Raw genomic sequence first — 234,715 nt, forward strand, 5'->3', positions numbered from 1 at the left:
ATTATTAAAATGGCTGGAGTTGGGTCAGTGTCAATGACAGTGTGTTGGCAGCAGCCACTCAATGTTAGTGGTGGCTGTTTAACAGTCTGATGGCCTTGAGATAGAAGCTGTTTTTCAGTCTCTCGGTCCCAGATTTGATGCACCTGTACTGACCTCGCCTTCTGGATGATAGCGGGGTGAACAGGCAGTGGTTCGGTGGTTGATGTCCTTGATGATCTTTATGGCCTTCCTGTAACAACGGGTGGTGTAGGTGTCCTGGAGGGCAGGTAGTTTGCCCCGGTGATGCGTTGTGTAGTCCTCACTACCCTCTGGAGAGCCTTACGGTTGAGGGCGGAGCAGTTGCCGTACCAGGCGGTGATACAGCCCGCCAGGATGCTCTCGATTGTGCATCTGTAGAAGTTTGTGAGTGCTTTTGGTGACAAGCCGAATTTCTTCAGCCTCCTGAGGTTGAATAGGCGCTGCTGCACCTTCTTCACGACGCTGTCAGTGTGAGTGGACCAATTCAGTTTGTCTGTGATGTGTATGCCGAGGAACTTAAAACTAGCTACCCTCTCCACTACTGTTCCATCGATGTGGATAGGGGGTGTTCCCTCTGCTGTTTCCTGAAGTCCACAATCATCTCCTTAGTTTTGTTGACGTTGAGTGTGAGGTTATTTTCCTGACACCACACTCCGAGGGCCCTCACCTCCTCCCTGTAGGCCGTCTCGTCGTTGTTGGTAATCAAGCCTACCACTGTTGTGTCGTCCGCAAACTTGATGATTGAGTTGGAGGCGTGCGTGGCCACGCAGTCGTGGGTGAACAGGGAGTACAGGAGAGGGCTCAGAACGCACCCTTGTGGGGCCCCGTGTTGAGGATCAGCGGGGAGGAGATGTTGTTGCCTACCCTCACCACCTGGGGGCGGCCCGTCAGGAAGTCCAGTACCCAGTTGCACAGGGCGGGGTCGAGACCCAGGGTCTCGAGCTTGATGACGAGCTTGGAGGGTACTATGGTGTTGAATGCCGAGCTGTAGTCGATGAACAGCATTCTCACGTAGGTATTCCTCTTGTCCAGGTGGGTTAGGGCAGTGTGCAGTGTGGTTGAGATTGCATCGTCTGTGGACCTATTTGGGCGGTAAGCAAATTGGAGTGGGTCTAGGGTGTCAGGTAGGGTGGAGGTGATATGGTCCTTGACTAGTCTCTCAAAGCACTTCATGATGACGGAAGTGAGTGCTACGGGGCGGTAGTCGTTTAGCTCAGTTACCTTAGCTTTCTTGGGAACAGGAACAATGGTGGCCCTCTTGAAGCATGTGGGAACAGCAGACTGGTATAGGGATTGATTGAATATGTCCGTAAACACACCGGCCAGCTGGTCTGCGCATGCTCTGAGGGCGCGGCTGGGGATGCCGTACTCACCTCGGCTGCAGTGAAGGAGAGACCGCATGTTTCCGTTGCAGGCCGTGTCAGTGGCACTGTATTGTCCTCAAAGCGGGCAAAAAAGTTATTTAGTCTGCCTGGGAGCAAGACATCCTGGTCCGTAACTGGGCTGGATTTCATCTTGTAGTCCGTGATTGACTGTAGACCCTGCCACATGCCTCTTGTGTCTGAGCCATTGAATTGAGATTCCACTTTGTCTCTGTACTGACGCTTAGCTTGTTTAATAGCCTTGCGGAGGGAATAGCTGCACTGTTTGTATTCAGTCATGTTGCCAGACACCTTGCCCTGATTAAAAGCAGTGGTTCGCACTTTCAGTTTCACGCGAATGCTGCCATCAATCCACGGTTTCTGGTTAGGGAATGTTTTTATCGTTGCTATGGGAACGACATCTTCGACGCACGTTCTAATGAACTCGCATACCGAATCAGCGTATTCGTCAATATTCCCATCTGACGCAATACGAAACATGTTCCAGTCCACGTGATGGAAGCAGTCTTGGAGTGTAGAGTCAGCTTGGTCTGACCAGCGTTGGACAGACCTCAGCGTGGGAGCCTCTTGTTTTAATTTCTGCCTGTAGGCAGGGATCAGCAAAATGGAGTCGTGGTCAGCTTTTCCGAAAGGGGGGCGGGACAGGGCCTTATATGCGTCGCGGAAGTTAGAGTAACAATGATCCAAGGTTTTACCACCCCTGGTTGCGCAATCGATATGCTGATAAAATTTAGGGAGTCTTGTTTTCAGATTGGCTTTGTTAAAATCCCCAGCTACAATGAATGCAGCCTCCGGATAAATGTTTTCCAGTTTGCAAAGAGTTAAATAAAGTTCGTTCAGAGCCATCGATGTGTCTGCTTGGGGGGGAATATATACGGCTGTGATTATAATCGAAGAGAATTCTCTTGGAAGATAATGCGGTCTACATTTGATTGTGAGGAATTCTAAATCAGGTGAACAGAAGGATTTGAGTTCCTGTATGTTTCCTTCATCACACCATGTCCCGTTAGTCATGAGGCATACGCCCCCGCCACTCTTCTTACCAGAGAGATGTTTGTTTCTGTCGGCGCGATGCGTGGAGAAACCCGTTGGCTGCACCGCCCTGGATAGCGTCTTCCCAGTAAGCCATGTTTCCGTAAAGCAGAGAACGTTGCAGTCTCTGATGTCCCTCTGGAATGCCACCCTTGCTCGGATTTCATCAACCTTGTTGTCGAGAGACTGGACATTGGCAAGAAGAATACTGGGAAGTGGTGCGCGATGTGCCCTTTTTCGGAGTCTGACCAGAACACCGCCGCGTTTCCCTCTTTTTCGGAGTCGTTTCCTTGGGTCGCTGCATGCGATCCATTCCGTTGTCCTGTTTGTAAGGCAGAACACAGGATCCGCGTCGCGGAAAACATTTAAAACATTAGATTTAGAGTTAGGAGCTAGGGTTAGGTTTAAGGTTAGGTTTTTAGGTTAATGTTAGTATTAGATGATGATGTTGCTCTTGCTGCGGGCGATTCCCTGATCCACCTCTACGCAGACGACACCATTCTGTATACTTCTGGCCCTTCCTTGGACACTGTGCTATCTAACCACCAAACGAGCTTCAATGCCATACAACACTGCTTCCGTGGCCTCCAACTGCTCTTAAACGCTAGTACAACCAAATGCATGCTTTTCAACCGTTCGCTGCCTGCACCCGCACGCCCGACTAGCATCACCACCCTGGATGGTTCCGACCTAGAATATGTGGACATCTATAAGTACCTTGGTGTCTGGCTAGACTGCAAACTCTCCTTCCAGACTCATATCAAACATCTCCAATCCAAAATCAAATCTAGAGTCGGCTTTCTATTTTGCAACAAAGCCTCCTTCACTCACGCCGCAAAACTTACCCTAGTAAAACAGACTATCCTACCGATCCTCGACTTCGGCGATGTCATCTACAAAATAGCTTCCAATACTCTACTCAGCAAACTGGATGCAGTTTATCACAGTGCCATCCGTTTTGTTACTAAAGCACCTTATACCACCCACCACTGCGACCTGTATGCTCTAGTCGGCTGGCCCTCGCTACATGTTCGTTGCCAGACCCACTGGGTAAAGCTTCGCCTTATCTCAGTTCACTGGTCACGATGGCAACACCCACCCGTAGCACGCGCTCCAGCAGGTGTATCTCACTGATCATCCCTAGAGCCAAAACCTTTCCTTCCAGTTCTCTGCTGCCTGCGACTGGAACGAATTGCAAAAATCCCTGAAATTGGAGACTTTTATCTCCCTCACCAACTTTAAACATCTGCTATCTGAGCATATATCGGTATATAGCCCACCCAATTTACCAACCTCATCCCCATACTGTTTTTATTTTATTTACTTTTCTGCTCTTTTGCACACCAGTATCTCTACCTGCACATGTTCATCTGATCATTTATCATTCCAGTATTAATCTGCTAAATTGTAATTATTCACTCCTATGGCCTATTTATTGCCTACCTCCTCATGCCTTTTGCACACAATGTATATAGATTATTTTTTTCTACTATGTTATTGACTTGTTTATTGTTTACGCCATGTGTAACTCTGTGTTGTTGTCTGTTCACACTGCTATGCTTTATCTTGGCCAGGTCGCAGTTGCAAATGAGAACTTGTTCTCAACTAGCCTACCTGGTTAAATAAAGGTGAAATAAAAAATAAATAAAAAATTAGGGTAAGAGTACTGTGTGTGTGTGTGTGTGTGTGTGTGTGTGTGTGTGTGTGTGTGTGTGTGTGTGTGTGTGTGTGTGTGTGTGTGTGTGTGTGTGTGTGTGTGTGTGTGTGTGTGTGTGTGTGTGTGTGTGTGTGTGTGTGTGTGTGTGTGTGTGTGTGTGTGTGTGTGTGAACGAAAGGGGGAGAGTTAGTGAAGAATCGAGAGAGAGATGGGTAGGAAGGACTACAGTGTGTGTGTGAGAGAGAGACAGACAGACACGAGTTCAGTTTAGTGTTGAATTATTCATTCTAAACCATTTCTTAGTAGAAAATGGCATAGAGGCCTAGTTATTGGGTCTCTTGACCGAGCTTGATTTGAGCAGAAACCTCACCAGTTATCAAAGGATCTGGACCAGATTAGGGTTGCCAACTGTTTTCTCTGTGGTTTCCTGTTTTGCTGCAGGAATTCTTCGGACAAGTGCAAAAGGCACAGAACTGAACCAATCTGACAAGGTTAACCCTTTTATTGCCTATTTTTCAAGTGTCCCACTTTACATGCATATACAGTATTGACTCCTTTCAATCAGCACCTCATCTCGACAGTCTTAGAAAAAAGGGTTCAAAAAGGTTTCTTCGGCTGTATTGTATGTAGATGTTTGAAACTTTTTTTATATTTAAATCAACAAAATGTGGAATAAGTCAAGGGGTATGAATACTTTCTGGAGGCACTGTATATCTTTCCTTTTTATCCCACTCATCCTTTCCCAATTTCCCCCTCTCCTCCTCTCGCCCTCCTTTTCTTCAGCCTTCCATCTGAATTGCAAATGGCAGTAGTGCACTACCAGTTTAGCTTCTCAATATCATCAGGTCTGACCCTGTGGATCAGTGGTACTCATTGCGAGCCCTTAATTTTCGGCTCGCATGGTTTTCCGATTTTCCATTCATAATACATAACAATGGTACAATTTCAATTCAATGTGTTTAATGCAGGCCTGAATCACTTCATTGAATATATATATTGTTCCCTGGACAGCAGATAGATGGCAGTATAGTGCAGCTGTTGAACAGAAAGGCCAAAATAGAACGTTTGCCGAAATAGAAAGCATCCTGTAGCTCTAACTCCAAAAGTTTTGGGACACTGTAAAGTCCATGGAGAACACCTCCTCCCAGCTGCCCACTGCACTGAGGCTAGGTAACACGGTCACCACTAATAAATCCATGATAATCAAAAATTTCAATAAGCATGTCTCAACGGCTGGCCATGCCTTCCTCCTGGCTACTCCAACCCCGGCCAACAGCTCCGCCCCCCCGCAGCTACTCGCCCAAGCCTCCCCATTCTCCACCCAAATCCAGACAGCAGATGTTCTGAAAGAGCAACAACACCTGGATCCGTACAAATCAGCTGTGCTAGACAATCTGGACCCTCTCTTTCTAAAACTATCCGCCGCCATTGTTGCAACCCATTATTATCAGCCTGTTCAACCTCTCTTTCGTATCGTCCGAGATCCCCAAAGATTGGAAAGCTGCCGTGTTCTTAACCCTCTTCAAAGGGGGTGACACCCTAGACCCAAACTTTTACAGACCTATATCCATCCTGCCCTGCCTATCTAAAGTCTTCGAAAGCCAAGTTAATAAACAGATCACTGACCATTTCGAATCCAAACGTACCTTCTCAGCTGTGCAATCCGGTTTCTGGGTGCACCTCGGTTGAACCTCAGCCACGCCTAAGGTACTAAACGATATCATAACAGCCATCGATAAAACAGTATTGTGCAGGCATCTTCATCGACCTGGCCAAGGCTTTCGACTCTGTCAATCACCATATTCTTATCGGCAGACTCAATAGCCTTGGTTTTTCTAATGATTGCCTTGCCTGGTTCACCAACTACTTTGCAGACAGAGTTTAGTGTGTCAAATCGGAGGACATGTTGTCCGGACCTCTGGCAGTCTCTATGGGGGTACCACAGGGTTCAATTCCCGGGCCGACTCTTTTCTCTGTATATATCAATGATGTCGCTCTTCCTGTGGGCGATTCCCTGATCCACATCTATGCAGACGACACCATTCTGTATACTTTTGGCCCTTCCTTGGACACTGTGCTAACTAACCTCCAAACAAGCTTCAATGCCATACAACACTCCTTCCGTAGCCTCCAACTAATCTTAAACGCTAGTAAAAACCAAATGCATGCTTTCAACCGTTCGCTGCCCACATCCGCCCGCCCGACTAGCATCACCACCCTGGACGGTTCCGACCTAGAATATGTGGACAAATACAAATACCTAGGTGTCTGGCTAGACTGTAAACTCTCCTTCCAGACTCAAATTAAACATCTCCAATCCAAAATCAAATCTAGAGTCGGCTTTCTATTTCGCAACAAAGCCTCCTTCACTCACGCCGCCAAACTTACCCTAGTAAAACTGACTATCCTGCCGATCCTCGACTTCGGTGATGTCATCTACAAAATAGCTTCCAATACTCTACTCAGCAAACTGGATGCAGTCTATCACAGTGCCATCACCTTATACCACCCAACACTGCGACCTGTATGCTAGTTGGCTGGCCCTTGCTACATATTCGTCGCCAGAACCACTGGCTCCAGGTCATCTATAAGTCTATGCTAGGTAAAGCTCCGCCTTATCTCAGTTCACTGGTCACGATAACAACACCCACCTGTAGCACACGTTCCAGCAGGTATATCTCACTGATCACCCCCAAGCCAACACCTAATTTGGCCGCCTTTCCTTCCAGTTCTCTGCTGCCAGTGACTGGAACGAATTGCAAAAATCGCTGAAGTTGGAGACTTTTATTTCCCTCACCAACTTTAAACATCAACTATCTGAGCAGCTAACAGATCGCTGCAGCTGTACATGGTCCATCTGTAAATAGACCACCCAATCTACCTACCTCATCCCCATACTGTTTTATTTACTTTTCTGCTCTTTTGCACACTAGTATCTCTACTTGCACATCATCATCTGCTAAATTGTCATTATTCGCTCCTGTGACCTATTTATTGCCTACCTCCTCATGCCTTTTGCACACACTGTATATAGACATAATTTTTGTACTGTGTCATTGACTTGTTTATTGTGTTATTGGATTGTTTATTGTTTACTCCATGTGTAACTCTGTGTAGTTGTCTGTGTCACACTGCTTTGCTTTATCTTGCCCAGGTCGCAGTTGCAAATGAGAACTTGTTCTCAACTAGCCTACCTGGTTAAATAAATGTGAAATAAAATAAATAATAAAAAGTGCTCAGCTACAGCGACGAGCTAATTTTGCAGTTTGGTCGACATGGATTGATTTATAGTAAAACATAAACGTATATCTATTGACAATGAAAAGGAGGGGGAAGAGCTGGAGAACAACGTGACAGCTATGAACGAACAACCACCGGAGAACCAGGAAAATCAGGAAGATGGCGGTGGGGAAATGCAGCTAGCTAACGTAGCTAACGTGGCTAACATGGCTAAGAAAAGGATATAGTCAATTCAACAAGAACACAAAAAGTTTCAAGAGAAATGGACAGACAAGTATTTTTTCGTACTGCATGATGGGACTAGCTCACTCTGTCTTATTTGCCAGAAGGCAGTCAATTGTTTCAAACAAGAAAATATTGAGCGACATTTCCAGTCACGCCATGCACACTTTGACAAAACATATCCGCTACAAAGCAACCTCAGAAACAACAAAATAGTGCAACTGAAAGGACAGCTCAAAGGACAACAACAAATGATGGACAGGGATCTAGCACTGTTGCAGAGAAAACGACAGAGGCAACATATGAGATTGCTTGGATACTCGAGAGAAACAAGAAGGCCTTCACAGACGAGGAGTTTGTCAAATAATGTTTTTTGGCCTCAGCCAAAATATTGTATGATGATTTCACAAACAAGGACGCTATTTTAAAGCATATTAAGTGACTGCAACTCTCAGACTCGACCATAACAAGATGCATAGAAGACATCGGGGAGGACATCGGTAAGCAACTGATTACTAACATATTCATGGTGCCATGTTTTAGTATTGAGGTTGACGAAAGCACTGATGTAAGTGACATTGCCCAATTATGTGTTTGGGTCCATTTCTCTCAAAATGAGTCATTCAGAGAATAGATTTTATGTTTACTGTCCCTTCAGGGACAAACACAAGGAGGGGATATTATGTAAGCCCTTACGTTACATTTTTTGCTCATAATAATATTGACTGGTGAAATCTGGCATCTGTGTGCACTGACGGCGCCCCAAACATGCGAGGGAAGGAGAAGGGACTCATAGGTCTGATGAGAAAGAGAAAGAATATTCCTGAATTTGTTATGTTTCATTTCATCATTCATCAGGAAGCACTAGAGGCTAAACTCAAAGACTTACTTACAGAATGTGATGCAGCAATTTGTACGCGTGGTGAACATTATTATTGCGCGGGCACTGAATCACCAGCAATCCTAGGCATTGCTGGAGGAGTACCAGACAGAATACAGCTGCTTGATATTTCAGAGTGAGGTGAGATGGCTGTCTTGTGGCACAGTTTTGGAAAGAGGAGCCAGAGCTGGATGATCCACAGTGGATATTAAAACTAGCTTTTTTGACTGACATCAGCTGCCACCTGAACACGGTGGCTCTCCAACTCCAAGGGAAAGCTACAACCTGACAGACAGTTTGTTAATTTCCCAAAACTCAGAGCAGTCACCACATCCAACCCAGACATACCGCAGCATTTTAGCTATGATGCATTTGTGTGTGTTGGAAAAGTTGAAATTGATGTTTGAATCAAGATCCAAGGATATCATGGAGTACAAGGAGTTTTTCAACTTCATTGAGAACCCCTTTCATGTGCCAATGTCATCTCTGACCCCAGTCATCACAGCCCTCTCTCCTGACCTTGCTGGAATAGAGAGTGAGATAGTGGAGTTGCAGGTAAATGACACATTGCAAGGTGAACTAAGATCTGTCATGTTTTGTCATTAATTATCATGTCTTGTCCCTGTGCTTCCCCTTCTATTCGTTTCCCTCTGCTGGTCTTATTAGGTTCTTTCCCTCTTTCTATCCCTCTCTCTCCCCCTCCCTCTCTCACTCTCTCGCTCTCTCTTCTCTCTATCGTTCCTGCTCCCAGCTGTTCCTATTCCCCTAATCATCATTTAGTCTTCCCACACCTGTTCCCGATCCTTTTCCCTGATTAGAGTCCCTATTTCTCTCCTTGTTTTCCGTACCTGCCCTGTCGGATCCTCATCTATAATTCACCGTGCTGTGTCTATGTTTTGCCCTGTCGTGTCGTGTTTCCCTCAGATGCTGCGTGGTGAGCAGGTGTCTGAGTCTGCTAGGTTCAAGTGCCTTCCCGAGGCAACCTGCAGTTCTCGATCAAGTCTCCTGTCTGTTCTCGTCTTTACGAGTAGTATTATGCTTTTTGTTTTGTAAAGTTTCTTACTGGATTAAAAACTCTGTTTTCGCCAAGTCGCTTTTGGGTCCTCATTCACCTGCATAACAGAAGGATCCGACCAAGGAATGGACCCAGCGACTACAGAGGCTCGTAACACTGCCGTCGAGATCCAAGGAGCCATGCTCGGCAGACACGAGCAGGAATTGTCTGCTGCTCGCCATGCCGTGGAGAACCTGGCCGCTCAGGTTTCCGACCTCTCTGGACAGTTCCAGAGTCTTCGTCTCGTGCCACCTGTTACTTCCTGGCCTGCCGAGCCTCCAGAACCTAGGGTTAATAACCCACCTTGCTACTCCGGGCAGCCCACTGAGTGCCGCTCCTTTCTCACCCAGTGTGAGATTGTGTTCTCTCTCCAACCCAACACATACTCTAGAGAGAGAGCTCGGGTTGCTTACGTCATTTCACTCCTTACTGGCCGGGCCCGAGAGTGGGGCACAGCTATCTGGGAGGCAAGGGCTGATTGTTCTAACAATTACCAGAACTTTAAAGAGGAGATGATTCGGGTTTTTGACCGTTCAGTTTTTGGTGGGGAGGCTTCTAGGGCCCTGGCTTCCCTATGCCAAGGTGATCGATCCATAACAGATTACTCTATAGAGTTTCGTACTCTTGCTGCCTCTAGTGACTGGAACGAGCCGGCGCTGCTCGCTCGTTTTCTGGAGGGACTCCACACAGTGGTCAAAGATGAGATTCTCTCTCGGGAGGTTCCTTCCAGTGTGGACTCTTTGATTGCTCTCGCCATCCGCATAGAACGACGGGTAGATCTTCGTCACCAGGCTCGTGGAAGAGAGTTCGCATCAACGGTGTTTCCCTGCTCCGCATCGCAACCATCTCCCTCCTCTGGCTCTGAGACTGAGCCCATGCAGCTGGGAGGGATTCGCATCTCGACTAAGGAGAGGGAACGGAGGATCACCAACCGCCTGTGCCTCTATTGCGGATTTGATGGACATTTTGTTAATTCATGTCCAGTAAGAGGCCAGAGCCCATCAGTAAGCGGAGGGCTACTGGTGAGCGCTACTACTCAGGTCTCTTCATCTAGATCCTGTACTACTATGTCGGTCCATCTACGCTGGACCGGTTCGGGTGCTACATGCAGTGCCTTGATTGACTCTGGGGCTGAGGGTTGTTTCATGGACGAAGCATGGGTTCGGAAACATAACATTCCTTTCAGACAGTTAGACAAGCCTACGCCCATGTTTGCCTTAGATGGTAGTCATCTTCCCAGTATCAGATTTGAGACACTACCTTTAACTCTCACAGTATCTGGTAACCACAGTGAGACTATTTCTTTTTTGATTTTTCGTTCACCTTTCACACCTGTTGTTTTGGGTCATCCCTGGCTAGTATGTCATAATCCTTCTATTAATTGGTCTTGTAATTCTATCCTATCCTGGAACGTATCTTGTCATGTGAAGTGCTTAATGTCTGCCATCCCTCCCATTTCTTCTGTCCCCACTTCTCAGGAGGAACCTGGCGATTTGACAGGAGTGCCGGAGGATTATCATGATCTGCGCACGGTCTTCAGTCGGTCCCGAGCCAACTCCCTTCCTCCTCACCGGTCGTATGATTGTAGTATTGATCTCCTTCCGGGGACCACTCCTCCTCGGGGTAGACTATACTCTCTGTCGGCTCCCGAACGTAAGGCTCTCGAGGATTATTTATCTGTGTCTCTTGACGCCGGTACCATAGTGCCTTCTTCCTCTCCGGCCGGGGCGGGGTTCTTTTTGTTAAGAAGAAGGACGGTACTCTGCGCCCCTGCGTGGATTATCGAGGGCTGAATGACATAACGGTTAAGAATCGTTATCCGCTTCCCCTTATGTCATCAGCCTTCGAGATTCTGCAGGGAGCCAGGTGCTTTACTAAGTTGGACCTTCGTAACGCTTACCATCTCGTGCGCATCAGAGAGGGGGACGAGTGGAAAACGGCGTTTAACACTCCGTTAGGGCATTTTGAGTACCGGGTTCTGCCGTTTGGTCTCGCCAATGCGCCAGCTGTTTTTCAGGCATTAGTTAATGATGTTCTGAGAGACATGCTGAACATCTTTGTTTTTGTCTATCTTGACGATATCCTGATTTTTTCACCGTCACTCGAGATTCATGTTCAGCACGTTCGACGTGTTCTACAGCGCCTTTTAGAGAATTGTCTCTACGTAAAGGCTGAGAAGTGCTCTTTTCATGTCTCCTCCGTTACTTTTCTCGGTTCCGTTATTTCCGCTGAAGGCATTCAGATGGATTCCGCTAAGGTCCAAGCTGTCAGTGATTGGCCCGTTCCAAGGTCACGTGTCGAGTTGCAGCGCTTTTTAGGTTTCGCTAATTTCTATCGGCGTTTCATTCGTAATTTCGGTCAAGTTGCTGCCCCTCTCACAGCTCTTACTTCTGTCAAGACGTGTTTTAAGTGGTCCGGTTCCGCCCAGGGAGCTTTTGATTTTCTAAAAGAACGTTTTACGTCCGCTCCTATCCTCGTTACTCCTGACGTCACTAGACAATTCATTGTCGAGGTTGACGCTTCAGAGGTAGGCGTGGGAGCCATTCTATCCCAGCGCTTCCAGTCTGACGATAAGGTTCATCCTTGCGCTTATTTTTCTCATCGCCTGTCGCCATCTGAGCGCAACTATGATGTGGGTAACCGTGAACTGCTCGCCATCCGCTTAGCCCTAGGCGAATGGCGACAGTGGTTGGAGGGGGCGACCGTTCCTTTTGTCGTTTGGACAGACCATAAGAACCTTGAGTACATCCGTTCTGCCAAACGACTTAATGCCCGTCAAGCTCGTTGGGCGTTGTTTTTCGCTCGTTTCGAGTTTGTGATTTCTTACCGTCCGGGTAGCAAGAACACCAAGCCTGATGCCTTATCCCGTCTGTTTAGTTCTTCTGTGGCTTCTACTGATCCCGAGGGGATTCTTCCTTATGGGCGTGTTGTCGGGTTGACAGTCTGGGGAATTGAAAGACAGGTTAAGCAAGCACTCACGCACACTGCGTCGCCGCGCGCTTGTCCTAGTAACCTCCTTTTCGTTCCTGTTTCCACTCGTTTGGCTGTTCTTCAGTGGGCTCACTCTGCCAAGTTAGCTGGTCATCCCGGTGTTCGAGGCACTCTTGCGTCTATTCGCCAGCGCTTTTGGTGGCCGACTCAGGAGCGTGACACGCGCCGTTTCGTGGCTGCTTGTTCGGACTGCGCGCAGACTAAGTCGGGTAACTCTCCTCCTGCCGGTCGTCTCAGACCGCTCCCCATTCCTTCTCGACCATGGTCTCACATCGCCCTAGACTTCATTACCGGTCTGCCTTTGTCTGCGGGGAAGACTGTGATTCTTACGGTTGTCGATAGGTTCTCTAAGGCGGCACATTTCATTCCCCTCGCTAAACTTCCTTCCGCTAAGGAGACGGCACAAATCATTATCGAGAATGTGTTCAGAATTCATGGCCTCCCGTTAGACGCCGTTTCAGACAGAGGCCCGCAATTCACGTCACAGTTTTGGAGGGAGTTCTGTCGTTTGATTGGTGCGTCCGTCAGTCTCTCTTCCGGGTTTCATCCCCAGTCTAACGGTCAAGCAGAGAGGGCCAATCAGACGATTGGTCGCATACTACGCAGCCTTTCTTTCAGAAACCCTGCGTCTTGGGCAGAACAGCTCCCCTGGGCAGAATACGCTCACAACTCGCTTCCTTCGTCTTCTACTGGGTTATCTCCGTTTCAGAGTAGTCTGGGTTACCAGCCTCCTCTGTTCTCATCCCAGCTTGCCGAGTCCAGCGTTCCCTCCGCTCAAGCGTTTGTCCAACGTTGTGAGCGCACCTGGAGGAGGGTGAGGTCTGCACTTTGCCGCTACAGGGCACAGACTGTGAGAGCCGCCAATAAACGCAGGATTAAGAGTCCAAGGTATTGTTGCGGCCAGAGAGTGTGGCTTTCCACTCGCAACCTTCCTCTTACGACAGCTTCTCGTAAGTTGACTCCGCGGTTCATTGGTCCGTTCCGTGTCTCCCAGGTCGTCAATCCTGTCGCTGTGCGACTGCTTCTTCCGCGACATCTTCGTCGCGTCCATCCTGTCTTCCATGTCTCCTGTGTCAAGCCCTTTCTTCGCACCCCCGTTCGTCTTCCCTCCCCCCTCCCGTCCTTGTCGAGAGCGCACCTATTTACAAGGTACATAAGATCATGGACATGCGTTCTCGGGGACGGGGTCACCAATACTTAGTGGATTGGGAGGGTTACGGTCCTGAGGAGAGGAGTTGGGTTCTGTCTCGGGACGTGCTGGACCGTTCACTCATTGATGATTTCCTCCGTTGCCGCCAGGATTCCTCCTCGAGTGCGCCAGGAGGCGCTCGGTGAGTGGGGGGTACTGTCATGTTTTGTCATTAATTATCATGTCTTGTCCCTGTGCTTCCCCTTCTATTCGTTTCCCTCTGCTGGTCTTATTAGGTTCTTTCCCTCTTTCTATCCCTCTCTCTCCCCCTCCCTCTCTCACTCTCTCGCTCTCTCTTCTCTCTATCGTTCCTGCTCCCAGCTGTTCCTATTCCCCTAATCATCATTTAGTCTTCCCACACCTGTTCCCGATCCTTTTCCCTGATTAGAGTCCCTATTTCTCTCCTTGTTTTCCGTACCTGCCCTGTCGGATCCTCATCTATAATTCACCGTGCTGTGTCTATGTTTTGCCCTGTCGTGTCGTGTTTCCCTCAGATGCTGCGTGGTGAGCAGGTGTCTGAGTCTGCTAGGTTCAAGTGCCTTCCCGAGGCAACCTGCAGTTCTCGATCAAGTCTCCTGTCTGTTCTCGTCTTTACGAGTAGTATTATGCTTTTTGTTTTGTAAAGTTTCTTACTGGATTAAAAACTCTGTTTTCGCCAAGTCGCTTTTGGGTCCTCATTCACCTGCATAACAAGATCAGCTGTTACCCATTTCTGGAGCCTTGTGTCAGACACAGAGTATCCACTTTTGAAGCAGTGTGTGCAAAATATGATTTTTTTTGTCAGCACTTATTCATGTGAAGCAACATTTTCAAAAACAAACATTGTGAAACATAAACAGAGAAACAGACTGACCAATGCACACCTGGATCCAGCCTCCAGTATTTATGCTGCAGAAGTTTATGTGTTGGGGGGCTAGGGTCAGTATTTATTTTTTAGTATTTCTCCAATCTTATCCGGTGTCCTGTGGGAATTTAAGTATGCTCTCTCTAATTCTCTCTCTTTTTCTCTCTTTCTTCCTCTATTTCTTTCTTTCTTTCTTTCTTTCTTTCTCCCTCTCTCTCGGAGGACCTGAACCCTAGGACCATGCCTCAGGACTACCTGGCCTGATGACCCCTTGCTGTCCCCAGTCCACATGGTCGTGCTGCTGCTCCAGTTTCCACTGATCTGCCTGCGGCTATGGAACCCTGACCTGTTCACCAGACGTGCTACCTGTCCCAGACCTGCTGTTTTAAACTCTCTAGAGACAACAGGAGCGGTAGAGATATTCTGAATGATCGGCTATGAAAACCCAACTGACATTTACTCTTGAGGTGCTGACCTGTTGCACCCTCGACAACCACTGTGATTATTATTATTTGGCCCTGCTGGTCATCTATGAACATTTGAACATCTTGGCCATGTTCTGTTATAATCTCCACCTGGCACAGCCAGAAGAGGACTGGCCACCCCTCATAGCCTGGTTCCTCACTAGGTTTCTTCCTAGGTTCTGGCCTTTCTAGGGAGTTTTTCCTAGCCACCGTGCTTCTACACCTGCATCGCTTGCTGTTTGGGGTTTCAGGCTGGGTATCTGTACATCACTTTGTGACATCAGCTGATGTAAGAAAGGCTTCATAAATACATTTGATTGATTGGATTTCCTCACAAGGATAGCAACAACAGACTATACATTTTGAATGAATTCAGTCAAGGAGCAGAAGGGACATTTTCTCTCATCTAACTACTTAGGTAAACCTTAATATGGGTCTTATACATCTGATGTAGCCTATTTGATGTGTGCATGTATATTTTTTTGATGTGCCGTACATCAAATCAATTGCATGTGCTCTGAATTTGCTCTGAATTTGCTCTCAATTGATAATATTGGGAGAAAAAGTACAATATCCATTGCCAGTTCGTCAAGTAAACCAGCATTTTTGTTATCAGCTCCTGCTTTTCCCAGTCTCTCTTTTTCTCTCCTTCCTGGTTTTCACCCTTGCCTGTCCTGACTCTGAGCCCGCCTGCCTAACCACTCTGCCTGCCCCTGAGTCTGCCTGCTGACCTGCAACTTTGCCCCACCTCTGGATTGTTTACCTCTGCCTACCCTGACCCTGAGCCTGCCTGTCATCCAGTACCGTTGCCCCTCTCTGCTTTCCTGACCCATGCCTGCCTTGACCTGTCTTTTGCCTGCCCCTGTTGGAAGATTAAACCATTGTCAATTTGACGTGTCTGAATCTGGGTCTTACCTTGAGTCCTGATAGTACGAACTGGCCACGACTGACCCAGCAGACCCGGGCCAGCTGCATAAAGCCATCTCCACTTAGGGAGCCACCATCGGTAGGCACGAGGAATTGCTTCATGGCCATGTGGAGGGGGTCCAAACGTTGGCTGAACGTCATGACCAGGCATTAGACAATTTGCTGGAGCAATTCCATGGGTTGTCTGGGAGGCTGCCTACCACGGTGGTAACCCCATAGCTCCTCAGCGACTCAGCTGCTAGCAGCCTCATCTCATCGGTCACTCCACCTTCTCTGGAGCCCCGCTTACCACCTCCAGAATGCTTCAATTGAGGGCCGAGCACCTGTCCGGCATTCCTAGCTTAGTGTGCCCTCGTCTTTGAGCTTCAGACCTCCTCCTTCCCCTCGGATCGCTCCAAGTTAGCCTACCTCATCACGCTGATGTCCGGGAGGGCTCTCACATGGGCTACTGCCGTGTGGGAACAACAGCCGGCCATATGCGCTAGTCTGGAGGGGTTCTTGTCCAGGCTCTGGTCAATGATGTTCTCCGCTACATGTTGAACCGGTTCATCTTTGTCTACCTAAATGACATCCTCTTGTGCTCCACGTCCGACAGGTTTTCCAATGCCTCCTGGAGAACCAGCTGTTTGTAAAAGCAGAGAAGTGTGAGTTCAATTGTTCCACCATCCCTTTTCTGGGTTTCATCATCGCCGCAGTGAGTGTGCAATTGGATCCCGGGAAGGTGAGAGCAGTGGTGGATTGGCCCCAGTCTACTTCCAGGGTGCAGCTGCAACCCTTCCTGGGTTCGCCAAATTCTATTGCTGCTTTATCTGGGGTTACAGCTCCTTTGCTTCCCCCCTGTCCGCACTCACCTCGTCCAAGGTTCCGTTCACTTGGTCTCCAGCTGCTGATTGGGCGTTCTGGGACCTAAAACATCACTTCACCACAGCTCCCATCTTGGTTCATCCAGACCCTTCCCGTCAGTTCGTGGTGGAGGCCGATGCTTCTGATATCAGAGTGGGGGCGGTCCTGTCCCAGCGTTCTGCCCTGGACCTCAAGCTACATCCCTGCGTCTTCTTCCCTCACCGATTCAATGCCACGGAAAATAACTACAATGTGGGGAATTTGTGAGCTTCTCGCGGTGAAGATGGCGTTGGAGGAATGGAGGCACTGGCTGAAGGGTGCGGAGCATCCATTCATCGTGTGGACCTACCACAAGAACCTGGAGTATCTCCGCACCGCCAAGCGCCTCAACTCCCGGCAAGCCAGATGGGCCCTGCTGTTCACACGGTTCAACTTCTCCCTCTCGTACCGGCCGGGATCCAAGAATATCAAGCCGGATGCACTGTCCTGCCGCTATAGCCCACGGGTACCACCCCGGAGCCAGAGACCATCCTTCCCACCTCATGCCTGGTGACGGCACTCAACTAGGGTATAGGGAAACAGGTCCGGGAGGCGCAGCGATCCTAGCCGAACCCTGGGGGGGGCCTTGATAATCGGATGTTTGTGCCTGATGTTGTCCGCTCTGTCGTCCTGGAGTGGGCGCATTCCACCAGGCTTGCCTGCCACCTGGGCTCCCGTCGGTCCCTGGCCCGCAAGCAACAATGCTTTTGGTGGCCTACGATGGTTCTGGATGTCGACGCTTTTGTCTCCGCCTGCATGGTCTGTGCTCAGAATAAGACTCCCTGGCAAGCTCCGGCTGGTCATCTGCAACCACTCCCAGTCCCTCACCGACCCTGGTCCCACATATCCCTGGATTTCGTCACTGGTCTCCCCGCGCCCGAGGGAAACACTGCCATCCTGACTGTGGTCGATTGGTTTTCCAAGGCCGCTCACTTCATTCCTCTCCCCAAACTACCCTCGGCCAAGGAGACAGCCCAGCTCCGGATCCAGGTAGTGCCCATGGACATGGTCTCTGACCGGGGGCCTCAGTTCTCGTCCTGGTTCTGGAAGGCGTTCTGCACCCCCACTGAGTTGTCGGCCAGCTTGTCCTCTGGGTTCCACCCCCAGTCCAATGGCATGTCAAAGTGAGCCAACCAGGATCGTGAGTCTACTCTGCGCTGGTCTTCTCACCTTCTGGAGCCAGCAACTGGTGTGGGTTGAGTACGCCCGCAACACTCTTCCGTTTGAGTTTTCCCTGGGGTTTCAGCCTCTGCTCTTCCCTGAGCAGGAGGAAAAGGTCGGTGTACCTTCTGCCTAGATGTTTGTCCGCCTCTGTTGTCATACCTGGAGGACAGCCTGTTCGGCCCTCCTCAAGACCACCTCCAGGTATCGACGACATGCGGATCACCATCGGACCCCGGCTCCCCGGTATTGTCTTGGGCAGAAGGTATGGCTATCCACCCGGGTGGAATCCTGCAAACTCTCCCCCCTGGTTTATCAGCCCATTTCCCATCTCCAAGTTTATTAGCCACTCTGCTGTTCATCTTCTGTTGCCCTGTACCCTTCTTATACATCCCACCTTTCATGTGTGCAGAGTCAAACCGATGTCTCACAACCCTTTGTCTTCTGTTTCCAGGCCCACCGCTCATCCCTGACTCATTGACGGCCAACCGGCTTACACGGTGAGCCATCTGTTGAGGGACATCCTGGACCGAGGCCTCATCAAGGATTTTCTATGCCGGGGGGGGGCGGGGGGGGGGGTACTGTCACACCCTGATCTGTTTCAACTGTCCTTGTGATTTGTCTCCACCACCCTCCAGGTGTTTCCAGCCTTCCCCATTATCATCTGTGTATCTATACAAGTGTTCTGTTTGTCCGTTGCCAGTTCTTCTTGTTTGTCAAGTCAACCAGCATTTTTGTTCTCAGCTCCTGCTTTTCCCAGTCTCTCTTTTCTCGCCCTTCTGGTTTCACCCTTGCCTGTCCTAACTCCGAGCCCCCCTACCTGACCACTCTGCTTGCCCCTGAGCCTGAGCCTACCTGCCAACCTGTACCTTTGTCCCACCTCTGGATTGTTGACCTCTGCCTACCCGGACCCTGAGCCTGCCTGCCGTCCGATACCATTGCCCCCCTCTGGTTTACTTACCCCTGCCTGCCTTGACCTGTCTTTTGCCTGCCCCTGTTGGAAGATTAAACCATTGTCAATTCGATGTGTATGCTTTTGGGTCTTACCTTGAGTCCTGATATTGGGTTGTCTCACCCTGCTTTTGATTCAGACATTTCTGAATGAGGGGACTCTTTATGCAAATAAGTTGCAAATAGGAAGATGCATATTGTCCTAAACATGAAATACAGTTCAGTTGGCCTAAAAGCAAGTCAAATGGCCTAAATATTGTTAAGCTCTTTTAATATGGAAGTCATTTGTTTCATTACAGTATATAGGGATGCCTGTATTTCACATGAAAACTCGCCAGTTAAATGGAAAGGGGTGTAGGCACGTCACCGCTCTAACAAGAAAAACTGGTTGAACACAACACCTGGTACCTAATAAGGTTTGTTTATGAGTGCTTCTACGTAAGTACAGTATGGAGAAGACTGGTCTACAGACAATAACACTATCAAAATGACAAAGATACCAAACATCCTTAGATTATAGCCTACAAACCAAACTAAACTAGGAACAATTGCCAATCTAAACCATAGAGATTTTTTGCTATAAACACAAATCAGACACATACCAATCACCACATCAACAATGTCTGGATGATCTACTTTAGACTATGCAATGTGATACTACTACGGATAGAGAGAGAGGTGGAGAGACAGATAAGTGTGTGTGTGTGTGTCTTATACCCTGTGTGGTTATTTTACAGAGCTAACAGGACTAAACCTGATAGGTGCCATTAACAAGACAGCTAAAGTCAAAGCCCATTACAAATGACACAGCCAAGTGTGTGTGTGTTTATGTCAGTCTGCCTATTCGTGCGTGTGTAAAGTGTATATAGTCAAAGGACCAGTTGCCTTGGAGCAGGAGCCTCATAGCAGAGCGTGCCAAACACTCGCCCACAACAAATAGACTTACACTTTTAAACCAGACGGTTTCCCTTTCTCATGGATTAGTACCCGTGTACAAAACTGAGGTACCTTTGATACAGACTTCTACCCTCCACTGTTACTGAAAACCTCTCATTGAGTGGAATTAAGCCCCCTGAAAGCAAATCAAAGGCCTCGATTTTCCACTCTTACTAACAGTGGAGTGTTTTATACTGGGGCAAAGGAAGTGAACCCAGCTGAAACAATCCAACACTTATATATATATATAAGCCATTTAGCAGACGCTTTTATCCAAAGCGACTTACAGTCATGTGTGCATACATTCTACGTATGGGTGGTCCCGGGGATCGAACCCACTGCCCTGGCGTTACAAGCACCATGCTCTACCAACTGAGCTACAGGTACTAATCATGCACAAATAGCTAGAGTAACAATCTTTTGATATTGATAATCCGTTTGCTATTGATAATCCATCCCAAAACTTTTATTTTCTTCCTCTTTTACCTATCCATCTCCTCATTTCAATTCCATTCTGTCACTGTCACTTGTCCACTCAAGCTTAACATTCTTATCATCTATCGCCCACCTGAGCTTGACACCTTGATAAGCTAATTTCCTGAGGGTTCTTCACCGCTCGTCGTACTGGGCGACTTCAACCTCCTGAATACCTTTGATTAATTTCTTTCCAACTCTTTCTTCCCCTCCTTGCCTCTTTAGACCTCACCCTTTTCCAGTCCCCTCCCACTCACAAGGCAGGCAATACACTTGCCCTCATATTTACTAGAGGCTGTTTGTCTACTAATCTCACGGTAACCTCCCTCCAGGTCTCTGATCCCTACTTTGTTTCCTTTTTTTCCTCCCTCTCCTCCAAGCCTAGCTACTCAGCCCTACCCAGATGGTCATGCGCCGACACAATCTTCACACTCTCTCTCCCACTACTTTCTCCTCTTTATCCTATTATCTCTCCATTCTGCTAAATCCTTCTCCCTCCTGTCTCCTGATTCCGCCTCTTCGACCCTACTACCCTTTCCGCACCCTATGTCTCGCACTGTTTCCTTTCCTCCTGGCCGGCTGGGCCCTCCCTTCCTGCTCCGTGGCTGAGTGACTTATTGTGAGCTTACAGAGCAGGGCTGCGGGCAGCTGAGCAAAAATGGAGGAAAATTAAACTTACGGAGGACTGTCTCTGACCAACTCTCTCGCTATTTCTCTGAGAACAATCTTCATGACCCTAACCAAGATGGGCCACTCAACCGAGACTGCTCTTCTTTGTCTCATGGATGCTCTCCGCACTCCCAAAGCTGACTCTCTCTCCTCTGTTCTCATGCTCCTAGATCTATCCGCTGCCTTTGACCCGTGAACCATCAGATCTTCCACTCCACCCTGTCAGGGCTGGGTGTCTCAAGCTCTGCACACTCTTGCATTGCATCCTACCTGGCAGGCTGCTCCTACCAGGTGACGTGGAGAGAATCTGTGTCTGCATCACGTACTCTCACTACTGGTGTCCCCCAGTGCTCCGTTCTAGGGCCTCTTGTCTCCTCTCTATACACCAAGTCACTCGGCTCCATCATATCCTTACATGGTCTTTCAAATCATTGCTATGCGGATGACACTCAACTACCTTTCTCCTTCTGACACCCAGGTGGCAACATGCATCTCTGCATGCCTGCCAGATATCTCAGCTTGGATGCCGACCTACCACCTCAAGCTCAACCTCGACAAGACGGAGCTTCTTTTCCTCCTGGGGAAGGCCTGCACACTCCAAGACCTCTCCATCACAGTTGACAACTCCACAGTGTCCCCCTCCCAGAGTGCAAAGAACCTTGGAGTGACCCTGGACAAGACCCCGCCGTTCTCGGCAAACATCAATGCAGTGACTCGCTACTGCGTGTTCATACTCCACACTATCCGTAGAGTATGACCTTATCTCACACAGGAAGTGGTGCAGGTACTAATACAGGCACTTGTCAACTCCCATCTGGATGGGGTTATATCCTTCCTGTTTGGCCCTGTCCGGGGATGGAGCCACAGTGTCTCCTGACCCCCCCTGTCTCAGCCTCCAGTATTTATGCTGCAGTTTATGTGTCAGGCTAGGGTCAGTTTGTTATATCTGGAATACTTCTCCTGTCCTATCCGGTGTCCTGTGTGAATTTAAGTATGCTCTCTCTAATTCTCTTTCTCTCTTTCTTTCTCTCTCTCGGAGGACCTGAGCCCTAGGACCATGCCTCAGGACTACCTGACATGATGACTCCTTGCTGTCCCCAGTCCACCTGGCCATGCTGCTGCTCCAGTTTCAACTGTTCTGCCTGTGATTATTATTATTTGACCATGCTGGTCATTTATGAACATTTGAACATCTTGGCCATGTTCTGTTACAATCTCCACCTAGCACAGCCAGAAGAGGACTGGCCACCCCACATAGCCTGGTTCCTCTCTAGCTTTCTTCCTAGGTGTTGGCCTATCTAGGGAGTTTTTCCTAGCCACCGTGCTTCTACACCTGCATTGCTTGCAGTTTGGGGTTTTAGGCTAGCTTTCTGTACAGCACTTTGAGATATCAGCTGATGTACGAAGGGCTATATAAATACATTTGATTTGATTTTGATTTGACTACTGCAACTTGCTGTTGGCTGGGCTTCTCGCTTGTGCCATCAAACCCCTTCAACTTATCCAGAACTCTGCAGCCCGCCTTGTTGTTTATCCTTCCCAAATTCTCCCATATCACCCTGCTCCTCCGCACACTCCACTAGCTTCCATTTGAAGCTCATATCCACTACAAACCACGGTACTTGCCTACAGAGCAGCAGGAGGAACTGCCCCTCCCTACCTCCAGGCTCTGCTCAAACCCTACACCCCAACCCGAGTACTCAGTTCTGCCACCTCTGGTCTCTTGGCCCTCCCACCCCTACGGGAGGGCAGCTCCCTCTCAGCCTAGTCCAAGCTCTTCTCTGTCCTGACACCCCAATGGTGGAACCAGCTTCCCCCTGAAACTAGGGTAGCAGAGTCCCTGTCCATCATCTTCCGAAAACATCTGGAACCCTACCTTTTTAAAGAGTATTTTATCTAATCCCATAGCATCCCTCCTCAACCACCAAAAAAAAAGAAACAAATAATTTTGTGAACTAACACTTGCACTTGACCCTTTTCCCCTTCCTAGCTCTGACTTTGCCAATAGCTACTTTACCAGCGAAAATTGTACAGCCAATGTCAGAGCAGCGGTCCCAGTTTGACAACAGGCAAATATCACAACACTGGTTGGTAAGTAATACTGTAAAACACCATCATTACACAACGCAAAATGGAAACGTTTTTAAACATCCAATGTGTAGCACATTTAATTTACTGCATGGTGATGTCACCATGGAAGGCCAAAATTTCAGCAGCTCTCTTCAAACAGCTGTTACACTAAAAGGGCATTATCATCTTCACAGTATCATTCCAACCTCGTAGTGTGGAAATAAATATAGAAAACAAATAAAAATCATGTTTTTGACTGCACTGGGCCTTTAAGAGGACTCAATATAATAGAATCCATGCATTTGGTGTAGTCGTGTGTAACTGTCAAGATGCAGTGTTCTGACAGCATTGATCGTTGAGCCATTCAGTGTGGTACGATAGCTGTCTAGTAACTCTCATTGTTACAAGACCAAGATATGCTTTACGTCTTGTGAGTAATGCATGGCCTCTACACAGCCCAGCACAACTCCTGACAAGTAATTTGTTGACTGATGTACTTTACAGCCCTCCCGTGAGAAGGGTTCAATGAAACCCTATTCCCTACACAGTACACTACTTTTGATCAGAGGGATGGGGTGCCATTTGGGATGCACCCATAGTATACTCACACCAATGACAAGAGCACTGGCACTATGATTTATCTCTGCTAAGTTCATCATGAAGAACAAGACAATGGGAATGGAAAGATGTGCTCAAAGTAAACTTGTGAAGTGATTTTGTCTTGGCTCTAAACTTTTTCTCGAATAGACAATGTAACATGTGGTGATTGTTTCGTCTCTGAAAACCAAAGAGCAGAGTACAGCTATGAAAATACAACTGCAGATTGATTCAGGAAATTGAAAATATTGATATTGAAATGTGTTACCGATAGGCTACCCCTAGATTAAACACATTCATTCATCCATCAACAACCGCACAAAATGTCTGTGTGTCTCATTGCTGCCTGCACAGATTGACTTGCTCCCTCTGACTCCAGTCAAAAAGGATGACAACCTAGGACTATTAAAGTTGTCTTCATTGAACTACTCAGATGAAACACTAAACGTCATAAAATTAAAGGAACTATCGCCATCTAGTGGCAAGAAAAAAAACCACTACACTTTGGTTGTCACCATCTCTGAATGTGCAACACTTAAAAACTCATTGACAAAATCCATTCGAATCTTTATTTGACGTCAGGAACAAACAAACAAGTAAACGTTTAACAAAAGCAATCAAGTATATGATATGTAATAGTAGTAAATATACAAATTATTTGGTTTATAAATCATATTGACACCCATTTTGACAGACAGATGCATAACAAATTAAGCTAGAAAAATTACAAACAAAAGCTCTCTCCCATCCTTTCTCAGTGTGGTACCTTCCCCAATCTCTTGCAATGTTATTGCTCAGTAAATAATCATGTGACGTTGTCCATTAGCGATTGTTACCATCCTTATAGGTGTAGTTAGATGATGGGTACCAAACCTGATGAGAAGGCAGAGCAGTTTCTACATGAGCAAGGAGTCAGAGTCTTATAGCACTGCATTAAACTCCATTACTATTAGAGGGCCAGTGCTTGGCTTGCACAGTAGCACTAACGTAATTTGTAAAGAACCGGTGCCACAGCATCAAATAACAACCAATGCCTTAGAAGTGCATATTATTACTGCAAATACAGAGTCAGTGCTTTCACTGGACCAAACAATGATAAATCATTAACCATTGAGGAATAGTCTGCAATTATTAATTAGGCTAAGGGAAACACTGATATTAGCTAACAATATAAAACACCAATTCAAATATCACCAGGAAAAGGAAATGGAGTAGAAGCTCTTTGAACCCACATGAAAATTAAATGTACTGTAAGGGTAATGAATCTGTACATTTCACAAAAAATAAACATCACTGGGCACAGATAATACTGTACATGCAGCCAGCAATGCTAGCAAGGTCAACAAAACCCATCTACATTCATAGGTGGCATTTATTAAAACAAACCAAGGAACAGGTAACCAAAAACAAGGTAGGCAACATAGAAAACAGAAACCACATCTGAGTCTCTCATTCCTTAGTGCTCTCATCTGTCCCTTTCACGGAGGGAGCCTCGTCTGGACAGATGGGTCTCAATGATACGAGACAGGCCCATTCTACGGTTGGTCCGGGCTCGGATGAGAGATCGACGGGTGCCGGTTGTGCGAGTACGACTGCGGATCTGGGTGGTGGTGGTGGAGGAGAGTGCCCTGGGTGGATTGGCTGGGTTAGAGGGCGCACTGCTAGCAGTGGCTGGGGTGCTGGAAGCAGGACGAGTGGAGGAGGACCCAATAAAGGGAGCATTTGCGTTGGTGGAGCGAGTATTGGTGGTGGTGTACCCCTCCGCTGCCACGGCAATGCGTTCCAGGCTAGAGCACATGGAGGACAGGAAGGGGAGTAAGCGTCTGACCAGGCTGGTGTGGCTGGTAACCATGCGTCTTACCGTCATTAGCATGACACTGAAGCGGAGGAGGCTGCGGCGGCTGTGGCCTCCTCCGCCACGGGCCCGGCGAGTCCTGCCCTGCCTGGGAGGGGGGTTCTCTCTGACCTGAGGGTTGGGAGAAGCAGCACCAATGGTAGGGGGAGCCATTACTGCTGGGCTGGAGCTGGACACTGCGGTCGGTTACCTCCTGGTTGGTCTGAGAACGCACCTGAAGAAGTAAGATCAGAGGGAAGGTTGGTATGTAAATCAGATTGTGTTTCTTAGTTCATTAAGCTACTAGGGCACTGTTGTGGAACTTTCACATGGACATACGCTATATAAACAAAAGTATGTGGACACCCCTTCAAATTTGTGGATTCAGCTATTTCAGCCACACTTGTTGCTGACAGGTGTATAAAATCAAGCACAAAGCCATTCAATCTCCATAGACAAACATTGGCAGTAGAATGGCCTTACTGAAGAGCTCAGGTGACTTTCATTTACATTTACATTTACATTTAAGTCATTTAGCAGACGCTCTTATCCAGAGCGACTTACAAATTGGTGCATTCACCTTATGACATCCAGTGGAACAGTCACTTTACAATAGTGCATCTAAATCTTAAAGGGGGGGGTGAGAGGGAATACTTATCCTCTCACTAATACTTTCAACATGGCACCGCAATAGGATGCCACCTTTCCACCAAGTCAGTTGCTGCGGCCAACTGTAAGTGTTGTTATTGTGAAGTGGAAACGTCTAGGAACAATAACGGCTCACCTGCGAAGTGGCAGGCCACACAAGCTCACCTCGGTTGCAACACTCACTACAGAGTTTCAAACTGCCTCTGGAAGCAACATCAGTTCAATAACTGTTCATCGGGAGCTTCTTGAAATGGGATTCCAATCCCGAGCAGCCACACACAAGCCTAAGGTCACCATGCGCAATGCCAAGTGTCGGCTGGAGTGGTGTAAAGCTTGCCGCCATTGGGCTGTGGAGCAGTGGAAACGCGTTCTCTTGAGTGATGAATCAGGCTTCACCATCTGGCAGTCCAACGGATGAATCTGGGTTTGGTGGATGCCAGGAGAACACTACCTGCCCGAATGCATAGTGCCTACTGCAAAGTTTGGTGGAGGTGGTATAATGGTCTGGGGCTGTTTTTCATGGTTCAGGCTAGGCCCCTTAGTTCCAGTGAAGGGAAATCTTAAAGCTACAACATGCAATGACATTCTAGATGATTCTGTGCTTCCAACTTTGTGGCAACAGTTTGGAGAAGGCCCTTTCCTATTTCAGCATGACAATGCCCTCGTGCACAAAGCAAGGTCCATACAGAAATGGTTTGTTGAGATCGGTGTGGAAGAACTTGACTGGCCTGCACAGAGCCCTGACCTTAACCCCATCAAACACCTTTGGGATGAATTGGAACACTAACTGTGAGCCAGGACTAATCGCCTAACATCAGTGCCTGACTTTACTAATGTTCTTGTGGCTGAATGAAAGCAAGTCCCCATAGCAATGTTCCAACATCTAGTGGAAAGCAGCTGTTGTACCAAGGGGGGGGCAACTCAATATTAAATCAGTGGTGGAAAAAGTACCCAACTGTCATACTTGAGTAAAAGTAAAGATATCTTAATAGAAAATAACAAGTAAAAGCCATCCAGTAAAATTCTACTTGAGTATAAGTCTAAGTATTTGGTTTAAAAATACTTAAGTATCAAAATAAAAGTATAAATAATTAAAACAAATCTTTATATAATGCAAGCCAGATGGCACCATTTTCTTGTTTTTTTTTCATTTATGAAAAGCCACAACATTCAGACATCAGTAGAGATGTTCAGTAAATGCGTGAATTTGACTATTTTCCTGTCCTGCTAAGTATTTCAAATGTAAGGAGTACTTTTGGGTGTCAAGGAAAATTTATGGAGTAAAAAGTACAATATTTTCTTTAAGGAATGTAGTAAAGTAAAATTTGTCCAAAATATAAATAGTAAAGTACAGACACCCCAACAAACTACTTAAGTAGTACTTTAAAGTGTTTTTACTTAAGTACTTTACACCACTGATATTAATGGCCATGATTATGAATGAGATGTTCGACGAGCAGATGTCCACATACTTTGTCATGAAGTGTATTTTGTGTTACAGACACGCCTGACATGGAATTGACTTTACATGTGCAGTACTGAAAATATTATTTACTCTGCGTGTAAAATGCATGTCTGTCGGTTATATTTCTATCTGAATGAATGTTCTCATTGTGTCCTACTGAACAAGGCCCAGTGTTGACATAGCCTAATCAGCCGCTAGTGGGCTTCCATTAAGATAGTGGGCTTCCATAAAGAAGAAGCCCACTAGCGGCAGCCCAGGCTAGTGTTGACACAGCGCCAGGCCGAAGTAGCTAGCGAAAGGCACCTGTTAGCAATCGAGTTGGAAGGTGTGTATTGGCTTTCTCCGTGCACGTTTGAGTAGTTAGTAACTTAGCTGTAACTTCTCACAAACAAAGCAAATCAAACAACCGTAGCTCGACAACATAAATTGACCAGCGCGTGTGAAGTACATAAATTTCACTCAAAATACTCACTCGGCTGCTCTCGATGGAACGAATGATGCTTTGAAGGATGGAAAAACTGAGTTAGCTAGCTAACTTACGCTGTAGCTATTCGTAATTGGTAGTGAATCTAACTTAATACATGTGTCTGCATCTCTAAATCATGATACTCAACGAAATCGCCATTACTAACTAAACCATGGGATGGCACTTGTTACACGTTTTTGGATATAAATTGATTGAGTGAACGGGTTAAAATTCCCATTCAAGAACCACAAGACACGCCCCTGTCTGATCTAAACTGTCGACACCCACCACTGTAACGTTAATTGTTGCTTTTTCTTCGCGAGACAATTCAACATTTTTATTTTTGTTACAATGAACTAAAACCAAGCCACTAGCAATGTATATTTTTAATTGTGCAAAATATTTGGAGAAACTTTTTCTTTAAATTTAAAAAATACTATACGCTTTAAATCCGAGAGTGACTTTCTCGAGCGGAGACGATGACAGGTCAGATTTATTTTCATCTTTTGAAGAAAACAAAGCTGTTCCATAACAATGACATTTAACGGAAAAGCAAAGGTACAGTGGACGACACGAGTCCTCTCGGCAAAGCTGAAATTCTTCAACGTCTCAAGTCGTATTGCAAGAAAATAACGGTAGCTACAAAGTAATCTGATACGCCTGTGTGTGTGCGCGGATGAGTTTTCCTGAGCCTATTTGCAAATGTGTTTAGGGATAGGTCACATTTACTGGGATGGAAGGGTGGCCCAAAATAGGGGAGGGTTGTTAATTTAGTTATTTATTTTTGCTTTGGGGAGGGTTGTGTGTATTCTTTTTATTGGGCACAGGGGGGTAATGTGTTTTTTCTTTCCTGGTTAACATTAACTCTTGCAGGTTTTACTATATAGTTTCTTCCGTCCTAGCCAAATGTCCTCTTCTGCTTGCATGCGCTTCCCCTATGACAAGAGTGTTTTGGTACTTCCATTATGCACTACGCTTTTCCATGTGCTAACCTTTACTATACCACAGGTCAGTACCAGTCTAAGTCTATCCTGCCATCTTTCATTGTGATAATAGTGGTAGGTGAAACATTTGTCCAGATCGGAAATAGGCTAACTAGCAATCATACCACACATAAAAGCATTCAAGTTGCATCAATTTTCAATATGAATTGACAAGTACAAATATGAGTAGCTGATACTGTAGGCAGCGGACAGGTGCATCATTGCGCATGAAAAGAACAGTGAAGACATGAAAAGCAGCTCAAAAAGCTCCTCTATTGATCTTGTTTAGGGACAGTACAAGTATCCTACCTAGACTAACCGACAACACTACAATGCATTGAATAATTGCATTATTGTATTCAAGTGAGTAAAAATTCTACTCTAGGCTGAGGTGAAAATGTAATTTGAATAATGGTGCAAAAGCTCTGTGATTTGAATGTTTCATTCGATTTGGATCAGTTGTGAGTCTACTTACAATAGTTTATAAGGTCTAGAAAGGCACAGCAGGCCAGTCTGGCTGTATTTTTAATGCTGATACTGAATGTGCAGTCTGTTTCATATCATCATTCTCCCAAGTTGTCCTATAATAATGTGGCCACAAATTCTCCCGGCAGGCCCAGTTATTCAGGAAAGCTTAAAACAAGCTCTGCCTCCTCTCCAATCCATGCAGCTGTACCTCGCGCACCTAGAAACCAAGCTTCAATATAGCCTAAATATTTATAATTTAACTTATAAAAATGTAATACATCTCAAATGTGGCAAACACAATCAATGATTTATTCTGATTAGGCTACTTCAAGTCTCCTGTAGGCATGCACGCATCCTCAAAATGGTTTGACGTTTAGCAGGTTTCCATCAAACCCTTTTATGCTGTAAAGTAGCCCAAATGTTGAATAACAAATGTCACGACATCATGGGAAAGCATGCAGTTTCAGGCTACAGATTAAGTAAATTATGATAAACTTCACAGGGTGGTGAAAGTGCACAGTGATGAGGTTGATGCTCCTTTCAATAAATATAGAGGGTTTTATTCAAATCAAAGTTTATTTGTTCCGAGCTCCGACTACAACAGGTGTAGAACTTACAGTGAAATGCTCACTTACAGGCTCTAACCAATAGTGCAGAAAAGGTATTTGGTGAACAATAGGTGGGTAAAGAAATAGTGAAAAATAACAGTAGCGAGGCTTTAAAAGTAGCAAGGTTACATACAAACACTGGTTAGTCAGGCTGATTGCGGTAGTATGTACATATGATCAAAGTAACTTTGCATATATGATAGACAGAGAGTAGCAGCAGCGTAAAAGAGGGGATGGGGGGGCACACAAGGCAAATAGTCCGGGTAGCCATTTGATTACTTGTTCAGGAGTCTTATGGCTTGGGGGTAAAAACTGTTGAGGAGCCTTTTTGTCCTAGACTTGGCACTCCGGTACTTCTTGCCATGCGGTGGTAGTAGAGAGAACAGTCTATTACTGGGGTGGGTGGGGAACTTTGACAATTTTTAGGGCCTTTCTCTGACACCGCCTGATGTAGAGGTCCTGGATGGCAGGCAGCTTAGCCCCAGTGATGTACTGGGCCGTACGCACTACCTTCTGTAGTGCCTTGCGGTTGGAGGCCGAACAATTTCTATACCAGGCAGTGATGCAACCAGTGTTGCAGCTGTAGAACATTTTGAGGATCTCATGACCCATGCCAAATCTTTTTAGTTTCCTGAGGGGGAAAAGGCTTTGTCGTGCCCTCTTCACGACTGTCTTGTTGTGTTTGGACCACTCTAGTTTGTTGTTGCTCTCAACCTGCTCCACTACAGCCACGTCGATGAGAATGGGGGCGTGCTCGGTCCTCCTTTTCCTGTAGTCCACAATCATCTCCTTAGTCGTTGTTATGTTGAGGGATAGGTTGTTATTCTGACACCATCCGGCCAGGTCTCGGACCTCCTCCCTGTAGGCTGTCTCGTCATTGTCAGTGTTCAGGCCTAGGTCGTCTGCAAACGTAATAATAGTGTTGGAGTCGTACCTGGCTGGCCATGCAGTTGTGGGTGAACAGGGAGTACAGGAGGGGACTGAGCACTCACCCCTGGGGAGCTCCAGTGTTGAGGATCAGCTTGGCAGATGTGTTGCTACCTACCCTCACCACCTGGGGGCGGCTAGTCAGGAAGTCCAGGATCCAGTTGCAGAGAGAGGTGTTTATAGTCCCAGGAATCCTTAGCTTAGTGATGAGCTTTGACGGTACTATGATGTTAAGGTTAAACTTATTTTCCTTTTATATAGGCCACTTTCTATATTAATGCATTTAGTGCTCAAATCTCTGACGGATCTATATTGTTTTAGGAAAGTAGCCTGAAAAACAAATAGGCTAAGAAGTTTCGCGTATGCTACACATCAACACAAGGATTAGTGTTTTTGTCATTCTTTTATAGGCTATTTTAAGGACGCTAAAATGTGTCTCATTTGGCCAATATCCCTCCTTTATTGATGGAACTGGCTGCACCAAGTCAGATCTTAATGCATATGGATGTCCGTTTAAATTTCTCAATTGTCCAGTCATCTTCCCGGTCACGTTGTCCGGCTCCAAATTTTCCTAAAGGAAATCCTGGAATGATCATATTGTTTATATGCAGATTTTTTCATATTTGTATGAAAATATGTTGCCAATTGTATGGAAACCTAGCTATAGACACCCTAAAGACAGTGGCAAGTGCGCTAGTCCAGTGTCTCTTTGATTATGCCTGCACATGATGGATCACCATTAGCTAGAAACATCTAATGAATACGCGACATATTAGGTTTGAATATTTTCCCTGTATATTCCATCCAATAATAACTTTTCTCCTGGGTAACCTGGTATTTCCCACCCAAACCGTAAGTGTCATCCTAAATCATATGTCTGGATTTGAATAGATCGGCATGAAAATTAATGTCGGATGCTACCTGAGCCTGAAGAGCCATACATGAAATACATTTTATGATTCCTACATTAAAAACCGTATGGGTCCATGCCCCAAGAAAATCTGAAATGATTGTGCCGTTATCCAATACATAGCCTATGATGGGCTACTGCACATTATGCACAACAGAATATATATATATATATATATATGCCATTTAGCAGACGCTTTTATCCAAAGCGACTTACAGTCATGTGTGCATACATTCTACGTATGGGTGGTCCCGGGAATCGAACCCACTACCCTGGCGTTACAAGCGCCATGCTCTACCAACTGAGCTACAGAAGGACCAGAAGAAAAACAGAAAAGGCTATAGATGTAGCTCTGCTCTCTTGGCTAAGTAAATGAAGCAAGCGCTAGTAAGCTAATGGTTTTGAATGTAGACTATTATTGTATTATATTGACTTGAATTACGCACCTCTTTCAAACCATGAATCTAGGAGAGAATGAGATGCTGGTACAGGACATGCAGCCTACAAATGTACAATTATAGTCTCGTGAATTTGATTTTAATTTGAACACACAGGGCCTATTTTACATTTTTATAATTAGTAGGCTGACTCATGCATACTTTTCATAATATTTCCCCTAATGTTGTGTGATGTGTGTATTAGCCTACCTCCCCTTTCTCTATTGTTGCTTCATTCCTTCTTTTCTTTCAACAGTAAGCCTAAATGAAATGTTTAGTTGTCCTGATCATCATTTTAATGACATGCTTAAATAATTATATGACTAGAATAAGATACAGATGGCTTTCTTTTCTCTTCACAAAGATTGAATGGTTACGGGTTTGAACAAATAACTGCTACAGCAGCTTGCATCCTCTTCCAATAGTCTATTAGTATAAGAAATGCAAGATATTCTAGTCTAGCTTTTCCTGGGACTCTAAGAGCGTTTTTTAAGGACAGAGGCCAGCGGAGAGCATGGTATATATTGCACAAGAGACGAGGCTATAAATTAGAAGGTTATGCATAGCCCATCATTTGTTAGCTAATTATAAGGTTAATAACTACATTTTATTTATTACCTGAAAGAGGTAGGCTAGGACATGTGTATCTCAATATCAAATTTGATCAGCATTATCTATTTTGGATTTACATTATGGTCATTTAGCAAACACTTATACAGAGCGACTTGCAATAGTGAGTGCATACATTTCCATTCGTTCTGGTCTCCTTGAGAATCGAATCCACAACCCTGGCATTGCTAGTGCCATGCTCTACCAACTGAGCCACATGGGACATGCAATTCAATTGATTGAGAGAGAGAAGACTGACAGTGCTCTGAAAGCCAGATGGAGATGTGTAAACTCGACTCACATTTAGTCCTTATTACTGTAGGGACCACAATGGAAATAAGTCCCCACCTTCATTTTTCAATCCCTGTCATGTTTATAATTACTTGTGTATATGTATTTTATTTTTGGGGGACAAATAAAAATCAATCCAAACTGTGCAGTGGCAATTGGTGAAGTCTTCGATATTGGGTAAGCCTACAAGGTAGGGAGGGATGTATTTTATGTTTGTCGAGTTTTATATAATATATACTGAGCAAAAATATAAACTCAACATGCAACAATTTCTATGAGTTTTAGATCTGTCCCTTACACAGCGGGAAATGCAAAAGTATTTGCTTTTTCGCTATGATCAGGTCATCAAATATTTAAGGATACAATCTTGAAACCACTGAGAGGGCTGTTAAGATGACCATATTATTGCCACACTGGCAGTCACGAGTCATGGACGGCAGTCAAATTCCACGTGACCGTTTAGTCAAGGTAAATAGGCTTCTCTAAGCTCTGATTCTGCTGATGGTCATTAGTAGCCTACCAAACTTGCTAACTGCCTGGTACTCAGCACTCTATTGTCCCTCTAATCACTCTGATATCAATGCAAATATTATCGACAATCTAATCAAACACTTCATGAGAGCCCATGAGGTCATGTTGCACAACATTTCTATAAGCTATGCGATTGCGTGAGAACAATAGTTTTAATGGCCTCCTAAAAATGGTATCCCATCAGCTTTCTATAGGCTAGGCCTACTATATTTATGTTAAGGAAAGTTGTTTGTTAGGTCTACTCATCTTGTTGGTGAAAAAGTAAATGTGGACAGTTCTTTCAATATCGTCAATATGCGCCTCGGAATTTGATAAGGGCCCATGCAGTTGCATCCCGGATGTGTCAGTCTTCACTTGTAGCCTGTGAGAAAGACCTGATCACGTGACGGAGAGCCATTTGAGTGAGAGGTACTTCTGCATCAGCCAGGAGAAGGGAATTATAATATTCAGCCAAAGGGCCACATTTTTTAAGGGGGTATTACGGCCACACTATTTAACTAGGCGAGTCAGTTAAGAACAAATTCTTATTTCCAATGATGGCCTACCCTGGACAACGCTGGGCCAATTGTGCGCCGTCCTATGGGACTCCCAATCACGGCCAGATGTGATGCAGCCTGGAATCGAACCAAGGACTGAAGAGAATTTCACCACATCTGGTTGCCATACAAATTGTATGGCTGTTTCACTATCTTTCACACAAGTTTCACATATTATCAGAATAATGACGAGGCCTGTATCATTAATCATACAGTATGAGCACAGAGCTGTAACATTGTTTGAGCCCTAAATGGCACCATATTCCTTATATAGTGCACTACTTTTAACTGTTCTAAAGTAATGCACTATAATAAGGAATATGGACCCATTTGGGATGCAGTCGTTGTGATCAGAAGTCTACTAATGAGGACAGTTAACCTGACCCCTGACCTGTATGTTGTTCCAGGCTCCTTTGGCTCCTGTGCTGCCTCTGGTGTGCCTCAGGGTCCATCTCAATGACCGTCTGCACTGAGAGGAATGGCTTTGTACCCGGTACTTGAACAATAGCAAACTTAGAGGGGTTCCAGCCCTGAAACTGTTTTTCCTTTGGCATTGTTGTATTTACAAGCCTTCAACCATCCTCATCTTGTGAGCTCACATTCTATGCACGAAGTGTAACGAAACGGGAAGTGGGTCTTTCTTTGTGGACACGGGAATAATTGTGTCAAAGTTAGCTAGAAATGCTGGGTGTGTGTGCCTGAACAAAGGGACCGGTGAACAAAATGAGAGTGTACTCTTGTCTATAGGCAAATAAAAAGACTTGATAGAAATTCCTTGTCAAGTTTTTACATTCAAATAAACAGACATCTTCTCACCTTTGGAATCCCCTTTTTCTGTAGGAGAGATGGTGAAAATAATCAGAGTTTAGTAATGGCTTATCTCGGACGATGACTCCACATGCCACCCGCATCCAGAAGCAGTTGTTTTACACCCACAACAAGTGCAACAGGAAGTGGCAGAGGAAAAACCTGGTCTCAGTGAATGGTCAGCCAGTCAACCCCAGTAGCTCTGAGGTCTAAAGCAATATGATGCTTCCCATCCCTCCCAAAACGGCTCTCACAATCTCCAACTGTCCTATACTGGAGTTGGATTACACTGTGGATGTAGGTATCTTTCTTGAAATGATGCAGCTTTTACTGCCAATCCCAAAACAGCCCCCCGCCCTAAGCACTCTTGGAGATCAAGGACCGTATTCAAATGGAATCACATTTTATTTGTCATGACCGAATATAGCAGGTGTTAGTGAAATGCTTACTTACAAGCTCTTAACCAACAATGCAGTTTTAATAAAATACACTATTCCTGGGAGGATGAGACGCGTATAAGCAATATGGAAATCGCCCCTCCTTGCCTTCTCGATTGCCCAGGTGGAATTTTTGCATCAATATAATCCTCTCGGATCTCCGAGATAGGGTTAGTTTACCAGGAACAATTCTTCCGGTGCACTTGTTTTTTTCTTCACTGATTATTTGAACAAATCACAGGGTTCAAATGGCCCATAGACCAGTTAAGAGGATTTCAGAGGAGGGGCTGTGGACTTTGCCACTCCTATTAAGCCAAACATCTTAACACTCCCCAATACAAAATCCAGTAGCTGTCCGGAGACTAGATTTCACTGCCAAAAACCTTTTAAAACGGGGTTTCCAATTCTACAATTTTATATGTTGTTGATTGTTAGAATTGTCATCAACTGGCATATCAAAACTTCCTTCCATATGACATTGTCTGATTGCATTGCCTCTTTCCACTGTGGGAGTCGAGTGCAAAATGCTCACGATAGACATTACTGCTAAGAAAATTAAGTGCTCAGAATTCCTCAACTTTTTAAAATGGACCTTTCAGCCCCTTTTCCCTTTCTTATTCAGCTCCTTCGGGGTCATGATGAGAAACTAGTGGGACACCGTAAGGGGCTAACTCCGACTACAGTTGATAAGGACTCAACTTGCTCTAACAAATCTTACAACACAACAAATTGTAGGATTTATGTGAATAGCCTCTTAATAAGGTTGATTTGTTGAGTTGCAGAAATATCTCTCATGTTTTTACATAAAGTATCAGATTTTTAAACATTTTATGCTTGAACTTTTAAAAGGTGTTTCTGTTACATAACTCTGTTACATTTTTATACACAGTTTATTTACAGTTTTATATATACATTTCTTACTACTTACATAGCAATGTATATGTATGCAATGGTGCCTTGCCATCCTTTATAGTAAATGAACAGCATTCTTACATAGGTATTCATCTTGTCCAGATGGGATAGAGCAGTGCGATGGCGATTTGTGTTGTCTGTGGACCTATTGGGGTGGTAACTAAATTGGAGTGGGTTTAGGGTATGAGGTAGGGTGGAGGTGATATGATCCTTGACTAGTCTCTCAAAGCACTTCATGATGACAGAAGTGAGTGCTATGGGGCGATAGTCATTTAGTTCAGTTACTTTAGCTTTCTTGCTGAACAGGACAGCAGACTGGCTTAGGGATTGATTGAATATGTCCATAAACAAACCAGCCAACTGGTCTGTGCATGCTCTGAGGACGCGGCTAGGGATGCCGTCTGGGCCGGCAGCCTTGCGAGGGTTAACATGTTTAGCTGTTTTGCTCACATTGGCCATGGAGAAGGAGAGCCCACAGGCTTTGGTAGCGGGTCATGTCATTGGCACTGTATTGTCCTCAAAGCAAGCAAAGAAGTTGTTTAATTTGTCTGGGGGCAAGACGTCGATGTCCGCGACGAGGCTGGTTTTCTTTTTGTAATCTGTGATTGACTGTAGACCCTGCCACATACCTCTCGTGTTTGAGCCGTTGAATTATGACTACTGTCTCTACTGACGCTTTGTTTGTTTGCCTTATGGATGGAATAACTACACTGTTTGTATTCGGTCATGTTTCCAGTCGCTTTGACATGATTAGAAGCGGTGGTTCGCGCTTTCACATTTGCGCGAATGCTGCCATCAATCCACGGTTTCTGGTTAGGGAAGGTTTTAATTATCACAGTGGGTACAACATCTCCGATGCACTTGCTAATAAACTCGCTCACCGAGTCAGCGTATATATCAATGTTATTGTCTGAGGCTACCCAGATCCACATGATCGAGGCAATCTAAAAGCGTGGAATCCGATTGGCCAGACCAGCATTTGATAGACCTGAGCACGGGCATTCACGGTTTTATTTTCTGCCTATAGGATGGGAGCAACAAAATGGAGTTATGGTCAGATTTACCAAAGGGAGGGTGGGGGAGGACTTTGTTTGCATTGCGGAAGTTAGAGTAGCAATGGTCCAGAATGCTACCAGCTCTTGACGCGTATTCAATATGCTGGTAGAATTTAGGAAGCCTTGTTCTCAGATTAGCTTTGATAAAATCCCCAGCTACAGTAAATGCAGCCTCAGGATTTATGATTTCCAGTTTACATAGAGTCCAATGAAGTTCTTTCAGGGCCGTCAAGGTGTAGGGTGGGGAGGGGGGGGGGGGTTATACACGTCTGTGACTGTAATCGAAGAGAATGCTCTTGGGAGATGATGCATTTGATTGTAAGGAATTCTAGGTCAGGTGAACAAAAGGACTTGTTCTTGTATGTTTATGATTACACCATGAGTCGTTAATCATAAGGCATACATCCTCGCCCTTCTTACCAGAGAGATGTTTGTTTCTGTCGGCACGATGCATGAAGAAAATGGGTGGCTGTACCAACTCTGACAACATATCCCGAGTGAGCCATGTTTCCATGAAACAGAGAATGTTACAATCTCTGATGTCTCTCTGGAATGCAACTCGTGCCCTAATTTCATCCATATTGTTGTCTAGAGATTGGACATTGGCGAGTAATATGCTCGGAAGCGGTGGATGGTGTGCCCACCTTCTAAGTCTGATCAGTAAGCCGCTCCGTCTGCCCCTCCTGCGGCGATCGTGTTGTTTTGGTTTGGCCTCTGGGATTAGATTCCATGTCCAGGGTGGAGGTCCGAACAAAGGATCCACTTTGGGAAAGTCGTATTCCTGGTCGTAATATTGGTAAATTGACGTCGCTTTTATATCCAATAATACTTCCCGGCTGTATGTAATAACACTTAAGATTTTCTGGGCTAACAATGTAAGATATTATACATAAAAAAGAAATTGCTGCATAGTTTCCTAAACACCTGAAGCGAGGCGACCATCTCTGTTGGTGCCGTCTAGTCTCTCTCGTCTAGTTTTTCCACTCCTAGCTTGAGGATAGTAATCCAACAAAGTGTGAAACATTTATATGGTTGAGTTTACTTTTGTCAGTAGGCTATGAAGAACCACTATAATCCATGCAAATATTTTTTTCATATGAATTGTATTTAATGTGCCTTCATGTAAAACTAGAGATTAACACTCCCAATTTAATCTATTGACCTTTTGTTTGACCTTAACACAATAGTACTATGAGGACATCTACTCATTTTAAACTATCAAAAAGAGTTGAACACATCTTTTAACAGTAGTATTCAACTAGTTGTTTTGAAGATTTATTGGTGGTAAATGGAAAAATGTTTGATTTGATTTCAAATGTCAAAATTGTCCTTGTTTGTGGCATAGTCCTTGCCATTAAGTTCCCTTCAACCTTAACAAAGACCGGGAAGTACATGTCTCGTCTCTCTCTGTATTGCCAACATATCATATTGAATATCACAATAAGGGCAGAATTTATATCCGAGAAACAAGGAAAGTATTTGTTTTTTTTATGGAATTGTCTCTGTATACATGTTTTAACCACAATTCCTTTTAAAAATGTATGTTTGGTAATGTTTTATACATTTTTATTTATTTTACTAGGCAAGTCCAAATTCTTATTTTGAATGACGGCCTAGGAACAGCCTAGCCTGTTCAGGGGTAGAACGACAGATTTGTACCTTGTCAGCTCGGGGGTTTAAACTTGCAACCTTCCGGTTACTAGTCCAACGCTCTAACCACTAGGCTACCCTGCCGGGGGAGGGCAGGCCGGAGTTGAATGGAACAGCACTTCACCTTAGTGACTGTTCCCTCTGCTCTATACAATACATATCTGTCTATTTTATGTGATGACAAAAGGCTCATACAATACACATTTTTTTGTGGGGTTTTCTTTCACAGTGATAGCGACTGGGAGCCCCCGGTGCCAAGCTGCCCGCTCTACCTCTGCCCCCTCTACTCCTGCCTCCAGTGGTGTTCATATGCCATAGTTCATTACTGCATTCATGACTGTGCCTCAGGGCCAAAAGGGCACAGCATGGAGGCGTCGTTGTGTTCTGTGTCGCATGAAGTCCCCCATCACCTGCACCACTTGTTCAGTTTGCCTCTGCTTTACATCAGAAAGATACTGCTATGGGACATGGCACAGTCAGCAAACTATTGTGTAGAGGACTTCCAAAGGGTCTACTGTTTTTTTTAAATACACTGCTCAAAAAAATAAAGGGAACACCTAAACAACACAACGTAACACCAAGTCAATCACACTTCTGTGAAATCAAACTGTCCACTTAGGAAGCAACACTGATTGACAATAAATTTCACATGCTGTTGTGCAAATGGAATAGACAACAGGTGGAAATTATAGGCAATTAGCAAGGCACCCCCAATAAAGGAGTGGTTCTGCAGGTGATAACCACAGACCACTTCTCAGTTCCTATGCTTCCTGGCTGATGTTTTGGTCACTTTTGAATGCTGGCGGTGCTTTCACTCTCGTGGTAGCATGAGACGGAGTCTACAACCCACACAAGGGGCTCAGGTAGTGCAGCTCATCCAGGATGGAACATCCATGCGAGCTGTGGCAAGAAGGTTTGCTGTGTCTGTCAGCGTAGTGTCCAGAGCATGGAGGCGCTACCAGGAGACAGGCCAGTACATCAGGAGATGTGGAGGAGGCCGTAGGAGGGCAACAACCCAGCAGCAGGACCGCTACCTCTGCCTTTGTGCAAGGAGGAGCAGGAGGAGCACTGCCAGAGCCCTGCAAAATGACCTCCAGCAGGCCACAAATGTGCATGTGTCTGCACAAATGGTCAGAAATAGACTCCATGAGGGTGGTATGAGGGCCTGACGACGACAGGTGGGGGTTGTGCTTACAGCCCAACACCGTGCAGGACGTTTGGCCTCATTCGGCCGCCTTTCGTTCCAGTACTCTGGAGACTTTTATCTCCCTCACCAACTTCAAACATCGGCTATCTGAGTAGCTAACCGATCGCTGCAGCTGTATATAGTCTATTGGTAAATAGCCCACCCATTTTCACCTACCTCATCCCCACAGTTTTTATTTATTTACTTTTCTGCTCTTTTGCACACCAATATCTCTACCTGTACATGATCATCTAATCATTAATCACTCCAGTGTTAATATGCAATATTGTAATTATTCGCCTACCTCCTCATGCCTTTTGCACACATTGTATATAGACTCCCCTTTTTTTCTACTGTGTTATTGACTTGTTAATTGTTTACTCCATGTGTAACTCTGTGTTGTCTGTTCACACTGCTATGCTTTATCTTGGCCAGGTCACAGTTGCAAATGAGAACTTGTTCTCAACTAGCCTACCTGGTTAAATAAAGGTGAAATAAATCAATAAAAAATAAAATTTGCCAGAGAACACCAAGATTGGCAAATTCGCCACTGGCACCCTGTGCTCTTCACAGATGAAAGCAGGTTCACACTGAGCACGTGACAGACGTGACAGTCTGGAGACGCCGTGGAGAACGTTCTGCTGCCTGCAACATCCTCCAGCATGACCGGTTTGGCGGTGGGTCAGTCATGGTGTGGGGTGGCATTTCTTTGGGGGGCCGCACAGCCCTCCATGTGCTCGCCAGAGGTAGCCTGACTGCTATTAGGTACCGAGATGAGATCCTCAGACCCCTTGTGAGACCATATGCTGGTGCGGTTGGCCCTGGGTTCCTCCTAATGCAAGACAATGCTAGACCTTGTGGCTGGAGTGTGTCAGCAGTTCCTGCAAGAGGAAGGCATTGATGCTATGGACTGGCCCGCCCGTTCCCCAGGCCTGAATCCAATTTAGCACATCTGGGACATCATGTCTCGCTACATCCACCAATGCCACGTTGCACCACAGACTGTCCAGGAGTTGGCGGATGCTTTAGTCCAGGTCTGGGAGGAGATCCCTCAGGAGACCATCCACCACCTCATCAGGAGCATGCCCAGGCATTGTAGGGAGGCCACACACACTACTGAGGCTCATTTTGACTTGTTTTAAGGACATTACATCAAAGTTGGATCAGCCTGTAGTGTGGTTTTCCACTTTAATTTTGAGTGTGACTCCAAATCCAGACCTCCATGGGTTGATAAGTTTGATTTCCATTGACAATTTGTGTAATTTTGTTGTCAGCACATTCAACTATGTAAAGAAAAAAGTATTTAATAAGAATATTTCATTAATTCAGATCTAGGATGTGTTATTTTAGTGTTCCCTTTATTTTTTTGAGCAGTGTATTTATTTTCTAATATAAAAAAATATATTTAAATATTTCTGTTGTGTGTGTTAGAATTGCTTTTTGATATGTTGTATATAGTTATTTGCACTGTTGTATATAGTTATAGGTCATTTCACCAATTAGGCCACTTAGGTACATTTGGGCAACTTGTGTGGGACACCTGGGTGACTTCATGCTAAATGTCATGTAGCTCACCCATTCCTGAAACTTATCAGTCTGAAACTCTCCAGCATCCTATCTGACTGTGTGGCTTTTCTAGTACATGTGAAAGATGATGCTACAACAATAAAAAAACAGAAAACGTATGCTCTTTCTCTTTTCTTCCACCAGATCTGTGTTATATTCTCCTACATTCAATTAACATTTCTACAAACTTCAGAATGTTTCCATTAAAATGTTACCAAGAATATGCATATCCTTGCCTCTGGGGCTGAGCTACAGGCAGTTAGATTAGGGTATGTCTTCAGGTGGAAATTGAGAACAAGGGATGCAGCCATAAGAGGTTAATGCAGCTGGTGGCCACACCAGATACTGGCTGTTACTTGTGATTTTGACCCCCCCCCCTTTGTTCAGGGACACATTATTCAATTTATTTTAGTCACGTCTGTTGAACTTGTCTCAGTTGTTGAATCGTGTTATGTTCATACAAATATTTACACGTTAAGTTTGCTGAAAATAAACGCAGTTGACAGTGAGGACGTTTTTATTTTGTTACTGAGTTTAGATGTGGAAGAGAAGGCAAAGGAAGAGGCTAAGAAAGATAAATTGGAGGGATTGAAGGAGAATAGGAAAGAATAGGAAGGAGGAGGTGAAGCATGTGACTGGATATGAAAGGAGTTGGATTAAAGGAGAAGTTGAAGACTGAAAAATATGTGATATGAAGAGATTGAAAAAGAGATGGAGTTGGTGAAGAAGGAAAAGGAAGAGAATGAAGGAGAGAAAGCATGAGTAAATAAAGAGGGTGAAGGAGGTGGATGATGAAAAGGAGAGAATGAAGGAGGAGTAAAAGCTTTGATGGAGCTGGGGAAAGATCAAAAAAAGACTGGAAAATGTCATACAGAATCTGAGGAATGTGACAGACACTGTAGTGATGGCAAACGATTCCCTCAGAAAGACGGAAGAGAGAGGGAGAGCGAGCAGCAGAAATATGCGAGGAAGATAAAAGAAATGCAAGATGAGAGGGAATTGATGAGAAGACTAAGAAAAAGTTTAAAAACAGGATAGAAAATACAGGTACAGACACTTCATATAACAATCTGGTGAACTCAAATTACATTCTCTAATTATCCCAACTGTAGTCTAAAGGACTGATATCCACACCCTGATTTGTGTACTACACATAGCCAGAGGAATAGAAGAGTAATATACAGTTACCTTCAGAAATTATTCACTCCTTGTCTTGTTACTCATTTTGTTACTACAGCCTGAATTTAAAATTGATAAAATGTAGATTTTGTTTTGTCACTGGCCTACACACAATGTCTTATGTCAAGATGGAATTATGTTTTTTGAAATGTTTACAAATTAATAAAAAATGAAAAGCTGAAATGGTTTTGAGTCAAGTATTCAACACCTTTGTTATGGCAAGCCTGAATGAGGTCAGGAGTAAAAATGTGATTAACAGGTCACATGAACTATAATAGTGTTTAACATGAATTTTGAATGACTACCTCATCTCTGTACCCCACACATCTGTTAGGTCCTTCAGTCGAGCAGGGAATTTCAAACACAGTTTCAACCACAAACACCAATGCCTCACAAAGAAGGTAAAAAATAAGCAGACATTCAATATCCCTTTAAGCATGGTGAAGTTATCACTATAAAGATACAAGCGTACTTCCTAACTCAGCTGCCAGAGAGGAAGGAAACTACTCAGGGATTTCACCATGAGGCCAGTGATGACTTTAAAACAATTACAGAGTTGAATGGTTGTGATAGGAGAAAACTGAGGATGGATCAATAACATTGTAGTTTCTCCACAATACTAACCCAATAGACAGAGTGAAAAAAGGAAGCCTGTACAGAATAAAAAAATATTCCAAAACAAGCATCCTGTTTACAACAAGGCACTAAATCAAATCAAATCAAATCAAATTTATTTATATAGCCCTTCGTACATCAGCTGATATCTCAAAGTGCTGTACAGAAACCCAGCCTAAAACCCCAAACAGCAAACAATGCAGGTGTAAAAGCACGGTGGCTAGGAAAAACTCCCTAGAAAGGCCAAAACCTAGGAAGAAACCTAGAGAGGAACCGGGCTATGTGGGGTGGCCAGTCCTCTTCTGGCTGTGCCGGGTAGAGATTATAACAGAACATGACCAAGATGTTCAAATGTTCATAAATGACCAGCATGGTCAAATAATAATAAGGCAGAACAGTTGAAACTGGAGCAGCAGCACAGTCAGATGGACTGGGGACAGCAAGGAGCCATCATGTCAGGTAGTCCTGGGGCACGGTCCTAGGGCTCAGGTCCTCCGAGAGAGAGAAAGAAAGAGAGAATTAGAGAGAGCATATGTGGGGTGGCCAGTCCTCTTCTGGCTGTGCCAGGTGGAGATTATAACAGAACGTGGCCAAGATAAGGCAGAACAGTTGAAACTGGAGCAGGAGCATGGCCAGGTGGACTGGGGACAGCAAGGAGTCCTCATGTCAGGTAGTCCTGGGACATGGTCCTAGGGCCCAGGCCAGTTGAAACTGGAGCAGCAGCATGGCCAGGTGGACTGGGGACAGCAAGGAGTCATCATGTCAGGTAGTCCTGGGGCATGGTTCTAGGGCTCAGGTCCTCCGAGAGAGAGAAAGAAGGAGAGAATTAGAGAACGCACACTTAGATTTACACAGGACACCGAATAGGACAGGAGAAGTACTCCAGATAAACAAACTGACCCTAGCCCCCCGACACATAAACTACTGCAGCATAAATACTGGAGGCTGAGACAGGAGGGGTCAGGAGACACTGTGGCCCCATCCGAGGACACCCCCGGACAGGGCCAAACAGGAAGGATATAACCCCACCCACTTTGCCAAAGCACAGCCCCCACACCACTAGAGGGAAATCTAAAGTATCATGTTATGGGTATGACATGGCTGCATCATGTTATGGGTATGCTTGTAATAGTTATGGACTGGGGAGTTTTTCGGGATAAAAAACAAACAATTTAACTAGGCACAGGCAAAATTCAGTCTGCTTTCTGTCAGACACTGGGAGATGAATTCACCTTACTGTCACGGTTGTTTGTAGAGACGGACCAAGGCGCAGCGGATGTTGAGTTCCACATCAGTTATTAAATGTGAAACTTTAAACAAAACAAGAAACGACCAACGAACCGTGACTACAGCGGTGCTACATACACTTACTCAAAATACAATATCCCAGAAACACAGGTGGGAACAAACACTACTTAAATATGATCCCCAATTAGAGACAACGATTACCAGCTGCCTCTAATTGGGAATCATACAAATCACCAACATAGAAAATTAAACCTAGAACCCCACATAGAAATAATAAACTAGAACACTTACACTGTATCTAATGAAGAGATATTAGTGTGTTTTTTTTGTTTTGTTTTTTATAAACATTAGAATTTTTCTTCCACTTTGACATTAGAATATTTTATGTATATCATTGACAAAAATTACATTTAACTCCATTTTAAGCTACTTTGTAACAAAATGTGGAAAAGGTCAATGGGTGTGAATACTTTCTGAAGGCACTGTATATGGCCATCATAGCTACTATTCACAAACATTATCTTGTAAATATAGTCAGAGCCATTATTCAGTTGAGATTGAATGAACCCCAGGTAACATTCTCTTGTTTGAATGCATAAACCACCTCAAAATGATGGTGCTGTAACTATAAAAAGGAATGAATTGTTTCTTTCACTTTCAGATTTCCAGATGGGACAGCTACAGTGGGAGGGAAATACACACACACACACACACACACACACACACACACACACACACACACACACACACACACACACACACACACACACACACACACACACACACACACACACTCACACTCACACTCACACTCACACTCACACAACACAACACATTTTCCTACAATTGGAAAAACTTTCAAATTGAAAATAAAGGAATTCAAAGACAGTGGTTATTTATTGGTTCTTGGTGTAATACCACCTTAGATTTAGAGGTTATAATAACGTAAGAAACACAGTGCATTCCTCTAGGGATTTGTCATGACATCCATTTAATTTTGATGGTGAGATTATGATATTTTAGACAGTATATGGTGAGGAGGAGACTGAGGCCTCCCATATCTTACAGTACATGTTGTATATGCAACACTATGTAAAAGCAGAGTCAAACCAGTCAGTATACTGTTACCGACAACACAAAGGCTCTAAAAGCAAAGTAATGCGTTTCATTTTCTATTCCACCGATGCCATATTTTCTTGTTATAGATTTGACAACAATCGTCAGGACAGATATTTGTGCAGATTCAGAATGCTCTTACATATGTTACCATGACTACAACACATAGCAATTGAGGATTATAGCAAAATACACTTTATGATCAAGACCCTGAAAACCCAGATGAGATTGATTTAAAAAAATACATTGTAATGGTTTCAAAATGGTTGTTTTCCTCATGAAGTTAAAACTAAAACAACCCCCAAAATGGCACCAATTGTAACATAATGTCAAGGATTATGTTACATGTGGTGCCATTTTGACAACAAAGGCCTCTAGAATGATATGAATGTGTGTGAATGGAATGGGAAGGTTCCTTCAAGTTTCCATCTTAGAACAATGCTGAACTGTCTGGAATGCAACCATCTGTGGCAGGAGGCAATCTGAGCTGGGAACCTGAGTTACTGTATGATTGAACCCGAATGGAGACCAGTAGTGATATACCAAAGATTGTTTATAACTAAACCAAGCTAGACCACAGCCTGTCGTTTTCGATGGGAACATATGAGTCATAGTGGGCAGAACAAGCAAGGAGGTGGGCAGAGCCAGGCACGAGCTAGCGAGATCCTATTGGCCCGTTCTAGCAAACATCTGCATATTTCTGTTAGGGAACGCCTACTCTGTGAAATTCGCTTGTGCGATAACCAATATGACTTTGCATTCCTTCTAAACAACACGATTTTAGAAAACTTTGACAATGGCTAATGTCTACAAAACTTAGTCAACTCTATTCATAACAGGTTATAGTTTTTGGAACATAAAACTGTATTGAGATCAAATGTTTCATCGATGAGAACATTTGCAGAATGTAGGCCATAATCCATCTCGTTCCATTTTCTACCACTGCGCGTCAGTGGGCTTTCTCTCACTACCATATTTGGTAGTGAATGGAAACACCAAGTGGATGCTTCATATTTATACATCCAGTGAAATATCTGTCTCATTGTTCTATCTGTGGATATACCATACAGGAACAAAACAAATGCTGTGACCTCTTGCACCCACCCAATCCATACAGTACTGTAATGTTAACACCATGAAGCATTCGCTTCCAAGTTAGAACTGTACATAACACTGCACAGTATAACAGCGTGTCTCAAACAGAGACTCGTTACTACACATTCAACATTCAATAAGTACATTGAAAAGACTCTGATCAATATATTATGAATCAATATATATTATTTACCCATTTTTCTCTTCTCTTGGTAAGAATATATTACTCTATGTATACGTTTCACTTGAGGTAAAAGACGTTAGCCATGGCCAGCCCAAAAGGGTGAGTGGTATTACAGTAGAACTGTGACAATAATTAGTATAATTTGTCACAACTTGGCAGCTTGCTACTGGATGGGCTTGGCATCTGGAACTGAGTAAAACAATATAATCAGCAATTAAACATTAATAGTCAACCATAATATGCATTATAAAAATACAAATCATATCACACAAGTAAAATGATTGCATAAAAGGGTTGGTAATAAATTCTCAAAAGGAGGGTGGGTATAAGTTACAATTCATGTAGTTGCTACTGTAACTGTTACTGTCGCTAGACCCTCAGGTCAAGGCAGAACCACTATGCTTTAACTCAGGATGATGTGGTACCCACTACCATACAGTTAACTCATTATGATAGTGTAATTAATTTACGTAGATATAAAAAAAAAACATGATATATTTCAGTGTTCTTCAGTCCAGGTCCTGGAGAGTGACATTACGTGCAGGATTCTGTCCCAGTTTAGCGCTACACCTCATTCAACTCATGGAGGCCTTGTTTGGAAGAATCAGGTGTGTTAGTGCAGGGATGGAACAGAAGCCTGTACACTTTGTAGCTCTCTGGGACCAGGGTTTGTGACCACTGCATCCAAATAGCTAGGCTATGTCCAAATAGATGTTATTCATATGACAGCTTTCACTCCGCTTACAGCTCAGCTGGTGAGTACAGTTATGGGTAGAATGCGTCTGAAATGGCACTCCATTCCCTACACAATGCCCTACTTTTGACCAGAGCCTGATGGTCCTGATGGGAGCCTGAAGGGTCAAAAGTAGCACACTACTGTATATAGGGAATAAGGTGCTGTTTGAGACGCAAACTGGTAGAAGGCTCAGTTGTCCAGTCACATCGTGTTTGGCCCAGTGAGGTCAGAAGAGGCTCCAGCCCTGCCCCCTCACTCCGTCTTCCAGACCGTGTTGAGAACCTTGACCACCTCCTCATAGATGATGAAGACGATGGCCACATCCAGGCACACACGGCCCAGCCGAGGAACCGTCCCCTTATAGAACCTAGAGAACACAGAACAAGGAGAGTAGAACATCATATACGTAGAACTCAGGATCTCTATGGAGTAGAACCTCAGGAATGAGACGGAATGAGCAGTAAACAATACCATTAGGTTCCTTAAGGGAGTTATACACAACGTTTGATCGTATAGAAGTGTATAGTGGTGCACTTACGCTCGTACACCCTCGTGTCTCATGATCTTCAAGGCACAGTCCAGCGTACTCTTGTACTTATGAGACTCCAAACCCTTAGAGAGAGAAAGACACAGGGTTATTCACTTAGACAGGGGTGGGGTTACACCATACATGTATTTCAAACACATTCAATCCTTTCAGATGTACACAAGTGCCTGTAGCGGTACCCCATCCCGTACCTGCATCCTGGTCTTGATGACATCTAGGGGGGTGTTCCCAAACACGCTGGCTGCTCCTGCGACGGCTCCAAACGTTCCCGTCACCACAGGGTTAATAGCCTTATTGGGGTTATCCCCTGGGGAGAGGAGATACGGACAGAATGCTCTGTCACACTCACCCAAGTGGGATATACCCAGTACGCTTATCAAAGTGAGTACCTTTTTACAGGTGACCACTAGAGGTCAGCATTGTCTGTGTGGTGTCGACAGGCATCCAGGGCCGGTATTCATAAACGTGTCAGAGTAGGAGTGGATCAGGTCCCTTCTGTCGATGCAATAATACTCATTGCGATCTAAAGGCTAAGCTGATCCCCAATCAGCACTCCTACTATGAGATACATATGGCCCCTGGAATCCTGATAATGATGGCTGACACTCCCGTACCTTTGTACCAGTTCCTGAGGGAGGTCATGACATAGAAGCGGATGGCCTGGTTGGAGCCCTGCTTCAGGACGGTGGCCGTCAGACCCTGGTACGTCCCCTTAATACCTGGGGGACAGTAGCAGAGAGCAGCAGTTAGTTAGCATCACTGGATGTAGTAGCAGCATTATGCACTACCCTCTTTAAAGAGTGACTGAACACACCAATTCTGCATGGGGTTTTCTGTTGCTCATTAAGAAAAATAAGATTTGAATCTTGGGGGTGTTGGTTCAATGTGGCAGTTACTGATTTTTGTCCCCCATGAGACACCATAGGTACAAAGCCATTATCACTTCCTCAAAATTGGCCGAATTCATTTAAGAGAACACAATAAATAATTTTGAAATTCTTTAGGCACTTTTAGTCGCACAATTGGACATCTAGCTAATGTGTTTGGTGCAGTATTTCTCAAGTTCAAAAATATGTGATGTGTTCTCTTCTATAAACAAAGTTGTCTCCACTGTGCTGCCGGGCAGGTCTGTCTCCCTGCCTGTGTGTTCTGACGTACTATTGAATAGACCGCAATCACCACAGCTGTTTATCCCATGGTTGTGGGCAAGTGGGCATTGTCAAAATCAAAACCCAACCCACAAGTACACTGAGTATACAAACATTAGGAACACCTGCTCTTTCCATGACATAGACTGACCAGGTGAATCCAGGTGAAAACTATGATCCCTTATTGATGACACTTGTTAAATCCACTTCAATCAGAGTAGATGAAGGGGAAGAGACGTGTTAAAGAAGGATTTTTAAGCCTCGAGACCATCGACATGGAGTGTGTGTGTGTGCCATTCAGAGGGTGAATGGGCAAGACAAAAAATGTAAGTGCCTATGAACAGGTGATGGTAGAAGGTGCCAGGGGCACTAGGTTTGAGTGTGTCAAGAACTGCGACGCTGCTGGGTTTTTCACACTCAACCGTTTCCCATGTGTATCAATAATGGTCCACCACCCAAAGGACATCCAGCAACTTTACACAACTGTCGGAAGCATGGGAGTCAGCAGGGGTCAGCAAACCTGTGGAACGCTTTCGACACCTTGTAGAGTCAATGCCTAGATGAATTGAGGCTGTTCTGGGGGGGAAAAGGTTGTGCGGCTCAATATTAAGATGTTTCTAATGTTTTGTATACACAGTGTAAGTCATGACGAACTCTTGCACACAAATCTCAGTTTTGGATGATAGTGATTTGATTTAGACATTACAGACAAAAGTCTTGACAATTACATACATATAAAAACATTAACAAGTAGTGTGCGTCTATCAGTTACACATATACACCACCATTCAAAAGTTTGTGGTCACTTAGAAATGTCCTTGTTTTTGAAAGAATAGCACATTTAGCACAGCTGGAAACGGCTGATTTTTAATGGAATATCTACATAGGCATACAGAGGTCCATTATCAGCAGCCATCACTCCTGTGTTCCAATGGCACGTTGTGTTAGCTCAGCCAAGTTTACCATTTTAAAAGGCTAATTGATCATTAGAAAACCCTTTTGCAATTATGTTACCACAGCTGAAAACTGTTGTTCTGATTAAAGAAGCAATAAAACTGGCCTTCTTTAGACTTGTTGAGTATCTGGAGCATCAGCATTTGTCGGTTCGATTACAGGCTCAAAATGGCCAGAAACAAAGAACTTTCTTCTGAAACTCGTCAGTCTATTCTTGTTCTGAGAAATTAAAGCTATTCCATAGAAAGAGGAGTGGGAGTGACTGTCCAATAAAAATACAAGATTAAGATGGGCAAAAGAACACAGACACTGGACAGAGGAACTCTGCCTAGAAGGCCCTCATCCCAAAGTCGCCTCTTCACTGTTGACATTGAGACTGGTGTTTTGCAGGTACTATTTAATCAGCTGCCAGTTGAGGACTTGTGAGGCGTCTGTTTCTCAAACTAGACACTAATGTACTTGTCCTCTTGCTCAGTTGTGCACCGGGGCCTCCCACTCCTTGTTCTATTCTGGTTAGAACCAGTTTGTGCTGTTCTATGAAGGGAGTAGTACACAGCGTTGTACAAGATCTTCAGTTTCTTGGCAATTTCTCACATGGAATAGCCTTCATTTCTCAGAACAAGAAGTTCTTTGTTTCTGGCCATTTTGAGCCTGTAATCGAACCCACAAATGCTGATGCTCCAGATACTCAACCAGTCTAAAGAAGGCCAGTTTTATTGCTTCTTTAATCAGAACAACAGTTTTCAGCTGTGCTAACTTAATTTCAAAAGGGTTTTCTAATGATCAATTAGCCTTTTAAAATGATAAACTTGGATTAGTTAACACAACATTCCATTGGAACACAGGAGTGATGGCTGCTGATAATGAGCCTCAGCCGTTTCCAGCTACAATAGTAATTTACAACATTAAAAATGTCTACATTGTATTTCTGATCAATTTTAAGTTATTTTAATGGACCAAAAATGTGCTATTCTTTCAAAATTAAGGACATTTCTAAGTGACCCCAAACTTTTGAACGGTAGTGTATGTCAGTTCATACACACAATAAGTAGGTCCCTATGGGGGCTATATAGGCAATAAAGTGTCATTTAGGACATATACATGGCCATTGTTGATCGTTCAAGGTCAGGGTGGTAGGATCAGATTACCCTCCCTAAACCCTAGCCTTAAATCAGTGTCTAGTCTAGGGCAATTTCCCCCTCCTCCCTTACCTTGGGTTCTGATGATCTCCCTGACTCCATGGTAGAAGCCTCTGTATTTGGGGTTGGCTGAAGACTGGTCGTGGATGAATTTAACCTTGAGAGAGAACACAGGGACAGCTTAATCACCAAACATACAAACATACATACAGACGGACGGGCGGGCGGGCGGGCGGGCGGGCGGGCGGGCGGGCGGGCAGTCAGGCAGGCAGGCAGGCAGGCAGGCAGGCAGGCAGGCAGGCAGGCAGGCAGGCAGGCAGGCAGGCAGTATTATTAAGAAACCCAACTGTGCTCCAGGAAAAAAGAGCATTATCATGTTTTTTTCTTTATTGTATTATCAGTTTGACAGAGCACTAAGAGCAGGCAGACAGCCTTGAGAGATGCTCTTGTCTGTCTGACCTTTAATTCAGAGAATATTAAAGAGTATGATTGAAGGAAATGCATTCCTGGAAGGCTCGGGTCAACCCTCATTCAGCTGTTGGATTAGATTTGTAACAAATAGAGACTGATTTGGGATGAGGTCTTCCTATTCAGAACAAAATAATTATCAGCTAGACAGCTGACTCCTTACCAATGGGTAGGGGGTATCAGTGACACCAAATCTGAGAGGGGAGTGGGGGGGGGGATAAAGACAAGAGAGGAGAGAGGAGAGGGGGAGAGAGCGAGAGACAGAGAGAGGTGGGTATGGAGGAGAGGAGGAGGAGACAGGAAAAGGACAGGGGCCATAGAGGAGAGGAGGAGAGAGGCTATAGTGGAGAGGTGGAGAGAGACTGGAAGAGGAGACAAAGCTATAGAGGAGAGGTGGAGAGAGACTGGAAGAGGAGACAAGGCTATAGAGGAGAGGTGGAGAGAGACTGGAAGAGGAGACGGAGCTATAAAGAAGGCGATAGAGATGCTCCGTCTCAGACATACCTTGACAGTCTCCATGGGACAGACTATGACTACAGCCTCCATGACTCCAGCACCAAGCCCACATAACAGACCCCTGGTGCTGTTCAACTTCCCTGCCTCATCACGGGCATGGTTACTGAGATACTCAAACACTCCAAACCTGAGATGGGGGAGGAGGGGAGGCGAGAGAGAGGAAGATGGAGAGAGATAACATGTTAGTATACAGCCCAGTCGATTAGTTCAATCAATGTTGTTCTCATGAGTGAGAGTCATTGATAACAAGCAGAGTTGTTGTTGATCAGGTTTGAGACTGGTACGGTGATATCAGGAAGAGGAGTTAGGCCTGATTCTAGACTTGAGTTTGAATATTTTCTAAAACAGTGGTCAACAACGGGTCGATCACAATCTAATTGTTCATCTCCAATGTATTTCTAGTCTATCGCCAAACCTTTTATGTTAAAAAAAAACAACAACGATAAAGCCTTGTGTTTCTATTTTTTTTATTCGTCTCGCGCGCTGTTGCTGGGAGGTGCGGCCAATTCAACTGCCGTGTGCGCCGGGTAGGCAAACTGTTGCCATTTCATGCCTCTAAAGGTACAAACTCTGCCTTCCTGGAGAGGAAATCAAGCGCACTATGCTACCACTGGCCAATCAGATTGCTCAGATGACCGAGTCCGCAGTAACGTAGCAGGTATAAAAGAAAGCTACGGCAAAATTGATACTGTAAGTTTTCAAAACGTTTAAAACCATGACTAGAGAGAGACTGTCAACGAATACAGCAAAGAGCTGCTGTTTTTATGAGTGAGTTCATGTTTAAGTTCTCACTCAGCACTGTCATCACTTTGTATTCAACACTTTTATAGCCCATAAAATGCGCGTTCTTCTTATTTCCACTCAGCGCTACAACACGCAGTGCAGCAGTAATGAATGAGTAGGAAAGTGTATCTATAGGCTTGAGTTGTTGTTATTATTAGCGGCTTGGGTCTTTTTTAATATCATGGGATATTTCACTTTCTCTGTTCACAGGAGTAACAACATGAATTTGTGGTGCGACTCGAGTTCGCCATCAGCTGGAAGACGGTATCCCTTTTTGGTCAGTGTCAGTGGAGGAAAGGGAGAGCGGAGGGATGTTGAGAGACGGACCCTCAGTCTGCTGCTCTGTCCCTCGGCTGAGACTGACCATCAGATACAGGCACCATCAGCCCAGTAAAATAAAAAGCACATTATTTAAATGTATGTTCACTCATCTGTGCCTCACAAGTAATACAACAATGGATCGATTACCGGTGTGATCATATAGCCTACCTCAAATTGTTTAATGTAATTTTTTTAAATGTCCTGAACAACAATTAATTTGCAGGTAAATTCAAGCAAAGCCAGTATGCAGCGATAATGTATTGGGCCTATAGCTTACTGCACAAACCTCATTGCTACCAATTTGTACGTCGCTCTGGATAAGAGCGTCTGCTAAATTACTTAAATGTAAATGTAAAATGCTACAGTACTGTTTTTAATGTGTTATTGTTGCATAGGCTTACATTTTTTAAGTCATGTTAATAAAAAATAAGAGCGGTAGTTCCTGGCATGCATTTTGACTCAGAAAATGTTGGTGACCACTGGTCTAAAATCGAATCCTAGAATTTCATAGAATATCAGACTAGAACCTTCAATCTAGAAAGTTTTAGAATCTCATTAGACCCTCTATAGAATATCTCACTATCCTGGCTCCTTGTTACCTAGGTGACAGTAAAACACAGACTGATACTGTATAACTGTGAAGATGAGAAGGGTCAGAGTTGCTGATATCTCTGGATGAGATATGGAAACAACAAAGAGTCTTCAAAGAGTTCAAAGAGTCTTCCAGACTCCACTGGACACCTTAGAGGAAGCCAGGTTGGGTTTAATCAGCTGATGAGCAGAATTTCACACCAGTTTCCTCTCTGAGCATCATACAACTGCTTAGTAATCTTAGTAGAAGTCTTTGCCCAGTCCTATCACTAGTAAACAATGCCACTTTATACAATGTTTACATACCCTACATTACTCATCTCATATGTATATACTGTACTCTATACCATCTACTGTATCTTGCCTATCCTGCACGGCCATCGCTCATCCATATCTTTATATGTACATATTCTTATTCATTCCTTTACACTTGTGTGTAAAAGGAAGTTGTTGTGAAATTGTTAGATTAGATGTTAGATTTTACTGCACGGTCGGAACTAGAAGCACAAGCATTTCGCTACACTCGCATTAACATCTGCTAACCATGTGTATGTGACCAATAAAATTTGATTTGATTTGAGGCAAGAGATTTGTTCGATGCCCAGGTGAAGTGAAACAAACTGCTAATGTTGCAGAATGTTTTACTACCCAGCAGGTAAGGCACATCCTTGTTTAAAAATGTAGCCATAAAGTCTGATGACTCAGCAAGCAACGGATGCCCAGCAACTGCTACCATGAAAGCGAGCTGAGCGTTCTGTCTCACCCCAGGAGTGTGTGTATGTGTGTGTTAAGTTTCACTGTAATCAGTTAGGAGATGCTGTGCCAGGGAGTCCTTCCCTGGGAAGGTTATTTATAGCAGGAATTGGATTGTGGTGATTTCAGGACCAAACACAACATGGAGGAAGAGAGGAGGAGAGGGGGGGGACACTTTGCCACTTAGTGTTGATTAAAGGTTTGTTTTCTTGTAACCTGGTAAAAAAGAATACTGATATTTTATTGTGTTAATTCATTGTGTTACTATTGTCTCGTTATCTATTTGTTAATTTTATACTTTTTAACTGCATTGTTGGGAAAGAGCTCGTAAGTAAGCGTTTCAAGTTAAAGTCTACACTTGTTGTATTCACCGTATGTGACAAATAAACATTGCAAGATCAGGCGGGTTTCATGAGGCTAGGTTTCTTGTGCCTCTGCCTTCTCAACCCGAGAGTTTCTGGTCTGACCGATGTCTTCTTGTCTGTCTCGGACGTTGACGATCTGTCTCTATCTCTGGGTGTGTCTCTCTGTTCTATTTCCTCATCTCTTCTCCCTCCACCCCTCCTTTTGCTCTCACTCTCTTTCGCTCTCTTTTTTTTTGCCTATTTTTTTTGTTCATTAAAATGCAGCATCTGTTTCTCTGTCTCTACTCAATCATGCTTGTTTGTGTGATAGCCGCTTCACAACTCACATACTCTGTTGTGAAGGAACACAGACACGGCCTGGCAAACAAAAGGTAATGATGCCTTTATAAATTGAAACAGGTCTCTCTCTCTCATCCACCTTAATTGGACTGCAAGGAAGTGGCAGTATAGTTTTTTCACTATACTATACCTTACATCACCCCATTAAAATTACTTCAATGTGCTAAGGCTAAACTACCTCTTCTCTTTAGCCAATTCCAAGTGGCAGCCAAAGTCCAGGATGAGTCAGAGGCACCTTGGTCGTCACAGAGACCATGGCACATCTCCTAAACCCCATTAGGGCTCTATCTGCAAAGTCAGTTACCCCTCGCCAAGAGATGAGGGGTGGAGGGAGGTATTTGGGAAAGAAAGGATGAGGGGAAAAGGAAAGGGGTGGATGAGAAGGCAGGGGGAGTTAAATGGGAGGATGAAAAAGGTCAGTCTCTCTCCACTAAAGCCCAGTGTCACTCTGGCCTCATCCTCACCACTCTCTTATCTCCTTCACTCCCCATCCTTCCCCCCACTGCTCCACACTGTACATAACAGGCAATCAGCTAATGGGATGGGGGAGATGGTGAGAAAGGGGAGAAAATGATGGATTGGTAGGGGGAGGGGGACAGAGGGAATGGGAGAAGAAAAGCACTCCCTTCTTTTTTCGTAACCCAATTATGTAAAGCATACACACACACACACACACACACACACACACACACACACACACACACACACACACACACACACACACACACACACACACACACACACACACACACACACACACACACACACACACACACACACACACACACACACACACACACACACAGCTGTCAGACTAGACAGATGATGTGGCCTACTCTTGTTGCCCTGTCCTCTATGCACTGTTTCCCTACTGAGCCCTTCCGTGAGGCTGACTGACTGACTGACTCACACACACACACACACACACACACACACACACACACACACACACACACACACACACACACACACACACACACACACACACACACACACACACCAACAGGTTTTCCTCTCTGTATCTCCACTGATACAAGAATTGGCAGCTCTGCTCCGCATGGCTGGGTCTGTCCACTCTAAAGACAGGCTCTGCGCTGTAACACACATACACACAAACAAACACATTCAGAGAAAGAGAGATGCTAAATACCCCTGTCTGAGACTGAGGTCTCCAAAGAACGGTCGTGTCTGGAATAAATATAATCTCTGGGAAAGAATAACATAATTACACACAAGACCAGCGGGAGATTTCAGCTATGTATTGTGGGTAATAGACCAAAATAATTGGTGTGTGTGTGTGTTTAGGGCTAGATGCCATCCACATACCTGACAGCTGATTTGGGTATGGATCCGTAGAGCAGTGAGCTGAGTCCTCTGTATAGTCCTCTCACCCCGTGACCCTGTACCGTCTGCTTTACACAGTCACCTACACACACATCAATACATGAACACACAACCAGCTATGGACACACAGAGAGTATTCAAATAACTTCATATTCACACATGGAGAGAGAACTCCTTGACGAACATAGCTTTTTAGTATGAGGCAGAGACAGCTGTGTGCAGGGCTCATTAAGATGGTCTCAGATCCTCAGAGCTCCAGCCAAGAGAAGCCAGACTGACTGTGTGTGTGTGTGTGTCATACAAACAAGGAGCGTGACAGCCTGCCAGAATCACTTATGCACCTGAGGATGATGGGTAATTTGATAATTAGATCCTAAGAGGGACAGAGAAAGAGAGAGAGGGAGCGAGATAGTGAGAATAAGAAATGGAGCGTGAGCAAGAGATAGAGATAGATGGAGATTAATTGATTTGGTCGACACACTGGCGACCTTGTATCTCAGAAAGGTTAGATGCATCGGGGAAGAAGAGGTAGAGAGGTATGAAGGGGGATGGATAGAGAAAGTTGTTGTGTTGCCGGGTGAGAGGACACACACACACACAGTCAGACACTCACCGATGCCCCTGTATTTTGGAGGGTTGGCCTTCTCGTCCAGCTGTAGCTGAGTCTTCACATACTCAGTAGGGAAGGTGATACAGATCTCTATACCCCCTGCTATACCACCTGTAGCAAACACAGAGCGGAGGTCAGATAAAGCTTTACAATCTGTAGAATGAGATGGACAGAAAGGAAAGCGACATTTAGTTACTGTAAATGTAAATGTCATCAGACTTGAACCAAACGCAAACGTTGTCGAACCGTCCGTGCTTGCTGGGGTTCTGTATGTCATCGTCATTTTGTAGCGAATGAGTGTGAACTATGCAGAAAACAGAGAGCATTGGTCAGCTAAATCTTATCAACCAGAAGATTCCTTTTGTGAATCTTTGGGTAGCTAGTCTTTGGTACCAGACTGTTGGTGCCAACAAATTGCCTTCTACAATGACAGGCTGGCTAAAGCAGGCATTCATTTTGGGCAGAGCCAGTACATCATGGATCATAACAATAACCCTAAATATGGCTGCCATCCGTAAACCTTAAAAGCCCAGAGAGTGTGAGAGGAATGTAATGTACTGGATAAAGATGGATGGAGCTGTTTCTTTATGCATGAACCTGTAGCTATTAGGTCCAATGAACAAAGAACAAAAGAATGAATGAATAATGTAGGATGTTGGACAGCTCTATATTGTGGATTAGTTCAGAGGATGGGGATGAGAGTGTTAAGAGCAGCACTATGTGCAGATGAGTCACTTAGAAAAGAGGGAAGGGAGGGCGAGAAGGAGAGGAGAGAGGGAGGAGAGAAGGCTGACGTTAATTAAATGATCTGCTCTGTCCAGAGGGAGGGGCTCCATTACACAGGCCAAGCCCTCCATTAGCTCAATGACACACAGAATTACCCCATTTTCATTTCTTCTCTCTTTCTCTCTCGCTCTCTTGCTCTCTCTCGCTCTCTCGCTCTCTCTCTCTCTCTCTCTCTCACACACACACTCACATTCAAATCCCAGAGGCCCATCTGTATAAAGAAATAATGGGAAGGGTTCAGATATGTCATCCAACTGTGTGACAGCTTGGCATCCATCCAGCTTCTGCCGTTATTGTAGGCCAAACCTCTCTATCTCTTCCCTGCAGCACTTAGAATTACATTATTCTGGAGGTGATAGGAGATATATTTAACCCATTACATATACAGAAGTTAAAGAAGGATTTTAAGTGGTTGGTGGTTATATTTCAGTTAAATTACACATTGATGTATGGTTGGGTGAGAGTATTCAGAAGGGCTTAATGCATTTACAGTATTTTCCTCAGCCAAGATAAGGTTGTACAACAGTCTAGAAAGCTAAGTCATGACCCCTGTATACACGCACGCACGCACGCACGCACGCACACACACACACACACACACACACACACACACACACACACACACACACACACACACACACACACACACACACACACACACACACACACACACACACACACACACACACACACACACACACACACACACACACACACACACACACACACACACACACACACACACACACACACACACACACAGCTCTAATTCCTCTAATCCCAGTGTTAAGTAAGGTTCAGCAGATCACATGAGGTCTACTACATTTCACACTAACACACTGACCCAGGAGGTACAGGTCAGTATGTCTACAATAGGCTTAATAACATTAGCTAGCTGGCCAACGTTAGCTATGCTAGGGGTTAAGGGTTAGGCTTAAGGTTAGGAGTTAGGTTAAAGGGTTAAGGCTAGGGTTATGGGAAGGGGAAGGGGAGGGGATAGCTAACACCCTAAGTAGTTACAAAGTAGTAAGTAGTTGAAAAGTTGCTAATTAGCTGAAATTATAAAGTTGTCTGTGATGAGACTCGAACAGGCAACCTACTATCCTTATGTTTTTACCTTAAGTAACCTTCTGTCTTATGTAACCATACCAACCATAACATATCATACTAATTTAAAAACCTGGATTTACTACGTTACGTCTAGTCTATGAGACCAGTCTGATCTGCAGGCTGTAATCTAGAGTGCACATGCCAAGACCAGAGTAGGCACATTTGCTATTTAAGGCAAATGCTATGGAAACACATTGACATTTTTATTAGGTACATGAAAACTTAAGCGAAAAAAAATACATTTTGTGTGCACTACTTGATTTTTATCTGCAACAAATCCTTTTGGTAAACAACCTGGTCTCAGAGCATTTTGTATTATTCCGTAAGGAAATCCGAGACAGTCAATTTAGTATATGTTACGTTTCGGTTGGTATGTATTAATTTGTGGATGTCCATCACCCATTTCGTATGATATGTTACTACGAATTACAATTAGTCCAATATGATACGAATTTGGGTTGTGGCTAGGGGAAGAGTTAGCTAACATGCTAAGTAGTTGCAAAGTAGCTAAAAAGTAGTAAGTAGTTGAAAAGTTGCTAATAATGCGAAAATTTTCTGTGATATGATTCAAACTCTCAACATAAATAGAGCCCATCCAACCCTGTCCACCCTTACTCTATATAACCCATCGACAAATCATTCTCTTTCACAACCATCCCTCACGCACACACACATACACACATACTCCACCCTTACAAAGCAGATTTACAGTGCTTTCAGAAAGTATTCATACCCCTTGACTTATTCCACATTTTGTTGTGTTACAGCTTGAATTCAAAATTAAAATTGATTTGAAAATGTATTGAAAATTAAATCCATAAATATACAATTTATAGTTCTGTAATCACACCCGAGTCAAGACTTTGTAGAAACAGCGATTTCAGCCGTGAGTCTTTTGGGGTAAGTCTCAAAAGTATTCCACTCCTGGATTGTGCAACATTTGCCCATTATTCTTTTCAAAATTCAAAAGGCACTCGCACATCTGAGCTATCTTTTTTTGCAGGTGCATGGTAACAGTTGAATAAAATGAACTATGAATTGATGCCACCATTTCAGATTTCTCACGCTGTACCCAATGATTTATGAAAACTTGCTTGATGTGTCGATGTCCTCATTGTGTTTTTACAGACGTGTTTAATATGTTTTATATACACACTTTATTCAAATACTTATGAAATACACGTTGTTATATTTGGTGAAACGTACTTATTTTCCCTCAACTCCAAACCCATTTGATGCATTGAATGGATGTGGGTGGAGCTATGTCTACATAAGGATGCTAATTGAAAAAAACTCACAAAAGCTCTGACGAAGGCCTTGAGGTCGATACGTAAAGCTTATTAAAGAGTAGTGTTGCTATCAAGGGCAGTGTGTGGGTTTCTTCTTTTTTCCCATTATTCTTTTCACAATTCTTCAAGCCCTGTCAAATAAATTAATTGTTGATCATTGCTAGACAACCATTTTCAGGTCTTGCCATAGATTTTCAAGTAGATTTAAGTCAAAACTGTAACTTGGCCACTCAGGAACATTCACTGTCTTCTTGGTAAGCAATTCAAGTGTAGATTTAGCTGTGATTTAGGTTATTGTTATGCTGAAAGGTTAATTAATCTCCCAGTGTCTGGTGGAAAGCAGCCTGAACCAGGCTTTCCTCTAGGATTTTGCCTGTGCTAAGCTCCATTCCATTTATTTATTTTTCCTTCTGAAAACTCCCCAGTCCTTAACGATTACAAGCATACCCATAACATGATGCAGCCACCACTATGCTTGAAAATATGGAGAGTGGTACTCAGTAATGTGTTTTATTGAATTTGCCTGAAACATAACACTTTGTAATCAGGACAAAAAGTTTATTGCTTTGCCACATTTTTTTTGCAGTATTACTTTAGTGCCTTGTTGCAAAGAGAATGCAAGTTTTGGAATATTTCTATTCTGTACAGGCTTCCTTCTTTTCACTGTCAATTAGTTTAGCATGATGGAGAAACTACAACTTTGATGATCCATCCTCAGTTTTCTCCTATCAAGGCCATTAAACTCTGTAACTGTTTTAAAGTCACCATTGGTCTCATGGTGAAATCCCTGAGATGTTTCCTTCCTCTCCAGCGACTGAGTTATGAAGGACACCTCTATTGTTGTAGTGATTGGGTGTATTGATACACCATCCAAAGTGTAATTAATAACATCACCATGTTCAAAGAGATATTCAATGTCTACTTTTTGATTTTTACCGATCTACCAATAGGTAGAAACAAAAAACAAAAAACAAAAAACATTATTCCATTTTGGCATTATAGGGTATTATGTGTGTAGGCCAGTGACAAACAAATCTGAATTTAATTCATTTTTAATTCAGGCTGTAACACAACAAAATGTGGAAAAAGTCAAGGGGTTTGAATACTTTCTGTAGGCAGTGTATAGTTTAATCAACACCCTTCTGACTTCACAGCTGGGTTCCTGCTTGTATCACAGCCACTCAGAGAGCACACACACACACGCATGCACACACGCACGCACGCACGCACGCACGCACACACACACACACACACACACACACACACACACACACACACACACACACACACACACACACACACACACAAACACACACACACACACACACACCACTGGGGCTGATCGTCATAATACAGAACATGTATTGTCTTGAGCCTGGTTGAGTGGACAGGTTGCAGCCCAGCAGTAGAGACACACATCCCAGCCAAACAACCAATAGGAACCATCCACACCATTACACACTATTAGATCAACCATAGAGGAGTGAGACAGAGAGAGACAGAGACAGGAGAGAGACAGGAGATAGAGACAGGAGACAGAGACAGGAGATAGAGACAGGAGATAGAGACAGGAGATAGAGACAGGAGACAGAGACAGAGACAGAGACAGAGACAGAGACAGAGGGACAGACTGAGAGAGGGAGGGAGACAGAGAGAGAGAGAGAGAGAGAGAGAGAGAGAGAGAGAGAGAGAGAGAGGGAAAGAGAGATAGGGAGAGGAAAATAGAGATAAAGAGGGTTGAGATAGAGAGAGTAAGACAGAAAATGGTGAAAAAAGGGGATATCAACAAATGGAGAGCGAGCAAGGGAGAAAATAAGTGCAAGAGCAGAGAGGGCGATAGAGAAGACCTCTGAAGTGCTATCTATTTGCCTGCTGTTGAGGTAACTCTAATGAGTGGTGGCCACATCATCTGCTCCTGATGAGAACTTCACTGAGAAAAACAAACTTTCAAAATCACCAGACAATAAACATAACCCAATCTTGCAACCCCACAGTTTATGGACCAGGACACCATAATGTGTAAGAACACAAAAAATACTAAAAACGGGAACATGATGTATTCTTTAAATATATTCTTACTTATCCAAGCTAGTCATATTAAAATTAAATATATTCTTTAACAACAGAGACGAGAGAGAGAGAGAGAGAGAGAGAGAGAGAGAGAGAGAGAGAGAGAGAGAGAGAGAGAGAGAGGGAGTGAGGGAGAGAGAAAGAGAGGGAGAGAGAGAAGTGGAAGATAAAATGGAAGGCAGAGAGAGTGTATGTGTCTGACAGGAAGGACAACAGGGGTTTCGTGATTTGACGTTTTGCCCCCGAGGGCGCTGGTGGGTCGTGAGTCAGATTCAGGGAGAGTGTGTAGAGTCTATTACCTAGTGTATTGGGTGCAGTGGCGTGTGAATGAGCAGGGAGTGAGTGCACACTTTGACAAGCCCTCTGAGTCTGAGAGGAGACAGCCACTCAAAGAACTTAACTGAAGCACGAGAGAAAGTAAAAAAGAGGGCGAGAGAGAAATGGAGAGAGGGGGAGAGAGAGAGGGAGAAATGTTGCTCCAGACAACCATGCAAGCACAGAGCAATACAAAAGTACTTTCTCAAACCTCACACACTTACACAAACGCACGCACGCACAAAGCATGAACACACGTACGCACGCACACACACACATAGAAAACCCATCAGAACCAGAAACCCATTTAAAGCTCTCATCCCCCAGGCCAATCATGCCTCATATCAACAGCCTCCACCTCTCAACATCACCAATTGCCATTAGCTGCTAGGAGTGCAGGAGAGGGAGTAGAAGGAGCTCAAACACTCATCATGTGCCTCAAAGCCATTGTCTGGGTTTGTAAGAGATGTAGGATTTTTCTTCCATTAAGCTACGACTTTCTCTGTTCTGTCCATGTCACTTCCCCCCTCCAGGCCTATGCATGTCATGCAGGTGAAAGAGGACCCAAAAGCGACTTGGCGAAAACAGAGTCTTTAATCCAGTAAAGAAAATACAAACAAAAAACACAACTTTCACTCGAAATGACGAGGACAACTGGAGACTCGATCTTGAACAGCAGGTGAACAGCAGGTTGCCTCGGGAAGGCACTTGAACCAGACAGACTCAGACACCTGCTCACCACGCAGCATCTGAGGAAAACACGACACGACAGGGCGATACACAAACACAGCACGGTGAATTCTAGACAAGGAACCGACAGGACAGGAACGGAACACAAAGGAAGAAATAGGGACTCTAATCAGGGGAAAGGATCGGGAACAGGTGTGGGAAGACTAAATGATTGATTAGGGAATAGGAACAGCTGGGAGCAGGAACGGAACGATAGAGAGAAGAGAGAGCGAGAGAGTGAGAGAGGGAGGGGAGAGAGAGGGATAGAAAAAGGGAAAGAACCTAATAAGACCAGCAGAGGGAAACGAATAGAATGGGAAGCACAGGGACAAGACAAGATAATAAATGACAAAACATGACAGTACCCCCCACTCACCGAGCGCCTCCTGGCGCACTCGAGGAGGAATCCTGGCGGCAACGGAGGAAATCATCAATGAGTGAACGGTCCAGCACGTCCCGAGACGGAACCCAACTCCTCTCCTCAGGACCGTAACCCTCCCAATCCACTAAGTATTGGTGACCCCGTCCCCGAGAACGCATGTCCATGATCTTATGTACCTTGTAAATAGGTGCGCTCTCGACAAGGACGGGAGGGGGAGGGAAGACGAACGGGGGTGCGAAGAAAGGGCTTAACACAGGAGACATGGAAGACAGGATGGACGCGACGAAGATGTCGCGGAAGAAGCAGTCGCACAGCGACAGGATTGACGACCTGGGAGACACGGAACGGACCAATGAACCGCGGAGTCAACTTACGAGAAGCTGTCGTAAGAGGAAGGTTGCGAGTGGAAAGCCACACTCTCTGGCCGCAACAATACCTTGGACTCTTAATCCTGCGTTTATTGGCGGCTCTCACAGTCTGTGCCCTGTAACGGCAAAGTGCAGACCTCACCCTCCTCCAGGTGCGCTCACAACGTTGGACAAACGCTTGAGCGGAGGGAACGCTGGACTCGGCAAGCTGGGATGAGAACAGAGGAGGCTGGTAACCCAGACTACTCTGAAACGGAGATAACCCGGTAGCAGACGAAGGAAGCGAATTGTGAGCGTATTCTGCCCAGGGGAGCTGTTCTGCCCAAGACGCAGGGTTTCTGAAAGAAAGGCTGCGTAGTATGCGACCAATCGTCTGATTGGCCCTCTCTGCTTGACCGTTAGACTGGGGATGAAACCCGGAAGAGAGACTGACGGACGCACCAATCAAACGACAGAACTCCCTCCAAAACTGTGACGTGAATTGCGGACCTCTGTCTGAAACGGCGTCTAACGGGAGGCCATGAATTCTGAATACATTCTCGATAATGATTTGTGCCGTCTCCTTAGCGGAAGGAAGTTTAGCGAGGGGAATGAAATGTGCCGCCTTAGAGAACCTATCGACAACCGTAAGAATCACAGTCTTCCCCGCAGACAAAGGCAGACCGGTAATGAAGTCTAGGGCGATGTGAGACCATGGTCGAGAAGGAATGGGGAGCGGTCTGAGACGACCGGCAGGAGGAGAGTTACCCGACTTAGTCTGCGCGCAGTCCGAACAAGCAGCCACGAAACGGCGCGTGTCACGCTCCTGAGTCGGCCACCAAAAGCGCTGGCGAATAGACGCAAGAGTGCCTCGAACACCGGGATGACCAGCTAACTTGGCAGAGTGAGCCCACTGAAGAACAGCCAGACGAGTGGAAACAGGAACGAAAAGGAGGTTACTAGGACAAGCGCGCGGCGACGCAGTGTGCGTGAGTGCTTGCTTAACCTGTCTTTCAATTCCCCAGACTGTTAACCCGACAACACGCCCATAAGGAAGAATCCCCTCGGGATCAGTAGAAGCCACAGAAGAACTAAACAGACGGGATAAGGCATCAGGCTTGGTGTTCTTGCTACCCGGACGGTAAGAAATCACAAACTCGAAACGAGCGAAAAACAACGCCCAACGAGCTTGACGGGCATTAAGTCGTTTGGCAGAACGGATGTACTCAAGGTTCTTATGGTCTGTCCAAACGACAAAAGGAACGGTCGCCCCCTCCAACCACTGTCGCCATTCGCCTAGGGCTAAGCGGATGGCGAGCAGTTCACGGTTACCCACATCATAGTTGCGCTCAGATGGCGACAGGCGATGAGAAAAATAAGCGCAAGGATGAACCTTATCGTCAGACTGGAAGCGCTGGGATAGAATGGCTCCCACGCCTACCTCTGAAGCGTCAACCTCGACAATGAATTGTCTAGTGACGTCAGGAGTAACGAGGATAGGAGCGGACGTAAAACGTTCTTTTAGAAGATCAAAAGCTCCCTGGGCGGAACCGGACCACTTAAAACACGTCTTGACAGAAGTAAGAGCTGTGAGAGGGGCAGCAACTTGACCGAAATTACGAATGAAACGCCGATAGAAATTAGCGAAACCTAAAAAGCGCTGCAACTCGACACGTGACCTTGGAACGGGCCAATCACTGACAGCTTGGACCTTAGCGGAATCCATCTGAATGCCTTCAGCGGAAATAACGGAACCGAGAAAAGTAACGGAGGAGACATGAAAAGAGCACTTCTCAGACTTTACGTAGAGACAATTCTCTAAAAGGCGCTGTAGAACACGTCGAACGTGCTGAACATGAATCTCGAGTGACGGAGAAAAAATCAGGATATCGTCAAGATAGACAAAAACAAAGATGTTCAGCATGTCTCTCAGAACATCATTAACTAATGCCTGAAAAACAGCTGGCGCATTGGCGAGACCAAACGGCAGAACCCGGTACTCAAAATGCCCTAACGGAGTGTTAAACGCCGTTTTCCACTCGTCCCCCTCTCTGATGCGCACGAGATGGTAAGCGTTACGAAGGTCCAACTTAGTAAAGCACCTGGCTCCCTGCAGAATCTCGAAGGCTGATGACATAAGGGGAAGCGGATAACGATTCTTAACCGTTATGTCATTCAGCCCTCGATAATCCACGCAGGGGCGCAGTACCGTCCTTCTTCTTAACAAAAAGAACCCCGCCCGGCCGGAGAGGAAGAAGGCACTATGGTACCGGCGTCAAGAGACACAGACAAATAATCCTCGAGAGCCTTACGTTCGGGAGCCGACAGAGAGTATAGTCTACCCCGAGGAGGAGTGGTCCCCGGAAGGAGATCAATACTACAATCATACGACCGGTGAGGAGGAAGGGAGTTGGCTCGGGACCGACTGAAGACCGTGCGCAGATCATGATATTCCTCCGGCACTCCTGTCAAATCGCCAGGTTCCTCCTGAGAAGTAGGGACAGAAGAAACGGGAGGGATGGCAGACATTAAACACTTCACATGACAAGAAACGTTCCAGGATAGGATAGAATTACTAGACCAATTAATAGAAGGATTATGACATACTAGCCAGGGATGACCCAAAACAACAGGTGTAAACGGTGAACGAAAAATCAAAAAAGAAATAGTCTCACTGTGGTTACCAGATACTGTGAGGGTTAAAGGTAGTGTCTCAAATCTGATACTGGGAAGATGACTACCATCTAAGGCGAACATGGGCGTAGGCTTCTCTAACTCTCTGAAAGGAATGTCATGTTTCCGAACCCATGCTTCGTCCATGAAACAACCCTCAGCCCCAGAGTCTATCAAGGCACTACATGTAGCACCCGAACCGGTCCAGCGTAGATGGACCGACAAAGTAGTACAGGATCTTGATGGAGAGACTTGAGTAGTTGCGCTCACCTGTAGCCCTCCGCTTACAGATGAGCTCTGGCTTTTACTGGACATGAATTAACAAAATGTCCAGCAACTCCGCAATAGAGGCACAGGCGGTTGGTGATCCTCCGTTCCCTCTCCTTAGTCGAGATGCGAATCCCTCCCAGCTGCATGGGCTCAGACTCTGAGCCAGAGGAGGGAGATGGTTGCGATGCGGAGCAGGGAAACACCGTTGATGCGAGCTCTCTTCCACGAGCCCGGTGACGAAGATCTACCCGTCGTTCTATGCGGATGGCGAGAGCAATCAAAGAGTCCACATCTGAAGGAACCTCCCGGGAGAGAATCTCATCCTTAACCACTGCGTGGAGTCCCTCCAGAAAACGAGCGAGCAGCGCCGGCTCGTTCCACTCACTAGAGGCAGCAAGAGTGCGAAACTCAATAGAATAATCCGTTATGGACCGTTCACCTTGGCATAAGGAAGCCAGGGCCCTAGAAGCCTCCCTACCAAAAACTGAACGGTCAAAAACCCGAATCATCTCCTCTTTAAAGTTCTGGAACTTGTTAGAGCAATCAGCCCTTGCCTCCCAGATAGCTGTGCCCCATTCTCGAGCCCGGCCAGTAAGGAGTGAAATGACGTAAGCAACCCGAGCTCTCTCTCTAGAGTATGTGTTGGGTTGGAGAGAGAACACAATCTCACACTGCGTGAGAAAGGAGCGGCACTCAGTGGGCTGCCCGGAGTAGCAAGGTGGGTTATTAACCCTAGGTTCTGGAGGCTCGGCAGGCCAGGAAGTAACAGGTGGCACGAGACGTAGACTCTGGAACTGTCCAGAGAGGTCGGAAACCTGAGCGGCCAGGTTCTCCACGGCATGGCGAGCAGCAGACAATTCCTGCTCGTGTCTGCCGAGCATGGCTCCTTGGATCTCGACGGCAGTGTAACGAGCGTCTGAAGTCGCTGGGTCCATTCCTTGGTCGGTTCCTTCTGTCATGCAGGTGAAAGAGGACCCAAAAGCGACTTGGCGAAAACAGAGTCTTTAATCCAGTAAAGAAAATACAAACAAAAAACACAACTTTCACTCGAAATGACGAGGACAACTGGAGACTCGATCTTGAACAGCAGGTGAACAGCAGGTTGCCTCGGGAAGGCACTTGAACCAGACAGACTCAGACACCTGCTCACCACGCAGCATCTGAGGAAAACACGACACGACAGGGCGATACACAAACACAGCACGGTGAATTCTAGACAAGGAACCGACAGGACAGGAACGGAACACAAAGGAAGAAATAGGGACTCTAATCAGGGGAAAGGATCGGGAACAGGTGTGGGAAGACTAAATGATTGATTAGGGGAATAGGAACAGCTGGGAGCAGGAACGGAACGATAGAGAGAAGAGAGAGCGAGAGAGTGAGAGAGGGAGGGGGAGAGAGAGGGATAGAAAAAGGGAAAGAACCTAATAAGACCAGCAGAGGGAAACGAATAGAATGGGAAGCACAGGGACAAGACAAGATAATAAATGACAAAACATGACAATGCAAGACCTATACAACCACACATGTACACATACAAAAGTCACTCCACCCTTTCACCCCTTCCTGCATTACACCAGTGCCAAAAGTAGAACATTTCTCAAAAGCTAAGCTACATCAGTTATGACACCACACACGTGGAGTCAAACTACTGTAGAGTCATACTGAGTCCAACTGGCTGTAGTCTTTATCTACGGCCCTGAGTTAACCTTTTACTGCAGTGGGTTAAATCAGGGTCACATTTTTATTTTTATTTTTTTATTTTACCTTTATTTAACCAGGCAAGTCAGTTAAGAACATATTCTTATTTTCAATGACGGCCTGGGAACAGTGGGTTAACTGCCTGTTCATGGAGAGTTTCTTGGTAGTCAAGAGTATACACCTCACACACATGGTTTTGGGTTTTTAAAAAAGACACCTGTTTCATTTCAGATATAGATTTGAAATGTATTACATTTTGAGTTTGCATCCCAATATTACACTTTATATGCATCACAGAAGACTGAAATATAACAAAGCCGTTTGACATAGAAACACAAAAGTTTATTAATTATGAAATTAATTAAGGATATGTACTCCAGTTGCTAAACAAAGAATGCCACCAAGCAAGCAGTACACACTCACAATCTCTCGCATACACACATACTCCTCCTTACCACTCCAAGTGTAGAGAAAAATAACCAGATATAGCCAGTCGTGTACTACTTATGTCGTTTTTTGGGGTATCTGTACTTTACTATTTATATTTGTTTTACTGTGCTACATCCCAAAAATACATAGATACTTTTTACTCCCATACATTTTCCCTGACACCCAAAAGTACTTGTTACATTTCGAATGCTCAGGCAGGACAGCGATATGGTCCAATTCACGCACCTATAAATATAACACGTCGTCATCCCTACTGTCTCTGATCTGGCGGACTCAATAAATACAAATACGGCATTTCTAAGTAATGTCTGAGGGTTGAAGTGTGCTCCTGATTGTAGTTTGCTTAATATAAGGAATTTGATGTATAGCATTTACTTTTACTTTTACTCAAGCATGGCGATGTCATACCTTTTCCACCACTGTGCTTAAGTACATTTAAAAACAGATACTTTTAGCCATTTACTCAAATAGTAGTTTACTGGGTGAATTGTACTTTTACTTGACTCATTTTCTATTAAGGTGTCCTTACTTTTACTAAATTGTGACAATTGAGTGCTTTTTCCATCACCGGAAATATCTGTGGTTCAATGTCTAGGCACTGAGAGAAGTGCTAGTCCGATTTATTAACTGTCAAACTGGGTGTCAGGAGGATTCTGTATCTTCTTGGTGTAGTTAAACATTGGCTTGGCTGTTCATTGAGTAATATCTCAGGTCAGAATTAGACACAAGAGCACTTTACCTGATTACTTTTATCTCGCTGAGTAGATCACTCATATACTATACATTTTTATTCATTTGTATTTAACCTTTTTTTTTAGTAGACATACACACACAAGCTATTAATCTACGTAACAAAAGATCCTTGTTCTCCCCTTAAATTTGCACCCATAGATTCATAGGTTTTTATCCTTGATAAAAACAGGGATGCAGAGAAAGAAAAAAGTTCTACATATAAGCAGTAATCAACTGGCTAAGAGGAGTGGAGTGTACAACGAGAACAAACAGGTTAAATAAGAGTTTGGCTGACAGAGAGAGAAGCCTGTTCCTTTGGCTGTTAGCGTTCCCGGCCAGCTTGTCTGATTAGTCTGAGTGAAAGGATAGGATGGGAGGGAGGAGGCCAGGTGGGTTCCTCAAATCTAAAATCTTGATTGATGGCCTCATTTTATATTTACCAATGGCTGAGAGGAGGAGAGTCAGGAGAGACTGTTTATGAAATGGCACCATAGACTGTTAGGGTTGTGAAAGGTATTTGGACAGCACAAACCTGCGGTACCAAAGTCATGAGGTCAAATGTAACCTAGTTCAGCCAGAGGGTAAACCACTATGGGCAATTTCACGGAAACGGAATTGCGCGGAGATTGTTCACTTAAAATGTATGCCAAACAAATAACATTCATCAAAGTTTAGCAAACCATTACAACTCTATGCACAAGGACCGCTTTTAACAAATTACACAGACTAGCATCACCACCCTGGACGGTTCCGACCTAGAATATGTGGACAACTATAAATACCTAGGTGTCTGGCTAGACTGTAAACTCTCCTTCCAGACTCATATTAAGCATTTCCAATCCAAAATCAAATCTAGAATCGGCTTTCTATTTCGCAACAAAGCCTCCTTCACTCACACCGCCAAACTTACCCTAGTAAAAAACGGACTATCCTACCGATCCTCGACTTCGGCGATGTCATCTAGAAAATAGCTTCCAACACTCTACTCAGCAAACTGGATACAGTCTATCACAGTGTCATCCGTTTTGTTACCAAATCACCTTATACCACCCACCACTGCGACCTGTATGCTCTAGTCGGCTGGTCCTCGCTACATATTTGTCGCCAGACCCACTGGCTCCAGGTCATCTATAAGTCTATGCTAGGTAAAGCTCCGCCTTATCTCAGTTCACTGGTCACGATTTCAACACTCACCTGTAGCACACGTTCCAGCAGGTATATCTCACTGACCATCCCCAAAGCCAACACCCCATTTGGCCACCTTTCCTTCCAGTTCTCTGCTGCCAGTGACTGGAACGAATTGCAAAAATAGCTGAAGTTGGAGACTTTTATTTTCCTCACCAACTTTAAACATCAACTATCTGAGCAGCTAACCGATCGCTGCAGCTGTACATAGTCCATCTGTAAATAGCCCACCCAATCTACCTACCTCATCCACATACTGTTTTTATTTTATTTACTTTTCTGCTCTTTTGCACACCAGTATCTCTACTTGTACATCATCATCTGCTCATTTATCACTCCAGTGTTAATCTGCTAAATTCTAATTATTCGCTCTTATGGCCTATTTATTGCCTACCTCCTCATGCCTTTTGCACACACTGTATATAGACTTTCTTTTCTCTACTGTGTCATTGACTTGTTTGTGTTATTGGCTTGTTTATTGTTTACTCCACATGTAACTCTGTTGTTGTCTGTGTCGTTGTCTTGTTTTTCTTAAAAATGCATTGTTGGTTAAGAGCTTGTAAGTAAGCATTTTACAGTAAGGTTGTATTCGGCGCATGTGACAAATATTTTAATTTATTTTGATTTCTTTTTTTTGTATTGAAAAGTTTGTTGTTTTGAAAGTGTATTGGAAAGTTTCTTAGTAGCTAGCTAACTTTTTAGTTTGGATCCCGCCACACAGTTGGCATCAGTTGTTGGGATTGCTAGTCTCTGTCCAGTGATACTGCCGACCAAGGCCAAGTCTGAGAAGCTATTTGGTGTCGCAGCTAGCCTAGCTGCTAGCTAGCCACCTAGCTGTTAGCTAGCTGTCTATCAAGCTAGCAAGGTTTTCTTGAGAGCTTGAACCTAGCCCGGAACGCAGTTAGCCATTGTGGTTGGGACAGTGGATTGTCTCAGGTCTGTGGCTGTCTAGATCCCTGCCGTTTGTTGTTTTCAATCTTCCTTGTGACCTGCCCTGTCTGGAACTGCGTGGAGTAACAGCGTAACCTATGTTGCTAAGCTACCATTACAAAGACTAAAGCCAGCGAAGGTACCATTGAAGGCAGTGGTGTCTCTATCACACGCAAAGGATTTTTTAAATGAACAAAAATAGTTCTACAAGCAGTTGTTACAACAACAAGCAAATAGCTTTAAGTGTTTTGTCCAAATACTGGTGGATTCAACCAATAAAACAATGGACAACCTGAAGAACAATATGCAGTTCTCCCAGGGTCACCTCGATGAGTTGAAACAGGAGTATGGCGAGATGACAGAAATCTGTAAGTCATTGAGAGAGGACATCAGTTCTGTGTGTGAATCCATGATAACAATGACGGATTGTCGAGGGACAATCAAGGCGGAACAACATGGTTGTGATGGGATTGCAGAATCTCCACGAGACTGACGACAAAGTGAGGGAAATGATCTCTGAGAAATTGAAGATGGACCACAGGAAGATTGAGGTTGAGCATGCCCACGAGACTGGAAAGCCCACCACCAGCCCAGGTGACAGGCCCAGTGGTCAGGTTCCCGGCCTTTGAAGGACAAGGTAGCTCTTCTGGAAAGAGTCAAGAACTTAAGTGGAATGTCACACAGTGTATTTGGAAAGTATTCAGACCCCTTGACTTTTCCACATTTTGTTACGTTACAGCCTTATTCTAAAATGGATTAAATAAAACATTTTCCTCATCACCCAATCTACCTACCTCATCCCCATATTGTTTTTATTTACTTTGCTGCTCTTTTGCACACCAGCCTCACTACTTACACACACACATCATCTGCTCATCAACATCTGCTCATCTATCACTCCAGTGTTAATCTGCTAAATTGTAATTACTTTGCTACTATGGCCTATATATTGCCATACCTCCTCATTTCCATTTGCACACACTATATATAGACTATATATAGACTTTTTCTATTGTGTTATTGATTGTACGCTTGTTTATTCCATGTGTAACTCTGTGTTGTTGTTTCTGTCGCACTGCTTTGCTTTATCTTGGCCAGGTCGCAGTTGTAAATGAGAACTTTTTCTCAACTAGCCTACCTGGTTAAATAAAGGTGAAATAAAATACAAATACAAATCAATCTACACACAATACCCCATAATGACAAAGCGAAAACAGGTTTGCAGAAATGTTTACACATTTATTAAAATGTAAAAACAGAAATACCTTATTTACATAAGTATTCAGACCCTTTGCAATTGAGCTCAGGTGCATCCTGTTTCCATTGATCATCCTTGAGATGTTTCTACAACTTGATTGGAGTCCATATGGAAAGACAACCATCTCTGCAGCACTCCAGCAATCAGGCCTTTATGGTAGAGTGGCCAGACGCAAGCCACTCCTCAGTAAAAAGCATGTGACAGCCCGCTTGGAGTTTGCCAAAAGGCACCTAAAGGACTCAGACCATGAATAACAAGATTGTCTGGTCTGATGAAACCAAGATTGAACTCTTCGGCCTGAATGCCAAGCGTCATGTTTGGAGGAAACCTGGCACCATCCCTACAGTGAAAGCATGGTGGTGGCAGCATCATGCTGTGGGGATGTCTTTTGGTGGCAGGGACTGGAAGACTAGTCAGGATCGAGGGAAAGATGAACGGAGTAAAGTACAGAGAGATCTTTGATGAAAACCTGCTCCAGAGCCCTCAGGACCTCAGACTGGGGCAAAGGTTCGCCTTCCAACAGGACAACGACCCTAAGCACACAGCCAAGACAACTCAGGAGTGGCTTCAGGACAAATCTCTGAATGTCCTTGAGTGGCCCAGTCAGAGTCCGGACTTGAAACTGATCGACAATCTTTGGAGAAACCTGAAAATAGCTGTGCAGCGACGCTCTCCATCCAAAATGACAGAACTTGAGAGTTTTTGCAGAGAAGAATGGGAGAAACTCCCCAAATACAGGTGTGCCAAGCTTGTAGCATCATACCCAAGAAGACTGGAAGCTGTAATCGCTGCCAAAGGTGCTTCAACAAAGTACTGAGTAAAGGGACTGAATACTTATGTACAATGTAATATTTCCGTTGTTGTTTTTTATACAAAAAAGCTGTTTTTGCTTTGTCATTTTAGAGTATTGTGTATAGATTGATGAGGGGGAAAAAACTATTTGATCAATTTTAGAATAAGGCTGTAATGTAACAAAATGTGGAAAAAGTCAAGGGGTCTGAATACTTTCCGAATGCACTGTATCTTCCTCAATGAGGACTATCCTGGAGCTGTGCGCCAGAAGAGGAAAGAACTTATCCCAGACATGAAAGCTGCGTGGGGACATACATCCGCTATGACAGGCTCATTGTCCACCCTCCCAGAAGCCTGGAAGGGATGAGAGAGCCAAGCCTATGGGTTCGTAACTTCAACCCCGCATGAACACACACACCCCAATTGATTAATGGATTGCTGGATGTATATTTTTTTCTCTTGCTTTGTTTGCTCTTTTCCATATTATGTCTATCTCTGATAAGCTACCCAGGAAGGGCTGAATATATCCCATATTAATATAAGTAGCCTTAGAAATAAGGTTAATGAAATCAATAACTTGCTAATCAGATAACATTCATATATTAGCCATTTTTGAGACTCACTTGATTATGCAGCAGTAGCAATACAAGGATGAAACATCTATAGAAGAGACACAAATGCTTATGGGTGAGGTGTTGCTGTATATATTCAGAGCCATATCCCTGTAATGCTTAGAGAAGATCTTATGTGTTGTGGTTGCAGGTTCACTTGGTATAAAAGCCTTTTTTGGGGGGTGTTGCTATAGGCCACCAAGTGCTAACAGTCAGTATCTAAATAATATGTGTGAAATGCTTGATAGTGTATGTGATGTAAACAGAGGTCTACTTTCTTGAGGACCTGAATATTGGCTGGTTTTCGTCAAGCTGTCCGCTCATGAAGAAGCTCCAAAAAACTTTGGAGTACTTTAATTGAAATTATGAGCAGAAAGACAAATTCAACTCCATCTTTCATCGAATCAGATTGGCTTATTCATCACAAAACCATTTGATGTTGCCAATTATTTTAATGATTACTTCATTGGCAAAGTTGGCAGATTAGGCAGGAAATGCCAACAACGAACAGTGAGCCATCGTTTTCATGCATAGAAAAACAAATAATGAAAGAAAAGCAATGCAAGTGTGAATTTTGTAAAGTCAGTGTGGGAGAGGTGGAAAAATGATTGTTAACGATCAATAATGACAAATCTCCTGGCATTGACAACTTAGATGGAAAGCTACCGAGTATGTTAGCTGACACTATAGCCACTCCTATCTGTCATATATTTCATCTGACCCTAGAGGAAAGTATTTGTACCCAGGCCTGGAGGGAAGCCAAAGTAATTCTGCTACCCAAAAGCAGCCTTTACACACACATGATGACATATGCACTATATACACACGTACACATGGACTTTATATTGTAGATATGTGGTAGTGGAGTAGGGGCCTGAGGGCACACACTTAGTGCATTGTGAAATCTGTTATGAATGTATTGTGTTTTTAAAAATGTATAACTGAATTAATTTTGCCGGACCCCAGGAAGAGTAGCTGCTGCTTTGGCAGCAGCTAATGGGGATCCATAATAAATACAAATACAAATACTGGTTCTAACAGCAGACCTATATAAGCTTGCTGCCAGGTCTTAGCAAACTTTTGGGGAAAAAATAGTGTTTGACTAAATACAATGCTATTTCTCTGTAAACAAATGAACAACAGACTTTCAGCATGGTTATGGAGAAGGGCAACCAAAATGTACTGCACTGACACAAATGACTGATGATTGGTTGAAAGAAATTGATAATAAGAAGATTGTGGGAGCTGTACTGTTAGATTTCAGTGCAGCCTTTGATATTATTGACCATAACATGTTGTTGAAAAAATGTATTTGTTATGGCTTTTCAACCTCTGCCATATCGTGGATTCAGAGCTGTCTATCTAATAGGACTCAAAGGGTTTTCTTTAATGGAAGCTTCTCTAATGTCAAACATGTAAAGTGTGGTGTACCGCAGGGCAGATCTGAACAAGTTGAGAAGACTAAATTACGTTGCATTACCTTAGATTGTAAACTGTCATGGTCAAAACATATATACTCAATGGTTGACTCCAAAAAGCAATGTCTGCAGATTCTAGTTTTGACTTATCTTGATTATTGTCGAGTCGCGTGGTCAAGTGTTGCAAGGAAAGACCTAGTTAAACTGCAGCAGGCCCAGAACAGATCAGCACATCTTGCTCGTCATTGTAATCAGAGGGCTGATATTTAGACACTACCGGTCTAAAGTTTTAGAACACCTACTCATTCAAGGGTTTTTCTTTATTTTTACTATTTTGTACATTGTAGAATAATAGCGAAGACATCAAAACTATGAAATAACACATATGGAATCATGTAGTAAACAAAAAAGTGTTAAACAAATCAAAATAAATGTTATATTTGAGATTCTTCAAATAGCCACCCTTTGCCTTGATGACAGCTTTGCACACTCTTGGCATTCTCTCAACCAGCTTCATCTGGAATGCTTTTCCAACAGTCTTGCATGAGTTCCTACATATGCTAAGCATTTATTGGCTGCTTTTCCTTCACTCTGCGGTCCGACTCATCCCAAACCATCTCGGTTTGGTTGAGGTCGGGGATTGTGGAGGACAGGTCATCTGATGCAGCACTTCATCACTCTCCTTCTTGGTTAAATAGCCCTTACACAGCCTGGTGGTGTGTTGGGTCATTGTCCTGTTGAAAAACAAATGATAGTGGGACTAAGCCCAAACCAGATGGGATGGTGTATTGCTGAAGAATGCTGTGGTAGCCATGCTGGTAAAGTGTGCCTTGAACTCTAAATAGACAGTGTCACCAGCAAAGCACCCCCACACCATAACATCTCCTCCTCCATGCTTTACAGTAGGAAATACACATGCGGCGCTCATCCGTTCACACACACCGCATCTCACAAAGACGTGGTGGTTGGTATCAAAAATCGCCAATTTGGACTGCATATCAAAGAACAAATTTCCACCGGTCTTATGTCCATTGCTCTTGTTTCTTGGCCCAAGCAAGTCTCTTTTTATTGGTGTCCTTTAGTAGTGGATTCTTTACAGCAATTTGACCATGAAGGCCTGATTCACACAGTCTCATCTGACCAGTTGATGTTGAGATGTGCCTGTTACTTGAACTCTGTGAAGCATTTATTTGGGCTGCAATTTCTGCGGCTTGTTACTCTGAAGAACTTATCCTCTGCAGCAGAGGTAACTCTGGGTCTTCCATTCCTGTGGCGTTCCTCATCATAGCGCTTGATGTTTTTTTTCGACTGCACTTGAAGAAACTTTCAAAGTTCTTGAAATTTTCCGCATTGACTGACCTTCATTTCTTAAAGTAATGATGGACTGTCATTTCTCTTTGCTTACTTGAGCTGTTCTTGGCATAAAATGGACTTGGTCTTTTACCAAATAGGGCTATCTAATGTATACCACCCCTAAAAGAAATTCCACAAATTAACTTTTAAGAAGGCAGTCCTGTTAAGTGAAATGAATTCCAGGTGACTACCACTTGAAGCTGTTTGAGAGAATGGCAAGAGTGTGCAAAGCTGTCATCAAGGCAAATGGTGGCTATTTGAAGAATCTCAAATATAAAATATACGTGGATTTGTTTAACAATGTGTTAACAATGTGTTATTTTATAGTTTTGATGTCTTCACTATGATTCTATAATGTAGAAAATAGTACAAATAAAGAAAAACCGTTGAATGAGTAGGTGTTCTAAAACCTTTGACTGGTAGTGTAAATACTATGCATGCCAGTCTCTCTTGGCTAAGAGTTGAGGAGAAACTGACTGCATCATTTCTTATTTTTATAAGGAACATTGTGTTGAAAATCCCAAATGGTTTGCCTAGTCAACTTACACACAGCTCTGACACACACACTTATCCCACCAGAAATTCCATCAGGGGTCTTTTCACGGTCCCCAAATCCAGAACAAATTCAAAAAAGCATACAGTATTATATAGAGCAATTATTGCATGGAACTCCGTTCCATCTCTTATTGCTCAAATAAACAGCAAACCTGCTTTCATAAAGCCTATTTGACCTAGATAGTTTGTGTGTATGTATTGATATGTATGCTACATGTGCCTTTAAAAATAATATTTGTCGTTCTGTCTTTGAGTTGTCTTTGTCTATTAATTATCTGTATTATGTCATGTTTCATGTTCTGTGTGGACCCCAGGAAGAGCAGCTGCTGCTTTTGCAACAGCTAATGGGGATCCTAATAATATACCAAATAACAAGTTACATGCTTCCTCATAACTTGAGACATGTGTTGGATATGTGTTGTGTGAGAAAACTGCACATTTTAAAGTGACTTTTTAATTGTCCCCCAGCACAAGGTGCACCTGTGTAATGATCATGCTGTTTAATCAGCTTCTTGATATGTCACAACTGTCAAGTGAATGGATTATCTTGGCAAAGAAGAAATGCCCACTAACAGGGATGTAAACTAATTTGTGCACAACATTGGAGAAAAATACGTTTTTTGTGCATATGGAACATTTCTGGGATCTTTTATTTCAACTCATGAAACATGGGACCAACACTTTACATGTTGTGTTTATATTTTTTGTTCGGTACACTTCAACAGTATCCCTCACAGGAATGGAGGTTTCTGTGATGAAGGCTACTAGGCTACTACCAGTGATGTATGCAGTATATATACTAGATTACTTTTAGGGGGTGATTTGTTGAAGCTCCTGTGCCTCCATCTTAGCACTACTCCTCCAATGTAAAAAACAAACCTTTTTATGCATTTATTAATGTATAATTAATGCATTTATTAATGTCTACATTAGTTATTACATATACCTTAATGCCCACTTTTAAACTATATTATGAGTTAAACTTTTTTTTATTTTAATTTACAACAACAAAACATGTAATTTTGTAAATACTTAAATACATGTAAATTTGTCCTTGAAACACTTAATTGAAAAACTGTAGAATTCCACCCATGACTATGGAGGACTGCTCCTACTGTGGAGTGCCAATATGGCCGACCGCTGGCTTCAAAGCCTCTCAATAGCCAATAGATAGCATCAGCAGTACAGGTTTATATACACCATCGTCTACCTATTAGTAGTAGTAGCCGTCTGAGCTATTCAAACCTAATTTTAGAGACATTCTGCTGTTCAGTCCACAGTGTTTGGGTTTCTATATTTGATCCTAATTCAATGCTTGGTTTTGTCTTCCTTCAGAGAGCGACGTGGTGGTTTTGGGTGGTTTACTTAAAATGCATTCCAGTTCAATTGTAGGGTTATTGGTTTGAATTGCACAGTGTGGAGTCATTTTCAGAAGACACACCCCATAATAATGACTGTGTCTGCTGCCTAAAAAGAACAGGGCTGCATAGTGGGAACTAAATGCTGTGGTTTGCTAATCAGACAGATGGAGCTGCAACAGATGCTTTCTTGTCATCTCAGTTAAACTGCACAATAACATGAATGATCTGTCTATCATAGCATAATGCAAGAGGAGGTGAACATTTTAGCATTCACCAGTCCTTATAACTAACTAATTTGTTACTGTCTGCCACTAAGGGGGAAAACTGAGGAGTGTTTCGTCTGTGGTGTTCTCTCATATAACCAGGCAGTACTGCTCTGCACTATTAGAAGGGTGTAGCATGTTACCACTGTCAGTTACAGATAGGATCATTAGATCATTTCATAATCATCCATTTCAAATCATATTGATTAGATTCTAAATCATATTAAGTAGAACATTTTTTTAAAAATGATAAAGCCAGTAGGCTACTAGTTTAAACAGTCTCACTATTTTGTTATGCACTCTACAGGCAGCCCAAGCCAATCCCATCTTTAGTGAAATGAACACACTGCATGTGAAACTGATATTAATAACCAGGACTAGCATATTTGATATTTTATTGTGAATGAACACAATACAACATGACAGTTCTACTCAATGACATGGAAGCGCTCGATTCTTGCACGGCTACTAACCAATGAAACACCATCAGCTCATCATTTACAAACCCTGGCTGTCAAGTGAAAGTGACATGATCGGGAAAAACAATGTTACTTTATTCTACAGGCTGATGCTCCATCCACGCCGATTCTCTATCAAGTAAAAGCATTAAACCGTGAATCACAAAAATGTAAAACCATATATATTGGCATAGATGGTGTCTGAACAAAGGATTTACAAAACTTACCTGCTAGAATTGCCTTCCCTGGGTGAGTTAATTTGGCTTTCCCTCCAGGTGCCGCCGCCGCCAGGCACCGTGGTCGGTGAAAGGGACTGATTAATTTCCTGTTTCCTTCCATTGTAAAGAATAAATTTAACAAATATCTATCTAGCTATAAAACTAAGTCTACAAAACTGTTATTTTGTCCTAAAAAAACTAGTTGGTGGTTATTATAACGTTCAGTGCATGCACACCAAGACTAAGGACTGATCAATTTTGCTGTGATGCTGTCCGACCAGTGGTGCTGAGTGTAGCCTTCAGACCTCCGCTGTATGTGGACAGTAGGCTACGACACAGCTGGCAGTCGTGCTAGGAGAGAACGCGTATATATCATGTAGCCGAGGGAGGAGAGACGGGGCAGTTCGGTTACACACCAGAAGGGCGGGTCTGTCTCATCGTTACACGCGCAAACCTCGCTATGAGGTGGAGCGCTACATTAGCATAACATACTGTACTGAGACCTTTGCTTACATGAACAAATAAATTAACATAATCACATTTTTTCCATTTTTTTCTATTCTGATAATGGAGATGAACAGATACTACTTTGAATTGAAGTGATGTAGCCTGTACACAAGGCTACATGTGTGCAAAACCCCTACTATGACAGGTGGACACAGAATGTTTGATCCGTATCTCCATTAGATGCTGTTCCCAAAATGAGGTCGAAGTGCAGCAGTACATATCTACCCCCACTGATCCAGTGTCAGTTTTGCTCCTCAACTCCAACTGGTGTCCCTCAGGACTGTGGCATCAGAAGTTAGAGCACAACACTCTCTCCATTATAGAAATATATGGCTTATTGCAAATGCAAAGTTAAAAACATTGCCTGACGTTTTGGTCAGAGACCGTCATCAGCCAGACCATCAGGAGAGTCATGACTGTGGCAGAGGACTGGTCCTGGAACAGTGCTAGTAGAGAGTGAACGCTTTCCTTTGAGTAGTCTGGCCTGGTCACAGACATACAGTGGGGTCCGAAATGATTGACACCAATGATAAAAATGAGCAATAATGACTGTATAAAACAAATAATTCTAATACCGAGCTATATTGTACGCTCCAAAAATTGGGAAATTATATTATTTTATACTAATACAATTGCTTAGAGAAAGAGATTTTGTTGAACAAGTTATATTTCTATTTCTCAAAAAGTGATTGACACCTTTAAAGATGCTTATAAATAAACGAGTCAAAAGTTAAGTATTTGGCCCCATATTCCTAGCACACAATGACTACATCAATCTTGCGACTCTACAAACTTGTTGGATGCATTTGAAGTTGGTTTTGCTTGGGTTTCAGATCATTTTGTGCCCAATATAAATTAATGGTACATAATGTATTGTCATTTTTATTGTAAACAAAAATAAAACATGTTTCTAAACGCTTGTACATTAATGTGGATGCTACCTTGATTACGGATAATCTAGAATGAATCGTGAATAATGAGTGAGAAAGTTGCAGAGGGTAAAATATCATATCCCCAAGACATGCTAGCCTCCCGTTATTGGTAATGGTGAGAGGTTAGTATGTCTTGGGGGTATGATCTTTAACCATCTGTAAACTTTCTCACTCATCATTATTCATGATTCATTCAGGATTATCTGTAATCATGGTACAGTAGCATCCACATTAAATGTACAAATGTTTAGAAACATATTATATTCTTATTTATAATAAAAGTGATTCCAAAATGACACAATAATACATGATTTACTATTCTATTGGGCACAAAATAATCTGAAACACAGCCAAAACGAACAAATGCATCCAACAAGTTTGTAGAGTCAAAAGATTGATGTAGTCATTGTGTGCTAGGAATATGGGGCCAAATACTAAACGTTTGACTACTTTATTTATAAGAATCTTTCTCTGAGCAAATGTATTAGTATAAAATAATATTATTCACATTTTGTTGAGCATACAATATACAGTGGGGCAAAAAAGTATTTAGTCAGCCACCAATTGTGCAAGTTCTCCCACTTAAAAAGACGCGAGAGGCCTGTACTTTTCATCATAGATACACTTCAACTATGACAGACAAAATAAGAAGAAACATCCAGAAAATCATATTGTAGGATTTTTTATGAATTTGTTTGCAAATTATGGTGGAAAATAAGTATTTGGTCACCTACAAACAAGCAAGATTTCTGGCTCTCACAGACCTGTAACTTCTTCTTTAAGAGGCTCCTCTGTCCTCCACTCGTTACCTGTATTAATGGCACCTGTTTTAACTTGTTATCAGTATAAAAGACACCTGTCCACAACCTCAAATAGTCACACTCCAAACTCCACTATGGCCAAGACCAAAGAGCTGTCAAAAGACACTAGAAACAAAATTGTAGACCTGCACCAGGCTGGGAAGACTGAATCTGCAATAGGTAAGCAGCTTGGTTTGAAGAAATCAACTGTGGGAGCAATTATTAGGAAATGGAAGACATACAAGACCACTGATAATCTCCCTCGATCTGGGGCTACACGCAAGATCTCACCCCGTGGGGTCAAAATGATCACAAGAACGGTGAGCAAAAATCACAGAACCACACGGGGGGACCTAGTGAATGACCTGCAGAGAGCTGGGACCAAAGTAACAAAGCCTACCATCAGTAACACACTACGTCGCCAGGGACTCAAATCCTGCAGTGCCAGACGTGTCCCCCTGCTTAAGCCAGTACATGTCCAGGCCCGTCTGAAGTTCGCTAGAGAGCATTTGGATGATCCAGAAGAATATTGGGAGAATGTCATATGGTCAGATGAAACCAAAATATAACTTTTTGTTAAAAACTCAACTCGTCGTGTTTGGAAGACAAAGAATGCTGAGTTGCATCCAAAGAACACCATACCTACTGTGAAGCATGGGGGTGGAAACATCATGCTTTGGGGCTGTTTTTCTGCAAAGGGACCAGGTCGACTAATCCGTGTAAAGGAAAGAATGAATGGGGCCATGTATCGTGAAATTTTGAGTGAAAACCTCCTTCACTCAGCAAGGGCATTGAAGATGAAACGTGGCTGGGTCTTTCAGCATGACAATGATCCCAAACACACCGCCCGGGCAACGAAGGAGTGGCTTCGTAAGAAGCATTTCAAGGTCCTGGAGTGGCCTAGCCAGTCTCCAGATCTCAACCCCATAGAAAATCTTTGGAGGGAGTTGAAAGTCCGTGTTGCCCAGCAACAGCCAAAAAACATCACTGCTCGAGAGGAGATCTGCATGGAGGAATGGGCCAAAATACCAGCAACAGTGTGTGAAAACCTTGTGAAGACTTACAGAAAACATTTGACCTCTGTCATTGCCATCAAAGGGTATATAACAAAGTAGAGATAAACTTTTGTTATTGACCAAATATTTATTTTCCACCATAATTTGCAAATAATTTCATTAAAAATCCTACAATGTGATTTTCTGGATTTATTTTCTCATTTTGTCTGTTATAGTTGAAGTGTACCTATGATGAAAATTACAGGCCTCTCTCATATTTTTAAGTGGGAGAACTTGCACAATTGGTGGCTGACTAAATACTTTTTTGCCCCACTGTAGCTCAGTAGTTTATTTATTTTATACAGTTATTATTGCTCATCTTAGTCAAGGGTGCAAATAATTTCAGACCCCACTGTGTGTGCTTTCACCAACTCCCCTGACTATGGTTGTCATGTCATAGGAGTAGCTAGACTGACAGAGAATTGCGCCAGTGTCAGGCAAGGCAAGGACCAGTTGGACAGTGTAGAAAGTCTGGCACCTGGCCCACTGGTCGAATCAATGTTGTTTCCACTTCATTTCACCCCCCCAAAAAAACAAAAAAAACAATGTGATGACGTGGATTTGCAGAAAGTCATCAACATAAGGGCATTTCATTTTTTTTCTTCTACCAAACTTTGAACCTAAATCGAATTAAATGGTGACATGTTTTGTTGAATTCACATTAGTTGACAACTCAAATGTAAATCAAAACTATACTGAACAAAAGTATAAACACAACATGAATAAATGTCAACAATTTTAGAGTTACAGTTCATAATAAGGAAATCAGTCAATTGAAAGAAATTCAATAGGCCCTAATCTAGGCCCACCCACTGGGGAGCCACCGTGCTTCTAAATTTGCATTGTTTGCTGTTTAGGGTTTTAGGCTGGGTTTCTGTATAGCACTTTGTGACATCTGCTGATGTAAAAAGGGATTTATAAATACATTTGATTGATTGGTTGATGTGGAGGTCCTGGGCTGGAGTGGTTACACTTAGTTTGCGGTTGTGAGGCCGATTGGAAGTACTGCCAAATTCTCTAAAACAACGGAGGCAGCTTATGGTAGAGAAATTCTATGGTAACAGCTCTGGTGGACATTCCTGCAGTTAGCATGCCAATTGCACGCTCCCTCAAAACTTGGGATATTTGTGGCGTTGTTTTGTGTGACAAAACTGTACATTTTAAAGTGTTCTTTTATTGTCCCCAGCACAAGGTGCACCTGTGTAATAACCATGCTCTTTAATTAGCTTCGTGATATGCCACACATGTCAGGTGGATAGATTTATCCTGGCAAAGGAGAAATTCTCACTAATAGGGATGTAAACAAATTTGTGCACAACATTTGAGAGAAATAAGCTTCTTGTGAGTATGGAACATTTCCAGGATTTTTTTTTAGCTCATGAAACACAGGACCAACACTTTACATGTTGCATTTAGATTTTTGTTCAGTGTAGATGTTGAACTGACCTAGTGGCGGGGTACGTTCTGGTGATATACAGTTGAAGTCGGAAGTTTACATACACTTAGGTTGGAGTCATTAAAACTTGTTTTTCAACCACTCCACAAATTTCTCATTAACAACCTATAGTTTTGGCAAGTCAGTTCAGACATTACTTTGTGCATGACATCAGTAAATTTTCCAACAACTGTTTAGACAGATTATTTAACTTATATTTCACTGTATCACAATTCCAGTGGGTCAGAAGTTTACATACACTAAATTGACTGTGCATTTTAACAGCTTGGAAAATTCCAGAAAATGTATGTCATGGCTTTAGAGGCTTCTGATAGGCTAATTGACATCATTTGAGTCAATTGAAGGTGTACCTGTGGATGTATTTCAAGGCCTACCTTCAAACTCAGTGCCTCGTTGCTTGACATCATGGGAAAACCAAAATAAATTAGCCAAGACCTCAGAAAAAAATTGTAGACCTCCACAAGTCTGGTTCATCCTTGGGAGCAATTTCCAAATGCCTGAAGGTACCACGTTCATCTGTACAAACAATAGAACGCAAGTATAGACACCATGGGACCACGCAGGGGTCATACTGCTCAAGAAGGAGATACGTTCTGTCTCCTAGAGATGAACATACTTTGGTGCGAAAAGTGCAAATCAATCCCAGAACAACAGCAAAGGACCGTGTGAAGATGCTGGAGGAAATAGGTACAAAAGTATCTATATCCACAGTAAAATGAGTCCTATATCGATATAACCTGAAAGGCCACTCAGCAAGGAAGAAGCCACTGCTCCAAAACTACCATAAAAAAAGCCAACTACGGTTTGCAACTGAACATGGGGACAAAGATCATACTTTTTGGAGAAATGTCCTCTGGTCTGATGAAACAAAGATAGAACTGTTTGGCCATAATGACCATCGTTATGTTTGGAAGACAAAGGGGGATGCTTGCAAGCCGAAGAACACCATCCCAACTGTGAAGCACGGGGGTGGCAGCATCATGTTGTGGGGGTGCTTTGCTGCAGGAGGGACTGGTGCACTTCACAAAATAGATGACATCATGAGTCACCAAATTATGTGGATATATTGAAGCAACATCTCAAGAAATCAGCTTGGTCGCAAATTGGTCTTCCAAATGGACAATGGCCCCAAGCATGCCTCCAAAGTTGTGGCAAAATGGCTTAAGGACAACAAAGTCAAGACATTGGAGTGGCCATCACAATGCCCTGACCTCAAGCCCATAGAAAAATTGTGGGCAGAACTGAAAAAGCGTGTGCGAGCAAGGAGGCCTACAAACCTGACTCAATTATACCAGCTCTGTCAGGAGAAATGGGCCAAAATTCACACAACTTCACCCAACTTATTGTGGGAAGCTTATGGAAGGCTACCCAAAACGTTTGACCAAAGTTAAACAATTTAAAGGCAATGTTACCAAATACTAATTGAGTGCATGTAAACTTCTGACCCACTGAGAATGTGATGAAAGAAATAAAAACTGAAATAAATAATTCTCTGCTATTATTCTGACATTTCACAATCTTAAAGTAAAACTGGTGATCCAAGCTGACCTAAGACAGGGAATTTGTACTAGGATTAAATGTCAGGAATTGTGAAAAACTGAGTTTAAATGTATTTGGCTAAGGTGTATGTAAACTTCCGACTTAAACTGTATATCTTAGTGTTGATTGCATTGTCAAAACTAAAAGAAGCAAGAACATCTTAGAAGTGGAGAAAAAAACACCAAACCTGATCAAGGAAGTTTGTGAATGACCTGTAAACTTACCAAGTCAGATTGAATGGAATAAATTAACAAATGCAAACATTTGACTTAAACCCTTCATCATAAGGACACATAACAATTAAACAACATTTAATGAGCAGCCTAGACAGTTACCATTAGCTGAGATTAACCATGGTGACTGTTGGATGCGTTGTCGGCTTTATGACCAAAGGTTCTTAGTAAAACCCAGGGTTGATAGTACGACAATGCAAACACATATTACCAAATATACATCCAAGTTACCTCTAGAGTTACTACTATGAGCAACGTGAAATGATCACAGACAGATAATGTGTGTGTAAACTTTATTATCCTTCAGAGACCACGACTTGTGCAGATACGGTAGTGCTTGTACACAGTTTAGATTTAGTTTTCCTACAAAACCCCAATTCAACGTTTTTACAATGTCGCGGCACAGCTCAGGGTCCAATGGACAACAGTGGACATGGCCGTCTGTCCGGATGCACGAGGCCAGAGTTACCCATAAACCCTAGCGATAGTTTTCCAGAACATTTATCAGACAGGTTCTACTTGAACAGGAAGAAAACAAACTCCAGGATGATGGCTGCTGCAAGCAATCATGCTGAATAGTTTATGTTTGTATTCTGCTCTTTTTGTATTTTGTCATTTTCTTTTTAAAAAAAGTATCATAATAATGATTAAGACTACAACAATGCACTATTTTATTCCATAATGGACTTATTTGCTTATTTAAGTATCGCAACATATCTTAAATTATACACTGTTTTTTTTCAGTACATGAATTGTTAACTCTGAACCACTGGTACAGGGATACATACGAGCTCTATTCCTCTAGTATGTTTTTAATTCTCTGTGTAACATTTGAGTTTCTTCGACCATTCTGTTCGTTGTTGCCAATGGTGAGACAGTAAAAGGCCTCAAAATACATTTGTTTAGTTTTGAACACAACATAGGTAGGTAATACTTGGTATATGTGTAACATGGAAATTGTGCTCCTGGTTGCATTGTTACAGCATTATATGTTTGGCAGCACATGCACAGACATCAGCATATCGCAGTTATGTTTCACATCATCAACAACCAGAGCTGTGGGATCCTGTACCGTACATCACAGTGTAGTGGAGAGACCCAACATCCATCTTGACTTGGTTATTATCAGATAATACGACTCTAGTGAAGAGAAGGAACAGCGCAAACCTTCCCTAATTTGGTGTTGTCAACAGATCCCTACATGCTTGATAAACTACACACAGACAGTACACCATAACCCAAGTAACTATTATTCCTAGTCCATATAGTACTGTATCTCCAACACATGGTACCTGTTAAGATCTCTATTGCACAGAAATAGTCTTGAAACAAACATAAACACGGACTCAAATTTGAAACCTCCTCCTGTATAAGGCCTAGCAGTGCTTAGGAGAGGGTGGGGGAACTCGGTGCTGCTCCCCCCTCACCCACCCCCTCTCTGGCTCCTCAGTAACAAAGTCTCTGTACCATCAGTGCTGTATTATAATCTCTAGAAAAACATTAGGATAAAAAAAAAGAAGCTGTTCTATGGTTGACACAGTTGATGCAGTCTATAGAACAGTAATAGAATACCTGGACAGAGAGGTGTACTGTACATTAGCGACATCTTATTAGTTATTTTCTCTAGGAGCTAAGCGCTGTTGTCATGCGGTGCGTGTTGAATGGCGGTCACTTAGTCTCGCTGTATTCCATTGGAGAGGGGGAGAAAGAGGAAGTGGGAGTGAGGTGAGGAGCGAGAGGAGATGGGGGCAAAGTGGAGATCTTTTCAGTTGAGAGATTTGGGTGTGGGGGTTAGGAGTGTCCATAGGTGGGCTAGGTGTGTCTCAGAGTAGTGAGATTGGGAGTCTCGGGGGTGTCAAGGCGGGGAATACATATAGAATCCATAAGCAAGCTGTATCTGTATCCCAGTGCAGGGTAAGTGTGGTTCAGGTCGGGGCCTGAGGTTGGCCGAGGGGGGCTTGTTAGAAGCTCCAGGTAGAATTATTGGGACCTTAAGGTCTACATGATCTGTGTCCCAATCAACACCATATAGCCAATATATACTGCACTACTTTAGACCAGAGTCATATGGACCCTGGTCAAAATTAGTTCACTATACTGGGAACAGGGTGACATTTGGGACCCAGGCTTAGTGTAGCCCTAGGGGGGCTGGGTGGGGTAGAGGCGGTCTACATGTTGTAGCTGTAGGGAGGCTGGGTGAGGTAGAGGCGGTCTACATGTTGTAGTTGTAGGGGGGCTGGGTGGGGTAGAGGCGGTCTACATGTTGTAGTTGTAGGGAGGCTGGGTGGAGTAGAGGCGGTCTACATGTTGTAGTTGTAGGGAGGCTGGGTGGAGTAGAGGCGGTCTACATGTTGTAGTTGTAGGGAGGCTGGGTGGAGTAGAGGCGGTCTACATGTTGTAGTTGTAGGGGGCTGGGTGGGGTAGAGGCGGTCTACATGTTGTAGTTGTAGGGAGGCTGGGTGGAGTAGAGGCGGTCTACATGTTGTAGTTGTAGGGAGGCTGGGTGGAGTAGAGGCGGTCTACATGTTGTAGCTGTAGGGGGGCTGGGTGGGGTAGAGGCGGTCTACAGGTTGTAGTTGTAGGGAGGCTGGGTGGAGTAGAGGCGGTCTACATGTTGTAGTTGTAGGGAGGCTGGGTGGAGTAGAGGCGGTCTACATGTTGTAGCTGTAGGGAGGCTGGGTGGGGTAGAGGTGGTCTACATGTTGTAGCTGTAGGGAGGCTGGGTGGGGTAGAGGCGGTCTACATGTTGTAGCTGTAGGGAGGCTGGGTGGGGTAGAGGCGGTCTACATGTTGTAGCTGTAGGGAGGCGGTCTACATGTTGTAGCTGTAGGGAGGCTGGGTGAGGTAGAGGCGGTCTACATGTTGTAGCTGTAGGGAGGCTGGGTGGGGTAGAGGCGGTCTACATGTTGTAGCTGTAGGGAGGCGGTCTACATGTTGTAGCTGTAGGGAGGCTGGGTGAGGTAGAGGCGGTCTACATGTTGTAGTTGTAGGGAGGCTGGGTGGGGTAGAGGCGGTCTACATGTTGTAGTTGTAGGGAGGCTGGGTGGAGTAGAGGCGGTCTACATGTTGTATCTGTAGGGAGGCTGGGTGGGGTAGAGGCGGTCTACATGTTGTAGCTGTAGGGAGGCTGGGTGGGGTAGAGGTGGTATACATGTTGTAGCTGTAGGGGGCTGGGTGGGGTAGAGGTAGTCTACATGTTGTAGCTGTAGGGGGCTGGGTGGGGTAGAGGTGGTCTACATGGTGTAGGGAGGCTGGGTGGGGTAGAGGTGGTCTACATGTTGTAGTTGTAGGGAGGCTGGGGGGAGTAGCCTGGGGCAGCGTATCCGTAGCCTCCTGGGTATCCAGGCTGGGGTGCCACTGGAGCCGAGCCTGCCGTCAACATCAGCTGCTGACCTGTACACACACACACACACACACTTGTTACCTTTCATCAATAATAAACAACTGTCTTTCTAGCGTTGCATTCAGATTCCCTTACTCATTTCCCCCCCTATGCCAACTGATTCCAGAAAGTTTAACCAAGCCTTTTAATATAACCTACCGAAAACTATGGGGGTGGGTTCTGTGACTTCTTCCTCAGTCTTCCTTTGGCTTTCCGACTCCTCCAGTTTATCCACCTGAGAACAAAGGGTCAGACAGAGGTCAGAGAGAAAAGCCAGTCAGTCGCCTAATGGGTGGGCTCACTATAATAAAACTGTGGCGTTGTAAATTATTTGTCAATTAACGTTCTACAGAGATACATTCTGATAATATTTTATTGGGGATGTTAACTTTTGTCATGAAGACAACAATATGCATAATATTATACTTCACCTTTCAATATCAGACTTTATAGACTAGTATCTATTTCTACAGTGAGGATGCCTTAGAGAAGATGCCATGCGGGATTGGTGAGAAACTACAGTTTTCCTTACAAGTGCGGGAGCATCTTTAAACTACTCTAGAAGCACTGTATACAGCAAGGCTTGTGAAAGTTAATTTTGTATTCTCTGTGTTGTGGAGAAGCTTGGCCCACGCCAAGATGCTAACACTCCACTTTGCACTCCACGCAAAACACATCCCAGTCCAGGAGGAAAAAGAGACAAACCTCAATCACAACTTAACATGCTTCAGCTACAGGGCACTCCTTCTTGCCTAACAAAATGCAATATTTCACCAACTTATCTAGAGCAGTTTATCAAAAGTATTTTGCTTGGTTAAGAGCATGCATCTTTTTTAAACTGTGAACTGCTATCTTATCCAAAGCTAGTTGAGGTCATTTTCCTCAAGTAAATGTTTAGCAATCTTCACAGGCAGTGCTTCAGACGTGTGAGCAGTCGTGTCAAATATAGGCTAAAGAAAACAAATCAAGCAAGGTTTCTGATGTATTCACGAGTCAAACAGAAATGTGTGTATTATTGTATTAAAGTTATGTAATTAAATCATTCTGAAGTTATTCCAAATGGTCTATTTTTGGCATTGAGAATCTCTATTTTGAGTAATAATAGCTGTGAAGATGTGACTTGTCTGTATGAACAATTAACTAAAACTAAATAATTAGAATGTCATAAATACAAAATAAACTGGTAGTGTGTGAATGATAAGAATTTCAGCAGCAGAAAAAACTACAAGGGAGTATGTGCCTCTGATAAATAAAATAATGAACATGCATAGAAAGCTAATTGATGGTGTGCAACCCAAATGGTACCCTATTCCCTATACAGTGCACTACTTGTACGGCTCTGGTCAAAAGTAGTGCACTATGTAGGGAATAGGGTGCCATTTGGGATGCACAGCAGTGTGTGGGAGAGGTGGTTTTGGTTCTCTGTGGCTGTACAGCTAGCTAACGGCTGTAAAGCCGATGCTTCTCACAATGTGGTATTGTGCACTACGGTGTTACTGTACATAGCAGTTAAAGCTACATGAGAATACTCCGACAGAACTGTGTTTGCAGCAGGGGGCTTCAACTCCAGTCCTCCAGGGAGGGCCAAATGTCTGCTGCTCTTCATTTCCATGCTCTCTGGCAAATCACTGATCAGTTTAATGGCAGCCATAGGAATCCAGAAGATACTGCAGTCCTGCTGCTAACAACTAGCCTGGTCCCAGATCTGTTTGTGCTCATTGCGGTCATCAGTCAGGCCAAATATTGACATGGAAGAACAAACAGATTGTCACTCAGGCTAGCTGACTACTGATGCGGAGGACTATAGTGCAGCACCTTTTGTCATGTGTTACTGTTCTATCATACTGTTCTATCATGTGTTCCTGTTAACCAGGACCTCTATCATGTGTTCCTGTAGCCAGGAGCAAACAGTCTGGGATTATCAGTGAGGGGAGAGACCCGGGGAGGGTCCCAGTAGGTAAAGGGCGGCCAGTCCTGGTTCTAGGGGGTTGAGTGTGAGCATGGCTTTTGTTGCCCCGCTCTTACATATCTGATTCAGTCTTCAATCTAGAAAGACTAAAGGCTTAATCAGGTAGGTTGGTGCTGGACTGAAACAGAACCCCGCACCCCCTGTGACGCTCTAAAGAACCAGGACTAGCCAGACCTATGTTAAGGATTCTCAGTCTACATACAAGTCCATGCTAGGTTCTTACATCAGAAACCTAGGGTCTATGTTAGAACAGGAAACAGACAGAACAAAAAGGAGATAAATAAAGAGAGCCAGAGACCGTCACCTTCTCCTCAACCTCATCAACCTGGAAGAGAACCCACAGAGATGAGCTCACATATCTTGGGGTCAAAGGTTACAGGAAGTGGTGTCACTACTACACATTGTTCTAGAGGAATGGTCGTCTTCCCCACTTAAAGAGTCTCATGTTTTAACTTAATTACAAACACAAAGTGAAGAAATACAAAATAATAAAGTTGTGTGAATGCTTTCTCCAGCAGCGTTATCACCATATTTAAGTAAACGTTCCACTATTTTAATTTGTATTAACAAAAGTATCTCTAAACCCCGTCTGCTCCTACAATACCTACAGAGAGAAGGTCAAGAACAACTATCCATCTCTTACAAGAAGAGAAAATTATCTGGAAACCAGTCAAATTAGCAGGAAGAAATACATTATTCTTACTACATTTTCACTGACCGAAATTAAGATTGTGTACGTCCCAAATGGCACCCTATTCTCTATATAGTGCACTACTTTTGACCTGGGCCAATAGGGCTCTGGTCAGAAGAAGTGCACTATAATCGGGAATAGGGTGCCATTTGGGACACATAAAGTGCTTGCCGTTTTTGGAGCAGGACTGACCTTGGTGAGGTACTCCCTCATGACTTGGATGAAGTATGGCATGGCAAAGTCCATGATGTTGTGTCTCCAGGCCAGCTCCAGCACCACGTCAGGGTGCAACAGGTCGTAGGAGGCAAACAGACAGGCAGCGAAACACTCCTTCCTGCCCTCCTCCAGGAACCACTGCAACAGGGTCTCAGCCAGCTCAGCATCCTTAGACTCAGCAGCGTACAGCATTCCATCCTGCCAAATACACACAGTAAGAGGGGGGGGGGTGATTGATTTGATTAAAAGATTGATTTGAGACCGTCTCTGCAGCATACAGCATCCCATCTTGAGACTGACAGGGAAAGAGATGGATGGATGAAACACGGGAACATTTTGATTCTCACAGATGTTGCACCAATGGTTACATATCATTACAAAGCTGAAAAACTATGGAGGAGAAAAGTGTCTTCCTTCAGTTATTTCAACAGGGTGTGGCTGACTAAATATTCACTATTTCCAACCTCCAAAGCGAAACAGTGCCCCCATCAGGCTCTAGTCAAAGTAGAGTGAAGTGTGAAAAGGTCCCAGAAAATATTTACAGTATAAATGTTAACCTTGTATAATTTGTCCTTCTTGCAGAGTTCCACGCTCTGTCTCCAGCGGTTGTTGCCTTTGTAGAGGTATGCGGCGATGCGTCTGAACTCAATCAGCTCATGCTTCTCCAGTCTCTGGGCCAAACCAATGGTGTCAAAGTTATCATATGCATCGATAGACGCCCTCAGACCCTATGGATAACACAGACATACAAGTCATGCTTCCTGGAGACCACAACACATAATGCCATAGAACAACATAAGAGCATAACTAGAACACACACACACTCCCTCACCTGGTAGTCCTCCTCCTCTGTCAGCAGGTTATTGAGGGCCTCATTGACTCCCTTGTTGTTATGACTCTGGACTGACCTCAGGTAAGGCTTTACCAACTTCAACTGGTTAACCTGGAGACCCACGGAAGCGTCATATTATTTGGTCTTGCGTTGCTGCTAAATTTGCAGGGTTGTAGTATTGTGGGAACATGTTTTTCAGTCTATTCCGGGTTTAATGACAGGTGTTTTGACTGATTACCTTGGTGAAGTAGCTGACCGTGCGGCTGTGGTCTAACCGTGGTGACAGTATGGTCAGAAGGTCATTCGTCAGCAGAGGTTTGTTGTCCAGGTAAAAGGAAAGGGATTTGTAGTACAGCTCCACATTGGCCACCTAGAAAGGGTCATACAACACAATGAAGTTCCTTGCGGAGAGAGGTGGCTACAGTTGAGGTTAGAAAGCCTTCAGCCCTTCAGTGAGGTTTTCAACTGTTTTGTGAGTGAGGAGCCGATGAGGTCGTGCTACCTTGGCAATGATGTCCTTGAACTGCACCTCCTTCCAAGCGTCTGTAGGGTGTGACATCATCGTGAGGACAGCGTTGTCATATTCCTCGTATTTATCATACAGAAACACTAACTCCGCCCACAGATGGGACTGCTCCGCCGCTCGCAGCACCTGATTGGACAACCACAGGAATTGAGGTCACATAGACGTGACAGATATGGGGAAAAAGATAAATATTTACAATTGTTTTATTTAGAGAGAGAGAGAGACACACCTTAGGGATGTTGACGCGGGACCAGAAGAGTTCCAGGTGTTCTCTCATCTTCTGGGGTTTAAATTTGGAGTAGAGGATGGCCAGCTCTGTGAACATGCCCATGTGAGCGCGCTCCAAACCCAACGCGGCCTCCAACAGGCCTATCAGCTCCTCATAGTAACCCCGGTCCTGATGCACACAGACACGAACATGAGTTAACCACAGACACTGTACAGACACCTAAACTATCTGAAAACATTCCCTTCACCTGGAACTAAACTATAGAGGACACCAGCAGGTTAGAGTGATTCAAGGGATTTACCTGGTAGTAGCTGATGAGCTCCTCCAGTTCATCAGCGTGGATAACAATGTGTAGACCACAGATCTGAGCCAATCGAAACTCTTCCCCATCCACACACGCACAACACACCTTGAGAGAGAGAGAGAGAGAGAGAGAGAGAGAGAGAGAGAGAGAGATTGAGCGAAGTCATGATGCACAACCCATCAACTGACTTAAACGTACGTACAGCATAACATGTGTGTGTAAGAATGTTTAGATGTACCTCCTTCCAGGTGCGTGTGCTGTTGGCTTTCCTGGCGCTGTCCACAGCAGCTTGGTACTCTCCTAGGTGTACCAGCGTGGATGCCAGGCGGGCAAAGTTGGACACGTTATTGTACAGCAGCTTGGCGGCATCGTACATCCCTTCTTCATAACACCTATCTCCCACCTGCAGGAGGACAAAGAGAGGGTGAGTTCAAAGTTGAAACCAAATGTCTCAGCGAACAATGTTCCATGTTGATAAACGTGCATTTTGCACGTATTTGACACATTTACCTGTTGTATATGGGCGTTGTTAGGGCCGCTGACAAATTCCTCTAGTTCGGCCAGTCTGACAGTTTTAGCCAGAGCAAAGATGAGCTCGGTCTCTACATACGACTCTCTGGCCTTCTTACGAGCCATCTGAAGGAACTTCACCAGATCCTCCCAGTTATCTAAAACACACACACACACACAATAAATTCTATACATTATACACACATACAGTGCATAGGAGGCTTCAAGTGAACTCTTTTTGGACGTACCCCCGCCACTGCCTTGTTGGAATTACCCCCGCCACTGCCTTGTTGGAATTACCCCCGCCACTGCCTTGTTGGAATTACCCCCGCCACTGCCTTGTTGGAATTACCCCGCCACTGCCTTGTTGGAATTACCCCGCCACTGCCTTGTTGGAATTACCCCGCCACTGCCTTGTTGGAATTACCCCCCTTGCCACTGCCTTGTTGGAATTACCCCCGCCACTGCCTTGTTGGAATTACCCCGCCACTGCCTTGTTGGAATTACCCCGCCACTGCCTTGTTGGAATTACCCCCGCCACTGCCTTGTTGGAATTACCCCCGCCACTGCCTTGTTGGAATTACCCCCGCCACTGCCTTGTTGGAATTACCCCCGCCACTGCCTTGTTGGAATTACCCCCGCCACTGCCTTGTTGGAATTACCCCCGCCACTGCCTCAGTTTCCTTGCTTTTCCATGTTCCTCACACAGTGTGATGTTTTGTCTTACTGTTCTTGCTGGCAGCGCTGACCACCTCCATGTAGGCTGACGGGTCGTCGGCTTTGATGTAGGAATCGATGGCCTCTTTAACCAGGTCTCTCTGGAGCTGGGCTCTGGCCAGTTGACTCCATACCGCGGCCTCATTACAACGCTCTGCAAACTCATAGGCTCTGTCCAGGTTACTGATTTGCTCGATCAGGACCTAGAGAGACAGTTGGTCAGTATAAATAAAGACGTCCAATGATACAAATATTTGTAAGGTGCAGAAAGAAAAGTCAAGAAAAGCATTGTTGGTGCATTGAAACAAAACAGGGTACAATGATTAGCTAAATATTTTGCATTATCTTCAGACTCTTGTTAACCTGAATGGCGGAGGTGTTGACGTCAAACTTCTTGAAGATGGCAAAGGCCTCCTCGAAGAGCTCGTTGCTGATGGCGATGTTAGCGATGTCGGGGGCGTCGTAGTTGTCCAGGCGGTTGACGTACTCCATCACACGTGTCCGGTCTGCCTTGATGGCCGTCAGGATCAACAGGTTCTGGAGGTTTCTGAGGGAGAAACAGAGAAGACACACAGAGGCTAGATAAGACTTCCAACTACAGGTATTCGTAGAACATTGGAAATATTTGAGTCTTTTCAACCTCCGTATTTAAATGCGAGGCCAAGTAAAGTGTTTGTGTGTGTGCGCGTGGTGACTGACCGGTGCTCGCTGAAGACTGAGTTGTCCAGTACAATCTTCTCCAGTAGTTCAATGAGCTCATTGGGCAGGTCAGCTGTCATGAAGGCCTTGACCGTCACAGACACCTCCTCTGGGTCCTGGGTCTCTGACAGAGCGGTCTGCACCACCTGGGAAACACAATGAAACACAGGTCAGAACACAGGGAGATAACAACAGTGTTATCAGAGGGTATTGTACTTACCTGGTCTATGAGTTGGCGTCTATAAGGGTTATTCTCCTCAAGAACGTTGGCCCATAGTTCTGGGTCTTTCCGTCGGACCAGGTAGCGAGCCTCACTCTTGAACAGGGAGTTCTCATTGCACACCTACAGCAGAGCACAATGAAACCAAACCAATCAATGCATTAGTCATCTCCTGTGGGTGTGTGCGGTGTGGTGTGTGTGTGTGTGTGTTCAGACCTTGATAAGGTCCAGGTCACACTGGCCCCTCTCATAGGCGACACAGGCGAGGTGGGGGTCTCTCTTCTCACAATACTTCCCCACTACAGCGCTGTCGTAGAAGGTGTTCTCCTTCAGGAAGCGCTCCGGGGTGTTGTTACTGTCAATGTAGATCTTAGCCAAGGCATTGTGGGTAGCCGGCTCTTCACAGCCCTCGTGGATACGAGACTCAAGCCACGACAACAACAGCTTCAGTCTGGAACACACACAAAATCTCCTTTTGAGAAACCCTCGTGAAACATTTTGTCTGGGATCTTTGAGGCATTACCTCACCAGGGGGGAAAGGACAGGCCTGAAAGTTCTGACAAAGTGTTCTCCCCATTTGAAGAACAGGAGCCGACAATGTTGGGAGACCACATGCGTAAGTGATGTCTGTACCTGTTCCTCTTCTCCACCTCTGCCACCAGCTCATCAGTGGAGAACTGCCCTCTCACCACCATGATCAGGTTCTTAATGACGTCTTCAGCACAGTCTACATCCAACAGACCTCCTATCACCACAGGCAGACGGCTGGGGTTCACCTACAGTACGCACATGTCAAGGCCAGGCAATAGCAGGCAATGGCAATTACAGCAACAAAATAAAATAAGTGCTATTTATTGGTAAAACCAACAATAAAGGTATCTTGACATCTCTCTTCCTTCCCTGCAGTGCTGTGTTCCCCACTGGGCCTCCTGCCAGGCGGATGGCTCTTACCTTCTGAACGTAAATCTCTATATACTTCTGCAGAGTGTTGCGGTAGAGATAGAGCACCAGGTCATGGACAAAGTCAAAGCGGTCACACACTATGATCAACGGCAGCTGGTCTGTCAATTTAGCCTCCTGATGGGGGAGAGAGAGAGGCAACACAGAACATCAATAGTTACATTATATTACCAAAAGGAAGCCAATATCCCATGAAACGACTGTGAAAGGTGAGAATTCAGTCTGGTTCGTGTCATTTCCGATCTTACATGTAACTGAAAGCTAGTGAACCTGGTTTGTAGTCTTCTAGGCTAAACATTTTAATTTTATTTTTTAAACATTTTAGTCATTTAGTAGGCACTCTTATCCAGAGCGACTTATAAATAAACATTCACCTAACCAACACTGCTGGGGTAGCCCCCGTACCTTGAGGAAGTTCTTGACCCTGTCCGGGTCGTAACAGTTGCTCTCTCTACAGATGCGCTCCACTTCCTTGATCTGCCCTGTCTTACAGGCCGCCTGGATGTATTTAAAATGGACGTCAGGGTCCTGGCTGAAGTTCACTATGGAGCCCAGGAAGTAGAACAGACCTGGGAGAGAAAAAAAAACAGTTTCACAATTGAATAAGTTTCCTAGTTTCCCTGTGAAAACATATGGTAGACTAGGCTCTAGCATCCTAGGCTCTAGCATCCTAGGCTCTAGCATCCTAGGCTCTAGCATCCTAGGCTCTAGCATCCTAGGCTCTAGCATCCTAGGCTCTAGCATCCTAGGCTCTAGCATCCTAGGCTCTAGCATCCTAGGCTCTAGCATCCTAGGCTCTAGCATCCTAGGCTCTAGCATCCTAGGCTCTAGCATCCTAGGCTCTAGCATCCTAGGCTCTAGCATCCTAGGCTGTGCATGTGTGCCAGGGTCTGTGGCTCTAATAGCTGGACCACATAGACCCCAAGCCGACACGTTTTTAAACATAAGAGAAGCAAGACCCAGGCGTACCCTCGTAGCTCTTGAAGGACTCAAAGAGCTCCACCAGGGTGTTTGTTCCCAGCTGCTCGTGGTATTTAGATGCCACCTGGACACACAGCTGAAGGTTCTGTCTGATGTTGGCTGATAACATGGCCCGAAGACACTCTACGAGTCCTCTACTGACAGGGCGCCAAAGTAGTTCACCAGCCACTACAAGGAGAGAGGAGAGGGTTAACACAAAACACATTTTATTTGTCACATGCGCCAAATACAACAGGTGAAATGTTGCAGCGAACATTAGAGTGAAATGCTTACTTATAAGCCCTTAACTTCTTAAAGCATTGTTGGTTTAGAAGAAAATAGACAAGTAGAAAATAAAAGTAACAAATAATTCAACAGCAGCAGTAAAATAAAAAGCGAGGCTATATACAGGGGGTACCAGTACAGAGTCAATGTGGAGGGGCACCGGTTAGTTGAGGTAATATGGACATGTAGGTAGAGTTAGTGACTATGCATAGATTATAAACAGAGAGTAGCAGCAGCGTAAAAGAGGGGCCTGGGTAGCCATTTGATTAGCTGTTCAGGAGTCTTATGGCTTGGGGGTAGAAGCTGGTAGAAGTTGGGTATAAGACACAAGAGAGAGAAGAGAACATGAGAGGTTACATTTGAAGCCACCCCACATACACCTACGTACCTCAGGGTTGAGCAGGTGTGTGTGTACGACAGCCCGTTTGATGTCGAACAGGTCAGTGTAGTGCTCTAGAGCCCTCTGTTGCAGTCCAGCCTTCTCACACAGCTGGGCGATGTGGGCACGGTCATAGTGACTAAACATCTGGTTGCCAAGGATCGCGTCAGCTACCTGGATATACACAGAACCACCAATTACAACACATACTGCACCAACAGAAACACAACAAAACATTATGAAAGGTGTGTGTGTTTGTACCTGGGGGGCGTGGATGAGGTTCATCTCCAGTAGACGTGTCTGTAGGTGTCCCTCGGCTGGCTGATTGTTCTTCAGGGCGTCCAATAGGAAGGAGGTACACTGCTGGATCAGACTTCCCTCCATGAACACATCCACTATCTACACCAATCACGAGGGAGAGAGCGGGGACATTAGCAGCCAATAACAGTAGAGAAAGAGGTAATCAAGAGTCACAGGGACATAATCCTGCTGGATAAGGAAGTGCATTGCTGGATTAGATAGGATGAAGTTACCTCTAAACTGCTGATTCTAGGGGTATGTCCCAAATTCGCACCATATTCCCTATACAGTGCACTACTTTTGGCCAGGGCCTATAGGTCTATGTTTGTGGGCAACTTTTAGCCAGAGCCAGTTATGACAAGAGGAGGAGGGGAAAGTTGATATACCCTTAAAAAGGAGGAATAACAGACAGGGGAGGCCCCTCACTGGGCAGTGTGTGTGTTTACGCAGGCCTGTGTGTCTGTGCTATGTGCGTGTGTTACCTGGTTGATGTTGGCCAGGGGCTCCTCATCTGCCACCAGCATCTGAGAGAACTGTAGACCCTGTTCTGGACTGACCCGCATCACATTCCTCAACAGAAACACCCAGTCTGGAGAGTAGCCCACCTAGGAGAGGAAAGAGAGGGAGAGAGAGGGAGAAAAGAGGGGGAGAGAAAAAAGAGGGAGGAAAGAGGGGGAGAGAAAGAGGGGGAGAGAAAGAGAACAGAGGGGGAGAAAAAAAAAGAGGGAGGAAAGAGGGGAGAGAAAGAGAACAGAGGGGGAGAGAAAAAAGAGGAAGGGAAAGAGCAGGGAGAGATAAAGGTGAAGGGAGAGCATAATGCTGTCATCTGACAAGACAAAATGGGCAAGCTGACATTTTAGAACTAGGTACTTCAGGTCAATCAAATGTACTACTAAAACAGTGTTGTCTTGTTAAATCATGATCATGGCAGAATGCTATGAGATACTATGAGAGTTGTGTCTCCCAAATAGCATCCTATTACCTTCATAGAGCATCACTAGTCATATGGGTAGTGCTTTATATAGGGAATAGGGTACTATTTGCAACACATCCAAAGGGAGGTCCATCCATTCTCAGAGTGAAGTGTACCTTTTTGGCGTAGAGCACTATCTTCTGGAACTGTCCGGTCTCAGCAAAGCACTGGATCACCTTGCTGGGTACGTTGGCTCTGAGGTAGACACTGAGGGCTAGTGTAGGATCTACTGCCTTAACCAGGTCACCAAGCTCCTCACAACACTCCAGCTACACACACGCAACACATCAACTTTAGCTATACTGGAATTTCAGGGTAAATATACAAGCACAAAGGGAATCGATTGACAGACTATGGAGGGGGGACCTCTGTGTTTAGTTTTACCCCTTTTTCCTCCCCAATTTCATGGTATCCAATTGCTAGTTACAGTCTTGTCTCATCGCTGCAACTCCCGTACTGGCTTGGGAGAGGCGTAGGTTGAGAGCCGCGCGTCCTCAGAAACACAACCCAACCAAGCCGCACTGCTTGTTGACACAATGCCCACTTAACCCAGAAGCCAGCCGCACCAATGTGTCGGAGGAAACACCATACGCATTGCGCCCGGCCCGCCACAGGAGCCGCTAGTGCGCGATGGGACAAGAACATCCCTGCCGGCCAAACTCTCCCCTAACCCGGATGACGCTGGGCAAATTGTACGCCGCCCTATGGGTCTCCCGGTTGCGCCTGGCTGCAACAGAGCCTGGGCTTGAACCAGAATCTCTAGCAGCACAGCTAGCACTGCGATGCAATGCCTTAAACCACTCCGCCACAGGAGGCCCGTGGGGACTTCTGTTTACATACACAGTCTTAGTCTTGATGTGTGTGTGTGTGAGCACAGTAACAAGGCTGCCTAATCCACTCCAGTCAGTCCTACCTTGTCCTCTTTCAGCCACTTCTCCAGCAGCTGCTTGCGTCCTTGCTGTAGCACGGGCCTGCACAGCTCCAGAGACTCAAACTTGTTGAGCTGGCCCTGGTCCAGCAGGATGCCAAAGTACTGCAGCAGAGGAGAGGCCTGGCCCGGCTGGGCTGGCACGCTCTGGAACTTACGGATGGTCTCCGCTGTGCGCAGGATACCCTGGAGGAGAGGAAGAGGATAAGATACAGTAATTAAATGTTATTGTTGCTAAGTGTATAGCAAGGCTAAGGAGGATCCAGAAAGAGACTGTATTTTCCCCTCCTAGTGTTACAAAATTCCAGTAACCTTCCCCAAATTCTCAGGTTTTCCAGAAATTCTGGTTGGGGGGTTCTGTATTCCCTACTGATTCTAGGAATCTTCCAACCAGGTTTTGGGGAAATATTGAGAAAGTTACCGTAATGTTGCAACCCTCCTTCAGCCCAAACCAACCCAACAGATCATCTCCCCTAGTCCTGGCGTCTGACCTACCTTGGGTGTGGATGCAGCCACCTTGGCAGCCTCGGAGTAGGAGCCCTGGGCGAACAGTGTGTTGAACTTCCTGGCAAACAGCTCCTCAGCCCCGGCCAGGTTAGAACGCACAGCCATCCTCAGGCCCAGGTCTGGGTTCTGCAGCACGTTGGTGGCATAGTTCACTATGTTTTCCTCCTCCACACACACTGACAACACCTGAGGGGGATGCCGAACATTTAGGATCAAATACATCAATGGATTAATAACACATTTTTAGTGATGATTTTCAATAAAACATAAGAAAGAACATGACACAAAATCAAATTTAAAAAAATATATAAATAAGTTTTATTTTGGCTGGATAATGTGTATATGTGCACATGCTTTCCCTGGTATCCACCCATAACAAAGTGACCCTGTTGTAAACATCCGTATTGTAATTCTAATGAGTCTGACATTCTTACCTGTCCCTTCTTGTTAACCCCGATGATGCCAGAGGTGAGTTCGTGGGGGGCGGTGACGAAGATGGTCTCGGCACTGATGCGGTTCATATAGATACACACTCCTGACTCCAGGTCGTACAGGTGGATGTAGCCATACTTCGTGATCAGGTAGATCACACCGTGCTTGGTGCCAATCTGAGGACAGAGAAACCGGGGACACAGAGATTATACCCTCTGTATGGGCCAAAGAAAGGTCTTATCAGCATTGTTGAGCGGCAGTTAAGTGTTTTAATACTTAAAGAATCCTAAACATATGTGTGTGCAGGTTACTGCTAAGTAAATAAGTGTTGCCAAGAGAAGGGTCAACTCAAAACAGAAAACAAACCACTTCAGTTGTACTGGTTAAATATGCATTAAGAAAACCTCCCAGCCGATCCAGTCTGGCTCGACTGATATGCATTCATTCATTGAGAGAGGCACCCCGAGTGGGTCCTTCCCTGGTGGGTCTTTAGGGGTCCTTACCTGCATGGCGACGGGGAAGTCTGTCTGAGCCTCAGGTGGGAAGAACACGTCAACAGCCTTCTTAGTAAACGGCTGGTTCCCTGTAGCCGGCTGACCCACCTCTATGATGTGCAGCTGGAACACAACATGACCACACAGGTCAACATAGTGACCGCATACTAACCACACATACTGACCGTATGCACTGACCGCATGCATTAAGTATTCATCATCATTCGACTGCAGAAGAGTCAACACAAGCTTCCTCCAGTTTCTCCAGTCACAAGTAATGCTTACAGAGGGTCTCCTGGTTTGTTATGGAATCATTACTAGGTTCACCATGACTGTATACCCCCCAGTGTCCGGTTCTCACCTTGCCCCCAGCCTGGCTGCGCACAGCGAAGCAGAACAGAGTGGAGGCTTTGGTGTTGCCCTCCACCTTAAACTCTCCGAAGGCTGCAGCATGTCCCTCGATGGGCTGGGACACCTTCCTGTCCACAGAGTACAGCTGCATGGCCCCCACCACACGGTTTTGCTGCAGGATAGAAAAAAGAGGGGATGTCATCACTATCTGAACATGCTAGAAAAGAACCGAAGTACGGTGATGTCTGATGTGTGCACACACTGAAGTATGGGTTTGTATGTGAGACAATAGAAGACGGATCACAAGGTGTGTGTGTGTGTGTGTGTGTGTGTGTGTGTGTGTGTGTGTGTGTGTGTGTGTGTACCTGTGCCGAGATCCCTATAAGGAGGAGCCACTTCTGCTGTTCGTCTGTTCTGTAGTTTATGATCTGGCATCCGGCCAGACTAGCGTGCCGATCAAACACTTTGATGGGCTGCGAGTCCCCCTCCATGCTCCAATGGTAGACGGCCGCTTCAGTCACCAAGGCGACGGTGTTGACAGAGATCCACTTCCAGAACATGACTTCCTCGGTCATGGTGTGAGCCTTCATCTTACTCTTCATCTCAATGTTGAAGATCTGCAGGCACTTAGCAGCTGAGAGCCGAGGGAGGGCGAGAGAGGCGAAACAGTGAGACACAACACTTTGTTTTGCCCTGAACCTGAATGAAGCTAATGCTAAACTGTAGCTAGTGAACTCACATCATTTGGGTTGCTAGCTGACTATCCAGGATCATGGACCTCTATGTATTGATGAGATTTGTACTTTGCACAAATCTGTAGCGTGTGTAAACTATCCCTTTAAGTTCCCAGCAAACTGGATTTCTAGAAGTCAAAAGTGCTCAATTTCCCTGTTCAGTGAGAGCGTCGAGGCAGTGGGGATAAAGAGGAGGGAGGTAGATAGATAACACGCTCAATAGACCTAATAGATAGTATCTAGAAGACAGATCCACCAGGACAACTTTGCAACTCTTCCCCTGGTTGTTGCTGTAAAGGAGAATGTGTTCTCAATCTCCTAGGTTGTGAAAAAAAGGTTACTTTTTTTATTTTTTAAGACATTTGTCACACATTCCAGGCCCAAGTATTCTTAACCAGGGCATAGCCATTTAGACTATTTTGAAGAAAAAGTGAGAAAGAGCTTCTAGAATCAGTGTCGCTGCCTACTACTGAACTGTTCTAGTCTCTGGCATGCGGAGAATAATGAGTGTGGAAATCAATCTCCATACTTTACTAACCTCCCATATCACAACCAGTTTTTTAAAAATGGAACTAAGCCTAAGGGACAGCATAGTAGTGACAGCATGTCCTGTAGTTTTAAGTTTGCACAATGAAGTGAGTGAGGAACGGAACTGGTTTCACAGAGACCATAAGATGTAGGTGAAAAGGTACAACATACCTGGTACACTGTAGAGTGAGATCTAGGGCTGGAGACCAAAACCTCTTACACACACTAGGGCTGGGCGATATGGTTTTAATGGGCTTTTCCCATTCTAATTGTTTCAGCCAAAAATAATGGATAAAACTGACAGTAAGGTAGTCCTATTTGTAGAATATTGCATAAGAATCAAAATCCTCTTTATAGCCCCCAACTCTGGTACTCGACCCATTGTTTTCCATTTGCATAGTTATTTGTTCAATTCCAGCATTGTAATCAATTTCTTAATTTCCTGCACTCATTTGCTATCACTTACACACCATGTCACGTTGCCATTGTCTTAGTATATCGCTATTCCCAACAACAAAACATCCTTGACAGAACAATCCTTCTCCTCTGACTGCATTTTCGGCTTCAATTGCAGTTCTTAATTTCACCACTAGGGGTAGTCAGACGATTGTTGTCGACATGTGCTTGTAAGTTAGCTAGCAGTTCTCTTCTCAGCTGTTAGCAGTTTCTCACTGGCGATAAAAACAGATGATTGCCATCATTTTTTTGAGTTATTACTGAATTATTTAACGTAACAAATCAAATCCAAACCAGTCCGTGAATGAATACCGTTGTATTGTGTTTTATGGTTTACCGCCCAGCCCTAAAACACACACACACACACACACACACACACACACACACACACACACACACACACACACACACACACACACACACACACACACCTTCCAGGGTGTATGATATCTGATGATGGATACCACACACAGTCTACCAGCATACAACAGGTCATGCTAACATGTGTATGGTTCTCATAAAAGTATGTGAGGGTGTGTGTGTGTGTCTTGGAGGGGGGGGGGGGTGTTTTGGGGAAACTCTGAAACTGAAAAGTTCTAAATCTTGAGAGGTCACAGTCAGGGGGTGTGGGGGGTTAGCATGTGGGAAAGTTACAATGTGTGGATTCAAATGTACAGAATCAAATGCTCCTCTGTCCACAAAACAGTCTCATTGATCCGGTTACTTGTCAGAAGTAACCAGAATACATGAGTTCAGTGGGTTAAGAAGGTGGTGAAGCTTTTATGAGAAGGGACATGATGACCAAAGACACCATGGATAGACGGACGGACAGGCAGACAGAGACAGGAACTCACCGTCTGAGAGGTGACAAGACAGAAAGCAAGGGAAAGAAAGCCATGAGTCAGTCCGAGAAAAAGAGGAAGAGAGAGATGAAGTAGGAGAGATAGGCAGACTTCACGGCGAGAGAGGGAGGAGAGAGAGAGAGAGAAAGAGAGAGAAACACTCACCCTCTGATAGATGACAGAAAGCAAGGGGAAGAAAGCAAAGAGTCAGTCAAAGAAAAAACAAGGGGGAGAGAGAGAGAGAGAGAGAGGTAGAGAGTTGTGCAAAGCCTGAAGAGAAAGCATCAGAAGTAAGGCAAACCGATAGACATGAAGGCTAAAGCACTTGGGGCTCTAAGGGCTAGAAGCAGTGGTGGAAAATCAACTTACATGACCAATTTAGTACACTTCAGGCAATATGTCTGAGTGCACTGACTCCTGGTACTTATAGCACAGGAGGAAATAGTGCATTATAACAGATACACCCAACACTTCTTTTGACAGCTATGTTAACGCTGGAGTTACATAAACAGCAATCCTGTGTGAATAGTACGCACGGTAAAGCAGACACGCATCTACTGTTCTTAACTTTTCAGGAACAAATGAAGAAATAGGCTGCTCATATTGCGGTGTACTGTATTAAGGCTGAAATTACCATAGCAGCAGCATTGGATTCACAAGAAACTACTTAGTGAGTGCATTGTAACAGAGCGTTTTGGTTGTTGTTATTACACTGGTCGAATAAGGAGCCCAGGGAGGGTCGGTCAGGGAGCGGGGTCATAATGTGACTCCCAAATGGCACCCCATTCCCTACATAGTGCCCTATGGGCCCTGGTCATAAGTTGTGTGTTACCTGGGCGAATTGGGTGCCACTTGGGAGGCAAGAGTAAGGTCGTGGTGGTACCCTACCTTTGAGGGCGATGACCTTGCTGGCAGGGTTCATGATGGCACTGTCAGCAGAGATAGGACGTCTGCTGGGGTTATTGGGGTCAACCATGTCTATGATCACCACCTGGTTCTGCTCGCCCACCTTCTCCCGGATGCAGATGAACTTGTCAGACTCCATGGTCAGGTAGCTGAAACCAATGTTAGCCGGGTTCACCCCCAGGTTCTGCAGCTGAAACACACCGCAACACACACAGCTTTTCAATGGATTGGGTATATTTTGACCTCTTTTGGAATAGTTGAAATGTGTGCCATTATTGCTAACATCAAATCAAATGTTACTGGTCACATACACATGGTCAGCAGATGTTAATGCGAGTGTAGCGAAATGCTTGTGCACCCATGCATCAATCTAAGTAACATAATACAATCATCTCTTATCTAAATCCGTAATTTTAAGCTAGACATCTCTGCTGTGTTTCACGCCCTTCCGCATCTGCGGTGGAAGGTGGCCGAGCTACAACCGTGTCTCAGACCATGAGACATGCCGAAAACGGTTTGTCCTACACAACGGTGTTCTCCGTTTTGCTCTACGACCCCCACAAGCCCTACAGGACCCGCCTGAAGTCAGTAACGCTGAAGTGCCAACTTCTGTCTGTAGCACCCAAACAGTTTGGGCTACAAACTAATGACTAATGTGGAAAGGGCAGTATTCTCAGTCACTGGACTTAAATAGGGGTTAAATATGTGTCCCCAAAAATATATTTGCTGAACTTTCTTATCTCCTAGAATTAGGGCAGACACTTCAAAACCTTATGATGTCATTTCTAATTTTTTTTGTTGCCATTTATCAATGCGTTACTATGGGCTATAGTAATAAAGCACACAACCAATATTTTATCAAATACTTTTTACAATATTGTTTGAGATACCTAAAGGGGTCCTAAAATTCTAAAACAAATAGCCTAGCTAAATGATCCTTGGTAGACTTTTAGAGGTTAATGATGGCCTGCAGAAAAAACATGTGTTGGGCCAGTGGATCTTGTCAGGTTAGTAACTTTTCAGTGCATTTTTTGCATTCCAGTTCAACATTTACCTGCTCTGTCGCAGTTTACCATCGCAAACCATTGATGACAACACCCGTAAATGTCATATCATTTGAGCAAAATTATTGGCGGTTCATTCAAGCACCTTCAAGCCCACCCGCAAGTCACTTCTCCAGCAGTAGCCATCATTGTGTTGATGCCTTCACACAGCACATGCAAGCTGTCCCGAGCAAAAAGAAGCGGCCAGCAATCTACACGCTGATCTTATTTATTTTAGGGAAATTAAAAGTAAAACCTTCGATGGGAAATAATAGCAATGTGCCGGATACTGTCGATAGTCTGCAAAAAGAAAGCTAAAAAAAAGAAATACACCCATCATTCCTCTTGGCTAGCCTACTGTAGCCATGTCCATACCTCTTTTGCAACGTTTCTTATAAAGCGTCCTATTTTCAAATCTCAAAATGACATTCTTTAGGAACAAAAATTAATGCAATTAATACAATTCTAAAGAATTGAGTAGACTTGTATTGCTAAATTATACTGCACAGCTTTTTAATACGTGTAATAACTACATTTTATTATTATATTAATAGCTGAATATAGAGAAAAAGCATTCCACCCTTTAAGAAATACACCATGTCAGGGCCAGTAGAAATGCTGCTGTTATTTACTGTGCTTTGATTGACGAACAGCAAGCTTGACTAGTTCATAAAAGGTGTCGAACTGACTGAATGAAGTCGATCTCATATATCCTGGCCATTCATAAAATCATACAACGTAGTTATATGTCCATGGTATTGATCCGGACAAGACGTTTAGGTTGCCTATCAATCATTGTTTTTGAAACCAGCCAGTGAAAAATGTGCTCTGGCATCAGCTGCACAATGCGGATCCCAGCCTGTGGAATAAAAGTGGGGATTTTATTTCTCTAACAAAATCCAAAGGTCTCATGGACACATGCTCAAAACTCACACACTTGACCTAAAAAGGGGCGATCTGTAGTTGCTACATCCAGTTTTGGACTTATATGATTCTTGAAGAATATAACTTATAAATACCTCACGAGTTTAAGTTCAACTGACACACTCCATGAGAACCCAAAATATAAGCTTGTTTTTCTCCAATGTTTGTAAAAATTGTCAATGTAAACAAAACACTGTATAGCCTCATAAATCAATGTTGATATCATGGATGGTCAGTCCATCCATAGCTCGGTCTATTAATCTGAGAGTGGTTACATTTCTCCAGGCCCATTCCTTTAGCTTTTTATCAAAACAGAGGTCCATTTTGTTATGGTTTCATCTGTGGATTTGCCCTTTAATAAACAGCTGCATATGGTCAAGATATCAAAGTGTCACCACCAAAAAGGTAAACAATAGACCTATAGCAAATGCAGAACATGGCATTCATTTTTCAAATGTAAATAGCACTTTTCAGTAGTGCTCAAAGCATGCCATTCCATGAGCGTAGCATTTAATTTTCAACTCAAATCAATGAGCCCAATCCATCCTCCATCACCACAAATTCATCAACAACAGAGTAGGGCTGGCTAATAAGTCCTTAGTTTTGGTATTCTGCTCAGGTAAAATAATTTGGCTAATCTATAATTCCATATTTTCAAATCATATTCTTGAAGTTCAAGGGGTATAACATTTATTCGAATGACTGGAATTCTGAACTGTTTTTTAATGGAAATATCATTTAAATTGTGTTATTATATGTGGTAGAAAGCAGTGGTTTAGTTAGAAGAAGCCTACATAACCAACCTATAAAGTCACATTTAAAATCCATACATGGCCAGCTATGTAAACTTTAACATTGATTTATCCTACAATAGATTCTGTTCAACTTGCAACATACATGGTCTTCTTCTAATTGACTATTAAGGGAAAAGTAATCAAAAAAAGTAACTGAATGTAATCAGATTACATTAGTTTGGGTAACTAAAAAGTAGCATTATTGTTACAAATTTGGACAGGTAACTAGTAACTGTAACAGATAAAATTTAGAAAGTAACCTACCCAACCCTGTCAGTAGCCTACCAAATTGCATCAGTACGAGAGCTGTTCATTTGGCCCCCAAATTTTCATACTGGTAGGCTTTTTGCCGATTATCTGCAGATAAATTATGAAAACAGTCGATGAAGATGGTGAACCCTCTTCACTGCAGGAACAATAGTTAGACTAGTGGAGAGATAGCTGCACTCTGTTACAAAATATGATAAAAGAAAACTCTCCGAGTTGGGCATCTCCGGCGCGGCCCACGCTTGGATTGCGTCCTACCTGACAGGTCGCTCCTACCAGGTGGCGTGGCGAGAATCTGTCTCCTCACCACGCGCTCTCACCACTGGTGTCCCCCAGGGCTCTGTTCTAGGCCCTCTCCTATTCTCGCTATACATCAAGTCACTTGGCTCTGTCATAACCTCACATGGTCTCTCTATGTAAATGTAAATGTAAATGTAAATGTCTCTCCTATCATTGCTATGCAGACGACACACAATTAATCTTCTCCTTTCCCCCTTCTGATGACCAGGTGGTGAATCGCATCTCTGCATGTCTGGCAGACATATCAGTGTGGATGACGGATCACCACCTCAAGCTGAACTTCGGCAAGACGGAGCTGCTCTTCCTCCCGGGGAAGGACTGCCCGTTCCATGATCTCGCCATCACGGTTGACAACTCCATTGTGTCCTCCTCCCAGAGCGCTAAGAACCTTGGCGTGATCCTGGACAACACCCTGTCGTTCTCAACTAACATCAAGGCGGTGGCCCGTTCCTGTAGGTTCATGCTCTACAACATCCGCAGAGTACGACCCTGCCTCACACAGGAAGCGGCGCAGGTCCTAATCCAGGCACTTGTCATCTCCCGTCTGGATTACTGCAACTCGCTGTTGGCTGGGCTCCCTGCCTGTGCCATTAAACCCCTACAACTCATCCAGAACGCCGCAGCCCGTCTAGTGTTCAACCTTCCCAAGTTCTCTCACGTCACCCCGCTCCTCCGCTCTCTCCACTGGCTTCCAGTTGAAGCTCGCATCCGCTACAAGACCATGGTGCTTGCCTACGGAGCTGTGAGGGGAACGGCACCTCAGTACCTCCAGGCTCTGATCAGGCCCTACACCCAAATAAGGGCACTGCATTCATCCACCTCTGGCCTGCTCGCCTCCCTACCACTGAGGAAGTACAGTTCCCGCTCAGCCCAGTCAAAACTGTTCGCTGCTCTGGCTCCCCAATGGTGGAACAAACTCCCTCACGACGCCAGGACAGCGGAGTCAATCACCACCTTCCGGAGACACCTGAAACCCCACCTCTTTAAGGAATACTTAGGATAGGATAAAGTAATCCTTCTCACCCCCCCTTAAAATATTTAGATGCACTATTGTAAAGTGGCTGTTCCACTGGATGTCATAAGGTGAATGCACCAATTTGTAAGTCGCTCTGGATAAGAGCGTCTGCTAAATGACTTAAATGTAAATGTAAAACAGATTGACTTGTTTAAAAGCTAAATGATACTTACAGTACATGGTATTTTCAAAGATATTGATATCGGTCTACTGATTTAATTCAAAGTGCTGACAATGAAGTAGTCAACTGCTGCTTTCTGCATAGCAAAGCCAATGTTTAACACCTACTTCATTCTTCAATCATAGCTGTATTGTGGATAGCTGAGAAGGAAGCTTGAAGCCTGTGTAAGTCAGTAGAATTATTTTTCTTTAAAAAAAACTTTATTTAACCAGGTAGGCTAGTTGAGAACAAGTTCTCATTTACAACTGCGACCTGGCCAAGATAAAGCAAAGTAGTGCGACACAAACAGAGTTACACATGGAATAAACAAACATACAGTCAATAATACAATAGAAAAAGTCTATATACAGTGTGTGCAAATGAGATAGGATAAGGGAGGTAAGGCAATAAATAGGCCATAGTGGCAAAATAATTACAATATCAATTAAAAACACTGGAATGATAGGTGTGCAGAAGATGAGTGTGCAAGTAAAGATACTGGGGTGCAAAGGAGAAAAATAACAGTATGGGGATGAGGTAGTTGGATGGGCTATTTACAGATGGGCTATGTATAGGTGCAGTGATTTATGAGCTGCCCAGACAGCTGGTGCTTACATTTAGTGAGGGAGATATGAGTCTCTAGCTTCAGTGATTTTTGCAGTTCGTTCCAGTCATTAGCAGCAGAGAACTGGAAGGAAAGGTGAACAAATGAGGAATGGGTTTGGGGGTGACCAGTGAAATATACCTGCTGGAGCGTGTGCTACGGGTGGGTGCTGCGATGGTGACCAGTGAGCTGAGATAAGGGGGGGCTTTAGCTAACAAAGACATATAGATGACCTTAAGCCAGTGAGTTTGGCGACGAATATGAAGCGAGGGCCAGCCAACGAGAGCATACAGGTCGCAGTGGTGGGTAGTATATGGGCCTTGGTGACAAAACGGATGGCACTGTGATAGATGGCATCCAATTTGCTGAGTAGAATGTTGGAAGTTATTTTGTAAATGACCGCCGAAGTCAAGGATCGGTAGGATAGTCAGTTTTACGAGGGTATGTTTGGCAGCATGAGTGAAGGATGCTTTGTTGTGAAATAGGAAGCCGATTCTAGATTTGATTTCGGATTGGAGATGTTTAATATGAGTCTGGAAGGAGAGTTCACAATCTAACCAGACACCTAGGTATTTGTAGTTGTCCACATATTCTAAGTCAGAACCGCCCAGAGTAGTGATGCTGGACGGGCAGGCGGGTGTGGCCAGCGATCGGTTGAAGAGAATGCATTTAGTTTTACTTGCATTTAAGAGCAGTTGGAGGCCACGGAAGGAGTGTTGTATGGCATTGAAGCTCGTCTGGAGGTTTGTTAACACAGTGTCCAAAGAAGGGCCAGAAGTATACAGAATGGTGTCGTCTACGTAGAGGTGGATCAGAGAATCACCAGCAGCAAGAGCAACAGCATTGATGTATACAGAGAAAAAGAGTCAGCCCAAGAATTCAACACCCCCATAGAGACTGCCAGAGGTCCGGACAACAGGCCCTCCGTTTTGACACACTGAACTCTGAGAAGTAGTTAGTGAACAAGGCGAGGCAGTCATTTGAGAAACCAAGGCTGTTGAGTCTGCCGATAAGAATGTGGTGAATGACAGAGTCGAAAGTCTTGGCCAGGTCGATGAATACAGCTGCACAGTAGTCTCTTATCGATGGCGGTTATGATATCGTTTAGGACCTTGAGCGTGGCTGAGGTGCACCCATGACCAGCTCGGAAACCAGATTGCATAGCGGAGAAGGTACGGTGGGATTCGAAATGGTCGGTGATCTGTTTGTTAACTTGGCTATCGAAGACCTTAGAAAAGCAGGGTAGAATAGATATTGGTCTGTAGCAGTTCGGGTCTAGAGTGTCTCCCCCTTCGAAGAGGGGGATGACCGCGGCAGCTTTCCAATCTTTGGGGATCTCAGACGATACGAAAGAGGCTAGTAATAGGGGTTGCAACAATTTTGCTGGATCATTTTTAGAAAGACAGGGTCCAGATTGTCTAGCCTGGCTAGATTTTGGTGAAGGAGAAATGGGGAGGCTTGGGCAAGTTGCTGTGGGGAGTGCAGGGCTGTTGACCGGGGAAGGTTCTTCCTAGGTTTTGGCCTTTCTAGAGAGTTTTTCCTAGCCACCGTGCTTCTACACCTGCATTGCTTGCAGTTTGGGGTTTTAGGCTGGGTTTCTGTACAGCACTTTGAGGTATCAGCTGATGTACGAAGGGCTATTTAAATATATTTGATTTGATAGAAGTAGCCAGGTGGAATGCATGGCCAGACGTAGAGAAATGCTTATTGAAATTCTCAATTATCGTGGATTTATCAGTGGTGACAGTGTTTTCTAGCCTCAGTGCAGTGAGCAGCTGTGAGGAGGTGCTCTTTTTGGAGTTTGTGCTCCAGGATGCAAATTTCTGTTTGAAAAAGCTAGCCTTTGCTTTCCTAACTGCCTGTGTATATTGGTGCCCAACTTCCCTGAAAAGTTGATTATCTCAGGGCCTCTTTGATGCTAATGCAGTACACTACAGGATGCTTTGGTGCTGGACAAGGGCAGTCAGGTACGGAGTGAACCAAGGGCTATATCTGTTCCTGGTTCAAATGTTTTTGAATGAGGCATGCTTATTTAAGATGGTGAGGAAAGCACTTTTAAAGAATAACCAGGCATCCTCTACTGACGGAATGAGGTCAATATCCTTCCAGGATACCCGGGCAAAGTAGATTAGAAAGGTCCGCTCGCTTAAGTGTTTTAGGGAGCGTTTGACAGTGATGAGGGGTGGTCGTTTGACCGCAGACCCATTACGGACGCAGGCAATGAGGCAGTGATCGCTGAGATCCTGGTTGAAGACAGCAGAGGTGTATTTGGAGGGCAGGTTGGTTAGGATGATATCTATGAGGGTGCCCATGTTTACAGATTTGGGGTTGTACCTGGTAGGTTCTTTGAGAATTTGTGAGAGATAAAGGGCATCAAGCTTAGATTGTAGGATGGCCGGGGTATTAAGCATGCCCCAATTTAGGTCACCTAGAAGCATGGGCTCTGAAGATAGATGGGGGGCAATCAATTCACATATGGTGTCCAGGGCACAGCTGGGGGCAGAAGGTGGTCTATAACAAGGGGCAACGGTGAGAGACTTGTATCTGGAAAGGTGGATTTTTAAAAGTAGAAGCTCAAATTGTTACATGATTCTTTAAAGGCCCAGTGAAGTCAAAATGATGTTTCTGTTTTATATCATATTGTACAATAACTGATGAAACTAACACTGTAAAAGTGTGAAACACTGAAACATCCATAGAAGCAGTGAGATTTGCTGGAGTCGTACCTCCATGAAATAAATCATAGGAAAAAACAAAGGCACCAGTTGCTGACATTTGCCTAAAGGTCGGGAAAACAGTTGGTACCAAAATCACTCCCTCTATTAAAAGAACTCCCGTTCTTGTCCAATTTTCTGAAGAGGAAATTCTTAAAATGTCGTTTCCAAGAAGGTTAGGCGGTGGTGGCACCCATCACAGTCAGCCCATGGAAACAGTGTGGGCATACAGTAGCATACGGCAGGCAGACAGACAACAACAGGATATTAGGCTGACTCTGGAAAGCTTTATTTTGAATGACAGCTGCTATTAATTTTGCTTTTACTGAGGCATTATATCATAACATGCAGCAGTAGTTTCTGCTGCATATTTAATTCAAATAACCCAACACTACGAAATACAAAACTGTACATAGTGGTGCTTGTTTCAGGAATCTCAGATGCCGAACACTAACAACCATGTAATTGTTGTGTAATTACCATGTTACGTTATTTCTAAGTAAATACCATGCAAACAGCAGCCTGTTCACATGGTTGATTCAGCACAGACCTCTGCTAGTGGGTTCACAGGGGCATCCCGGAGTAGGCTGAGAATGTGCCCTGATCTCTAGTGTGCCTCCCAAATGGCACCCTATTCATTAGTGTGTGTAGGGCCCAGGTCAAAAGTAGTGCACTATATAGGGAATATAGTGCCAACTGAGACACAGGGCTGATCTAGAGTGTGATGTGATCTCTCCCAGCAGGTCATCATTTTCAGAGAAACAGATCTCCACTGATTCTCAGTCGTAGATTATCTCCATCATTGAGCATATCATTGTCCTAATGAGAAGAAGCCTCTTGATCTGAAGATATAGCCAATATCAGTGAATACTGAACATGGTTAGTTATAACCACAACATACCACCTGAAGGTTTTCAACCATTTTCAGTAAAAGTATTCAGTGATACTGGCTAAATTCCAGGTGAAGTTGTTCTTGACCTTAGGCACAGATCTAGGATTACCTTGCCCTCCCCATACCCTAGCCATGATGCGGGAAAAACACAAACTGACTTGTGTCTCTCGATCTCCACTGGGCCTCACCCAGCTCTGTGAGGGGGTCAGGGGTTAGGATGGAGCACCAAATCAGACGATAACAGAGGAAAGGCCAAAAGAGGAGATATCTCCACTGGCTGCCAGAAATCTCTCAGGAGGAGGGAGGATAGAGAAGTAAAGGAAGGAAGAGGTAACCAGTAAGCTGGGGGAATTGGGGAGGGGGGGGCTGTACTCAAGAATTCCTGGAATACAGTGCTTGTTTGAGGCCTGGGTTAGGGTGGGGTGGCTGAGTCACCGGAAGCACCCCCGTTCCTATATAGAACATTCCAGACTAAATCACTCGCAACCACAACCCAGGGTGTTTCTCAATATGCATACTACAGTGCTCCACACTTATGCTCAGAGTGTATTCTCCGAGGACGTTCTTATTAGTACGTTCTTGTGAGGACGAGAGTGTGGAGAACGCATAAAACATTACATTTGAAAAGAAGTCGCACTCCATCTACTGTATTACCTCACGCTGTATCTCCCCATTCACAGAACCTTCTTCCAGTCAGGATAATGGCAATAGAGACTAAAGTAGACATACACAAAGCAAACCTTTTTACTTAATAATGATCAGCTAGCTATAAGTCAATAGTAATCATCTAGCTAGCCAGCTGGTTTAACGGGCAAAAACAATCTAAAACTAATGTTATGAGAGGTAGATGACTAGCTGTCAATTCTTTGTGGGTAGCTAGATAGTAAATCCAATAGGGCTAACTGGCTATGGTCATGCGATCTACCCATACGACAGTGGGTATTGTAGGCAGGTAAACATGTCAGAATTAGCACAGTATGTATTTATTAACGTATCAAGATAAATGGATTGTAGTCCGGCAACATATGAGATGTGAACGGGCAACATTTCATTCGGAAGTCTGAGTTCATTTTCTCGCTTCAGCTGCAAAACAGCTATAACATTTTCCATCGTTTTTACACGGTTGCGTCTAGGCGTCACATTACGTCAACAATCCTGTAAATATTTGAAGTTGAAGCTTGCGCCGATGCATGCTTCGAAAGGAGAACAAAAACAAAGTATGCACCCAAGAAGTGCCCTCCATGCTCAGTTTCAAAAACTCTGACCATTGCATGCTCCAGTTTGCGTGCTCAGAGCACGATAGTATGCAAATTGAAACACCCCCGGTGTCTTGATACACACTCAGTTTCCACAGCCCAGTGAGTGCACCTGCGCACACACTTTGTTCTTCTATCCTTGTGGGGACCTAAAATGTATTTCCATTCAAAATCCGATTTCACCTCTAACCTTATCCCAAAACCCTTACCCTAACCCTAATTGTAAACCTAACGCTAAACTTAAAATAGCATTTGTCCACATGGGGACATGGGAAATGTCCTAAAGAGGGAGCATTTTCCTTGTTTTACTATCCTTGTGGAAACTTTGGGGGATTTTAGGTCCATACAGGGATTGAAGAACCAACCAACACATAGTCACACACACCACTCCTCCATGGACATTTGTGTTACAATCTCACATTCGATGTGGACCATGGTTATGAGTGTAAACCATCGCTGTTTGTTTAGCCTAAATCTCATTTATTAGTCACATGCGCCTAATACAACAAGTGGACTTTACCTTAAAATGCTTACTTACAAGCCCTTTCGCAACAATGCAGTTAAAAATAAAATTAACAAATACATAAAAAATAAAATATCCTGTCTGAGGCAGCAGGCCTACCTGCATGTGTATGTACAGTCGAGGCCAAAAGTTTTGAGAATGACAAATATTCATTTTCACAAAGTCTGCTGCCTCAGTTTGTATGATGGCAACTTTCATATACTCCAGAATGTTATGAAGAGTGATCAGATGAATTGCAATTTATTGCAAAGTCCCTCTTTGCCCCGGAAATGAACTGAATCCCCAAATAAACATTTCCACTGCATTTCAGCCCTGCCACAAAATGATAAGCTGACATCATGTCAGTGATTCTCTCGTTAACACAGGTGTGAGTGTTGACGAGGACAAGGTTGGAGATCACTCTGTCACGCTGATTGAGTTCGAAAAACAGACTGGAAGCTTCAAAAGGAGGGTGGTGCATGGAATCAATGTTCTTCCTCTGTCAACCATGGTTATGTACAAGGAAACATGTGCCGTTATCATTGCTTTGCACAAAAAGGGCTTCACAGGCAAGGATATTGCTGCCAGTAAGATTGCACCTAAATCAACCATTTATTGGATCATCAAGAACTTCAAGGAGAGTGGTTCAATTGTTGTGAAGAACGCTTCAGGGGACCCAAGAAAGTCCAGCAAGCGCCAGGACCGTCTCCTAAAGTTGATTCAGCTGTGAGATCGGGGCACCGCCAGTACAGAGCTTGCTCAGGAATGGCAGCAGGTGTGAGTGCATCTGTACGCACAGTGAGGCGAAGACTTTTGGAGGATGGCCTGGTGTCAAGAAGGGCAGCAAAAAGGCCACTTCTCTCCAGGAAAACATCAGGGACAGACTGATATTCTGCAAAAGGTACAAGGATTGGACTGCTGAGGACTGGGGTAAAGTCATTTTCTCTGATTAATCCCCTTTCCGATTGTTTGGGGCATCCGTAAAAAAAGCTTGTCCGGATAAGACAAGGTGAGCGCTACCATCAGTCCTGTGTCATGCCAACAGTAAAGCATCCTGAGACCATTCATTTACATTTACATTTAAGTCATTTAGCAGACGCTCTTATCCAGAGCGACTTACAAATTGGTGCATTCACCTTATGACATCCAGTGGAACAGTCACTTTACAATAGTGCATCTAAATCTTAAAGGGGGGGGTGAGAAGGATTACTTATCCTATCCTAGGTATTCACGTGTGTGGTTGCTTCCCAGCCAGGGGAGTGGGCTCACTCACAATTTTGCCTAAGAACACAGCCATGAATAAAGAATGGTACACAACAATATAGGCTGACAATAACAGACTACAGTTTTAGGACAGCCCATTCCAGTTAGGTGCATTGTTTTAGCTGAGACTGTGGTATGTGTGTGGGGGAGGGGGGGGGTAGTATGCAGCAATATGCCTGACTGACGGTACTCCAGCCATTAGACAGAGCAGTTCCAGGCAACAGTTCTCCTGCCAGAGGTGCTCTGCTGGGCCTGATGATCATGATCACCTCACTTCCCCTTCCTGCCCTGATGTGGTTTGCTGGGTTAAATGGGCCTGCTTACCGCATCTGTCTATTAATGGAGACAACAGCAGCCGCCAAGAGCAGGGAGCTGGTCATCTGTTAGTAGTTTCAAGTTTTATGTCTCACATGCACAAGTACAGTGAAATTTTTAACTTGCAAGCCCTTCACAACAACGCAGTATTCAATATAGTATAACAAATAAAAACACAAAATAAAATAAAAAAAGAATTTGCATGCTATATACAGGGTCAGTGCCAGTACCAAATGTACAATGTGCAGGGATACTGGAGTAGTTGAGGTAGATACAGTATGTACACAGAGTGAGAAATTAACACCAGCCACCAGCCAAATGCTGGTAGATTTTGCCAATGGCTGGTAGAATGTCTATTTTTACCAGCCACACTAGCAGGTTGTCATAGAGCATTTGGGAGCATTATTGTTTTCCAATCCAGAGCCCACATGTAAAAAAAAAACGTGTGTGTGTGTGTGTGGTAGTCTGGAATAGAGAATCTCAACACTACAGTGGTGAAAGTGTGGGCTACAGTGTTTTCTGTGATGCATCTTAATTCTTAATTCTATTTTATCCTGAAAACTATTTGTCTGGTAAGAAAATGGAGTGGCTGGTAAAACTTGGGGGAAAATGTCTGGTAGCAGGATTAATAATAATAAACAATATGGCAGCAGCATAAGTGGTAGTCTGTGTGTGTGTGTGTGTGTGTGTGTGTGTGTGTGTGTGTGTGTGTGTGTGTGTGTGTGTGTGTGTGTGTGTGTGTGTGTGTGTGTGTGTGTGTGTGTGTGTGTGTGTGTGTGTGTGTGTGTGTACAAGCGTGTCAATGTAGGCGTGTGTGGGTAGAGAGCAGTAAGAGTGCATAGTCAGTGCATATAGTCCTTGGTGGTGGTGGGCAGCTATTGTCTATCTGTTTAAAAAGTATCATTGCTTGGGGTAGAAGTTGTCTCGGAGCCTGCTGGTCCGAGACCTGATACTCTGGTACTGCCTGACGGAAGCAGAGAGAATCTATGGCAGGGGTGGCTGGAGTCTTTGGCAATTTCTCAGGCCTTCCACAGACATCGCTTGGTGTGTATATCCTGAATGGCTGGGACCTCACCCCAGTGATATGCTGGGCTGTCCGCACCACCCTCTGTGTAGAGTAATATCACAAAGCAGGGTGGACAGGCAAAATGGACGGACTGGGACAAGAAATCGGCCCAGGAATTTCTAATACACCGTACAATTTGTTTCTCTCAAGTCCCTCATTATTAGCCAAATAATGATCCATACTTCTGCAGAAAAAAAAGTATAAATAGACAAGCACACTGGGCTAAAGATGGACCAGCCCATCTGGCATTTGCCCGAATTGCCCCATATCCAAACCTTTAATGATTGGCTAAACCCCTTACAGGTATCTATCTCCCTCTTACTAGGGCAGTGTCAGGCTGAGGCTAAATGACAGGGTATTACACTTAGGTCTTCTGTGAGACATATGACTGCATAAGCCCACTGAGCTAAAGCAGAGGGTGGGTGCTTTTAGCAATATCTGCCCTACATAAATGCAGAGCATAATTTGTCACAGACTGAGCCCCAGAATAATCATGAATCTGCTAATAGACTAATGCACACACTGTACTGCACTGTAAATGAACTACCAAAGGGCATAGGTCAAGAATCCATTTACTCAGACACTCTTTCTCCCTCACACTAGAGGTCTTCACAGGTCCACCCAAACACCCGAGAGGGTCTGGGTCCAAAATCCAAACTTTTCCCTCGGTACAGGTCAGATCCTGTTTGATTGTCATCAGGTCTATGTAACTACAGCTGATAGACCCGACCACAGCTCCACAGCTCCACACAACCTATAGCATATTTATTTTACACTAACAAGGTGAATTTATTGACTTACAGAAGGCCGATCCAAAAAGACCTACAGTGCCTTCAGAAAGTATTCAAACCCCTTGACCTTCTCCACATTTTGCTGTGTTACAAATTGGGATTAAAATGTATGTCTTTCATTTTTTTCTTTTTTTTATATATATATATTTTTTTACAATCTACACAAAATACTCTAATGTCAAAGTGGAAGAATTAAAAAAAAATGTTTTAAGTGTAATGAAGAATAAAATACTAACATATCTTGATTAGATACCTATTCAACCCCAGAGTCAATACATTTGGCAGCGAATACACCTGTGAGTCTTTTTGGGTAAGTCTCTAAGAGCTTTGCAGACCTGGATTGTACAATATTTTCCCATAATAATTTTTTTAAGCTAGACAGCCACTTTCAAGTCTTGCCATCGATTTTCAAGTAGATTTAAGTCAAAACTAACTAGGCCACTCAGGAACATTCAATGTAGTCTTGGTAAGAATCTCCAGTGTATATTTGGCCTTGTGTTTTAGGTTATTGTCCTGCTGAAAAGTGAATTCATCTCCCAGTGTCTGTTGGAATGCAGACTGAACCAGGTTTTCCTTTAGGATTTTCTTTTTATAAAAGCTACCTAGTCCTTGCCGATAACGAGCATATCCAAAATATGATGCAGCCACCACCTATGCTTGAAAATATGAAGAGTGGTACTCAGTGATGTGTATTCAGGACAAAAAGTTAATTTCTTTGCCAAACCTTTTGCAGTATTACTTTAGTACCTTGTTGCAAACAGGATGCATGTTTTGGAATATTTTCATTCTGTACAGACTTCCTTCTTTTCACTTTGTCATTTAGGTTATTATTGTAGAGTAACTACAATGTTGATCCATCCTCAGTTCTCTCCAATCACAGCCATTAAACTGTAACTGTTTTAAGGACAACATTGGCCTCATGATGAAATCCCTGAGCGGTTTCCTTCCTCTCCGGCAACTGAGTTAGGAAGGACGCCTGTATCTTTGTAGTGACTGGGTGTATTGATACACCATCCAAAGCTAAATTAATACGTTTTACCATGCTCAAAGGGATAGTCAGTATCTGCTTTTTATTTATTTATTACCCATCGACTGTACCAATAGGTGCCGTTCTTTGCCAGTAATTGGAAAATCTCCCTGATCTTTGTGGTTGAATCGGTGTTCGAAATTCACTGCTCGAATGAGGGACCTGTGTGGGTTACAGAGATGAGGTAATCGTTCAAAAATCATATTAACCCCTATTGTTGCACACAGTGTGTCCATGCAACGCATTATGCGAGTTGTTAAGCACATTTTTACTCCTGAACGCATTTAGGATTGCCATAGGAAAGGGGTTGAATACTTGACTCAAGACAATTCCGTTTAGAATTTTTTCAAAACAAAATTCCACTTTAACATTGTGAGGTATTGTGTATTGATCAGTGGCACAAAATCTAGATTTTATATATTTTAAATTCAGGCTGTAACACAGCAAAATGTTGAAGAAGTCCAGGGGTGTGAATACTTCCTGAATGCACTGTATTTATTAACGAGAAGAGAAACTTGGCTGATATTATTATATATTTTTTAATTGAACCTTTATTTACTAGGCAAGTCAGTTATGAACAAATTCTCATTTACAATGATGCCCTACACCGGCCAAACCCGGACGACGCTGGGCCAATTGTGTGCCACCCTATGGGACTCCCAAACTCAGCCAATTGTAATAAAGCCTGGATTCGAACCAGGGTGTCTGTAGTGACACCTCTAGCAATGCGATGCAGTGCCACTCGTCTAAAACAAATTATTTTGTCACTTGGGTCCAATCGGGTCTGGTCTAAACCCGGAACAGTTAGGGTATGGGTCAGGTCTAGGTCTGATTGTTGTCGGGTCCATTTGTGTTCGGGTCTGATTGTCCTCGGGTCCCACCTGTTGGACCAGAGAAGACCTCTACCTCACACACGGCCTAGATTAGGGTCAGTCAGTCAAGCCTGGGAAAAAGGAGAATTACGCTAATTTCGTGTTTAATTACATGTACAGGCCCACAAAATGAGACACTGGCAATGCTTAATTAACAGTGTGTGTGTGTGTGTGTGTAGGCCAATGTTTATTGAGGGTGCTCTGTTTATTCCTAGCCTTATACAATTGTGAAAAGTCCAGCAGTGTAATAGCTCTATAGTCTTTTGTAGCTCAGTTGGTAGAGCATGGCGCTTGTAACGCCAGGGTAGTGGGTATGATTCCCAGAATCACCCATGAGTAAAAATGTATGAACGCATGACTAAGTTGTTTTGGATAAAAGCACCTGCTAAATGGCATTTACAGTACATGACCAAAAGTATGTGGACATCTGCTTGTCAAACATCTCATTCCAAAATCATGAGCATTAATATGGAGTTGGTTCCCCCTAAGCTGCTATAACAGCCTACATTCATCTGGGAAGACTTTCCACTAAATGTTGGAACATTGCTGCGGGGACTTGCTTCCATTAAGCCACAAGAGCATTAGTGAGGTCGGGAACTGATGTTGGGCCATTAGGCCTGGCTTGCAGTCAGCATTCCAATTCATCCCAAAGTTGAACGATGGGGTTGAGGTCGAGGTCAGGGCTCTGTGCAAGCCAGTCAAGTTCTTCCACACCGATCTCGACAAACCATTTCTGTATGCACCTCGCTTTGTACACAGGGGCATTTGTCATGCTGAAACAGGAACAGGAAAGGGCATTCCCCAAAGTTGGAAGCATAGAATCATCTAGAATGTCATTCTATGCTGTCACGTTAAGATTTCCCTTCACTGGAACTAAAGGGCCTAGCCCGAACCATGAAAAACAGCCCCAGACCATTATTCTTCCTCCAACAAATTTGACAGTTGGCACTACGCAGTCAGGCAGGTAGCGTTCTCCAACCCCAGATACATCCATCGGACTGCCAGGCGGTGAAACTTCACTCCAGAGAACGCGCTTCCACTTGAAGCTCCTGACGGTCCTAACTAGCAGGGCAGAAATTTTACAAACTGACTTGTTGGAAAGGAGGCATCCTATGACAGCCACATTGAAAGTCACTGAGCTCTTCAGTAAGGATATTCTCCTGCCAATGTCTGTCTATGGAGATTGCATGGCTGTGTGTTCGACTTTATACACCTGTCAGCAATGGGTGTGGCAGAAATAGTCGAATCCACTCATTTGAAGTTGTCTCCACATGTATTATAGTAGTTCGACAGAGTTAAAACAACAAAGCCAGTCTCATCTGTGTCTACATGGCAGTGCATGTAAATCCATACCTAAACCCACCCAGAATATACTGTTTAATGCATAGAGGCTGTAAATACCAATTCAGGAGAAAAAACAAAGCAACTTGAGGCCCAAAGTCCTCAGTTTATTCCGGGCATTTCTCTCTCGGCTGGAGCCACTTAGAATCACAGAGGCCTACCATGCACAGCATACATGGGATAGGACTAAATGGATACATGGGATAGGACTAAATGGATACACTTTCAATTAATAGACATGCCTGATCAAATCTCAAATAATGGTGTGTTGCCTTTCAATGGATGCATTTGTAGGAATGGAGGGGGAACGAGCAGAGTAGGGCTTGAACCAGCGCATCACAAGAAACTTGCACTTCGGTCCCAAGATACTGGGCCGGTGCAGCTACCAAAATTAACAACATTACCGCATTGATGTGATCCACTACGCATATGGAGAGGTTTACTGGTGGGTTCTCCAACAAGGCCTACTCATTTAAAAATATGAAGCCATATAATCTAGCCACATCCTAAACACAGATAGTTTATATAACCGCATGCATTTCTCTCAAATCACTCAATTCTAACAATAGTTCATTGTGTAGGCCTATAGCTCATTAACTAACAGCCTATACCTTAATTGTGCATATAAATCTTGCAACATAGCCTAAATAACCAATCGATTCAGATTGAGAACCATGACCAAAAACGTAATCACGAGAGCTTGATTCTAGTTGAGTGGACAGCGCTAGGATTTACGATCCGATTAACTTTCCTCTAACTCATTATTTGGAGGTAAAACGGTTTTCATTTGGAACGTATTCGTTAAATCGGATGTGTCATGTAGGGTTCATTAACAAACTTGGCACTTCAGTGTAGCGATCAAGGCATCAAAGTGTCAAAATACTGCGGTTGAGCTTTGACGCGTAGGCTCTGTGAGTTGTGACAGCGACGTTTTTCCACTTCAACAGACTGCGGCGTGAATCACTGTCTGTGTTTTCGGGTCTGCAGTAAGCAGACTATCGCCTCCCTGTACGATTTGACTGTTCAATTTTATCAAGTCATCATCTGCCCTACACAAGCTAGCTAGGCCTGTGGCTATATTGAGCATTCTCCCTGCAGGCTACAGCCCCATGTACGATTCAATTTAAATGCGTAGTTGTGTTTCTACGTGCGGACCTGGAAAGCTAAAGAACTGCGCGAAAATGCATCTGTACTGCGTTTTTTCACCCTGGCTGTTTGTCTTCTTACCTGCAGATGTTCCTGAAATCGTATCGGCAGTATCTGGGCCATTCTTGAGGCGTTCTATGTTTCAAATGTCCGAAGAAAAGGAAAGGGGAAGGGGACACGAAGAGGAATGAATGTTGTATTGTATTGGAAGTCCCCAAAACGCCCCCAAAAGTAAAATACAATGTGCAATGATATAGGAGTCTCGCCGGCTTGCGTTGATATCACCTGAATTCACTGCCTGCTCTCGTTCAGTAGCACCCAAACAACACTCCTGAACCAAAACTCTACACTTCCGCTAAGTAAAATAGTCCAAAACATAATTACACTAGCTCTGGGAGAAAACTATTTTTATGAAGCTCTAATGTTGCTTACAGTATTATACAAAATAATACACTTGCTACTTATAAGCTCTACAGCTAACCAAGAGGATTTCCCCACAAATAGCCTACCAATACAGAAAAAAAATTCGGATGTCCTCAATGTACCCCTCCGCTGCCCCTTCCCCTTCATTTTCCCTATGTCGAAATAAAGGCACGTGACAGCGCCCACTCCCCTTCCGATTTCTGCAAACTCAAGTGCTGAGACGTTGAGAATATGCCTTTACCCCACCCTGTGAAAAGTGTCTAGTAGTGAGAAAATATGTTGGGATTGTAAAAGAGGAATTTAAATGATGTATTAGTCAAGGTAGGGGTGGGCATTTCGCTGCACCTTCAATAACATGTGCGCGACCAATTGGATTTGATTTATGCTATGTATGTGCACCATACAGGTAACTCCTAAAATAATAGAAACACTTGAGTAAATGAGGTACAGAAAGTATATTAAAGCAGGTGATTTCACACAGGTGTAGTTCTTGAGTTAATTAAGCAATTAACATCCCATGCCTAGGGTCATGTAAAAAAAAATGCTTTTGGCTGCCGTGGCTATTTCCTCATAGAATGACAATGCTCCCATGTGCAGGACACGAATGGTTTGATGATCATGACAACAATGTAAACTATATGCCATGGCCGTCTCAGTCACCAGTTCTCAACCCAATTTAACACTTATGGAAGATTCTGAAGAACCCCCCCCCCCCCAAGAACCCCCCCCCACGAGAGAGTTTTCCACCAACATCAACAATTTCTCGTGGAAGAATGGTGTCACATCCCTCCAATAGAGTTCCAGACACTTGTAGATTTCATGCCAAGGTGAAGCTGTTCTGGCTTGTGGTGACCCAACGCCTTATTGACACTTTAATGTTGGTGTTTCCTTTATTTTGGCAGTTACCTGTAGTTTAGAACACCTACTCATTCAAGGGTTTTTCTTAATTTTACTATTTTCTACATCGTAGAATAATAGTATAGACATCAAAACTATTAAATAACACATGGAATCATGTAGTAACCAAAATAGTGTTAAACAAATCAAAATATATTTTATATTTGAGATTCTTCAAATAGCCACCCTTTGCCTTGATGGCAACTTTGCACACTCTTGGCATTCTCTCAACCAGCTTCATGAGGTAGACACCTGGAATGTATTTCAATTAACAGGTGTGCCTTCTTGAAAGTTAATTTGTGGAATTAGTGAATCCTTGCATTTATGGAGATCTAAACTAACAACTTCAACTTTGAGGGAAATAAATGCCATTCACGCTGTTGTGTTGCAAATACAACAAAATGATAAAACACAAACAGGATTTCAAAACATTTCAGACTATATTATTATATAAATAGAAACTTACAGATGGCCCACTTACACAGTATTCAGTCACAACACAGCTGTAGACACAAAATTGAATTCCCCATCACTCACTGAAACAAGCACTGCATAAAGACTCAGAGCAAGAATGAGGTATTGAATATACCTTTTCATAGACTACTCACTACTCTATTCAGGTGCAAGCATTTTAAAATTAATCTAATTTAAATCAAAAATAGGTTAATAAAGTCATACAGACATAATTACAGCATACTTACACACAAACACATACAGTACACAGATATACGGTAATATGTACACTTCTAGCCATTTTCATCACAAAACAAAAATGAGGGTTTGTAATGGATATCTTGTGGTGAGGAACATGACGATTGAAGGTAGTATTTCCAAGTTATCAAATGTATTTAGTTATTAATGGTAGCATTTAATGTACTTTATGAATGGGCTGGTGTAGGTGAGATACACATTTCTGTGGGTTATGAAAATATTTTTGTTTTATTGTCACATACAGAGAAGTGAAATGTACAGGTGCAGTGATGTGTTTTTTTTTACAGGGTCAGCAAAAGTAGCACGGCGGCCCTGGAGCAAATTAGGTGCCTTGCTCAAGGGCACATTGACTGATTTTTCACCTTATCGACTCAGGTATTCAAATCAACGACATTTCAGTTACTGGCCCAACGCTCTAACCGCTAGGCTACCTGCCACCCTATAGTAGTGTAGTGTAGTTTGTCAGGCTGGGTGGGTGGGTGATATATATTGTCTGTGGGTTATGGATAATGTAGTTTATGGATGGGCTGGATGGGTGAGATACGTGGTGTGCTTGGCCTGACTCTTGCTATCGATCAGCAGCAGTTGGTTATTCTTGTGGTGAGAGATGATCTCCTGGAGACTACTGAAAAACTATGATAGAGAGATGGAGGGAGGGAGTAGCGAGGGAAAGAGAGAGAGAGAGAAAGGGAGAGAGAGTTACTACAGTATTGTTATTGCAGAGGTTACAGTACAGTACTAAGTTGCATTCCTTCATCTCTTTTCCACACATCCTCCGTTCCTCCCACATCCCCCCTCTATCCCACCTGACCTCTTCATTCTTTTCCCCCCACATTCTCCCTTTGCAAATTATTTTTGCAAATCCTCCTTTCCTCCTGTGGCCTCTGTCTTTTCCCCTCTCCTTATCCCTCTCTTCTCCTCCTCCCTACCCTCTCACATTTTCATTTCCCCCTTCTCTCTCTTTCTCGCTCTCTCTCTCTGTTTTGTGTCCCCATCTCAACACTCTCGTCCTCATCCTCCCATTCTCTTTCACCGATTCATTATTTTACCCCTTGTTTAGCACTCTACCCCCCGTCTTTTCACCTCCTCGTTCTTCTTGCCCTCCTTTCCGAGGGCGTAGCCGCGTGTCTCCTCCAGAAAGCGGATGGGGATGTTATAGACCTTCTGTCTGTATAGGACAGCCAGTGTGTAGGGCTGACGAGCGTTCTGGGCTGAACTGTGACGTATCAGGAATGCCCCGTCCTACAAGAGGGAGAGGGAGAGAGGGGGAGGAATAGGCCGCGGGAGCGGAGGGAGGGGAGAATGGATATCAGTATCAAAACCCACAGGGTCTTTGAATGAGCATAGATGAATCAGACTCAGTGATGGTGTGTGTATGTGTCAGCTGTAACCCGAGGCTACACACACACAGTCAAATAAAGGAGAGTTGTGATCGAGATTACTCTCACATCGTTACTTGTCTATTTCAGCGTGAAATGAAACAGGTCGGCTGTCTTAGTAAAGACAAAGGGCCAGAGACAGATACGCTCATATAATCAGCAGCATTATAACACATAATCACAAAACATCAGCAGCTACTGAGCAACATATAGAGAGGAGGGGAGAGAACCACAGAGGACCAAGTGGACAGGCTAATTTATCAATGAAGTATTGATTCACTGTTGAGGAATACTGGCTAACTAACTATAACTAATCATATTGATTCAGGAATCACATTGGCCAGGTCCTTCAGAGCTGGGGATTCTTTACCTCTAAGTCATTTTCTGTTTTTCTTTTATATGGTACTTCAAGAACTGTGTGTGTGTGTGTGTGTGTGTGTGTGTGTGTGTGTGTGTGTGTGTGTGTGTGTGTGTGTGTGTGTGTGTGTGTGTGTGTGTGTGTGTGTGTGTGTGTGTGTGTGTGTGTGTGTGTGTGTGTGTGTGTGTGTGTGTGTGTGTGTGTGTGTGTGTGTGTATTTGTGTGTGTGTCTGCTCATCTCCGGTGTGTGTATCCCACCTTGTTGATCTCCATTAAGAGGTCCTCAGCAGTCTTTCTATTGCAGTTTCCAGCGAACCACTCTTTCTCCTGTAACATTACCACAGTTCTCTATGACGCACTCCACTGCCTGCCACCACAGTTATATCCAAGGAAACCCCATACTTCAGGTATATCACCATTTAACTAAGGTTTGCAGCAACATTTGTAGCACTTTAACATGGTATTATGCATGGTTACATGAGAGGTACAGTATGAGAGTGGAAGGCACATACCTCCTTTCCTGCCTGCATGGTTGTCTTCATACCAGAGGGAGAAACTTTGGCATAGAGAGAAATAATGAGTTGTTGACCAACGTGTAAAGTGCTCTACAGCAGGTTTTCCCAAACATGGTCCTGCCCCCTCCCTTGGGTGCATGGTCTGGGTTTTGCCCTAGCACTCCACAGCTGGGGGCGGGGGTGCAGGACCAAGTTTAGGAAACCCTGCTCTACAGTCTATTCAAAATAAAGCATGTAGTTACAATCAAGGCCACAAGTATGCTGGACAGCACTGCTGACAGTAGCCACAGTCACCCTAGATGACGGGGTTAAACAAGTTATAATTATGTTATAATGAAAATGGCTTCCAATTCACATAGGTCATGAAAAATGAACAATATGCACCTCCAACATGTTCATATTATGTGGACAGAAAAACAACACAAATGTAAAGAAATTAAGGATGTCCTTCACTCTGATTAGCAAACCACAGTTGGAGCATTTCAGAGTTCCACACATCCTTTATTTCCATTTCTATGGCTTTCTATCCTTCAGCTGTGACCCAAAACTGGTCCTGTTCCCAGCATGCTCTTACCTGCTGCGGTAGTGTCTATAATGGGCGGGGAAGGGGGGCTGAAACACAGACAACAGGTCCAATGATAGCCAACATGCTTACTATAATAGATGAGCGATATAGGCCTGTGGCTACAACAACATTGAATACGCAGGAACAGTAGGCCTTCAGACTTCAATGACTTAGCTAAGTTATCACAAATCAAACTTTATTTGTCACATGCACCGAATACAACAAGTGTAGAACTTAAAGTGAAATGCTTACTTACAAGCCCTTAACCAACAGTGCAGTTCAAGAAGAGTTAAGGAAATATTTACCATATAAACTGAAGTGAAAAATAATCAAAAGTAATACAATAACATAACAATAACAAAGCTATATACAGGGGGTACCGGTATCGGGTTAGTGTGCGGGGGTACAGGTTATAGGTAATTTGTACATGTAGATAGGGCTGAAGTGACTATGTGTAGATAATAAACAACAAGTAGCAGCAGTGTACAAAACAAATGGGGGGGGGGGTTCAATGTAAATAGTCCGGGTGGCCGTTTGATTGATTGTTCAGCAGTCTTATGGCTTGGGGGTAGAAGCTGTTACGGAGGCTTTTGGTCCAATACTTGGCGCTCCAGTACCGCTTCCCGTGCGGTAGCAGAGAGAACAGTCTATGACTTGGATGACTGGAGTCTCTGAAAATGTTATGGGCTTTCCTCTGACACCGCCTATTATATAGGTCCTGGATGGCAGGAAGCTTGGCCCCAGTGATGTCCTGGGCTGTACGTAATACCCTCTGTAGTGCGTTACCATCAGATGCTGAGCAGTTGCCATACCAGGCGGTGATGCAACCGGTCAGGATGCTCTCGATGGTTCAGCTAAAGAACTTGTTGATGATCTGGGGACCCATGCCAAATCTTTTCAGTCTCCTGTGGGGGAAAAGGTTTTGTTGTGCCCTCTTCACGACTGCCTTGGTGTGTTTGGATCATGATAGCTTGTTGGTGATGTGGACACCAAGAAACTTGAAACTCTCGACCCGCTCCACTACAGCCCCGTTGATGTTGGGGGCCTGTTCGGCCCACCTTTTCCTGTAGTCCACAATCAGCTCCTTTGTCTTGCTCACATTGAGGGAGAGGTTGCTGGCCTGGCCCCACACTGCCAGTTCTCTGACCTCCTCCCTATAGGCTGTCTCATCGTTGTCTGTGATCAGGCCTACCACTGTTGTGTCGTCAGCAAACTTAATGATGGTGTTGAAGTCGTGTTTGGCAAGACAGTCGTGGGTGAACAGGGAGTACAGGAGGGGACTAAGTACACACCCCTGAGGGGCCCCAGTGTTGAGGATCACTGTGGCAGATGTGTTGTTGCCTACCCTTACCACCTGGGGGCGGCCCGCCAGGAAGTCCAGAATCCCGTTGCAGAGGGAGGTGTTTAGTCCCAGGGTCCTTAACTTAGTGATGAGCTTCGTGGGCACTATTGTGTTGAATGCTGAGTTGTAGTCAATGAACAGCATTCTCACATAGATGTTATTTTTGTCCAGGTGAAAAAGTGCAGTGTGGAGTGCGATTAAGATTGCGTCATCTGTTGGATCTGTTGAGGCTATATGCAAATTGGCCTCGGTGTAACGCTCATTCCTTCGATGATAAACGCAAATCCAACCATCACCCCTGGTGAGACAAAACCGCAACTCGTCAGTGAAGAGCACTTTTTGCCAGTCCTGTCTGGTCCAGAGACGGTGGGTTTGTGCACATAGGCAACGTTGTTGCCGGTCATGTTTGGTGAGGACCTGCCTTACAACAGGCCTACAAGCCCTCAGTTCAGCCTCTTTCAGCCTATTGCGGACAGTCTGAGCACTGATGGAGGGTTTGTGCATTCCTGGTGTAACTCGGGCAGTTGTTGTTGCCATCTTGTACCTGTCCTGCAAGTGTGATGTTCAGATGTACCGATCCTGTTCAGGCGTTGTTACACGTGGTCTGCCACTGCGAGGACGATCAGCAGTACGGACATTGCAATTTATTGCCCTGGCCACATCTGCAGTCCTCATGCCTCCTTGCAGCATGCCTAAGGCATGTTCACACAGATGAGCAGGGACCCTGGGCATATTTCTTTTGATGTTTTTCAGAGTCAGTAGAAAGGCTTCTTTAGTGTCCTAAACTTTCATAACTCTGACCTTAATTGCTGTTAGTGTTTTAACAACCGTTCCACAGGTGCATGTTCATTAACCTCTTTTTTTGCTGAGTTTAGGTATTATAGACTGGGTCAGGGAGAGATTGAATGTTGACCTGTTTAAAGGTGTAGTAGGTGTAGTAGGATTCAATCTTAATCCTGTATTGCCTGTTTGATGGTTCGTCTGAGGGCATAGCGGGACTTCTTATAAGCATCCGGATTAGTGTCCCGCTCATTGAAAGCACCAGCTCTAGCCTTTAGCTCGCTGCGGATGTTGCGTGCAATCCATGGCTTCTGGTTGGGATATGTACGCACGGTCACAGTGGGGACGAAGTCATTGCTGCACTTATTGATGAAGCTGATGACTGAGGTGGTATACACCTCAATGTCATTGGATGAATCCCGGAACATATTCCAGTCTGTACTAGCAAAACAGTCCTGTACCGTAGCATTCGCGTCATCTGACCAGGTCACTGGTACTTCCTGCTTTTGTTTTTGCTAATAAGCAGGAATCAGGAGGCTAGAATTATGGTCAGATTTGCCAAATGAAGGGACTGTAGAGCTTTGTATGCATTTCTGTGTGTGGAGTAAAGGTGGTCTAGAGGTTGTTTTCCTCTGGTTGCACATATGACATGCTGGTAAAATTTTTGTAAAACTGACTTAAGTTTGCCTGTATTAAAGTCCCCAGCTAATAGCAGCGCTGCTTTTGATTGAGCATTTTCCTCGCTTGCTTATGGCCTTATAGAGTTGGTTGAGTTGCTGTCTTAGTGCCAGCATCTGTCTGTGGTGGCAAATAGACAGCTTCGAATAATATAGATGAGAAACTCTTGGTAGATAGTCTGGTCTACAGCTTATCATAAGGTACTCTACCTCAGGCGAGCAATACCTCGAGATTTATTTCATATTTAACATCACGAACCAGCTGTTATTAACAAAAAGACACACACCCTCACCCCTCGTCTTTCCAGACAAAGCTTCATCTATATTCTGCTGGTGCATGGAAAATCCCGCCAGCTCTATATTATCGCTGTGGTCGTTCAGCCACGACTCGATGAAACATAAGATATTCCAGTTTTTAATGTCCCGTTGGTAGGATAGTCGTAATCGTAGGTCATCAATTTTGATTTTCCAATGATTGCATGTTAGCCAGTAGAACGGATGGCAGTGGGAGTTTACTCGCTTGCCTACGGATTCTCAGAAGGCAGCCTGACCTGTGCCCCCTTTTCCTTCGTCTTTTATTCACGCAAATTATGGGGTGATGTCCAGAAGTTATTTTTGTTCATAAGAGACGGTAGCAGCAACATTATGTACAAAATAAGTTACAGACAGTACAAAAAAAACAAAAAAATAGCACAGTTGGTTAGGAGCCAGTAAAACATCAGTCATCCTCTTCGGCGCCATCTTAACACTTCAAACATAAGATCCTCTCTATAGACCTCAACAGAATGGAAATCGTTATCAGGCAATACTAAGTGGTATCCATGTGTTTGACTGTTGCTGCTTGTACAGGACTGAAAGTTCATAAAGCATGAACCTGCATCACATGTTTAACACATGTAAAACATGTACTGTATGTTCTTGCAGCGTATAGCATGGTCTCATCCAGTGTGTACATGTATAGTGCTGTGAGAGTGGCTGTGTTCCCAAGCCTCACCTGGGTTTGGGTTCCTTTAGGGATGCAGGGAGGGGGGGTTTGATGCCTGGGGTGGGTGGGGGCAGCTTGCCAGGGAACGCGGAGCGTTTCACATCAGGCGGAGGAGCTGGGGAGGGTCACAGAAACACGGCAATGGACCAGGTTCTGCATTTTCACTTCATGGTTGTGTTCCCAATGGCCCTCAGTTCCCAATGTAGGGCTCTGGTCAAAAGTAGTGCATGTAGGGAACAGGCCATTTGGGATGCAGACATTATCATCATGATCCATCTATTTTTAGTCAGACAGAATGTAGTGTCACTTACCTGTCTTTGCCTCACTGACCAGTAGAGAACTCTGGAATGCAGGAAAGTGTGAAACTCATTCAAATGTGGACACAGATAAGGCCTACACTCCTGCACTAAAAAACATGTTCAGTGGAGAATCTCTGAAATAGGCAAATTCTGTGTTAGAAACCGGCCAGTGTTGTGATGTGTTAAATAATGTGCCCGTAGTGTGTTAAATAATGTGCCCGTAGTGTGTTAAATAATGTGCCCGTAGTGTGTTAAATCATGTGCCCGTAGTGTGTTAAATAATGTGCCCGTAATGTGTTAAATCATGTGCCCGTAGTGTGTTAAATCATGTGCCTGTAGTGTGTTAAATAATGTGCCCGTAGTGTGTTAAGTCATGTGCCCGTAGTGTGTTAAATAATGTGCCCGTAGTGTGTTAAATCATGTGCCCGTAGTGTGTTAAATCATGTGCCCGTAGTGTGTTAAATCATGTGCCCTTAGTGTGTTAAATCATGTGCCCGTAGTGTGTTAAATAATGTGCCCGTAGTGTGTTAAATAATGTGCCCGTAGTGTGTTAAATCATGTGCCCGTAGTGTGTTAAATAATGTGCCCGTAGTGTGTTAAATCATGTGCCCGTAGTGTGTTAAATCATGTGCCCGTAGTGTGTTAAATCATGTGCCCGTAGTGTGTTAAATCATGTGCCCGTAGTGTGTTAAATCATGTGCCCTTAGTGTGTTAAATCATGTGCCCGTAGTGTGTTAAATCATGTGCCCGTAGTGTGTTAAATCATGTGCCCGTAGTGCGTTAAATCATGTGTGAACCATGGAGAAACTCACCGACTTGGCTCTGGGTACTGGAGGTTTTCTACAGAGAAAGACAGACAGACATACATGATGGGATTGAGCTGATATCGCATGTCAAACAATAAAACTCAAAAACAATGCCATGGCTTCTCTCATGACATAGAATGGCACTGGTTTCAGGGATGGTGTCAAGGCCAGTTTAACCCAGTCAATTCAGTTATGCATTTGCATAACTATGAAAAGAATGGAAGTGGTGATATACACCTAAATTACACCAAGATGAGTTTGTGCATTTTGCATCTCGTGTCTTTGACAGGTGTACTCACATGGGCATGGGGGGAGGGGCAATTGCTGTCTTAGGTAGGAGGGGCATCCTTATGGGCCCGCGAGGAGCAGGGGGGCAAGCTGGAGAAACAGGAGTACTTATTCTTGACAGTGCCAAGGATTATTTTCTCTCAAAATAAGCTAAATACGTTTTTTCTTTAATAATTTGGAATTCATGTCCTGTCTCTTTATCTCATATAAAATATATTATCTAGTCAAAACCTCAGTATAAATGCATTGACACTGAGGCTGTATTAGTGATTCTACAGGAGTAACTGACCTGCTGTGGGCTCCAGATACAGGTCATCACTGTCTGCCTGAAACAGAGACACAACACGCATATTAATCACCTCTCTCTGGCCGAATTAGAAATTGTCCAGAGACCAGACATCTCATGGCCCTATGGAACTATGAATATACTGATTGTCCATCAAGAATGTGTTAAAAGGGTACAGCGGATTAGAAGGCTACGGTTTGGGGGTTGGGGTTAGGGGTGAGGCTCTGTCTGTTAACGATGTGTTGGGCTCACCTGTCCTTCATTAGGATCCAGGTAGACATCTGCAAAGAGAAAACAGAGGATGATGCTGTTGCAGAATCACACATCCCTCTAGTGGTGACTTGATGTAATAGCACACCAATGTCCTATCAGGGTTCCAAGACGACATTGCAGATGCATGCCAGATCTTACAACAACTGGATAGGTATTTAACATATCAGCTATGCACAGTTGATGACTTGGAATGCAACCAATGGTTGATGCAATGCACTGCTTGCACCTAAATTACTAGTCGGGCAGAAACTAGACCTATAACTGTAGCGTTTACCTTCCTCTGCAGGGGGAGGGGTGGGAGCAGGGGCAGGGCGGGAGGGAGGAGGGGCAGACTTCTTAGGAGTAGACCTTTTCCCTGGCTTCTCCTTCCTGTCTACCTCAGGAGCTAGAGAGAGAGAGAGAGAGAGGGAAGCTTGACCATCTCAAACTTAACTTACTCGTTTGTTTAAGTTAATTCTCCTGTACAATTACATGCCTCAAGAATTATATGAACTTTTACACTTTTTCATCAATCAATATTCATATCTCTGTATAGGACACAATTCATATCCACATTTAAAATACACAATCATCATATAGGATAAACCCCCACCCATCCAGGACATTTATTCGAAACGGTGCCTGAGGAAGGCCCGCGGCATCATCAAGGACCCCACACACCCCAGCCAAGAGCTGTTCACTCCCTTACTGTCGAGCAGACGTTATCGGACCATGAGGTCGGATACCAACAGGCTCAGAGACAGTTTCTATCTACAAGCCATCAGACTGCTGAACACTTGAACTGGATTGACCGCCTGCTCTGATTCTCCGCACATTAGCACACATGCACTCACTCACTCACTCACACACCCACACAGACATACACACATCCACACACATATTCAGGCTACACACACATCACAACTGCTGCTACCAGACTCAGGTCTGTTCAACGCTGGTCTGAATAATCGGATTCCACGCTTCAAGATTGCTTCGATCATGTGGATTGAGATATGTTCCGCATAGTGTCCGACAATAACATTGATGAATAAGCTGATTTGGTGAGCGAGTTTATTAGCAAGTGCATCCACTGCGTTTAATCAGGGCAAGGTGACCGGAAACATGACCGAATACAAACAGTGTAGCTATTCCCTCCTCAAGGCAATCAAACAAGCTATTCAATATTCAATCAATCCTTATCCCAGTCTGCTGTTCCCACATGCTTCAAGAGGGCCACCATTGTTCCTGTTCCCAATAAAGTGAAGGTAACTGAGTTAAATGACTATCGCCCCGTAGCACTCACTTCCGTCATCATGAAGTGCTTTGAGAGACTAGTCAAGGACCATATCACCTCCACCCTACCTGACACCCTAGACCCACTTCAATTTGCTTACCGCCCCAATAGGTCCACAGACGACGCAATCACAATCACACTGCACACTGCCCTAACCCATCTGGACAAGAGGAATACCTATGTAAGAATGCTGTTCATCGACTACAGCTCAGCATTTACCACCATAGTACCCTCCAAACTCGTCATTAAACTCTTTGCAGCTGGGTCCTGGACTTCCTGACGGGCCACCCCCAGGTGGTGAGGGTAGGTAACAACATCTCCACCCTGCTGATCCTCAACACTTGGGCCCCACAAGGGCATCCAACTCAATCATCAAGTTTGCAGACGACACTACAGTGGTAGACTTGATTACCAACAATGACGAGACGGCCTACAGGGAGGAGGTGAGGGCCCTCGGAGTGTGGTTTCAGGAAAATAACTTCACACTCAATGTCCACAAAACAAAGGAGATGATCGTGGACTTCAGGAAACAGCAGAGGGAGCAGCCCCCTATCCACATCGACGGGACAGTAGTGGAGAAGGTGGAAAGTTTTAAGCTCCTCGGCGTACACATCACGGACAAACTGAAATGGTTCACCCACACAGACAGCGTGTGAAGAAGGCGCAGCAGCGCCTCTTCAACCTCAGGAGGCTGAAGAAATTCTGCACAAGTTGCACAAGTTAAACAAGTTAAACACTTGCAGCTGAATCCCTTTCCTCTAAACACCTGTATCATACTTATGCTAAAATCTTTATTCTATTCTACTGAGCCATTTACTTTATGTATGTATTAGTATATTTTATTATTTCTTATTATCCTTGTATAGAAAAAACCTGCAAGTATGCATTTCTTTGGTCAGTGTATACCATAAATACGACTAATAACACTTGAAACTTGCATGTCCTGGACAAAGAGGATAGAGAGAGGAAGATAGAGAGGGGAGGATAGAGAGAGGAGGACAGAGGGAGGAGGATAGAGAGGGGAGGATAGAGAAAGGAGGATGGAGAGAAGAGGATTGAGAGAGGGGAGGATATAGAGAAGAGGACAGAGAGGAGGATAGAGAAATGAGGATACGTGAGAGGAGGATAGAGAGAAGAAGATAGATAGAGAGGAGGATAGAGATAGAGACAGGGTAGGATAGAGAGAGGGGAGGATAAAGAGAGGAGGATAGAGAAGATGATAGAGAGAGGAGGACATAGAGGAGAGGATAGAGAAATGAGGATAGAGAGAGGACAGAGAGAGGAGGATAGAGAAAGAAGGATAGAGAAAGAAGGATAGAGAAAGGATGATAGAGAGAAGATAATAGAGAAAGGATGATAGAGAGAAGATAATAGAGAAAGGATGATAGAGAGAAGATAATAGAGAAAGAATGATAGAGATAAGATAATAGAGAAAGGATGATAGAGAGAAGATAATAGAGAAAGAATGATAGAGAGAAGATAATAGAGAAAGGATGATAGAGAGAAGATAATAGAGAAAGAATGATAGAGATAAGATAATAGAGAAAGGATGATAGAGAGAAGATAATAGAGAAAGAATGATAGAGAGAAGATAATACAGAAAGGAGGACAGGGAGGGGAGGATAGAGAAAGGAGAATAGAGAGAAGAGGACAGAGAGGAGGGTAGAAAGAAGAGGATAGAGAGAGGAGGATAGCGAGAAGAGGATAGAGAGAGGAGGATAGACAGAAGAGGATAGCGAGAAGAGGATAGAGAGAAGAGGATAGAGAGAGGGGAGGATAGAGAGAAGAGGATAGAGAGAGGAGGATAGAGAGAAGAGGATAGAGAGAGGGGAGGATAGAGAGAGGAGGATAGAGAGAGGAGGATAGACAGAAGATGATAGAGAGAGAGGAGGATAGAGAGAAGATAGAGAGAAGATAGAGAGAGGAGGATAGAGAGGGGAGGATGGAGAGAAGATGATAGAGAGAGGAGGATAGAAAGACGGGTTTAGAGAGAGGTGTCTCACGTTTCTTGGTGTTGGGGTCGATGTAGAACTCCTCAGGGTCAGGCTGATGGTGAGGCTGCTGTTTCTATAGAGGGGAAAGACAACATTAAATAACACTAAAGGTATCTAGACACACAGAGACAGGCTAGCCAGAGGTAGGCATGGGCATTGATACTCTGATAGTTTACCGATGCTTTGCCCATGGGCGCCATCTTGGCTGGCCTTGGGGGTGGAGCTGCCTGTCTTTTGGGAAGAACACGATTGGACCTCTCTGAAGAACTATCTGTGGAACACAAAAACAGCAACAAGAAAATGGTGTTTTCACATAAAAACACACCTCAAAACATTACATACAAATTATAACTTGAGATCCACGCACCAAACTCCCATTGGCATCAATGCATACTTTCCATGAAAGTCAGATTTCTGCTCATCTCAAATGAGAAGGATAGTCTACAGTGGTGGTGTTACCTAAATAGACGTTCTCCTCCACATGTCTGGGAGGAACCTTCATGGCCGGTCGCTCACAGGGGGGAGCCTCATATGTGTTCCCATCCTCATCGTCCTGTGATACACACAAGAAGACCATTACATTACATTTACATTTAAGTCATTTAGCAGACACTCTTATCCAGAGCGACTTACAAATTGACACAGGACCTCTCAACAAAATATCCATTGGCGTGTCAGTCTGGGCCGTGTGTATGTGTGTTTTTCTACTTACAAACTCATCTTCTGGCCAGCCACCATACCCCGCATTGTTCTCTGAAACAAATCAATAGAGACAGAGAAAGTAGAGAAGGGGGATGGAGAAAGAGAGAGAGAAATTGGGGAGAGGAGAGGAGAGGTAGAGCGACGAGGGAGAGAGCAGAAGAAGCACATCACATTAGAACTTCCATATAGAGGATCCCTATAACAACGAGCATAATATGGGGGATTTCCTGAAGGCTCACCTATTCTTTTGGGTGGAGCTGGAGGCCCACTGTGTCTGTAATGAAAAAGAGAGATGTTACTTGCGTGCTGTGTCATGTCAGTGGCTTATGTTTCTGGCCAGAGGAAGGCATATAAGACTGAAGAGAAAAACGTTTATCTACACTGTAGGCTACTTACAGGTTCTTCAATTTTCCAAAGAAACTCTGAAAAAGGAAACGGAATTGACTGTGAAGTCTGTAGCACACACACGAACACAATCACGATGCAATCTCAACAATATTGTTTTCATACCGGTTGTGTGACATCATACGATAAACGGTGCCGTTACACTATATGTCTGGCCAATCCCAGATATTTACATGTAATTAACTCTCCCATCAGACTCGCTATCAGAGCCACTACACAGGCTGTGTCAATGACTGCTTTATGTTCCGAAGGTCACTAAGCTAGACAAAAGAGCTTTAATCCAAAGCCAAGACCTCAGGTCAGAATAAATTAGATTGAAACAACTTTGAAGATGACTAACGATCACAAACTACCACAGGGGAATATTGAGAATTTAGATGGTCCCAACAATCTAAAAGACGTCTTTTATACTAGCCTTAGTAGGTGAAAGAAACTATTTACACAGATGATTACACAAAGGACAAATGATCTAGTGAAGCCACATCAATATGTGTATGTGGGAGAGGAGGATAATAGAGGCTGTAATGTGTGGCACACTGTCCCCGCGATGAAACAGATGACTAAAACCAGGAAGTGTACTTGGCTGTGTTTTCACAGCATGGCAGGTCAGAGAGGAGAGGAAGGACTGATGTAAATGATCCCAGAAATAGAGAGGGGGAGGGAAAGGGGAGAATGAGACAGGGAGAGTGGATATGGGAGGGGGGGCAAGAGAAGAACAGTTTGAGTTGATTCATCTGGTTAATGTTTAGATATCCTGTGTGTCAACATTGATAATGAACAAAGCCAGCCCACATGGTATTTGCTAAAGTCTCTCTTTAGCAAACACATCTATGTTCTGTTCTGCTGTATCCCATTACTTAAACAGTGTCATTATCAATCAACGAATCAGTCAATCTATCAACTAATCATTCCATGAAACTTTTATAGACTGCAGGGATTCTCTGGCATTATGGTTAGCCAGCTGTAGGTCTGTTTAATTAGTGGAAAGGAAGATGTCATGAGTCATAACTGATATCTATGCCTCAGGTCGACACTACTTTGAATATCATTTCCCCCATTGTTACAGTCCTAGGCGCCGTCTTTAACATATTCATGTCCTGACACGTCTTAAATCACTAGCATGTCCTGTTTAGTGTGGTTAACTGAATAACTCAACTACCTTTCAAGTAGTTTGTATATAGACCAAGAAAGGCCGCAACATGTTGATTACGAAATATATAAAAGTACAGCAAATACAGCAACTAAGCTGAGGATTCCTTACTTTGTTATTGTTTGTGTCCCAGGCAGCAGAGTTGAAATCTGTCACGCGTGTTCATTATCCAATTAACAGTATCTGCGTAAATCCTTTCAAATAGAAATCTCTTGTTTTTCACCCAGTCTGAATATCCCAGTCTAATTTTGGAGAAGGGAGCCGGCAATGTGTTCAATAATGAGCTCGGCTGGACAACATCTATGATATGAAAACGATACATTGATGGTTGTGTTCTGAGCTATAGCCCTTTAAGCAAGGGAGAGTGATCGTGACCACAGAAAAGGACATTGTTATGGACCGGGGGAGACCATAAACTACCAGCAAGAAAAGGGAAATGGCCGCGTGACTATGAATCGTATCTGATGCAAACAGGGACAGAGCACAGTGCAGTTGCACTGGCTAATGCTAAGCTGCTCACAGGTGTGCTGGCTTCTGGTTCTGCCTAGTAACGTGCTATGGTACAGCCATATATGTATTGGGTAACTATTTTCTAGAGGTTTATCTTACAGTGTATTTCACATCATGGCACCTTACTATTGTACAAGCAAAACCCTTAGATATCATGGACTTCAATACTACTAGACCAGATAGCCTCCCAGTATGTGATCGTGGCTACTGCGACCTCTTCCAAGAGATCTGCACCTTTCTGGCACAGATCAGGTGGTTGTGGCTCCCTCTGGCCACATCCCAATATCACCCCTTCTTCCCAAAGTGTGCACTTCTTCACTTACCTTCACTGATTTAAAAGATAATGACTGATATAAGAAATATGGTGGAAACCCTCTCTAGCCCAATCCTGTCAATCCTATGCTTTTAAATGTGTGTGAAGTAGTGAACGAGTGTACACTTCAGGAGAAAGGAGATATTATCGGCACGCCCCCCCCGAAAACACCAATGGATCTCAAGCCCTGCATCGGCTGTTCCCTTTCAATCACTACACGTATCATTATTTAATAACAAATAAATACAGAATTAACGACTATTAATGCGCATGGACATGTTGCAGTGAAAACCTTTCATTTAGGGAATGATTTTAATGACTGGTAAACATTCTAATCTTAGGCATTACACAGCTGTGTGATATTGGGTGCTTGTGTAGGCAGAGAAATTGAAAGCAATAACTGGGAGCAGGTGACACCGTTTACTTGATCAACAACAGAGCCACTGTACGAAAAGTGAAAGTCCACACTGTATAACACTGTAAAACTGTATGACTCATCATTATAACAATCCTCACAGTTCTCCATTCCGTAATGAAGGTAGCCTACTACTGTATTTCTAAGTTTCTGAACAATTTGTTGCAACGTTATATGCAAATTGGGCTGTGTGTAATTTCCTTTTATCAACGCAAAGTGAGACGTCTGTACAAAGTTTAAATGTTCTAAAGTTTATATGTTCTATCATTGTCTGACTATTTTCAGAAGGTAACAAATTGAAACTGTACATTACCATTGTCATAATTTTGGAGTCTCTCTTCTCAACTCATGAGGAAATTCCTTTGTTGCTGACCTCAGATGCAAATACACATTAGAGTAAGAGCGGGACAAGGAACACTGAACTATGAACAGTTAGGCTAGCAGCTACAACAGTCCTGATGCGCCTCTCTCTCTCTCTCTCTCTCTCTCTCTCTCTCTGATCATTTGCATTCCACCCCCGTCACTCTGACTGCTAAGTGCCACCTGGTTTACAGCCTGTCCTACTTGTTGCCTGGCTGCCGCTAAAAAAACTCAATAAATGTTAAAGTTACATTTTTGAATCAGAAAAGTTGTATGGTCCTATATGCAGCATAAGGAAGAGTGCACTTTAACTTCTGAGAACAGGCAAAGTCCAGTGGAGACCCATCATTCAGGGCAGGTGGGGTAGAGCCCCACCTGTTTTCAACCCAGCATTTGTAGCATTTAAAAAAAAATAGATGTTATTTTGGAATTAAAACATGTCACATATTGGTTCGCAAACAATGTAAAATATATATATATAATTTAGTTGTAACGGCTCTCTTCTATCTCCTCCTCCGACGAAGAGGTAGAACAAGGATCGGACCAAAATGCAGCGTGATGATGATTCTGTCATGCGGGTGAAAGAGGACCCAAAAGCGACTTGGCGAAAACAGAGTCTTTAATCCAGTAAAGTAAATACAAACAAAAAACACAACTTTCACTCGAAATGACGAGGACAAACTGGAGACTCGATCTTGAACAGCAGGTGAACAGCAGGTTGCCTCGGGAAGGCACTTGAACCAGACAGACTCAGACACCTGCTCACCACGCAGCATCTGAGGAAAACACGACACGACAGGGCGATACACAAACACAGCACGGTGAATTCTAGACAAGGAACCGACAGGACAGGAACGGAACACAAAGGAAGAAATAGGGACTCTAATCAGGGGAAAGGATCGGGAACAGGTGTGGGAAGACTAAATGATTGATTAGGGGAATAGGAACAGCTGGGAGCAGGAACGGAACGATAGAGAGAAGAGAGAGCGAGAGAGTGAGAGAGGGAGGGGGAGAGAGAGGGATAGAAAGAGGGAAAGAACCTAATAAGACCAGCAGAGGGAAACGAATAGAATGGGAAGCACAGGGACAAGACAAGATAATAAATGACAAAACATGACAGTTTCATGATATTTTAATGAAGAAAAACCTATACATACAGAAACTACAAAAATAACGAAATGAAAATAATGAAAACCGAAACAGCCCTATCTGGTGCAAACACAAAGACAGGAACAATCACCCACGAAACATTCACAGAATATGGCTGCCTAAATATGGTTCCCAATCAGAGACAACGATAAATCACCTGACTCTGATTGAGAACCGCCTCAGGCAGCCATAGACTAATTAGTCACCCCACAAAACCCCAAGACAAAAAAACACACCACAATAACCCATGTCACACCCTGGCCTGACCAAACAAATAAAGAAAACACAAAATACTAAGACCAAGGCGTGACATTAGTTAATAAAACCGTATACAGACATGGTCTCTTTTCTGTTTTCTTGAGTAAGACAACTCCAAAATGCCGGTGATTCAGTGGTGGTGGGGCAAGCCAGCAGAAAATATGGAGCGTTGCGCCATATTTTGCTCAGCGTTCTGTCACTCATGGGGACACTACGTCAAGGCCAAGTCTAAGGGTAGAGCTCGAAAATTCTAGCTACTAGGGTACTGCCATAGAGTTACATTAGAAGTTCACATCCAAGAAGGCTCAAGGTCATTGGACACAGATAAAATTATGTCAAATCATGTTATATGTACAGTAGCTTTGATTGGGCTGATCATGTCAACATCATACTTTCAAAATCTTAGCTAGCAGTCATCATCATGAATCAAGTCAACAATCTATCTAATCTAAATGAAATCAAATGTTATTTGTCACATGCGCCGAATACAACCTTACAGTGAAATGCTTACTTACAAGCCCTTAACCAACAATGCAGTTTTAAGACAACACCCCCCCCCCCAAAAAAAGTAAGAGATAAGAATAACAAATAATTAAAAGAGCAGCAGTGAATAACAATAGTGGGGCTATATACAGGGGGTACCGGTACAGAGTCAATGTGCGGGGGCAGCGGTGTCGAGGTAATTGAGGTAATATGTAAATGTAGGTAGAGTTACTAAAGATAATAACAGAGAGTAGCAGCAGCGTGGAAGAGGGTGGGACAGGGGGGACAATGCAAATAGTCTGGGTGGACATTTGATTAGCTATTCAGGAGTCTTATGGCTTGGGGTAGAAGCTGTTTAGAAGCCTCTTGGACCTAGACTTTGCACTCCAGTACCGCTTGCCATGCGGTAGCAGAGAGAACAGTCTATTACTGGGGTGGCTGGAGTCTTTGACAATTTTTAGGGCCTTCCTCTGACACCTCCTGGTATAGAGGTCCTGGTGATGTGCTGGGCCGTACGCACTACCCTCTGTAGTGCCTTGCGGTCGGGGGCCGAGCAGTTGCCATACTAGGCAGTGATGCAACCCATCAGGATGCTCTCGATGGTGCAGCTGTGAAACCTTTTGAAGATCTGAGGACCCATGCCAAATCTTTTCAGTCTCCTTAGGGGAGCACACGACTGTCTTGGTGTGCTTGGACCATGTTAGTTTGTTGGTGATGTGTATTTCCTGGCAACAGACGTGAGTGCTACGGGTCGGTAGTCATTTAGGCAGGTTACCTTAGTGTTCTTGGGCACAGGGACTATGGTGGTCTGCTTGTAACATGTTGGTATTACAGACTCAGACAGGGAGAGGTTGAAAATGTCAGTGAAGACACTTGCCAGTTGGTCAGAGCATGCTTTGTGTTCACGTCCTGGCAATCCATCTGGCCCTGCCTTATGAAATTTGACCTGTTTAAAGGTCTTACTCACAACGGCTCCGGAGAGAGTGATCACACAGTCATCAGGAACAGCTGATGCTCTCATGCATGTTTCAGTGTTACTTGCCTCGAAGCGAGCATAAAAGTTATTTAGCTCGTCTGGTAGGCTTGTGTCACTGGGCAGCCCTCGGCTGTGCTTCCCTTTGTAGTCTGTAATAGTTTGCAAGCCCTGCCACATCTGACGAGCATCGGAGCCGATGTAGTACGATTCGATCTTAGTCCTGTATTGACGCTTTGCCTGTTTGATGGTTCGTCGGAGGGCAAAGAGGGATTTCTTTTAAGCTTCCAGTTTAGAGTCCCGCCCCTTGAAAGCAGCAGCTCTACCCTTTAGCTCAGTGCAAATGTTGCCTGTAATCCATGGCTTCTGGTTTGGGTATGTGCGTACAGGCACTGTGTGGACGTCATCCTCAATGCACTTATTTATAAAGCCAGTGACTGGTGTGGTGTACTCCTCAATGCTATCGGAAGAATCCCGGAACATAATCCAATCTGTGTTAGCAAAACAGTACTGTAGATTAGTATCTGCTTCGACTGACCACTTTTTTATAGACCAATTCACAAGCAAAAATAAAAGCAGGAAGCGCCAGTAAGCAAGAATCAGGAGGATAGAATTATGGTCAGATTTGCCAAATGGAGGGCGAGGGAGAGCTTTGTACATGTCTCTGTGTGTGGAGTAAAGGTGGTCTTGAATTGTTTTTGCCTTTGGTTGCACATTTAACAAGCTGATAGAAATTAGGTAAAACTGATTTAAGTGTCCCTGCATTAAAGTCCCCGGCCTCTAGGAGTGCCGTTCCTGTTTGCTTTTGCGGTATACAGCTATTTGAGTGCGGTTTTAGTGCCAGCATCGGCCTGTGGTGGTATGTAAGACAGCTACGAAAAATGTAGATGAAAACTCTCTCTGTAGATAGTGTCGTCTACAGCTTATCATGAGATACTCTACCTCAGGTGAGTAAAACCTCGAGACTTCCTTAGATATTGTGCACCAGCTATTATTTACATATATGCATAGGCCCCCGCTCCGAGTCTTACCAGGGGCTGCTGTTCTATCCTGCTGATAGAGTGTATAACCCACCAGCTGTATGTTCTTAATGTCGTCGTTCAGCCACAACTCGGTGAAACATAAGACGTTACAGTTTTTAATGTCCCGTTGGTAGTATATATGTGCTTTCAGTTCGTCCCATTTATTTTCCAGCAATTGAATGTTAGCTAGCAGGACGGAAGGGAAAGGCAATTTAGCCAATCGTCGCCTGATCCTCACAAGGCACCCTGATCTTTTCCCACAACATCTCAGTTTCCTTCTCCAGCGAATGACGGGGATGAGGGTCTGTTCGGGTGATTGAAGTATATCCTTCCAATCCGACTCATTAAAGAAAAAGTATTTGTCCAATTCGAGGTGAGTAATCGCTGTTCTGATGTCCAGAAGCTCTTTTCGGTCATAAGAGATGGCAGTAGCAACATTATGCACAAAACAAGTTACGAACCAAGCGAAAAAACTAACAAAATAGTATGGTTGGTTGAGAGCTGATAAGACGGTAGCCATCCCCTCCGGCACCATCATGAAGAGAAATAATGAAGAAAAATTATAGATAAAACGTATCGGTGCTCATCGGCCATTGGACATAAACATTACACAACAAGTTGGAAATCGTAAATTCAACAATGTGTGATTTGGAAGGAATCAGTGTGTGCTGGCATGATGATACATTCATTAAAATGACTTCTGTGTGTATGTGCTGTTATGTGTCTAGGCTTCCTCTAGGCTTCCTCTAGGCTTCCTCTAGGCTTCCTCTAGGCTTCCTCTAGGCTTCCTCTAGGCTTCCTCTAGGCTTCCTCTAGGCTTCCTCTAGGCTTCCTCTAGTCTATGGCACAGCTTACCCCTGTAACAACAACAGAAATTGAAGAGATCAACCATCAACTTCACTTAAATGTTTTTTTATTTAAAGAGACGGGTGAATGTCATTCTTATGATAACCCCAGAAATAAATGATCAACATAAACAGCAATTCCAAAACACAACACATTGAACTACTAAAAAAACAAACTATTACAGTAGAAAAAAAAGTGTAATATTAATAGACATAAATATTAACTTAATACACACAAGTAAAATCAAATAAAACATTACTGTCCTTGAGAGAGTGTATGTTTATGAGATACTACATAATATGAACACCCACTCAAACATAACCAAATACTATACTATGGGAGGGAAGGGGAGTCCAAGTGCTTTGCAAGCAAAGAGCTTATGTTAGATACAGTACAAACACACAGTCATTGCAAACACCTCCCAGTCCTTTTCAACATAAAACCAACATTAAAATACTGTACATGCTGATCGCTGGGCTCAACCCAACGCTTATGGAATGGAGACAGATAATGGTGGCTGTGTTCAGGCTCTGGCTTTATTCCAATTTGACAACTCAACCCCTTTGTTAATGCAGTTCAAGGAACAATTTGGAATGCAGCCGCTGTCTTACATTGACTCTGATCCAGCAGATTGTCTTGTGGTTAATGTTATAGTGGGAGTGGGTAACATATGCACTGATGTAACATGGCAACATTCAGACAGCAAGCCACCAATGTAAAATTCCCTCTAAATGGACTGAAAAATGTTAATTGGAGTGGCTATTTACATTCCTATGGAACCTTGTGTGCAAAGTAAATGTCCAACATTCTGTGAGCTGCATATGGAGATATATAGCTCTGGGTAGAACAGGAATCAGCTGGAAGGCACTGAGCTGGACTGATTAACAGTCTATTCACTTTGGAGACATAGTTTTCTTACTTTTTTCTGACCTTACTGCATCCTACCTCTAAGCACAAGAGTTAAACAATGCTTACACAGAATGTACTGGAGTACTGGCAGTTCCTGTCGTGCGTTAAGTGGTTGTCTGTTCCTTGGTTAAGGCATTCATTGCGATTGATGGACAGGAGTCTGATGAATTCTCTCACAAGTTCTCTCCAGGTGTGTGTATGTGCATGTGTTTGTGTGTTTGTTTACTGGCTAGTTTCCTGTTTCTTGCTGCTGATCCAGTCAGTGTATTGTGTAACACGTGTGTACACCCCAGGCTTGTCTTTCTTCCCACAGCCATCTCCCCAGCTGATCAGCCCCATCAGAGTCATCCTCCCATCCTTGGGACAGACAAGAGGACCACCAGAGTCCCCCTGCAGAGGAGCGGAGGCGACGAGGGACATGGGTCAGTTGTGGTTCAGTCATGGTTCAGCAGTAGGCATACAGTTCCATTTGATAAAGATTTGCAGTAGTACTAACATCCAACATGACACATACTTGTTTCAGCTAACTAGCTATTTAAGTGCTGAGTGTTGCAGAGAGTGTTTGGGGCTTAGGGCTGCATACTACGTGCCAAATGGCACCCTATTCCCTACATACGTATATAGTGCACTACTATGGACAAATGCACTATATAAGGAATAGGGCGCCATTTGGGATGCAGACAGAGAGTTTTAGGAGAAGGAAGAAACAGAGCCCTCCTCACCTTGCAGGCGTCGTCCAGACCCCGGGTGTCCCCGGCACACAGCATGTTGGAGGTGACCACACGTTCAGACAAGACAGTAGGGACACAGCGGTCCTGAGGCCACAACCTCACGTGACCCCTCTTCACCCGCTCAGAGTACATCGCATCAACTATGGGGAGAGGGGAGGGTATTAGATTCATTCCTCAATGCACCTATAGACCATTGTTACATCTCTAGACTACATTGCCCTAGCTAGTACTACACACCTGATTCCTCTTATCAACTCATCATCAACCTTTTGATTAGTGGAATCAGGAGTGTAATGCTATTGGGCAAATACAAATGTCCCCCCTTTTGGGTACCTATGACCAGGCTTAAGAAACACTGCCGTAGGTATTTAAAATGATTCTGTGCGATTTAGGCTACAGAAAATAAACCATAGAAGCAGTTTTTAAAAAGAGATCAAGAATTCCAAGAAAGGATGATGTCTGTCTTACACTCTTTCTCCTTGCCGTAGCCAGAGATCTCACACTCGGTCCAGTCGGGCAGTACCAGGCCTGGGTCAGGCAGACAGGCAGGTAGGACCTCCGGCGAGTTCACAGCACACAGGCCAATATCACTCTTCAACTTCATCAAGACTGAGGGACGAAGAGGATGAGGAGAGGGCGCCGAGGAGGAGGAGGACCGGAAGAGAATGAGTAATTGCCCTATACTATGTGCTACATATATGCTACATAATCGTGTCATAGCCATGTCACAACCATTGGTCATGGTTATTATTAAGGATTGACGTGTCAGTGCTTAAAGGCCCAAATGCAGACGTTTTCATTTCAAATCATTTCTGGGTGACAATTAATTACCTTATCGTAATAGTTTTCTATTAAAATTGACAAAAATTGCTTTTTTAGTCAAAAAATATTTCTCATGAGAGAATTTAGCTAGGACTGTCTGGGAGTGGTCTGAGTGGGGAGGGGAAAACTGAGAACTAGCTGTTATTGGCAGAGAGGTTTGGAACTCTCTTTGTTATCGGTCTATTAACCAATTTTCCGCCTGGTGTTGTCACCAGGCGAGGCAAAACTCCGGCCCATGCAAACGGGCTGATTAGGAGGTCCTATATAAATTGTATTTTCAACCAGCAACTAACAGGAAATGACACCGATACATTATTTTCATCAGCTTATGTACAATATGATACAAAACACAGGAAAACTGAATTTTGACTGCACTGGGCCTTTAACATTGCATTGGCTCACCAATGTCGTTGTCAAAGTTTGTCTCGTTGTACTTCTCGTGGCTCCAGTACTTCTCCACCTCAAAGATCTGCTCACTGCCGGAGGAGTTCTTACGAAACGTCCTGCCTAGAACCACCTGCAGCCGCTCTGGTTTTAACCTGACGGAGACAGCAGATCACTGAGTTACATCCATGTGTGTGGGTGTGCACTGCGTGCGTGGATGCGTGTGTATGTGTGTGAATGTGTGCATGAGTGTGTGTACTAGACCTACCCATTGTCGAAGCAGTGTGCAGCAGAGAGGACCCAGCAGGAGTCTATAAGGACCCCTCCACACTGGAAGATGTGTGCTTTGTTTCTGGGCTGGTACACGCTTATGGCTGCCTGCCATGGCTGCTCTGTGATGTCACTCTTCCGGGCTCCTCCCAGGATACGGAAGGAGGGGAGATTGTTGTCAGCACGCTGGCCACAGGTACCTACCCGCGGGGGACGGCCTTTGTATTAGATTTTGTTTTCTGTTTGTAGATAGAAAAACCTCAACATTCATGGGAAGGAGAGCTGAGGAGCCCAGGAGAGTGGGAGGTGTGGATGAGGAATCGAAGGAGAGCAGGAGGTGTGGAGGAGGAGAAACGCTGTGTAGAGGTGAATTGGATGTGTTATTTTGTGGCTGTCCTACCTCTGTTGTTGTTGTTGCTGGTGGGAGCCCTGGGGCCTAGAGTAGTAATGGTGGTTGGTCTCCTCGCTAAAAAACAAACAACAGATACTGTTCAGTATGACATTAAATATCAAGTACTCATACAGTGTGACTACAGTTGCAAGTGTACTTAATTGAACCTCCTACACATTTCACTCACTACAATCCTGACATTGACTCGTCTTCTTAGTTATCATGTGCATTACAGTAAGCTACTGTAGGTAGTGACGATGATGGAAATACTTGGCAGAAGAGACAGTGGCCATTTGACCGGCACATGAGAGGACGATGATGCCTATTGCTGCCGATATTATTGGAATGTAGTCATGGTAACAGGGTAACGGGGTACTCACTGCATTTGGTGATATCGCAGAGTTCCCAGGTCAGCTTCATGTTCTTGTAGACGTGACACCAGGGGCTGAGATCACCGTCTGGGTTCCTGTAAGAGAGTGTATAAGTGTATAAGTGTGTGTGTGTGTGTGTGTGTGTGTGTGTGTGTGTGTGTGTGTGTGTGTGTGTGTGTGTGTGTGTGTGTGTGTGTGTGTGTGTGTGTGTGTGTGTGTGTGTGTGTGTGTGTGTGTGTGTGTGTGTGTGTGTGTGTGTGTGTGTGTGTGTGTGTGTGTGTGTGGTGTGCATATCAGTGGAGGCTGCTGAGGGGAGGACGGCTCATAATACGGAGCAAATGGAAACCATGTGTTTGATGTATTTCAGACCAATCCACTCATTCCGCTCCAGCCATTACCATGAGCCCGTCCTCCCCAATTAAGGTGCCACCAACCTCCTGTGGTTTATATGTGCGTGAGAGAGAGAGTTTGTGTACGTTTCTGATCCTACCTGCAGAAGTTGTGACTCCCCAGCCCCAGCTGTCTGGCGTCAGACCTCCATGCGTTGTAGAACTTGCGGGTGATGAGGGGTGAGTCCCAGGGAAGACAGCTGGAGCCCCTCTTAGTGACGGCCTTCGTCCCCCTGTACGTCTGCCCCGAGGCCTGCACACACTCCACTGGCCCCTGGTCTGGAAAAACACACAGGGTGAGGCGCAGATGACCTCAGATTTAATTTACTCTGTGGACCAAATAGCGTTAGTCAGTAAAGCAAACTGGGTGCCAATCTGTTTTTGATTCAACCTCTTGTCATAGTTTGGCAAGGCAACAATAACCAAATCCCGGTACACTATAATGGTATCATAGTTAATCATGTATTACCTGCTGGGCAGCTGGAGAGAGTACAGAACTCCCAGACTATTTGGTTTCCCTTGTAGACATAACACCATGGCTTAGTATCATTGTCTGGATTCCTGAGAGAGAGAGAACAGGGGAGGGGAAAATTGATCTAGAAGGCTTGATTGTTGTTTGTGTGTGCGTGCGTGTGTGCGCGTGTTTGCGCGTGCGTGTGTGTGTGTACCTGCAGAAGTTGTGGTTGCCCAGCCCCAGGCTGTTAGCCTCTGGTTTCTTGGCTGTGAACTTCTTCCCTCTGAGGGTGGTAGAGTTCCAGTTGATACACTCTGAGCCGATCCGACTGATACTCCACGTACCACGGTACCCTTTACCCTGGCCCACCACGCACTTCTCATTGGTGTCTGTGGAGAGAGAGAGAAATTAGTCTGTACCATCCAGCCATTCAAACACATAGGTTATGTCCCAAATGGCACCCCATTTCCTTTATAGCGCACTACTTTTGACCAGGGCACTAAGGATTCTGGTCCAAAGTAGAGCACTACGCCGGGAATAGGGTGGCATTTTGGACACCGTCATTGGTATCTATGAGGAACCACATCCTAACAACCATGTTGATCTGATAGTCTCTCTGTGTGTCTGTCATCCTCCTGTCGTCCTGCATCATGGTTACATGACTAAGGACTCACTCACACATCTCTTCTGTGTTTTGGCACCCTGATCTTATGGTATCCATGAAATGACACACGCATGAGTATTGATTAAACTCATTCAGAGAGTATACGGATCTGGCTAGGCTCACTCAGAGTCATATGTGGAGAGTTTGGCCGCTGTGGTTTCAACAAATGACCATTGGTGAATGAAGTCACATGATATGACTCTGGGCTCATTCATTTGGCTGTGAACGCACTCATTAAAAAGTCAACATGTTATTTGGAATTTACATGCGGAATGTTGAGTGGGTAGGGGGTCTACAACAGCCTCCAAACGGAATAAAACAAACTGATTTATGTCAGCAAACCACTGGGTTCCATGGAGTTTCAGATTTTCTCCCGGCTGGCCCACAGACCACAACTCCATAACCGCTATGAGTCATTGTAGCAGGATTGCATTCTACCATTTCCTGCGTGTCTACTGGTCCAATGATGATGGTAACCAAGATTACTACTAGATAGTACTAGATAAGACTCGATAGCAGTGCAGCAGGGCACAGCCAAATTAGCCCGGCGCTAAGGTAGTTTTATTCCACTTATAGCGGTGCTATATAGTGCTAAATGAATCTATATAAGGACTAGGGATAGAATGGAAACTGGTCATATCCATTGTCCTTGTTATTCAGTAGCATATGGGCCCAGAGGAGAAGTATTTATTGACAGTGTATTGTAGGTGTGATCTCGGAACGAGTAGGTGTGATCTACTTACTTATCTCACACTGGGCTCCCGTGAAGCCTGGTGGACACTGGCACAGGAAGTCAGTGGAGTAGACCGCCTCCTTACAGGTTCCCCCGTTGTAGCACCTTGACTGATAGCAGGCTACAGGGGCGCGGGGGGGGGGTGTAGAGAGGGATGGTCAGACATGTCAGATTTTATTTTATACACCTCTTCTCTTTCTCGAACAACAATGATTTGCTGCAGCGCAGACGAAGTGCCCACCGCTTCGAACAAATGTCATAGCCTCTTTTGCGTCACAAATGCTCATCATTTCCCTTTGTCAGAACAGCTTCAACCTCCAATTTCTCTGTTGACAGCGCACAACCTCACACAGGCGGGGGAAAAGGGAAGTGATTTGTCTGTCATCAGAGAGGGTGGTCATGCCTCACAGCTTTTGCAGTCGGGGTGAAGGGATGTGTTTACGGGAGGGTTTGTGCCAAGAGTGTTAAAACATGGTGAAAGTCACAATGGGTGAGTGTTCTAATGACTCTCCATCCTAGACCGCACCCTCTCTCTCCACGACACCAACCACTCTCCATTGTGGAGGAAGTAAGGAAACAGAAGAGAGAGGTACTGTAAATAGAGAGTGGCCAGATGGGGGCAGACAGACAGAGGGAGGGGGATGGGACTACTGTTGATCCAACAAAGACAAACAGTGGAAAAGGAAGACTGGAAAAGAGAACAAGACACATAGACAGGCAGAAATGACAGGCTGAACAGTGTAGTAACAGCCGGCCTAGACGGTGTGGGGGTTTGTGAGCGTGTGTGTGTTGGTCTGCATCTATATTTATGTGTAAGTGTGTCTGTTTCCACTCACTGATGACGGGCACGTAGTGACAGCGCTCTCGTCCTTGTGATGCACAGCGGCAGTACTCCACACGCTGGCCCCTCCATCTCATCCATGTGTCCCCATAACCACGCACCGCAGCTGACTGGCCATCCACACAACGCGCTGAGACACACACACACACACACACACACACACACACACACACACACACACACACACACACACACACACACACACACACACACACACACACACACACACACACACACACACACACACACACACACACACACACACACAGGGACAGAGAGACAGACATACACACAGAGAGAGACAAACATGAGTAATTTACTACAAGAGAGACAGTAAGATTCAAAGACAAGGTGTAAGTGACACACAAACAAATGATTGATTGTATCTAACACATGATAAGTGTGGCGAGAGGGACAGATGTGGGGTGTCAGAGGCTGAGGGTAGATTGACCCAGTTGTAGAGGGTAGAGCGGGCGATCCAAGCTCACCTCTATAGTAGCGTGTCCCTCTCTTCGCACGACGGAGTTCAATCTGCCACGGGAGAGGTAATAGAAGTGATTTCGAAGCTCCACAGTACCAACAAACAGTAGTGATGAAGTTAACTGTCTGCATGGCAACAGTAGTGATGAAGTTAACTCTAGACGCAGATCTATGGTCAGTTTATCATTTTCCACCTGACTCATTTTGAGAGGTTAAGCTGATCTTAGACCTGCACCAAAGGGCAACTTCTATATCTTTCTGTAGCTGTGGTTAGTGCAGTGGGTGTGGTACCTACTTTGTCCGCTAGGGAGCAGCAGAGAGCTGACAGGAAGAGCAGCAGTCCCAATATTCTGGCCATGGTTGTGTCTGGACCTTTTCTGCTGGAACATACATAAGTAAAAGTTTTACTGAGCTATGTGAAAGAGACTATTTTGGTTGTTTCAGGACAAGTCAAGTCATTGGGTTCAAAACATATCCTAGTGAACAATAGGTCCAACTAGCCGGCTTCCACCCGGTTACGTAACCCTGCACCTTAGAGGATTCTGCCCTGTGTACATAGACTTGGAATAACTGGCCTCTTTAATAATGGAACACTAGTCACTTTAATAATGTTTAAATCATTTTTACATTCTGCTTTACTCATCTCATTTGCATATACTGTATTCTATTCTACTGTATTTTAGTCAATGCCACTCCCACATTGCTCGATCTAATATTTATATATTTCTTAATTCCATTCTTTTACTTTTAGATTAGTGTGTATTGTTGTGAATTGTTAGATACTACTGCACTGTTGTAGCTAGGAACACAAGCATTTCACTACACCCACAATAACATTCGATTTGATGTCACCATTATAATACTCTGATGTGTGTAGAGGATGGATGGACTCTTCAATACTAACCCTTCCTCAAACTCTGGCCCTGACATTTCCTTTCCTTTGAGTAAAAGAAAGAGAAAGGTGTAATGTTTTGGGGAATTGGAGGGCACTGCTTATGGCTCTTCCGCTGCTCTGTCGTACGCTACATCCTGAAGTCTGAGACTGACTTCATTGAAGTCGTTTGTGGCGATGAGGTGCACGAGGGGCGTTTACAAAACAAAGTCATCAGCGATTGGATCGTCTCTAACCAATCAGAATATCAAAGCCAATGACATATTGTCCAACTCTGGCCCAACCCATCGGTTTCTGGACCAATCAGGCGGCCCCGAATGTTTTCACATTTGGTGGGGGAGTTACTCAGATCCAAACTCATTACGGAGAAGAAACTAAGGTCCGTGGGCGTGGAGTAGCTTTTGTGTATTTGTGTGTGTGTGTGTGTGTGCGCGGAAGTCATACTGATGCCAACTGCATGTACAGTATCAGAATCAACAGAGTGAGTCTGTGTTTACGTTGGAAAGAACTTTGATGACAGAAAATGTATCCTGTAGTTTGATACATAACATGGGGTGGCAGGTAGCCTAGTGTTTAGAGCATTGGTCCAGTAACCGAAAGGTTGCTGGTTTGAATCCCAGAGCTGACCAGGTAAAAATATGTTGTTTTGCCCCTGAACAAGGCAGTTAACCCTCTGTTCCCTGGTAGGCCGTCATTGTAAATAATTATTATTTCTTAACCGACTTGCCTAGTTAAATAAAGCTTAAATAAAGAAAATGTTTCCTTTGTCCCTCTGCAGAACTTCTGCCACTACCTCCTGCCCCCTGTCCTCTGCCCCTACCTCCAGCCCCCTACCTCCTACCCCCTTTCCTCTGCCCCTACCTCGTACCTCCTGCCCCCTGTCCTCTGCCCCTACCTCCTGCCCCTACCTCCTGCCCCCTGTCGTCTGCCCCTACCTCCTACCTCCTGTCCTCTGCCCCCTGTCGTCTGCCCCTATCTCCTGCCCCCTGTCCTCTGCCCCTACCTCCTACCTCCTGCCCCCTGTCCTCTGCCCCTACCTCCTACCTCCTGCCCCCTGTCTTCGTCTCACCTCCCTACTCATAACCATTGTCCGCTGTGTTTACAAGATTGTGCTCCCTCTGGGATAAACAGGACAGAGACCCTCTTCATTCTTTCTCTCTCCCTCCAGTGAATGAGTGTCTAACAGAGACCATAGCCCTTAATCCTAAGGAACAAAGAACAGTGTCAAACAACCTAAACACAGCCGGACACGCAAGGGGAAGTCTAAAGAGCTGTGTATGCGTGTATCTGAGTGTGTGAGCTGACAAATCATTGCTGAAGCCCTTTCCCAACATTCCAAGCCAGGGCAGTATGGAAGCGGTTCCTAAAGAGACGAGCAGATGTAGGGCGGGTAGAATGACTCACGACAACACAGAGAGATGAGAGGAGAAGAGGGGGGAAATGACCGGCAACTTTACAGAGTCTGACTCCAAAAAGCCTTTTTGCACTAGCGACTAACCACACAACACACTTAGTTTAAACTGACATTTATAACTTTGTTTTTTTTTATGTGTGGTGATGGCGGAGTTGTGATGATCGTGCTATTTGGCAACACTGTAGGTTGCTCTGGATAAGAATGTCTGCTAATGGAATTTTACATTTAGGTCACTTCGTAGACGCTCTTACCCAGAGCGCCATACAGTAAGTGCATTCAACTAGGGATTGTAAGACAACCACATATCACAGTCATTGGAATACAATGTGAATGAATCTACTTCTCTCTGTAAACATACATGTCAGATTGGAGATGCACTGCAAAACCCTGTTAGGAACCATTGCCTCTCTGTCAACTGTGACTAACCATGACACAACCTTAGAGAGAGGGGGGAAGACAAAGGAGAAAGACAAAAGGTGAAAAACCTAGAAGGTTCAAGGAAGATGGAAAGAGTGAAAAGAGACTGAAGACTCCACCACTGTGGTCATTGGATGGGACCAAGACCAACATATAAACTTCAGACACACACACACACACACACACACACACACACACACACACACACACACACACACACACACACACACACACACACACACACACACACACACACACACACACACACACACACACACACACACACACACACACACACACACACACACACACACACACACACACACACACACACACACACCGCAGCCGGCTGGCGGTTGTCTGACTCATCATATGTGTCTGACTGGGCTAATAGCGCTGTTGTTTTGATATAATTGAGGTCAAACTGCTACGCTGGCAAACACACACACACAGCTCAGGAACGTGAAGCTAATCAACTCACAAGACACAAAGACAAGATGTTCCTGGAAAAAAGACTCCCTGAGTCTTTCACTGGGATGACTGCAGGACTGTACTTGTGGAACTCACACACACACACACACACACACACACACACACACACACACACACACACACACACACACACACACACACACACACACACACACACACACACACACACACACACACACACACACACACACACACACACACACACACACACACACACACACACACACACACACAGAGAGAAGGGTACATATCCCTTTCAAGCCAGGTGTTTCTCAGCTGGAGGAAACCCCCAGGTGTATTCAGGCGGTGTTTTCTATACCCTAGCTGAGCCTCTCTGGCAGAACACAAGTTTTTCCTCGCTGGGTTTAGTTTCCATCCCGGTTTCCTTGGTGCAGCTGTTCCGCTGTGTTCTGTTCTGTTTCCTACCGTCCCTCCCTCTAGTCTGTCAGACCAGGCCATATGTTTCCTGCTAACACTGAGCCTGTGTGTCCCATGTCACTCACTTTTATGCTTTATCTGTCACACACACATACACTCTTAGCAAAAAGGGTTCCAAAAAGGTTATTTGGCTGTCCCCATAGGATAACCCTTTTTGGTTCCAGGTATAACCCTTTTTGGTTCCAGGTAGACCTCTTTTGGGTTCCATGTAGAACCCTCTGTAGAAAGGGTTTTACATGGAACCAAAAGGGTTTTACCTGTAGCCAAAAATAGTTCTTCAAAGAGTTCTCTCATGGGGACAGCCGAGTAACCATTTTATGTTCTGCTCTTTTCTAAGAGTGTAGTCCCCATGTCCAGACCCACACACACGTTTAGTCATGCAGCAGACTTCTATCATTAACATGTGTCTATAACACACACACACACGTCACTAAGCGAGGCTGCCTCAGACACCACAGGATTATCAATTGCTGTTTGATAATCCCACACTGCGGTGTGTCTGTGTAGGTTTGTGGCCTGGCAATGATTCTACTAAACCAGCTCTTACAAGATCCAACACACACACACACACACACACACACACACACACACACACACACACACACACACACACACACACACACACACACACACACACACACACACACACACACACACACACACACACACACACACACACACACACACACACACACACACACACACACACACACATGCACCCACACTAAAACACAAACACACATATATAGTTGCACAGCCCTATTTTGTTGGTAGCATTTTACAAGATAAAAAGGGAAACAATTGACAATTTGTTTTTTCTCTCGCTTTTAGTTGATGAGAGTTTAACTCATTTCCTAGCATGGATTGGGAGGCAATTGTCTGTCCCACCTAGTTAGTTAGTGGTTTCTACAGAAAAATGCATGACCGTATATTCCCTTCAGACACATGAGGGCCAGAGGAAACCTCTGCTCTCTTAGTAGATCAAGTCTGAGTGTTGATGTGAATGAGAGACTGTTGAAGCCTGCTGTTGGAGTTTAGTCAGTTATAGACCATCAAGAGCATCAGCCTCAAACCAGAACACTAGGCTAATATTCAGACACACAAACTAATCAAACTCCCCCACAACAACCACATCAGTATGCAGGTAACTCCTTAGCTTAATTTCCTTTCAGTGTTTAGTCATGCAGCAGACTTGGTGAATAATGGTGATTCTGGTTCAGATTACGCTAACAGAATTGTCTCAAAGTGCTGAGCACAGCTCCTACTCCCCCTGTCAGTCTGAGTGACCTAGCTGACCTGTACAGTAAGGATGGGTGACATGCTGACCAGTGACCACAGGAATGCTTCAGCAGATAGAGACTCAGACAGCGGCCATTTCACCTCTCAAGGGATATAAGGAAGTAAGGCGTAGGTGTTAGGGTCAGAGGTTGGTGTTTTACTTAACTCAGCACAGCAGTACACAGTACTCTAGTCAAAAATCAGGACGATCATCAAACTGAATAAGGATGTTTTGAAATAATGATCTACAGCAGCTAGAGTGAGGATAAGAACTAACTAGAGGAAACAACTTCAAAGTGTGCATTTATACAATAATACTGACGTTACTGTTGGTAAAATATTATTTTCCCATACCAATAAATCTTAATGAATTGATTTGAAAAGAAGAAAAGAGTTGTAGACAGAGGGAGCTGTGTGTGTACGTTATGGTGTATGGGACTGTGCATATATATATATGTGCCATGATGGCATACCCTTAACACAGTTATAACAGAGTTTACTCTGCACTGAGGGAAACCAGGCAGCCATAGGAGTGATCTGATTAGCATCACATTGAACCAGAGTAAACTAGAATGATACGCACCTGTGGTTTGGTTCTAGCTAATTATCTTCCTTTCCTTCTCTTCCTAGGTTTGTTTCCAATACTCTTTCTTTCTTTTACCTTTATTTTACTAGGCAAGTCAGTTAAGAACAAATTCTTGTTTTCAATGACGGCCTAGGAACAGTGGGTTAACTGCCTGTTCAGGGGCAGAACGACAGATTTTACCTTGTCAGCTCGGGGATTCGAACTTGCAACCTTCCGGTTACTAGTCCAACACTCTAACCACTAGGCTACCCTGCCGCCACAACTCTATAATAGTCTTATTTTCCATGTCTGTAACGTGTGCGCTGAGAGTCAGGAAGCAAGTTCAGGGAGTGAGTGTTTTAATAAATAAACACAACATAATACAAAACAAGAAAACACAAACGACGCACAGACATGACACTGGAACAGAAACAATAACGCCTGGGGAAGGAACCAAAGGGAGTGACAGATATAGGGCAGGTAATCAAGGAGGTGATGGAGTCCAGGTGAGTCTGATGACGCACAGGTGCACGTAACGATGGTGGACAGGTGTGCGCCATAACGAGCAGCCTGGTGACCTAAAGGCCAGAGAGGGTGCACACGCGACAATGTCTCGTCATTACTTTTTGGGGACGAGACACTGGATATGTTGTGCCCACACTATCATAAGGACTATACTAAGTTATTAACTGTGTCATAATAATGATATAACACATGTCATGAAATCTGACGTCTGCCTATGACCACTGACCTAACACTGTGTGTTACTTAGGTATGGTAAGCTACTTGGCTGGAGCCATGCCTGCTATACCGGGGTCTTTATCTAAACCCCTCGAAAGGGGGTCTGGTGTGGGGGTCTACTACAGAGGGGCCATTGTGGTCTTTCATGCCCACTCTACACATGGTCTGTGTGACAAATGGCACCCTATTCTCTATTTAGTGCACTACAAGGGCTCTGGACAAAAGTAGTGCACTACATAGGACATAGGGTAGAATATGGGATGCATCTACGGTATAACACCTGCCCTGTTCATCAGAGAGACGGTGAACGTAGCCACAGAAAAACATTCCGCTTTAGAGAGAAGAAAGATGAGAAGAAAAAGTAGAGATTCAGGCGAAAGAGAAAGGAGCGACATAAGAGAAAAATGGTTAGAGAGAAAGAGGAGAAAGAGGAGAAAGAGGAGAAAGAGGAGAAAGAGGAGAAAGAGGAGAAAGAGGAGAAAGAGGAGAAAGAGGAGAAAGAGGAGAAAGTGACAAAGTAACAGAATAGGAGAATACAAAGAGGAGAAAAATGGTTACAAAGTAACAGAATACAAAGAAGAAAGAGGAGAAAGAGGAGAAAGAGAAAGAGTAACAGAATACAAAGAGTAACAGAATACAAAGAGAAAGAGGAGAAAGACAAAGTAACAGAATACAAAGAGAAAGAGGAGAAAGGTAACAGAATACAAAGAAGAGGGAGACAAAGTAACAGAATACAAAGAGAGAAAGAAAAAGAGGAGAGAATACAAAGAGGAGAAAGAGGAGAAAGTGACAAAGTAACAGAATACAAAGGAGAAAGAGGACAAAGTAACAGAATACAAAGAGGAGAAAGAGGAGAAAGAGGAGAAAGAGGAGAAAGAGGAGAAAGAGGAGAATACAAAGAGGAGAAAGTGACAAAGTAACAGAATACAAAGAGGAGAAAGAGGGGAAAGTGACAAAGTAACAGAATACAAAGAGGAGAAAGAGGAGAAAGTGACAAAGTAACAGAATACAAAGAGGAGAAAGAGGAGAAAGTGACAAAGTAACAGAATACAAAGAGGAGAAAGAAAGTGACAAAGTAACAGAATACAAAGAGGAACAGAATACAAAGAGGAGAAAGAGGAGAAAGTAACAGAATACAAAGAGAAAAGAGGAGAAAGAGGAATACAAAGAAAGAGAAAAGAGGAATACAAAGAAAAAGTGACAAAGTAACAGAATACAAAGAGGAGAAAGAGAAAGTGACAAAGTAACAGAATACAAAGAGGAGGAAAGTGACAAAGTAACAGAATACAAAGAGGAGAAAGGGACAAAGTAACAGAATACAAAGAAAAAGCAACCCCAGAATGAAGTCAGCAGGGTAGTGAATACAAAGAGTGACAAAGTAACAGAATACAAAGAGGAGAAAGAGGGAGAAAGTGACAAAGTAACAGAATACAAAGAGGAGAAAGGGGTGAAAGCAACCCCCTGAAGTCAGCAGGGTAGTGAACGAGTCGACCGCAGCTAGCTGTATGGAGAGAATAGTTGAATCATCAACCGTAGGCTGCGGAGAGAAAGGGTAGAGGAAATAGGGAAGGAGGATGGACCAATGGATGGATAGATAGAGAGATTATACATAAAGAGCCATCAGATCACATTTTAAAATTAGACATATCGAATAGAGCACCCACTGTCTAACAAATGAAACCCACTAAACGTATCACTCTATGACCAGACAGACTGGCCGACCAGTGACCACAGAAGGCCAGTCACTCATGACCTGTGAATCAGACAGAGCACTGAGTGCACTGAGACAGAGCACCGCCACACAACGCCTGGTGACACAACCCACTACAATACTCACTAACAGACTACGATACTTATTCAGAGCAAAGAATGCACTAAATGCACTGAGCCGTAAGCAATGATCTGGGATCAACTTGTTACTAAGCAACATAGCTGAGTTTGGACTACTATGTAGCCCCTTAATCGTCAGCCGGTTCCTGGAAGGGACCATGTCCTGATGGTGGTGCATGTGAGGCACCTCATGTTTGTCTCGTTCATTCACAGTGTATCCGATGACACTAAGAGTGTGCTGTAGTATTGAGAGATGCCGTCCAGAGGAAATCCCAAGTTAAGAGAGCTGCTTAAAGCCTACAATTATATACAGGGCTAGTCAGGCACAAGGTGGAACCAACACACGCACACATACAGTTAAAGTCAGAAGTTTACATACGCTTAGGTTGGAGTCATTAAAACTTGTTTTTCAATCACTCCACACATTTCTTGCTAACAAACTATAGTTTTGGCAAGGTGGTTAGGACGTATACTTTGTGCATGACGCAAGTAATTTTTCCAACAATTACAGACAGATTATTTCACTTATAAATCACTGTATCACAATTCCAGTGGGTCAGAAGTTTACAAACACTAAGTTGACAGTGCCTTTAAACGGCTTGGAAAATTACAGAAAATGATGTCGTGGCTTTATAAGCTTCTAATTGACATCATTTGACTCAATTAGAGGTGTACCTGTGGATGTATTTCAAGGCCTACCTTCAAACTCAGTGCCCCTTTGCTTGACATCATGGGAAAATCAGCCAAGACCTCAGAAATAAAATTGTAGACCTCCACAAGTCTGGTTCATCCTTGGGAGAAATTTCCAAATGCCTGAAAGTATCAAGTTCATCCGGACAAACAATAGTTTGCAAGTATAAACACCTTGGGAACACGCTGCCATCATACCTCTCAGGAAGGAGACATGTTCTGTCTCCTAGAAATGAACGTACATTGTTACCAAAAGTGCAAATTCATCCCAGAACAAAGGACCTTGTGTTGATGCAGGAGGAAATAGGTACAAAAGTATCTATATCTACAGTAAAACAAGTCGTGTATCAACATAACCTGAAATGCCGCTCAGCAAGGAAGAAGCCACTGCTTCAAAATTGCCATAAAAAAGCCAGACTATAGTTTGCAACCGCACATGGGGACAAAGATCGTACTTTTGGAGAAATGTCCTCTGGTCTGATGAAACAAAAATAGAACTGTTTGGCCATAATGACCATCGTTATGTTTGGAGGAAAAAGGGGGATGCTTGCAAGCCGAAGAACACCATCCCAACTGTGAAGCACGGGGGGTGCTTTCCTGCAGGAGGGACTGGTGCACTTCACAAAATAGATGGCATCATGAGGTAGGAAAAGTATGTGGATATATTGAAGCAATATCTCAAGACATCAGTCAGGAAGTTAAAGCTTGGTCGCAAATGGGTCTTCCAAATGGATAATGACCCCAAGCATACTTCCAAAGTTGTGGCAAAATAGCTTAACGACAACAAAGTCAAGGTATTGGAGTGGCCATCACAAAGCCCTGACCCCAATCCTATAGGAAATTTGTGGGCAGAACTGAAAAAGTGTGTGTGAGCAAGGAGGCATACAAACCTGACTCAATTACACCAGCTGTGTCAGGAGGAATGGGCCAAAATTCACCCAACTTATTGTGGGAAGCTTGTGGAAGGCTACCCTAAATGTTTGACCCAAGTTAAACAATTTAAAGGCAATGCTACCAAATACTAATTGAGTGTATGTAAACTTCTGACCCACTGGGAATGTGAAGAAAGAAATAAAAGCTGAAATAAATCATTCTCTCTACTATTATTCTGACATTTCACATTCTTAAAATAAAGTGGTGATCCTAACTGACCCAAGATAGGGAATTTTTACTAGGATTAAATGTCAGGAATTGTGAAAAACTGAGTTTAAATGTATTTGGCTAAGGTGTATGTAAACTTCTGACTTCAACTGTACACACACACACACACAGCTACCTCCAGGGAACCACATTCCAAGAAACATTTTCTCGGTGTAATCTCTGTCCTGTTATCTGAAATAACACTGCTTCACTTGTTACAACTATTTGCAACAAGAAGTTTAAGAATGACCTCATTTTAGAGTTGTTGATTACTGAGAGAACTAATGGATGATGAAATGAGAGCGGGATAGTGAGATGAACACTGGAGAGAAAGGTGGGAGAGAGATGACGGTATGAATCAGAATGTGAGGGGAGTATTAGGTTGAGAGAGAGGGATAGAGAGCAAAGAATGGAGAGATAGGTGGAGGGATTGCGAGAGAGGTGGAGGGATGGAGCGAGAACGATGACATTAGTGAAAGAATACAAGAGTATCAAGTGGAGAAAGGGATAAAGAGAGATGAATGGAGAGAGAGAGGGGTGGAGGGATGGAGAAAGAGAGATGAATGGAGAGAGAGGTGGAGGGATGGAGAAAGAGAGATGAATGGAGAGAGAGGTGGAGGGATGGAGAAAGAGAGATGAATGGAGAGAGAGGTGGAGGGATGGAGAAAGAGAGATGAATGGAGAGAGAGGTGGAGGGATGGAGAAAGAGAGATGAGTTTGGGTGTGAAAGATTTGTGATGGAAGGGGAGAGGAATGTGGGAGAGAGAGATGTGGCAGGGAATGGTCAGCAGTAGTTGTTTTGAGCAGTGAGAAAGCACTAATAGGTGGATTCCTTTTGACTGACTAACTCTGTCACTCCCAACATAGCCTACATGTGCCAAGGTGCGGAGACATCCACCATCAGGTGACAAGAATGGCATAGACCTGAAATACATGAGAGCTATATACTGTGTAAGTAATGGAGCATAACTGGCCTACGCAATAGGAACCAAGAGTGTAAATATCCGCTTGCCATTTACACCCTTAACTGATCCAAATTCCCATAGGACCAGACCTGGGTTCAAATACTATTTCAAATATCTCAATTACTTTTACATAGATTTCGAATGAAGTATTCAGATATTTTTTCCTTGAAAAGACAAGTAGTTGAATATCGAAATGTATTTGGAGATACACCTGTAAAGTATCTGAGAATACTCAAATACACTGACTAAATTACATTCCCATGCATTTAGCAAAGGTATTTGAAAATGTTATTTGAAAATACTTTCTTTACAAATAACCATTCAAATACTCAAATAAAAGTATGTGTTTTGGACTGTTTATTTTAAAATACTCAAATACACAGAATTTATTTTATTTTAAATACCTCAAATACCTACGTATTGGAACCCAGGTCTCCATAGGACATACAGTAGTTTATAAACCAAATCTAGATGTAATTGAATTGGTCCATATTCCTGATAAATAAATTAAGGGAAACACTAAAGTATAGATTCAACTATGTGATCTCATCTATAGATAAGATAAATAAATACAATTCTAAGCATCCAAAACAACAACCTATGAGAAACTGCTATAATGACTTAATTATAATTAGCCTACCTATGCATTCAGATTAAAAATGTGCACAAAGGCAAAGCATGGAAAAACTCGATTAAAATAAATGTGGGAAAAAAAACGTTAAAAGTTCATTGAAATTTGATTTGACATTCCATTTGAGTACAGTAACGTTATTACTGAAATCCTTTGGCATTCCATTTGAGTACAGTAACGTTATTACTGAAATCCTTTGGCATTCCATTTGAGTACAGTAACGTTATTACTGAAATCCTTTGGCATTCCATTAGAAATCAACTGTTATTTAGCGGACTAAATCCACTCCATGGTGAAGGAAGTCTGCTTGCTATACATAAATAATCCGCAAAATGTTTTAGTCTAATGCAATCACTTCTACAAAAGCCTAAACACCAACTGAAATTTGGAAAACAGAAGGCAATGTGGTTGAATTGACATCGATATTCTTACCTTGTCCTTGTGTATGGTATGTTCCTAGTCCTCAATATCCCTCTAGTGACAGTTGGGTTCGGGGGTTCGGGGGTCCAGGGTGGGCTGACGATGAAGTGTGGTCGCTGCTCTGCTTCTCTCGGTTTTTATCCGAGCCTCTAGTTTTTTTTTTTGCGGAAGAGGGAGGGTTGTTTGGAAATGATCGAGCCAGAGAGGCAGGCTTGCCGGATGATGATGCGGTTTGGGCGGGTATCTGGCTTGGCTCCGGATTAGAGCATATAAACAACTGATAACGGATAGCGTATAATAGCTAGAGTATGAGGTCAACGTCAATGAGGTAATCAGTATTCACAACGTGATTTATTGCCACTCGATATGTTGAGTCACTTCTGTTGAAAACGTAGATTTTTCTATTGTTACTATACATGATTTGACTATTTCCAGAGGCGTCTGTCTGTCTGTCTGTCTGTCTGTCTGTCTGTCTGTCTGTCTGTCTGTCTGTCTGTCTGTCTGTCTGTCTGTCTGTCTGTCTGTCTGTCTGTGTGTCTGTGTGTCTGTGTGTCTGTGTGTCTGTATCTGCCAGGCCAGAGTTAAGGCTGTCGGTGACAGGGTGGGTTCAGTTCCAATGAAAATCCAGTTAGTGGTGAATCTGGCACAAGGGCTGTGACCCCATTGTGGTTCTCTGACATCCCACAATCCCCTGTCTTGACCCATCCCATCCTCAGGAAGTCTGTCAATCACTCAGTCACCAAGGCCCAGTTTTTTAAATATTTGTTTATATATTGAAATAGAATTAATAGATCGGACAACTCAATGACTTGAATGGGGATCCCTGTTCTATTCATTCTATTTCCATGCCATTTAACCCTATCTGATACCTGAAATCCAGATAGAGATCTTTTGAAAAACTTGGTCCTGAATAGCAACTCATTCAATAGAAATTGAACAACAGAAATTCTAATTCTACAGCTTCTTCATTGCAACTTCACGTTAGGGGCTGCTACAAAGACTTCAAAACATTGTCCTTGTGTGCTGTTACGGAGAATATGACTGAAGTTGTTTAACTTTTATTCAACTGGGAGAGGAAACTATTTTTATGGACTAATTTAGTGGTTGGGGAAGTTAATTGAACATGTCTTTGTCAACTCCATCTCTGTTAGATTAGTGTGGAGTCACCAGGGTTTGATGAGGAAACGCACGCATACATTTACAGTACACACACACACACACACACTTACAGTACACACACACAAACACACACTTACAGTATACACACACAAACACACACTTACAGTACACACACACAAAACACACACTTACAGTACACACACACAAACACACACTTACAGTACACACACACAAACACACACTTACAGTACACACACACACATGTTTGTCACTGATTGTGTCACGATACGGTTGTGCTCGTACTACTTGATGCATAAGGATGCAATTATAACCAAGTCATGTCAACAAAATAATTATCTGTAATTAATGCAATGCGATGACCACAATGCCAATGCAATGAAACAGTTTTGATCCCCTTTTTTAGGCATGTAGCGCAACGCAACATGATTCTAGGGTTTGGTGCACAATTTTGTACTAAGCTTAGGGAAGGTATTAGGCCTACGACTCAGGTTTATGTTAGTTTAAGGCATGCACATTTGGAACTATATCAAGTTACAGCTATACACTTTTACCTCTACTACGATGTATAGTTTTGTGCATAGCAGAGTTAACTTAGGCCAAAGGCAAGTGCACTGTAATTGTGACATTACTAGGCCTTTTTACAAAACCCCATATTAACAGGACCAGGAAACAACACCATTTTTAGTAAATGTAAACAGGAAATAGTTTATCTAAACATAGGCCACTCAGTTAGAGTCTCTATGCACATACAAAGCACACGTCACAAGTGTAAAGACTTTGTCTACGTCATATGTGTGGAGTTTTTGTACATAAATAAAAGCATGTATACAGGATGGGTATGAACCACAGTGAGAGTGCAAATCAGCCGGATGTGGGAAGGATGTTTCATGTTGTTGTTGATCTGGAAATGTGATGACATTTTCATTAGAAACAAGTTGAATTCTTTGTGATGACACTATTCTGGAAAAACTGAGCTTTTGAGTGCCAATAAGCTGTTGCAACAGTCATTGCATTATTGTCTTACATCAGGTGGCATCACTTCTATGTAACACTCGTCCCCATCAACTGACAAATCATTGTGCTATCTGACTTAAGGCAATGTCATTGCATAGCATTGTGAACATGATACCACTAAGTTTTTTACCAGGATAACTTACACTCTTAGAAAAAAAGGTGCTATCTAGAACCGAAAAGGGTTTTTTGGCTGTCCCATAGGATAATCCTTTCAAGAACCCATTCTGGTTCCAGGTAGAATGCCTTTTGTCAACCTGGGCTCAGGGGTAGACGTAGCATAGTAAATGTAAATCCGGGGGACTGCAATTAGTTTGATATTTCGTATGTTATGCTATTAATATTTTTTTATTTTTTTATTTAACCTTTATTTAACCAGGTAGGCTAGTTAAGAACAAGTTCTCATTTACAACTCAGACCTGGCCAAGATAAAGCAAAGCAGTGCGACACAAACAACAACACAGAGTTACACATGGAGTAAACACAAATACAGTCAATAACACAATAGAAAAAAGTCTATATACAGTGTGTGCAAATGAGGTAAGGTAAGAGAGGTAAGGCAATAAATAGGCCATAGTGGCAAAATAATTACAATTTAGCAATTAAACACTGGAGTGATAGCTATGCAGAAGATGAATGTGCAAGTAGAGATACTGGGGTGCAAAGGAGCAAAATAAAGAAATAACAGTATGGAGATGAGGTAGTTGGATTGGCTATTTACAGATGGACTATGTACAGATGCAGTGATTTATGAGCTGCCCAGACAGCTGGTGCTTACATTTAGTGAGGGAGATATGAGTCTCCAGTTTCAATGATTTTTGCAATTCGTTCCAGTCATTGGCAGCAGAGAACTGGAAAGCAAGGCGGCCAAATGAGGAATTGGCTTTAGGGGTGACCAATGAAATATACCTGCTGGAGTGCGTGCTACAGTTGGGTGCTGCTATGGTAACCAGTGAATATGAAGCGAGGGCCAACCAACGAGAGCATACAGGTCACAGTGGTGGGTAGAGTATGTGGGGCTTTGGTGACAAAACGGATGGCACTGTGATAGACTGCATCCAAGTTGCTGAGTAGAGTGGAACCAATATGTGCGTCAATGGTAAAGATATGTTAAAAATTACAATTTGTATGATATGTTATGAATTCCAATTTATTTTGGCTAATGTTAAATAGATAGGCGACTAAAGTTTCAATTAGCTAGGTGGATAATGTTAGCTAGGCCAGGGGTTAGGCTTAGGGGTTAAAGGGATACTTTGGGATTTGGTGATTTGGGGTCATTTCCTCTTTACCCAGAGTCAGACAAACTCATGGATACTATTTTTTATGTCTCTGCAGTTTGAAGGAAGTTGAAAGTAGCATATCGTTAGCTTAGGGCAATTGCTGAAAGTCAATTTGTACTGTATGTACTAGCCAGCTCCTCTCAGAAGCAGAGAAATAGACATTCTAACAAATCCAAAGCTGTGTGGCTCGCACTTTGTATACTCAGTATTCTTAACAAATATATATTAGATTATACCATTTTTTAATTTTTTTTTATTCTCCAAACTGTGTATTTCTGTCACACCCTGATCTTTTTCACCTGCCTTAAAAAACGTTTTATTGAATTTTTCACCTTTATTTAACTAGGCATGTCAGTTAAGAACAAATTGTTATTTAAAATAACAGCCTACCCCGGCCAAACCAGACGACGCTGGGCCAAATGTGCGTCACAATTGGGACTCCCAATCAGGGCCAGATGTGATGCAGCTTGAGTTCAAACCAGGTACTGCAGTGATAGACACTGTATCTCAATGTAAGAGCTAAGACCACTGCGCCACTCAGGAGCCCAATTATACCCAGTGTATTTATACCCGTGTTCTCTGTTTGTCTGTTGACAATTTGTGTTGTCCATCAAGCCTACCAGTGTTTTTCCACTTTCTCCTGTCCTTTTCTAGTTTTCCCGGTTTTTACCATTCTGCCTGCCCTGACCCTGAGTCTGCCTGTCATTCTGTACCTTGTCAATAATCCAGGGTGGTGTGACCTCTGCCTGCCCTGACCCCGAGACTGCCTGCCGTTCTGTACCTTATGGACTCTGATCTGGATTACTGACCTCTGCCTGCCCTTGACCTGTCGTTTTGCCTGCCCCCTGTTCCAGTAATAACCTTTTGTTTCTTTGACACTGTCTGCAACTGGGTCTTCTCCTGAAACGTGATAATTTCATTAATCCGCTGTGATGATGGGCGCAAGGATAAATTGTGTTCGAGTGTAAACACAGTTGGCCAACTGACACAGCAGGACAGTAGCAGTTTTGAACGAGTTCACTAGATATCAACCCTTACAAAAAAGATTGCCGTTTTGAAACTTCAGTAACTGCAGTCAACTGTGGTATTTTGGACACAGTAATTGCAGAATAACTGCAGTGTACACTTCAAAATGACTGCAGTAAAAAAAATGTTATTTTTTGCAGCATACTGCACTCTAACTGCAGTTATACATCAGTGTACTGCAATCTTTATTTGTAAAGAAGTAAGCAAAGTGTGGAATATTACATCCGCAGACATGTCCAAAGCAATATTTTTACCTAGTAACCATGACTGAAGATTGTTGGCACTGCTGGACGTATTTTCAAGCAATTCAATAGCTTACGTTAGCCCACGTAGCTAGCTACATTGCCTTCAGAAAGTATTCACACCCCTTTACTTTTTCCACATTTTGTTGTGTTACAGCCTGAATATCAAATGTATTAAATTCAATTTTTGGGGGTCACTGGCCTACACAAAATACCCCATAATGTAAAAGTGGAATAATGTTTTTAGAAAAATTTCCAAATGAATTAAAGATGAAAAGCTGAAATGTCTTGAGTCTATAATTATTCAACCACATTGTTATGGCATGCCTAAATAAGTTCAGAAATAAAAAATGTGCTTAACAAGTCACATAATATGTCGCATGGACTACAAAATAGTGTTTAACATGATTTTTGAATGACTACCTCATCTCTGTACCCCACACATACAATTATCTGTAAGGTCCTCAGTCAAGCAGTGAATTTCAGATTCAACCACAAAGACCAGGAAGATTTTCCAATGCCTTGCAATTAAGGGCACCTATTGCACCGAGTATAAAAATAAAAGTATTTTAAAAAGTAGACATTGAATATCCCTTTGAGCAAGGTGAAGATATTAATTACACTTTACATGGTGTGTCAATACACCCAGTCACTACAAAGATACAGGCGTATTTCCTAACTCAGTTGCCAGAGAAGAAGGATTGAACTATATCTGAAACCGCTCAGGGATTTCACCATGATGATTGTGGTGACTTTAAAACAGTTAAGAGTTTTTTTTAATGGCTGTGATAGGGGAAAACTGATTATGGATCAACAACATTGTTGTTATTCCACAATACTAACCTAACTGACAGAGTGAAAAGGAGGAAGCCTGTAACAGAATAAAAAATATTACAAGACATGCATCCTGTTCGCAATAAGGCATTCAAGTTCAACTGCAAAGAAATGTGGCAAAGAAATGTTTATGTTCTAAATACAAACATTATGCTTGGGGCAAATCTAACAACACATTACTGTGTACCACTCTTCATATTTTCAAGCATAGTGGTGGCTGCATCATGTAATGGGTATGCTTCTCTAGGACGTTTTTTAGGATAAAAATAAACGGAATAGAGCTAAGCACAGGCAAGATCCTAGAGGAAAACCGGGGTCAGTCTGCTTCCACCAGACACTGGGGGATTAATTAACTTTTCAACAGGACAATAACCTAAAACACAAGGCCAAATCTACAATGGAGTTGCTTACCAAGAAGACAATCAAATCACATTTATTTATATAGCCCTTCTTACATCAGCTGATATCTCAAAGTGCTGTACAGAAACCCAACCTAAAACCCCAAACAATGCAGGTATAGAAGCACGGTGGCTAGGAAAAACTCCCTAGAAAGGCCAAAACCTAGGAAGAAACCTAGAGGAACAGGGCTATGAGGGGTGGCCAGACCTCTTCTGGCTGTGCCGGGGGGAGATTATAACAGAACATATGAGAGTGTCATGCAGGTGAATGAGGACCCAAAAGCGACTTGGCGAAAACAGAGTCTTTAATCCAGTAAAGTAAATCTACAATCATAAGACATAATTCCACTCGTAATGACGAGAACAGACTGGAGACTCGATCAAGAACTGCAGGTTGCCTCGGGAAGGCACTTGAACGTAGCAGACTCAGACACCTGCTCACCACGCAGCATCTGAGGGAAACACGACACGACAGGGCGATACACAGACACAGCACGGTGAACAATAGACAAGGATCCGACAGGGCAGAAACGGAAAACAAGGGGAGAAATAGGGACTCTAATCAGGGGGAAAGATAGGGAACAGGTGTGGGAAGACTAAATGATTGATTAGGGGAATAGGAACAGCTGGGAGCAGGAACGGAGCGATAGAGAGAAGAGAGAGAGGGAGGAAGAGAGAAAGAGGGGAACGAACCTAAAAAGACCAGCAGGGGAAAACGAACAGAGGGAAAAGCAAAATGACAAGACAATCTAAGACAAAACATGACAGTACCCCCCACTCACCGAGCGCCTCCTGGCGCACTCGAGGAGGAATCCTGGCGGCAACGGAGGAAATCATCAATAAGTGAACGGTCCAGCACGTCCCGAGACGGAACCCAACTCCTCTCCTCAGGACCGTAACCCTCCCAATCCACTAAGTATTGGTGACCCCGTCCCCGAGAACGCATGTCCATGATCCTACGTACCTTGTAAATAGGTGCGCTCTCGACAAGGACGGGAGGGGGAGGGAAGACGAACGGGGTGCGAAGAAAGGGCTTGACACAGGAGACATGGAAGACAGGATGGACGCGACAAAGATGTCGCGGAAGAAGCAGTCGCACAGCGACAGGATTGACGACCTGGGAGACACGGAACGGACCAATGAACCGCGGAGTCAACTTACGAGAAGCTGTCGTAAGAGGAAGGTTGCGAGTGGAAAGCCACACTCTCTGGCCGCAACAATACCTTGGACTCTTAATCCTACGTTTATTGGCGGCTCTCACAGTCTGTGCCCTGTAACGGCAAAGTGCAGACCTCACCCTCCTCCAGGTGCGCTCACAACGTTGGACAAACGCTTGAGCGGAGGGAACGCTGGACTCGGCAAGCTGGGATGAGAACAGAGGAGGCTGGTAACCCAGACTACTCTGAAACGGAGATAACCCGGTAGCAGACGAAGGAAGCGAGTTGTGAGCGTATTCTGCCCAGGGGAGCTGTTCTGCCCAAGACGCAGGGTTTCTGAAAGAAAGGCTGCGTAGTATGCGACCAATCGTCTGATTGGCCCTCTCTGCTTGACCGTTAGACTGGGGATGAAACCCGGAAGAGAGACTGACGGACGCACCAATCAAACGACAGAACTCCCTCCAAAACTGTGACGTGAATTGCGGGCCTCTGTCTGAAACGGCGTCTAACGGGAGGCCATGAATTCTGAACACATTCTCGATGATGATTTGTGCCGTCTCCTTACCGGAAGGAAGTTTAGCGAGGGGAATGAAATGTGCCGCCTTAGAGAACCTATCGACAACCGTAAGAATCACAGTCTTCCCCGCAGACAAAGGCAGACCGGTAATGAAGTCTAGGGCGATGTGAGACCATGGTCGAGAAGGAATGGGGAGCGGTCTGAGACGACCGGCAGGAGGAGAGTTACCCGACTTAGTCTGCGCGCAGTCCGAACAAGCAGCCACGAAACGGCGCGTGTCACGCTCCTGAGTCGGCCACCAAAAGCGCTGGCGAATAGACGCAAGAGTGCCTCGAACACCGGGATGACCAGCTAACTTGGCAGAGTGAGCCCACTGAAGAACAGCCAGACGAGTGGAAACAGGAATGAAAAGGAGGTTACTAGGACAAGCGCGCGGCGACGCAGTGTGCGTGTGTGCTTGCTTAACCTGTCTTTCAATTCCCCAGACTGTCAACCCGACAACACGCCCATAAGGAAGAATCCCCTCGGGATCAGTAGAAGCCACAGAAGAACTAAACAGACGGGATAAGGCATCAGGCTTGGTGTTTTTGCTACCCGGACGGTAAGAAATCACAAACTCGAAACGAGCGAAAAACAACGCCCAACGAGCTTGACGGGCATTAAGTCGTTTGGCAGAACGGATGTACTCAAGGTTCTTATGGTCTGTCCAAACGACAAAAGGAACGGTCGCCCCCTCCAACCACTGTCGCCATTCGCCTAGGGCTAAGCGGATGGCGAGCAGTTCATGATTACCCACATCATAGTTGCGTTCAGATGGCGACAGGCGATGAGAAAAATAAGCGCAAGGATGAACCTTATCGTCAGACTGGAAGCGCTGGGATAGAATGGCTCCCACGCCTACCTCTGAAGCGTCAACCTCGACAATGAATTGTCTAGTGACGTCAGGAGTAACGAGGATAGGAGCGGACGTAAACGTTCTTTTAGAAGATCAAAAGCTCCCTGGGCGGAACCGGACCACTTAAAACACGTCTTGACAGAAGTAAGAGCTGTGAGAGGGGCAGCAACTTGACCGAAATTACGAATGAAACGCCGATAGAAATTAGCGAAACCTAGAAAGCGCTGCAACTCGACACGTGACCTTGGAACGGGCCAATCACTGACAGCTTGGACCTTAGCGGAATCCATCTGAATGCCTTCAGCGGAAATAACGGAACCGAGAAAAGTAACGGAGGAGACATGAAAAGAGCACTTCTCAGCCTTCACGTAGAGACAATTCTCTAAAAGGCGCTGTAGAACACGTCGAACGTGCTGAACATGAATCTCGAGTGACGGTGAAAAAATCAGGATATCGTCAAGATAGACAAAAACAAAGATGTTCAGCATGTCTCTCAGAACATCATTAACTAATGCCTGAAAAACAGCTGGCGCATTGGCGAGACCAAACGGCAGAACCCGGTACTCAAAATGCCCTAACGGAGTGTTAAACGCCGTTTTCCACTCGTCCCCCTCTCTGATGCGCACGAGATGGTAAGCGTTACGAAGGTCCAACTTAGTAAAGCACCTGGCTCCCTGCAGAATCTCGAAGGCTGATGACATAAGGGGAAGCGGATAACGATTCTTAACCGTTATGTCATTCAGCCCTCGATAATCCACGCAGGGGCGCAGAGTACCGTCCTTTTTCTTAACAAAAAGAACCCCGCCCCGGCCGGAGAGGAAGAAGGCACTATGGTACCGGCGTCAAGAGACACAGATAAATAATCCTCGAGAGCCTTACGTTCGGGAGCCGACAGAGAGTATAGTCTACCCCGAGGAGGAGTGGTCCCCGGAAGGAGATCAATACTACAATCATACGACCGGTGAGGAGGAAGGGAGTTGGCTCGGGACCGACTGAAGACCGTGCGCAGATCATGATATTCCTCCGGCACTCCTGTCAAATCGCCAGGTTCCTCCTGAGAAGTGGGGACAGAAGAAATGGGAGGGATGGCAGACATTAAACACTTCACATGACAAGAAACGTTCCAGGATAGGATAGAATTACTAGACCAATTAATAGAAGGATTATGACATACTAGCCAGGGATGACCCAAAACAACAGGTGTAAAAGGTGAACGAAAAATCAAAAAAGAAATAGTCTCACTGTGGTTACCAGATACTGTGAGAGTTAAAGGTAGTGTCTCAAATCTGATACTGGGAAGATGACTACCATCTAAGGCAAACATGGGCGTAGGCTTGTCTAACTGTCTGAAAGGAATGTCATGTTTCCGAGCCCATGCTTCGTCCATGAAACAACCCTCAGCCCCAGAGTCAATCAAGGCACTGCATGTAGCACCCGAACCGGTCCAGCGTAGATGGACCGACATAGTAGTACAGGATCTAGATGAAGAGACCTGAGTAGTAGCGCTCACCAGTAGCCCTCCGCTTACTGATGAGCTCTGGCCTTTACTGGACATGAATTGATAAAATGTCCATCAAATCCGCAATAGAGGCACAGGCGGTTGGTGATCCTCCGTTCCCTCTCCTTAGTCGAGATGCGAATACCTCCCAGCTGCATGGGCTCAGTCTCTGAGCCAGAGGAGGGAGATGGTTGCGATGCGGAGCAGGGAAACACCGTTGACGCGAGCTCTCTTCCACGAGCTTGGTGACGAAGATCTACCCGTCGTTCTATGCGGATGGCGAGAGCAATCAAAGAGTCCACACTGGAAGGAACCTCCCGAGAGAGAATCTCATCTTTGACCACTGCGTGGAGTCCCTCCAGAAAACGAGCGAGCAGCGCCGGCTTTTCCAGTCACTAGAGGCAGCAAGAGTGCGAAACTCTATAGAGTAATCCGTTATGGATCGATCACCTTGGCATAGGGAAGCCAGGGCCCTAGAAGCCTCCCTACCAAAAACTGAACGGTCAAAAACCCGAATCATCTCCTCTTTAAAGTTCTGGTAATTGTTTGAACAATCAGCCCTTGCCTCCCAGATAGCTGTGCCCCACTCTCGAGCCCGGCCAGTAAGGAGTGAAATGACGTAAGCAACCCGAGCTCTCTCTCTAGAGTATGTGTTGGGTTGGAGAGAGAACACAATATCACACTGGGTGAGAAAGGAGCGGCACTCCGTGGGCTGCCCGGAGTAGCAAGGTGGGTTATTAACCCTAGGTTCCGGAGGCTCGGCAGGCCAGGAAGTAACAGGTGGCACGAGACGAAGACTCTGGAACTGTCCAGAGAGGTCGGAAACCTGAGCGGCCAGGTTCTCCACGGCATGGCGAGCAGCAGACAATTCCTGCTCGTGTCTGCCGAGCATGGCTCCTTGGATCTCGACGGCAGTGTTACGAGCGTCTGTAGTCGCTGGGTCCATTCTTTGGTCGGATCCTTCTGTCATGCAGGTGAATGAGGACCCAAAAGCGACTTGGCGAAAACAGAGTCTTTAATCCAGTAAAGTAAATCTACAATCATAAGACATAATTCCACTCGTAATGACGAGAACAGACTGGAGACTCGATCAAGAACTGCAGGTTGCCTCGGGAAGGCACTTGAACGTAGCAGACTCAGACACCTGCTCACCACGCAGCATCTGAGGGAAACACGACACGACAGGGCGATACACAGACACAGCACGGTGAACAATAGACAAGGATCCGACAGGGCAGAAACGGAAAACAAGGGGAGAAATAGGGACTCTAATCAGGGGGAAAGATAGGGAACAGGTGTGGGAAGACTAAATGATTGATTAGGGGAATAGGAACAGCTGGGAGCAGGAACGGAGCGATAGAGAGAAGAGAGAGAGGGAGGAAGAGAGAAAGAGGGGAACGAACCTAAAAAGACCAGCAGGGGGAAAACGAACAGAGGGAAAAGCAAAATGACAAGACAATCTAAGACAAAACATGACAGAGAGAGAGAAGAGGGAAGAGAGAGAGACCAGTGACTCAACCTACTCAAGTGACGCACACCCCTCCTAGGGACGGCATGGAAGAGCACCAATAGGCCAGTGACTCTGCCCCTGTAATAGGGTTAGAGGCAAAGAATCCCAGCGGAGAGAGGGGAACCGGCCAGGCAGAGACAGCAAGGGTGGTTCGTTGCTCCATTACCTTTTCATTCACCTTCACAATCCTGGGCCAGACTACACTCAATCATAGGACCTACTGAAGAGATGAGTCTTCAATAAAGACTTAATGGTTGAGACCGAGTCTGCGTCTCTCACATGGGTAGGCAGACCATTCCATAAAAATGGAGCTCTATAGGAGAAAGCCCTGCCTCCAGCTGTTTGCTTAGAAATTCTAGGGACAATTAGGAGTCCTGCGTCTTGTGACCATAGCGTACGTGTAGGTATGTACGGCAGGAACAAATCGGAAAGATAGGTAGGAGCAAACCCATGTAATGCTTTGTTGGTTAGCAGTAAAACCTTGAAATCAGCCATTGCCTTAACAGGAAGCCAGTGTAGGGAAGCTAGCACTGGAGTAATATGATCAAAGTTTTTGGTTCCAGTCAGGATTCTAGCAGCCGTATTTAGCACTAACTGAAGTTTATTTTGTGCTTTATCCAGGTAGCCGGAAGGTAGAGCATTGCAGTAGTCTAATTAGCCTGTTTGGGCTAGGGGGCAGCATTTTCACTTTTGGATGAAAAGCGTGCCCAGAGTAAACTGCCTCCTACTCAGTGCCAGATATGCATATTATTAGTAGTATTGGATAGAACACACTCTGGAGTTTCTAAAAATGTTTGAATGATGTCTGTGAGTATAACAGAACTCATATGGCAGGCAAAAACCTGAGAAAGAATCCAACCAGGAAGTGGGAAATCTGAGGTTTGTAGTTTTTCAACTCAGCCCCTATTGAAGATACAGTGGGATATTGGTCATCTTGCACTTCCTAAGGCTTCCACTAGATGTCAAGTCTTTACAATGTTGTTTCAGGCTTCTACTGTGAAGGGGGCTGAATGAGAGGGGATTGAGTCAGGTGTCTGGCAGAGAGCCACGGGCTCGTGACGTGCGGTCATGAGAAAGTTACCTCTCATTCCATTGCTTTTCTACAGACAAAGGAATTCTCCGGTTGGGGCGGCAGGGTAGCCTAGTGGTTAGAGTGTTGGACTAGTAATTGAAAGGTTGCAAGTTCGAATCCCCGAGCTGACAAGGTACAAATCTGTCGTTCTGCCCCTGAACAGGCAGTTAACCCACTGTTCCTAGGCCGTCATTGAAAATAAGAATTTGTTCTTAACTGACTTGCCTAGTAAAATAAAAAGGTAAAATTAAATTATTGAACATTTATGATAAAAACATCCTAAAGATTGATTCTATACATTGTTTGATATGTTTCTACGACCAGTAATATAACTTTTTGGAATTTTCGTCCGACAATTCCGTTGGACTTGCCCGCACCTCGTGAGTTTCGATTTGCTTACTAAATGCTGACACAGCGGTTGCATTAAGGTGAAGTTTATCTAAAGTTCCATGTATAATAGTTGTATCAACTATCAATGTTTATTATGAGTATTTCTATGAATTGATGTGGCTCTCTGCAAAATCACCACATGTTTTGGAACTACTGAACATAACACGTCAATGTAAAATGAGATTGTTGGACATTAATATTCACTTTATCGAACAAAACATACATGTATTGTGTTAACATGAAGTCCTATGAGTGTCATCTGATGAAGATCATCAAAGGTTAGTGATTCATTTGATCTATATTTCTGCTTTTTGTGACTCTCTTTGGCTGGAAAAATTGCTGTGTTTTTCTGTGACTTGGTGGTGACCTAACATAATAGTTTGTGGAGCTTTCGCTGTAAAGCCTTTTTGAAATCAGACACTGTAGCTGGATTAATGAGGATTTTGTCTTTAAAATGGTGCCTAATACTTTTATGCTTGAGAAATTTGATATTTGAGATTTCTGTTGATTGAATTTGGCGCCCTGCAATTTCATTGGCTGTTGGCAAGGTTCCCAGACAGGCTAACCTAGAAGTGACCGAAGCATTGATTAATTTTTTTGCATAATTTTTGGACAGAACATTTCTGATATTTGCAATGTTACGTAGATGGAAAAATAGAGATCAGGGTCCAGAGTTACGCCAAGGTCCTTCACAGTTTTATTTGAGACGACTGTACAACCATCGAGATTAATTGTCAGGAACAATGAATGTTCCTGAGTGGCCGAGTTACAGCTTTGGGTTCAATTTATTTTGAAGAGCTTGAAGAATTTTGAAAATAATAATGGGCTGAACAATGCAGGTGTAGAAAGCTCTGAGGCTTCCCCAGAAAGACACCTGTAATCACTGCCAAAGGTGCTTCTACAAAGTATTGAATTTTTTTTTTACTTCGGCATTATAGGATATTGTGTGTGGATGGGTGAGATTTGTATTTTATTTAATCCATTTTGAATTTAGGCTGTAACACAACAAAATCTGGAATAATTTCTGAAAGCAATTTGTAACTGTAGAAAAACAACTCCACTTATTTGTCACTCTCCTTAGCTGGTCTCAGATTATCTTGAAGTGTTTGTGACAGTACCACCTGTCCCCCGTTGGTGCCAAGAGCTCTAGGGACATAAATCTGCCCTGTCAATCAGGAGCCAATAACCTACTCACCCTGACAGGCCCCATTCTTTCACCACTTAATTTCCCAGAACACTGTGCAGATATCAACGACGCTTGTCTGTTGAATTTATGCCTGTTTGTGATCAAATGTCCAAATGTCCTTTTCAGGAGTCAGTGCTTCATCACATCTGTGGGGTCCATCGCTGGGAAGAGAATGGAGTGGAACACAGCTGTTACCATGGAGAGCTAACAGAGGACCAACAGAGGAAGAAGAGGTGGCTACAGGAAGATTCCCTAACCTACAAAGCCCTGCACTCTCTGGTCATGGACTAACGCCGGCTGCTTTAATCTACGTCCACGTCATCGGTGCCCGGGGAGCAGTTGTTGTTGGGATTAACTTTCTCAAAGGCAGAACAGCGGATTTTTCCACCTTGCCAGCCAAAGGAATTCGAACGAGCAACCTTTCGGTTACTGCCCAGACGTTCTTAACCGCATGGCTACCAGCTTACCACTCAAAAATGCAGGAATGACACGATGGAGTGCGTCCTGCAGAGACGCATGCACAAATCAGTGAAATACTGGGAGCCAAAATCCCAGTGGAAGTGGCCCTCGACTGGCTGTCAACATAGCCCACATCCCACATCCAGCAAGGAGGTAATTTATATATACATATTTTTTAACCTCTATTTAACTAGGCAAGTCAGTTAAGAACAAATTCTTATTTATAATGACGGCCTACCCCGGCCTCCCCTAACCAGGAAGACACTGGGCTAACCGCCCTATGGGCCTCCCAATCACGGCCGGTTGTGATACAGCCCAGGATCAAACCAGGGTCTGCTCTGATGCCTCTAGCACTGAAATGCAGTGCCTTAGACCACTGCGCCACTCGTGAGCACAGACATCAAGAGCACAGACATCAAGATTCAAGGACACTTGAGGGCTATTCTGACCCCCCCACCCAACCACAGTTCATCGATTGTCATATCACTACATAGGTACACACTATGATTTGTTGGGTTTTTACCATTTACCTAAAGTATTAAAATGTTATTGATACATTGATCTGACTGCTTTATTTCATACACAACACTATCATATGGCATACTGTAATACATTACTTAGAGTAGATAGTAACAAAACAGGTGGTACTGGTTCAAATAAATAATGGCATTTATTACTGTGATTCGACAGAATTGTACAAAATAGGATATACTGGTTTATTAGAGGGATTTGACCAAGTTGGTTGGTTAGGCAATGTCTGGCTGTGAAGCTGAGTCATCGTAGTGTAATTACAATAGGCCCATCACATCATCTACCTTATTGAATCAATCCCACGTACACCTCTGTCGGCGAGGGATATTTGTGTCGCATGACACAAACACATGTTCCCTTGTCCCAGTCTCTCTCCCTTCAGTGCCCATTCAATCACCAGTCGAAAAAATAAACCTGGGACCTAAGGGCACATAAATTGTTATTTTTAGTAGCTACATACACATAATTGAATAAAAAAAAGTTTAATTTGATCATAGTGCAATTATAAAACTGCAAACGTTTAAATATTATCTTCTTAACACTTTGTTACTGTGGGCTGGGACAAGAAGGATAATGTCACTTGCTCAATGGACAGCTGTCAATTCAGTCCAGCAGGTCTGGGCTGCTTCTTCCAGTTTCTTTTTGGGACATGGAAGAATGTCTATATAAACACCATGATTGATGAGCGCAGAGAAGTCCTTGTGATTTTTAAAGGCACTCCATGGTCAATCCGACATCTGCATTGGCCGTGCAGCATTTACGGTGATATGACCTCTGCAGAAGTCAGGGCATTCATACTTCTTGAACTTCGCAGAGATTTGAAGAGCTGTCGTAAAGGAAGTGTGTTTGTGTTCAGGACCTCCCGCCTTTACCTACCGTCAACCAATCATGTCAATGCGGAGCTATATGGAACACTTCGTATTGTCACACAATTTGAGCGACCCACAGCGATGAGCTCAATTTGGCCTCTGCGATTGCGTCACACCATCCAATACGGCGCCTCCGACCACTTTTTCAGATCAAGTATAAATTGACTCTTAGTCTCACTGGTGCGCTGCTTTCTTCACCGGATATATCAAGCCCCCTAATTGATGTCAGTAGCAAGTCCCACTCTTTGCAGAACAAACACTCGTCATCGGTTGCCGTGGGTTGGCATTCCCCGCAGTTGCACCACCAAACACCCTCATACCTGGCTTTCGCCACTGCTCCAGGTAGCTCGTTCACCGGCGGCTCTGCCGCTGACATTCATCTTCCGTCTGTGCTCGCTCCACGTCCAGCGGCACAAGTTCCTCCTCAGTAAATTCACACTTGAATAAATATGGCTCTGAATAAAAAGTGTTCTTCTACCTCGAAGTATAACAAGATTCTTCAAGTGTTATGATGATTTGCCAAGCTAGCTAGCAATGTTTGCTCCTAGAGTTAACGGTGTTGCATGGTCAAGCCGACATCTGCATTGGCCGTGCAGCATTTGCATACCTTAATATCTCCTCTGCAGAGGTCATGGAATTTATACTTCTCGCACTTCGCGGAGCAGCGCAGAACTGTTGTGAAGGAGGTTGTCAAGGAAGTGAGTTTCTGTTTATACAGGACCTCCCGCCCTCACCTACCATCAACCAAACATGTCAATGCAGAGCTATGCAGACCCCTCCACATTGTTCCAAAATTTGAGAGGCACACAGCGATGAGGTGCAGAACTAAATTTGGCCTCTGCTTGCCTCCGGAGGCTCTGCATTTGCATCACACCATCCATAAGGCGCCACCAACCACATTTTTGGATCAAGCCGAAATTGGCTCTCAGCAACAAATGGCTGTCTGACTGCCTTCTGGGAGTTTTGTTTACAAAATCCACAAGCCTGAGTAAATGTGGAAGTTGTTTTCTGATTTTGTTACAATTATCAGTCAAATTTACACATTTATAAAATACAGATTATTATGTATAGTTTTGTAAGACTATAAATGACCAAACCACCCAGCTTTGGAGTAGTTTGAAGGTCTACTTCCCTGGTTTTGAGAGAAGCAGGCTAGTACATAGCCATTGAATTTCAGCAATTGAAGCTAACGATAAGCTAACGATATGCTTCCTTCAACTTCCTTCAAACTGCATGCAGAGACATTAAATGGTATCCATGAGTCCGTCTGACCAGTGCTTAACTTGGGCCAGAACCCCCCCCCCCCCCCCCCCCCCCCCCCCCCCCCCCCCAACTCCATACCGCACTTCTAATTTTTGGGGAATTGCGCATTCTACAAAACAAAGTAGCCTATTGCTGGCCCAGATTCACACATTGAGGTCAAGCCTTGGTCTAACCACATTGTAGCTTAAACATCAGATGCTCAACAGGACCTTGATAGGCAGACTTGGGTGTTTCAGGGCTGGATCAAAAGCCAAGCCTGCATGCCCAGAAGCTCTCCAGATGGAGGGTTGACCACCTGTTGACATGTGACTAACAGTGCAGTTCTACTTTGTGGGGGGGTTACATGCCTTGATCAAGGGCACAACGACAGGAGACAGTAGGCTTAAATGGGATAAGACACAGCAGCCTTCCAGTGTCAATAATGCTTCCTTTTTCATGAAGGCCATAATAATAGTCAAGAAGATTTGGTTAAAAGTCATGGAGAAGTCACTGAAAATGTCTATGAACCCTTAACATTGAATAATCAGAGGTCTCTATAGCATAATGTCATTTGTGAATTTTGGTGAACATAATCTAATGGACCATCTTGGAAAAAGACAGCGCTTGCACTTCTTTTATCCCAAGTCAAGCACTGGGGATGAGATTCGAACACGCAACCTTTGGGTTGCTAGACACCCTTCTTCTTTTTCTTTGGGATTGGATTGGCGGATCACATTTACATTTACGAACACGCAACCTTTGGGTTGCTTTCTTAGGGGTGGGGTGAGAGGGATTACTTTTTCCTTTTCCTTAAAGGGTGGGGTTTCAGGTGTCTCCGGAAGGTTGGATTGGCTGTCCTGGCGTCGTGATTTGTTCACCATTGGGGGGCCAGGGCAGCGAACAGTTTTGACTGGGCTGAGCGGGAGCTGTACTTCCTCAGTGGTAGGGAGGCGAGCAGGCCAGAGGTGGATGAACGCAGTGCCCTTGTTTGGGTGTAGGGCCTGATCAGAGCCTGGAGGTACTGAGGTGCCGTTCCCCTCACAGCTCCGTAGGCAAGCACCATGGTCTTGTAGCGGATGCGAGCTTCAACTGGAAGCCAGTGGAGAGAACGGAGCAGCGGGGTGACTTGGGAAGGTTGAACACCAGACGGGCTTTTTAATGGCACAGGCAGGGAGCCCAGCCAACAGCGAGTTTAATCCAGACGGGAGATGACAAGTGCCTGGATTAGGACCTGGAGGCAGGGTCACATGTTGTAGAGCATGAACCTTTGATGTTAGGTGTTGTCAGGATCACACCACTTGGCGCTCTGGGAGGAGGACACAGTGGAGTTGTCAACCGTGATGGCGAGATCATGGAACGGGCAGTCCTTCCCCGGGAGGAAGAGCCTCCGTCTTGCCGAGGTTCAGCTTCCGTCATCCACACTGATATGTCTGCCAGACATGCAGAGATGCGATTCGCCACCTGGTCATCAGAAGGGGAAAGGAGAAGATTAATTGTGTGTCGTCTGCATAGCAATGATAAGAGAGACCATGTGAGGTTATGACAGAGCCAAGTGACTTGGTGTATAGCGAGAATAGGGAGAGGGCCAAGAACAGAGCCCTGGGGACACCAGTGGTGAGAGCGCGTGGTGAGGAGACAGATTCTCGCCACGCCACCTGGTAGGAGCGACCTGTCAGGTAGGAATCTGCGTGGGCCGCGCCGGAGATGCCCAACTCGGAGAGGGTGGACTGATGGTTCACAGTTCGAAGGCAGCCGATTCTAGAAGGATGAGAGCAGAGGAGAGAGAGTTAGCTTTAGCAGTGCGGAGCGCCTCCGTGACGGAGAGCAGTCTCAGTTGAATGACTAGTCTTGAAACCTGACTGATTTGGATCAAGAAGGTCATTCAGAGAGAGATAGCGGGAGAGCTGGCCAAGGACGGCACGTTCAAGAGTTTTGGAGAGAAAAGAAAGAAGGGATACTGGTCTGTAATTGTTGACATCGGAGGGATCGAGCAGAAGGGGTGCAACTCTCGCTCTCTTGAAGACGGAAGGGACGTAGCCAACGGTCAGGGATGAGTTGATGAGCGAGGTGAGGTAAGGGAGAAGGTCTCCGGAAATGGTCTGGAGAAGAGAGGAGGGGATAGGGTCAAGCGGGCAGGTTGTTGGGCGGCCGGCCGTCACAAGACGCAAGATTTCATCTGGAGAGAGAGGGAGAAAGAGGTCAGAGCATAGGGTAGGGCAGTGTGAGCAGAACCAGCGGTGTCGTTTGACTTAGCAAACGAGGATCGGATGTCGTTTCTTTTCAAAATGGTTGACGAAGTCATCTGCAGAGAGGGAGGAGGGGGGAGGGGGCGGAGGATTCAGGAGGGAGGAGAAGGTGGCAAAGAGCTTCCTAGGGTTAGAGGCAGAAGCTTGGAATTTAGCGTGGTAGAAAGTGGCTTTAGCAGCAGAGACAGAGGAGGAAAATGTAGAGAGGAGGGAGTGAAAGGATGCCAGGTCCGCAGGGAGGCCCTCCATTTCCGCTCGGCTGCCCGGAGCCCTGTTCTGTGAGCTCTGAGTCATCGAGCCACGGAGCGGGAGGGGAGGACCGAGCCGGCCTGGAGGATAGGGGACATAGAGAGTCAAGGGATGCAGAGAGGGAGGAGAGGAGGGTTGAGGAGGCAGAATCAGGAGATAGGTGGGAGAAGGTTTGAGCGGAGGGAAGAGATGATAGGATGGAAGAGGAGAGAGTAGCGGGGAGAGAGAGCGAAGGTTGGGACGGCGCGATACCATCCGAGTAGGGGCAGTGTGGGAGGTGTTGGATGAGAGCGAGAGGGAAAAGGATACAAGGCAGTGGTCGGAGACTTGGAGGGGAGTTGCAATGAGGTTAGTGGAAGAACAGCATCTAGTAAAGATGAGGTCGAGCGTATTGCCTGCCTTGTGAGTAGGGGGGAAGGTGAGAGGGTGAGGTCAAAAGAGGAGAGGAGTGGAAAGAAGGAGGCAGAGAGGAAAGAGTCAAAGGTAGACGTGGGGGAGGTTAAAGTCGCCCAGAACTGTGAGAGGTGAGCCGTCCTCAGGAAAGGAGCTTATCAAGGCATCAAGCTCATTGATGAACTCTCCAGGGAACCTGGAGGGCGATAAATGATAAGGATGTTAAGCTTGAAAGGGCTAGTGACTGTGACAGCATGGAATTCAAAGGAGCCAGATGGGTAAGGGGAGAAAGAGAGAATGACCACTTGGGAGAGATGAGGATCCCGGTGCCACCACCCCGCTGACCAGACGCTCCGGGGTGTGCGAGAACACGTGGGCGGACGAAGAGAGAGCAGTAGGAGTAGCAGTGTTGTCTGTGGTGATCCATGTTTCCGTCAGGGCCAAGAAGTCGAGGGACTGGAGGGAGGCATGGGCTGAGATGAACTCTGCCTTGTTGACCGCAGATTGGCAGTTCCAGAGGCTACCGGAGACCTGGAACTCCACGTGGGTCGTGCGCGCTGGGACCACCAGAGTAGGGTGGCCACGCGGTGAGGAGCGTTTGTATGGTCTGTGCAGAGAGGAGAGAACAGGGATAAACCGACACATAGTTGACAGGCTACAGAAGAGGCTACGCTAATGCAAAGGAGATTGGAATGACAAGTGGACTACACGTCTCGAATGTTCAGAAAGTTAAGCTACGTAGCAAGAATCTTATTGACTAAAATGATTAAAATGATACAGTACTGCTGAAGTAGGCCAGCTGGCAGTGGGTGCGTTGTTGACACTACACTAATCAAGTCGTTCCGTTGAGTGTAATAGTTTCTGCAGTGTTGCTATTCGGGGCTAGCAGGCTAGCTAGCAGTGTTGTTTACGTTACGTTGCGTTAAAAGAACGACAATAGATGGCTAGCGAACCTAGAAAATCGCTCTAGACTACACAATTATCTTTGATACAAAGACGGCTATGTAGCTAGCTAAGTAGCTAGCTACGATCAAACAAATCAAACCGTTGTACTGTAATGAAAATGAAGTGAAAATGTGATACAACCTGTGAATGCGACCGGGTAGTTGAGTTCTATACAGAAGACGTTGGCTAGCGTTGGCTAGCTGTTGGCTAGCTAGCAGAGTCACCTACGTTAAGGACGACAAATAGCTGGCTAGCTAACCTCGGTAAATTAAGATAATCACTCTAAGACTACACACTCTAAACCTAAACAACACAATTATCTTGGATACGATGATACGATGATACGAAGACAGCAAAGACAGCTATGTAGCTAGCTGACACTAAACTAATCAAGTCGTTCAGTTGAGTGTAACAGTTTCTCCAGTGCAGCTAATCAGTGGACGTTAGCTAGCTGGCTAGTGAAGACTAGTGAAGACTACGTTAGGACGGCGAAATACGATAATTACGCAATTATCTTTTGATACAAAGACGGCTATGTAGCTAGCTGAGAAGAAATTGCTAAGATAAGACAAATCAAACCGTTGTGATATAATGAAATATAATGAAAAAGTTATACTACCCGTTGGAGCGACGTGCAGATGCGACCACTCGCTCCAACCGGAACTTTAAGGTGCATACACCACCATCTACTGCACTGGAGCGTAAGGCCAGTCACGGCCTACCTACATTAAATTCTCCTTCATTATTCCTGTTCCTAAAAATAAAAAAACTGATCTGCAGCTGCCCACCTCAACATCCATTTTCTGTGATTTACGTTCCATTTCTGCGGTACAGTTGATAACCATTGCTTTGAACGCTACAAAGCTAACCTTACTGAAGCATAAATCACTTGTTGCCCTATCCCTCTGTGCTGGCACAATTCTACTACTCTTGAGCTTCCCGAGTGCATCGCAGTGCTAGAGGCGTCACTACAGATCCGGGTTCGATTCTGGGCTGTGTCGTAGCCGGCCGCGACCGGGAGAACCATGAGGTGGCGCACTATTGGTCCGGGATAGGGGAGGGTTTGGCTGGCCGGGATGTCCTTGTCCCATCACACTCTAGTGACTCTTGTGGCGGGCCGGGCGGAGGCACAGTTGCCAACTGGACGGTTTTTCCTCCAACACGTTGGTGCAGCTAGCTTCTGGGTCAAGTGAGGAGTGTGTCAAGAAGCAGTGCGGCTTGGCAGGGTCATGTTTAGGAGGACACATGAGTCTCGACCTTATCCTCTCCCGAGTCCGTACGGGAGTTGCAGCGATGGGACAAGTGTTATGCAGGTGAATGAGGACCCAAAAGCGACTTGGCGAAAACAGAGTCTTTAATCCAGTTTAAGGAAATAGCAATACTCCTAGACAAATCGGAGCGGTAAATAAAGCATAAAAACAATTTCACTCGTAATCACGAGAACTGACTGGAGACTCGATAATAAACTGCAGGTTGCCTCGGGAAGGCACTTGACCGTAGCAGACTCAGACACCTGCTCACCACGCAGCATCTGAGGGAAACACGACACGACAGGGCGATACAAAGACACAGCACGGTGAACAATATACAAGGATCCGACAGGGCAGAAACGGAAAACAAGGGGAGAAATAGGGACTCTAATCAGGGGAAAAGATAGGGAACAGGTGTGGGAAGACTAAATGATTGATTAGGGGAATAGGAACAGCTGGGAGCAGGAACGGAACGATAGAGAGAAGAGAGAGAGGAAGGGAGAGAGAAAAAGGGGAACGAACCTAAAAAGACCAGCAGGGGGAAAACGAACAGAAGGAAAAGCAAAATGACAAGACAATATAAGACAAAACATGACAACAAGACTATAACTACCAATTGGATATCATGAAAAATGGGTACAAAGTACTATATATATATATATATATATATACATAAAACAAATCCTCTCACCCTTGACCCATCCTCCTCTACTATATTCACTGCCTCAGCATATGACACCTTCTTCTCTCTCGCACTGGACTCTTCCGATCACCAGCAACATGAGCATCACTACAGTTGACGCACAACGTTATCCACGGAAACTACACAATCCTCTATCCCATGCCCACCTGCACACTTCCCACATCTTAGAATCTCACTCCTACACACTACTGCAACATGACCATAAATGTTGCACCTGAAACAGTGCCGTGGATTCTGCACAAACCCTCTAACAGGATAACTGATATATCCTAACATGACTTTATCTGGTAGAGACTGGGACTCAAAAGGACTGACAGTGACTCCTTTGTTTCACCATGCTCCCCACCGGGTCTGCGTCAAACCAAACGGCGGGCTTCACAAACACCAGGAATGTTCAACTTCAATTGCTCCACCTCCACACTTAACGCTACCCCAGAAATCACTCCTTTCAATGGTGCCCTTTTACTAAACAAGAAACAGATCTTGACCCAAGTTGCGTTACACAGAGTGCCTGCTCACTCTGGCCAGAAGAAACACAAACAAATATCACCAGTCCACTATAGGTTACCGTCACTGATTCAATTGCACCCAACTCCTTTGTCATCCACCCTGAAACCATAAATGAATCTACCAAAAGGCAAGCGTCCACTTTCTCCAAAAATGTCAGTCCTACTGGTCCAGATTTTATCATGTCTAGCGCCATTCTTCCTCAACATACATCTTCCCACTACACTCGGCTCTTCTCCTTCTTCCTCGCTGTCCCATAACCATCATCCTCTGCATTGGCGGGGTGTTTCTCTAACACCCAACTTCTGTTCCTTAGCCCAATTTACAAGTCTGGCTATCTCTGGCCTCTCCTTCAGCCACAGCAAAAGCAATTTCAGCAGGAATCTTCTGTCTTATGTAATCATACCAAACGTCACATAATTTGAGTGCCCCGGATGTACGTTTACTCTGTTACGTCTAGTCTATGAGAGCAGGCTGTTGTGGTTCCAAGTAGAACCGTTTTTGGCTCCATGTAGAACCCTTTCCACAGAGGGTTCTACATGGAACCAAAAGGGGTTTTATCTGAAACCAAAAACAGTTCTCCTATGGGGACAGCCGACAAACCATTTTGGAACCCTTTTTTCTAAGAGTGTAGGGTCATTTCCAAGTAGAAATTGTACCCTAATTTTCCGTTATTATGACATTCCACTGTGCCAAGCAGGGATTGGCCTAATAGGGCTTACTTGCGCAGGACTATAGTAAGATCACTATTGGTCCAAGAGGTGCTAAGAGCTTATGGTGGTATTTTCCAAAAAACGGCATGTTTTTTTCAATGCAAATAAGTAGACCATGCATTTTAAATACTTTCTTTATGGGAGATGCCATCCCTCATACTTTCTTTTTTGTTTAACCCAATCAGCACCCAATTCCATAGACACCTTTGATTTAGTTTGCTCACAACACAGGTGTGTTTGCGAGAGGAAAATTATTTTACCCTAAGGTCCTGTTTGTACTGTACTGTATTTCCCATCAGGATTGTAGGGAGAGTAAACTATTGCACACAATGCCTGAACCAAACTTATATTGAAAACCCCAGTGTTCAAATTATACATTCACTTAGGGGTGCCCGATGTCTCTCTGGGGTGCCCAATGTCTCATGACAAACGTGCTTAGGAAACTCAAGTGTAAAGATTTTTCCGCTTGATCTAGGTCCAGATGTATTATGTGATGTGACCTAGGGGTCTGTAAGGCTTTGATTAAACATTTGAAAGCAATCCAAGTATTTTAAAATCCTCTTAGTGCTGTTGCTAGGGAGAGTAAACCCAGATACCTGGGGACAATTCTTGACAGCAAGCTGCAATGGGAGGAGAACTCAAAGGTCATTCACTCAAAGACCAAGCAGAGACTTTTCCTCCTAAGAAAACATAACTTCTTTGATGTTGACAACTGAGAGTTTGGGCCTATGAGTGAATGGCCTTTGAGTTCTCCTGTACACAGCAGGCAGGGGCGACACCATACTCCAACTAGCTAACTAGCAAGCTAGGTAGCAAACAGTGTTGCTAACTAGCAAGCTAGCTACTTAGTTAGCACACTGTGTTGCCCCTGCCTCCCGCCTGCTGTGTACCAGAGTAGCTGGGGAGGGGCAGACAGTCAACAGTGTCCTTCACCCCCGCCTGTCGGGCACTGTTTTCCCACAGTCCTGTTAACGATGGTGAAAGCAGGCAGGAGCAAAGAACACCATCTACCGCTAGCTAGTAAGGAGGACTCCGGTATACAGCAGGCAGGGGCCAAAAACTCAGACAATACTTTAATAATTTCTTCTTATTTTTCTTCTTCTTCTATTTCAGTAGGGTTTAACGGCAGTTGGCATCCAATATGTTGCATTACCGCCCCTAACTGAACTACAATACAGATCCATTACACTTTGTGATACAACATGGGAAAGGACAACCGGGAAAGATCAAAAATAAAAAATATACAGATATTTTGTATTACTCTGCCAACTAACCCTATATTCATTAAAACCCATCACCTTATTCCACTACTTTAACCCTATCTAATTCTACCCAAGACCAACAGCCTCACAGGACAGGACACTGAACATACGCTGTAAGTCTTTGGAAGTCAAATCTTGTACCCCCAAGTATTTCTTTGCAGCTGGCACCGCAACATCTTTTTTTCACATCTACTTATGTTCCATCGCTGCGATACAGTTGATACCCATTTCAATGAGCACTAAGAAGCCAACCTTACTGAAACATATATCACTCATTGGCCTATACCTCTGTTCTGGCAGTTATCTACTATTCATAGGGATCCTCTCAGAATCCCTCACCCTTGATCCATTCTCCTCTACTTTCTTCACTGCCTCAGCATACAACACCTTCTGCACTACTCTGGACCTGGCCACCTCATCTGCCTCTCTAGCACCGGACACCTCCGATCCCCAGCAACATGGGCACCCCTACTGTTGACACACACTACTTTTTCCAACGAAACGACACATTCCTCTGTCCCATGTCCTCCTGCACACTTCCCACATCTTGAAATCTCCCTCCTACACACTGCTGCGACATGCCCACAAACGTGATACTTATAACACCGCAGGGGATTTGGCACAAAAGCTCCAACAGCATAGCTCATATATCCTAATCCTAACATTACTTTGTCAGGTAAAGACTCTGAATCAAAGCTGAAAAGGACAGACTGTGTGTTGCACCAAACGGCAGGCGTCACAGACACCAAGAATCTTCAACTTCAATTGCTCCACCTCCACACGTAACTTTACCCCAGAAATCATTCCCTTCACTGGAGCCACGTACCTAAGCGTAAAGCAAGATACAGGTCTTTTTCCAAATTGCATCGCACGGAGCGCCTGCTACCTCTGATCAGAAGAACACAAACAAACGTCAAAAGTCCAATTTGGATGACTTTCACCGACTCAACAACACCCACCATCTTTTCCACCCAACCTGAAACAACCACTGGATCAGCCAAAATGTCTTGATCCAACTTCTTCAAAACTCTAACTCACACTATACCAAACTTATCTCTATCATAACTATGTCCATTGATGCAAGGCTCGGGCTCCGAGCTCCTCAACACACCTTCCACCTCTTCCATTTCTCCTCAGGCAAGAATATGCCAGTAGTGTTCTCTACTAAGGGGAAAACAACAACTAAAAAGCTTATGATGTTTATAATCACAATATAAGGATATTGTTTATAAATGGAAACACAAACTATCCGCATGACATAGGTTTAGGACACAATATCGGGATTCCGTGTATTGGTTGGACTCCATGAGTTTGCATAAATCTGGTGGGTGGCAATGGAAAATAACCATAACACAATATTATATTTTAGCTCCACAAAAAAAAAACTTTCCTGCCAACCAAACCACCGTATTCCTGGCAAGTGCCTACCACGCACTTCAAGCGAGACTTCATAACACAAAATCTACAGCAGGAATATGGTGTGGTTCGGACAAAAGTTGGATTCAGACGTTTATTTGATAGCAAGGGACACATTTCACTTTATGTCTGGTCAGTAGACTTCCTAAAGATTACATTATATGCTTTTGTTAAAAGGGACGGTTATTGGGGGTGAAGCCGGCTATATTGTGGTAGCATTATTTTCAGTCGCCACCCACCAGACGGATGCACAACTCAGGGAGTCCAAGCCATAGAGTACCACAGTGCGAGTCATAACACCTATAGAACCCAGTGGTCAAACAGTGAAATGGTTCCAATTGTTTTTCCACCATTCATTTTTCCCACAGGAGATTTTAGAAACATTTAAAATATGAGCTGTGTTTCATGTAGGGTTACCCTGGTGTGACGTTTTGATCATGCGGCTATAATAAAGAACTACAAATGCCGTAAGAATCTGGACGAGACTTCTTAATCGAGGATTAACTCTATAATGTTAGCTGAATGTAGTAATGAATAAATTGACTGCATTTCTTTAAAATGACAATTCTGTGAACAGTCGTGTGCAAGTTTTAAATTGACACAATACCTGTTAGCAAAGGTGTCAGCTAGAGATGACGTGCAGGAGCTTGCGTGGAGTTGTAGTTTTTCACGATGTCTACTTTGATGCTAATTAGCGTTTTGGAATCTGAGAGGAAATTGTCAGGATTTGGCCAGGGTTGTTCCGGTTTTTGGTCACTAGATGCCCCCATTGTGCCTTTTGACCTTTTGTTTTCCCTTGATCCCCATTATTATTTGCACCTGTGCCTCGTTTCCCCTGATTGTATTTAAACCCTTTGTTTTACTCAGTTCTTTGCTCTGTGTTTGTATGTTAGCACCCAGCCCTAGTACTCTGTGAGCTCTTGTTGATCCCGGTGGTCTCTCTTGTGGAGTTCTGTTTTTTGTTCTTGTTTGTTTGTTTTTGAGTATCCTTTTGAGGCTTTTTGTGCTGTGCCTTCCACCTTGTGGATTTGCCTTTTTGTCTTGGAGGATTGCCTTTGTTCTTGTGGAATTCCTTTTGAGGTTGTGGAGTTACATGTTTTCCTGAAGAACTTCACTTTTTACTTCATTAAATACACCGTCTCAAGTACTGCTGTGTCTGCCTCACCTTCTGGGTTCTGCTGACTATTCGTGGCTCAGTTGGTTTAGTGACTGTTTCTCACTCCGGAGACCCGGGTTCGTAACCGGGTCCTGACAGAAATAGAGCGGAATATATTGATAAAAGTCACCTTATCCGAGAGAGATTTACGTGGTTATCAGAACGTCATGCCAGGGTAGGCCTACACAAAACACAGCCCTTATTTGAATTGTTTCTAAAAAATCCCCTATGGGAAAAATGAATGGTGGAAAAACTATTGGAACCATTTCCCTGTTTGACCGCTAGGTTTTATGGGTAATATGACACCTCCACTGTGGGGCTCAATACACACTTCTGATGATGTGTCTCAAAGCCACACATGATACTTCTGTGATGCTGACTGTTGCTTTATAAATAATACATGTGATGTTGTCCTCCTGCTGACAATGCAATACAGCTTCAGTGTTGTCATAATGTGGCCCAATAATGTATGTATTAAGAGGCAACAACTATGGATCTTGAGCTAGTAACCCTGTCATTATAGGGCAAGTAGTAGCCAAAGAAACTTGCTCCCTCTTGTGCTCAAAAGTTTCAGGCATGCTTAGGACTATATACATGATAGGCTAATAGTCATGTATGAGATGCCTCAGTGATGGCATAAACCTTTATGTTTCTTACTATCATCAGATAGCCTACAAGCTATGCTGCTGCACAATCATATTGGATGTAATATTTGATTCCCTCATTCCCTCTCTACATAGGGTGGATGCTTTAAATTTAACTTACAGGAAATGCACTCAGCTGTATCCTTTCACCCAGCCCATAGAACTCTACATCCTTGCTGGCCTATGACATCACACCTAGTCACAGGATGAGAGGGACGTAGATGTACAATATTATAGATCACACCATGGGAACTGGTCCACACCCATTCAGTTAGCCCTTTCCTCCACTGTCTGTGCATTGTCTGTCTGTCTGTCTGCACCACTACACTGCTTAATGTAGTCTCAAGTGAATTCAGCTTAGAGGGCACAGTGGTAGTACTGTGTGGACCCCCACCAACTATGTAGGTCAGTGGTAATGACAGTGCCTGTAAGTATGGTATCAAATCCCTTTGCTGGCTGATGCTTAACATGATTGTTTGTCATTCAATATTATAAGAGTTATGAAAAGGGAGTGAATGTATGTGAGCATTAATATTTGATTTGATTTGATGAGCTCCTCAGAGACCACAGAGAGAGGAAGGTCATTGGATCTACCTAAGTAGTGACGTTATATAATGGACCATTTTGGAGTCCGAGAAGAAAGTATAATGTTCACATACATTAACTTCCTTTTCCTGGATCTCATGCTCTGGCACTTCAGCCACCTTTCAGTCTATAGTCTCCATTGCTTATTGTCAACAACTGCTCACTCCACTCCTGGAGGGCCATGTCTGTGTGCTGGCTGTATTTTGGCCCAGTGTAGGCCATGATCCTTTTCTCTGGGGACTGATGCCACTGTTTGTAGAACATTCACTCATCCTGTAACCAATCAGAGTAGCTAGAACGGTTAGCTAGAACGGATACCAAGCATTAGAGTTGAATGAGCAAGTAGGCTACATGATCAATGTCCTTACATTTACATTTACATTTAAGTCATTTAGCAGACGCTCTTATCCAGAGCGACTTACAAATTGGTGCATTCACCTTATGACATCCAGTGGAACAGTCACTTTACAATAGTGCATCTAAATCTTAAAGGGGGGGGGGTGAGAGGGATTACTTATCCTATCCTAGGTATTCCTTAAAGAGGTGGGGTTTCAGGTGTCTCCGGAAGGTGGTGATTGACTCCGCTGTCCTGGCGTCGGTTAAGGACAAGGTCGGGGGTGATGATTAATGGTAAAAATGCATTTGTGGTAAGAAAGTGCACCTTTATAGAAAAGACAGATGGTAAAAACATGTACAGTAACCATCAGTGTTACTTCCACGTAACTTTGGTGGGTCATAGGAAGTGGAAATGACACGGAGGGAAGGGCTTCAGGGCACTGACAGCCCCTCCCACTGGCATTGTTTTAATGGGACATCTGCTACTTCCTGAATCATTAGTGATGATGCCATCCGTTAGCTCCTGGGAACTACAGCATGCAATGACATTCTAGATGATTCTGTGCTTCCAACCTTGTGGCAACAGTTTGGGGAAGGCCCTTTCTTGTTTCAGCATGACAATGCCCCGTGCACAAAGCAAGGTTCATAAAGAAATGGTTTGTCAAGATTGGTGTGGAAGAACTTGACTGTCCTGCACAGAGCCCTGATCTCAACTCCATCGAACACCTTTAGGATGAATTGGAACGCCGACTGCGAGCCAGGCCTAATCAACCCAACATCAGTCTCCGACATCACTAACGCTCTTGTAGCTGAATGGAAGCAAGTCCCCACAGCAATGTTCCAACATCTAGTGGAAAGCCTTCCCAGAAGACTAGAGGCTGTTACAGCAGAAAAGAGGGAACCAACTCCATATTAATGCCCATAATTTTGGAATGAACTGTTCCACAAGCAGGTGTCCACATACTTTTAGTAATGTAGTGTATCTGTTTGCATAAGATCTAGGGGTAGCTATGGAGTAGAGTATGATAGGAAGATGACACTTTGAACCTGACAGATTAGGTTTATGACCATATTTTTTACCAAATCCCACTAGGAGCCTAAATCCCACTAGGAGCCTAAATTACTCACAGCATCACTTAGATTAGACGGAAACCTTCAAGAAATCATGCATCTTTTAGGCCACATACGATGTCATGGCACATTCCATGATTCTCTGATGACATTCTGACTTGTTATGTTCCCTTATTAGTTTTATTGCGGTCCACAATGGGGCAGGGAAAAAAACTACGATACAGCCATTTTTAGCTTCTGCAGTAGTAAAATGACCTGAAAGCTGTGGCTATTTCAGTATGTGGGTTCTGTGTTGGTCATTTGGCATAGGATCGTCTTCGCTTTGGTGCCAGTGGTAGCTAGTTAGCGAGTGGCAGTGTGTGTGGGGGTGTGACAATTATTTCTGGTTTGTGTCGGATTTAATGTGTAGGCGGGGGGGACTAATTCTTGGTGTCAATATGGGTGTGGGTGTGGAGAGGTAATTTGTAAGTGTGCTTTTGTGTGTTTGTGAGAGAGAGAATGGGTGTGAGGCTTTCTTGTTTTCAGGTCATGCTTTAACGACTGTGTTGTTGTCAGACAGACTTGGTCTCAACCACAACCCTCTCCTGCACCCACGTACTGCTAAACCTCAGGACACACACACACTAACACACACTTACACAAACATACACACACACACACGCACACATTGTCGTAGCTTTGTCCATGCAGAGTATAAACCCAGGTTGCTATCGTATCAATGTAATAACATCAGATTTGCAGCCAAGGTCAACTGTACAACGTAAATATTTGCCTTATTAGAATATAATACATTTTTCTTAATCAGCCCTTCAATGTCGAGCCAAAGTTAGCTTCAGGTTCAGGTTTTGTGTGTGTGTGGTATGAAAAAGCCTTTGATTGAGTCACACGTTCACAGATACATTATAATACCTCATACAAACGATATCATACACCCCAATAACTTCACAGACACTGTCCAGCGTACGTCAGCTAACCTCAGGGGTGAAATAAATAGTGGGGGTAGGCTACACCATACTGGCTGAACATGAGCCTATCACAGGAATTTTTAAAAAGATGCCAAGAAAACTTTACACTATTATTTATCATTACATCATGTCACCTGCATGAGAAATTAGCGAATGGACATGAAAACACTCCAAATTTGTAGGTTAAAGGGAACTTGCAGAGGTTCAAAGAACGTTTTACTATGGTTCCCTGAAAGTTTTCCTGGGAGGTTTTATTAATGTTCTGAGAACAAAATATATAGGTTATTTGAAGGTAATTAAATAAGCTTAGAGAACATTCTCTAAATGTTGTGAATGTTTTGAAGGAAATGTAAAGGTTATTTGGAAGTATTGAATAACTTCCTTAACATTTTATTAAGTCTTTAATAACACTGCTATCTTAGGTTAACTGTTTTGAAGTCCAAGCACAGATAGGACACATGTCAATTATTTTGCTTAGGCATTAATCGTGCAAACACATTAATTGTTTTACTGTGGCACGACGTCAGTGAGATTCAAATCTACAATCTTCTGTTCTCTATCAATGGAATTAGCCCACAACAACACCAGGATGGAGCTAGCATGTCATGGTTTTTTTAACTCACGCAAAGCTCTTAATTTTAGTATATTCAAACAGACCCCATTTCAAAGGAAATAAACACTCATTAAGATTAGGTGTGGCCAATTAGTGGGTGCGGCCAACACACCTGAACACACTAATAGAGGATAGAGAGAGTTTTGTTGACGCTGAGAACGGAATGTACAGTATATGTTTTTAAATAACATTCTTAGAACATTACTAATGTTTTCTTGTGTTTTTATGGAATGTTTTTGTAATGTTCTGAGAACATGATTTAAATAGAAACATTAAGAAACCTGTAGAAAACATTATGCTGTAGTACTGAAATTCCCACTGAAGAAAATGTTTTCTTAATGTTCTCTGAACGTTTTGAGAGCATTTCCAATGCCAAATCAGTTGGAGAACGTCCCTAGAACATTACCAAAATGTAAGTGTAACCATGTTTTAACTTTTAGGAAATGTTCTGTTAAATTAAAAAAATAATGTTTGTTTTTTTGTAAAGTTCCATGTGCTCATAGTGTTTCAAAGCCAAGCAACTATCCTGCACCATTCCCAGAAAGTTGTGCGAAGTTTGTATGCAAAATAACCATAGGAAAACCCAGCGCTCAACAAGCTCTAAGAAACATAAGGTTCTCAGAACGTTATGTGCTAGCTGGGTGGTTATGTTTTTGTCACACTGAAAGGTAATACATTTTCAGAGTTAAATGATAAATCTTTACTATTAGGCCCACAGAGAATGTATTAAATTTATAGGAATTCTATATGTAATTCTATGTTTAGGCCCCCCAAAAATGTTCTTTCATACGCAAGCGTGTGCACACTTATGAGGTACTGCACATATACCATAGAAGAAGAAATTAAGAAAGAATCATACTGTAGGAAGAAATTAAATCTACTTTCGCCCCTGGCTAACCTTACAGCCACTACGGAGAAGAGGGAGATGCTTTCCATGTCCAGTTAAACATGTTCCACTTTACTGCGTCACAGTTTCCAATGGTGAATGGGTTGTTATGATATTCGGATCGTGTTCGGGTTAGCAATGAGTTATTTCTCAGATTATGATTATGTGACTAAAACACACACTGACTGTATATTCTCTGCTGACCGATGATGACCTCATGACTATTTGTTATCCTAACGATTACTATCATCTGTACTGCCTAACCACTTACATATTAGGTACAGTGTAGTACTAGAGTTAAACATTATACAGTGTTATTGTTCCATATTAAGCACAGTTTGATAGTTAAACATTATACAGTGGTATTGTTCATAATGTTCCAATGTTATTGTTTTGCCTGTAGAATCTGGAACCAATTAAGTCTTTAGGGTTTTTACAGGTTTGGACAGTTTTAGGACAGTTCATCCTGCGACAATCAAAAACACATTTATACATTGTAGAGTTATGTAACAGTACATAACTGTCTCTCTCCTCCCTTCTCTAACTCTCTCTCTCGCTTTCTCTCAGACTGGACCATGTAAGTGTGGTAGCAGCGAGGGAGGTTCCTGAAGGACTGCAGTCGTCCTTGGGCATCAACGATCTGCATCTACTGGCCATGGAGTACTGCCTAGGAGGAGACCTGAGGAAAGTGTGTTATTCTTACACACACACACACCCCGTGGCTACGGCTGAGGACACAAATGCGTACAAGAAGTCCCGCTACGACCTCCACAGAGCGATCAAACAGGGAAAAGTACACTATAGGAACAAGGTGGAATCCTATTACACTGGCTCTGACACTTGACGCATTGCAGATTACAAAGGAAGACCTAGCTGTGATATGCCCAACGATAACTCTTCACCAGATGAACTCAATGCAATGCATATGCACGCTTCCACAAAAGGAATGCCAAGCCACACATGAGGGCCCTAGACCCAGTCCAATTTGCATCCTGCCCGAAAGATCTACAGACAATGCAATCTCAATTGCATTCCACACTGCCCTCTCCCACCTGGACAACAGGAATACCAACAGTTGAAGTCGGAAGTTTACATACACTTAGGTTGAAGTCATTAAAGCTTGTTTTTCAACCACTCCACTAATTTCTTGTTAACAAACTATAGTTTTGGCCAGTCGGTTAGGACACCTACTGTGTGGATAACACAAGTAATTTTTCTAATAATTGTTTACAGACCGATTATTTCACTTATAATTCACAGTATCACAATTCCAGTGGGTCAGAAGCTTACATACACTAACTTGACTGTGCCTTTAAACAGCTTGGAAAATTCCAGAAAATTATGTCATGACGTTAGAAGCTTCTGATAGCCTAATTGACATAAAATGGGTCAATTGCAGTTGTACCTGTGGATGTATTTCAAGGCCTACCTTCAAACTCAGTGTCTCTTTGTTTGATATCATGGGAAAATCAAAAGAAATCAGCCAAGACCTCAGAAAAAGCATTGTAGACCTCCACAAGTCTGGTTCATCCTTGGGAGCAATTTTGAAACGCCTGAAGGTACCATGTTCATCTGTACAAACAATAGTACGCAAATATAAACACCATGGGACAACGCAGTCGTCATACCGCTCAGGAAGGAGATGCGTTCTGTCTCCTAGAGATGAATGTACTTTGGTGTGAAAGTGCAAATCAATCCCAGAACAACAGCAATGCACCTTGTGTTGATGCTGGAGGAAACAGGTACACAATTATCTATATCCACAGTAAAATTTGTCCTATATCAACATAACCTGAAAGACCACCCAACAAGGAAGAAGGCACTGCTTGAAATCTGCTATAGAAAAGCCAGACTTTACAACTACACATGGGGACAAAGATCGTACTTTTTTGGAGAAATGTCCTCTGGTCTGATGAAACAAAAATAGAACTGTTTGGCCATAATGACCATCGTTATGTTTGGAGGAAAAAGGGGAAGGCTTGCAAGCCGAAGAACACCCCATCCCAACTGTAAAGCATGGAGGTGGCAGCATCATGTTGTGGGGGTGCTTTGCTGCAGGAGGGACTGGTGCACTTCACAAAATAGATGGCTTCATGAGGGAGGGAAATTATGTGGATATATTGAAGCAACATCTCAAGTAATCAGTCAGGAAGTTAAAGCTTGGTCGCAAATGGGTCTTCCAAATGGACAATGACTTAAGGACAACAAAGTCAAGGTATTGGAGTGGCCATCACAAAGCCCTGACCTCAATGCCATAGAAAATTTGTGGGCAGAACTGAAAAAGCATGTATGAGCACGGAGGCCTACAAACCTGACTCAGTTACAGCAGCTCTGTCAGGAGGAATGGGCCAAAATTCACCCAACTTATTGTGGGAAGGCTATCCGAAACGTTTGACCCAAGTTGAACAATTTAAAGGCAATGCTGCCAAATACTAATCGAGTGTATGTAAACTTCTGACCCACTGGGAATGTGATGAAAGAAATAAAAGCTGACATAAATCATTCTCTCTACTATTATTCTGACATTTCACATTCTTAAAATAAAGTGGTGATCCTAACTGACCTAAGACAAGGAATTTGTACTAGGATTAAATGTCAGGAATTGTGAAAAACTGAGTTTAAATGTATTTGGCTAAGGTGTATGTAAACTTCCGACTTCAACTGTATGTGAGAATTCTGTTCATTCTACTGCAGCTTAGCGTTCAACACCGTAGTTCCCTCCAAGCTCGTCATCAAGCTCTGGTCCCTGGGAATGAACACCTTCCCCTGCAACTTTATCCTGGACTTCCTGACGGGCTGACACCAGGTGGTGAGACTAGAAAACAACACCTCCGCCACGTTGACCCTCAACACGGGGGCCTCTCAGGAGTTTGTGCTTAGCCCCCTCCTGTACTCCCTGTTTACCCACGACTACGTGGCCATGCACGACTCCAACTCCATCATCAAGTTTGCTGATGACACGACAGTGGTAGGCCTGATCACAAACAGCGATGAGTCAGCCTACAGGGAGGAGGTCAGTGACCTAGCAGTGTGATGCCAGGACAACAACCTCTCTCTCAAAGTGAGAAAGACAAAGGAGATGATCGTGGACTACAGGAAAAGAAGACACGCTCTCATTCACATCGATGGGGCTGTAGTGGAGCGGGTCGAAAGTTTTAAGTTCCTTGGTGTCCACATCACCAACAAACTGTCATGTCCAAACACACCAAGACAGTTGTGAAGAGGGCACAACAACGCCTTTTCCCCCTCAGGAGACTGAAGAGATTTGGCATGGGTCCCCAGATCCTCAAAAATTTCTACAACTGCACAATCGAGAACATTCTGACCAGTTGCATCACCTCCTGGTATGGCAATTGCTCGACATCCGACCATAAGGCACTACAGAGGGTAGTGCGTACAGCCCAGTACATCCCTGTTGCCAAGCTTGCAGCCATCCAGGACCTATATACTAGACTCCAGTCACCCAAGTCATAGACTGTTCTCTCTGCTACCGCACTGCAAGCAGTAACGGAGCGCCAAGTCTAGGTCCAAAGGGCACCTTAACAGCTTCTTCCCTAAGCCATGAGACTGCTGAACAATTCATCAAATGGCCAGCCGGACTATTTGCATTGACCGGTACCCCTTGTATTTAAAACTTGTTTTTACACTGCTGCTACTTGCTGTTTATTATCTATGTATAGTCACTTTACCCCTACCTACATGTACAAATGACATTGACTAACCTGTACCCCTGCACATTGACTCGGTACCAGTGCCCCATGTATATAGCCTCATTGCTGTTATTTTATCACGTTACTTTAAATTTTTCTTTTTTTAAACTTTAGTTTATTTAGTTAATATTTTCTTAACTCTATATTATTAAAACTGCATTGTTGGTTAAGGGCGTGCAAGCAAGGTCTACATCTGTTGTGTTCGGCGCAAGAAATAAATACAATTTGGTTTGATTGTGAGACACAGCTTTCAATTGCCAATAGATGGGCCTAGCGGCAGATGAACGAGGTCGGCATTTTCTGAGTTAAACTGAACGAGACCCACCTAGAACAACACAAAACCTCACATAATTTCCCGAAAAACCTTGACAATTGCTCTCAACCGGTGGTTTAGGTAAGCGCTGATGCCGCCCTTTGATAAGCAGACCTCACTTTGTCAAAGGCAGGGGCGCAAAATATTTAGCTTGTCCATTCCCAGCGCGCCTCTCCAGAGTGCTGTTGAAGAGATGTATCATAAATCATGTAGCAGATATAGGATATGGTAGAAAGAGTGTGTGGCCTTTTCTGCAGCCTACATGCTGGAGATAACATGGATGACAATGTAATAAGACTGACACTTCTTACAGGTTTCTCCGATCAAATAGCTTTACCTAAATGGTGCTCAATCAAATAAAAAAGTAGCTGTCATGTTAAGAAACAACATATCCTAAAAACAGGACAGGTCAAAGTAAAATGGATAACATGGAATGGACAATCACTGTTGTCCGGGGTGGTTTTAAGTTTGTATCTGTCAATTTTTTTGACAAGCTGATCATAGCGAAAAATAAAATACTTCTGCATTTCCCGTTTTGTAAACACATTGCAAATGGGCTCACGATAACTCCTGATAAATTTGGGTAGCTGATATTCAGAGCTTAAATAGCCAAACGAATTAGTCACGGGAATCAGGACTAATAAAGCCAATGCAATGGCCTGTTTTACAAACGGTGGGCCTACCACCACATGGATGGATGGGCGTTCATAAACTTCCGTTGGGAGCAGACATGGTAGGGTACGCCCCAGTAAGCACAAGCCGACGTCTTTTGGACGTCTTTTTTTGGTCTTATCAGGACGTGGTTATTTGGTGTTTTTCAAACGGTAGGCTTACCACATAGATGGGCATTCATAAAATGCAATTTCAGACAACACTGTAGGCTACACCTCAGAATATTTTTTTTGGTGCAGTTCCGGACTGGCCTTGGTTTCCACATACACAGACATTGGTTTTTGGTCTGATCAGAACCAATCATGAACGTCTATGTTGGTTCAGATTTGGTGCAGTCCTTGATTTCAACATCAACAGACATTGCTTTTTTCTATGATTGGTTTGGTTCAGATTGGTTTGTCCCGAACATAGACGTTTGTAAATGACTTATTTTCAATTTTCATTCAGAACCAAAAATGAGCCCGATTTCAACATCCGGAAAATATAAATTTTCAATGATGGTAAAATACATATTTTAAAAATCAGGAAAATAAGTATTTTCAACTTTCATTCAGAACTGAAAATTAACCTGATTTCAACGTCTGGAAAATGCATATTTTTCTATGTCCAGAAAAGATGCCTTTTCAACATCCTGAAAAATATGTATTTTAAACAAACGGAAAATACCTTTTCACCTTTCGTTCTGAACCTAAATTGAACTTAACTTTGACGTCTTTTAGACGTCATTTTGCTTACTGGGGCAATTCTAGTTTTGTGGGGGCGTCATTTTTTGGTCGCGGCAAGGACCCCGGTTCAGACTGTCTGCCTGGTGCCGACTTGTCTATACTGTGCCCCTCCCCTCTCTCTGTCCCTCGCTAGCTCGTTATAAAAAGATGCGAGTGTTCTCGGAAGTGTGGCAAGTTATTAGTCTCCTCCGTTCCAAAATACTTCATCTTAATAGCTAGGAATCGAATCTTGATTCTCAGAAATGGGAGTGAACACTGAGTCCACATGCAACGAGTCGAGAAATCAAATATTTTTACCTCGACTCTCCACAACTACATCATCGTCGTTAACAGTTTGAAAAATTACAGAGAAATGCAAGCGACAGCAGCGAGGTCCAGTATGGCAAAACTTAGAGAAGTTAAATGAGAAGGAAATGTAAACTTTGCGAAGTGGAATAGAGGTACAGAAATCCGTAGTGGTAGTACAAGTGCAATGCATAAAATACTGAAAATCACCCAAAGTAAGACCCAAACTGTTGCTAGTAGCAGCGCAGCTGCATTGTAGATTTTAAAATTGTTTTCTTATTGTTCTAATGGAAAACAGAGGAAAAAATCTTACTTAAACCGTCATATCAGTTGCCCCGTTTGACCACTTGAAACTTTGTATGAAGGTGTCTTTCCTCATGCTGAACAAATTTGCCTCAAAGGCCCCATAAGGTCCTTCAGGATAGATTTTTCTCCAGTTTGGACATTTTTGCAAACCTTTAAATAACTTATTTTCATTGGCCATAAATCCAAATAACACAAAATTGGGTGTGTAGGCCATTGTACATCTCTTAATTTAGTTTGAGAAAAGATATGGGGGATGGCTAATCAGATTTTACGTGTCCATTTTTAAATCCTTTGTAAATCTACTCCACGATGGCCTATCAACTTGAAACTTTTTAGGGGCATCTAACACATGATCATGATGAACCAGGTTAAGTTTAAAATAAGGAAAATATTGACAATTTACTTTTTTAACTATGTAATTTTTAAAATAATCATACAAATCTACTCATGGACTAAAAGTCAGATTCACTCCAAATGTGGTCTTTTGACTTGTCACAATATTCCCTAAAGCGATTGAGAAAATAGCGTTGATGCATTCAAAGATTGCCACACTATACCAGTACATTTTACATTTAAGTCATTTAGCAGACGCTCTTATCCAGAGCGACTTACAAATTGGTGCATTCACCAATTTTGCACATATTTGCACATACACTAATATGCCTAAATTTGGCAAAAAAAAATCTTCAACTATTCTTCTCATGAGCCATAAGACCAAGTGACACCAAATGTGACATGTAGGCCCATGGTACATGTCTTAACATAGTTTGAGAAAGCTATGGGATTGGTCAAAACACGACTGAGTTATTGACAAACAAAAAATCTGATTTTACTTGTCAAACCACTGTCAATCCACTCCACAGTGGCCTATCAACTTGAAACTTGTCATCGCTATCATGGACAACCCTAAAATGAACCACACTGTATTTGGTATTGATATCACAAAAAACAACTATTAATAACTTGTTCTTTGCATATGTAACGCTCATGCTCAAAATCATCAGCAACAATTTTCTCCTCGTGAACCATATGTTAGATTCACTCTTTGGCTTTGTTGTTTCTGCATTCAAATATGACCACGCTATACCTATAGATTCACATTAACACATATGCTAATGGATAAAAATACTTGTGCAAAATTATTCTCATGAACCATAAATCAGATTGACTCCAGATGTGGTAAATAGACTCAATTCATTAATGTCTAATGAATTGAGAATGATTAGTTGCTGCATTCAAAATCGGCCACGCTACACCACTAAATGACACTATCTAGTGGTAATGGTGATAATGGCGATAATGGCGCCAGAGGGGCGGTCTGCCATTGTACAGGCTCCTTAACCAACTGTGCTATTTTGTACGATTCTTCTCATTGTTTGGAGCTAATTGTGTACATAATGTTGCTGCTACAGTCTCTTATGACCCGAAAAGAGCTTCTGGACATCAGAACAGTGAGTAATCATCTCAGATTGGACAAAGATTTTTTTTTGTTAATGAGTCCCACGTGATAGATATACTGCTTTTGTCATGTTTGTCATTTATTATCATGTCTTGTCCCTGTGCTCCCCATGCTATTCGTTTCCCTCTGCTGGTCTTATTTGGTTCTTTCCCTCCTTCTATCCCTCTCTCTCCCCCTCCCTCTCTCACTCTCTCGCTCTCTCTTCTCTCTATCGTTCCGTTCCTGCTCCCAGCTGTTCCTATTCCCCTAATCATCATTTAGTCTTCCCACACCTGTTCCCGATCCTTTCCCCTGATTAGAGTCCCTATTTATTCCTTTGTGATCCGTTCCTGTCCCGTCGGTTCCTTGTATTGTATTCACCATGCTGTGATTGCGTTTCGCCCTGTCCTGTCGTGTTTTTGCTGTGATTGTGTATCGCCCTGTCCTGTCGTGTTTTTTTGCCTTCATCAGAAGCTGCGTGTGAGCAGGTGTCTCTGTCGACTACGGCCTGCGCCTACCCGAAGCGACCTGCAGTCTGTGGCCGCTTCTCCAGTTATTTCCCCTCTACAAGTCTAGAGGATTTCTGTTATTCCCTGTTTGGACTTAAATAAACTCTGTTTCTGTTAAGTCGCTTTTGGGTCCTCTTTCACCTGCATGACAGCTTTCTCAAGACAAGGCCCAAATCCCCGTCATCAGCGTGAAGAAAAGACGGAGGAAAAGGGGTAGGGGTGCCTACGATCAAGACTATCCTAATAATGGGACATTAAAAACTGTAATATCTTATGTTTCACCAAGACTTGGCTAAATGACTACATGGATAATATAGAGCTGGCTGGCTTCTCCGTGTTTCGGCAGGATAGAGCAGCTACGTCTGGTAAGGCAAGGGGCGGGGAAGTGTGTCTATTTGTCAATAACTGCTGGTGCGCAATGTCTAATATTAAAGAAGTCCCGAGGTATTGCTCGCCTGAGGTAGAATACCTCATGATAAGCTGTAGAACACACTATCTACAAAGAGAGTTCTCATCTATATTATTCATAGCCATCTATTTAAGCAAACAAGAAAATGTTAATCCAGAAGTGGTTCTCCTAGTGCCCGGGGACTTTAATGCAGGCAAACTTAAATCAATTTTAAGTAAGACTGTTTTGCTAGCACAGACTGGAATATGTTCCAGGATTCATCCAATGGCATTGAGGAGTATACCACCTCAGTCACCGGCTTCATCAATAAGTGCATCGATGACGTCGTCCCCACGTGACCAGAAGCCATGGATTACAGGCTAAGATTGAATCCTACTACTAACGTGTGAGAGCACCAGCTGTTCCAGATGACTGTACGACCACGCTCTCCGTAGCCGATGTGAGCAAGACCTTTAAACAGGTCAACATTCACAAAGCCGCGGGGTCAGACGGATTACCAGGACGTGTACTCAAAGCATGCGTGGACCAACTGGCAAGTGTCTTCACTGACATTTTCAACCTCTCCCTGGCCGAGTCTGTAATACCTACATGTGTCAAAGACCACCATAGTCCCTGTGCCCAAGAAAGGAAAGATAACTTGCCTAAATTGCTACCGCCCGGTAGCACTCACACCGGTAGCAATGACGTGCTTTGAAAGGCTGGTCATGGCTCACATCAACACCCTTATGCCAGAGACCCAGTCCAATTCGCATACCACCCCAACAGATTCAAAGATGACACAATCTCAATCGCACTCCACACTTCCCTTTCCCACCTGGACAAAAGGAACACCTATGTGAGAATGCTGTTCATTGACCACAGCTCAGCGTTCAACACCATAGTGCCCACATAGTGCCCGCTCATCACTAAGAACCCTGGGACTAAACTTCTGCCTTGGCAACTGGGTCCTGGACTTCCTGATTGACCCCCCCCCCCCACACACACTTTTTGATTGATTCGATTTTTAGTTTGTTTAGTAAAGATTTTATTAACTATATTTCTTGAACTGCAATGTTGGTTAACCTGTTACTCCTACCCCCTACTTTTTCGAACATTCTGTTAAAAATTGTGCAACATTTCAGCACCCTGCTGCTCATGCCAGGAATATAGTATATGCATATGATTAGTATGTGTGGATAGAAAACACTCAGATAATTATAAAACTGGTTAAATCACGGCTGTGACTATAACAGAACATGCGTTTCATCGAAAAGTGCAGGAAAATCTGATCACTGAAAGTGGAAAAATATATCCATGCGCGACTTGAACCCATTGATAAAGGTGAACCACATTTAATGGGGCTGAGGTTGCAATACCTACAGCTTCCACACGTTGTCTAGAGTCTTGTCATTTGCCTACTATTTGTTTCTTGGTCAAACAGACGCAAGGCAGCGCATTTCTTCCGGTCTCTGACCGGATATTTTGGTTGAGATTAACCTGGACATTATTTCCAGACGGACAGCTAAAGAATATACTTTGCCTCGTGATCAATTTGATCGCTTATTAACGTTTACTAATACCTAAAGTTGCATTACAAAAGTATTTCGAAGTGTTTTGTGAAAGTTTATCGTCGACTTTTTTAATTTAAAAAAATGACGTTACGTTACACAGTCTTCATAGATCGATATCTAGGCTATATATGGACCGATTTAATCGGAAAAAATGACCCAATAGTGATTATGGGACATCTAGGAGTGCCAACAAAGAAGATGGTCAAAGGTAATGAATGTTTTATATTTTATTTGTGCGGTTTGTTTAGCGACGACTATGCTAATTATTTTGTTTACGTCCCCTGCGGGTCTTTTGGGGTGTTACATGCTATCAGATAATAGCTTCTCATGCTTTCGCCTAAAAGCATTTAAAAAATATGACTTGTTGCCTGGATTCACAACGAATGTAGCTTTAATTCAATACCCTGCATGTGTATTTTAATGAACATTTGAGTTTTAACTAGTACTATTAGCATTTAGCATAGCGCATTTGCATTTCCAGATGTCTAGATGGGATGCCTGCGTGTCAGGTAGGAGCAAGAGGTTAAGGGCTTGTAAGTAAGCATTTCACGGTTGAATTCGGCATATGTGATTTGATATGATATAACACCAGGGCTATGAGAACTGAACAAATGGGCATGGGGCCATGACATTTGGAATGTATATTTTCTTAGAAGCTGTGTGAATATAAAGTCACTGCAACCTTAGATGGCTTCACCAGACCAGTTGGTGGCACCATTGATGTCATCGGCACCAGTGGCACCATAGGATACTATAGCAATAACTATTGATCAAGTGGACTTTATCTCATGCAGATTAATGTTAGATTGTAATTAAAACAATGTGAAATATTGTGATTAGTATATCTGTATAATCACATGTTGTTTCCCTATAATGTGGTCTGAATGTAGTTAAAAGTTGATCATTTATTCAGGAAATGGTTTAACAGGAAGTCCTGCCACGTGCACATTCAGTTTATTACAGCTGTGTGAGTGTATTGAAGTATTTCCAAATGCTAATGTGGAGTGCACCAACTGAGATTTAAGTCATTCCACAAACAGATTTCAACAAAATAAAGTCCCAGAATTCAAAGATGACAGCGATATACCAATACACTAACGCTGAAAATATTTCCCATATCTTAACATAAACCATTAGTCAAAATGACCCCAGAATTGGTATATACACTCAATACATTATGGATTACTTTAAAAATGATTACCTGCTGCATTCAAAGAAAACCTACCTACAGCACTAGTCTAAACTTCAGAGTGCTTGCTTTCTTATGCAACTGATCTTGTGTCCTTTCTGTCATCCTGTGAAACCCGTTCATTGCTGCTCGCATCTATATTTTTTAAATGACATTTTCTATTATTTATATTATCGCTGCATTGTTGAGAAAGAGCTCTCAAGTAAGAATTTCACTGTACTGTTTTACGTCTGTTGCGTTCTCTGTCACACCCTGATCTTTTTAGCCTGTCTTTGTGATTGTCTCCACCCCCCTCCAGTTGTCGCCCATCTTCCCCATTATCCCCTGTGTATTCATACCTGTGTTCTCTGTTGGTCTGTTGCCAGTTTCGTCTTGTTTGTTAAGTCAACCAGCGTTTTTTGTCTCAGCTCCTGCTTTTCCCAGTCTCTCTTTTATCTCCCTCCTGGTTTTTACCCTTGCCTTTCTTGACTCTGAGCCCGCCTGCCATCCTGTACCTTTGCCCCACCTCTGGATTATTGACCTCTGCCTACCCTGAGCCTGCCTGCCGTCCGGTGCCGTTGCCCCAAATCTGGTTTACTGACCCTGCCTGCCTTGACCTGTCTATTGCCTGCCTCTGTTGGATTATTAAACCATTGTTAATTCAACGTTGTCTGCATCTGGGTCTTAACTTCATACCTGATATCCTCTGCATGTGGTGAATAAACACTCAGCCTTCTACTGTTCATGTTTCTCGTTTGTGTGTCTCCAGTATCTGAACCCGTTGGAGTGCTGCTGTGGAATGAATCGTGGGTTCCATCCTTATTCCGCTACTCGACATACAGTACCAGTCAAAAGCTGGACACACCTACTCCGTCATTTTTCTTTATTTTCACTATTTTCTACATTGTAGAATAATAGCGAAGACATCAAAACTATGAAATAATACATGGAATCATGTAGTAACCAAAAAAGTGTTAAACAAAGCAAACTATTTTTTTGATTCTTCAAAGTAGACACCCTTGGCCTTGAAGACAACTTTCCACACTCTTGGCATTCCCTCAACCAGCTTCATGAGGAATGCTTTTCAAACAGCCTTGACGGAGTTCCCACATATGCTGAGCACTTGTTGACTGCTTTTCCTTCACTCTTCGGTCCAACTCATCCCAAACCATCTCAATTGGGTTGAGGTCGGGTGATTGTGGACACCAGGTTATCTGATACCCGTGCACAGCCTGGAGGTGTGTTTTGGGTCATTTTCCTGTTGAAAAACAAATGATAATCCTACTAAGTGCAAACCAGATGGGATGGCGTATCGCTGCAGAATGCAGTGGTAGCCATGCTGGTTAAGTGTGCCTTGAATTCTAAATAAATTACTTACAGTGTCACCAGCAAAGCATCCTGAAACCATCACACCTCCTCCATGCTTCACGGTGGGAACCACACATGCAGAGATTATCCGTTCACCTATTCTGCGTCTCACAAAGAAACAAACATTAGGCAAAAGTGTCAGGACCCGGTTACGAACCCGGGTCTCCGGAGTGAGAAACAGTCACTTAACCAACTGAGCCACAAATAGTCGGCAGAACCCAGAAGATGAGGCAGACACAGCAGTACTTGAGACGGTGTATTTAATGAAGTAAAAAGTGAAGTCCTTCAGGAAAACATGTAACTCCACAACCTCAAAAGGAATTCCACAAAAACAAAGGTAATTCTCCAAGACAAAAAAGGTAAATCCACAAGGTGGAAGGCACAGCACAAAAAGCCTCAAAAGGATACTCAAAAACAAACAAACAAGAACAAAAAAACAGAATTCCACAAGAGAGTCCACCGGGATCAACAAGAGTTCACTGAATACTAGGGCTGGGTGCTAACATACAAACACAGAGCAAAGAACTGAGGAAAACTAAGGGTTTAAATACAATCAGGGGAAACGAGGCACAGGTGCAAATAATAATGGGGATCCAGGGAAAACAAAAGGTCAAAAAGCACAATGGGGGCATCTAGTGACCAAAAACCGGAACAACCCTGGCTAAATCCTGAAAGAAAGGACACATTTCCACCGGTCTAATGTCCATTGCTCATGTTTCTTGGCCCAAGCAAGTCTCTTCTTATTATTGTTGTCCTTTAGGAGTGGTTTCTTTGCAGCAATTCAACCATGAAGGCCTGATTCACACAGTTTCCTCTGAACAGTTTAAGTTGAGATGTGTCTGTTACTTGAACTCTGTGAAGCATTTATTTGGGCTGCAATTTTTGAAGCTTGTAACTCTAATGAACTTATCCTAAGCAGCAGCAGGAGGTAACTCTGGGTCTTCCTTTCCTGTGGTGGCCTCATGAGAGACAGTTTCATCATAGCGCTTAATGGTTTTTGTGACTGCACTTGAAAAAACTTTCAAATTTCTTGAAGTTTTCAAGATTGACTGACCTTCATGTCTTAAAGTAATGATGGACTGTCATTTCCCTTTGCTTACTTGAGCTGTTCTTGCCATAATATGGATTTGGTCTTTTACCAAATAGTGCTATCTTCAGTATACCACCCATAACTTTTCACAGAACAACTGGTTCAAACACATTAAGAAGTAAAGAAATTCCACAAAGGAACTTTGGCACACCTGTTAATTGAAAAGCATTCCAGGTGACTACCTCATGAAGCTGGTTGAGAGAATGCCAATAGTGTATAAAGCTGTCATCAAGGCAAAGGGTGGCTATTTGAAGAATCTCAAATATAAAATATATTTTGATTTATTAATCACTTTTTTGGTTACTACATGATTCCATGTGTTATTTTATAGTTTTGATGTCTTAACTATTATTCAACAATGTAGGAAATAGTACTTGAATGAGTGGGTGTGTCCAAACTTTTTACTGGTACTGCATGTCAGTATCTCTAGTGGATTTCATTTACACAGTGTCATGTTTTGTCATTTATTATCACGTCTTGTCCCTGTGCTTCCCATTCTATTCGTTTCCCTCTGCTGGTCTTATTAGGTTCTTTCCCTCTTTCTATCCCTCTCTCTCCCCCTCCCTCTCTCACTCTCTCGCTCTCTCTTCTCTCTATCGTTCCGTTCCTGCTCCCAGCTGTTCCTATTCCCCTAATCATCATTTAGCCTTCCCACACCTGTTCCCGATCCTTTTCCCTGATTAGAGTCCCTATTTCTCTCCTTGTTTCCCGTTTCTGCCCTGTCGGTTCCTTGTTTAGAATTCACCGTGCTGTGATTGTGTATCGCCCTGTCGTGTCGTGTTTTCCTCAGATGCTGCGTGGTGAGCAGGTGTCTGAGTCTGTCTGGTTCAAGTGCCTTCCCGAGGCAACCTGCTGTTCACCTGCTGTTCAAGATCGAGTCTCCAGTTTGTCCTCGTCATTTCGAGTGAAAGTTGTGTTTTTTTTATTGTATTTACTTTACTGGATTAAAGACTCTGTTTTCGCCAAGTCGCTTTTGGGTCCTCTTTCACCTGCATGACAGAAGGAACCGACCAAGGAATGGACCCAGCGACTTCAGACGCTCGTTACACTGCCGTCGAGATCCAAGGAGCCATGCTCGGCAGACACGAGCAGGAATTGTCTGCTGCTCGCCATGCCGTGGAGAACCTGGCCGCTCAGGTTTCCGACCTCTCTGGACAGTTCCAGAGTCTACGTCTCGTGCCACCTGTTACTTCCTGGCCTGCCGAGCCTCCAGAACCTAGGGTTAATAACCCACCTTGCTACTCCGGGCAGCCCACTGAGTGCCGCTCCTTTCTCACGCAGTGTGAGATTGTGTTCTCTCTCCAACCCAACACATACTCTAGAGAGAGAGCTCGGGTTGCTTACGTCATTTCACTCCTTACTGGCCGGGCTCGAGAATGGGGCACAGCTATCTGGGAGGCAAGGGCTGATTGCTCTAACAAGTTCCAGAACTTTAAAGAGGAGATGATTCGGGTTTTTGACCGTTCAGTTTTTGGTAGGGAGGCTTCTAGGGCCCTGGCTTCCTTATGCCAAGGTGAACGGTCCATAACGGATTATTCTATTGAGTTTCGCACTCTTGCTGCCTCTAGTGAGTGGAACGAGCCGGCGCTGCTCGCTCGTTTTCTGGAGGGACTCCACGCAGTGGTTAAGGATGAGATTCTCTCCCGGGAGGTTCCTTCAGATGTGGACTCTTTGATTGCTCTCGCCATCCGCATAGAACGACGGGTAGATCTTTCGTCACCGGGCTCGTGGAAGAGAGCTCGCATCAACGGTGTTTCCCTGCTCCGCATCGCACCCATCTCCCTCCTCTGGCTCAGAGACTGAGCCCATGCAGCTGGGAGGGATTCGCATCTCGACTAAGGAGAGGGAACGGAGGATCACCAACCGCCTGTGCCTCTATTGCGGAGTTGCTGGACATTTTGTTAATTCATGTCCAGTAAAAGCCAGAGCTCATCTGTAAGCGGAGGGCTACAGGTGAGCGCAACTACTCAAGTCTCTCCATCAAAATCCTGTACTACTTTGTCGGTCCATCTACGCTGGACCGGTTCGGGTGCTACATGTAGTGCCTTGATAGACTCTGGGGCTGAGGGTTGTTTCATGGACGAAGCATGGGTTCGGAAACATGACATTCCTTTCAGAGAGTTAGAGAAGCCTACGCCCATGTTCGCCTTAGATGGTAGTCATCTTCCCAGTATCAGATTTGAGACACTACCTTTAACCCTCACAGTATCTGGTAACCACAGTGAGACTATTTCTTTTTTGATTTTCCGTTCACCGTTTACACCTGTTGTTTTGGGTCATCCCTGGCTAGTATGTCATAATCCTTCTATTAATTGGTCTAGTAATTCTATCCTATCCTGGAACGTTTCTTGTCATGTGAAGTGTTTAATGTCTGCCATCCCTCCCGTTTCTTCTGTCCCTACTTCTCAGGAGGAACCTGGCGATTTGACAGGAGTGCCGGAGGAATATCATGATCTGCGCACGGTCTTCAGTCGGTCCCGAGCCAACTCCTTCCTCCTCACCGGTCGTATGATTGTAGTATTGATCTCCTTCCGGGGACCACTCCTCCTCGGGGTAGACTATACTCTCTGTCGGCTCCCGAACGTAAGGCTCTCGAGAATTATTTGTCTGTGTCTCTTGACGCCGGTACCATAGTGCCTTCTTCCTCTCCGGCCGGGGCGGGGTTCTTTTTGTTAAGAAGAAGGACGGTACTCTGCGCCCTGCGTGGATTATCGAGGGCTGAATGACATAACGGTTAAGAATCGTTATCCGCTTCCCCTTATGTCATCAGCCTTCGAGATTCTGCAGGGAGCCAGGTGCTTTACTAAGTTGGACCTTCGTAACGCTTACCATCTCGTGCGCATCAGAGAGGGGGACGAGTGGAAAACGGCGTTTAACACTCCGTTAGGGCATTTTGAGTACCGGGTTCTGCCGTTCGGTCTCGCCAATGCGCCAGCTGTTTTTCAGGCATTAGTTAATGATGTTCTGAGAGACATGCTGAACATCTTTGTTTTTGTCTATCTTGACGATATCCTGATTTTTTCTCCGTCACTCGAGATTCATGTTCAGCACGTTCGACGTGTCCTACAGCGCCTTTTAGAGAATTGTCTCTACGTAAAGGCTGAGAAGTGCTCTTTTCATGTCTCCTCCGTTACTTTTCTCGGTTCCGTTATTTCCGCTGAAGGCATTCAGATGGATTCCGCTAAGGTCCAAGCTGTCAGTGATTGGCCCGTTCCAAGGTCACGTGTCGAGTTGCAGCGCTTTTTAGGTTTCGCTAATTTCTATCGGCGTTTCATTCATAATTTCGGTCAAGTTGCTGCCCTCTCACAGCTCTTACTTCTGTCAAGACGTGTTTTAAGTGGTCCGGTTCCGCTCAGGGAGCTTTTGATCTTCTAAAAGAACGTTTTACGTCCGCTCCTATCCTCGTTACTCCTGACGTCACTAGACAATTCATTGTCGAGGTTGACGCTTCAGAGGTAGGCGTGGGAGCCATTCTATCCCAGCGCTTCCAGTCTGACGATAAGGTTCATCCTTGCGCTTATTTTTCTCATCGCCTGTCGCCATCTGAGCGCAACTATGATGTGGGTAACCGTGAACTGCTCGCCATCCGCTTAGCCCTAGGCGAATGGCGACAGTGGTTGGAGGGGGCGACCGTTCCTTTTGTCGTTTGGACAGACCATAAGAACCTTGAGTACATCCGTTCTGCCAAACGACTTAATGCCCGTCAAGCTCGTTGGGCGTTGTTTTTCGCTCGTTTCGAGTTTGTGATTTCTTACCGTCCGGGTAGCAAGAACACCAAGCCTGATGCCTTATCCCGTCTGTTTAGTTCTTCTGTGGCTTCTACTGATCCCGAGGGGATTCTTCCTTATGGGCGTGTTGTCGGGTTAACAGTCTGGGGAATTGAAAGACAGGTTAAGCAAGCACTCACGCACACTGCGTGCTGCGCGCTTGTCCTAGTAACCTCCTTTTCGTTCCTGTTTCCACTCGTCTGGCTGTTCTTCAGTGGGCTCACTCTGCCAAGTTAGCTGGTCATCCCGGTGTTCGAGGCACTCTTGCGTCTATTCGCCAGCGCTTTTGGTGGCCGACTCAGGAGCGTGACACGCGCCGTTTCGTGGCTGCTTGTTCGGACTGCGCGCAGACTAAGTCGGGTAACTCTCCTCCTGCCGGTCGTCTCAGACCGCTCCCCATTCCTTCTCGACCATGGTCTCACATCGCCCTAGACTTCATTACCGGTCTGCCTTTGTCTGCGGGGAAGACTGTGATTCTTACGGTTGTCGATAGGTTCTCTAAGGCGGCACATTTCATTCCCCTCGCTAAACTTCCTTCCGCTAAGGAGACGGCACAAATCATTATCGAGAATGTATTCAGAATTCATGGCCTTCCGTTAGACGCCGTTTCAGACAGAGGCCCGCAATTCACGTCACAGTTTTGGAGGGAGTTCTGTCGTTTGATTGGTGCGTCCGTCAGTCTCTCTTCCGGGTTTCATCCCCAGTCTAACGGTCAAGCAGAGAGGGCCAATCAGACGATTGGTCGCATACTACGCAGCCTTTCTTTCAGAAACCCTGCGTCTTGGGCAGAACAGCTCCCCTGGGCAGAATACGCTCACAATTCGCTTCCTTCGTCTGCTACCGGGTTATCTCCGTTTCAGAGTAGTCTGGGTTACCAGCCTCCTCTGTTCTCATCCCAACTTGCCGAGTCCAGCGTTCCCTCCGCTCAAGCGTTTGTCCAACGTTGTGAGCGCACCTGGAGGAGGGTGAGGTCTGCACTTTGCCGTTACAGGGCACAGACTGTGAGAGCCGCCAATAAACGCAGGATTAAGAGTCCAAGGTATTGTTGCGGCCAGAGAGTGTGGCTTTCCACTCGCAACCTTCCTCTTACGACAGCTTCTCGTAAGTTGACTCCGCGGTTCATTGGTCCGTTCCGTGTCTCCCAGGTCGTCAATCCTGTCGCTGTGCGACTGCTTCTTCCGCGACATCTTCGTCGCGTCCATCCTGTCTTCCATGTCTCCTGTGTCAAGCCCTTTCTTCGCACTCCCGTTCGTCTTCCCTCCCCCCCTCCCGTCCTTGTCGAGAGCGCACCTATTTACAAGGTACATAAGATCATGGACATGCGTTCTCGGGGACGGGGTCACCAATACTTAGTGGATTGGGAGGGTTACGGTCCTGAGGAGAGGAGTTGGGTTCCGTCTCGGGACGTGCTGGACCGTTCACTCATTGATGATTTCCTCCGTTGCCGCCAGGATTCCTCCTCGAGTGCGCCAGGAGGCGCTCGGTGAGTGGGGGGGGTACTGTCATGTTTTGTCATTTATTATCACGTCTTGTCCCTGTGCTTCCCATTCTATTCGTTTCCCTCTGCTGGTCTTATTAGGTTCTTTCCCTCTTTCTATCCCTCTCTCTCCCCCTCCCTCTCTCACTCTCTCGCTCTCTCTTCTCTCTATCGTTCCGTTCCTGCTCCCAGCTGTTCCTATTCCCCTAATCATCATTTAGCCTTCCCACACCTGTTCCCGATCCTTTTCCCTGATTAGAGTCCCTATTTCTCTCCTTGTTTCCCGTTTCTGCCCTGTCGGTTCCTTGTTTAGAATTCACCGTGCTGTGATTGTGTATCGCCCTGTCGTGTCGTGTTTTCCTCAGATGCTGCGTGGTGAGCAGGTGTCTGAGTCTGTCTGGTTCAAGTGCCTTCCCGAGGCAACCTGCTGTTCACCTGCTGTTCAAGATCGAGTCTCCAGTTTGTCCTCGTCATTTCGAGTGAAAGTTGTGTTTTTTTGATTGTATTTACTTTACTGGATTAAAGACTCTGTTTTCGCCAAGTCGCTTTTGGGTCCTCTTTCACCTGCATGACACACAGTGTTTTCCATGAGTTCTCAAAGTTCTTGACGTTGTGTAGCTGCCACCTGCAGCATGGTGTCTGTGTCATATGCCAGCAGTTTAGCCAAGTTCCACATTCCTGATTGAGACATCACAGAGTCACTGTGTGAGAGGCGGAAGTTAATGTGTGATCAACTTCCTGTTGGATGGAGTAAATGGGCGAGCCTGTCAGTGTGACACATACACACATCTGTCAGTCTGACCTTTAGAGTGACATCATCAATGGCCCTAACCCACAGCCCTGAGTTTGATTCCTGCTCAGTCCACATGTACTGAATATACACTACTTGACCAAAAGTATGTGGACACATGCTCATCGAACATCTCATTCCAAAATCAAGGGCATTAATATAGAGTTGGTTCCCCCCCTTTGCTGCTATAATAGCCCCCACTCCTCTGGGAAGGCTTTCCACTAGATGTTGGAACATTGCTGAGGGGACTTGCTTCCATTCAGCCACAAGAGCATTAGTGAGGTCGTGCACTAATGTTGGGCAATTAGGCCTGGCTCGCAGTCGGAATTCCAATTCATCCCAAAGGTGTCCGATGGCGTTGAGGTCAGGGCTCTGTGCAGGCCAGTCAAGTTATTCCACACCGATCTCAATAAACCATTTATGTATGGACCTCACTTTGTGCACGGGGGCATTGTCATGCTTAAACAGGAAAGAGCCTTCCCCAAACTGTTGCCACAATGTTGGAAGCACAGGATCATCTAGAATGTCATTGCAAGCTGTAGCGTTAAGATTTCCCTTCACTGGAACTAAGGGGCCCGAACCATGAAAACAGCCCCAGACCATTATACCTCCTCCACCAAACGTTACAGTTGGTGCTATGCATTCGAGCAGGTAGCGTTCTCCTGCCATCCGCCAAACCCAGATTTGTCTGTTGGACTGACGAGGTAGTGAAGCGTTATTCTTCACTCCAGAGAACGCTTTTCCACTGCTCCAGAGTCCAATGGGGGTGGGCTTTACACTACTCCAGCCAACGCTTGGCATTGAGCATGGTGATCTTAGGCTTGTGTGCGGCTGCTCGGCCATGGAAACCCATTTCATGAAGCTCCCGACGAACAGTTCTTGTGTTGACGTTGCTTCCAAAGGCAGTTTCAAACTCGGTAGTGAGTGTTGCAACCGAGGACAGACAATTTTTACGTGCTATGAGCTGCAGCACTCAGCGGTCCCGTTCTATGAGCTTGTGTGGCCTACCATTTTACGGCTGAGCCGTTGTTGCTCCTAAACATTTCCACTTCACGATAACAGCACTTACAGTTGACCGGGGCAGCTCGAGCAGGGCAGAAATGTGACGAACTGACTTGTTGGAAAGGTGACATCCTATGACGGTGACATGTTGAAAGTCACTGAGCTCTTCAGTATGGGCCATTTAAAAAATATATATATATATTTCACCTTTATTTAACCAGGTAGGCTAGTTGAGAACTAGTTCTCATTTGCAACTGCGACCTGGCCAAGATAAAGCAAAGCAGTGTGACACAGACAACAACACAGAGTTACACATGGAGTAAACAATAAACAAGCCAATAACACAATAAACAAGTCAATGACACATTAGAAAAAATAAAATCTATATACAGTGTGTGCAAAAGGCATATGAGGAGGTAGGCAATAAATAGGCCATAGGAGCGAATAATTACAATTTAGCAGATTAGCACTGGAGTGATAAATGAGCAGATGAGAATGTGCAAGTAGAGATACTGGTGTGCAAAAGAGCAGAAAAGTAAATAAAACAAAAACAGTATGTGGATGAGGTAGGTAGATTGGGTGGGCTATTTACAGACGGACTATGTACAGCTGCAGCGATCAGGTGATGTTTAAAGTTGGTGAGGGAAATTAAAGTCTCCAACTTCAGCGATTTTTGCAAAAGCAGGCACTGGCAGCAGAGAACTGGAAGGAAAGGCGGCCAAATGAGGTGTTGGCTTTGGGGATGATCAGTGAGATATACAGTGGGGAGAACAAGTATTTGATACACTGCTGATTTTGCAGGTTGTCCTACTTACCAAGCATGTAGAGGTCTGTATTTTTTATCGTAGGTCCACTTCAACTGTGAGAGACGGAAACAAAAATCCAGAAAATCACATTGTATGATTTTTTTCGTCATTAATTTGCTTTTTATTGCTTGACATAAGTATTTGATCACCTACCAACCAGTAAGAATTCCGGCTCTCACAGACCTGTTAGTTTTTCTTTAAGAAGCCCTCCTGTTCTCCACTCATTACCTGTATTAACTGCACCTGTTTGAACTCGTTACCCGTATAATAGACACCTGTCCACACATGAAATCAAACAGACTCCAATCTCTCTACAATGGCCAAGACCAGAGAGCCGTGTAAGGACATCAGGGATAAAATTGTAGACCTGCACAAGGCTGGGATGGGCTACCGGACAATAGGCAAGCAGCTTGGTGAGAAGCCAACAACTGTTGGTGCAATTATTAGAAAATGGAAGAAGTTCAAGATGACGGTCAATCACCCTCGGTCTGGGGCTCCATGCAAGATCTCACCTCGTGGGGCATCAATGATCATGAGGAAGGTGAGGCATCAGCCCAGAACTACACGGCAGGACCTGGTCAATGACCTGAAGAGAGCTGGGACCACAGTCTCAAAGAATACCATTAGTAACACACTACGCCATCATGGATTAAAATCCTGCAGCGCACGCAAGGTCCTTCTGCTCAAGCCAGCGCATGTCCAGGCCCGTCTGAGTTTGCCAATGACCATCTGGATGATCCAGAGGAGGAATGGGAGAAGGTCATGTGGTCTGATGAGACAAAAATCGAGTGTTTTGGTCTAAACTCCGCTCGCCCTGTTTCGAGGAAGAAGAAGGATGAGTACAACCCCAAGAACACCATCCCAACCGTGAAGCATGGAGGTGGACACATCATTCTTTGGGGATGATTTTCTGCAAAGGGGACAGGATGACTGCTCCGTATTGAGGGGAGGATGGATGGGGCCATGTATCGCGAGATCTTGGCCAACAACCTCCTTCCCTCAGTAAGAGCATTGAAGATGGGTCGTGGCTGGGTCTTCCAGCATGACAACGACCCGAAACACACAGCCAGGGCAACTAAGGAGTGGCTCCGTAAGAAGCATCTCAATGTCCTGGAGTGGCCTAGCCAGTCTCCAGACCTGAACCCAATAGAAAATCTTTGGAGGGAGCTGAAAGTCCGTATTGCCCAGCGACAGCCCTGAAACCTGAAAGATCTGGAGAAGGTCTGTATGGATAAGTGGGCCAAAATCCCTGCTGCAGTGTGTGCAAACCTGGTCAAGAACTACAGGAAACATATGATCTCTGTAATTGCAAACAAATGTTTCTGGGGTCAGTGGGTCTGGAGACGAATATGTAGCGAGGGCCAGCCGACTAGAGCATACAGGTCGCAGTGGTGGGTGGTATAAGGTGATTTGGTAACAAAAAGGATGGCACTGTGATAGACTGCATCCAGTTTGCTGAGTAGAGTGTTGGAAGCTATTTTGTAGATGACATCGCCGAAGTCGAGGATCGGTAGGATAGTCAGTTTTACTAGGGTAAGTTTGGCGGCGTGAGTGAAGGAGGCTTTGTTGCGAAATAGAAAGCAGATTCTAGATTTGATTTTAGATTGGAAATGTTTAATATGAGTCTGGAAGGAGAGTTTACAGTCTAGCCAGACACCTAGGTATTTATAGTTGTCCACATATTCTAGGTCGGAACCGTCCAGGGTGGTGATGCTAGTCATTTTGCTATATCCTTTTGTACCTTGAGCGTGGCTGAGGTACACCCGTGACTGTCTCGGAAGCTGGATTGCACAGTGGAGAAGGTACGGTGGGATTCGAAATGTTCAGTGATCTGTTTATTAACTTGGCTTTCGAATACTTTAGATAGGCAGAGCAGGATGGATATAGGTCTGTAACAGTTTGGGTCTAGGGTGTCACCCCCTTTGAAGAGGGGGATGACCACGGCAGCTTTCCAATCTTTAGCGATCTCGGACGATATGAAAGAGAGGTTGAACAGGCTGGTAATAGGGGTTGCAACAATGGCAGTAGATAGTTTTAGAAAGAGAGGGTCCAGATTGTCTAGCCCAGCTGATTTGTACGGGTCCAGGTTTTGCAGCTCTTTCAGAACATCTGCTGTCTGGATTTAGGTGAAGGAGAAGCTGGGGAGGCTTGAGTGTGTAGCTGCGGGGGAGGCGGAGCTGTTGGCCCGGGGTTGGAGTAGCCAGGAGGAAGGCATGGCCAGCCTTTGAGAAATGCTTATTGAAATTTTCGATTATCATGGATTTATCAGTGGTGACCGTGTTACCGAGCCTCAGTGCAGTGGGCAGCTGGGAGGAGGTGCTCTTGTTCTCCATGGACTTTACAGTGTCCCAACATTTTTGGAGTTAAAGCTACAGGATGCAAATTTCTGCTTGAAAAAGCTAGCCTTTGCTTTCCTGACTGACTGCGTGTATTGGTTCCTGACTTCCCTGAACAGTTGCATATCGTGGGGACTATTCGATGCTATTGCAGTCCGCCACAGGATGATTTTATGCTGCTCCAGGGCAGTCAGGTCTGGAGTGAACCATGGGCTATATCTATTCTTAGTTCTGCATTTTTTGAACGGGGCATGCTTATCTAAGATGGTGAGGAAATTACTTTTAAAGAATGACCAAGCATCCTCGACTGACGGGATGAGGTCGATATCCTTCCAGGATACCCGGGCCAGGTCGATTAGAAAGGCCTGCTCGCAGAAGTGTTTTAGGGAGCGTTTGACAGTGATGAGGGGTGGTCGTTTGACCGCAGACCCATAGCAGATACAGGCAATGAGGCAGTGATTGCTGAGGTCCTGATTGAAAACAGCGGAGTTGTATTAGGAGGGCAAGTTGGTCAGGATAATGTCCACGAGAGTGCCCATGTTTACGGATTTCGGGTTGTACCTGGTGGGTTCCTTGATAGGACTGCCGGGGTGTTAAGCATATCCCAGTTTAGGTCACCTAACAGAACAGACTCTGAAGCTAGATGGGGGGCGATCAATTGACAAATGGTGTCCAGGGCACAGCTGGGAGTGGAGGGGGGTCGATAGCAGGTGGTAACAGTAAGAGACTTATTTCTGGAGAGGTTCACTTTTAAAATTAGAAGTTCAAACTGTTTGGGTATAGACCTGGAAAGTATGACAGAACTTTGCAGGCTATCTCTGCAGTAGATTGCAACTCCTCCCCCTTTGGCAGTTCTATCTTGTCGGAAAATTTTGTAGCTGGGTATGGAAATCTCAGAATTGTTGGTGGCCTTCCTAAGCCAGGATTCAGACACGGCAAGCACATCAGGGTTGGCGGAGTGTGCTAAAGCAGTGAGAAAAACAAACTTAGAGAGGAGGCTTCTGATGTTGACATGCATGAAACCAAGATTTTTTCTATCACAGAAGTCAACAAATGAGGGTGCCTGGGGACACGCAGGGCCTGGTTTTACCACCACATCACCCGAGGAACAGAGGAGGAGTAGGATGAGAGTACGGCTAAAGGCTATCAAAACTGGTCGCCTAGAGCGTTGGGGACAAAGAATAAAAGGAGCACATTTCTGGGCGTGGTAGAATAGATTCAGGGCATAATGTGCAGACATGGGTATGGTGGGGTGCGGGTACAGCGGAGGTAAGCCCAGGCACTGAGTGATGATAAGAGAGGTTGTATCTCTGGATAATCTGGTTATAATGGGTGAGGTCACCGCATGAGTCACCCATTCTACTGCCAATGTTTGTCTATGGAGATTGCATGGCTGTGTGCTTGATTTTATACACCTGTCAGCAACGTGTGGCTGAAATAGCCGAATCCACTCATTTGAAGGGGTGTCCACATACATTTGTATATATAGCGTATGTGTTTGCTGTAAGGTACTTTGGAAAATAGCGTCTTGTAAATTACTATGTTATTACATGTATTTTACATATTGAAGAGAGGCCTGGAGAAGAGGGGCCACACATACATTGTTTTTGTTCTTCATAGTCATTATTAAGTGAGCCTGTTTAGATGCTATACATTAGGTGAACTGTGTTTCACTTCAGTTTAATTTATCCACACTGACAGAATTATTTTCCATCACCCTGTTTACCAGACTTGACGATACTAAATATGAAGTTGCAAATCTCTAGAAACTAACCACAAACTTTCTGATATTCATAAGCACACATCATCCAACACACACCAAATCATATATCATCTCACCCTCCGGTATGCACACAGATTTGAAAGAGCAGACTGTGCACAGACTTCTACACCCGAACACTGAACATACACTCACACCATATTCACTCACAGGAAACACACATAAATATACAAACACACACATGCTTAGGAATCCATATGTTAATTCATACATCTCACATCTCTGAGAGCAAGCACAGACAGACAAGTAAAAACATGCACTCACACCATACTCAACCTGTAACACACACACACATGCAAACATGCACAAACACACACACACACACAGAGAGAGAAACAAATTATTAATCTTCCTGTCTCCCTGGTGACCTTTGGTGGGAACTTCCTGCTGTTGAGAGTTTTACACTGTACCACCCTCTGGGCCCTGACACACACACACACACACACACACACACACACACACACACACACACACACACACACACACACACACACACACACACACACACACACACACACACACACACACACACACACACACGCGCACACACACACACACACACACACACACACACACACACACACACACACACACACACACACACAAAGACACAGGGGCACAACAGGTTACAAATCTTGCTGCTGTGATTGCACACTGTGTGGTATTTCACCCAATAGATATGGGAGTTTATCAAAATTGGATTTGTTTTTGAATTCTTTGTGGGTCTGTGTAATCTGAGGGAAATATGTGTCTCTGTTATGGTCATACATTTGGCAGGAGGTTAGGAAGTGCAGGTCAGTTTCCACCTCATTTTGTGGGCAGTGTGTACATAGCCTGTCTTCTCTTGAGAGCTAGGTCTGCGTTCGGCGGCCTTTCTCGATAACAAGGCTATGCTCATCGAGTCTGTACATAGTCAAATATTTCCTTAATTTTGGGTCAGTCACGGTGGTCAGGTATTCTGCTACTGTGTACTCTCTGTTTAGGGCCAAATAGCATTTTAGTTTGCTCTATTTTTTTTGTAAATTATTTTCATTGTGTCAAGTAATTATCTTTTTGTTTTCTCATGGTTTGATTGGTTCTAATTGTGTAGCTGTCCTGGGGCTTTGTAGGGTCTGTTTGTGTTTGTGAACAGAGCCCCAGGATCGGCTTGCTTAGGGGGCTCTTCTACAGGTTAATTTCCCTGTAGGTGATGGCTTTGATATGGAAGATTTGGGAATCGCTTCCTTGTAGGTGGTTGTAGAATTTAACACTTCTTACCTGAATTTTTCATAATTATCGGATATCGGCCTAATTCTGCTCTGCATGCATTATTTGTTGTTTTACGTTGTACACAGAGGATATTTTTCCAGACTTCTGTCTCTCTCTCTCTCTCTCTCTCTCTCTCTCTCTCTCTCTCTCTCTCTCTCTCTCTCTCTCTCCCCCCTATTATCTGCACTGACTTACCTCCATAAGAACAGGATCATCCACAGAGATCTGAAGCTAGAGAACATCGTCCTCCAGCAGGGAGAGAAGAGAGAGGGTCTCCCTGTGTGATTTTAGGAATTGAAGACGTTGCACTCCTGCTCCCTGACAAATTCTGAGGCTTTAGCTCAACAAGCTAACATGATTTTGAATCACACAGACGATACCTGGATAACCACAGAAGCACAAACACTGCAAACCCCAATGCAGACAGACACCCACCCTCTGTAATAGTTCCTAACTTGCCCAATATGTCCCCATCTTGTCAATGATGCAATATGCCATCCATCCCTAAACTCCTAAATAGGTTTGCATGGACACAAATAGAGTTATGTAACGAAGGCCAGACAGACATATTAAAACAAGTTCTTGCTGTGTTTATGTGTTCCTGCGTGCCCTTGTATTGTTTTATAACATTACATGGAGGGTACAGCACAAAACACATATTTCTGTCTGGGTTAAATTGACCGTAAAAATGTTTATTGTGAAATGTTTCACTCATCGGCAAACAGCAATACTATATGCCCTCCTGGTGAAGGTGTGTTTGGAGTTCAGTGCTTGCTTTGAGAGACAGGGGCTGTAGAAGTATTAAATGAAGGGGTTCTTAAAGGCAGTAGAGCCCCAAAGTAGATTTGATATTTAGTAGTTAATTGTATGTTATGTGTAGTTACTGTTTTGCTATGTAATTTCTTAGAAAATACTAAGAATACTCCATACAGTGTAATAAATCATTATCCTGTTTTCTCTCCCTCTCTCTGTGGTTGATACATACGATCATAGATCTGGGCTATGCCAAAGAGCTGGACCAGAACAGTTTGTGTACCTCATTCGTCGGAAACACTGCGATACCTCGTGCGTGGTGCTACTGTGGCGAACACTACTACTATTTTTTCTATTTGTGTATCTCTCTCTGGTTGTACTTGGCCCGTATCCACAAAGTGTCTCGGAGTAGAACATTGGTTTTAAGTGCTGAGAATAGACATTTCACTCTCACGGGTTAAAAGAAAAGCTATGTTAAGCCTCTGTCATACTGTAAGTCACACCTAGTCGACTGCTATTTAGGAGGCCTCATGAACTGTCCTAACCAGTTAAGAGTTACCAGCAGGTGTCTTAATAAATACAAATGCAGCGAGTCAGTGGTTCCTGATCCACATGCAATTGCTTTGGAGTTATTAAAGTTATGTTTTATATGCTCAATCCATAAATAATCTAGACCTACATGCAACAGTATCTCCTGCGCCTTTGACAATGATTTCACATGACGCCTAGTTCACATGAGTTACCTAAATACTAATAACCACTAGGCTAATAAATAAACATGTTTTTCTTTAGATTATTCAATTACCTACATTATGTTATTTCAAGTTATCCATTTGGAGCACAACGTCACGTTGTTAAAAAAAAAGATGTCTAAATTGGGCAGGCCTATAAATTGTGCAATTGAAGCCATCTAGGGCTTATGTTAACCTTGACTGTGTTCAATGAAAATGATAGACCTTTCAATCGTTGCATGCAACATTATCGGCAAGTGACCTGATGCCTATTGTGCCAAAGCGATGAGCAGTGGTGGAAAAAGTACCCAATTGTCATATTAGAGTAAAAATAAAGATAACTTGATAAAAAAATGACTCAAGTGAAAGTCACCTAGTACAATATTATTTGAGTAAAGTATTTGGTTTTAAATATACTTAAGTATCCAAAGTAAATGTAATTGCTCAAATATATTGAAGTAACAAAAGTACAAGTGACAGTTTAAATCATTTCAAATTCCCTATATTAAGCAAACCTGACAGCATCATTTTCTTGTTTTTAAAATTTACGGATAGCTAAGGACACACTCCAACACTCAGACACCATTTACACATGAAGCATGTGTGTTTAGTGAGTCCACTCCCTCTCCAGCCTCTAGGTCATCAGGCTGCTGATTATCCCGCACACCTGTCACCATCGTCTCATGACACTCACCTGGACTCCATCACCTCCTTGATTATCTTCCCTATATCTGTCACTCGCCTTGGTTCTTTCCTCAGGTGTTATTGACTCTGTTTTCATGTCGGTGCGTTTGTGTGTGTTTCGTGTTCATTGTGTGTGTCGGGTTCATTGTGTGTGTCGGGTTCATTGTGTGTGTCGGGTTCATTGTGTGTGTGTCGGGTTCATTGTGTGTGTGTCGGGTTCATTGTGTGTGTGTCGGGTTCATTGTGTGTGTGTCGGGTTCATTGTGTGTGTCGGGTTCATTGTGTGTGTTTCGTGTTCATTGTGTGTTTCGTGTTCATTGTGTGTGTCGGGTTCATTGTGTGTGTCGGGTTCATTGTGTGTGTCGGGTTCATTGTGTGTGTTTCGGGTTCATTGTGTGTGTTTCGGGTTCACTGTGTGTGTTTCGGGTTCACTGTGTGTGTTTCGGGTTCACTGTGTGTGTTTCGGGTTCACTGTGTGTGTTTCGGGTTCATTGTTTCATCTATTTATTAAAACTCACTTCCGGAACTTGCTTCCTGACTCTCAGCGCACTCGTTACACTGCCAAATCAGAGGCAGTAGGGAAGAACAGGGATGTTCTCTTAATAAGTGTAAGTATGCCAAATGTAACGTTTTTTTGGGTGTCAGAGGTAATGTATTCAGTAAAAAGTACATTATTTTCTTTAGGAATACATTAGAGTGAAATAAAAGCAAAAGCTGTCAGAAATATAAAAAGTTAAGTACAGATATCCCCAAAAATGCCTTAAGTAGTACTTGAAAATATTTTTTACTTAAGTACTTTACACCACTGGTGACAGGAGTATTGATATAACAGCAATATTGAGCATGGTTACATGCACACAATAATACGATTATTGTGCATAGTCAGGTTAATATAATAGTCAATTAAAAACGTTTACAAAACAGGTTTTAACAAGATTTAACAGAACACATCTGAAATCAGGCTACTGATGGGACTTTGATAAATGCAGAAAATCATCAATCAAAAGAAGCATTCTGCCACAGTGAACGTGTTATTTTTTCGAAGACTATTTACAGTGCATTCGGAAAGTATTAAGACCACTTAACTTTTTGCACATTTTGTTACGTTACAGCCTTATTCTAAAATAGATTCAATAGTTTTTTTCCCTCATCAATTTACACAAAATATCCCATAGTGACAAAGCAAAAACAGGTTTTTAGACATTTTTGCAAATGTATGTATTCATGTTTTTTATGTGAAAAGTATTTATAAGATGTATACTTTCAGTTTTTACCATTAAACTGTTTACATGTCCTAATAACTTGAAAGATTGCTCAGAAAAAAAGATGTTTTAATCAGCGTGTGCTTACTTTGATTATGACCTTACGTCGATTAAGATAAACAGAGTAATGTGTTTACATGACTAATGCCAACTTCTGCCGTAGCTAGTTTAATATCAAATTATTAGTGTACATGTAAACATACTCATAATTCTTCTTTTCATAACCATTGCAATTGGTATAAAAAAAGAAGGTTATGCATGACGACATATTATAGGCAATAAGTAAGACAAGGCGAAGGTTGTTGTCTGAAGCATGCTATAGCATTCACAGCTGAGATAAGACTTTTATGAGTTGATCCATCCTGAGATGCTTTGTGGATACAACTGATCTCACTTTCCCTCTCTGTTCTTTTAGCTCTTATAGCTTCCTCTTTGTCAAGTACATTTTTTCACTGTTTTTCTTTTTGGGGAAAATAAACCCGTTTTATGTCCGTTCTCACCCTTCAGCTAACCCTCTTATAGTTCTTGCACCTGTTAGAAACACACACATACCCATTGTTTCTTTTTCCTGATATTTACAATCTTGAGCTACAATAAAATAAACCTGTTGAATGTTATTCCTACAGGGCAGGATGTTTGGTTATGATAGGCCACACTCCAAACTCATGTTATAATATGATTATATTTCAACACGCTATCAAAGTCTGTTAAGAACTGAAGAATGAGGAGTGTGGCCAGTGTTGAACTGGCATCGCCAAGCTTGCTGTGTGTGTGTGTGTGTGTGTGTGTGTGTGTGTGTGTGTGTGTGTGTGTGTGTGTGTGTGTGTGTGTGTGTGTGTGTGTGTGTGTGTGTGTGTGTGTGTGTGTGTGTGTGTGTGTGTGTGTGTGTGTGTGTGTGTGTGTGTGTGTGTGTGTGTGTGTGTGTGTGTGTGTGTGTGTGTGTGTGTGTACATGAATGCCTGTGAATATATCAACATTATAGTTATTATACAAATTATCTTCTCTCTCTCGTATTTCTGTCTCTGTCTCTTTCTCTCTCTCTCTTTGTCTCTCTCCTCTCTTTCTCTCCTCTTTTTCTCTCTCTTTCTCATTCCCTCTCTCAGGCATAATACGTTGAAGCAGGATGTTATGACATTGTGGTTTATGAGGACCTGACAGGGGAGTCCACCTGGCCCAGCCCAACAACCTTAACATGTGAGTCGCTACATCGCCACCTGGGGCAATTTCTCCTGGCCACTAAAGTGCTTTGAATTGAAGAAAACACAAGATAAGTCATTTGATAATTGGGGTGTGTATTTGTGTTGTAGTCTATCGTAACTTATTTTGTATGTAATGTTGCTGCTACTGTCTCTTACGCCCGAAAAGAGCTTCTGGATATCAGAACAGCGATTACTCATCTCAAACTGGATAAAGATCTTTTCTTTAATGAGTCTGACGTGAAGGATATTATAAGGGCACCAGGCGAGACCCAAATACAGACACAGGAGGCAGATGGTTGAGCTCCAATATTTATTATAACAAAAGGGGTAGTCAAAAGGCAGGTCGGGTACAGGCGAGAGTTCATAAACCAGGTCAGAGTCCAAATGGTACAAGACGATAGGTAGGCTCGAGGTCAGGGGCAGGCAGAGTGGTCAGGCAGGCGGGCTCAGAGTCAGGACAGGCAAGGGTCAAAACCAGGAGGGCAAGAAAAGGGAGACTGGGAAAAGCAGGAGCTGAGACACAAAAACGCTGGTTGGCTTGACAAACAAGACAAACTGGTACAGAGAGACAGGAAACACAGGGGATAAATACACCAGGGATAATAAGCGACACCTGGAGGGGGTGGAGACAAGCACAAGGACAGGTGAAACAGATCAGGGCATGACAGATATACTGTTTATCCTGGACCAGGCCCAAATCTCCGTCATTCGCATGAAGAAGAGATGGAGATACAAGGGGAGCAGATCCGGGGGCCTTGTGAGAATTCACCAGCGAGTGGGTAACCCGCCTCTACCATCCGTTCTATTGACCAACTTGCAATCACTGGAGAATAAACTGGATGAGCTCCGTTCGAGACTATCCTTCCAACGGGACATTAAACATAATATCTTGTAATATCTTGTGTTTCACCAAGTCGTAGCTGAATGACGACACGGATAATATACAATTGGCTGGGTTTTCTATGCATCGGCAGGACAGAACAGCTACGTCCGGTAAGACGAGGGGTGGTGGTGTGGGTCTATATGTCAATAACAACTATATGTCAATAACAACGATGTCTAATATTAACCTCTCTAGGCTAGGGGGCGGTATTTTCACGTCCGGATGAAAAGCGTGTCCAAAGTAAACTGCCTGCTACTCAGGCCCAGAAGCTAAGGTATGCATATTATTAGATTTGGATAGAAAACACTCTGAAGTTTCTAAAACTGTTTGAATGATGTCTGTGAGTATAACAAAACTTATTTGGCAGGCGAAACCCCGAGGACAAAACAACCAGGATTTTTTTTTTGAGGTCACTCTCTTTTCAATGGGTTTTCTATGGGGATCTAGATTTCTAAGGCACTTGCTTGCAGGTCCTATCGCTTTCACTAGATGTCAACAGTCTTTAGAAATTGGTTGATGTTTTTCCTTTGAGAAATGAAGAAGTAGGGCTGTTCAGAACGAGGGTCGAGTGTAGTGTACTGTTGTGGTTGGGGTGCGTGACCTGAAAGCTCGCTCTACTTATTATTGAACGCAGTTTATCCCGTCTTAAATTTTATCGATTATTTACGTTTAAAAAATCCTAAAGTTGTATTAGGAAAGTTGTTTGAAATGTTTGGACAAAGATTACAGGTAACTTATTAGATATTTTGTTGTCATGTTGTGCGAGTTGGAACCTGTGATTTTTCTGGATCAAACGCGCCAAATGAATGGACATTTTGGAGATAACGACGGAATTAATCAAACAAAAGGACCATTTGTGATGTTTATGGGACATATTGGAGTGGCAACAAAAGAAGATCTTCAAAGGTAAGGCATGAATTATATGTTATGCAGGTGAATGAGGACCCAAAAGCGACTTGGCGAAAACAGAGTTTTTAATCCAGTAAGAAACTTTACAAAACAAAAAGCATAATACTACTCGTAAAGACAAGAACAGACTGGAGACTTGATC

The 234,715-nt window shown here is 44.2% G+C and overlaps 4 protein-coding genes and 1 pseudogene across 10 annotated transcripts; all 5 read right to left on the reverse strand.

Moving 5' to 3' along the window:
* Positions 1-24,195: 24,195 nt before the first annotated feature.
* On the reverse strand, positions 24,196-45,137 carry LOC124033261 (formin-like protein 20). Of its 4 annotated transcripts, none has more exons than XR_006838348.1 (3): positions 28,060-28,733; positions 25,502-25,709; positions 24,196-25,427 (listed from the first exon to the last, which is right to left on the reverse strand). XR_006838348.1 is itself a non-coding variant. In XM_046345241.1 (3 exons), exons 1-3 carry the CDS (start codon positions 45,050-45,052, stop codon positions 25,090-25,092), a joined length of 606 nt encoding a protein of 201 aa, XP_046201197.1. In that variant the 5' UTR covers positions 45,053-45,136; the 3' UTR covers positions 24,196-25,089. The 4 variants fall into 4 exon arrangements, 3 of the variants coding, with proteins under 3 accessions (XP_046201197.1, XP_046201199.1, XP_046201198.1); XM_046345241.1 differs by lacking the exon at positions 28,060-28,733 and adding an exon at positions 44,993-45,136; XM_046345243.1 differs by lacking the exon at positions 28,060-28,733 and adding an exon at positions 44,993-45,137 and having other exon boundaries at positions 24,196-25,709.
* Positions 45,138-45,982: 845 nt separating this feature from the next.
* LOC124033263 (tricarboxylate transport protein B, mitochondrial-like) lies at positions 45,983-81,604 on the reverse strand. Its single transcript, XM_046345244.1, has 9 exons — positions 81,283-81,604; positions 58,021-58,128; positions 57,390-57,489; positions 52,900-53,038; positions 52,000-52,084; positions 49,301-49,405; positions 48,878-48,993; positions 48,678-48,751; positions 45,983-48,506 (listed from the first exon to the last, which is right to left on the reverse strand). Exons 1-9 carry the CDS (start codon positions 81,392-81,394, stop codon positions 48,392-48,394), a joined length of 954 nt encoding a protein of 317 aa, XP_046201200.1. The 5' UTR covers positions 81,395-81,604; the 3' UTR covers positions 45,983-48,391.
* Positions 81,605-88,074: 6,470 nt separating this feature from the next.
* On the reverse strand, positions 88,075-126,882 carry LOC124034203 (annotated as a pseudogene). The gene is made up of 33 exons (XR_006838537.1): positions 126,499-126,882; positions 108,108-108,315; positions 105,025-105,293; positions 104,670-104,831; positions 104,318-104,431; positions 103,817-103,990; positions 103,371-103,568; positions 102,861-103,061; positions 102,064-102,216; positions 101,457-101,579; positions 100,936-101,073; positions 100,684-100,848; positions 100,020-100,199; positions 99,456-99,619; positions 99,042-99,167; positions 98,724-98,866; positions 98,307-98,541; positions 98,091-98,213; positions 97,871-98,016; positions 97,535-97,718; positions 97,182-97,374; positions 96,455-96,612; positions 96,183-96,347; positions 95,942-96,049; positions 95,641-95,808; positions 95,388-95,537; positions 95,124-95,255; positions 94,886-94,996; positions 94,611-94,781; positions 94,030-94,251; positions 93,445-93,471; positions 91,337-91,412; positions 88,075-91,188 (listed from the first exon to the last, which is right to left on the reverse strand). The product of XR_006838537.1 is annotated as a clathrin heavy chain 1-like (transcript).
* Positions 126,883-128,158: 1,276 nt separating this feature from the next.
* On the reverse strand, positions 128,159-144,241 carry LOC124034204 (B-cell linker protein-like). Its single transcript, XM_046347078.1, has 19 exons — positions 144,077-144,241; positions 141,367-141,392; positions 141,210-141,244; positions 140,981-141,021; positions 140,728-140,821; positions 140,445-140,539; positions 140,278-140,341; positions 137,276-137,386; positions 136,981-137,009; positions 136,732-136,768; positions 136,454-136,532; positions 136,161-136,188; positions 135,361-135,391; positions 135,059-135,164; positions 131,275-131,312; positions 130,698-130,741; positions 130,444-130,512; positions 129,532-129,690; positions 128,159-129,081 (listed from the first exon to the last, which is right to left on the reverse strand). Exons 1-19 carry the CDS (start codon positions 144,083-144,085, stop codon positions 128,965-128,967), a joined length of 1,212 nt encoding a protein of 403 aa, XP_046203034.1. The 5' UTR covers positions 144,086-144,241; the 3' UTR covers positions 128,159-128,964.
* Positions 144,242-148,904: 4,663 nt separating this feature from the next.
* Positions 148,905-168,374, reverse strand: LOC124034206 (tissue-type plasminogen activator-like). 3 transcript variants are annotated; one of them, XM_046347079.1, is made up of 15 exons: positions 168,219-168,374; positions 156,589-156,670; positions 156,302-156,344; positions 155,809-155,943; positions 154,983-155,093; positions 153,790-153,964; positions 153,591-153,682; positions 153,223-153,400; positions 152,742-152,827; positions 152,371-152,436; positions 151,969-152,170; positions 151,719-151,855; positions 150,963-151,103; positions 150,486-150,634; positions 148,905-150,153 (listed from the first exon to the last, which is right to left on the reverse strand). In XM_046347079.1, the coding sequence occupies exons 2-15, from the start codon at positions 156,649-156,651 to the stop codon at positions 149,986-149,988; spliced, it is 1,746 nt and encodes a 581-aa protein (XP_046203035.1). In that variant the 5' UTR covers positions 156,652-156,670; positions 168,219-168,374; the 3' UTR covers positions 148,905-149,985. The 3 variants fall into 3 exon arrangements, with proteins under 3 accessions (XP_046203035.1, XP_046203036.1, XP_046203037.1); XM_046347080.1 differs by having other exon boundaries at positions 156,589-156,673; positions 168,219-168,372; XM_046347081.1 differs by lacking the exons at positions 153,223-153,400; positions 153,591-153,682.
* Between the last annotated feature and the right edge of the window lie 66,341 nt (positions 168,375-234,715).

This window comes from Oncorhynchus gorbuscha, linkage group LG04 (assembly GCF_021184085.1).
Source record: "Oncorhynchus gorbuscha isolate QuinsamMale2020 ecotype Even-year linkage group LG04, OgorEven_v1.0, whole genome shotgun sequence".
Taxonomy (NCBI): domain Eukaryota; kingdom Metazoa; phylum Chordata; class Actinopteri; order Salmoniformes; family Salmonidae; genus Oncorhynchus; species Oncorhynchus gorbuscha.

Bases quoted from the DNA above. Each gene is read 5' to 3' on its own strand.
- LOC124033261 (XM_046345241.1), bottom strand. From the start codon at position 45,052: ATGTGGAACTCAACATCCGCTGCGCCTTGGTCCGTCTCTACAAACAAC. The intron at 25,710-44,992 runs GTGAATTCATCT...TTACTTCTTCAG, and splicing joins CAAACAACCGTGACAGTAAG to GTGCGTTCTCAGACCAACCA. The intron at 25,428-25,501 runs GTAAGACGCATG...CATGTGCTCTAG, and splicing joins TCAGTGTCATGCTAATGACG to CCTGGAACGCATTGCCGTGG.
- LOC124033263 (XM_046345244.1), bottom strand. From the start codon at position 81,394: ATGGAAGGAAACAGGAAATTAATCAGTCCCTTTCACCGACCACGGTGC. The intron at 53,039-57,389 runs GTATGTGGATGG...CCCCCATCTCAG, and splicing joins ATACCCAAATCAGCTGTCAG to GTTTGGAGTGTTTGAGTATC. The intron at 49,406-51,999 runs GTAAGGGAGGAG...ACTGTCCCCCAG, and splicing joins GGAGATCATCAGAACCCAAG to GTATTAAGGGGACGTACCAG.
- LOC124034204 (XM_046347078.1), bottom strand. The intron at 141,022-141,209 runs GTGAGCCTTCAG...GATTTGTTTCAG, and splicing joins AGCTCCACCCAAAAGAATAG to AGAACAATGCGGGGTATGGT. The intron at 140,342-140,444 runs GTAAACTATCAG...TCCCCTCTATAG, and splicing joins CGCCCATGGGCAAAGCATCG to AAACAGCAGCCTCACCATCA.
- LOC124034206 (XM_046347079.1), bottom strand. From the start codon at position 156,651: ATGGCCAGAATATTGGGACTGCTGCTCTTCCTGTCAGCTCTCTGCTGC. The intron at 156,345-156,588 runs GTAGGTACCACA...CTCCCGTGGCAG, and splicing joins GCTGCTCCCTAGCGGACAAA to ATTGAACTCCGTCGTGCGAA. The intron at 155,094-155,808 runs GTGAGTGGAAAC...GCGCCCCTGTAG, and splicing joins TCACTACGTGCCCGTCATCA to CCTGCTATCAGTCAAGGTGC.